We start from the raw sequence: 288358 nt of genomic DNA, 5'->3' as shown, positions 1-288358 counted from the left end.
ACAAATTTGTAAACTTGAGAGGGAAAGTGTTTTTTCTATTTGTGGGTAATGTGAGCATTTAGTAAACAACAGTATTAGCATCAGCCTATGTAAGACCACTTAAGATATTCCACAAACTTGTTAGCTATTGCCTACAAAGACCACAACGGCCAGGTTTTTGCCTATCTTTTTAATCTCGCCTTGCCACAAATATCCTGTATGTTAACTACTTTAAATCACTTGATGCATAAGGCTATTTCTCATCTTTGTGCTTTAGCACAAGCTGTTTCCTCTATCTAGATGTTCTTTCCCCACCTTTCATGTACAGTGATCTCAACTCAAATGTCACCTTCTCTGTGAATCCTTTCCTGACTTCCCTAAACAGAGTTACTTTCTTTTTCTTGCTTCTATAGCATTTTATTTCTACATGTATTACAGCCTCCACCACATTACCATCTCTAGCTTCTGTATTGTTCTAGGGCAGGGAAAATATTCTAAGTACATTGATACTCCTAATATCAGCACTCTATACAACACAGATCAGCTGCAATTAATAAATGTAGAAAGAATAAAGAAGGTGAAGGAGAGAAAGAAGAAAGGAAAGGAAGACTTCCAGCTTTATAAATGACAAAAATTTTCTAAAACCTAAATTTATAATTACTAAACTCATAATAATATTTATTCATGAGCAAAGAACCCCTAAATATTCAAAATGTGTGATGTAATAAAGAGAGGTTGCATATAATGTATAGGCTTATAGTGTTATCACATCAGGTGTAAAGATACAGCAACTTACATATTGCTCTCACTTTTCTTGTCCTTTGCCTTCTTCCAAGGAGGCTTCATTTTCTATGCGTTCATTTCCTGTTCAAGATTTGTCTTATGCTCTGTTATTTTATTATTCACCCAGTTTCTTTGGGTCTTTTTATCGTTCAGTGATGGCAGTTGATATGGGCTTTGGGTGTTATGGTGTGAAATAATTCTGGAAAGTATTATAAAATATCATTTTTATTAGTATTACATTTTGTAGATTTAAAATTAGAGTTGCTTCCTAGCCCTTTGGGAGGCCGGGGCAGGTGGATCGCTGGAGGTCAGGAGTTTGAGACCAGCCTGAGCGAGACCCCGTCTCTACTAAAAATAGAAATAAAAATTATCTGGACAACTAAAAATATATATAGAAAAAATTAGCCGGGCATGGTGGTGCATGCCTGTAGTCCCAGCTACTCAGGAGGCTGAGGCAGTAGGATCCCTTAAGCCCAGGAGTTTGAGGTTGCTGTGAGCTAGGCTGATGCCACGGCACTCACTCTAGCCCAGGCAACAAAGTGAGACTCTGTCTCAAACAAAAAAATAAGATAAAAAAAAATAAAATTAGAGTTGCTGAGTTATATAAAAATGATATGGTTTGGTACTATGCCAAATGGTAATTCTATTTTCTGAGACAGAACCAGGGATTCATTAAAATCTGGACAGAGCTCAGACATGCCCAGGGTTGAGAATAACATTCATTTTTTCTATGATAGTTATATAGTGCTTATGAGTCACAAAGTACTTTATATGTAATATCCATTTGATTGTTTATCTTTCAGATGGGGAAACTAAAACTTCTAGAGAATCAACAATGTACACATTATTACCCATTCAGTAAATTTCAAAGTTAGAGATTAAAACTGGTCTTCCGACTTCAACTCCCGTCTTCTTTTTCACTATACCAGAGTGCTTTCTTGTACTAGCTTTATTCCTTGGCCCCTTCTCAACATGCACCCTAAGGAGTGATACTGCATCTGGCTGGCTACTCATGGGCTCCTTTAAACTTTGCTGCTACATCTAAACTTATTTTCTTGCCTATGAAGGGGCCAATTTACCAGGAGTCTAGCTATCTCTGTGAGACACAAGAACTTGACACATAAATTCTTAATTAAAATATATTTCATGCCCATCAATGCATGAGTGGATTAGTAAAATGTGGTATGTATACCATGGAGTTACTCAGCTATAAGAAATAACGGTGATATAGAATCTCGTGTTCTCTTGGATAGAGTTGGAACCCATTCTACTAAGTGAAGTATCCCAAGAATGGAAAAATAGACACCACATGTACTCAGCATCACATTGGTTTCCCTGATCATCACTTAAGTGCACATTTGGGAATAACACTAATTGGGTGTTGGGCAGATGTGGGGGGGGTGATGGGTGTATACCTACATAATGAATGCGATGCGCACTGTCTGGGGAATGGACACGCTTGAAGCTCTGACTCGGAAGGGTGGGGGGGCAAGGGCAATATACATAACCTAAACTTTTGTATCCCCATAATATGCTGAAATAAATAAATAAATAAAATAAAATATATTTCAGCAACTACTGGGATTAGCATTAATTAAAGTTCAGTATAATGATCATTAATGTTGTTCACAAAATATTTTTAGTTTTCCTTCTTGAAAATTGATAGTTACACTTCACTGCTCCTTGAAATTAGACATAGCCATGTAGGTGTCTCTGGCCAATGAAATGAGAGCAGAAGTGATGTGTGTCACTTCTAAGAGAAAGCTTTAAGAATCACTCACTGTGTGACCTACCTTGTTCCTTTGATCCTTGCATTGTTTCTTCCCACTCACCTTTTTTCTTTTTTTGTTTTGACTTGACATTCTGGCTATGTGGACCTGCAGCCAACCCTATCCTGGTTCCTGACAGAAGACAACATAGAATACATCCCTACAAGCCAACCCACAATGGACATAGAGTGGGGGCAAGAGTTTTAAACCTTTAAAATTTTAGAATTGTTTGTTACCAAGCACAACTTAGCCTATATTAACTGGTACACTTACTTTAAAATATTATTCCAATCCAGTAGTAATGCTCAATGGAATAAGTCAATGGAAAATTTTTCAAATCTATAAAATTTTAGTGTGGACTGCTCTTAAGAATTTTCCAGATATTGATGGTATTCAGGACATCCTACCCCAAAATATGGCACCTTGAGAAAACAGCAGAGCAGGAAGTTCCCTCTGACATTCTCCTCCTGCCCTTCTCCTCTAAAGCAGGCCATAAAAGAATTCTCCGACCTTCCTCTAAAATAGGTCATAAGACCTTTGTATGAAAGGTGATCACCCTATTCCTGGAGGAAAGAAATGTCCTGAAGACACAGGAACATAAAAAAGAATCTGAACAAACAGGCCTTGCTAAGTCCCCTCCCCCAGTGTATTACCATTAGATCATACCACCTTTGTCCAATCTTACTTCTGCATGACTGTCCACTCTTCATCAAACCTAACCATAAAAATACACAGGTTTCCCTGTTTCTTCAGGTCTTCATTTCTGAAGGTTCCATGTCACATAACACTTATATTATTAATAGATAAATTTGTATACTTTTCTTTTGTTAATCTGTCTTTTATTATAGGTACCTCACCCACGAACCTTGTGATGAATGAGGAAAAGACATTCCTTTTTCTCCCCTACATTATCATTTAAACATTCAATTGGCAGCTTATTGCTAACAAGCTTTTCAAGCAAATGTTTCAGTCTATGATGCTGAAAAATAAAACAGCAGAAGAAACAATCTCATGGATAGCCATCTATGTAAGGGAATCTAAGAGGAGGGATAGGAATGGCTATATTCATGAGAATTTTCTAATTTTCTTTTCCTCCCTTATCCTCACTTGCTTCCAAAGGTCACAGTTTCAAAACCAATTCTTCTACTGAGACAAGCTAAGCAGTCCTTCCTTCAGAGTCTTCAGACAAGTACTAATCTTGGCAAACTCTGAGAGGAGACAGAAGTTGGGATATCCTCCATTATTGCACCTTGATTCCTATCCAGCTTAAGTTGGGTGCTTCTCCTTAAGCTTAAAATCATTTCACAGATTCCAGAGTCCCTTTGGGCTTTCTTAGTCTCAACTGGCAGCTCCAAGCAAAAAGATGCCAACAGTGAGTAATTTGAGAATTCATAATGAACTAAGCAATTTCCAGTTCTGTGCGTGATAGCAACTTAGATCCAGCCACCTTAGGCCAAATCTTGTCCAGCCATGTCCCTGTAAGCTTTCCTATCAATACCATGAGGGCTGTTTGAACTCAGCTAAAAATGAGTGTCTTAGTGCATTTTGCATTGCTATAAAGAAATATATGAGGCTCGGTAATTTATAAAGAAAAGAAGTTTTATTTGGCTCATGCTTCTGCAGGCTGTACAAGAAGCATGGTGCCAGCATCTGCTTCTGGTGAGGGCTTCAGGAAGCTTACAGTCATGACAGAAGGCAAAGGGGGAGTAGCTGTGTCATATGGTGAGAGGGAGCAAGAGAGAGTGTGGAGAAGTGCCAAGCTTTTTCAACAACTGGCTCTCACATGAACTAATAGAGTGAGAACTCACTCATTAGCACAAGGAGGGTGACAGGCCATTCATGAGGGATCTGCCTCTTGACCCAAACACCTCCTACCCAGCCCCACCTCCAACATTGGAGATCCAATTCCAACATGAGATTTGGAAGGTATAAAAATCCAAATTATAATCAATAGAGTTTGCCAAAAATCTGTTTTAACTCAATGTCTGTATTATAATTTTTACCTGGAATTGACCTTAAAGAGTCAGAATTGAATATCTACACAAGAGATTTGAGTAAGCGAAGACTTGACACAGAAATGTACGTTTATATTTCCCAATTCAACATAAAGCAGGACCTGTCCAAACCCTACTACAGTAGTTGTGCTCAACATCACAATCAATATTGATTTATCATACCTAACAGAAAATTAGATTCAACTAGAGTTTAGAATGTTACCTGTTCTTTGACTTCTAGTTATATTTTCTTCACCCAGGTCAGAAATGTGAAGTTAGGATTTTGTACTAGAAATTAAGAAATGTAATTTAGTTAATAGGAGGAAGAAAAACCTTTAAAATTTATTAAATAGATTAAGTTCAAATGAAACAAATCTGACCAAATATTTCCATCTCTTGGATTAATAAGAATCACAAAATTGAAAGTGATTTGAATAGGTTTTATTGACTTTCTGCCTATATTTAACTAATGTAATGAACATCAGTACTTCTTAACAGCCAATGGCTTAGATGATGGTGGCATACTCTAGACTTCTTACTATTATCCTTGTTGTACAGTTAAAAAAAAAAAAAAGAAAGTTATAAAGGTCCAGAACTGTCCTGGGAAGGTATGTTTTGATAATATATTGTAAAAACTCCATTTTTAGATTTGGACAAATTTTTACATGCTAATGTCTTTTAATTAGTGCACAAAATTTAACTATTACATTTTACAGTGTTTTTGAAATATGGTAATGGGTTTCTAAATAAATGCTATGGAAAACTATATTAATCTACGTTTACACCCAGCCAAATAAAAACCAAAATCACGTACATATGGAGATTGTGACACAAATTCTGAAAGCCTCAGGGATAGAGTACACTTGAGGAAAATGTGGCATGAAGATAGATGGCACACAAGCCCACAGAAACAATTTAAAGTACCTTTCAGGCACATTTCCTTTCTAAGTCATTTGAGATATACTATTTTAATACTCCGGGGGTGGGAGGAGACCAAACCACATTCGTTATCCCTTGCCAGGAAATAGCTCTGCAGAGTCTCTGTGGCTGCACTGATTCTGCAGTAGCTTGGTGTGTGGGTGGGTGGCACACATCAGGTCTGCTAGTTTCCAGAGAGGAATGTAGACCTCCTGAAGTGTTATAATACCTTCTGCCTCCGTGGGGGGTCCGGGCTCCTGTGGATGCCACTTCCTCTCCTTTCACTGCTCTGCTCAGAGAGTTGGAGCATTGGAATAAGGGTGGGGTGGGCTGGTGTGGAATGGGGGAAGTACCTGAGAACACAAACTTGGAATCTGTAGAGACCACCAGAGTGCAAACCACTTATGTAGCAATATTAATTCTGAAGAGAAAGGAGTAGTTATTTCCTACTTTTGGTTCCAACTGCTGAAACCCTCTACACATCTGCTATTCTGGATTTGGGAAAGAGAAAACACAAGAGAAGTGGGAAACTCTATAGTGGTTTGGCTGCTTAGAAGTGGGCAAAGTGCAAGGAAAGCCACCAAGAGAAGAGCAAGATTCTTACCTCCATGTATTTCTACTGTTTAGCATAGGCTGGGTTATGCTGCTGTACTACACCATCCAATACCACAAAGATTTACTTCTTACACAAAATCCTCTGCAGTTCAGAATACTCTCCAAGGCAACTGTCCCCTCTTGTGGTGACTCCAGGCTTTCAGAGGCTCTTACCCCTCCTCCTTTCCACTCCCCCATCCACTGCTACAAGATCTGAAACATATGGCCCCTCTAGAAGGCATGGCAGTGAGAGAGAGCAGGAGACCCCACACCAATGATAGGAACTATAAGAGATATGTGTCACTTCTGCTCACATTTTGTTAGCCATCTCTAGTCACATCTAGGCAATGCCTGACCTCAAGGAACAGGGGGTCACAGTCCCTGTGTATCTGGAACTGGAGGAGAACTAGATACTGATGAACATTAGAGCCATGTGCCATTACCCTCTGAAGCCCTAAGATTAAGTTCTAGTTCTATGTAGCTGCAGATTTCCAAGAGGATGTACCTTCCCTTTCTGTGGTGTCCAGTTGTCTCTATTCTTGCCTCTGGATTCTAGTCTCCTTTCCAAAGGAAAGACAGTGCTACCAAAAGCTCAGCATTTGTCCCCAAGGCCACATCAAAAGAATGAGGACAAGTGGTTGAGGAAAAGGAAAGATGAGTTTATTAATTTGCTGGCAAATGCAGAGAATGGAGACTCCTATCTTAAAATGTCATTGTCCTAATCATAAGCAGAAACACAGAACTTTTAAAGGGAGGGTTTTCAGCTTTAGGGTATTTGTTGTTTAACTGTAGTTAATGGTTTTGATCGATCCCATCTTGGCAAAGACAATCTCTCATGACCTCCACCTGCCCGGACCTCCCAGACCTCATCCTGGACAATTCCGGTGAGTCATCTCCTGTGGTACAAAGAACAAATGATAGTCCTTATATGTAATAGACGGATTGGCCTGAAAAAGGGTAAAGATACATTCTGTCTTTTTAAAACATCCCTTGCTCTTTTTGAGAATTAAAACCTAAATCCCTGCCTCAGGTCAGTGGTTGGGAGGGGCAGAGGAGTGTCTTTGTTCTTTGTACCGCAAGGGATGGCTCAAAGGAATTGTCCAGGTGGAAGTCACAAGAGATTGTCTTTGCCAAAGACAGGTTGGATCAGACCGTCATCTATAGTTAAACAGAAATAGCCTGAAGCTGAAAACATTCCCTCTAAAAACTCTGTATTTGTGCCTATTGTTAGGAAAATTGGTACTTTAAGGCGGGAGTCTGCCATTTTCCTCATTTGCTGGCAAATTAATAAACTCCTCTTTCCTTTTCTTCAACTACTTGTCCTTGTTCTTCTGATGCAGTATTGCGGCAAGTGGCAAGCTTTCAGTAACAACAGAGAGGAAAGAAATAGAATTTATTTACCTTTAAATTCTGCAAGCAGAGAGTTGGTTCCCTAAACATCTATAAAGGCAAAGGTAACCAAAAATGCATCACAGGCTAGCTATTTGAAGCAGCTCATAATGCTAGTAATGAAAGCTAGTAATGCTTAAAATGCGGTAGTGACATGTCCTTCTCTGAGCCTTTCTGCCTTTTATTTTGTGACTTACTTTTCTTATTTGGTTTTGGTTCCTAGGTAAAGATTCTAGTGCTTTACTAAATAAAAGAAAGAAAGAGAGTGACGTCAGCAAGATGGCAGAATAGGGCTTTCCAATGCTCATTCACTCACTAAAACATCAGTTTGAACAATTACCCATGCATGAAAATACCTTCACGTGAGCTAAGGAAACCAGATGAGAGATTACAGCACCTGAATGTAGCACAGAAATAAGGAAATCATTAAACAGAGTAGGAAAGGACAGCTTCACATTACCCACATCACCCCTCCCTCAAGCCCATGCAGCACAGCACAGAGAGAGATACTTTCTGAATGGGGCAAGAGTGAAGAGCATGGGAAATTGCCTCAGAACTAGCACTGGGCCCACCCTAGTAAAACCCAGCACCAGACAAGACCTCACAGCCCCAGTTTCCAGGCCAGTCCCACAGACTCAGTATCCAGGCCCATCCTAGTACCACTCTAATTCCCACAGACTCAGATCAAGGCCTTCCCCATCAGCAGGCTAGCACCAGTGGTTGCAGGCTCCAGGCCAGCCCCACAGACTTAGTCTCAAGTCTTGCCCAGCACTAGGCTGGCCCTAGTGGCCCCAGTCATAGGCCAGCTCCCAAAGACTCAAGCTCTAGATCTACCCAGGACACAAGGCCCACCCCACCAGCAAGTCAGCCACAGGAGGCTTAGGCCCCGTACCATCCATCCCTAGCACTAGGTCAACCTAACTCTAGGCTTCCCCTACAGCTTCAGACTCCAGGCCAGGACTCATGGACCCAACCTTTAGACCCTCCAAAACATCAGGCCAGTCCCCATGGATCCAGGCTTCAGGATCATCTCCATAGCCCCAAGCACCAGTAAACTCAGGTAGACCCTGGCACCAAGGAGGCCCCCGAGGACTCAGGCTCCAGAACCACCCCTGTAGACTCAAGACCCAGGCCTGCCCCTGAAGATTCAGGTTCCAGGCCTGACTCCACCAATAGGCCAGACCACATGGACTCAGGCTTCAGGCCGTCTCCTTCAGACTCAGGTTCAAGGCCCGCCCCAACAACAGGACAGCCACAGCAGATACAGGATCCAGGCCTGCCCTTGTGTACCCAGGATCTAGAACCACCCTTGGGAATCCAGTTAACATGTCCACCCAGTGCACCCTAGTGCCAGGCTGGCCCCTGCAGACCTAGAACCCAGGCCTGCCCCCATAAACTCATGCTCCAAGCTCACCTTTTTGAACCCAGACTCTAGGCCCAACCCTGTAGACCCAGGATCCAGGCTCAACTCCATGGATTTAAGGACCAGGCTCACAAGCTGCTAACCCAGGCACCAAGCCAACCTGCCCAAGGACTCCAGCAGCAAGTCCTGAGGACCATGACAGACAGCATGCCCTGAGTCTCTGGATGGATTGGTGAAGAGCTTTTCCTACCAAAGCCAGTCTTTAAAAACTGGAATAAGTATCTATTTCTTCCAACACACAGACACCAAATGCATGGCCACAATGATCACAAACAATCAGAGAAATGTGACACCATCAAAGAAACAAAATAAACCACCAGTAGCTAATCTTAATGAAATGAAGGTTTATGAACTGCATGACAAAAAATTCAAAATAATCCTTTTAAGGCCAGGCGTGGTGGCTCACGCCTGTAATCCTAGCACTCTGGGAGGCTGAGGTGGGTGGATTGCTCGAGGTCAGGAGTTCGAGACTAGCCTCAGCAAGAGTGAGACCCCATCTCTACTAAAAAAATAGAAAGAAATTATCTGGCCAACTAAAATATATATATAGAAAAAATTAGCCGGGCATGGTGGTGCATGCCTGTAGTCCCAGCTACTGGGGAGGCTGAGGCAGTAGGATCACTTAAGCCCAGGAGTTTGAGGTTGCTGTGAGCTAGGCTGACGCCACAGCACTCACTTTGGCCCGGGCAACACAGCGAGACTCTGTCTCAAAAAAAAAATAAAAAATAAAAAATAATCCTTTTAAAGATGTGAGTTACAAAATGACAAAGATATACAATGAAATGAAATCAGGAATAATACATGAACAAAATGAGATGTTGAACAAAGAAATAGAAACCATAAAAAAAAAAAACCAAAAACAAGCAGAAATTCTGGACTAAAAAATTCCATGGAGAAAGTCAACAGACTTAACCAAGCAGAAAAAAGAATCAGTGAGCTCAAGACAGGACATTTGAAATTACCTGAGAGGAATAAAAAGAAAAAAGAGTGAAAAATGTCTATAGGAATTATAGGACATCATCAAATAAACCAACTTATGCATTAGGAGAATCCAAGAAGGAGCAGAGAAAGACAACAGGGCAGAAGTTTATTTAAAGAAATAATGACAGAAAACTTCCCAAATCTGGAAAGGAAAATGAAACTTCAGATCCATAAGCCCAAAGAACCCAAAATAGATTAAATATAAAGAGATCTTTGCCAAGACACATTATAACATTATGATCAAATTCTCAAAAGTCAAAGACAAAGAGAATTTTGAAAACAATGAGAGAAAAGTAACTTATTACATGGAACTACCTGAAGACCAACATTGTGTTTCTGAGTGGAAATCTTGCAGGCCAGAGGAAAGTGCGATGATAAATTCAAAGTACTAAAGAAAAAAAAAACTGCCAATCAAGAATACTATGCCTGATAAGGCTGTCCTTCAGGAATGAAGAAGAGAAAATGGCTTTCTCAGATAAACAAAAGCTGTGGGAGTTTATCATCACTAACACTATTTTACAAGAATGCTAAAGGAAATTCTTCAAGTGAAATGAAAGGATGCTGACTAACAAAATAAAAACACAGAACTATACAACTTGTTGTAAAGGTAAGAATATAGTCAAATTCAGAAGACTTTTGATACTGTAATGATGCATAAATCCTTTTTTACTCTAGAATGAAAGTTAAAAGATAAAAGTATTAAAAATAATTGTAGCAACAATATTTTGTTAATGGAGACACAATAAATAAAATATTTAAATTGTGATATTAATAACAAAATGTGGAGTAAAATTACAGTGTTTTGTATGCAATCAAAGTTAAATTGTTATCAGCTTAAAACAGACTGTGATAATTATAAGATATCAGCCTCATGGTAACCACAAAGAAAACTCATATATTAGATTCACAAAAGATAAAGAGAAAAGAATCAAAGCTTACCACAACAGAAAATCATTAAATCACAATGGAAGACAACAAGAGTGGAGAAGTTGAACAACAACAACAACAAAAATAGTCAGAAAACAATTAACAAAATGGCAGTAGTAAGTCCTCATCTGTCAATCTTACATTAAATATAAATAAATTTCCCAATCAAAAGTCATAGAGTGGTTGAATGGATAAAGAAACAAAACCCAACTATATGCTTCCTATAAGAGACACACCTTGGCTTTAAGGACACACATAGGAAAATGGAGGAGTGGAAAATGATAATGTATGAAAATGGGAATGAAAAGAGAGCAGATAGAGCTACACTTATACCAGACAAACTAAACATTAGTCAAAAAGTATAAAACAAAACAAAGAAAGTCATTATATGATGATAAAGGGGTCAATTTATCAAGAAGATATAACAACTTAAATATATATGCACCCAACATTGGAGCACCTAAACATGTAAAGCAAATATTGACAGACTGAAAGGAGAAATATACAGAAATACAATAACGTGGGGCTTTAATATCTCACATTTAACAATGAATAGATTATCCAGACAGAAAATCAATAAGGAAACAGTGAACTTGAATAATGCCATAGACCAAATGGACCTACCATAGATATATATAGATATATACATATACACACACACACACATACAGAATATCCCAGTTAACAGCAGCAGAATATACACTCTTTTAAGTATACACAGAACATTCTCTAGTATAGATCATGTTAGGCCACAAAACAAGTCTTAACAAATTCAATAAGATTAAAATCATATCAAGTATGTTTTCTGACCACAAGAGTATTAAACTAGAAATCAGTGACAGAAGAAAAATTGGAAAATTCACAAATATGTGGAAATTAAGCAACACACTTCTGAACATCCAATGGTTCAAGGAAAAAATGAAAAAGAAAATCAAAAATATCTGAGGCCAATGAAAATGAAAACACAATATACCAAAACTAATAGGATACAGCAAAAGCAGTTCTAAGAGGGAAATTTATTGCTGTAAATGCCTACATTGAGAAAGAAGGAAGATTTCCAATCAAAACCCTAATTTTATACCTCAAGGAACTAGAAAAAGAAAAACAAACTAAGCCCAAAGTCAGCAAAGGAGAGAAATAAAAAAAAATAAATATCAGAGCAAAAATAAAGACTAGAAAAACAATCAAAAATATCAATGAAACCGAGAGTTGGGGTTTTGAAAAAATAAAATTGAGAAATCTTTAGATGAACTAAGGAAAAAAGAAGACTCAAATAGTTATAAATAATGAGGAAATATTACAATTGATAGTACAGATATAGAAAAGATTATAAGAGACTACTCTGAACAATTATACATCAACAAATTGGGTAACATAGAAAAATGGATAAATTCCTAGAAACATACAACCTACCAAAATTTAACCATAAAGAAGTTGAAAATCTGAACAGAACAATAACAAGTAAAAAGACTGAATCAGTAATCAAAAACCTCCCAACTAAGAAAAATTCAGGAAATAATGGCTTCTCTGGTGAATTCTACCAAACATTTAAAAAAGAATTAGTGCCAATCCTTTCAAACTCTTCTAAAGAAATTGAAGAGGAGGGAACACTTCCAAAGTCATTTTACATGGACAGCATTACTCTGAAAACAAAGCCAAAGACACTACAAGAAAATAAAATGACACAGCAATATCCCTGGTGAAGATAGATGCAAAAATCTTCAACAAAGTACTAGCATACTGAGTTCAATAACACATTAAAATAATTAAACATCATAATCAAATGGGATATATCTTTGATATGCAAAGATGATTTGGTATATACAAATGAATAAATGTGATACATCACACTAATGAAATGAAGGATAAATATTATATGATCATCTCAAGAGATGGAGAAAAAGCACTTGATAAAATTCAACATCAGTTCATGATAAAAAAAACTCTCCAACAAATTAGGTATGGAAAGAATGACACTCAACACAATAAAGGTCATATATAACAAGCCCACAGCTAACATATCATACTCAATGGTTAGAAGCTGAAAGCTCTTCCTCTAAGATCAGGAACAAGATAAGGAGGACCACACTTATCATTTCTATTCAATATAGTACTGGTAGTGTTAGCCAGAGCAATTAGACAAAAACATCAAATAAAAGACATCCAAATTGGAGAAGGAGTAAAATTGTCTCTAGTTGTAGATGATATGATCTTATATATAGAAAATTCTAAAGACTCCACCCAAAAACTGCCAGAACTAATAACCAAATTCAGTAAGGTTGCAGGATACAAAATTAACATATAAAAATCAGTAGTGTTTCTATACACTAAAAACAAGCTATCTGAAAAGGAATTCAAGTAAACAATCCCATTTACAACAGTCACAGAATATATATAAAATACTTATAAATTTAATCATAGAGATAAGAGATCTGTACTCTAAAAACTATAAAACACTGATGAAAGAAATTGAAGAAGACATAAAAAAATGGAAAGGTATCCCACATTCATGAATTGGAAGAATTAATATTGTTAAAATGTTCTTATTCCAAAGTTACCCACAGATACAATCCAATCCCTATCAAAATTCCAATGACATTTTCTACAGAAATAGGAAAAACAATCCTAAACTTTGTATGGAACTACAAAAGACTCCACATAGCCAAAGCAATTTGAAACAAAAAGATCAAAGCTGGAGGCCTCACACTACCTGATTTAAAAATAGACCACAAAGCTATAATAATCAAAACAGCATGGTACTGGAATAAAAACAGACACATAAACCAGTGGAACAGAATGAAGCACCCAGAAATAAATACATGCATTTACAATCAACTGATCTTTGACAAGGTGCCAAGAACACACAATGGGGAAAGGACAATCTCTTCAATAAATGGTGTTGGGAAAACTGGATATCCACATACAGAAGAATGAAATTGGACTTACCTCATTTCATATACAAAAATCAACTCAAAATGGATTTAAGGACTTATACCTGAAACTGTAAAACTACTGGAAGAATACATAGGGGAAAACACCATGACATTGATCTGGGAATTGATTTTTTTTTTTGGTTATGATTCTAAAAGCTCAGAAAAAAAGCAATAATAGGCAAAGGAGATTATATTAAACTAGAAAGCTTCTTCACAGCAAAGGAAACAATCATTAGAACAAAAAGTCAACCTACAGAACGGGAGAAAATACTTGCACACCATTCATGTGATACGGGGTTAATATCATTTTGGATATATAAGAAATTCAACTCAATGGCAAGAAAATAATCAGGTTAAAAAATGGGCAAAGAATTTGAGTAGACATTTCTCAAAAGAAGAGATACAAATGGCCAAAAAGCATATGAAAACATATTCAACATTACTAAGCATCACTAATCAAAACCACAATGAGATATCACTTCATGCCTGTTAGAATGACTATTACCAAAAAAGATAAAAGATAAATGTTGATGAGGATATGGAGAAAAGGGAACCCTTGCAAACTGCAGGTGGGATTGTATATTAATACAGCCAGTTTGGAAAACAGTATGGAGATTCCTCCAAAAATTAAAAATAGAGCTACTGTGTGATTCAGCAATCCCACTACTGGGTATGTATATATAAAGAAATTAAAATCAGTATGTCGGAGAGACATTTGCACTCCCATGGTCATTGCAGCAATGAACAATAGCCAAGATATGGAATCAACCTCAGATGAATAAAGAAAATGTGGTGGGTATATATGTATAAACAATGGAACATCATTCAGCCTTAAAAAAGAAAAAAGCCCTGTAATTTTTGACAACATGTATAAATCTAAAAGACATCATGCTAAGTGAAATAGGGCAGGCACAGAAAGACAAATACTGCATGATCTCACTTATATTTGGAATCTAAAAGATTTGAACTTATTAATGCAGAGAGTAGAATGGTAATATTCAGGGGCTCAGAGTGGAGAGATAGGGAGATGTTGGTCAAAGGATACAGAGTTTTAGCAAGGTTGAATAAGTTCCAGAGACCTATTGTAGAGCATGGTAATTATAGTTGATAATATATTGTTGGCTTGAAAATTGCTAAGAGAGTAGATCCTGAATGTTCTCACAATAAAAAATGATAAGTATGTGAGGTTATGGATATACTAATAAGCTTGATTTAGTCATTTCACAATGAATATGTATATCAAAACATAACTGTACATAACTGTACACTGTAAATATACAATTTTTATCTGTCAACTATACCTTACTAAAAAATAAATAAAAATTAGAAAAGAAAGAAAAGAAAATTAAACTTGTGAGGAATAATACAGATTATAAAGTTCTTTTGAAGATGTTGATTCATGTCAGTTTCAAAACAGCCCTATGAGAAAAACTTACATATTTATCCCCCAATTACCAGTGAAGAAACTAAGACTAAGTAAGATACATAAAGTTTAAGGCAGAGGCAGGAATGAGTGTCAGAGACAGTTTCCACTTATTTCAGGGCCTTTGAAAACCCAAAGACATGACCACATTTTAACATATACCTAGTCTCTTCTGAGTATCAGCTGTCACTTGCCTTTCATCTGAATGGTTATTTTATTTGTTGACATCTGCATGAGCCTCTTCTAAGCATTTGCTTATAGTTACTGGTCTCCTCACCTGCCTGGAATCCACCACAACTAAACCTGGGAACTCAAATTGTGCTTGTCCTTATTTTGGATCATAAACACGGCATCTTCATGGGTGCACTAAGGTTTCTTTTCCAGCCCTCAATGCCAACCCACACCCCATGCACCTAACTGAGCCTCTTCACCTCCTCACAAATGGGGCTCTAGTTTAAACCAGCTCACCCTGTGGCTGTTTGTTTTGCATGCTGAGCCACACCTCAGCGATTACAGGTAGACATGGGAGGAAGAGGTGGAAGGGCTCCCTGAGGTCTGTGGGTTCGTGGGCACAAAGCTGAATGTTCCTTTCAGCCAGCAATTAAAAGCCAGGCTCAGAACAGAGAAGCAAAGTCTCCCATTTGCCAAGCTACTTAGAAGAGGAATGTAAATGCCAGCAGCCCCAGCTGCCAGCCCAACTGCTGGAAGGTATGGGGACTTGCAGAGTGAGGCTGCAGCGTCATGATCTCCTGGAGACAGGGCCAAGGCAGGCCGGGAGCTGTGCAAGAGGGAGGGAGGGAGGGAGCAGGAATGTGTCTCCCAACAGCATGTTTGAGAACAAGCAGTTATTTTCCCCAAAGCCATCTGTGAGACTCTCAACTTGTGCCCGAAAAAGAAAAGGGTGAGACAGAGAGAAGTGAATTACTGGAAAAAGCAGGTATCTCTTTGGGAGTTTGCGAGGGCAGCAAAAAGACTGTCTACCAGTCTGTTAGTCTTGGCAGCCGCATATCTGTGAATCTGGCCACGGTCAGGGTTTCCGAGGCCCTGCTTCTGGAAAACGCAGCAAGGGTTTAACCCAAAACGTGGACTGTGGATGGCTCTGGTGTGATCTAAGTCAGAGGGAACCGTGAGTTCCTGACCAGGGTCCCTCGGCACACGAGGTCACTAAGGTGACATTGTGACTAATTGTGTGGAAGACTGTATGGGAACATGTCTCCAATTGGGCTAAAATTTACCAGGAGACAGGCTCATCCAAGTTTTTTTTTTTTTTTTTTTTTTTTTTTATTTCTCTCAGTTGCACCCTGAGTGTTCCAAACTGTAGGTCGATGGATGAGAAATTCATTGCCGAATGGCTTTTTGCCCAGCACTCTTCCCATCCACCAGAGGGCAGATTTTCTGGCTGTAGTGACTGTGCTTCCTCCCACCTGCTTAGTATTATGAGAACAATATGACCCCTCTTCCTCCTGCCTATAGACATTTAGGAATCTCTGTGGTTGCCAGTAGCAGAAAACTTGCCTCATAATAGCTCAAACAAATACAGGTGTATTTTTCTCACATAACACAATTTTGGAGCTAGGTAGCAGCTGGCATCAGTTCAGTAGCTCAGTGGCATCAGGGCTAGCATCTCCAGAATTCTCTTACATTCTCCCTCATGCACATGTCTCTCTTGATCACAAGATGGCTGCTGCATCGTCGGGCAATTACACTCACGTTCAAGACAGGAAAAACACAGAAGGGCAGTATCCCCTGGGATAATCCCCATTCATCAGGACTACAACTCTATTGGAATCCCCATCAGATCCCTCTGCGTGTGCCCTACTAGTTAGATCTCTGTCACACAGCCACACCTAGCACGAAAGAACTCTAGGGAGGGGAGAATTTAGCTAGACACCCTGCCAGCCTGAACAAAGTCAGAGTTGGGTCAACTATAAAAAAGAGAGAACCATTACTGGGAAGACAACTAGCAGTGCCTACCACAACCTGTGCATAGCACTGATCAAATTGCATTTAAATATTCTGTTTCTGTCTCTGTCTGCCCTTCCACTAGAATTAACAGCACTTGGTAGACAGAGGCACTCAGTCATCCTTGCATTCCCAGCACTTAACACACTGCCTGGCACAAAATAGATTTAATAAATATATCTAGAGTTCAAAAATTATTGGCTGAACTAAATTCCAAATAATAGGCAAAAGAATTGAATTTAGAGTTATTTTTGCATTCACATCTCTCTAAAGATAACAGGAGCTGTTAATGTAAAACAAACATCAGTTTTCCAAAAGATAGGCACTCACAGGAATGAGTATGTGATGCCCTTTGGATGTACAAAGTTTCTAACACACACAATAGAAGCTGTAATAATAATAGCTACTGTTTATCAAGTACCTATGAAAAACCTGATGCTCAGTATATGCTACCTTTTATCCCAAATATCTTTACAAGATCAGTATTATTTGCCTAATTTTAGAAATACTGGAAATGTGGCCCAAGGTCTAAGAGTAGCAAATGGTAGAACCAGAATGTGCACCCAGGTGAGTCTGTCTTCCTCCATGCTCCATCCTGCCTCCTGCATGAGGGTGTCCAGCATCCTCATTTTACTGAAAGGAAACTCCAGTGCTGGGAGTTCGCATATGGACTCCAACTAGGGATTAGGTTTCCTGTCTCCAAAGACACCCTTCCCTCTTTACAACAACCTACTAAGCAGAGAGACAGACAGTGTGCTGTGTTATTGAAGACACATGGTGTTGCCGAGTACAAGGACAGACTTCTTGACAGCCGGCTTTCTTTCCCGGATCCACTAAAACACTATAGAGAAGAAGAGGGAGTCAGAACGGTGCAGTCCTCTCCTTTCCCTGAAGCCCACCCCATGCAGCAGAATGTCCCAAATCTAGACCCACTTGTAGAAACAGAAATGTGTTCTATTGACTCACCTTTCAAGCAGCTTTCTGATGTAATTAGGCTGAATATCAAGAATAGTTGAAGCAAGTGCATCTTATGAAGCATCTTATGAATTTTCCATAAACATGAAAGAGAAATTGTGAACAAGGATGAAGCGGCTGCATTTTGGCTTATGGCTTCAGGTTGCCCCACAATAGTCCACGAGTAATTGCAGTCCCCTGGCCACCACCTCTCTCTCTAGTTGACAAGTCAAACTGTGTGCCAAAAGTTTGGAATCAGGTATTCCTTAGTAGGGAAATGTGACATTCCAATCCTAATTTACCTAAAAGCCAATATCACACACCCTATAGTCTGTGGGTGTGTCCAAAGGGTATCAGTTGCTTTTCTTATGGCAAATACAATACAGATGAGGTTCTTCATCAAGAAATCAGAACCTAACTCAATAAAACCTGCTCATGTGATTCAAAAACAGACTTCCCTGAGGATTTCAGGATATCCAGGGCCCGACAGACAAACCTATCCAAGTAGTGTTCATGGCATTTGCACTCTCCTAAAACATTCACTTCTGAAAATATAAGGGTAGAGTTGGATGTAGTAAAAAACCTCAGATAAGTTGCAGCAACAAAAACGGGCGTTTAAGGATCTTGAACTCAGCAGCAAGATACACAATGAGGTCTTATAATCCTTTGGATAGAATAAGAGAATTCTCTTTTATACCAAAAAAAAAATTATTCTGAGTTATTCAGGCACAAACAGAGACTGTACATTTTGGCAGGGAACACTGATCTGGAATTTAAAGCCAGAATTATAAACTCAAAATGAGAGAAAAGAAAACCAGGGTTGTCAGAAATAGAATAATTTTCTTCATATTTTCATCAAAATAACAATTATACATTTCAACAGTGGGTTCTTTTTTTTTTTTTATTGGTACCAAATGGATTATTCAGAACTTCTCATTTTGGTTTACTGAGAATAAGTATGACAATTGTTCAAATTAGACTACAGACTTTACAATTAAATAAACGCTGGGAAGGAATCAAACAAAAACCTATTTTTCAAAGAGCTGGGAGTCTCTTGTGTTCTGAGCACTGGTGTCACATGCAGTCCCGGGCCCTCAGCCCCACTGTCCACGTAGCCAGGCACTGCTGGGGCTGCGCCCGGGACCTCCAGGGAAACGGTGTCCGGTTGCAGTTCCCCAGCTTTGGTGCTGGTTTGCATAACTCTCTTGACCAACTCTAAATCAGGGGTAAATCCTGAATTGGACCACCTGGGAAATGAAGTGATTACCCTCAAATTCACTAGTCAGAATCTCTTCAATCTGGAGCTCTTGGCTGTGGCCAGAAAAGAGGAAGGAGGATGGGAGGATGGAAAGTTCTCCCGTGAGCTCTGCCACTGGTTGCAAGTTATAGAATCAACATCACATAGAAGCCAAGTTAGGGTCTCAGCATATACTCTTGCATGGGCTACTAAAAGCACCTTTACTATTTAAAAAAAAAAAACATGATGGGTTGTGGGAATAGAGCATGGATGGAAATAGGCCCAGCAATGGCTACAGGTGGGGAACTTCTAACCTACCCCTTGGGAGATAATCTCAGTTCTGATGAAACTGCTACAAGTGCAGTGACAGAAGGTGTTGTGGTCATTGCAGTAACCACAGAGAATTTATGAAAAATAAAAAAAACACCTTCACATCTTTTGGACTTTTTAATAGAAAAGTATTTACTATTGCAACCGTTAAGCAAGAGCATCAGGAGGAGTAACTAGACTAAAGTTTTATATCAACACATGTAACACAGGAACTTTCTTGTCTATAGCAAGCTTGTTTTTTCCTTGCACGTTCATGTTTAAATTTAGGGCTAAATTCTCCCCTCCCTAAACATGAGGGGCGAAAACTGAGAAAAAGAGTTGATAATTACAATACAGTATGTATCTTTATATACTTTCACATGCTGAAACATGTTATAAATTAAAGGATAAAGGCATATTAAATATTATTTTTAAAAAGTATAACCCACTGTCTTTATATGACACACTCCACAGCTAATCTTGGGTGCACTAAACATCCCAGTCCTGCATCCTTTGCTCTGAGAACTCTATTCCCTGATCTGATACAATCAGCGGCGAGGTGTCAACAAACTAAAGTGTTAGAAATGGAAATAGAAACTCCCAAGCAGTTGAAAGCTGAGAAAGGGAAACTGTGATATGTACTTTACAGGCCAGACTTCTCTTCCCTAACTCAAAATTACAGCATAGGGAATGAAATTTGAGTAATCATCACTCACATTTCTATGGCTTCCATAGTGTACAAGGAGCCTTTTACATGTGTGATCTCATTGAAATAACAAAACATTCCACCCTCTGAACAATTTCTAGTATGAAAAAGTGTACATGTAAAACAGAAGATAGCTTGTTCTTAAATAAGGCTCTCCTTTATTGATAGGAGGTCAACAAAAGCATACCTGGGTCTCTTAGGCTCGGAGCCCCAGAGGCAGACTCTGAGATGAGACTTCACCCCCAAGCAGGGAATTGGGAGGGGGAAGGAAAAGCAGACAAGCCAAGGTGGGATTTCAGGCAAAGTCCTAGCTTCAGCCCAAACCCCAAAGACAGCTCTGAAATATAAACTGCATTTTGGAGTTTGTCTCAGCCGGCGGTATGCGGGCTGAGCTTTCATATTCCTTCCCATATACTCAGGGGCTAAGAGCTTAGGGGAATGGAATGGACAGGGAACATAAAACCCTGGACCCTGCTGCCTGTCTGCACTACGGGTCTCCAGAAAAATCGTAAGTGAGGACTGTTACAAGAAAATTAAACAAGCAAAAGAGGAAAAGCTCACAGACATAAATGAAAGGGATTCGAGGGAATCTGGACTAATAGCGCAGTCCACTGTGGGTTTAGCTCCACGGACAACAGACCTTGCAAAACACAATATTAAGGTGAACATTTCAAAGCCCAATACCAAAACTATTGAAATGTATCCAAAAAGTATGTCATGGTGTGAGTGTGAAAAGTAGTTGAAGGAGAAGGACCAAATGGAGTCTTACTCTATGACTGTTTAAAAGGTGGCTTAAAATATAAAATTCTATTGAGCAAATCCCAGGGCTCTGGTGAGGCCAATACTAAATTAATTCTGACTGTTACTGACTAGCCATAAGAGCTTAGACAAGGCATTTCACATTGTTGAGTCCCAAATTATTGTTTTGAATGGAAGGATGGGCAGAGAGGTTATAATAATAATTAACATTTATTTGTACATTTATACTATGCCAGGTGCTAAGTGGTTAGCCTGCACGATCTCATTACATGTTAGGTGTTATAAATTCCTGCTTTCACAGGTCATACAGCTAGTAAGAGGCAGAGCCATGGTCCAAACCCAAACATGTTGGTTTCAAAAGCTGAGCATTAAACTGTTCCACTACTGCTTCTCAGAGGGAGTCTAAGTCACTTACAGCTCTGGAATTCTGTTGTTTAACCTTACTCCCTATGAGTTCACATGATGGCAGATGTTAGGAAAGAGGGACCCAGAGTAAACCAAGACACTCATAGACAGGGTACTGTCTGCACATTGCACAACTCCTGGGGACACTGGTTACTACCTGCAACCCTCATCTAGAGTCTTGCATTGCCAAGCTACTCCATGAGGCCCTGAAGAAGAAAGTCAAGATGACTCCTCCCATCTCAATTCTTGATGATGTGCTTGGCCCATATGTTGGAAACTTGGTTGTATGGATTTGCTTAAAAGAAGATAATTGAGATGTCAAGATCTAATGACTTCATTAAGTGCCATCCTTCTGCTTTAAGAAAAGATCTGCCTTTCTTTTCTTTTGCATATTACTCGGAAGTTGCTGGCTATCTTCATATCTTTAGAGCCCACAGTTTTCCCTAAGTTAGTATGTTACCTCTCCCCGATAACAAAAAGCTTCAGACCAACCTAAACACAAATGTCACCTTAAAAGCTTGTGCCATTTATGATGGCAGGAGTGGGGAGGTTTTCACCTCACATACCACATCATGCAGGGAAGTATTCTGTGTTTTAAGCACCACCTCTGACTTTGGCCTAGATTTAGAGTCTGAAGAATAGCACAAAATTTGAGTTCCATTGAAGTACTTATCACGTAGAATTGACATTGTCAAAGAAGCTCAAAATACTGACATGAAGATTCATTCCCACATTGCTAGTATATATCTCCATTATAGAAACTATCAAGTCCTCCTTATCTGTTTATATGAATTTATGAATCTCCCCTCTTGAAGGTAAGTTCTTTAAGGACAAAAGCCATGACTTGGGTATATCTCTTTCCCTGGGTCTCATACATGGCAGCTACTCACTGTGAAGGAATTAATGTGTGTGCGTATGACTAAGAAGCCCTGAGCATGCGCTCTCATTTCCTTAAGTGGTAGAAGCAAGGGTCACGTGTGAAAAATCAAGTTACACTGTTCCCTGGGGACTCACCAAGACTCCTCCATCCTGTGAAAAAAGATGCCTTAACAGAACTGTTAAAATAAAACATCAAGACACATGTATTAAATTGGGTTGGACCAGAAATGTGTATGTTTTGGAGCCCAGGCTATTCTTATTCAAACATGAAATAGATAAGTATCTACCTGCTAAGGTTTTCAGACTCTATGTACCCTCCTATAAATTCTCCCCCACTCACTTACCTCAAGAGGCACTCTCAGAGTTTTATTTCTTTAGCACAGAGTTTAGGGTAAAATGTAAATCCCTGTGGAATAGGAAATACTTTAAGTTTTTATCAATCATTTACACTTTAGCATGAATAAACCTCCCAGAACAGAATTTTTATTAAAAATCACTGGAGATGTGAAGGGGTAGCTATACTTACATCATAAATTAAAAAAGAGCACAGAGATTTTCTGAAGGCACATTTCGTCTCTTCCCTGACTTGCCTTGGGCTGGCTTTGACTGCAACCAGGTGGTCATTCACCTGTGGGCAGCAGAACCAACCCTCCCTTCAGACGCAGAAACTCAAACACACTGCAGTCTTCTATGGTTCTTTCTGTGGACCCAACACAGGGTCTGCTGTTGCGTCCTCCTTAGTCTGGGGAATCACCCAAAAACCATTAGATTCAGGAAAACGAGTTGGCAAACAACTCCATAAGCCGGCAGTTGTGAGTCATGGTCAGAGTGCTTTACAAACCCCAGCAAGTTATGTAACAATCTGGAGCCCGAGAATTGTGAGATTGGGGTGTGCCACCCATTAGCTATGTAACTTTAAGGCTTTGGTTTCCTTAAGTGTTTTAAAAAAAAAAGAAAAGAACAGAAAAGAGGGGTGAGACATATTGCATAATCAAATAAAAGTGGGAAATGCTGTTTTCAAACAAAGCTGGTGGTTTTTTTTTTTTTTTTTTTTTTTTCATTTTTGGACTCCTCAGAACCTATAATATGTTAATACAAACTGTGAATCTCCAGGAGGAGAAATAGTGTTCCATGCTTTCCAAACCTATTTGATTTTGGAGCCCTATTTTCAAATATCATTTCTTAGAACTAGCATCCCACTTGACACAATTTGGGAAATGCTACACTAAAGGACTCCCAAAGCCCTTCCAAGCAGTAACATTCTAAAATTTTACTCTACAATTCTTTATCCCTCTCTAATCCTAGTGAGACCTCCACTTGACATTCCACATAGCCAAACTCTTTGCAAACTTCAAAATACCAAGTAATTGTTGGCTATTAATAACACAGGGGCAGGACCAGGGAGGTGAACCATATCCCTCTGTCAACACACTTTCAAGAAACCCTGAGAACACGGGTAACAGTCTCCACTAGAAAATCCCTGACCTTCAAATTTGTTTTTAAAAAAAAAATGCTTAATAATATACTTAGAAAATAAATTCTAGGATTCCAGCACAATTTTTAAGGAAATAATAAAATCCTTTGTTCTACATAAACAGTGTTGTAGCTAATTAAGGGGGAAATTAGCTGCCAGGTTACAGGAAAAGACAAGACCTGATTCCATGACATCTTTGCATTCACGAGAAGCAAGCTGATGGTCTGCTGCCTGTGTGGTGTTCACTTCTGCCCCGCCGACTGGGACTCATTAGCCAAGGGTTACAAAAATGTAACCAATGCTTTTTCCAGATATTCCACCGCAAACCAAGTACCACGGTGTCCGTCCCCTGCCTCGAAGGCCTGGGTCTGAGCCACTCCCGATGTTCCCTCCAGCTCAGCCTGCAGCATGGAATTTCCATCAGATAGAGTTCCTTGCATCCAGGCGAGTCCTGCTGGGGTATAAATATCGCCCCTTTCTCTTTGGAGAGGTGGAGTGGGAGGTGAACATGTTAATAAACAGCGACTCTTTAACTTTTCCAATAATTTTAATGTTTATTAATATACAACTTCTTGTTCTAGTTTTGTTTTTCCTAAAGATAAATCAACATATATTCCAAATAGCTTTGGGAATTGGCTAAATATTGCAGAAGCTTGTTTCCTTAATGGAAGTTCATCCCATTTTGTGACTTGAGAGGCTTATTCACAAGTAACGTTTACCAGAAGAGCCCCAGAACTGCTGATGCCATGGGAGGCCCAGGATAATGGATGTGAAGTACAGACATCAGAGGCCTGAGTGAACACGAAAACCACATGCAGCCCAACAGCAAGTCTAAGTTTCGCTGCTCTGCAACTGGCAATAGGCAGCCCCAAAGCCATGCTCCCACCACGTGGGACGCTTTCCCCAGCTCTCCCTATTTTGTCTTCGGAGACACTTCATTAGATTGGAGAGCAATAGCAGATTCTCTGTCTCTAGACAGCTGCTGTTGAAATCTATACGAGTGCCTTACCTTACACTTTAATTATCTGATTAAACTGTCCGTTTGGAAAGACTGAGAAAATGAGACCACGTCTAAGGAACACCATTGTGGGATATATGATGGGCCCTGACAGGACCTGAGTGGCAGAGAATGGCAGGGACGAGACACCAGGGCACTGCACAGGACATTCCCCTGTCATGGGGGCTTAGGCAATCAGAGCAGCAGTGAAGGAGTTACAGGAGTGTGTCAAAGAAAAATTCCAAAAGGGAGCTCTAAACAAAAAGGGGGCCAGCTTCACAGACTGCTGATAAGAAATAAGTATGCTCCCCCAGAAACCCCTGCTCAGCCCCCCATATGGGCTCTAATTAGAGTTTTTCTAGTCCAAACAGAAGTATATCCATACTCAAAATAAGAAGCAAGGGGGAAAAAAAGAAAACAGTGAACCTAAATCACTTTAACAATTAAGCTGTTCCATGTACCAGTGGAGACAAAGAAGCGCAAGATTAGAAGCAGTGACACAAAAAAATACCTTTTCTCAGCAACTAGGTCCCATACACCGGAACTTTTGCCAATCCAACTCAAGTAGAAATTCATGCCCCAGGGACAGGAGCTTTGCTGGTCCCCAAAAGAGAGAGGGAGGGCAGCATGAACAGGACCAAGTCCTGCAATTGACTTTGTTAAGGGAGAGATTCACATTAAAAGTGACAGTTTCATGTTTGGGAGATGTCATTGCAAGGAAATTAATTAACAGGACAAATAAACTGAGGACCCAGAAGCTTCTCCCAGTAAAGTTGTTGAGAGAAAGGAAATAAACAACTGAGCTGGGTAGCCTTGTTTTCCTCCAGCCGAGACTATCTTCTCAAATATCATCCACCCATCCTCAGTAGTGAGAACTCCAAACCTTGGCGGTTTTGTACTTTTGCCACAAACTTTATTCTTGAGAAGCCAAGAGCAGCAGAAAACTTAATTTCACGTTTTCCTTTTTGAGAGAGCCTTGAACTTCCTTCACAGAAATTTTCTAAGGACAAACAAGGTAAAGTTGCCTTGAAGGTAGGTGTTTTATTTTTCTTTTAAATCAGAATTCCCAGCATCCAGAATAGTCAGCCTGAACTGCAGTTAAATTTCAATAAATAAATACATGAAATAAAATAGACCATCCAAAGTCCTTACTACTAGACCACCAGAAACCCTGGAGGAACCCAAATGTCTGACCTTAGGGAAAAACCCAAGAGCTGCTTAAATAAGCTTCATTTTACGAAACCACAGCATAGCTGATTGCTGATGCACCCTCGGAAATGCATATTTATACTCCTGTCTGCTAATAGAATAGGTGGCTGAGCTTTTGTTTTGTTTTGCTTTATCCAAGTGGAATGCATTTCTCTAGGAGCACAGCGTATCTTGGACCTGGGTCTGGATAGAGCCCAAAGAATGCAAGATCAGAGAGTGCCTGAAGTTACCAGATAATGGCCAACAGGCAATGAAGCTTTTGATTTTGTAAAATAGAGAATTGGACTAGACGAATTCTAAGAGTCTTCCAGCTTGAACATTCTGTGACTCTATGATTCCACCCCACATTCCATATTCACCGACAAACAAGAAAAATCTGATCTGAACTGGTGGTTTTTAAAACCTCACAATTCTATAAAGTACCAGGAAAATGTGGTCATACCAGACATATTTAATGTGTGTGTTTCATCACTGCTGAGCCCTTCCCAAATGTTAAACTGGGGCTAGGGTTCAAGAGCATTTGGAAAAAAAAAAATCATAGAAAGATTCTGGCCATTGGGTTTGTGCTCTGTTAATCTCTGGGGAAAAGAGTAAAGATGCTAAGTCACTCTTAATAGGGGACTATGATCCCAAAGGGCTACAATCAGATTTACACTGGAGAGCGCTATGAGAGAAAAGGCCTTGAGGGAAGAACTTGGAAAGGGAGATCAGATAGGTCAGGCTGTACAATGGGCTGAGTATTTATGTCCCCCTAACATCCATATGTTGAAATCTTAACCCTCAAGATGATGATATTAGATGGTATTAGGAGGTGGGGTCTCTGGGAAGTGATTAGATCACAAAGACAGAGACCTTATGAATGGGATTAGTCCCTTATAAAACAGACCTTGGAGAGATCCCTCACTCCTTCTCTCATGTGAAGTTACAGTGAGAAATCAGCTACATATGAAGAAGTAGACCCTCACCAGATACTGAATCTGCTGGTGCCTGGATCTTAGACTTCCCAGCCTCAAGAACTGTGAGAAATAAATTTCTGTTGTTTATAAGCCACCAATTCTATGAGTATTTTGTTACAGCAGCCCAAGCAGACTAAGAGAGTCTGGAAGTTTTGTCCAGTTACTATGAGAGATCTTTTTGGCTGAGGCTCAACATATGTTAGGAAAATTAAAATGGCTTTGTTTTCAATAACAAAATATATTTGGATAACAAGCACAAAGAAGCTACACACTCATTTTTTTAAATTAAGGTTTAACTTATATCCAGTAAAATTCACCCTTCTTAGTGTACAGTTCTATGAGTTGACAAACACACATGATCATGTGTAATTACCACCAAAATCAAGACATAGAACAGTTCCATCACCCAAAAAAATCCTCCATGCCCTTTTGTAGCCAATTCCTACCCCGCTACCAAGCCCCTGGCAACCACCTACCTGTTCTGTATCCCTATAGTTATCCCCTGAAAGAAGGTCATATACGTGGGATAGTATTCAGCCTCTGAAGCCTGGTTTCTTTCATAAGGATAATACATCTGAGATTTATCCATGTTGTTGCATGTATCAATAGTTTGTTCTTTATTATAGTTGTGTATTTTTCTATTGTGTGCCTAGATTGAGAGACATCGGGCTGTTTCCAGTTGTTGACAATTGCAAATAAAGCCACTGTGAACATCCCTATGTAGGTTTTTGTGTGAATCTTAAGTTTTCATTTCTCTAGGATAAATACTTAGGGAGTGAGATTGCTAGGTTGTATGCTAAGTATATGTTTAACTTTATAAGAAACTACAAAATTGTTTTCCAATGTGACCAAATCATTTGGCATTTCCACAAGCAATATACAAGAATTCAAGTTCTTCTCCATCCTTGCCCACATGTAGTATGATCAATTTTTTTTCTAAGCATTTCTTATAAGTGTGCACTGGTATCTTGTGTGGCTTTAATTTGCCTTTTCTTGCTGACTAATGACATTGAGCATCATTTCATATGCTTATTTGCCATCCATATATTCCTTTGGCAAAGTGTCTGTTCAGATCTTTTGCCTGTTTTTATTGGGTTGTTTATTTTCTTATTGCCTTCTCAGTGTTCTTTTGTATTCTATATATAAGTCCCTTATCATATATGTGATTTGAAAATATTTTCTCCCAGCTTGTCTTTTCATTCTCCTGGCAGTGAATGTTGAAGAGCCATAGATCACTTTTGAGCCCACTTTTGCCAGTTGATAGAAAATGGAGAGATGGTAAAAACTCACATCTCTCATTTGATCTCCATCTTCTCTGTAGATAATGTTCTTCAGAATGAATACTTTGGTAAAAACACAGCATGAGTGGATTAAATTTATTAAATATATTAAAATTTGTATAAACGTTAAAAGAACATCTATCTTCTCTAAGCAAGCTGTATAATTCTGTCAAGGGGAATGGCATCTCCTGTGGCTAAGAGAAATACAAATGTGATGTGTGCCAATGAGGAAATGAAAAAACTAGTAGAGGAGCAGGGAGATTGCAGACTGACTAAGTGTCTTCCTTATTCTAAAACAAACAAGGAGATGGAAATAGCACACACCAAAGGACAGCGAGCTGCACAGCAATGTTGACAAGACTCCGAAAGAGGGAAACATTGTGAGGACACAGTTAACAGTTTCTACAAGGAGTTAGTTACCATGAGTTCATTAATAGGTCACATCAGGTTAACCTGTTTTTCCTACTTTGGTAGGCCAAGAAAATGTAGTAGATATGGAACATGGGACATCTGCATTTTACATAACCTCTCTTTAAATAGCCTAGTCAATAATACAGAGAAATGGGGTGATATGATGATTTGATTAGTTGAATTTGTAATTTTTGAAGAACTATATAATATGCAATAGGTATTTATCTGTGGCAACCTAAAGAGAAGTTGCCCTAATTCTCTCACACCACACAATTTTATCAATAATTCACATAAAATTATGGATGACAACTGTATAGATGGTGGAAAGCTGGACATGATTATGAATGATTTAGGGCCCCCCAAAAAGAACGAAAAACACCTTTCCAAGCCAACCTACATACAATAAAATAAGATTTAAAGAACATAAATTTAAAGTCCTGCACTGAAGTCCAAAAAACAGTTTGAGTTCTGGGTAGTGAAGGATACAGGGCCCAGCATGAAGAGGTGAAAACATGACTTATGGTTTAAATCAACAGTAAGCCTGAGATAAGTCAACAATGAAATATGATGTCCAAAATGCTTAATATGCAATCTTGGGATATGTTGATTGAGGTTTATCATTTTAGAATGGGCAAAGATGACAGTTCTGTTTGGCCACACCTGGAGGTTTGTGTCCAGTTTGAGGCACTACATTCTAGGAAGGCTACAAACTAAGCATGTTTTAAGAATAGTCAGACATAAAATGTAAGCAGTGATCAAGGAAACAGGAAATGATGGAATTGTGAGGAAAGAGAAAAAGACTTTGGTGGCCCATAGTTGTTGACATAAAACAGTGAAACGTTTGCATGTCATTGAGGAATCAGACTTCTTCAAGATAACTCCAAAATGTTATAATGCCAAGATAACTCCAGAACTGAGACCACAAAGAAAAATGTCCTGGGAAGAGAAAACTTCTAACATCATTGTTCAAATAAGAAATATATTGTTTTGAAAGTTAATAATTTCCCTCTCTTAAGAGGAGTTCAAGGATAAGTGAGATTATCTCTATGAGGGGGTGAATATAAAGGAGATTTAAAAATGCGATAAATAGATGAATAAAATAACCATGAAGATCTTATCCAACCTAATGAGTATGTGATTCCATGATCTTATGGTACTTGTTTGAACTCTCATTTTTCTGAAACTTGGAGGTGGGGAAGAAAATTAACAAATATATAAAGAAAAATGAGACTCACAGCTACAAAAGAATATTTGGAATCAATTTGAAAACATTTCCAAAAAGTTATATTTTGGACAGTTTGGGTTGTTTTCAAATTTTGTGTCAAACTGAAAATTATATTTTTCATAATTTTATGAGTTGCAGAGATATTAAATTTTTTATATTGTTTCTTCCACTTGACATTCATAAGAAATAATAAGCAACTGAAATGAAAGTAATAAATAAATACAATGGCAAATAAGGCAAGAATTTTTCATTAGATATAGTGGGAGCTGTCTAGAATTTTGGTGAAATTTAAAAAGAGAAAATAAATTAACATGTAAAAGGGGGAAAAGACAGTGCACTGGATAGTTGGGCTCAATATTAATCAACATAGTAATAGTTCTTCAGAATAATCAGTGAAGAATTAAGATGGACAAGAAATGTCTTAAATAGTGTAACAGGCTGCATATAATAAAAGATAATAAACTGAAATAACAAAGGAAAATTTATAGAGTTTTTTTAAAAACCATACAACTGAGCAACAAAAACATGTTAAGAACTACATGGTAAAGAAACTAAAAACCATCAAAATCTTGCCAATAAGTATTAATTGCATGCCTTCTCTAAAAAGGATCAACAGTAAGTCTGCCAGGAAATCATCCCAGAATCAGACTGGTCAGGGCTCATGGAGCCCAACTAGTTAAATGGCTGAGAATAAACAAACAATCAATTCAGAAGCTAAAAAGTTCCATGCCCTGAGGGTAGAAAATGGCAGTGCCAGACACAAAGAGAACTGAATTAAAATTTTCCAGACTTTCTCTATGATTGTTGGTGCCACAATCAACACCACTTAGTGCAGTAACATGCTGTGTGACATTGCACACACACATATATACACACATACATACATACATGCACAGACATATATGTATATGTAAACATATGCATATACCTTTTTCTGTCACTTTCTTTTTCTTTATTCTCACCACTCAAATCTATGCCGGGAATAAAAATTTGAACTTGCACATATATAAGTCTCAAGTAATGGAACTCATTCCTGAGTTTGTAAAGTATAAATAATACCATGACTTCATTAGGACTTCGTAAGTCCTGTGGGCTCTTGTCTTTACAGCTTAACTAAATCTCCTAAAACTCCTTCAGGGGAATATTTTCTGAGGGGCTGTAATCATTAGCCACCCAGGCAAAGGAGGTGGCATTTCTTTGAGCAGCTTGGAAGGCCACTTGGTAAAAACATATATTTATACCATCCAAGTGTCTTCATAGCAGAAATTTCATCATTGTTTCTGGCTAAGCATTGTCTTCCTCCTATAATTTTTTTAAAATCCAAAGTTCCCAGAGAAGAGGTAAACCATTAAGTTCTAAAAGTTAAATGCCGATGAGATTATCGACTTCTTTCCTACCCAGCAAGGAGACAAAAGGACAGGTGAACCCCAGCTATAGATCACAGTGATCAAGGGAAAGAGAAGTGGCCAAGAGCTGAAGGGCACAAGAAGGTGAAGGAGTTAGAATACATCTCTGTGAAACTTCGCTTTCCTTCTCACCTTTGCTTTGGTAGCCCCTGGCCTTCATAACCATTATTTCCTAAGTCACTTGTTTTTTAAGAACAACCCAAAAATGACCTGTTCACCCAAGCACCTTTTATATTATAGAGGTGATTCCATGTGGCTTTGTGTAAGAAATTTTCACAAATATCACCTCCTCCATGAAGCCTTCTCTGATTCCCCAAATCCAGATCTCCAACCATCATTCTTTATGCTACTTTAGGTCCCAGTTAGCCATTCTCTTAGTACTTCCTTCACTATATTGAACCATTAAAATTTATAATCCCCAGTTAGATAACAAACTCTGATGTCCCCAGCACCTAGTCCAGTACTGGGCTCAAGGATACTGTTTAACAACAATGTGATACATCAATGACCAAGTATCAAAATGCTCATTACATTATAAGTGCATGTTCCTTGACTATGAGCACCTTGGCATATACCTTTAATTATAAGACGAGGCTGTTCAACAGTAATGCTTCCCCCAAAGCATCTCTATTGGGTCATATGGAATTATTTTCCCTTCATAACTAAAAGTTTAAAGCCTATTCCCTAATCTTTGATAAATAATAGGTGGTGATCCTGCACCACAAGGAAGATAGATTAGATAACTTATTTGCAATTTTCCTTTTTCACAGAACTATTTCAGAAGCATTAACAAGTAAATATTACACTAACTGACAATTCAGGTGGCAGTGATAATGTCTTCTTTGTCGTCACTGCCTTCATTTCATTCCTGTGAAAATATCAGTGTGTCTGGGGAGGCCCCAGGGAAATGAATCAAGCCTATTTAGTCAGAACAATTCAATCCTCCTTTCTTTTGAGTCCACATCCGCTTAGTCTGCAGACCAACGTAGAAATCATTTCCCTCCTGCAAAGGACTGTGCTTTTGCCAAAGCAAACAGCAGGCACAAAAGCAAATGGAGTGGGTGCCCTGGCTCTGCTTCCAGGCCCTACCTTGATTGGCAATAGGCGTTTTCTACCTCCTTTCTGCACATTCCACAGGATGCTCACTGACCTCTAGTGGAGCTTCCAAGTTATTTGATAAGTGCTTATGGAGGCCAGTTGGATTTCTCTTGAAGGGTTTTTATTTCTTTACCCTACCACCTAGCCATGGAGAAATTCAGAAGTTATGAAATTCCTGGAATCAACGGCTCCTGTTTTATATATATATGTAGAGGAGAATACCTTACTATGCAACCTCTGACCAAAATAGCACATACTTTAAGTGCCAATAAATGTCAGTGTTCACTTTGGGATGCTACTGTATATTTCAAGTACTTGGAGTAGGTCTGAAATGTATTTACAACAACCCAGATAGATCCTACACCCTTCGCCATCACCCATAACTTATCTCATCTTTCTCTAGAACCCTTATCAAGGCAGGAGAAAAAAAAAACCCTTCTCTTCCAAATTAAAATTATTTCCTTTGGGTGAATTCAGTCAACTATAAGTTTCTTGCTTATTTAGGGGTTTCTCCCTCCTGCTCCACCTTCCAAAAATGACATGTAGGGAGTGGGGAAACTTGCACATCCTCCATTGCTGTTTCCTTCCCTCTCTACCACAGAGTAGCTGATCTGGCCTTGCCCTTAGGAATCCCTCCTTGGTGTCTGTTGAAATGAAGTTAGTCTGGCATGGACAAGTTTAACAACTTCTGCTGCTTCCCTGTACTGATTTAGTGCTTAGATGTCTACTTCTCAAGGCATACAGAAATATATAGAACCCCCAAAGGCAACACTCAGACTATAGGTTACCAGTACATTAGCTCTAGCCTGTCTGCCTTAACGTGGAGCTACGGCATAGCACTCACCTGGTTGGCATCATATTGCTCCAACACAGGCAGAGAAAAACAAATTCTGTAAGGGCTGGCTTCAATATTTCCTGCTTGAGAAGTGAGGACCATGCCCCCCCTTCACTGGGAATTTCCCAAAATTATCTGGGCGTTTCTGCCTCTCACTGCCACTTCTTGGGATTTTGGCCAAGAGAGGAAAGCTAGGACAATAACCTCTGACTTCTTATCCCTCTTCCTCTTACCTTTCTCTCTTTATGGGCAAACAAAACAAGCAAAAACAAAAACCTAAATACCCTGATGAGAAATTCTGTTAAAACAGACTCCAGTATTTCTATAAATGACTTCTAATAAAACTCTATGAAAGAAGTCTGCCACGCTTAGTTTTTAATATATAGAGAGGGGAAGAGTTAGAAATTTAATAAATCTTTTTCTTTCTCAAAATTAAAAAAAAAAAAGAAACCTAGCTGTCAAAACAGTTCTATTACTATGGGCTCAAAAAGTCATCTTTGAGACTAACTCTTAAGGCAAAACTTTCATGACTTATTCTTAATGACAGGAAGGCAGAAGGAAAAAATGATTTAAGAGAGAATGAAAACTACAGTTGTTCAGTATTTTTAAAATAGATACATTTTTAGATTTCTTCATGATAATATGAAAAACAGAAGTTTCATATCAAAACACGCTTTCATTCTCTATCATGTAGCCTACTATAGAGAGTTAATAAAGAAAAATGAGATGGAGAAAGGCTATACAAACTGCAAAAAATGGAAATAATTTCCCTAAAAATATCTGGATGTGATATTTTAAGGTAAAACTTGCTGTTAGAAACAAATGAACTCAACCAAGATGTGTTGAGCCTGCCATATGCCAGGCACTAGGGATACAGAAATGAATAAATATCACAGTCATAATCATAGTCTTTTTCATACTTGTTCCTGATTATATTAATACTATTTTATTATACTCTTTTATCCATGTAATATACAGACGTACCTACACATAGATATATATCTACATCTATATCTTATATGAACAGAAAGTCAATGATATACCTTTCTCTTTTTTAATACTTATGACAAACACTGTGACAGGAAGAAAAAATATTTATAACCTCATATATAGATAACAAATTGAGATTTAACTAGCTAACCTTCCCAAGGTCACCCAGGTTATAACTAATCAAGTCAAGACTTGAACACAACTCACTCGACAGTCTGCTGCTTCTTCCACTGCACCATTCTGCATCTCCTTGTAACCAGAATCTCTTTATGAAATAGTCTAATTTTCTCCCAAGGATCCAGGGAACATGTGGTTCAGAACCCTGTGTATGAAAGTGACTTCTAGGAGAGTTATGAGATTTAAAGGGACAAAGCCAGATGCCCTATTCTAGTGTATTCTGCACTCTGATGCCTGCCAGGTTAATTATTAATATGTTTGACACTTGCTCCCCAGTGTTCTTTCTTATACTAATAGAAGCCCTGTATTTTAGCTCGGTACCTGCCCTCTCCACCCTGCTTTTCTGTACCAGTCATGTGGAAGTGGAGGCAAGCTGTCATGAGCCATGTGGACAAGAACAAGTCCTAGGAATGGTGAAGCAATAAGATAGAAAGATCTCGGAGCCCTGAGCTCTGCAGAGCCAAACTATTAGGTGATTAAATATGAAATGTCCAATTTCGAATCAAAAGTGTAGTTTACTATGTCTCAAACAAGAAGCAGTACAATTAATCAAAGTATGCACCTAAACTATCCACACAGTTTTGCCATCTTAATGTAGCTTGTTTATGCCAGCAGCGAAGGAGTCTGGAAAGCAAGTGGCAGTGAAATCACGAAAGGCATTTTCCACAGCTTGTTGAGAATTGAATATTTTTCCTTCCAAGAAGTGGTCCAAAGCCTGGAAGAAGTGGTAGTCAGTTGGTGCAAGGGCTGGTGAATATGGTGGATGACAGAGAGTTTCCAAGTCCAGCCTCTGTAGTTTGTATGACATGTGGTCGAACTTTGTCTTACAAGAGGATTGGCCTGTCTCTATTGATCAATCTCGGTTGCTTAATCACAAACATCCTCATCATTTCCTCCAACTGGTTGCAGTAGACATCTGCTGTAACTGACTGAGCAGGTTTCATGAAGCTGTAGTGGATAATACCAGTGCTGGACCACCAAACAGACACCATTACCTTTTTTGATGAATATTCGGTTTTGGACTGTGTTTTGGCACTTCATCTTTATCCAATCATTGTGCTGAACACTTGTGATTGTCAAAAAGAATCCATTTTCCATCACAGGTACAATACAGTATAGAAATGGTTCACCTTTATGTCGTGATAGTAAAAAAAGGCAAGCTTCGAGATGATTTGTTTGCTAATGCTCCTTTAATTCATGCAGTACCTATCTTTCCAGCTTCTTTACCTTGCTGATTTCTTTCAAATGGTCCAATATTGTTGGAATAGTAACATCAAAACTTGTTGCTAATTCACACTAGGTTGAGATGGATTTGCTTTCACTACAGCTTTCAGCTCATCATTATCCACCTTGGTCTCAGGTCACCCACATGGCTCATTTTCAAGATTAAAATCAATAAAACAGAACTTCTCAAATCATCGACCTATTGTGCATTCATTAGCCACATCCTTCCCAAATACTTCGTTCGTTGATATTTCGAGCTGTCTACGCAGCATTGGTTCCACAATAGAACTCATATTCGGAAATAACACAAATTTTTGACTTACCCACAGTATCACAAAAATTGCTCTAAAAAGAATTTGATAGATAATCACAAGCCAAACTGTGCATTTGAAAGAATGAAGATGTACCTTCACAATAAAAATAAAGCAAGAAGTGTCAAAGTGAAATGTCAGAGACATCAACTGTCAAACTTAAGACTTAAGGAAATCGGACATTTCATACTTAATAACCTAAATACCATTCTGGACTGCTTAAGTCTAGGCTGTTAATAAACTGCGAAATAAACTTTAATCTTATTTAAGAAATTCATTGTTGATTTCTGCTAGACCAGCTGAACCTACACTTTAATTAATATGTTTACCTTTCCAAAGCACTCTTTAGCATATGTTGACATTCAGAAACCATTGACAGTTCTCCATTGCCTACAGAATGAAATCCAAACTCAGCATTCATGGGCTTTCAAAATCTGGCCAACATTTACCTTCCTCTTGTTATTTCCACTACTTCTCTTCACTCCAGCCGGACTGATGTATTCATTTTTCTTAAGCATTCCTCCACTATCCATCCTACCCAAAGACTCTCCACAATGAAATCTAATTTCTAAAACCCACTTTATTTTTTTTTGATTGTTGACTTATTTATTGAATTAAAATTATACTATGTATAAAATAACAATCTATATGCAGAGGGATTTAAAGTGTCACAATATATACAATTATCTTTACAAAGTCAGGATGCAAGTTACAATGATTCTAACTACAAAATTTATATTAAAACGTTTTCCATAAGTGATTATTTCATTGTTTTTTTTTTTCAGAGTCGTCGTTTGAGAATCTGGTGATCACTCTCCTTCAGTTTTGGGTCCATTAGAATCACTTGGCCTGATATATCAATAGGAGATGAAATTTCATTTGTGTATAATTTCCGTTTGGCTCGTTTTGTTTGAGACACATTTTCTTTACTTGCTTCTACATTTGAGAGCTTTGAAGAGCTCATTGTTTCAATTATCTTCTTTGCTTTTGATTGAAGAATTGTTGGAGAACGTTGTATGAAGTCTCCAAATTTCTGCAGAGTTCCTTCTTTCTTCTTAGTGGCCAAAACCTACTTTATTCTTTCAATGAACGGTTTACAGCCCACCTTTGAACCCACAATGTCTGATGCCCAGAAAATGCTTAATAAAGGTTCTTTTGTTGAAAAAGGAAGGCAGAGGAGGAGAGCAGAAAAAGGAGAAAGAAAGGGAGGAGGGGTATAAGGGGGATATAAGAAGAAAGAGTAGGAGAAGGAGAAAACAATTGGGAATGGGTGACTATTGTATTTTGTTGATGTTGATAATGAGGGAACAATACATGGATGGGTTCAAAAATAAAACATGAAGCTATGAAAGCATAGGAGGAAGCCCTGTGGCCAGAAGAATGTTTTGTATCTTCTATGAACTTCATATTTGAGTGTTTTGTATTTATTCCTTGGGAAAGCAATTAGGCAAATGAGAAACATTAAGAAATTGGTTTCCACTCATTTACTGAGCTATTTTCTCCTCATGTAGAGTAATTTGAATAAACTACAAATTAATTTTCTATAGATGGTGCCAAAATGTCTTTTAGCATTTTAAAATTCTCAGAGTGGCCATTTGAAACTGTATTTACTTTTCAGAGTAATCTTACTGAAAATAAAAATCCCAGCATATTGGCATATTTGGAAGGAGCTCCATTCTGTTTTCATTTAGGAATTTCTCTGTTGTTTTCCCCAACATGAAAGAACAGCTGTGTCTAGGCAGCATACTAAATTATCCCCTTCCTCAGGAAAAGTTTTTTGGAATATTAAAACAGGTAAGGTAGGGAGAATGAACAAAAGAATTCCATGAAAAATTGTACATTCATATAAAGGAAAATTTCATGAAGTGGTGGTTAACTAAACGTTATTAACTTCAACCTCTATGTAAATAAGACTGAACCACTGGAATTTTTCTTCTTACTTGAAGTTTCCATGGCTTTATCCCAAATCTATATTCCCAAGTATTCCCAATATTCTTGAAGAGTATAAACTTATGAGCGAGAAGATTTCTCCAGTCTCCCCGAATAGCAAAGGCAGCAGGTGTCCCTCGTGGTAGCTAAGAGAGGTAAGTATGTCTGTCTCTACATACAAAGAATGGGGCAGCCCTTGCCAATCACTGGACCCAATGCAACTGCATGTACAATCTCATTGGTACCAGATTTAGCCCAAGGATGAAGACAATGTGAGCCAGCTTTGGGGAGGGCCAGGGTGATTCTCTTGTTCTCTATAGCCAGGAAAAGAGCAAGCCCTCTGGAAAGACTCAACCTGTATGTCTTGTTGTGTAGATATTATGGTCTGTCATAATATCTCAAACTGAGATGTTTGCATTCCACCCAAATGTAACATCATTAAAAGCAGAACTCAAGTCTGCTTTGGATTTGTATTTTCCAGGCCCACTACACTGTACCATGATTTACTGACATATAAATCAAAGATACAAATACCTGACACTTGCTTCTTTACAAGATTAAAATTATGATTTAATGCCAACAACTCTTGCCATGTTAACTCAAACTACTTTTACAAAAACAACATCTTACATTTGTATCGCATTTTGTAGTTTCAAATTCATTATCTCATAATTGCATGTGTTGTTTCTATGTGGTTGTCTTGTTAAAATTTTGGGAAATGTGTCACTTGGTGTTGCCAATATTTTTACTTAATACACATTTAGTTCAACAAGCATTAATATTAATAGAGCACCTACTACCTTCCAAGCACATGTCACATTACATGGTTAATACGTCATTATATTTATCAAAGCTAACCAAAATGTTTTTCCATTGCAGCCTTAGACAAATGGAACATTATATCATAAATTTTATGTCTATCATGTTAATAAACTGTACTTCTCCACATGATATTTCCAATAAAAGAAAGGAGGTTAAAAATATAATCAAATCAATTAAGATTTGGACGACTATCAAAGATGTTCCTTGGATATGGTTCTATAAACTAGGTTATGCTTACAAGCTTTTTCTGCTTAAACAGCTGCCCATTTCCAAGCACCAAATATGTCATAGGAAAGTTCTGATGTCATGTTGGAAAGAGATTAGCAAAACTGTATAGTAACTAGGGATAAGCAACATTGCTTTCTTTTACACAAGGGAATATTCTCCCCAGACACTTTGGGTTTGCATTAATCTTCTGACGGCTCCCATGGCCGGATGCTATCCTCATGCGCCCCCAGCTTTTATAAGTTCTTGCTGCCCACTCTTCTTGTTCTATGGGCACGCCTTAAGGTCTTCTAGCCAACATTTACTTTTGTCTCTCAGCTGACCCTTTCCCTGGGATACACCCTTGTCTCATCTTTTTCTCCCAGACAATCTGCTCTTCCCCATAGACAGTATGTCCAAACAACTCCAATTTGTATTCCATGACCTTTCCAACAACCCACACACCCTCTTAAATGGATGTTTTACTCATATAATCATTATGTTTTTCTTGCTTCCCTAGAATTCCCCATATTAGAGAGTTTAGAGAGCAGTGTCCTGGTTTTTTAATCATAGATTTAAGAGCTAAGATTTATTGGATGTTTGCAATATGCCAGGTACTATGATAGAAATCTCTCACTTAAGCTCCATTATAATTTTTGGAGGTCAGTATTAAACCTACTATATGGAGGAGAAAACAGCCTTGGACAGTTTAAATGATTTGCCTGAATGCCTTGCTCATGATGGGGCAAACACAGACCTTAACTTGGATCTATCCGACTCTGTATCATTCATGGTACAGCCAGGAACACAATGCCTACAACTGGTAATTCAAGAGGGAGTTTACCATGGGTATTAGTCACAAAGGTGTTAAAAGAGCTCAAAGAGCAAACACTGGAAGGGGAGATAACCAGGAATTTCCACCTGAAGGAGGCTCCTATCATCCCCAGAGCTGGAGGGACAGAGGGAGGAGGTGATGTCACCAGAGCTCATGAGCTAGACATAGTAGAAGCTGGAACCAAGCAGGCTCAGACAGTGGGAGTTGGGGCCGTGGAAGAACAAGCTGTCTGGCAGGATCTGGAACTTCACAAGAGACACAGTCACTATTAAAGTTATCCCTGAAGCAAAGAAAGATGGAGGGGAAGCCCCCTGGACTATCTCTTCTTCCCACCCTCCTCCTATCTCCTGATTGGCCAGGAAGTCTTGGAAATAATTCACAAAGATAGGTTCTCTGCAACACAGAGAGGGGAGCAGGGGAAGGACAGGGAATGGACTTGAGAATAAACAGGCAAAGTCCCACTTGACCCCAAAGCCCCTGCTAACTTCACTAACCCGCGACTCCATTCTCCATCATTCACATTCAGCACTGATAAATGAGTGTAGCCTGTGTCTGCGACAGAGACCAGCTATCCACTTGCTAATTTAAAAATGCCTGTTTTTCCTCCGAAGCATCGCCAAGTACCTCACTCAGCGACTAGGACATAGTGGGTACTCAGTGAACATTAGTCTGCTTTTTTCCTCTCAAATGTTGACTAAGCCAATCAAATCACCTGTAACTAGGGTAAGTACAAACATAAAGAATGGATTCCAGGTAACTGAAAACCAAGAAGCAGGGTTATTCTTTTCCATGATCCAAAAAACGATGTGAGAACAGCATACGTTGTTTCAACGTTGGCCTTTATGTGATGTCGTTTTATGAATTTATTGCTAAGTCGGTTCCATCACCCAGATGACCAGGAGATCACCATGCCAGCCAAAATGCTGCTTAGGTAGCCGGAGACGCATTTAGATAGCTAACCTCCTTACTACCTGGCCCCAACTTCTCTCCTCCTGAACAGAAGAAAGTGCTGATACCTCTTTAATGCTGTTGGAAAGTCACTTGCTTGGCCCTTTTGTTACAACAATTGATATTATTGTTGGAATTCATTACTTCTCAAGTGTCCTCTATTTAATCTATTTCACATTCATAAGGAGTATGAAATCCAAAACCAGCACAGACTCAATTATCCTGATTCTTGATCTTAAACGTAATTCCCTAACATACGGAAGAGGGAACACTTTGGGAAAACGTTAATGGGTCTGAAGCATCAGGGTGACAAAGTTCCCGACGTTGGATACTCATCCCAACATATTTAATCCCCTTCATTATAAAAATTACATGAGAAATTTCATAAGAACCATCTTACTAGCAGAATTCTAGGTATTTCCTGTTCCCAAGGGCAGAGAAATACTGCAAAATCAACATTTTTTTAATGACATTTCAGTACTGTCTCTCTTGGCTGAAAACAAAAAAAGCAAGAGAAACATAAAAATGAAAAAGAAAAAAAGGTTAATTATACATTTTGAATCTTTAAATAGTTGATTTTTATGGTAAACCTTTAATCCAATTTGTGTTTTATCCAAACAAATTTGCCCATCCCTGGTGGCATCATGAATAAATATAAATCAACACATCTGCTTCTTCTAAATTTAATTATTCCATGATTACTATAATAGAAATGAGTATTACCATTTTATTGTAAAGACTGAGCACCACTTGCTTCAAGTGTTTGGCTGTTTTCTACATTTTAGGATAAAATTCTACCTGCTACTACTCATTTGGAATACAATCTTAGATAAGCTCATCTGAACTGGTGGCAGATTCTAGTGTTTATTAAAGTCTGTGAAATGAATTTACATTGAATATGATCCCTTGGTCTGAAAGTTGAGTATTAAGCCAGTATAAACTTTAACTCTTTTAGCAGTAAAATTGAGAAGTTCTCTCAATTTCACACCCGTATCTCCCAACTACTACCCACCACATGCACGCACGTGCGCACACACACACACACACACACACACACACACACTCTTTTCCACCATCATGTTACCCAGAAGGCTACTGTGAGGAGGACTGGGCCGCTCCTTGGGGTGTTGGCTCTCAAATCTATTCCTCTCCCGCCCCGTGGTCTGCTGTGTAACAAGGAGGTACTGACCCCTGCAGGCTGCATTCCCCAAGTTCCCAGCAGACTTCTGGATTTAAAGGCAATTTGTGGGAAGTTTGGAGACCAGGAGGAAAAGAAACTCTGGGTATTTCTACCTCCCTTTCTGCCTCAGGCTGTGTCTCCAGCGTGGCTTCATGGCAGGAAAGGCCAGCTGCAGTTCCAAATTCCACTGGATGACCCCCAACTCCTGGGATCACATAAAAACGCCCCTCCCTTTGTCTTTCTTGGTATGGCTTCCTTTGTTGCTAATCTCTAAGTTGCCTCTCTGTCTCCTGTTTGGTTACTCAGATCTTCCATCATGTATATAACCAAGTCTTTCTATTAAGCCTCCACTATTTTACATACCTGGGGTGGTTTCTGTGTTCCCGGTTGGATACTGACTAATATAAATAGTTTCAATCAAAGCTGACAGGGATTATAACCCACTGTTTTCTATTGCCCTTCACATTGGCTTTAGAACAACCAAAACTATGAGAGAAAGTAAGAAGAAGAGAGAGGAGGGGAAGAGAGAGGAGGGGAAAAGAGGACGGAGGAGGGGAAAGGAGGGGAGCAGGGCAAGGATCTCTCTTCCCGTGTGCCACCAAAAGGTTCATTGTTGTTAGGAACAATCTCCATGGAGATTCCTATGTGTGACTTTTTTTGTTTCTTCCCTATTTACTCTAAAATGTAATAGGTCTGACTAATATGGGCCATAACACCCCCCACCCCCACTGCAGAGTCTCTCTGCTCTTCCTGTAATCAGGACAATCCAGCCCCCAACACAGCCCCTACCAGAATGCTACTTCTCACAGCAAAGACAGGGATAGTCCGTGGCTGACGTATCCATCTGGGGTTCTGAGTCAGCAGCTATTCTGCTCTGCCCGTCCTCGTGGAGAAGTAAGAGCCTGGAGTGGCCCAGGACTTCACAGGAACTTCAAAAAGAAGTTGTTTGTAGCTGCAACATAGTACACTGGGAAGCACATCACCACGCCTAAGAAGCCTCACTTGCAGGACTACTGGCCATGAGAACTCCAACATGCCCGCCAAGGGAGCTGCCTGCAGGAGCTCCCCAAACGCCTAGTCTGCAGGGCACAAGCGCATTCCTCCTCAACACTGCTCTTCACTTTCCTCCTGGGTGCCAAGGAATCTCTGCCAGCCAGATCTCCATAACTCTCTTGAATAGCCAGTCCTTTGATAACCACTTCTCTGACAATAGAAATTGAAAACAGTTCACTGAACCAAATTAGAGTGACAATCCTGCGCTCCCTGTTTCTCCCTTCCCTTGCTCAACTCTACATCTGCTTCCCCTCACCCCAAAACCAAACAGAAAATGACAGGGAATATAGAGATATGTAAAAAGTTCCTTAGCAATAATGAATAAAGTAACTGGAGAGAAAGGGGACCTTGTGGGAAGTTATATGAGATTTGGCCTCAGACCTCCATACATTCCAGCATTCTGCGAGAAATGAGTGTGTACATATGAGTGATATATGCTAATACAGCTCTGTGTACAAAGTGCCATAGGACAACAGCTGGGGAGGCAGGAAGGACAGGCCTCTATCCACACTCCTGCCCCAGCCAACAGGTCATGAACACAAGGGTTCAGAAGATATCAGCATGTCTGATATTCCCTTTAAAAATCACATTTACTGTAGCCATAGTACCTTAGTTTAGATTGCTGTAACAACGTGCCATACACCAGGTGGCTTATAAACAACAAAATTGCATTTCTCACAGCTATGGAGGCTGGAAGTCTGAGATCAGGGTTCCAGCACGGTCAGTTCCAGTAGGGCCCCTTTTCTGGGTTGCACACTGCCAACTTCTCCTTGTACCCTCACATGGCAGAGAGAGGACTAGAGAGCTCTCTGGGGTTCCTTTTAGGAAGGTACTAATCCTATTCATGAGGGCTCCACCTTCATGACCTAATCACTTCCCAAAGGCCACACATCCTACTATCTGGTGTTGGAGGTTAGGATTTCAACAGGTGAATTTGGGGAGGACACAAACATTCACCCCATTGCACACAGGAATTAAAGGAATTCAATTAATCTTTTATTTTTCTCAGTTTCTCCCCTTTGGGTTTTTACTGTTGTTGTTACTTCTGTTCATTTTTCATAAAAATCTGAGTTCTGTGAAAAAATTCTAAGTGCATATACTGTGAATAAATGCTCTTATTGCCAAAAATTTTTCCTGTAAGTAGTACTAAAAAGTAGAAGATGAATCTGGGAAAGAAGTTAATTGAGTTTGTGGGCTTAATAATTATTTTTATATTTATATTTTGCAAAGCTTTCATAAAATACTGATTTCCTTTCTCCTGGTGGGTTTGTCTGCTACTTTTTATTTTTAATTTTTTTTGTTTGGAGACAGAGTCTCACTCTGTTGCCCGGGCTAAAATGCTGTGGCATCAGCCTGGCTCACAGCAACCTCAAACTCCTCGGCTTAAGCAATCCTTCTGCCTCAGCCTCCCGAGTAGCTGGGACTACAGGCATGCACCACCATGCCCAGCTAATTTATTCTATATATTTTTAGTTGTCCAGCTAATTTCTTCCTATTTTTAGTAGAGACGGGGTCTCACTCTTGCTCAGGCTGGTCTCGAACTCCTGACCTCAAGCGATCCTCTTGCCTTTGCCTCCCAGAGTGCTAGGATTATAGGCGTGAGCCACTGGGCCCAGCCTCTGCTACTTTTTAAATGAAGGCATCAGTATTTATAACAAATTTCTAGCTGTGTTGATTAAACAGAAGGGCATGAACATCCAGACATCCAGGCCTTGTACAGCAAGTCAGTCCAAGTTTTTGACTGGTCAGTTAATCTTAAGACTTAGCACTCACAGACTAATATCTGTACTTTGATTCAATAATGTCTTTGGTTTGGTTTGGTTTGGGTTTTTTTGTATTTTGTTGTTGTGTTTTTTGTTTTGTTTTTTTTCTCTCTCTCTCATTGATGCTATAAAATTCCAGGCCTAATCTTTAACAAATACATAGCTAGAATGCTTTATTTCTTAGTTGCATGTACATTTAGCTTATGAGAAAGAATGATACTCGTAGTAATGTGAAGAACTTCCGGAGAGGTCTCTAAGAGCCAAGATTTCCATATTAGTCCTTTTTGGGGGGAAAAACAAGTCTAGGTTGCATACTTGAAATGTTTTCAATCGGCAGCTTCACATGCCAGGCTAAATCCGCTTTCTACTTTCCTGGTCAAATCTCCGAGATTTGTAAGGACAGTGGACTGTTTCCACTGGTCAGCCCCTTTGTGGAGTCAGATGTTCCTGTCCTAAGCTCTAAGTAAGTTCATTTGTACAAAATTAGCCACCCAAACGGTGGGCAGCTTTCTGTCAGCTGGGTTTGTGCAGACCCAATCTGAAGCATTCAGCTTGGATTGGGGAGTTTGAAAAATCACACCACAGCCATTTTGGAACTTTGAGTAAGCCCATTCTTCATTCACTCGAGTCCCTGGAAATTAGTAAGTCACTCTGTTGCACCAACTGCCTGGTCTTAAACCATAGTATTGTATTAGAAATGCAAAGGAGAGCAATCTCTGTTTCTACTTTTCCCATGTAATATTAATAAAAAATAAAGCTAAGCAGTGTCATAGAATGGTATAGGGCAGATATTATAGCTTTTGGATTCAGACAAACCTAAGTTTGAATCCTAGTTACCAGATACTAACCGGAAGATCTTGTCTCTAAACCTTAGTTTCTCATCTGCGAAGTGGAGATTTTAAGACCTGTACTACTAAAATCTTTATGAAAATTAGAGATGATAAATAAATAAAGCAGTTGCTAATGTTATGAATAGTATTGTGTTTTGAGTGAGAAAAAGAAACAGAATTTTATTATATAATGGCACAACTAAGAAAAGAAAATATGCAGGTAGGAATGTAAAGCAGACAGAATCTCACTGCCCCGGGGCTTCACTGGGCACCAGCAGAAATTCTAGGGCCACATATTGGGAAGTCTACAGCCACCACTCCCTCCCCCGAAATGCAAAGGGCACACTGTTGAAATGACATCCCAGGAAAGTTCTACAGTTAAGGAAAATGTGACCATCACATAACTGTATGTCTTTAACCTTCGGTTTGATCGAATGAGCGCAACAGCAGCCTTTCATTAAGTGAAAGAGAAAAGGGTCTTTCCCGTGTGAGTGAGGGAGGCTGTGATGGCCGGGTGTGTGGCAAGTGTGTGGCCGAAGACACTCGGCAGCACTCATACTGCAGGCTGCATCCAAGACCATGGGGTCAGGCCCCGGAGAACAACAGTATTTTGGAAGGCCTGACAGTTGTCATCTTGCTATTTAGCCAACTTTTTTTTTTTTTTTTTTTTTCATTTGTTCTGGCTGATTTTTAAAGCAACCCTCTTACTTCACCCCTAATTATTTTTCTTCTTGATCTTAATGAGTACTTCTGTAAATCATTTACAGCTATCTACATAGTTGTGGCCTGGGTACATTAGACAGGATTGTAAAGGGGGAAAGGTGTGAAGGACTTGAAAATGCTATGGTGTCCTTGATCTTTTGGCTCTTTTGACAACTGTGCATATCTTCAAATATTTTTCCCAGGCACATGGCTCTGAGCTCAATATAAACTCAATAAATGCTTCTGGAACCTCTGTTGAAATTAAAGACTCATTCTGCCCTCCTCTAACTGACAGCATTACATTTTTTTGGAAAGGAGATTATAATACTTTCCAGTCATCAAAGCTTCCCATTATTACAAATTGGCATTTCTGGTGTAGATTAACAAATGCCAGAATTATCCTTCAGTTCCCAGCATAGATTCAGGTTTGAACTCTTATGTGCAGCAGCTTACAACATACAGGCAGCAGAAATTACACCGTTGAAAAAAAAGAACATGCACCACAAACAAAAGATTAAATTATTTTCCCAGATGCAGCTTCTGAATTTTCAAATTTTAAGTAAATCATTCACTCAATTAAAGTCTATTACAGCTGCAGAGGTTTCATCTATTAAAACACAATCAAACAATTCATTACCTCCATCAAATCTCTAGTTTCCTCCAGATGAACCTGAATTGCAGGATTTCAAGTGTGTTTGAGCTTTCTGCTGCATGAAACATGGCTTTTGCTGGGCCAATCTCTGCCCTAAGTTGGGGAAGAGAGGAAAATTGAGGTAGAGATGAGAAAGCTGTCAAATTGTTGAACCTGAAAATATATTGGTCAGAGTGAAAAGCATTCAGGTGGAATATTTTTAACTACGTGGTAAAGCTCAGTTCAGTCTGTAGGAGATCTACTGAGTAGTTCAAAACTAAAAACTAACTATGGATAGATTTGGGGGCAAATATCAAAAGAGAAGGGTAGAAGATGAGAAAAAAAAATTTTTTTAAGAAGTTCAGGGCAAAGAAGCACCTGTTTAATTATACTGTCAACACAGAAAACCAGGCATTAAGTTGTATCTTTTTGCCTTTTATAAATAATTCTGCATTAAGGAAAACAAAATTACATTTAGAAAACTTGATGGCAACTGGAAAAAGAGCTCAGTCTTGAGTAAATTGGTTATTTTAGAAAAAGAGTGAACAAAACTGTTCCTACTGCGTCAATAGCCATAAACATTTTCACTGAACTGTTAGAAAGTTTTCATACAGCAATATCACCAAACATGTATCAATTTCCCTTTTTATGTGAAGAATTAAGCAAAATTCTTAGTGACATTTATGACCTGAGGTCCAAATTTATATCCTACTAAGTCAGTCAGGAGTTGATGCTACTATTATATAAATAGCCTAGAGATGGGGTTCTCAAAATGTGGTCCATAGTCAATCAGCATTGACATTCGCTGGGAACTTGTAGATATGCAAATTCTAGGGTCCTCTCCCAGATGCACTGAATCAGAAACTCTTGGGGATGAGCCCACCAGTCTATGATACAAGTTTGACAACCACCGGCCTACAGACTAGCAGTTAGAGCTTGCAAAGTAAAGGTGCTTCTACCTCTTCTCTTCCCCATAACTGACTGGAAAGAACAATAAGGACCAAAAACAAGGAAATTCCATTTTAAATGATATTAGCCACTACAATACCAAACCAAAAACTATGAGGAATACAGTGAGATTTGGATTCAATTGAGCATAATAGATGCATACCTTAACAGACCTCAGGCAGAGCATGGAATTCTACAAAGGAAAGAGACACAGCCCTAAGGCGCCTGACCAGTGATTTCTTATTTGAAACAGCAAGTTGTAGAGTGACAGGCAACATGGGGCCAAATGAGGAATGAGGCAGACACACCATCTTTCAAACTAGTAGGCTGGCAATATGGCCAGGAGAGACGGTGAGTAGCAATCAATTGCTTTATGGTGGCTGCTCAAAATTGCTAAAGTAAAATTAATAAACATGAATTCCCAACACATAGCTCTGTGGCAAAATAAGCAAACTACAAGGGCACATCCGTGAGAGAAATGAACAAAATTCTGTCCCCTGGCAGAAACTTTACAAAGAGAATTGAAGCAGCATAACCATAATAAAGCCATCTGCTGTCCCAGCTTACTTCCTCAGCCCTTTCTCAGACTTTTGTTCAGCAAACAGCTAGCTGTGAAAGAATGGCCCTATTTAAAGATGAGAAAAATATTGGAAAGAAACTGGCATAAAACCAACATATAGAGACAGTACAAGGAAAAAAGTGGAAAAGTAGTATAAAAGAGGCACACAAAAATCACATGTAAGAATTAGAGAAGAAATATGTTTTCTTCAAATACTTTTCAGTGATATTGAAAAAAAAATTAAAGAAAATAGAGGCTTTTTGAAAAAAAGTATCTAGAACAAGAGAGAATGGCTCAAAGAAGAAAAGACAAGCTAATAGGAGGATATTAAAAATGATCTGGCAGAACTCAACAAGGAAGTAGAAGAAATAAATATGACTCATTCAGAAATAAAATCCACTTTAGAAGCAGAAATTTTTTAATGAACTCCACCAAAAATACAGACTTAATTATGGAAGTTAGACTTGAGAACATCAAGTAAAATGAACAGAACAAGAATAAAGAATTAGAAATCATTAGAAAGAATAATTAAAGATAAATGTAAATGTACATAGAAGACAAACATAGGATTTAACATGTACATCCATGAAGAGAAGAAAATGAATTAGAAAAAAATCGAAGTTATACTAGAAGAAAAATATTCCAGGTCATGTTAATAAATTCAAATCCAAGGCAAAAAGTACCGAGTTAGTCAAAGAAGGGGATTTGATAATGATGAAGTGTACAGTCTGTAGTGAAGATCTAACTATCCTGAATCTCTACACACCAAATAATATATTATCAAAATACATAAAGCAAAAACTGGAAAAAATAGACACAAATGAATGGTAATAGAAAACATATACATAGTCCTTGGCAGATGATATAGATTAAAAATAAGCACTAATACAGAAAAAATTAACATAATTGATAATGTGGGCATATATATACACACACTAAATCAAATGAAGCAACTTTTAAAAGCACATGAAAGCCGGGCGCGGTGCCTCACGCCTGTAATCCTAGCTCTGGGAGGCCGAGGCGGGTGGATCGCTCGAGGTCAGGAGTTCGAGACCAGCCTGAGCAAGAGTGAGACCCCGTCTCTACTAAAAATAGAAAGAAATTATCTGGCCAACTAAAAATATATATACAAAAAAATTAGCCGGGCATGGTGGCTCATGCCTGTAGTCCCAGCTACTCGGGAGGCTGAGGCAGTAGGATCGCTTAAGCCCAGGAGTCTGAGGTTGCTGTGAGCTAGGCTGATGCCACGGCACTCACTCTAGCCCGGGCAACAAAGTGAGACTCTGTCTCAAAAAAAAAAAAAAAAAAAAAGCACATGAAAAATGTGTTACAGTTGGTGGTGTAATAGCCCTGACAGAAAATCTCAATACATTTCCAAATATGAAATAGCAAAGATGGTGTTTTGTAACCACAATACCATGACACTAGAAATTCACAATAAAAATTGAGGCCAACACACCAAGAATTGAAACATTCTCAAACAACTCTTGTGTCAAACAGGAAATCCAAACTGAATTAGCCAAATTAGGAGACTGAAGCCTGGAGGGTTCTTGGTTCTAATTCCCAGGCAAAGTCATCAGATCAGTTAAGGCTTTAGATATAGCTTCAAAAAGAAGATAAGGAACTACATAATGTTACAAATAATAAAATTCAATATAAGATTAATTGCTGTCCTATATACAAATAATAACTTTTTTGAAAAAAAATAGGAAAAGATCTCATTTTCAGTAGTGACTGTATCATTTAGGGCCTTGCCAGCAAAACAAAACCCTGACATATAATTAAACATATGGAATTTAACATAGGAACTAGTTATGAAGGTGTTAGAGTAGCTGAAAGAACACATAGGGAAAGGTGTTCCCTAAGAATTAGTAACAGCAGAAAGCTGCTAATATCCCTAGGCTGAAGGATAAAAAAAGTGAATAGGCCGGGCGCGGTGGCTCACGCCTGTAATCCTAGCACTCTGGGAGGCCAAGGCAGGTGGATCATTTGAGCTCAGGAGTTTGAGACCAGCCTGAGCAAGAGTGAGACCCCCGTCTCTACTAAAAATAGAAAGAAATTATCTGGCCAACTAAAAATATATATAGAAAAAATTAGCTGGGCATGGTGGTGCATGCCTGTAGTCCCAGCTACTCAGGAGGCTGAGGCAGCAGAATCACTAAAGCCCAGGAGTTTGAGGTTGCTGTGAGCTAGGCTGACGCCACAGCACTCACTCTAGTCTGGGCAACAGAGCGAGACTCTGCCTTAAAAAAAAAAAAAAAAAAAAAGAGGGGAGGATATTCCTAGAGTCTAGAAGCTGAGTCCATCAAGATTGCTGGAACTCTGACAGGTCTGCCTATTGGAAGCTGGGACTTTGAGGGGAGCTAGAGTTGTAGAGGTGACTCAACTAGAGTGGCCAACAGGAGCAGAGGCCTGGGGAGAACTCCCCTAGCTTCCTCCCTGCTCCTACCCTCCATCATCTTTCCAGTGCCTCCCACTGTCAAACTCAAATGGAAGCCAACTGACTAGAGAACGAGGGGATGCAGCTTACATGGTGTCTGTCCTACCTTATAAACTACAGGGAAAGGGAAAGAAATGGATCTGAAAGCAAATAGACAAAAGACCATGAGCATAGCAACAAAAAGAAAAAAAAACAATTAGAATAAAAAAGGGAAAATTAATTCCATTTCCCATACTTCACTTAAAGACCTTCCCTTAATAGGAAATGTGTTATAGGCAATGAAGGTGTTTATTGAATTATTTTAAAATATGGGGGGGAAACCCAGGGATATTATATACAAATTATAGACAATAAACAGTGAATTTCTCCCTCACACCATCCCCCCAGTCCCTCTCCACAGAGGTGATCACTGTTAATTATTTTGAATGTGTTTCTGGAAATCTTCCATACGTATACATGAATATTTTTAAATGCCCACAAACACAATATCTATATTATTCTATCTCTGTTTTTTTTCCACTTACGGATATATGTTGGAGAACTTGTCATAATGTATTTTTAAAAGTTTCCAGTTTGATGAATAAATAGGCCATTTCAAGATTTTTGCTGTTATAGAGAATACATTACAAAAGTGAGGGAGTACTGATAAAATTGCTTGGCTATTATTATCTTTACATGCCTGGTATTTCAAGCAATTCAGTTAGCATATGTTAGGCCAGGGGCAATACAGCTAAAAGTAGAACCTAAGTGGGATATAGGGTTTAGAAGTAAGTTACTGAAACATGGAGCTCATTTTATATATATATCTCACAATCATTGTTACTTATGATCCATACCCATATGTATGGGAATGTTTGGAAGGACACGCAGATGTAACCAATATGTGCATCTTTACCCCCAAGGCAATTGCACATACCAATGTTCTTATGCTCCCCAAACTAAATAAAACCTGATCTCCTCTGTTTTAGCCAGGCCAATTCACTTGCCTCTGAAAATTTTCAAGTTTTGGAGATAGATTTACTATATGATTTTGGAAAGGCCTTAACCTTGTCCAAACTGTGGACTCAGTTTTCTCATTAAAATGAAGATGTCAGTTTAATCTATCCTGGTCTTAAAAATTCAACGATTCTACTCTTCTCAGCTCTTGCTGTTACAGGAGCAGAGGCCTGGGGAGAACTACCTTAGCTTCCTCCCTGCTCCTACTCTCCATCATCTTTCCAGTGTCTCCTAAGAGCAAAGGCAACTCTTCTCCCCACTCCGCCCCACCTTTTTTTGCTTGTTTGATGAGTTAAGTTTCAGAGTTCAGGGGAAGATATCTTGAAACTCATTCCTAAATATTTTAGAATTTTCATATTGATCTTTCTCTGCAATCCTTGTAATCTCCCCTTGATTCTTGTGAAGCATTTGAGGTTCACAAGTTTCCTCCCAGGAAGAAAATTAAAAGAATAAAATGTTGGAGAGAGAGCATGAGAATGAAAGTATTGAACATTACCATAAAATTAGATTGCTGTTGCCTTTTGCTGCCTTCAAAAAGAATAAATTATGATGCAACCTTAAAATGAAAGTTCCATATGCAGTCAAAAGCTGTCATATGACAGGCCATGCAATTAAGGCAATAAAAGTTTCCAAATTTGGGGAAAGATCATAGAAATTTTAAAGTTAAAAGAGTTTAGTGATAATATGGAGGTCCTGACAGACTATCAGGCAAACTCTGAACATTTGGCCATTTAAAGCTTTCAGGAAGTAGCTTAATTTTCAAAGACATGCAACTCAGTTAAGGAAAAAATGAAACCAAAAGTTTAATCAAATAGGAAATGAACATGAAACCCTGGTATTCTTGAATGCATATCAAGATTATTCTATTAATTCTAAAGATGAAACTGTCTAAATTGCCAGCATGGATTTTGAAAAACAATGAGTCCTCAAACATTACTGCCAAAGGCCAAAGGTAATCTTGAAGAATCTTTAAACAAGCAATGTGAAAAATTCACAGACTCAAGTTTGGAATGTTGAAAAAAGTGGTAAGTAGATTTCACATGCCACCACACCCAGCTAATTTTTCTATTTTTAGTCCAGACAGGGTCTCACTCTTGCTCAGGCTAGTCTCAAATTCCTGAGCTCAAGCGATCCTCCTGCCTTGGCCTCCCAGAGAGCTGGAATTACAGGTTTGAGCCACCACATCCAGTCAGATTTGCTTTTAATAATAAGCTACTCTTGGTTTTAAAATTATCCACACATTAAATATAGTGTTTTGGAAAAATGACACTAAATAATTATTTACATTGAGAAAATATGACAATTAGCTGAGATATGTCCCAGTGGCATATTACTGAACTAGAAAAGCTAAAAAATACTGTGAGAACACAGAATTGGCAATCCCAAAGGAGTAATTCATTAATTCAGCCCCAGAGAGTCAGGAAAGATTCGACCCAAGAGGCAAAATTTTAAATAAATGGGTGAGATGTAGATCCCAAGTCATAGAACAGGGGAAGGGCATTCCAGGAGGAGAGAATAGAAAGTACAAAAGCACTGAGGCAGATTTGAAGAGAAAAGGGAAAAGTTTAGTATGATTTCTGGAACAGAGCGTATATACACAGTGGAAGGAGATTGGGCAGGAATGTAGGTGGTGCCAGAATGTGCTGTGGAGTTTGAGGCATGCTCAAACACCCTGACTTCTTTAACAGCAAAAAACTATGCTAAACTATAGACAGCACATTAATGATCACATATTAACAGAGGGGAAACTGCAAAATGACTGCCAGCTATGGTAATAACTCAAACATTTTCTGTTTCAGTTTTCAGAGCACCGGCATGCAAGATGACACTTGAGAGTATGCTTTCTTTACTTCACATTAAAATAAGCAGAAGAACAGCTATTCCAGCATTTTAAAAATACTAGATCTTGGATGAACACTAATGAAATAAAGGTGGTGAAGCTAAATTAACTTCATGGAGAGTTTCACATCTTTATAACGGCAGTGCATCCATGAAATATGTAGGTAACACAGTACTGGAGAACCACAGAGCTCTCAAGGTTCCAGCACTTAGGAGCTTCTGAAACCAAAAAGCAGATTTGGCTTCTTTGAGAACCTGTGCAGGAAAGTAACTGTCTTTTCTCCAACTGTATCTCCCTCTTTTCCCACAGTGCTGGCGTATTTACCCTTACACATGGATGCCTTGACTTTTGCCATCAGTGCTCATGCTATTTTCAACACCCTTTTTATTAAATATGCCCATTCAAATTCTACCCACCCCTTTTCCTCCCAGTTTGAGCATCACTAAGCATGTATATGAAGCAAGGAAATGTCTGTGGCATATAGTGGTGGTGAAACAAGAGGAATGGAGCAAATATACACTAAACACCTAGAACATATTGGTCATTTGGGCTTAGTTTTAAATAATTAATTTGATGTAATCCTGTGTTAAGAACTATCTGTGCCCTGGACTCGAGACCTAAATGCCCACCACTTTCCTCTCCACTGACTGCAGTCTCATGCAACCCAGGGCTCCTGCCTTCCCTATCCCTTCTACCACGATTTCACAAATTTATTAAAATCCGTATGTTTCCTCATTTCCTTTATAATGACCCTTTCTTCAAATACTCCTTATCCCTCACTAAAACCAAGCTTTCTCTCCTGATCATCTCAAAGCCCTAAAAAATATATATAAATTAGAATTTTTTAAAAAAAAATCATTGCCACCATTATAAAAATCTCTTCTGGCTCAGCTTTCTTGTCTATCAAAAGGAGAAATTTTCAGGATCACTTTTCTAGTTCTTCCAAGGTATTTGGTAATAACAATTCCTCTAATGCTCAGTTATCAATACATTGCAGTCCTGATTTCTTAGAAGTGACAGCTCAATCATTTATTAATATATTCTGAAAGAGAATATTAAGTACTCAAGAGGTGAGAACACCCAAATCATGATAATATACTCTCAAGACCATTATTAGCTCAAGTATTTCAGTCCCCAAGCCTTTTCCCTTTTGTGTAAGTTGACAAGCCACAGGGATTCATTCAAATGATAAATGGGACCCCAAAATATTAAAACTTACATCAAAGATCAGCTGGTTAGGGTCATGGGCTATTGAATATGAATTTCTGCATTTTGGAGGATGAAACTGGGTTGTTTTTAACTTTAATAATGTGGTGAGTTAAATCTATAGAGCATTAGTGTTTGCCAGACAGAATATGTTTCAAGGACTTGATTACAAATCCTGACAGGAACTGGAATCTGGTCCCTAGGGAATTGTTAAATTCTGTCTATGCTAGTCACACAAAAGCACATTTAAGTGGAAAGAATTAATGTTAGTTAAATCAGGTAAACGGTTCTTTGCAGACTCTTGGTGCGACTCCCACTGAGTCTGCAGTGTTTCTGCAACGCATTCGCCGGTGGAGACAGCCTGCCTCGTGCTGGTCATTGTCATCATGCGCTCTCCACTTTCGGTCTTCCTTGAGACTGAAAGATAGATTAGAGAGATCTTCCATGCCAAATCTCCCAAAAGTGAAATTAGAAGTTTGACTGAATTTTGTCTCAAGTTTGAGGGTTGTCGGCAGCACAAAAGGCAAAGCCGATAAAAAGCAAGCGTTGGAATGGAAGCCAAAATGAAAAGCAAAGACACAGCCACACTCTCCACACAGTCTCAAGAAACGAAAGCAGCTGAAATGGGAACAACTCCTCTTGCTTACCCTTCAGAGGCAAAGCGGCAGGAAATTGTGAGATTCCTCCCAGAGCCCCACTTGCGAGGAAGCCCATTTAGTAAATGGTATGAGTTGTGGGATCTGTTGTTATTGGTTTTCTTCCCTGGGAACACAGCACACTGGGGATTCAGCCGGACCACAAAACGGTCTTCTAAACCCTCAGACATGTCAAGTGCAGACTGAGAACTGCTCCTTTTGGGTTTGCAAAGAGCCATAACTCTCCCCCTTGGCCCACTCACTCTTGGCACTCTTGAATTGCTAGGGAAAAGTTTTTGAACCCGTCGATTAAGGAGCACAGTGCTATGGGCTGCCATTAGCTCAGCCTCATAACATCTGTTCTGTGTTTTTGTTGCATAGGGAACCTGAAGCCCACAGGACAAAAGTGACAGAACCGGAACCAAGCCATAGAGAATCATCAAGGAGGGAAGCCCCTAAAACACAGCACCCTTCTTGCTATATATCAAAATTGGGTCCCATTTATCATCCCTGATAAAGGTTCCACTCAACACCAAAAGGAAAAAGAAAATTCCAAAATAATTTACTCTAACAGAAATATAAAGCAAATTATTCCCAAATGTATATATCTTGGGTAGGATTTTTTATTATGCATAATAATATCTAGCATTTTTTTGAGTGCTATATGCCAGCACTACTATAAGTATTTTACATGTATGAATTCATGCAATCCTCAGCCACAGTATATCAGTCAGGTAATATCAGCACCATCTCTATCTTACACATGAGAGAAATGAGGTACATCACATGTCTAAGGTCCCAGAACTGGAAAATAGTAGAGCCGGGACTTGAACCCATGTAGGCTGATTCTGGTACTTAGATTCTTAGTTGTTAGGTCATACCACCTTTCGTGCTTCCCAGGGATTGGAAGTCAAACAGAGAAATGAAAATCAAGTTTGGAGGCTGAAAAATCTCTTGAATTTTAAGTACTGGCAATTGCTGTCACAGGAATCTATAAATATCCAACTTCTTTTTCTGGGCTATATGGGTGGGTGCACAAGCCACCATAAAAGGTACAAAAGTCATCTTTGCGTTCCTTCTCTTTCACAGACTGGGCACCGCTCGGCTGCACCAGGCTGCAACAGTGCTTGCTGTGCTTCCCACGCTTGTGTGAGTGAGAAGGAACAAGTTAATGTGCAGCTGGAGCAGCCATTTTCCTGCTGAAAATAAGTTATGTGAGTTAGGAATTGTGTCTCTTCGCTTCACTGCTCTACCTCCAGTGTCTAAAACAGAGTCTGACAATAGCAGACATTCAGTTGCTATTTGGTAAGGGAGTGGATTCTGTTGTGTGTCAGAGTGTCATATTTGATTACTGTGACTGTATCATGCACATGTGCCCTTATTTATTATGGAGAGGGTTTTCCATAATTGTGAATTCCCAGAAAACAAACATTATACTTGGTGAAATACCTCAATGAGTGCAGACAAGGCTTTGAACATTACATTTTTAGAAGAAGAAATTTCTGCTTAAATCTAACTGAAATTAGCCTAACAGAGACTGTAGATTTAATAGAAAATGGTTGACTAAAATATAGATGATATCTCTTTAAAGCATTTTTAAGAAATTAAGGGCTCAAAATAAATTAGAGGTTTTCATTATATATAATTTATATCTGCCAACTATTTATTAGAAAGATTTACTCTGGTGGATATAATTTTTATGATACCATCTTTTTACTGCCAACACAGTTTTGAAAAATATAGTCTATTAGATAGGATAATGAGTCCTATTGAAGACTTCACCAAAATAGTAAAAAATATATCAGTTGTATTTCATCCAGAACAAAAAGAGATTAAATTTACCTCATCCCTGGATACGGTATTTGGCTTAAATTGCATTTTTGCAGCAGGGTGGAGTTTGAGATCAAAAACACCAGAAAAATTATGCATTTAATGAAAGCCAACCTTTTGGCAACTAGGCTAAGCACTGTTTTGTCCTATTTCTGTGGAATTTTGGTCATATCCCAGATATCAAAGAATATTCTTTATTCCTACAAAACAATAGCCTCAGGAAAAATGGACACTCTCTCTGCAACAGTGCTTAATTTACATGTCGATTGTGTTTATTAATTCACTGAAATAAAAGTATATATGTATAAACAAACAGAAAATATTATACATTTAAGCCTTCACTTTAAAAACGAACAACAAAGCAAAGAAGGAAGGTAATGATTTCCTGTCAAAGCTAGCAGATCATTAACATTTTTAGAGCTAAAAGGGAACCTTGGAATTAATCTAGTCCTATCTACTGGTTTCACAAGCAAATAAACTGGAGTAGTAAAAAGCACAATATTTATCTATGATCACATAGCCACTGAAGGAGAAAGCTGAGACTAAGACCCAGGTATACGACGCATAGTCCAGACATTTCCATTGTGCCAACTGTCTAGCTGCAATGTGGCCTTGCGCCACCCACAGGAGATCATGTTCAGTAGTTTGCTATACCCAGGCTCCAGTGATTGTTTTGAAACTGGCTTTAACTTGAAGATGCAATGCAGCCCCCTGAGAACCTGGTGCCAGGTACCCTGGGGTCTGTTTACAGTTGTTAGCAGCACCATCACCCGGACCTCAACGTGTATGTGGGAACTTGGTTTCCTAACAACTGTGTCATGCACTCGTGGCAGCCTGGGTCACACACATGTCATGACCATGTTTATTTTGTGCTGTTATATAATCAAAAGAGGTCTCTAAGGAACTTACCTAAGAGCCACATTTTAATTATTTGCATAATTTTTTTTCTGAGTAGCCAAATTTACTATATTTTCCTATTGTCTGAAAAGAAATCTCCCCTCCTTATCCTTTCTCTTCATCCTCCTTTTTTAAAAATAATATCTCATCTGATTTTTTCACGGAGCTTATCAATTCCATGATAGAGCAGCACATATGAGAGTCAGGCAGACAAAACTCTAGTGTAACAAGAAACCTGTAAAGGTTGATTTCTATGCTGTGCCCCATCCTGTGATCCAACCAGGAGAGTCAATCCTGATGATGCCAGGCCACCAAGAAAAGCTTTGTTTCTGTTGATGTTCCAGTCCATTTAGCTGAAGTTTTACCCCACAGGCTACCAGCAGATGCCTGGTTGCTCTCAGTGATGGCCTGATACCAGGCGTGTCCATGTTCATGTGTATCACCCCACTGACACTCCCATTTAGAAAACAAATTCCTCCTAGAATAAATTATTTTGTCCCATTTACTTTATGTTCCTCATGCTGCAATAACCTGGAGATTAACAGACATTAAACATTGACAACAGCATATGTCATGATAATGAGGAAAGGCCCCCAAGAGTTAGAAGTGATCCCAACACCATTTTATAACTTTCCTAGAGTCAATAGACGCACGATTTAGAAATGCAAGAAGCAGAGCAGTTGAGGTAATCATAACCTGAATTGCCTTGGCTCTGTTCCCAATATTGGGAACTTAGGGACTTAGATTACGATGCCAGTCTGGTTTCTTGCACACTTTCCTTCAACAAGCCCCTCGTAGTCACATGCATTTGATATCCACAGAGAGGACATAACATCTGCTTCCTCTCAAAAGCTCCATGTAAGTTATGGAGAGCGATGGGAAAAAGTCTCTGAAGCACGCAGCTATCAAGATTATTATTGTAAATTTCTAGTTCTACCTATTGCATTTTGATAGAAATTCCAGTTTCATAAAATAGAAATTATTGGTAAGAGAGACTGGGGTGACATTTATAAGTCCTTTACATAACATTTTACAGCTTTGCACATTATAATTTGGTAATAAGAGGAAAAAGAAGAAACATTGTATATTTGCTCTCAAAATTATTGAGTAGCATATCTTTTAACAGAATTTTAAAGAGAAATTACTGATTTCCATTTTCATGGAGTGACCTGAGTCATGCTTGTTCTATAAAGGTATTTTTTAATTATATTATCATTTTCATATTATTATAATTTATTGACAATAATGACAATAGTTCTCCAAAATACTCTAGCAGAAAACTGTGGAACTTCCTTCTCTTTTTTCGTATACGAAGATCATCATTCATTTGTTATTGCTCTCATAACTTACAACACAGAATAACTATTGTGATTCTGGTTGATTCTGTACTTTGCCTCAATCAAGATCTCAAATAGCAGCAGTTCCCAAATCTTTGAATTTTCAAATTTCTAAGCTATTTATAAGAGGTAATCCATACACAGCAAGGTGAACAGATGAGATACAGCAGTATCTTAGAAGGACCTGCAGCTAACTCAGCCCAACTCAGAATAGAAACCCCAGAGTACCTATAGCTGGTTTGAACCCCAGCCTGAGTCTGAGGTTGAAAAGGCAGAATCATACTGACACTGACTGGGGTGGAGGGATGGGGTTGTTCTTTCTTATTAATGATCTGAAATTTCTTTTATTAAATACAATCACAACCATTCGTGTAATGTGCCAAATCTTATGCTAAGTCCTTTACATGGAATTTCCTCACTTAATTTTCACAATCTATGATGTTATCCCCATTTCACAGATTATATGCTTGCAGCTCTAAGAGATAGGTCACACATAAATAGTAGGGCCAAGAGTTGAACCCAGGCTTTCTGAATCCAAGGTCAAGATGTTAACCTCTCTGAGTAGACAAATAGGTAACATTTTAAAATAATTTTAAAATTACTAAATTTTCATTTTAATTTATTTAAATATTTTACAATTTTTAAAAGAAGAAAAGCATCATCCTCTGTCATTTGATAAAACCTGATAACCAGGAGCTGACTGCTATATGAGAAACTAAATGGTCAGTTTCAAATAGATAATTTCAAAAGAAATACAGATGACTCTGAACATGAGAAACGATGTTGAATCTCTACTCATCAGGAAAATGCAAATTGAAATAGCAATGTTTCTCTTTTATTATCCATTACATTTGGATGCAAGAGTTAAAAGGATTAACAATCTCTGGTTTGGCCATTAGTTTGTTTTCTTTTGAAAAGTTTCTGTTCATGTCCTTTGCCCACTTTTTAATGGGGTTGTTTGTTTTTTTCTTGCTGATTTTCCTGAGTTCTATATAGATTCTAGTTATCAGCCCTTTATCGTATATGTAGCATGCAAATATTTTCTCCCATTCTGTAGGTTGTCTATTTGCTCTCTTGATAGTTTCCTTGGCTGTGCAGAAGCTTTTTAATTTGATCAGGTCCCATTTTATTTTTGTTGTTGCTGTGATTGCCTTTGGGGTCTTCTTGGTTTGGGTGAAGATGCTGACCCTCCTGTTTTCTGTTATTTTCAGGAGATTTTGGAGAGGTGCCTGCTTCGCTTTGTCTTGGCAATCTGGGGCACTGTTCTCACATTCCCCTGCCCTGCTAACACAGAGAATTCTGTGGCCAGCCCCTCCATGTGTATTCTAAACTGAAGAAAGATATTCAATCCGAGTTCCTCTTCTACTGAATCAGGAGGCTCTAGCAATACACACTCCTCCCTTATGACAAAGCAGGGTGGGATTTCAGGCTTCTGACTCGCATGGCATCTACTCAAGTCCTAGGACCACCCACATGCACCAGGGAAGAGCTCTGCTCCCATCACAGCAGGCACCTGTGCCCACACCCTGCCTCTGAGGTCACCTCTTTTTCACCTTCCCTCCTCTGGATTTTGCAAGGCCCATTTCTCGCTGCCTAATCTCACTTCCTCTGACTTAACACATTTCTTGGCTCATACCTGCTTGCTCCTCCCTTCCTCTGGCACCCAATGCTTTTGTCTGCCTTATTTATAGTGTCTGCAAGATCTTCCTTCTGTCTCAAGCTTTCCTAGCCACCTCTGCCCTCAAAGACCAGAACACCCTGGGTTCTTGACTTTGGGAATTCAACAACCGATATGTTTTGTTTTAATGGAGAATTTTCAGAAAACCATCAAGGGCTGATTTTGTCAAGTTGGGCCATCAAAAACAAGAAATATCATCTACCAACACCATGATTTTATAAAACAAAAGCATTTTAACACTAAAAATGGGGCAGTCATAATCTCAGAAAACAAAAGTGTTTCTCAAAGAACAGCAATTAGGCAGCTTTGGGTGGGGGGGGGGTGGGGGGGGAATCTGATGTGGGGGAGGGACTCATGACTAGAAGTCATTAACGTATTAGAAAACAGCCAAGCCTGTCTGTCTAGCACAAGGAATCCCCTTGGAAGTCAGAGCTAAACCACTTTTTACAGCTCATGCCCTACCTTTCCTCCCACCTCACAGTCACTTGAGTGAGTTCCTCATCTGCTTAAGCTAAGGGGGGGGGGGGTCACATTAGCTGCTTTTCTCTCTCAGAAAACTCCATCCATCAACAGCTGCCTGCAGGCCACCCTGGAAATGCCAGCAAAATCAAGCTCACCTATGCCTGGAGTCTACTGCCCCATCCAAAGGCACTACGTAGACCCCCTCTTTATGTTCTACAGCCTGGGCTACTTTAAGCTGCCCTAAAAGAGCGTAGAGTTCTTGACATGCAGAGGGACTGTGGAGATGTGGAGGAAAAGCCCCAGAAGAAGTACTGGAGTCAAGGTAGACAGTGGTATCCCTATAATGCTCATTTTATTGTGCACATGTACCTGTCCATGGAAAGGTTTTTAGGGCAATTGCAGACACGTGCACCAGTGTAGGACCTTAAGTCCAAAATGTACTTATTATGGATGATTATTTTAGGTGAACATAGTTCTTAAAATGTACTTATTTTCTTATGTTTAATAAAGTCCATTTTATTATTTACCTTGATTACTAGTCACAAATTTGCATGATATTCAAAAGCCTAGGTACTTAAGAAATAAACGGCTTTTTTTTTACTATGTGCCTAGGTTCCAAAGTTACAACTATAGTTCATCCTCAGTATTGGTGAAGGATTGGTTCCAGGACCACCCACAGATACCCAAATCCAGGGACGCTCAAGTCCATGATATAAAATGGCATAGTATTTACACATGACCTATGCACATCCTCTCATATACTTTAAATCATCTCTAAATTACTAACCTAATACAATGTAAATACTATGTAAATAGTTGTTACAATGTATTGTTTAGGGATTAATCACAAGAAAAATTCTGTGCATATTCAGTACATACGCAATTTTTTTCTTCAAATATTTTCAGCCAGGAGTTGGTTGGATCCAGGGATGTGGAACCCTCTGATATGGAAAGCTAACTGTATTTTGACCTAGATGTGCTAGCAGTAGAAATATCCTAACCCTCTGACTCAGGGCATCATATCTCATACTTCTTATCAGGAAGCAGTGAAAGGAAATGAAAGAAACAGAGCTAGGCCCAGGGCCAAAGGGGCCTGAATCATGAGAGGAAATTGGTCGATTTTGGTCTACACAAGGGCACCTGGGAAGGACAAACTGCATAGATGCCCCCCATGCCTATGTCCCCCCCCGAAAATTAATGGTTAATTTCTACAGTGGTATAGTGTATTTGCTCCATTAATATTTGGTAGCAGAGGCAGTGTCTTGCCCCAGGCTTATTGCTAAATGAGACAGAAGCTAGAAGGAAATGTAAGAAGAAAGCTGGGAATGTGAAACATGTGGTGAGGTCAGGACACACACATCCGCATGCCCACACAACACATGACTCTGTGGTTTCTTCTATCACTGTGAACACAACTGCCATTGCTATCACCATCATTAATTAGAATAAGAATTCTTAAAACTTGCTGCACCATTCATCTGTAGAGCTAAGTAGGATTATTCTGGGCTTTCAGCCCAAGTTTTTGAAAAGCCTAGCTGATTAAAAGGCATTAACATTTGTGTTTTACCAACACTGATTATACTGATTGCTGGCAAGTGTTTATGTGATAACCAAGACCCAACAAGAGAGGTGCAGAAAAGCACAGTGGGAATAACACTTAATGTAGAAGGGATACCCCCCAGCAACTGAAGTATCTGTTTCCTCCTTGGCAAAGGAAAGAAGTTAACTCATGGTACCTCTGCCTTCTAGAGCTAACATTTTATGACTTTGATTAGCAGACAATTTTTCAGAAGACGTCTGCTGAATAAGGTGAGGTCGAAAATCCTCTAAAGGCTCATTATCAATTCTAAGCACTCCATATTCCATTTTTACCTTTATTCCTCCTGTTTCTTACTATGTATGCATTTCTCAAAATACTGCTAGTCAAAGAGGAAAGAAAGAGAAGTTCTATTAAGTCAAACTTGATGGGATAGAAAGTTGAAGTTCGAGATCATCCAAAGAATTTTCCCACATACTTGAATTCTCTGCAATACCTCTTTCTTCAGTGGCAGATTCACTGCAAAAGCACCTCTGAAGGAAAATGCTGGCAGAAGATGTAATGAACTTCTCCTATTAGGGACCCCAACACAGCTGGGAATCTGGAAATTTGTGCTGTTTGTGATAAGAATTAAAGCAACCAAAAGTCTTTTGTTTTTTGAAAATAAAACAAAACAAAAAGCAGTGACTTGCAAGTTTATAGGAAGCTTATCTCCTTCAGTTCAGGAGTATTTGTTTGCCGAGTAAGTGTTACTTTTCCCAAATGTAAAGTTATATCAACAACTTTCTTGGCATTCATGACACATAGGTAAAAGAGCATGTGAAATGTGGAGTAAACATTTCAGGTTTTGAAATTAATACAACAAGGTTAGGGAAATAAACCCCTTGATGAGTGCTTTGCTGGCTCATTTAAACTCCATTCCCAATCATAACTCTTAATAGCCCAAGCAAGGAAACAAAGAAAAAGAAAACATAGTATGTTCAGAACAGAACTGAGTGCTATTTGGATTAAGAGTTAAATCCACATACAATATTAACGCTTACCACTGCTTACCACTTCCATCATTACCATTATTAATGTTGTACATCAGAATTAAGTAGTTTGTAAAGTGTTTTCACATATTTTTCTCATTTTTACATAACCTCCCATTCCTGTGATTGAGGTAGAATAGCAAGTATTCAGATATATTAAATAATTTAGCAGCCACCACTGCTATCATCATCGTCATCACCACCACCATCATTATAATTTAATGAACACTTGTTATTTGTCAGACCTTGCACAAAATGTTTTATGTGCATCATCTCATTTAATCTTCACAACAACTTTATGCAATTGGCATTATTATTATCTCTGTTTTACAGATGAGAAAACATGGTTGATTGGAAACTGGAATCTGGAGCTTATGAGTCCAAGTTCAGTGTTCTTTCCACATTGTTTTAATAACAGAGTTAAAAAAGAACAAAGAGAATGCCAAAGTTTCCAGTTCATTTCATATCAGTTTTCTTTAGACAGAAATAAGACAAGAAAGGCACCATGAAAAGAAAGTTAAATTTGTAGCCTCTTCCCAAAATAAATACTTACAAAAATGCAATAGGCAAAATTATTTGCCAAATCTTTTGGAGTTTTGTAAATTGCAGTAAGGTTGCAATTCCACTATACTTGCTGCTAAATGCAAAATTCTACTTGTAAATCTGCTATTGACCAAACAAACAAAGCCATTAAAAAAAAAAAGAAGAAGAAAACGATTGTTAAAAGGCCTGACAGTGTGGTGTCGTCTACCATGAATGATAAAGCTCCTGAGCTTCAAATCACCCTGGCTGCAACTTGGTTGGTCTTTGGCTACATTAGATTCAATTTCCACTCAGCGAGTCTTGAATGAGTGTCCACTGCATAACCGGTGTCAGAGGATGTGGAGATGAACAGAACAAGTATTGTTCCTGCCCTTCTGAAGCTTATTTATGAGGCCAAAACAGACATAAGAGATTAATTATAATGTGGTAAGTTTTACAACAGAGGATTTATCCTGGTCTTGGGAATTAGAGGAGGCTTTCCTGAAAAAAAAAAATGGCATTTAGATGAAACCCAAAGGAATGCCGTTAGTTAGTCGTGCGCAGAGATGGCATGAGGACTTAGGGGACATTCACAAACTTGGGTGAAATCTACATCCCATGAGATGAAGGTTTCTATAACCAACTGTAAGGTGGAGGTTTTGGAAGAGAGGAGGTTATTATATAAAAAGTCTACCTTTAAAATATTTCCCTTACTCAACCAAGAATCCCCACACAATTAAGAAACTAATTTGTAACTCCTCACTCTGGAAGGAGTGTGAAAGAAACACACTGATAGTATCTCGGCTAACTATAATAGTGGTTTCATCAGCATCACAAAAAAAAAAAGAGGGGCAACATTCATTTGAAGAGACATGAGAAGAGAAAGTAGGGATTGAAAAAGAAAAGTGATTGGGGAAAGGATGAATTAATACCATTTGCAACAATCTGCATGGAACTAGAGACCATTCTCCTAAGTGAAGTGTCTCAAGAATGGAAAGACAAACACCACATGTACTCACTAATAAATTGGACCTAATCAATGAGCAGACATGTGCATAGAGGGAAGTAAAACTCAGTGGAAATCAACCAGGGGAGGAGGAGAAGTGGAGGGGTTAAAACATACCTAACAGGTACTATGAACACTATCTGGGTGACGGACACACCTTTAGCCAGGACTCAAGCATTGCAAAGGTGATCTATGTAACTTAAAATATTTGTACCCCTTTAATATTTGAAATAAAAAACAGAAAAGGGAGAAATAGTCTAAGTGAAATAGAACCACAGTAACAAAAATAAAAATTTTTACTATGATGAGCTCTCAATTACCTGTATCTGGCCTGAAGAATCCACAACATATTATTCCATATTCATTTATGCTGCACTTGGAACCACAAAGGAAAACCATATTAGTTCAGCAGATTTACTTTCCTACGTTCTGCTTAGGTTTGTTAAGCCTGTGGATGAGAAACAAATACACTAGAATCCTTGATTCTCTTCCCTTTCCTTTTTATGTTAGTTCTTAATTCACTTTAACAATTACACAAGGGGCCGGGCGTGGTGGCTCACACCTATAATCCTAGCACTCTGGGAGGCCGAGGCAGGAGGACTGCTTGAGCTCAGGAGTTCGAGACCAGCCTGAGCAAGAGTGAGACCCCATCTCTACTAAAAATAGAAAGAAATTAGCCAAACAACTAAAAATAGAAAAAAATTAGCCAGGCATGGTGGCACGTGCCTGTAGTCGCAGCTATCCAGGAAGCTGAGGCAGGAGGATCGCTTGAGCCCAGGAGTTTGAGGTTGCTGTGAGGTAGGCTGACACCACGGCACTCTAGCCCAGGCAAGAGAGTGAGACTCTATCTCAAAAAAAAAAAAAAAAAAAAAAACAATTACACAAGTATTAGTTTTGGATTGCTAAGAACACCAACTGACAGGATAAGGAAAGCAGCCCAAAGGGTGCTAGGAAAGGAAGAAAATGATACTTTTCCAGAAATAATCCATGTGCTTCCTGTTCTCTATTTGTCCATTCAGATACACACGTCGACCTTTTCTACCCTGCTGTGTGCTGCAGAGGTTGGCCTGCACCAAGGAGCTCCCTTAGCTTTCACCTGGGTGTGGTCAGTGGGAAGCACCATACGAGATCAGAGGACGGGAGACCCTTGAGGCTGATGTACTTCACCATCCCTGGTTGCTACACTAACCCTGCCCATATCCTTGAAAATAGCCCTTCATTAATCTCTCTCTAATGGCCTGAGTTGAATGTGCCACCTCTCTCCTCACCCTCCAAAATGGAAAATGACAGTCTAATCAAACAGGAGTGCAATGCAAGGTCAGGGCAAGCATGATAGACAAAGACAAGGTGTATTTATGAGATAATATGCTAGATTAAGAAACCCATTTGACATCTTTGGGGTACGTCCACTGATTTTCCACTCATACCAAGAAGGCAGAGAATACCACATTGGGAGGAGGTGAGAAAGGAGACAGCCAGACCATTTTGGACAGTGACTCATAGTAAACACTGAGGGATGGGGCATCTGGAGGAACTATGTGGGAGGAGTTGATGATAAGCACTTTGGGCTTTTCTGCGAAAACAACAGAGCCTTCTTGATACTCACCTATGTAAATCTCCAGTGCCGTTTCCCCTCTTCACTCAGGCCTAAGTAAGCCTCACCAGGATAACTTCAGTGGCCTCATTTTAACCCTTCTTTCCAAAAGTGAATATTTTAAAAGAACACCTGCCAATTTGGTAACAATTTCATTAAGTTACAGACTTCAGTCTGCTGATGGCATAGTGAGGAAAGAACAGACTCCTATCTCTTTACAACCACTGTGATAAAGTTCTATTGGCTTCCTCTCAGTTATATGCATTAAAGGAATACAAATTTAGCTAGGTGGTAAGTACTAACCAACAAGTGAATCTCTCCAATATGTTTAAGTCAATCATCAAATGTTTATTAACTGTCTCTCCTTCTTAGAGGAAAAAAAAATCTATATTGTACTGCTTGAAATAAAGTTGCTCATTTTCATTTCTGCATCTTCCTGTGTTGCTCCTAAAGTAACAATGACAGCTAAATTATTTTTTCTGAGCCCAAGAGTAATGTGTCAGGCTTCCTTTTTAATGACAACAATCTTTTTGTTGCCAAATGCTTCACGTCTTAAATAATGGCTTGAATCTTGGCTGCAATTACAAGATAAGCTTTTTCTCATAACCTTTTCACAATGGATTTTCATCAGCTCCTTTATAAAGGAAATTAAAATTTGCATTTAACTTTAAGCTCATGTATCTGAAATTGAACACACCAGTGGCACATTTTGATGTGGTATTTACAAAGGAATAAAATTTCCTTTAGAGGGTTTTTAAAAAAATATTTTATCTCTAAAGGAAAAGAGAAGGAAAAATTTCATTGGAGTTCATAAAGAATCAACAGAGGTTGAATGGCAGAGTGGCAGAGTGACTTGAAAGTAAAGACAACAAATATATTTCTTTAAGTATAGTGTGCTAACTTCCCAAAATGCCCAAAAGAAAATCCATTTACCTTCCAATATTTCTCAGTAACATCTGAGATCCAGATAATATGGCTATTCATGAATTTGATGTATAACATAATGTAAATTTCCAGACAATAAAGGCCACAATATGTATGGATTCTATACAGTGAGTGACATCTTCATTGCTCAGGATAGACCACACAATAGCTACAGTCTAATAAAAGCAAGATGTACCCAGAAATTAGCAAGAAACTCCTTTCAGGCAAAGTTGTCAGCTCAGTTTTCCCAGAATTCAAGCTAGGACTTTGTATAACCTGAGAGTAAACATCCCTGAAGCCAGGACTTGAGAAATATCAAACTCCAAACTTATAAAGAAGTGTCCATGCCTGACCCTGTATTCCAGCTCCCTGGCATGCTCCAAATGTCTCTTTCCTTCAATGTTGGGCAAGTACTGACAGGTTTGATGGCAGGTGAGATTTGTCCATATTATGGTCTCACATTGGAGAAAACAAAACTAAATGAGGCAATGGCTAATTCAAAGGCAACATCTGTGGGAAATATGATTGCAAACTAAGAAAGCGAGTTGTCTATCAGGAGACAAGTGATTCATAAATGTTTCTGGCAGAGGCTCACACAGATGGAGTCGTACACACATGCTGTTTTTTCCCACTAGGATTTCTGCCTAACACAGAGTAAGTGATTGCAGACCTGAGTGAATATGCATTGTGATCTGAAGCAAATGTAATGAACTTTCTGATCAAAGCACTATTGAATCTCTCCCCATGTGGAATTCCCCCCTCTGGCTCCTTCCTTCAGTAGGCAACTTGGGGAGACTCTCGACTGAAATGTTTGTGCAGATGCAAATGCTGTGACTTCCCTCCTGGCAGGGATCTCATCCCTGACAGGATACAGAGAAAAGAAAAGTCTTGTGTCTAGTTTCCAGCAGCTCTAGAAAAAAATGCCATCAGTCCTGTTTGGGCCAAACAAGGCACAACGTTGGTCTCTAGTGTGAAGACACCACACACGTAGAATTTGAGCATAGTGGGAGGGCAGAGGAGGGGATGGGTATATTCACACCTAATGGGTGCATTGCACACCATCTGGGGGATGGACACACTTGAAGCTCTGACTCGGGTGGGGCAAAGGCAATATATGTAACCTAAACATTCATACCCCTATAATATGCTGAAACAAAAAAAATTAAAAAAGAAAAGAATTTGAGCATGGTAGCATCGGGATCATAAGGCTCACATTCCAAACTCCTCATTGGACAGAAACTGAGACCCATCATGATCAGAATGACTTGTCAAATGAGTCATAACTAGTCAATGATGGAACCAGAATTAGAACCCAGTTCTCTTGATACCAAGGTTAGTCGGCTTTTCCCCCATTATGACATTTATATTTTTTTCATTCCTTAATTCATCATCCACCATATGGCAAGCAATGTTCTGGGTCCTGGGAAGAGAACAAGGAACAAGACAAACAAAATTTCTTACCTCCGTGAGCTTACGTTCCAGTCGAAGAGATGAACAAAATTCAGATAAACAAATACATAGATAATATCATGTCAGGTAGGTAAATGCTACAAAGAAAATAAATGAAAGTCAAGGGATAAAGAGTGATGAGGGGCAGCTATTTACCAGAGGTTGATCAAAGAAACTCTCTCTGGGTGATATTTAAGCAGAGTCTGAATGAAGTGAGGGTACAACCACACAAACAATGTGGAAATAACTTTCTAGGCTAAAAGAACAGTATGTACAAAGTCCAGGAAACTGGAATGAGCTTAGTGTGTGTGTGCTGGCAAGGAATAAATGAATGGGAGCAGTGAGGAGGAGGTCAGAGAAGCCACTAGAGGGCTTTTGGCAGAGAACAGCTCGACCTCGCTTAGGATTTTTAAAGATCATTCTGGCTGTTACATGGAGAATGAACTGGAGAGAAGGGAAAGAATAAGAGAAGATCAGAGAGGCCAATAAGGAGGCATCTTGCTAAAGTAGAATTTAAGTTCCTTGAAGGCAGAGGTTTTCGTTTGACTTGCTCATTGCTGCAAAATCAGCACCAAGAATAGTGCCTGGCACACTGTAGGCACCTTGTGGGTGTCTGTTGAATGAGTGGACACCTGAAAGGTGGGGCTAAGGAGAAAGTTGATAGTGGCTTGGAATAGGATAATAGTAGTAAAAACAGTGAGAAATGTTTGGATTGAGTGACAGGGAGTGTTTTGAAAGCAGAAGTGACAAGAACAGGTTCAAGTTTGAATGTGAACTCAAGAATGACTCCTAGTTTTGAAGTCTAAGCCCCTCAGGTGACTTAGGGAGAAACATTCAGTGGGGGAAATCAAGAATTCTGTCTTTATCTTGATACATTTGAGCTACATATTCATCTTTCAAATATAAATATTGAGCAAGCAGTTGAATAAAAGTGTCTAGAGCTCAGGGGAAATGTTGAGGTTGGAGATATAAATGGATAATGTTCAAACCCATTGAACACAACAAAATCACCCAAAGCATAAGTATTGATGAGATCCCATTGGCATTCCTATATTTATAGGTCAGTAGTGGAATAAGAACCAGCAAAGGGTTTTTTTTTTTAATTTCAATATACTATAGGGGTACAAATGTTTATGTTACATATATTTACTTTGCCCCACCCCAGTCAAAGCTTCAAGCGTGTCCATCCCCCAGATGGTACACACTGCACCCATTAGGTGTGAATATACCCATCCCTTCCTCCCCTCTCCTGCCTGCCCAACACCCCAAGAGTGTTACTACTATATGTGCACATAAGTGTGTTGATCAGTTAATACCAATTTGATGGTGAGTACATGTGGTGCTTGTTTTTCCATTCTTGTGGTACTTCACTTAATAGAATGGCCTCCAGCTCCATCCAGGATAACATAAGAGGTGCTAGATCACCATTATTTTTTGTGGCTGAGTAGAACTCCATAGTATACGTATACCACATTTTATTAATCCATTCATGTATTGATGGGCACTTGGGTTGTTTCTACATCTTTGCAATTGTGAATTGTGCTGCTATAAACATTCGAGTGCAGATGTCTTTTTATAGAATGTCTTTTTTTTCCTTTGGGTAGATGCCCAGTGATGGGATTGCTAAATCAAATGGTAGTTCTACTTTTAGCTCTTTGAGGCATCTCCATATTACTTACCACAGAGGATGTACTAGTTTACAGTCCCACTAGCAGTGTATGAGTGTTCCTATCTCTCCACATCAATGCCAACATTTATTGTTTGGGGACTTTTTGATAAAAGCCATTCTCACTAGAGTTCGGTGATATCTTTTTGTGGTTTTGATTTGCTTTTCTCTAATTACTAGAGATACTGGGCATTTTTTCATGTTTGTTGGCCATTAGTCTGTCTTCTTTTGAAAAGTTTCTGTTCAGATCCTTTGCCCTCTCTTTAATGGGGTTGTTTGATTTTTTTCTTACTGATTTTCCTGTATTCTATGTAGATTCTAGTTATCAGCTCTTTATCAGATGTGTAGCATGCAAATATTTTCTCCCATTCTGTAGGTTGTCTGTTTGCTCTTGTGATAGTTTACTTGTCTGTGCAGAAGCTTTTTAATTTGATCAGGTCACATTTATTTATTTTTGTTGCTGCTGTGATTGCCTTTGGTGTATTCTTCATAAATTCTTTCCCTATGCCAATGTCTATAAGAGTTATTCCAACATTGTCTTCTAGAATTCTTATAGTTTCATGCCTTAGGTTTAAGTCTGTTATCCACTGTGAGTTGATTTTTGTGAGAGGCGAAGGGTGTGGATCCTGTTTCAGTCTTCTACATGTGGCTATCCAATTTTCCCAGCACCATTTGTTGAATAAATATTCTTTTCCCCAGCATATGTTTTTGTCTGTTTTGTCAAAGATATAGACAGCAAAGGGTTTTTGCTTAACACAGGGTAATACAGGCAAAAAAGCCTGAGGAAAGGAACACCAGAAATCGTGGTGTCCTAGACGCCAAGTGATAAAAGTATATTTCAAAAGGAAGGGGTGATGAACAGTTTCAATTGCTCCTAAAAGGTCAAGAGGAAGACTGAGAACTGACTACAAAATTCGGGAAAATCGAGGTCATTGGTGACACTAACAAGTGTCATTTTAGTGGCATGATGAGGATAAAATGCTCACTGGAGTGAGTTCAAGAGGAAATTTTTTAAAAAGTAAGGAGACCGTAAGAGTAGGCAATCTTTCCAAGAAATTTACTTCCTATAAATGGAGTAAAGAAATGGGGAAAGAGCTAGAAAAGGACAAAAGGATCAAAGGAGTGTTTTGTGTGTGGTTTTTTATTCAAGTGAGAGATACTACAGCATGTTTATATGCTGATAAGAAGATCCAGTAGAACTGGAGGAAAGGAATTCACATTAGAGAGAAATGGGCAAGAGAAAAGTCTGTATTAGACAAGAAAAAATGGGATACAATGCACAAATGGAAGACTTAGCTTTTAGAAAAGAGTAGGTACAGTTAATCTGGAAAGGAGGAAAGGCATAATATACTGGTGCAGATATAGTTTGGTGGTAGAAAAGAGAAGTCCTCTTCTGATTGCTTCTTTTTCTCTAGTGATAGAGGACTTCAAAACATTCATGTAAAATGGGATTGAAAGATAAAAGTAAAAAAATATAAGATTTATTTATCAACATAACCTCCATCAAATTCAAGACACTTTTCTAAGCAATAATACCAGCCATTTAGTCCATCCCTAAAGAACTGAGGGTCCTGGGAATTTAACCATGTTAATGCATTCTTTTTACATTTTTAACTGAAGAACAATGAGTGCCCTTTCTAGACTTTTTAATATTAAGAAACAAAAAGAAGTTAGAAGGAGCCAAACCAGGACTGTAAAGTGCATGCCTAATGATTTCCCATTGAAACTCTTACAAAATTGCCCTTGTTTGATGAGAGAAATGAGAAGCAGCATTGTCATGGTGGAGAAGGACTCTGGAAAAGCTTTCCTGGGAGTTTTTCTGCGAAAGCTTTGATTGACTTTCTCAAAACACTCTCATAATAAGCAGATGTTGTTGTTCTTTGGCCCTCCAGAAAGTCAACAAGCAAAATGCCTTCAGCATCCCAAAAAACTATTGCCATGACCTTTGCTCTTGACCAGTCCACTTTTGCTTTGACTGGACCACTTCCACCTTTTGGTAACCATTGCTTTGATTGTGCTTTATCTTCAGGATTGTACTGATAAAGCCATGCTTCATCGCCTTTTAAAATTCTTTGAAGAAATGACTCTGGATCTTTATCCTACTTGTTCAAAATTTCCAGTGAAAGCTCTGCTCTTGTCTGTAGCTGATCTGGGTGCAATGGTTTGGCACCCATTGAATGAAAATTTTGGAAAGTTTTCTCAACTTTAATTTTTCAGTCAGAATTGTATAAGTTGAGCCAGTTGCAATGTCTATGGTGTTGGCTATTGTTTGTGCTTGGAATCATTGGTTGTCTTCAATTAGGGTATGAACAAGTTTAATTTTTTCCTCACAAATCAATGTGGATGATCTGTTGATGAAGGCTTCATCTTCAACATTATCTGTCCCTTTTTAAAATGCATACTCCATTTGCAAACTGCTGATTTCTTTGGGGCATTGTCTCCATAAACTTTTTGTAAAGCATTAAGGATTTCACCATTTTTCCACCCAAGCTTCACCATAAATTTGATGTTTGTTCTTGCTTCAATTTTAGTGGAATTCATGATGCTCTGATAGAGGCTATTTTCAAACTGATACCTTATCCTTCTTACTGCCTCAAACTAGATCTGTTCAGACATGTTATAAAAAAATAGTATGAGTTTATTTTGGTGCAAGAAATTTTGAAATTCATACATAGTTTTTTCATAATACCCATTTGTCATAAACTTTTGAAGAACCCTCATATAACAGCTGAAAACAACAGGAAGGAAGGGGTGTCTGAGATTTAAAGAGAGGGGAAAAGCTTAGGAAATAGGTATAGGAGATTGATTTCTGGCAAGATGCTCTACGTAGCAGCAGTATAGAATCAAATAGCAAGCATCTAAAAACATCAAACACAGTCATCAAGTAGCCAAAAAAGGAGGGTCACTCTGCCGAGCCAGGTGTGGGCAGTTAAGAGGAAGCAGTGGGTCCAAATAAGAAAAAAGTCCAGAAAGAGGAGTCAGGCGTTGTTTTAGACAATGTCCACCTACCTCAAAAATTCAAAAGAGAACATTAAGATGGAATAAATCAATGTTGCTCTTCATGAAGATGTAAATATTAAAAAGTAATAAAATATTTTTCTGAATAAAAGAAGAAAGAAAATATTTGTCACCTAAAATTATTGGTTCTTTCCTTTGAATAATTTAAAATGAGAAAAAAAGAGTCACACTTCTAACTAGCAACCGTGAAATGTAGGATCTGTAAATATATTATGACATTTAATTGTATTAAATTACAGAATGTAATACATCCTGTACAGGACAGAAGATTAATAACTTGTTAAGTTAAAGCAATTACTTAACAATAATAATAGCAATAATGAGTGCTTGAGAGTGCAGGAATCGGAAAGACTTACCATTTAATCTGAAGAGTTCCATTATTTATTCTCTATGGTAGTTTTTATTTTTAGCTGCTTGCTTTTTTTAATGGAAGGTTTTAATTAATTCCTTTTACTGTTTTATAAACTTTCCTCTTAACTACAGTTTTAGATAACAGTGAGATTCAAATCTTTGAGTAGTTTAAGAGTTTCCTCTTTCCTTTAATACTTTTAAAGCACATAAGTTCCAATGTGAGAGATCCAAAAAAAGCAATATAAAGAAATGCTTTAGCAAGCTTGAAACTTCTTTTGGTTAAAGAAACCATAACATTGCAATTTTCAAACTAGTTTCTTGATTTGTGGGGAAGGAGGTTATATGAAAGATTCACACACCAATGCAAACACACATACACAATCTTGTACCTTTTTTTCAAATTCAAATGGATTTGGAGCAAGACATTTTGGCTTTTAGATTTAATTGCAATGAAGTGTCCTCAAAATTAATTTTCTTTTGTTTTTATCCTGAATTTAAAATGAACTTTCTATTTGCAACCTCTTGCATTTTGCTAACTTGTGTCTTAACAGGATGTTTTCTAAGTGACTCAATATATTCTACTAAGTTAAAACTCTTTTCTGACTTTCAAAAGAAAATGTATCCTTTATTTTCCCAATAAACTCCTCTTACTTTTTTTGCAAGCCACATTCACATTGTATTTCCAGAAGAATATCACTGTGAACACAAGACAGCACCTGCATACACCCATTTTGGATGTGAATTTCTTTGGGTGAGGTAGAATCCTTCTTGCCCCACACAGTGAAGACCACAGCTAGGTGAATACTTTTCTAAATGAGCTAAACTCAATAGAAAAGAAAGACAAAAGGGTTATTGTCCTCCATTGTACATTCTTGTTGTGGTCAATGCCCTTCATCTATGCTGCTATACCCAAGTAAATTGCATAATCTGAGGGCTGACCAGGAATTGGAGAGGACTGGGGCTAGGTGCAATAAAGGTTTGGGAGCCCACCAATTTGCACAAAAGGGTCTGGGTTGGGACAATTAACAAACCCAAAGTTATATAATATAATGATAAGAACTCAGTCTTTGGAGTCAGGCCAATGTTCAGATCATAGTGACACAATTTAGTGGATGTCTAATCTTTAAAAAGTTACTTAATTTCTCTGACCTGAACTATAAAATGGAGATAATAATGGCCCTACCTCAAAGATTGTAAGGATCAAAAGAGGTGTAAACTGCTATGGTTGGAATGTTTTTGTCCCCTCCAAAACTCATGTTGAAATTTAATTGCCACTATAATAGTATTAAGAGGTGGGACTTTTAGGAGATGATTAGGTCATGTGAGCTCCACCCTCATGGAGAGAATTGGTATCATTATAAAAGGGCAAGTGTTGCCCTCTTATGGCCTCACTTGCCCTTCTGCCTTCCACCATGGGATGATGAGTAAGAAGTCTCTCACCTGATGCCAGTCTCTCTATCTTGGACTTCCCAGCCTCCAGAATCATGAGAAAACAATATTTTTTGTTCATTATAGATTACCAAGTCTGTGGTATTTTGTTATAGCAGCACAGAACAGAGTAAGACATAAGGCAACTAGCATATAAAGCATGAGTTATTTTTTCATTGGTCCAGTCATGGAGGAGGGAATGGATCTCAGTTAATACTCAAAACAGTCCTGTGAGGTAGGCTCTATTATAACCATCTCTGTTTTATAGAAATTGAAGCAACAAGAGTTTGAGTAACTTGCTTAAGGATACAGCTAGTCAGGGCCAGTGATAAAATCTGAACCCAGGCAATCTGGCCCTGGAATCTGTCTTCCTAACCACTACACAATACTGCCTTGTATCATTCTTTGTCCTGAAAGCTCTGTTGAAATGAGAGTTAAGGCTGTGATTGAAATAAGTCAGTGGATGAAAAAGTGGAAGATATAGTAACAATGATGCCAGGCAGAAGTTAACATTAAGACTTAAACAGGCAGTATGTGCTGTTATGTTTGATGTATCCACACAAAGATAGACATCAGGCATTAGGCCAAGAACATCAGGCATTAGGATGAATCTATGGGGGACCAGCCCCTGCTTGGTGTCCAGTGCTCATAGAGTGATGCTACAAAGCAGGATATAGAGATGCAAATAGTGCTTCAACTACAGGATGGGAGAGATCAGGTCTCCCCTTTATCACCCTAAACCCTAAGTCTGATTGGTGAGGAAACTGACTTAGTACACATAAGACAGCATCAGACTTTAAAGAAAGAAAAATCAGAGCAAGGACTAGCACCATCTCTTCCAGGGCACCATCCATAGAATGGCAGGATTTGTTGAGACCTTCTACATTATCAGCAGGGAATTTTATGCTTTTTTTCCACTGATGAATACTTGGTGATGGTTACAGACTTGGGATATTCATCTGGATACACTTTGCTGATTTTGCTTAACAGAAGCCTGACTCATGGCTCCAGATGGAACAAAAAAGATTATGCTGGTCTGAGGCTTCTTTTTTCTAGACTTCTGAATGGCCACACCATTTTGCATAACCTATACCCCCTCTCCTTGAACTGGACAGTAGCTCAAGGTTGTGGATCTGTAATTAAACTTGTTTCTATTATGGTTCTGACCTCTCAAAAATTTATTTCCTTCATTGGGTTATTGGATACATGGCAAAACAATCCTAGGATCAGGTTGTATCTGGTTTCTGTCATACTGTCTCTAGATGAGATTGGCAAGATCACCAGTCTGTTTATAAACACTTCTTCCACTTCCCTGTAGGACAAACAAGCCATGGGCAGTCAGCACCAAAACTGGGGACAGCTCCTTTCCCTGGGGCTTCCCAGCTGGGTTCCCAGTTATGGTTTTATTGTAGGGCTGACACAGGAGGTTCTCCACTCTTCTCCCCTCACTGTGGCTTTTCATACCAGAGTCTGGCTGCACCATTAAGTTTATCTGCCATAATATTTTCTGACCTCTCAAGGTCTAGTGGCAGATATATGAATACAGTGCATACTCACAGTCAGTGCATATGACCATAGTCCAGTCTTAAGTCAGCATTCACAAATCAAAGACTCTTCATTGTCATCTGTTTAAGTCTCAGAAGAATGCTTGGGTGCACTGGGAATCACAGACAGGGTGGGTAGGAATGATAATCTCGGCATCAGCATTTCAGGGTCCATGGTGGACTGAGTTGAACTTGCTAGGCTGGGCTCCTGGAATATCTCCCTGCCTCTAGGGTCTCAGCAAGTTCTGTTGATATTTCCACAAACTTTCAAGAAGACAGACTGTTTCAGCACTGTTCAGACAGATCTTACTAGCTCAAACTGGCAATTCTGGCATTATTTTAGCACAGGTCATGACACAGCCCATGTTCTCTGGGATATTTTAGACAGTCTCTAAGAGTCCCATCCATGGTTCATATGTCCTCACAGGCAGCCACAGAGAACTGAACTGGACTGTGGTTCAGAGGGGAGCCAGTGTGCCCTGGGGAAACCTACGGAGCCAACTAAGTCTTTTCAGGTAGTTCTAAAAGGTACTCTGGTTTGGGAATGCTTATTCCTGCAGACCTAACACAGAGTATTGAGTTATTGCAGAGCAGTCACTAGATTCTCCAACCTACCTGTTCTAACTTGCAGAGAAATGTATAACCTATCTTGGTGGAATTTCAAGCATATATTTTTTGCATGTGTTATCAGTAATAAAACGTGAGGATTCTTTTCAGATGTCTCATGTTAGGGTCTAGCATCTCTTTACATATAATTTTAGGGAGAAATAAGCAATAACACTGCTGATATGGGCTTCCAAGGCTAAGGAAACTTTTCACAAATAGCATTCTCAGGTTCAGTATGTTCAGCTGAGACTATGCCAGAAAGTCCTAAGTAGGCATATTGACACTCTGTTAAATAAGTATGCTTAAAGGAATTCAGAAAATGAGAAGCCAAGTTCATCAACTCGAGAGAGTTAAGTGAGTTTGTGTTTATAGGCTTCACTCAGGGCTACTAGTGGTTTGAGTCCAGCTGTAAGAGTGGGCCTTGTCTGGCCTTCTTCAGGTTGAGGTAAGAGACATATTTTATCAAACTCTGGAACTCTAAGGAACTGTGGACCTGGATTCTCCTGACCTACATAAATGTGATTTTAGAAAGACCTACTGCTGCTGGTGGATCAAGGCATTTTACAAGACTCCTTGAGGGGAGGCCCTTGTCTCAGTTGTTCACTATCAAATCACTAAATCCTAGAACATGCCTGGTACATAATAAATGCTCATGAATATTTATTGGCTGATTGGTGTGGCAATTCAGAACACCATGCAAAGGCCTCTTGAGCTTGACAGATATGATCAAAGGAGGCTTAAGAGTTCAGGAGAGCCAGTAATGGCCTGTTACTCAGGATATTTTCTGAGCATTCAGTCACTCAGGAAGCTTGTTAAAATAAATATCATAGGGCCTCTGCTTAAATATTTTAATTCAATATATCTCCTAGAGTGAGGCTTTCAAACTTCTTTTTATTGAGCACTCTGTGAAGTGAATCTAAAGTGGTTTATAATTTGAGAATTACTGAACAAATCCCCCCAGAAACATGACTGAGCTGGTCCCTAGAACTAGGGGCATGATTGCAGTGGTCTCCATAGGAAATGAGTACAGGGCACTGGCTTAGCTTTCTTTTAGCCATCTCTTGGATAACCTCTTCCCCTGAGAACACCCAGATACCTGTCTGATTTCAAACAAATACCTCAGCAAACCTCTGCTGAAGGCAGTGCTTCAAATAGAGGTAGGAAATGTGAGTTTTTCTGAACATGTCAGTCTCAAAACAGTCATCTAGAAGGTGGGAGAGATGGTGTCCTATTTCACCCTGAATCTCAGGGACAAATAGAATTTCCAGGTATCTGTAATAATAAAATTATGCTAGCTCCATATCTATACATTATCTTGATGATGAGAGCTTGATCTGGCCTTCATTATAGCAAATCAAATTAACTGAGACATAGATGTTGCACAAGTATTCAAGAGGTGCCATTGTAACAGTGTTTGCCATAGGACACACCCAACTCCACCACTAAACTCGCCCCCTGCTTGGTGGGAAAGCAGAGGTGAAACATGTTCTGGAAAATGTCAGGAGCAGCCCATCACCTACAGAGATCCCAGTAGATGGAGAAGGACCTCTCTTTCTAGACACTTTTACTGAGGCATTATATCTGCAGCAAGACAAAATATGACATATTCACATATGCATTTCTCCTGTGAGAAATCATTAACTTATTATAAAGTAGGATCCATACAGCCCAGTGATTGTGATCTTAGATTTTTACTCAAGATACCCCTAAATTATTCCGGAAAGAACACCTACGAACATTAGTTTCTCCTACAGGAATCATACTAAACATTTTAACATTTTCCACGTACCCACTGATAACTCTTATGCATGTCAAACTTACTTGAGGAAATGGTGCCTTTGAATGCTTTTATAACTCAGCAGAATTCCAACATGAAACCTCCTGTAACCGCAGGCATGGTGAGGAAGAAAAAAAACTGGTGGAGGTATGATTTTTGTCACTCAACTAACTAAAGGAAAGGTCTTGGGCAGAGCAGCTGAACATACATATTTTTTGATGTGAAGTGTGTAGAGGGTCAAATGATACTCTGCCATACCTGACCTCTGCTGTACTTTCCTGTGAGCCCCAGAAAGAGTAAGCATATGGATCTAGAGCTCAAGAATAAAGCCAGAGCTCCAATTTAATTTCTTATGTAATCTACAAGACAAAGATCAGCTTTTAAAATCTGACAAGGCCAAGAAATTTCCTGAAAATCACACATGGATTTGGAGGGCCTGTGGGTCAACTACTGTAATAGCTGCAATAATGTTCCATAACAAACATCAGTGGCATATGACAATAAGCATTGATTTAGCTCATGCAATGCAGACCTACTGGAGTTAGATAATCTGGCCAGGACTTGGCTAGATGGTTCTCCTCCTCATGTCTCTCGGCTGTCTCCTGAGTTTAGCAGACAATACTGGGAATGTTACCTTCATGGATAGCAGAAACTCAACAGAGCAAGCAGATATACACACAAAGTCTCTAGGGCTTAGGTTCAGAACTGGCATCTGGACATGAGTCTAATTCTATTAGCCAAAATAAGCCTTGTGACCAATCCCAAAGTCAAGGGGTGGGGAGATAAACTGAATGGTCATATGGCACGGAAGATGAATACAGGAAAGAGAATTGTGATCTGCCACAGAGGTGGTCAACAAGCAGACCAAATGACAAGCAGACCACTTCTGCACAGATACAAAGATGACCTGGAGACCTGTCATCCTAGGCCAAGGCTGCTTCCGCAAAGTGTGTTCCCTTCAAATGATACCTGGCCTCTGTTACAATTGACTCAGAGCAAGAAGAATGGATATTGAATCAAATCTCCTCTGGTCAATGCATGCCTTCTAAAAAAGTTCTACAAGAATAAAACTAATGCACGTCCTTCCCCTTAAAAAGTATTCTTTAAATTCACTTAGCATAACATTAATACTTGCAAATTAAGTAAAACTATTGAAAACTTGTTACGAATGTTGTATTATTTGTGCACAGAGTGGTATTCACTAGTTATTATACAATAATTACATGGGGAAGGAATAACAACCCTCTCTCAGTCTTTGCCAAGCTTTAATGATCTGACCATCTGGGTGAGGATAACATCAAATTTGAAATTTCTCTTCAGAGATTTCCAAATGCATTAAATTCTCAGTAAGCTTGGCAGTAATTGTAGAAAAGATTGTGTTATGACTACCAAGTAAGAAAGCTAGGTCTATCAGTCAGATACTTAGGAATTACTACAAAATTTTTTTAAAAAACTCAATAGGATCTTGGCAACTTATCTATGTCCTTACATTTTGAACATGGTATGAATACATTCAAATTACCTTTTCCTAGTAATAGTAAATATATTTTTTAGAATTAGAGGGATTAAGACATTTGCCATTTCTTTGATTTTTGGATCATACTTTTAAGATTGTCATGTGCCTTCACAATCCTGCTTTTATTTTTCAAGCATCTTGCCAGAGTATTTTATCTCAGAATATCTAACCAAGTGCAAAGTAGCAGCTGTTCTTAGTTAGTATCTTCAGGTTAAACCAGTACATACACTGCAAACTAAAACCTGCTCTGGGTGTTTGTTTTTAAAGTTAGCAAGTGCATACACAGCTTTGAGGCTTATATTCCACCACCCCACCACCCCCAGCATTCTCCAAATCAGGATGTTTCAAAGAGATCAAATCAGTCATTGCACTTGGAAAAGTGAGCATATTTTTCAAAATATAAACACCATTAAGGAAAAGTAAGATGCATATTTTGTTAGCTGCCTGTATTAGCAATGACTATTATTAGAAAATGTATCTTCTTGTACAACCATAGTCTCACAAAGGCATATGAATAAATGAACACATCTACACATCATTAAATAAAACTTTGTTCACTAGATAATCCCCTTTATTTTTCTAAATAAGTTATGCCATCTAGCTTCCAGGGAAAGAAGTAATACTTCAAAAGACTTCTTCTAACATGGCAGCTAAACAAATGTAAGCTGTTCCTGTTTAGGAAAATCAAATTAGGGTTCTTCAGATATTTTAATATTTATTAATGTAAAGAGATAGACCACCAAAAGTTTCCACAGATAGGAATTGTGACTGCAGAATTCACAGTTATAACATAAACCCATCACCTGCATGTAGCCACTGCCTAGACCAGTGACTTTCAAACATTTTTCAACATGACACACAGTTAAAATATATATTTAACAGAACAACTGAGTATGCACATACTCGTACCCTCAAACATATTCACATAAGTGAAATAACAGTTTTAGGAAATGATGTTTATCCTCACTGTTATATATAAGATGCACTCAGATATTTTGCTTCTTTTCTATTTTATTATGTTTTCAAATGCTAATGGCAATGCACTAACCACGATTGTGTAGACTAACAGGTTGTGATGTGACACACTGTTCAAATTTTGGAGAAGCTGAAACTTAGCAAATGTCAAAGCCCAGGTTCTCTGGAAATCAGACCCGAGGCCAAGTGTTAGTGTCTTATCTCAGGAAAGCAAGTGCGAGAGGAAAAAGAGTGAGTCAGAAAAAAAGGGAAGAACACGTACAAAATGGTGCATTACTGAGTTGGCCACACCTTCACAAGAAAACACAGCTGGTTGTTCAGTCACAATGGAGGGACATCTCCAGAGTGGCCACATGGAGCCATTATGTTTCAGAAGAGTCCTTCGTAGAGGGTAGAGGAGGAAGGCAAGCTGTTGACTGCAAGCTCCTTCACATCTGCAGTCTCTCATTAGTCAAAATTCACCTCATTTCAATGCCCCTGCCCCATTTCTGGATTACATCACCCAGTTCCTCTGGGCAAAGCCTCCTCCACTAAGGTCAGACTCGTGTTTTGCTAAAGCTGCTAGGACACTTGTCCATGGAAAAGATGCCAATGCCCAGATTTCACCCCCACGGGAGCCTGTGGCAACCTGAGATGAGGGGATGGTCATGAAGCCAGTACTTAAGACCATCGAAATGATAAAAGTTGTCACCATTCTCTAGCCAGGAAGTGGGACAAGCAGCCAAGGCCCAGGAGTCATGTAACATTGAACACATTTGGGCAGGCCCCCAAATCAAGGCCCCACTATCAGAAAAAACAGAGATCGCAGGATTGAACAGGCCTAGCTTCACATGCCTACATCTCTCTACTTCCAGCTATGGTATCTGTGTAAGCTGCTTTACCTCTTTGGTGGATGACATTAACATCCTTGCAGAGCTATTATAAAAACAGGAGGTAACATATGATTTGCTTCAGAAAGATCTTTCACATCTTTTATTAGACTTATTCCTAGTTTATTAAAGTTTATATTTTTGATGCTAGCATAAATGATACTTTTTTAACTTTTTCTTTTTTGATAATTAATGCAATTAAATGGGCACATTTTATTACTAATATTGAAGGGAAAGTTTTTAGTGTTTCACCATTAAGTGTGATTTCTCCAGCTTTTGTTAGCTGTTCTTTATCAAGTTAATGAATCCTTTTTTATTTCTAGTATGCTAAGAGATTTTATCCTGAATGGATGTTGAGTTTTATAAAATGACTTTTCAGCATCTATTGACACAATATTATTTTTTCCTTTGATATATTAATGAGAAAAATAACAATTGATTTTTCTGATGTTTCTTAAAATCTCAGCAATCCTACAATAAATGCAACTTAGGTGTGCTATATTATTCTTTTTATATATTGCTGAATGGGCTTTCATAATGTTTTATTTAGAATCATCTTATCCATGTTCCAGAATGAGATTTGCTTGCAATTTTCCTTTTCTGTATTGTCCACATCAGGTTTTTGGTATCAACGTTACACTACTAGCCTCATAAAAAGAATTCTTTTTTACTCTAAAATATTTCCTCTTTTACTCTATTTTGCATAGTTTCTAGAAAGTTGGAATTATTTGTTCTTTGAATGTTTGATTGGCCTGCATGTTAAAATCATCTAGGCCTGGAGTTTTCTCTATGGGAAGATCTTTAACTACCTGTTCCATTTCTTTAATGGATATGACTTTTCATATTTTCATTATTTCTTCTTGAATCACTTTTAGTAAGTAACATTTTTCTAGGAATTTGCCTATTTCATGTAAATTTTCAAAGTAAATGGCATGAAATTATTCACACTGTCTTTTTATTATCTCCTTAAAGCTGGCATTTATGTCTCCTTTTTTATTCCTCATATAGTTCACTTGGGATGATTCTTTTTTTCTTGAGCAAAGATTCATCAATTTTATTAGTCTTTCCCAACAATCAAGTTTTGTTTTTGTTTATCCTTTCTATTCTGTGCTTACTTGCTATTATATTAACTTCTGCCCATATCTTTATTATTTCCTTTCTTCACAATTCTTTGGGATTATTTCATTGTTCTTTTCCTGTCCTCTTAAGATGGATGTATTACTCGTTAATTTTCAGTCTTTGTTTTTATTTTAATAAAGTCATTAAAAGTTAGACATTGTAATTGTTGCTTTATCTGCATCTCATAAATATTTGTTTCTTTCTTCATTTCAAAATATTAAGGGGGTACAAATGATTTTGTTACATGGATAGCTTTTATAATGCTTTAGCAAGGGCCATAAGTGTGCCCATCACCCAAATAGTGTTCATTGTACCTGTTAGGTAGGTTTCTATCGCTCCCCAACCCCTCCCTTCTTGCATTTTAAAAATTGTAATGGAAGTATTTTAACTGTCATTCTATTGTAGATATTTTCTAATTTCACTATTATTCTTTTCTTTGACTCTTGGTTTACTTAGAAATATATTTCCCAATTTCACTATATGTAGAGTTTCACTGGTTATCTGTTGGTAATTGATTTCTAGCTTAACTGCACCATGTTCAAAGAATCCCAGGGGACTTTGAAAATTATTGAGACTTGCTATATGGTCAGTTTTTACAAATATCCCTTGTATACTCGTACAAAATTTATATTACTCATTGTAAGAGTACATTATTACATGTCTATAGGACATACTTGGTAAATCACATTGTTTAATTCTTCATTTTTCTTACTAATTTCTTATCTGCTCTATCACTCCACTTCTGAGGAGTATATTAAAACCCTTCTTTATAATTGTGGATTTATTTATTTCTCTTTAATTTCTGTCCATTTTTGTTTTATTAATTTTGAGATATACTACTAATTCTATTTATCCAGGCTTTTCCTGATTCCTTTGTCCTCTCATTTCTTGCCTTTTCAAAATTGGTTATTTTTTCTCACTCTTTTTTTCCTCAACAAGTTTCAAAGTTGTGTACACTATTTTTATTTTTAGTGGTCTTCCTAGAAATTATAAAATACATACCATAAAAATATCTTTACTTCCCTCTCAAACAATACAATTTTTAACTTTATTCACCTCTTCCCAATTTAAATCCTATGATTTTCCAGTATTTTAATTTTGACTTTTCTTTCAGTATTTTAGTTTTGACCTATTCCTCATCCCCATCTTTATTTAAATTTACCATTGTCTTTGCTCATAATTTCTTTTTGGTTGTTGTTATTTATTTTTAATTTCAGAATATTAAGGGGGTAAAAATGTTTTAGTTACATGGATTGCTTTTGTCCTGCTTGAGTCAAAGTTATGTGTGCCCATCACCCAGATAGTGTACATTGTACTCATTAGGTATGATTTCACCAATCCCCTTCTCCCCCCTCCCACTTGCATGATTTCCATTGAGTTTTATTTCCATCTGTGCACATGAGTGATGATCAGTTAGTTCCAATTTACTAGTCAGTACATGTGGTGTTTGTTTTTCCATTCTTGCTATACTTCACTTAGGAGGATGGTCTCCAGTTCCATCCAGATTGTTGCAAAAATATTAATTCATTTTTTATGGCTGAATAGTACTCCATGGTGTACATATACCACATTTTATTAATTCACTCATGACTTGATGGGCACTTGGATTGATTCCACATCTTTGTGATTGTGAATTGTGCTGCTATAAACATTCTGGTGCAAGTATCTTTTTGATAAAATGACTTTTTTTCCCTTTGGGTAAATACCCAGTAGTGGGATTGCTGGATCACATGGTAGGTCTGCTTTTAGTTCTTTGAGAAATATCCATACTATTTTCCATAGGGGTTGCACTAGTTTGCAGTCCCACCAACAGTGTATAAGTGTTCCTTTCTCTCTACATGCACGCCAGCATCTATGGTTTTGGAACTTTATGATAAAAGCCATTTTCACTGGGATTAGGTGATATCTCATTGTGGTTTTGATTTGCATTTCTCTGATGATTAGTGATAGCGAGCATTTTTCACGTGTTTATTGGCCATTAGTCTATCTTCTTATGAAAAGCTTCTGTTCATGTCTTTTGCCCACTTTTTAATGGAGTTGTTTGGGTTTCTTTCTTGCTGCTTTGGTTGAGTTCTTTCTAGATTCTTGTTATTAGCCCTTTATTGGATGTTAGCCCTAATTGCATGAGAATATTTTCACCCATTCTGTAGGTTGTCTATTTGTTCTGTTAATTGTTTCCTTTCATGTGTAGAAGTTTTTAATTTAATCAAGTCAAATTTATTTATGTATTTATTTATTTATTTTTGTTGTTGCTGTGATTGCCCTTGGGGGTGTTCTTCATAAATTCATTGTCTAGGCTGATATCTAGAAGAGTTTTTCCAGCATTTTCTTCTAGAATTCTTATGGTTTCATGACTTAGTCTGTTTCATGTTTAAGTCTGTTATCCATCTTGAATTAATTTTTTTGAGTGATGGGAGATATGGATGCTGTTTCAGTCTTCTACATGTGGTTATCCAATTTTCCCAGCACCATTTATTGAATAGAGATTTTCTTTTCCCCAGTGTATATTGCTGTCTACTTTGTCAAAGATCAGATGGCAATAGGTGGATGGTTTTATATTTGGGTTCGCTGTTCTGTTCCATTGTTCTATGTCTCGATTATTTTGCTAGTACCATGCTATTTCATTTACTATAGCCTTGTAGTATAGCTTGAAATCTGGTAAAGTGAAGCCTCCAGATTTGCTCCTTTGTTAAAGATTGCTTTGGCTGTTTGGGCTCTTTTCTGGTTTCAAACGAAGTGTAGAATTATGTTTTCTAGATCTGTGAAAAATGATATTGGTATTTTGATGGGCATTGCATTGAATCTGTAAATCACTTTGGGTAGTATGGACATTTTAACAATGTTGATTTTGCCAACCCATGAGCCTGATATGTTTTCCATTTGTTTACATCATCTGCAATTTCCTTCCTCAGTGATTCATAGTTCTCTTCATAGAGATCTTTTACCTCCCTTGTTAAATATATTCCTAGGTATTTTATTTTCCCTGCAGCTATTATGTAAGGTATTGAGTTTTTGATTTGATTTTCAGCTTGACTGTTATTGATGTATAGGAATGCTACTGATTTGTATGCATTGATTTTGTAGCCTGAAACTTTGGTGAATTTATTTATCAATTCCAGGAGTCCCTTGGCAGAATCTTTGGGGCTTTCTAATATAAAATAATCAGCAAAGAGCAATAGTTTGGTCTCCTCTTTCTCCATTTAGATAGCCTTGATTTCCTTCTCTTGCCTGATTGCTCTGGTTACAACTTCCAGCACTATGTCAAATAGAAGTAGTGACAGTGGGCATCCCTGTCTTGTTCCAGTTCTAAGTGGGAATGCTTTTAACTTTTCCCTATTAAGTATGATATGGCTGTTATAATTTTGAGATAGGTTCCATCTATGCCTATATTGTTAAGAGTTTTTATCATAAAATGGTGCTGAATTTTGTGTAATCCTTTTTCTGCATATATTGAGATTATGGAGATGATCATATGATCTTTGTTTTTGCTTCTGTTTATGTGGTGAATCACATTTATGGATTTACGTATGTTGAACCATCCTTGCATCCCTGTGATTAAGCCAGACTGCTCATCATTTCTTATTGCATCTAAGATTTCCCATCTAGGATCATTTTCATCCTTTCTGAAATATATCCTTTAGAAATACATTCTTTAGAAAGCACTTTATTGATGATCTTTTGGTGAAAATTAATAAGTGATACTCATTTTCAGTTTAGGGTTGCCTGAAAATGTTGTCATTTTGCCTTTGATTTTATAAGATAGTTTTTCTGGGTTAAGAATTTCCAGTTGGTAATTATTTTCTCTTATCATACTGATGATATCTTTTCACTGGTTCTGGCTTCCATTACTACAAGGAATCAGCTGTTAACCATTCCTTTGCAGGTGGTCAGCTTATTCCTTCTGACTTCTTTAAAGATACATTCTTTGTCTTTGGTGTTTTGTAGTTTCAAGCTAATGTATTTTGGTAAGGATTTCTTTTTTAATATTTGCTCTAAATTCGTCAGAACTTATGTATCTCAGTATTTTGTCCCAGCATTCTGTGGGTTTTGTTTCCTGTCTCATAACTCTATGAAAAGACTGGATCTCAAAGTTCAGCAAATGTCCTCTGGAGGAAAGTAAAATTTCGAGGTACTTTAGCTTTCTGGATTTGCATTAACTACCTAGATTTTAGCCTAATGATTTCTTACTTTATCGCCTGCTTATGAATGCTTTTAAGCACCATTATATAGCACTTTTAGTAGTTTTTGGTGGGAGGATTTGTCTGAGTACCTGGCCCACCATACTATCAGAATTAGAAGGTGATATTGTTTATGTGAATTATCAGGCACAGACTAGGCATTCAATAAGCAGTAGTTATTAATATTATTATCATTTATTTTCCTAGCCTAACAAACTTCTTTCCCTCATGAAAATATCATGTGTGGAAAAAAATGATGAGAAGTTTTTAAATCAGTAAGGAAATGATTCTTCGTTTGTTTTTCTATTAATAGAATGTCAAAGCTAAGTTCTGAATTCTAGTAATTTGAACCAGAAAAGTGAACCATGGTCATACATGTGTTCCAAGGCTCTCTAATAATAAAACAAGAAAAGAGAAACAGCTCCCTTTACTTTAGTTTTGAAAACAATAACTTTGATCATATAAAACACAGGGAAGAGTTGAAAAAACAAAAACAAGAAAACACACATAGATCAAATTATACAGCAAACTTTGCCAGAAAAAGAAAATGAAATACCCATTTTTCCACATAAATCATAAATATCAATTAGTTAATATAAAATAAAATGAGATCATAGCTACATGGCTGTATTTGACCTTATCAAAACTCTGGTGTCTGATCAGTGTCGCTGCTTCTGTCTGCAGGAATGGGAAAGAGGTATAACACCGTAATTTCAAAACTTACAAACCAGACAGGGTTGCTGTGAGGATATCACCTATGAAAATTGTCATAATCCTAAATCATAAAAGTAAATATGAACATGCTTAAATGCCAATATCTCTTTACTATCATCTCTTGCCAATTTTGTATTGACAGAACTAATTAAAGGGAAAGTGACATTCACCACATTTATCTCATTGGTAAACTATCAACCACATGACTAGCTTTTGGACTGTCAAGATACTGGCAACATTTAATACTTCTCAAGGGAAGATGTCTAATAGAGACCCAAATTATTACCTAATACTGCTGCTCCTTTTCAGACGCAAAGATGTGGTTCTAAGGACAGCAACAAGGGCTTCAAGAACAACACATCTGTAGAACAGAAGTGATCATGATGGAATAGTCATTTTATTTGTTTGTTTTATTTTGCCTGGATATTTTATGTGGATCAAAGTTACTGAAACCCTAAACTCTTACAGCTCTGAGATGCACAGTAGTCATTAGCCATCCTATGGAAGGATATCAACATTTAAGAGTACTTGGATATTTCCTTTCAAGTACAGGAATTATAAGGAAAGTGAGCCTGGGGTCACTTAAGAGACATCCCTATTCCTGACCAAGAGATAGGCAGTGAAAGAAGGGGAAGTAAGCTGGTCAGGCGGCAGGTTGGAGTGGAAAGTACAGAGAACCAGGTGTTTTCAAGTCCCCATGGGGGGAGAGGGAGAGGAACTAATAACTGGGACTGGCGGAGATCAAAGAAGTGAGGGAAGAAGACAGATTTAGATAACTGGCTGGCAGGTAGATAAGAACCAGGACACCTTGTGCAATCTGGAACAGTTATAGGGGGACGAATAATGGTAACTAGATTGGACACGAATGCTAGTCATCAAGGGAAAAACATTAAGTAAGCATAACCACATTAAATTTTTGAGAAGTAGATATAAGATAATTGCTGAATTTGCTGATTCCTGAGTCTGCTCCAGGCGTTAGGCCTGAAATGTGCTGATGGTTGTGGCATTTAAACCATAAGCCATAAAGACTCACAATTAATCTTAGCAACAAACCAAAATAGAAATAGCTGTGGAGACTAAGCCGGTCTATATTTTAGAGGGGTAAAAAACAGCCTAAGCACTTAAACTACACATTCCTTTCTCACATATCACATAAATTGAAGGCCAGAACAGACACCGGAAAGCATTCTCCAAAGCAACAGTCCCCAACATTTTTGGCACCAGGAACCAGTTTCATGGAAGACAATTTTTCCATGGACCAGTAGGGGGGATGATTTCGGGATGATTCAAGTGCATTACATTTATTGTGCAGTCAGACCTCTCTGCTAATGATAATCTGTATTTGCAACTGCTCCCCTGTGCTAGCATCACTGCCTCAGCTCCACCTCAGATCAGCAGGCATTAGATTCTCATAAGAAATGTGCAACCTAGATCCCTTGCATGCACAGTTTACATTAGGGTTTCCACTCCTGTGAGAATCTAATGCCGCCACTGATCTGACAGGAGGCAGAGCCTATGCAGTGATGCAAGCAATAGGGAGCAGCTGTAAATACAGATGAAGCTTTGCTTGCTTGCCAGCTGCTCCCTCCTGCTGCACAGTCCAATTCCTAACAAGGAACCAGTACTGGTCTGTGGCCCAGGGGTTGGGGACCACAGCTCTAAAGCATAACATCCAACCCACACTAACATCTTTGTCTCTTTACTCCCTTGAGCCAATTGTACTGTAAAGCCATTCAGTTTAGTGGGACAAATAGGAGTTGAGTATCTATTATGTGCCAGGAATGTGCCAGAAGACAGAGAGATAAAGAAGATATTGTTCTTGCCCCTATACCAAACATTCTTTACCAAGAGGCCATAAGACCTCTGAAGGTAGCATGACATGAGGCAGAGGCTCCACAAACCTTATTAGATGAAAAAGCACCACTTATTCAACTTATGTATTAGTTTTTCTATTGCTGCAATAACAAATAAACACAAACTTGGCAGCTTAAAACAATACCCATTTATTATCTCACAGTTCTGTGGCTTAGAAGTCTGGGCATAGCATGCCTTAGCTGGGCCCTCTACTTGGGGATCACAAAGCAGATATCAAGATATTGGCTGGGATGGGCTCTTCTCTGGAGGCTCTGGACTCCTCTTCCAAGTAGAATTCAGTTCTTTGTGGGTATAGGAATAACACCACCATTTCCTTGACACGTGGTCCCTTCATCTGCAAACCAACTGACAGTACTTTAAATCCCTGACTTCCCTTTCTGTTACCAGTTGGAGAAAAATCTCTGTTTTTCAGGGCTTTTGTGATTAGATTAGGCCAGCCCAGATAATCTGGGTTAATCTACTTATTTTAAAGTCAGCTGATAGGCCGGGCGCGGTGGCTCACGCCTGTAATCCTAGCACTCTGGGAGGCCGAGGCGGGTGGATCGCTCGAGGTCAGGAGTTCAAGACCAGCCTGAGCGAGACCCCGTCTCTACTAAAAACAGAAATAAATTATCTGGCCAACTAAAAATATATATAGAAAAAAATTAGCCGGGCATGGTGGTGCATGTCTGTAGTCCCAGCTACTCGGGAGGCTGAGGCAGTAGGATCACTTGAGCCCAGGAGTTTGAGGTTGCTGTGAGCTAGGCTGACGCCATGGCACTCACTCTAGCCTGGGCAACAAAGTGAGACTCTGTCTCAAAAAAAAAAATAAATAAATAAAGTCAGCTGATTAATAACCTTAATTACACCTGAAAAGTCGCTTGTGCCATGTAACATAGCATATTCCCAGGAGTAACATCAGGGGTCCAAATCTCTACCTATCACAGCACATTTGTTTGCAAGTGATATAAAACTGCCCCAAGTAGTGTAATCCAAAAGGGAACCAATAGGGAATTTACTGGCTAAACGGGAAGTACAGGAGTCATGTGCCTTTATCATGGATGAAGTCACACCTGTAGAGCTCATCAGATCTCAGTCCCTATCTCTCTCTTCAATACCTCAGTTCTGCTCCCCTCTCTGTGTGGCTTCATTCTCTCCTACTGCAGACCAATTTCCTTCAATTCCAGTTTTGTATATTCTCAGATTAGTGACCCACACACACAAAAAAATAGATTTTCTATTCTAATGTCTGATCAGAGCCTCTCTGTCTAGACTTTGAATTTAAGTAGGGTGTTCCAGTAATGAGAAAATGGTTAGTGCTCATTCATTCCAACGCCATAATAACTCATTCTTGATACTGATACCCACGATATCCCCCAGAGGGCTCTGGGTCTTGACCTTTTCTGAACCTCACCTTCTTGCCTTTCTTTAGCAGATGCTGTGACATTGCACCTGTATTCCCTTTATCACCCAGTGTAACATTACCCAGCTTCTGAGTGTACTGCACCTAGCAGTTCACACTTGCAGATTTCTCCAGAGCGTTGCCCTTGGCTGACTGAGGACACCTCCCTAAGAGACATCTGGGGGGTTTCACTGTCCCCCAACCTGAGGTGGCCAATGTTTAACTGATAAGAAGGTTCAAGAACCTGGCTACTTACCTTAAGAGAGCAGTCCCCAACCTTTTTGGCAGCAGGTACCAGTTTCATGGAAGACAGTTTTTCCATAGATACGGCAGGGAGTGGGGAGAGGCAGAGCTCAGGCTGTGATGCAAGCGTGAGCGGCTTAAATACAGATGAAGCTTGCTCATTCTCCTCCACTCACCTCCTGCTGTGCGCCCCTCCCACAGACACACTTCCTAAGTTTTACGGAAGAGATTTTTCCCATGGGCGAGAGCAGCAGAGCTCTGCAGTCCAGTCCCTAATTTGTGGTTGGGAACCACAGCATTAAGACACAAACCTCCAAACCAAGGGCAGACTTTAACTGAGACCACATCCTTGCTTAGCTCCTTCCACTTACCTATATTGCTTCCCTCACTTCCCTACAAGTTTTCCTAAAGAACATACCCTTAATAAACCATGAGCACCTCAGTCCCTGTCTCAGGCTCTGCTTTTAGGGAACCTACCTAAAACACTTCCTGTTATCTCTGCTAATTGTTTAATGTCCTGTCCAAATTCCTGTTTTTGCTCAACTCAGCCAGAGTCCATTTCTGTTGCTTACAACCAAAGAACTCCAACTAATATTGTGAGAACCCAGAAAAAGGAAGGAAAAGGAAGAGTGCTCCATGGTTACAACCCCACTAGGGCCACATGGAGTGGAGAATGTTGCTTTGGGAAAGGTAGGAAAAAAATAACAATGACAGTCTATGTCACTAGTAGTTATTTTTGAGAGTCTTAAATTTCTGACTAGTTTGTAGGACCTAAGAGTGTCACCTTTATATCTTCCACAGCCTAGAACAAGGCCTTACACAAAGCAGATGATCAATAAATATGAATGAATATCAATTGCACAGAGGTAAATTCCCCAGAGTGATTACTATCTATCAAAAGACAACATGGAGACAGACAAATTGAAAAAGCATTAAAGTGTTTTTATTATATGGGTCATGTTAACTACAACTAATCTTCACACAGCATGCAGATCACAAAGTTTACAAAACATGTCTACAAACATCATTTCATTTATTCAATGTGGTAATGATAAAAGGAGAGTTTTAACAATAGCCCCATTTTACAGATGGAGCCTCGGAGAGGTAGAGACTTGCCCAAAATAGCATAGCTAGTAAGCATTGAAAAAGAATGTCTGATCCATATCCTCTATTTCTTCTACTAAATATGATCTCACTGACAAAGGGAGTTCTCCACACCCACCCCCAACTTGGTCTTGTTTTCATCCAGAAGTGACCTTGTGTTCAACGTTCTTGGCAGCTGAGATTAAAGAGAGTGGCTAGACTGTGTTGATGAGAAAATGTGCTCTGTGGCCTGCCAGTTCTTTCAAAAAGGAGATTGATAGTGGCATGACGTAAAGCCAGACAGGGTACCTAACTGACCTATGAAAGACAGTAGGCCAGGGGTATATGAAGAAATAAGACCCTGCTCTATTCAGAGCTGTCAGAGTTATTGTTATTCTCATCTAATTCCTGGCATATATTGTTTCAGTTGATGTGCACTTTCAATTTCTTCCCCAAAAAGAAAGCAAAGCCAATGCAATTTCTCTTCAGTAATCTAGTTTTACTCATATCCTTTAAAATATAATTAATTAGGATGATGTGCAGCAACTCCCGAACCAGGAGCCAAAACTTTTCCTTTAACCATTAGGAAAACATCTTCCACCCAAAGACAGATTCCTCCTTGCTTGCTCTCAATGCCAAAAAGCAGAGAGAGAGTGAGAACAGGTCATCTGTATCGAATCTGTAGGTATCATACGGGCCCCGTGTCTGGTCTTTGAAGTCCAAGAAAACACAAAATCTCATCTAAGTAGCTCTTGAAAAATCCTCTGCAAATCTGTTTGAAATTGTCTGCTGGCTACAGCTTTCACATTCACACTGATGGTGTCTGATTTTCCATTCTTTCCTTTAATAACGTTTTTTTCTACCTGGGGCCATCAATTTCAAGCTGTTTTACTTCAGGGATGTTAGGCGTCATACCAGTCAGAAAAGCAGGAAACCCTCCCTGGGCGTCAGGTCTCCCTGCCTGCCCACCACCCTCGAAGGGCTCAACAAGAGTCACTGTGGTTTTTCTTGTCACTGTCCTCAATTTTAGACAGACGATTCTTCCAGGTAGAGCCCAACACACATCGATGACAAAATCATCTGCCCTGATACATTTGTCCTTTGCCCAAGAATTTTAAAGCACCTTTCCAAGAACCAAAAAAATGAACTATACCTCTATAAACAATGATTTTTTTCGGCCAGTATTGTTACAGCCAAAATGATCTCAGTCACACATTTGCCCACATTCTGATTTAAGGGTCAGAAAGGTTAAGGGACAACCTCAAATCACTCAGGAGTTCAGCAGTCAGGGTTGGAGTTTCTTGTCCACTCTTCTCCTTAGGTCTTAATATGGCTGTTTTCAAATACCATTTTCTTTGAAAGAGATTGTAAGTTTCTCTTAAATCAAACAAATTTTCTTGGTGTTAGGTTTCAAATACAGGACCACATTACTAGCCCGTTTGTCTTTCATGTTCCCTATGTAAAAGGTCATTATTTCTAACATCTCATGGGCATTAATTTCATGGAGAGAGGGTGTAGGGTTGAAGAGAGGGGATCCAAAGACGAAAGTGAGGACATACTCAAAGTGGGACAATTCAGAGAGGTTGATTCACAAATATGTGGGTTTAGGGGAACTGCAAAGGCTAGTGCAATGATCTAGAGAGAGTGACAGCTATTTTTACCACCAGTAGGCAGAAAGAGACAGAGCAAGCAATTATCAGAATCCAGAATGAGAGAGGGTTGGGTGGAGTCTGCTGTCATGTGAAGAACAGTGACTTTTGGTAAAGGGACACAGGTAGTATCCCAGGGAAAGGGCCAAGGGAATAATACATCCTTGACCTCACTGTCTTCCTCTCCCATAAATTCCTGTTAGCTAAACTCAAAAGAAAGCCTGAGGACTTGGAGAGCTCAGTCATTATGGTCCATAGAGGTCAGCCTTTCAGGATCGATAATTTTGGTGTGTTCTTGCAGTCCTTTGAAATGATGATAACGAGAACCACATATGGCAGTTATGGTACATACCAGATACTAGTACTTTATTCCTTTAATGCCTCTACCACTCTCCATGATGAGTATTTTCTCTCTGTCTTACAAAGGTGAAAACTGAAGTTCAGAGACTTTCAACAACTTGCCCAATTTGGTCACATTGCTAATAGATGCCACATCTTAGTTTGAAACTGCATTCTGTGTGCCACCAAAGCCAGTAAGTTCTTAGTATGTTACACTGCATATAAAGTGCCCGTCACTGTCCTTAATACATAATGAGGTTCAGTAAATGATAGGTAGGCAGGTGATACCATTAATGATGATAAGAAAAGAGGTACCTCTTACTATGTAATGAGTGTGTTATGTGCTGTGCTAAAGCCTTTGGTATATATTATCTCAGTTAATCTTCACAGCCACCAATAGATGTTTCCAGGAAGGAAAACTTCTCTTGTTGCTGAACAGATGCACAAACTTTAACTTAGGTCTATGCAGCAGCCGCAATAATACGCCTCTTGGATCTCCCTGTGCAGGGAGTGTCACTGACCAGCAGCCCCAGGGGCAGCACTCTCAAATCTCATCACTGCTCCTCAGTCACACTTTCCACCAGTTACTCCCAGGCAGTGACTGGATGCAGCAGGGACCCTAAGTCAGACCTTTTCCTGGGAGATGGAGTATTCCTCTGATACAACTTTGGCAACTTTGGCCAGCGGACTCCCTAGTGGTGTGGCTAAACTCTTCTCAGACCGTCACTTCAGTCTAAGATGTTTCCACCCAAGCTTGCTTCCTTCTTTCTCTCTTTCGTTTGTTGTCAGACCTGCATTTCAGTCTGATATCTCTCCCAGACTTTCCCAGCTCCCTCCCCATTGTTGCTCACAGGCATTTCCCTTAAAAATTCCCCCCAAAAAATTCTTGTAAGTTTAATCCTGTCTTGGTGTCTGCTTCTTGGCAGACCCAACTAACACAGATCATAGCAGTCTCACTGACATTGTGAACTTAATTGTAAACTTCATAATTGTCCTGTTGACAATTATTATCTATTATTTACTAAGTTGCTACCAAAGATAAGATAAAAAGAAATCAATGAAGCAGCTATCCTCAAGTCACTTACAATCTAGCAACGCATTTATATGTACAAAGATATGCAGTTAGCTGGTTACCTGATGCGCCAGCAGGAGAGACTGCACTGGGAGGTCAGACTCCATCCTTCTGTGCTATACGCTATTATCAGTGGGAATTCCATGCATGTTCCCTGGCAATGTGTCTCTTTGAAATTTTGGTTCTAAATCCAATATCAAACTGTGGTTTTTTGAATCCTAAGTGGAAATGGCTTGGCAGGAAGGAAAAAATGAACCAGCTGTCTTTGTCCAACTGTTTAAAATATGTGTTTTCCAAGCATCCCATTCTTTCCACTGTTTTTTTCTCAACAAAGACCTCACTTCTTCCCACAAAATATGTTTGCACTCGGGAAGTCCTCCTCTCCTCTGAGGCAGATGAAGGTAGCAACAAAGCTATTGGTCTAAAGCATCCTTTTTTATTAATGTAACTGACTATTGTAGTACATCTCCCCAACCCGCAAAAAGAAGAGATGTTTCCTGAAATTTTCTTATGTAGATATTTGACCAACTTTTCTTTTCTTTTCTCATAATGAATTTTGGGGTGTATGTGAGGTAAGCAAAGAGACAGAGACAGAGAAACAGAGAGATAATTCTCATTGCCTATATTGTCAGGTCTGAAACATATCTTGTACAAATTAAAGAATTAAGAAAAGAAAGCCAATTTCAATTTTCTACCCTTTTCTTACTTAAGGGCAGTTAAGGACTTTTATAAAAAGCATAAAGTTCTAAAAAATAAGAACCGTTTTTTCAACATGCATGGCGTCCATAACAGCTAATTGACAAACTACTACCTGAAGGGAGCAGAGAGCCTCCACGGCTTTAAGATGTCTTCCCAACTGATAGTGTGCCCTGCTTGTGCTGAAAACAGCCTTAAACATTTAAGCAAGAGGTTAATAGAAAAGTCTCAGCTTTTCTAGGTGTCTCTAAATTATGTGGCCAGATGTCTTTAGCTATTATACTTGTAGCACCTGCCTGATTCTCAGAATCCCAGCATGGATTCTGATAAGAACTCAATAAAATATCCGTTCCAAGTCCTAGCTCCTCTACTGTGAGCACGGGTGGTAGCTCACCAAGCCTAACTTGTCAGAGGCCTCCATCAGCTGCCTGGCAGAAATTCCCACTGCAAATCACTGAGGGCACCAGTTCCGCAGAGAGGCAGAATACTGTCTACCTTACGTTTCAGACACCTCAAATAATTGCACTTACTTGAAAATAATTCTTGACAGAAAATAGAAGGTAAATAAGAGGGTGTCCAAGACTCCATAAACTGAGTAAAACAGGCATGTCTGGTCAATTTTATAAACTTTATTAAGGCTCAAGAAGAGTGTATCTTTTTTACAGAGCCATGTGCCCCTTCCCTGTAGCCTTGAAAATTTCATAGTCTTAGTGTGTAATTTAGCCCCAATTTGTTTTAAGTGTGGTATTTTTGTCTTCCTTTACTGTAGCTCCTTGAAGGGGCAAATCAGCATATTTCCTTCCTGCACCTAAACCACCCCCACCCAGCACAATGCACACTGGTCTGCACTTAGTAGAAGACCAATAAATAGGTAATGAAAATTAAATGTCCCAGAAAAATAAATCAATTACTTTTACCTTCAGGTGTATTTTAACTTTCTAGACAACTGATTGATGATCAGATTATTAAGAGAAGGATTTCAAAAATCTATAAATATATTTTCTATAAAAAATATACACAGACATGTAAAGTGAACAATATTTGCCATTAAATTTGTGAGACCAAAAGTATCCATGTGACCACAGAATTGTTAACTGGTGACTTTTGCTCTGAAACTATTTAGAGCCATTTTTTATTTCCTTCTCTTTTGTGGCTCACTTTCCTTCCTTAATTCTTCCTGGGAAACTTCCCTTTCAGATTGGGTCAAAGGCTGTGAATTCTCCGGTTTCTGTGAGACAGATGACTGCAGGAAAACACTAATTGACTGGAGGGGTAGAGATGAGATTTCTCTGGGGAATAGTTGGACTTCCAGAGGCATTCCCCAAGATTATGTGAAATGGCATTTCAAGGTGATTAAGTCAGAATTGTCATTGGAAGAATTCCAGGTTATGGTAAGAAGGTGAAATCATTCAAAAGCTGAAGTCATCTGGGAAGCAATTCTTACTCCACACCCCAGCATTTGCCAGTCTACCTGTTTTGTTTCACACCCAGAGTACTTGGAGAGGAATGATAGGAGGAGAGTCAGGGCGGGAAGAGAGAAGGGCTTGAAGAACTCTTTCCATGCCAATTGCTTTTCTCTTCCTTATATGTTCCCTTGATTAGGCAACAATCCATAATCCTTATTAAAGATAAATACAACTGGGGCTATTTTCACCTGAGAATCGCACTCTATAACTTAATGTTCTCGTATGCTTTTCTTGGCACATTTGGTGTTATTAATGGCCTGAAATATTGAAAGATTTTTCAGTCTCTCAGACAAAACCACAAGTGGTCACATCAATAATCAGCACTAAAGAGAATTTTTAGTGTCTGGGTGTTTCAGTAATTAAGATGGCCTAAAGCACTTCAGTCTGTTGTTAAGCACAGACCATCAAAGAAGAGGTTTCCACAATTTGTAGATTCACTCCCTGCCTCATCTTACTTGTAGCCTGCAGAGGCTGAGCATTGGACTTCGAGTCCCAGGAACTGTATTTGAACATCAGCTACTGTTAAGTTTCCTAGTCTCTCCACCTATATTCTTCTACCTATAAAATTGGAATATTTTATCTGTCTTACATAGACAAAAGAGATTTTGTTGTGAGGCTCAAAAGGGGAAATAGATGTGAAATAATTTTATAAATCATAAAGCACTGTGAAGAGGTATTGAATGGCTGAGTTGTCTGTGAAGGTCCTTTGATGATTCTTGCCTGAGTTCCACTAACCGCATTACAGTCGGGTGGTCCTGACCTGACCGTAATCCAGTCCTCAGGCAGAACTTCCATTGCCTGAATCCAGCATTGAATGGAGTGTGAATGAACTGAAACCAAATCAAATCTGTGATCACCTTGTTCCTGACAGATCTCCTAGTAATTAGCATTCAGAGCTGTTTTCAAAGATAAAAATTGAGAGATAAATCATAATTGCATTGGTTTAGGTCCTTAAACTATAGGGAATTATCTGCTTCATGTATTCTATTAAATTATTTGTGGAAAGCCCACATTAAATGATGTAACAGAGGTTTATGTATTTCATAAGAATGTACATAAATATTAATGTTCCTTGCTCAAGTTCTAGAAAACTGTTGTGAAAGTATTTCTTTGCTCCTTGGATTTCAGTAAAGATGTTTTATTCTTCCTGCTAAATCATTTCGCATTATGTTCCATGCCAGTGGCGTACATTATATATCCTGCCAGTCAATAGCTAGACTGCAATGGCATTCATCCACATTCTCATTTTTACATAAATCGTTTTAAAACACATTCTCTATATTACACCCGAATTTTATCCTGGCCCAGCAAAATATACATTCTTCAATATAATGCAAATAATATTATGATGAGAAAAAGCTACTAAGGAGTCAAAATGGTGTTATAAAGACTTACTATAAAATCCATATGCTCACTCTGAAAATATTCCAAATAAGCACTAGAAACTGACAGTTTAATGTGGTACTGAGAAGGTCAGACCAAGAAGCAGGAAGGCTCATGAAACCGAAGCATAAGCATATGCAAAAGAAATAGCCAAAAGACTGTCACAACTCCTGCAAAGAATTCTATATAAGGAGAGGCCCAAATTTCCAGCCCAAAACTTGATATACTTCTGCTCATATCAGAGACAAAAATCTCCATATCAGAAACATTGGAAAAGTGAAGTAATATAGGTATTGTGTTTGCACTAATCCAAATCAATGGAAATTTTAGCCACAAAATACTTTCCTTAGAATTAATAAATATAAATATTTAGATTTTACATCTGCCCACACACCAAGATGTTACATCTTCCATTTTTTTTATTTCTGCATATTATGGGGGTACAAATGTTTAGGTTATGTATGTTGCCCTTGCCCATCCCCAGTCAGAGCTTCAAGCATGTTCATCCCCCAGACGGTGTGCATCGCACTCATTATGTGTATATATACCCATCCCCTCCTCCCCTCTCCTATCTGCCCGATGCCTGATAAATGTTATTCCTATATGTGCATTTAGGTGTTGATCAGTGAAACCAATTTGATGGTGAGTACATGTGGTGCTTATTTTTCCATTCTTCCATTTAATTCATCTAGTTTGAAGAGAATTCTCCATGTGAATGATACTTGAACATATTTTATGTACAGTTTGAAACTGGCTTTTTAAGAATGATGTTTCAGGCATAAATGTTGATTTATATATTCCCAGAGTACTTTTTCAGAGTGAATTTCTTAAATAATTTTTGGTTAATTAAGTGTAGCTTCAAATGTGTATCTTCTTAAAAGGACCTTGAAGGATTTGCCGAGGCCTTGTAATTATTTAAATGTATGGCTTAATATCACATTATCCCTACATTGTACCACATTTCCATATTCCAGGTGGAGAAATTGAGGCAGAAATTGGGGAATCTTGTTTCAAAATATTCAGTGATTGAGTCAAGCAATAGAACTCATATTTCTAAATTCCTTTTCCTATGATAGTTTTCTGGAGCTACCTTGGAAGACCTTGTTCTAGGCATGAATGGAATTCTGACAAGCAACTAATTTCTTTTTAAGACAAGAAATTGACTGCTGGAACTCCCTCTAATTGGTATAAGTGAAATCAAAAGCCAATGGAACTAAATAACCTTGGCTCAGGCTGCATGACAATCTGACAGTAAAACTCTGCATGCAAACAGTCAACCATTCAGCAGAAAAAAAATTAAAAGCTTCAACATGTCTCTCAATCTGACATAAATCACAATAAACAATAATAGAGTCATGAGATGCTTCCAACCTGGCCTGGACAAAGCAAATAACTAAGCTATAGTATAAAATAATTGAGAAGCTCTATTTTTGAGATTGGGCAAGAGACTCTAGGTAACACGTCCTTCCCTCTTCTAAATTTCCCAGCAGGACTGTAGCTACCTGATTCAATCTGAAACGGGGGCTGCTACCTAGTGCACAGAGGCTGGTGGGAAGTGACAACCAACCCTCAACCTCCCTTTAAATGAGAGTGAGAGTAAATGAAGTATTTAATCAGACATTTTCTCTGTTGAGAAAAAGCACAACAAAACTGAAAAGGACCGCAGAAATCATAGGCAGAAGGTAGGATACCCAAATATTCCTCCACCCCAGAATAAGAAATTGCAACAAAAACAAGAAAATATTGAATTTTGAGGATTTTTTGGTTTGTTGCTACTGCCAAAGATCCCTATATTTTGATTCAAAAGTTATCTATTAATTCTTACAGCAACATTGGTAGCAATATACACTCAGGAATTGGCAAATTTTTTATTCCAAACTTGAGAGATTGTTTCTGTCTCAAAAATTATCCCATAAAGTGAGAATTAGAAAAAGGCAAAAATAACAGTGTCACCACGATCAGTTTTAAGTCAGCAAAAATAATAGCAGTAGAAATAAAAATCCTAACCAGCTAGCCCAGAGACACTAACACTATTCTCTTTCCTTTCAGCAATGTTTGTTACCATATTGGTATAACTTTATGTTTGCCCTGTAATGTATTTCAAGACAAGCTCTTCCTCTGTTGAGAGGTCATTTTGAAAAAAAGTTTTTGTTTTTTTGTTTGTTTGTTTGTTTGTTTCTTTTGTTTTTAAGACAGTATCTCACTCTGTCACCCACGCTGCAGTGTGCAGTGGTGCAACAATAGCTCACTGCGTCCTCAAACCCCTGGCCTCAAGCAGTCCTCCCACCTTAGCCTTTTGAGTATTTGGGACTACAGGTGCATGCCACTACGCCCAGCTAATTGTTTTATTTTTTTGTAGAGACAGGGTTTCACTATGTTGCCCAGAGTTGTCTCGAACTCCTGCCCTCAAGTAATCTTCCTGCCAAAGTGCTGGGATTACAAGCATGAGCCACTGTGCCCAGCCTGAAAATGTTTTGAATGGCAAAATGTCTTTTGAATCATTTGAGAATTCATAACAAATTAAATTATACAAAAACAAATTTTATACAGCTCTAAGACTTAAATCTAAATTGACAGCCATTCAAAAAATTGTTCATGTATATACTAGTATTCTATCTATTACAAGTGCATGATTTTTTGAAAGCAAACTGTCCACAACAATCACAGAATCATAAACCTGATAAGCTACAGGGCTTTAGGGATCATCTCTTACAATCCCTTCCTTAGCATATGAGACTGGGTCAATGAGCCACATCCTAACCTTCAATATGACAGTTTCAAATAGAAAATAAATCTATTAGCAAGTTTTTAAGACTTTTTAAAAATATAGTGCAGGATATTGCTCTTCTATTAAAGGCAGGTTCCAATCCTTTGTTGTTAACTCTAAAAGAAAAAGATATTAGATTTGACATCCTATACACCATGTGTATACAGTAATGTCTTTATAATTATTCTCTTTTCTTATACCTTGACATATGTTTTCCATGTGTATACTGTATACACCATGTGTATACAGTAATGTCTTTATGATTATGATTTTTATACTTTTTTCTCTTTTCTTATACCTTGACATACGTTTTCCAAATTTGTGCATGGGAAATGTGTGTGTGTGTATATATGTGTATATATTTTTTCTTTCTTTTAAAAAAACTACTACAAGCGCAGAGGAAATAAGAGTAGATGGTTTTGTGGCATTTGAAGAGAACAAGAATTAGTATTTGTGGGTGCATGTAAAGAATTTTCACTGTTGAAATCATTGTGACATTTCAAGAAAAAAGAGTCCTAAAACTTCTGAGTGGTTAAATAATTCCAATTGGTTGGGTTTTTTTCTTCTTGTAAAGAAAGTATACACAACTCATGAATATGAGCCAATATGCTAGAACGCGCCAACTCATGGGTCTTTCTTCACCCAAAGAAGAGATTTCATTTGATAACTATTCCTTTATGCCAAATAAATCTAATTATGAAAGCCCATATTTTGGTAAAGTTGAAAGGAAAATATAAAATAGCATGATTCCCACAAATCTTTGGAAACAATATGGAAGCTTATCTGTCAAGAAACTGTAAAACCCTAAAACTCAGAACCATGTCGTTCAACATTCTCATTTCAAAGATGAGAAACTTCAGACCTAGAGAGGTGAAGTGGCTTGCTCAATCCACAGATGGTGAAGTTCAATTTATAACTAGAACTCTGAAGGCCAGTCTCCTGGAGTACTCTAGTGATTCTTCTGACTAATTGACTAATTCAAGGAGTAGACATAAGTGAAATGGATTGTTGTGGTCTTTCCTGAAATCAGAACATGGCCTAGATCTTTACTCAAAATTCCTTTTTCACCTGTGATTCTTGCTTGCTACTCAACTACCACATTCAGTTGGTACTCACGTGTCTATAAAATAAACCTAAATTCTAACCCCTCTAGACTATTACTATTTTAAATATATATTTTGTTCCCCTAAACTTTATATCACTGCTTTTAAAACTTTGACATAAAAGCTCCATCTATAATTTAAAGCATATATTAAATGTCATCTCTTCCATGTTGATTTCCTATAGGCTTTAGCCAAAAAGGAAGTCTTCCAAGGCCTACAGTATCTAATTTATACCTCTTATTCAGCATTTATTTGTTGTATACTTCCTTGCATTGATATTATCCATATATACATTTTACCTGTCTCACCATGTCTGAAACACCTAGAATTTAAATCAGAACAGGGCCTCTTCCTCGGCTATGCTTCTGAAATGCAACATTTGTCTTTTGAGAAAGCCCATAAGCCCTTTGAGTTCACAGTCTGACTCATATTAAGTGAATTATTTATGGATCTGAATTCTGCAACAAATTAGGATTATGTTTGTTTGTTGGTTGGTTTATTTTTAAAAACTCCTATTGCACTCATTTATATTTATATTCCCAAATATAATTTTTAGGGAAATTATACACCAAAAGAGTTTAACATCATGTTTGGCATATATTCGGTGCTCAAAAAATATATAGCTACACTACATCATGGAAATCTCTCTAAGGTGTTATTATAACACTAATCCATTCTTCTTAAAAACTGTGCACTATTGTATGACATGAATTAACTCACTTTATTTAATCACATACATATTAAGGGCATTTACTTTGTTTCTGGTTTTTGGCCACTACAAACAAAGTAACGACAAACAGTCTTATATACTCAGTTATGTTGTAAGATAATATATGCATCTCTAAAAGCCACCATGCTATGCAAAATTGTGCAATGAAAACCACAGAGCTTCTGGGGAAAAAAATGGGGCTGGGGGCATAATATTCAAAATCTTCTTTTAAAAAAAAGCAACATGCAGAAAAAAAATAGGAACCTAAAAAAAAACCCACAGTTTTATATAAGATAAATATTAACATGTAAAACTGCACAATATGTAATACATATGTTAAATATATAGTAAGAAACACATAAACACTATAATAAATATGGCTCTCAACCTTAAAGAAGATCTGAAATTTCTGTGAAGAAGTGGGTATCTTCTTGTTTATAAGTTATTGTGAAGCAGTGGAAGGAGGGCTTATCTGAAATCATATGGAACCTCCTAACACCAGATGTGGATGGGTGTGGCTCATGACACACAGAGTGAACTTAACTGGAGACATTTGAGGTGTCTGTGTTTTGTGTTTTGCCAGGCAGCTTGGTTCAGCTGGATGCAGTTTCTTCCATCCCGCTAGTATTTTTCACAGAGGAAATTGTGGATAAGAGAAAGCAAAATTCACACTATGCTCAAAATATTCCCTAATATATCAATTTCATTGAAACAAATGCACATTTTCAAAGTCAAGTGTTATGGCAGTATTGACTGTATATGTATCTTTATATGGCAGTGCTTTCATTCCTATGGGTTAAATTTCCAGGATACAGATTGATGGATTGAGAGATTCGTGCCCTTTTTTTTTTTTTTAAGATACTGCTAGATTACATCCCAAACAGCTTTAGCAATTTTAAGATATTTTCTATTTTTGCAACCTCAGGAAAAACAATTCAGTCCCACATCCTGCACCTAATTTTTTACCAAGTTTGAGACAACAATTTGTGAGACTTGGTGAAATTTCGAAGAAGGGCCATTGACCCTGCTTCACACTGGCCAAAGTGGCCAGATGGCTCATTTCCAGGGACAAAGCAGGGAAGGGAAGCTCCTCACTTATTGGCCCCTCACCTCTATCTCTGTGCAGCTCAGGGCCAGAAATACAAGATTCCTCAAACCACAAGTTACCTTTTAAAATAAAATTTTGCCGAATTATAAAATTAAAAATTCTCTCTTGGGAATGGTCAAAATATATTTAAAAAGAAAGGGAAAATAATGTTTTTACTTATGACTTCACCAGGTGGAGATAGCCATTTTTAATACATGGGCAAACTCTCTGTCTTTGTGTTTTGACCTTTATGATATTTAGTTTTATCTTAACTATTTTTATGTCATAATTATCATTAAGATGTTTCATATTAACACTATATACCTGCATAATCCATTTTTCAATATGTCATAATTTAACTAGACATTTTCTATAGTTAAAAATTAGGTTTTCTTCAAATTATTCTATTATAAATATCTCTTCCATTGGCATTTTGTGTGTGTGTGTGTATATATATATATATGTGTGTGTGTGTGTGTGTGTGTGTGTGTGATTTCTTCAGAATAATTTCCAGGAAGGAGAATTTATGGATCAACATAAGAATATGTTTAAAGCTACTGATTTACTTTCTACAGTACCCTTTCAAAAAAAATTACACCAACTTATAGCCTCACAAATCCGCCTTCAACTGGGTTTTAATATTACTTTTTATAAACCTTTGCTAATTTTCTGTTTGAAATCCTATAGCCTAGCACTTCCTGGCTGGGTTATGTTGTAAATTAACTAATTATTTGGTATTCAGGAGTGGAGGTAAGGAAAGTTTCTGAAGGGAGTCTGTGTTATCTTTCAAAGCCTGTGTGTCATCTTCAAATAGCATTTAAAGTGTGGAATGGGCTACTTCTGTGAGTCCAGAGGATTCAAGGAAATCTGACAATTCAAGAGTTTTGAGAACATTAACCCAGATGTCCCCATTTCAAGTCTTGGAGTCCTTCTGTTTTTTACCTAGGACCCTGATCTTGGCACAGATTTGCAGAGGTTGAAAAGTCAACCTTCTCTGCAGTTCCAATGAAGTCCTGGAATTGATCCTCGACTTTTTCTTCCTTCTAGTTATAGAAGATAAAATTCATTTTATATGCTGCCAGGAAAGCCCTCTGGCTTCCGTATTTCACCTTAAAGTGCTGATTAATCATGCTTAGCCTTTCCTTGTCTTTCTCCAGTGCTTTGCTAGCACCTAGTAAAAGCAATCTGATTTCCTCAGCCTGGTAATTACTACTTCCCTAGAACCTCTCAAATGCCAGAGATATTGCCCCTGCCAGTGCATTCCCTTCCACTGGTGTCCTATTGCAGTTCACCACTCGTGAAAGCTCTAACCATGGCACTGCTGTGGCATGCCAGGGGCTGTCAGTTCCCCCACCCACTACCAGGGATGGAGTTCTCATTGCCCTGCAGCCTGCGGGTAATCTAGCTTCAAATGTCCATTTCAGAGTCTGCTTCCTCAGACCACTCTAACTGGTGTTTAAGTTGGGTTCCCCTGGAAACAGATTCTAAAAGGGAGCAATACCCATAAAGGAGTGAGGAATGAGAACTGGGCAGTGTGCAGTTGTAACGGGGGCCTTAGCTAGTCCTTCAAGAGGCCCTGGAGCTGCAATAACCCTTCAGAGTTTTTCAGAATTGACTCAAGGAGGCCATGTCTTTGTACTCCCACATAGACCAATTATATGATGTGAGCTGGCTCCAGGTAAAGGGTATAACCTTGAGCAGAGCAGCTGCCTTTATTCTAGAGCAACCTCCAGAGAAATCTTCAGCTATGAGATGTCTACAGCCAATACACCTTGCAGATGTGTGAATGGTGCCTCAGACATGAAGGAACAATCTGGATGACACACCACAGCAGCCACCACACACTTCAACAACAACAACAAAAATAGTTTGAGTATCACTTAGCTGAACAGCTGGAAAAGAAGTTCACAAAAGTCAGTATAAGGATCAGGTAGGAGAACAATTGATATTTTAAATGGGGAAATCAATAGGCTTGAGCAAAAATGTAGTTTGAATATTAAAGTTAGGAAAGCTGGTCATAAACATCAGCATAATGAACAGATAGGGTAATAAATTATGTTGTAATATAAATGGAGAAATTAATATCACATAGCCACTAGTAAATAAAAATAGGGAGGGACCAAACAAACTCTTTGGCTAAGGGATAAGCTTCCTTACAGCACTAGATGTGTTCTATTAGCTGTACAACCTCTCCACTCTTGGATTTGTCTCCACTTTTCAGTTGGTGTGTTGTCTATAAAATTTTTCCATACAAATTGTATCTGCCTGACTTCCATGCTGCCACTCACTGTGCTTAGCCTCATAGGCAGGGAACAGCAGTAATGGTGAGAGGTCACGGTTCTCAAAATGGGTTATCATTTTGTGCAATTCCACCAACTACTGCTCAGGCAGCTCTCTGCTTTAGGAAAAAACTAGAAAAGAGAAGAGATTGAAATTATTTGAATCCTCCTCCCTTCAATCTGAGGGTCATTAATCAGCATAGATTATTATAAGAAACATGAATTTCAAAATTCTGTGGTCTAGGTAATTCCGAGCAGTTATCTGAATTAGTCTTCCTCATTCGCTTTGGTTGTAAATGAGACCCACCAGTTTGCCACACCAAAGAAAATTCTTAACCTCATTAATAGAAGGAATGGCACCATTTCAAATAAAAAGAGCCAAGTGAAGTGTTTTCTGAATTTTATTAAAGCCATACATAAATTATCACACTATAAAAGTATAGAAATTATTATAAGAATAAATATTCTACTAACCAACCCAAGGCCAACTATCAACTCTAATAAAAACTGGCAATAAGGCCTAGCATGATCTTTGGATTTCAATAAGCCCAAGTTCAAGTCCTGGCTTTGCTACCTGGTAACTTTGTTTTCACAAAAAAATTATTTAACTTTTCTAAGCTTTAGTTGCCTCTTACATAAAATACCTATATTAATGCTACCTACTTCACCAAGTTGTAATAAAAACTATTTTGCAACATGAGGAAATAGCATAATACCTGGCACTGAGAAAGTTCTATACTAATTATTATTATTATTTTTAGTGTAATCATAATAATTACTTGAATTAATGTCTTTCTCTGTGTAACCTATCTTTCTCAGTGTTCTAGGGTTGTAAGGGCACATCCTAACAGAAGCAAAATTAGATTTTTTAGCGTTTTAAATTGTGGCACTCCGGAGGACCAGCAACCCAACTGTGCTTGTTGAACGTGGTCTATTCTGCACCATATGTGTGTGGGCTTTTAATAAATGCTATTTGATGATGATGATGAGTTCCTGGAGACAGAGCTGGGTTCAGCAGAGTCACTACGTTATGCTTGGCCTAGCTTTCTACTACTCAACTCCAGGAATGCTCTTGCAAGCAATACAGAAACTTCTGAAATTTCCATTTGTGGCGAAGTACCTCTGCCAGAAAGCCTCATGAAGGGAGTCATTAACCCTCACCCTTTTTCTTGTGGCTCCTTCCAATCTCACCCTCAGAAGGGCTTTCTCAGCAGGCTGCCCTGCAGTCTCAGCAGCACGTTCCACAGCAGTGTTATCTGCCGTCCTTGCAGAGACAGCAAGAGGAGAACAGTGCTGAGCTCAGTGGGCCGACTCCGAAAGTCCAAACTATAGGGAACAATTTATTGCAACTCGACAAAGAGGAAAAACAAAAGCAAGGACTCAAAGTCTACGGTCCCTCATTGATACAAAATGAGCTCACAACTTCAGAGACTCAGATAGGTTTAAACTTTTTGGAAATGTTTGCATTAAATCAATGATATATTAAAGAACCACACCTGAAAACTCACATCAAAAGCAAAGACTTTCTCTCCCTAAAACTTACGTTAAAGTGGGCTGTATGAAGGACTTTCCATTCATTGGGGTTCAGGCTTTTCAAATAAGCCCAAGCTCTTTTTCATAGATAGTCCACTTTCCAATCCAAGATGGCCCTTTCAACTGAGTTTTGTCTTGGTACATTCTCCCCACTGCTATAAAACAAAGCCAATTGTCTTTGAATTAAAAGTCTCTTTTGTTTCAAATGTGCTCCCTTATTTTTAAAAGATAAAATATTTTTTCTTGGGTGAAATGTTAACTTTCTTACCAACAAAACTTCTACCCTCCTATCTAAGAACTGTTATTGGAAAGGGTCTAAAGACCCCTGGTACAATCTTTCCAAGGAGGACGCTTTAAATGAACAATGGAGTAAGTACCATAAATGAACAATGCTTCCTTTTAGACAATCTGGGTTCTCCAAACACAGAGATAGCTGTGATGCTTTGCCAGGTCAAGATAGAGTCCCTTGTTTAACAGTGATGGCCTGGATTTTCAGCAATGTTGTGAGCTTTGCAGACAGTCTGTCTATGCAGGCTTAGACTTGGTTTCCAGGGTTCATTGAGGCTATTGCCTGCGATAGCAAAGAAGAGTGAATAGAGATTCAAGAGAGCAGTATGACATCAAATCATATATGGGGCCAGAGGGGACACAGGGAAAGGCCTGAGACAATTGTGTTTCTACCTGGAAAACAATCACACTACAACTTTAATATTGCAAAAGTCACAGAAATGAGAAATCTTGCCTTATTGTACCCAAGTTTATATGTTCACTATTACACTCTAAGCTACTCTTTGCTCTTTGATCTATTTAATCATATTTTATAGCCAGTTGATCAATCATTTCATCAAGTTTTTAAATGCATCCATGGAGACTTTGCAACTATATTCCAAGGATTTTTTTTTTTTTTTTTTTTTTTTGCATTGTGGACAAGTCTGTTGTTCCTGGCAATGTGTGTAGGAACTAGTCCTGGTGACCTCCCTGTGAACCCACCAAAAAGTCAAAATTTGCAATTTCTTGTTCAGTGTAAAACTGAGCTTTGACCTCGAGGACTTTGTTGTGGTGGTTTTCCCCAGGAAATCAAAGAGACTGGTCATTTCCCAAGTCCCCAGAAGCAATTCTGTTGTGAAAATCTCTCAGGGGCCTTTGAGTAAGTAACTTAATGGTTCAAGTACAAGTTTTCATCAGACTGTAGTCTCAATCGCAAGTCTCCTAAGAGGTGACAGGAAGACAAAAGGAAGAGGAAGAAAAGGAAGCTGTTGAGAAAGAAAATGAAAGATAATATAAAAAGTAGTAGGAGGGAGTCTGAGTTGCATGATCGTATCCAACTTTCCGTCTTTGTAGAATGTCTCCTTTGTCAGGTCTCTTCCATTGTTCTTGCTGGTTCTTCTCATGTAGAGAGCAAATACTGTCTCTGCCAACTACAGTGGAATCTTTTCACCTCAGCTGAGAACATTCTGTAGGTTGGACCTTATTCCGATTTACTTGGATGTCCTTCCTGTTGCCTTAATTTCCTTGTGTCTCAGTTATAAGCCTTCCCTAAGAAGTTAGGTAGTGCTATTCTACACCTCTCTCAGATGTTGACATAACTTTTGTCACCAGCAGTTCTACTTGTCATAAGCAATTATGTGTGCCATCAAATGTCCAGAGCCCAGCAGATCTTTATGACACACTTCAGTGAGACCTTCAATTTATAGGTTTATTCACCCATATCCTTCTCTGCTTGTTTGTCCAACCCATGACCTCCTTCTTAGAACCACATATCTTTGTGAGGGCAAAGGTCAGTAAGTATTTTTTGAATGAATACCCATTATGTGCCAAAACTATGTGTGAGAAAGAAAACAGAAATCATGAACAGAGCTGAAAAGGATCCTAAAGCTTTAGTCTAAAATTTTCATGTCTCAGACAATGAAATTGAGATCCAGAGAAGTAAAATAATTTTTTCAAGTCATCCTACAATTCTGTGGTGGGACAAGAACAAGAAAACAGTTTTTATCACAACTACTGAACTTTCATACGTTTATAAGTCTTCCAATTTAGTTGCAATGATGATTTAAATTCCACAACATCATAACCCCAAAACATTTCCATATACACTTATTTGATCTCCTCTAGTTAGAAAATTTTATCCTGTTTGAAAATGCATATTGATGTACCATCTTCCTAAGGTTTTTCAGAAAAACAAACTCTAAAGACAAAGCTAACGGGCTCTTTCTGTCCTTTCCATTGTTCAAATTCTCACTGACCTCATAGGTAATGGAAAATATTCTTTATCAACAGTCCTGCAAGAGTTATAAAGTAACACACAAGTCAGCAGCGGCCTCAGGGAATACAGAACTGTATATGCCAGGAAGCCTGGGAGAAGAATCATATGTAAGAATTACAATGTGATAACTCTTATTCTGACTAGTAACAATTCTGATAAATTAGGCTTAGTAAAGCATGTAACTTTGTACAAATCTTTTATTTAAGTTAATCCATTAACTACTAAAGACGTCTCTCAAATGTGGTCCAGAAGTCCTCCAAAGTGCAAAGTCCCTCCCAAAGTGCATATGCGTGCACACACACACACACACACACACACACACGTCATGTATACAACTTTCACTTAGAATTTGTGCAATAGCTACAATGTGCAGAACAAACAAAGGGACTTAGAGAAGAAATGAGAGGCACAGTGGCTATATTACCAGCATCTTGCTGAGTTCACAAACCTGCCTTCATCCAGGTGTTCCAGCTTTTGACTCGGAATGGATTCCAGGTGTTGGGAAGGAGACACAAGGAGTTCAGCCCCTACCTAAAATTTCTTCTTTCAATACTTACTCTGTGCTGAGGTTCATTCTTTCTTCTGGTATGTAGTGACACTTTTTTAGATCTTTTGAGTCAGACCCTTAACCTCTTATACAGATCTTGGGCTTGGGCTACTGATGTTATGTTGTCTGATGCTGTCAGGACCCTTGAGTCCTTAAAGGTTTCTCAGATTCTTGGCCTGAGTCGCCTGACCCTGCAGCCCTCATTTCTTCCTGGCTTTAGCCCAAGACACCTACTTGCTCTCCCCTTGCCTTCCCTGAATTTGACTTATGTTGCCCTTGACACAGTAATTGCTAGCATCTTTCTGACTTTCCAGTCAAATATTCTATTCCTGGTGTTTGAGTAAGAGATTCATCTTGACAAACAGAAGACATGTGGGTGAAGTCCAGAGAATATCTGGCTGTGGATAAAACCCTCTGTGATACCACATGATCAAAAATCATTCATTAATATTAGAACAACTCTTAAATTAGTGGAACCTACTTAGCTCTGCCTTTCAAATAATACACATTTTGTTAGCATGTTCAACTTTTTGTCAGAAAAATTAAAAGACATTAAAACAAAGTTACATAAGGAATTTGATCTAAAAATATCTTTTTATATGCTTATCCTGAGGTCAGTACACATTCAGTATGATCTCTTGCATTCTACATATTTAATTCCAGAATCTCACACTAATGATCCTAGATGAAGGATAGTTTTTATTCAATGATCAAAGATTAAAATGGCCCCATAGCCTCATGGAGGTTAATGTGGGAGCAGACATTGATGTATGTTAGAATAATTTTCAATATTAAAAGATTTATCCCTTAACTTTATAGCAAAAACTAATTAACTAGATAATACTAACTTCTAATATTCTTGTTAACTGAGATTTTAAAATATTGAGTACAATAAAAATCCATTAAACCTGATTTGTTAAATGACTTTTGTATGTCTAAAAACTGAACATCAGTTCCCTAAAATATGTCTGCCTGAGATGACATCACTAATCCTACATTCACCAGTAACTATATTTAATCGAGTAATTTAAAGTCTAAGTCTCAGCTCTCTTATGTGTGAAATAGGAGCTGCAAGTGTTCAACTAAGTGATTTTTAAAGTCCCTCCCAATTGTGAAAAGTTATTTGATTATGTGAATTCTATGACAGTATTTATCACCCAAATATTAATCCTGTCCTCTGGCAATAAAAGAAAAAAATAAGCATAAAATAAAGTCTTATACAACCTCTCTAGTGTGCTAAAAGCCTGTAATTCTCATTGACTCTAGAAGCAGTTCGACAGATGTGTGACGAAGAACATAAATAGTGTGCACCTCTGCAGAGTGAAACTGAGCGACTGTGAACCAGCCAGCTGCACCAAGAGTGACTTCACTTGAGCTGAGTTGGTACCTGGTACTCACACCAGCTGTGCCACAGTCCCTGATCCAATTTTATTTGCAACAAGAATGTGTATGGAGATCCATGAGAGAATGTTTATTTGCCTGCAAGAGATTAAAGACAGAGATACCACAATTAATTTGCAACTCATTGTTGACTACAGGAAATTTCTCAAAATAGAAATATTTGCTGGATATTCTGGTTTGGTTTGGTTTTGGTTTGGTTTCGCTTTTGTTTTAAAACAATACCCAATTGAGCATCTACAATGTACCAGAACATGTAATAAATGCTGTGGGGATAGAGGACAGATAAAGTATAGCTCTTTACTTCAACTCTGTAGGGGAAATATGACATACACACATAGATATAGCACAATGCAGTATGGATTGACCCACAAATAACGAATACAATATTGCTACTTGGATACTATGTGGCTGCAATATTCCTACTTAACTCCGAGTAGGTTTTCAACTAGTCACTATCAGGTCACTGTGACATATATCACATCAACATTAATGATATGTATATACACACACACACCTGTGATCATTGCAATTAAATATTTTAAGAAAACAAAAATGATTTGAACAAACTTGGTGAAACTTTAGTGAGGTATGTAATTATAACTCTGGTGAATTTGTTTTACCCCATTAACAAAAGTGTTTGCATTTAGTATTCTAACAGAGATTAGTAAATCCGATCAAAGGAGAAAGACATTTCATATGTGTCACTCTATTAAATGAAATATTTTTTGAAAACACTAAGCTAAAAGCACTGAACAGTGCTTGGAATTTCTGAAAATCTTGTTTAATACTTTCAAATTTTCATTGACTTTTCATCTAAGTAGTTTTTAATGGAATCCTTAGTATCTTTAGTGGAAATGGCATATTTAGTAGAAAATACAGAATAAACTTGTATTTCTGTATACAGACAGTTTAATCTTCCTTACAAGATTGACCATAGGCATATAACTCTTCTCTCTACAAAAATGTGCTACAATGTCGATAAAGGAATAAAATTATATAGATCCTAAAAAACAAAAACAATGGGAAAGAAAACAGAGTATGAGAGATTTCAGCCACTTTTTGGAAAACTGATGGAGCAGTGGTAAGTAACTTATCTTGTGGAGGAGGACCATCTCATGTACCTGAAAAGACCTTAGGTCAGGTACATTAGAAGTAGAACCTGAAATGGAGATTCCTGCATAAATGACATATTGATGGATTACCCTTGGGAGAACCTTGTTGGAAAATGACGGGTGTGGGCCAGAGTAGAAGAAAAGGCTGGGCAAAAATGTGATTTCAGATTTCTCTGATCCCACAGAGAGATCTGCAGGATAAATTGAACCAAAAGTTATTTCTTTGAGACAGGAGGCTGGGCTGTTATACCCCCGCATGGTTACCCATGGGTTTGTCCCAAAGGGAGAGAAGTGTAATCTCCCATGTATCTCTGGGTTAGGAGGCTCCCCTCAGCCAAAGATAAGCTTTCAAGGAAGTGTGCAGATGTGAGCCATTAGCACACCCAGCATCTCTAACAGCTGGAGGCTGAGTGTACAGCCCAAGTAAAAGGGATCTGAGCAGGATACCAACAGCATCTTAATCTTTTAGGATCTACACCATTTTATTCCTCTACTGACATTGTAGCACATTTTTGGAGAGAGAAGAGTTATATGCCTGTGGTCAATCTTATAAGGAAGCTTAAACTTGTCTGTATATAGAAATACAGGTTTATTCTGCATTTTCTACTAAATATGCCATTTCCACTAAAGATATTAAGGATTCAATTAAAAACTATTTAGATGAAAAGTCAATGAAAATTTGAAAGGATTAAACAAGATTTTCAGAAATTCCAGCAAGCACTGTTCAGTGCTTTTAGTTTAGTGTTTTCAAAAAAAATTCATTTAATAGAGTAACGTGTATGAAATATCTTTCTCCTTTCATCAGATTTATTAATCTCTGTCCATCCCTTACCCCACTAAGTCTACTTGCTTCTCATATTAAATTTACTTTATTCAGTCACTGCTTCTTCAGGGCTCTGGTTGGTCACAATTTCCAGTAAAAATTCTAAGAGGAGAGTTTAGGTATGAGCCACTGCCCCACTGCTAAAGTAGGTCCCAATGTCCCTTAACTGACATACAACATCTCCCTCTTTTGTCCTTTCTAGATTTCCCTCACCCTCTGCTAGCACTTCTGATGATCTAGGTGACTCATCTAATGGGATGACCCAGGCCTTCATCCTTGAGTAGTCAAAATACCTGTTAGCAAGCCTTTGTTGTTCCACTTGCCAATTTACAATTAAAATTGAGCATGGGAATACCACAAAATGTTTCAGGGGATCATCCAATGCAAAACATTTTCCTCCCTGCCCTAATTTATAGCAGCAACTTTGCCACCTCTATATTGAACAGAGTCACAATTACCCCTGCCAATACGGCAATTCCTTTCTTGGCATGCTGATGTGCTAGAATGGACACCCCAGAATGCCAAGTGGCAACTGTAGTTTTCAATTAAGTTAAACTTTTATTATTGTGTTGCCAGGTGAAAGAATTTCCCTTCTGGGAACCAAGATCTCTAGACCCACAGAGCCTAGATCTGTGCAGTGACAGTGAATTGGATCATCCTTACTTATATTCCTTAGTTCCCAGATCCATGTAGTCTACCTACTGAGAACAATACAATATATAACAGTCATTGGCTGAGAGCAAATACAGCATTCTGAAGAACAGGGCCCAACATTTGCAAGTATCAATGATTCCCTCAATTGCACTATCAGGAGGTCATTCCTATGCTCTATCAGACAAGCAGCATCCAAAGAAGGGTTCAGGTATAAGCTATTAGTAAGCAATGTTTCCAGAAGCCAGAGAATGTGTGCACCAATCTAGTAAACGGAATTTGGCAGGGTGCCAACAGCATCTGCTACAGGAAGATCAACAAGAATTGAAATTTGAGCTGATTCATATTTCAGAACCCCACAAAAGCTGAGGACTCCAAGGAACAGAGGTAATGCAGGGAACAAAAAAAATCATCGAAAAGTTTAAATTTTCAAAAACATATGAAAGAAATAGCATTAAACTAGAAAGGGTACTTTGAAAAAGAAATAACCCAAAAATAATAAAGAACTATTAGAAAGTAGAAATGTGATAGATAAGGTAAAAAATTCAGTGGAGGAATCAGAAGATAAATAAAGGATATTTCTCAAAGATAGAATAAAAAGATTGAAAAATTGAAAAACCGAAGAGATATGATGATAAATTTAGGATATTCCAACATTTGACAAGAGTTCCAGAAACATAGAACAGAAGAAATTGGGGGAAGAAAATCATTAGTGAAATTATTCAAGAAATTTTCCCCAATCAAGACATGCATGCCTCTATAGATTGAGAGAATCCACTAAATGTTTACACAATGAAAAGACCTATCAAGCACACATCATCATAAATATCCACAAGCACCCAGATACAGAGTGCAAAAGTTTCCAGAAAGGGAAAACTCACATACAAAAGAATTAGAATTGTATTAGAATTCTCAAGGACAACATCAGATGCCAAAAGACAGTGGAAAATGCCTTCGAAGTTCTGAAGGAACATTATTTTCAACCTAGAATTCCATATCTAGCTAAACTATTAATCAAGGATGAGAGAAAGGTAAATTTTACCTTCTTTTCATTCTTTATGGGAAAGCTGCTAAAATAATGTGTTCAGCCAAAGAGGAAAAGACAAGATCCAGGACATGAAACATTTAACATAGAAATAAAACTATGAAAGATTTCTACAAGAGAAACTACAAAATATTGATGGAAGAAATTGTAGATGACATAAACAAATGGAAAAATATCCCGTGCTCATGGATTAAAAGAAATAATATCATTAAAATGACTATACTACACAAAGCAATCTATAGATTCAATGGAATCCCCATCCAAATACCAAAGTCATTTTTCACAGAATTAAAAAAAATCCTAAAGTTCATATGGAGCCAAAAAAGAGCCCAAATAGCCAAAGCAATCTTAAGCAAAAAGAAAAAAGTTAGAGGCATCACATTAGCTGACTTCAAATTATACTACAAAGCTATAGTAACCAAAATAGTATGGTACTGGTATAAAAACAGACATATATATCATTGGAACAGAATAGAGAACCCTAAAATAAAGCCACATATTTACAGCCAACTGATCTTTGAAAAAGTTGACAAGAACATACATTGGGGAAAGGATACTCTTTTCAATAAATGATCCTGGGAAAATTGGATTGCCATACACAGAAAAATAGAGATAAGTGGATCCCTATCTCTCACCATATGCAAAAGTCAACTAAAACTGGATTAAAGACTTAAATGTAAGATCTTAAATTATAAAAATACTAGAAGAAAACCTAGGGAAAACTCTTCTGGACATTGATCTAGGCAAAGTCTTCATAACTAAGTCCTCCAAAGATCAGGCAACAAAAACAAATTAAATAAGTGGGACTTAATTAGACTAAAAAGCTTCTTCACAGCAATAGAAATAATCAACAGAGTGAACAGACAACTTGCAGAATAGGAAAAAATGATTGCGAGCTATGCATCCAACAGGGGACTAATATCCAGAATTTATAAGGAACTCAAACAACTCAACAACAACAAATAATAATAATCCTATTACAAAGTGGGCAAAGGACATGAATAGACATTTTTCAAAAGAAGAAATACAAATGCGCAACAAGCATGTGAAAAAATATCCAACATCACTAATCATCAGATAAATGCAAATTAAAACCACAATGAGGTATCCATCTTACACCAGACAGAATGGCTATTATGTAAAAGACAAGAAATAATAGACATTGGTGAAGATGCAAAGAAAAGAAAACTTACACACTTTGGTAGGAATGTAAATTAGTACAATCTCTATGGGAGACAGAATGGAGATTTCTCAAAGAACTAAAAATAGAACCACCATTTGATCCAGCAATCCCATAACTGTGTGTCTACCCAAAGGCAAAGAAATCATTATATAAAAAAGATACCTGCTCTCATATGTTTACCACAACACTATTCACAATAGCAAAGGTATAGAATCAACCTAAGTGTCCATCAATGTATGATTGTATAAAGAAAATGTGGTATATGTACACAGTGAAATACTATTCAGCCATAAAAAAGAAAGAAATCCTGTCTTTTATAGCAACTTGGCTGGAACTGAAGGCCATTATCTTAAGTGAAACACACAAAAAAGAAGAAATTTTTAAAATACATATAGGCAATGTTTATCCCATATTATTGAGATATAGCCATTAATTCATTCAGTCAAAAACTACTGCATGGCTTCTATGTGCTAAGAATTGTGCTAATGTTGAGAGCAGAAATATTTCTACAATATGACATACCTTCCCAAGGACTTCACAGATTTGTGAAATAATAGACACATTACCATTTGGTAAGGTAAACTACGATATTTGTTTCCAAGATGGTAATATTCTTTATAGTTCCTTTATATCAAAATATTAAATAAATATAATAAATGATGTTAGCAATCCTTGATCATACAAATCCCTCTTTCATGAGTAGCTGTTTTTCTGATATTCTCACTTTGTTAACCATATACTCTTTGGGTGGCAGTAATATCTTCCCTTTTCAATGCTAGTGTATTAATACTCTAAAATCATCATTACTCATTAACAATCATTAATAATACAGTCAACTCTCAATTTTGATGGTGGATTTTCCAGAAACCTGGCTTTGGTCCTTACACCCTCTGGCCACTTGCATTTGGGGGCACATCATTCCCTGTTAGCATCTCCCTTAAGGATGTTCAGTAGGAAGGAGGAGGCAACACTCAAATCCATGTAATATTCTGCTGAGAATTATAAAATCTTAAAATTGGAAGTAATCTCCAAGGTAATCTATTCCAACTCCCACTCAGTGTTGGAATCTCCTCTATACTATCTCCAACAGATATTTACCCAAGCCAGATTCTGCTTGAACACTTTCAGTAATAACAGATCCAATGCCTAGTAAATTTTAGTCTTTTCCATGTTCACAGTTCAAATAGAAGTTCAGTTATTACACACACACACACACACACACATACATACAAAAACACACTATTTCTCAGGCAAAAAAAAAAAAAGAAATTCTTCCAAAATATTATGCTCTAAATACCTCACCCCCTATATTTCCTATGAGTCAGGCAGGAAGGATGGGAGGGAGGGAAGGAGGGAGAAAGGAAAATGTTAACCTGAAGAATGAATCATTAGTGCACTTACCACCCTCTCTGCCCCACCACCATGTGAAGATACAGCAAGAAGGCAGCCATCTGCAAGCCAGGAACAGGGCCCTTACCAGAACCAGATCATACTGGCACCCTGATCTTGGCCTATTAACCTCCAGACTATAGGAAAATAAATTTCTGTTGTCTGAGCCACCTAGTCTGTGGTATTCTTTTATGGCAGCTCTAGCTGACTACTACAACAATCTGAGAGAGACTTTTTTGAAGTATATCAAGGCATTTATCAGAGCTCAAAACACTTTCTTGCCAATTCACCTTAGTGCCCACAATTTAAAAGATGTTACAGACTCATTTTTGTTCGGACCACTTATTTAACCTTATTGATTTTTTTAAGAGAGCAAACAAAATACAGAAGAGTAAGAAAACCTGTTAGGAGGGTAACTGGATTCTGGACTTGAATGTACAAAGATCATTTGACATACCTGTTGCTCAGTTCCTCTTCTTTAAAATGAAGGGTTTGAATTTTAAGTGACCCCAAATCTCCCCTCCATATATAGAATTCTCTAAATCTTTAAATATAAAAGGACCTTCTAATGCTGGAGGAAAAGGAGTGGATGTATAATCAATTTGGTCGAATGTGCAAAGAATTTTGGAATCAGGTGTAAGGGAGTGATAATACCTCTTAACCAAGAGCGTTACAGAATTCTTCATAAGAAGCTGAATTTTTCCCATTAAGGATTAAAGCATCTGAAGAGTGGATATTATTATTGGGGGTTAATTATGAAAGCGAAAATTATAGTTAAGGCCTCCAAAATGTAGTCTGTAATTTCCCTTTTTGTCTAAAGGCATTCATTCCTCCAACATCTATTAGGGACTGAGACACAAAGACAATAAAGCCTGGTCCCGACCCTTAGGGTCAAGAACTAGGGAGCATACTATTAGTCAGAGTTTTTCTAATTATCTCAATGAGCATATATAACTGTAGAGCTTTATATATTAATGAGCAATATAATCTCTCCATTTAATATAACAAAATGTGCATACTGAAAAGGCAGTGTATCATAGAATCAGGAAATTTTAATGTGAAAAGGCACTTTGAAGCTGCTTCAGATGGCTTTGGGGACAGCAAACTGCTCCCTTTTGGGAGCTCCCGTTGTATTTAATTCTCTCCCCTGTGACTATATCTTGTTATACCGTAATATAATTTAAATGTGTCTTGATATCAAGAGGCATAAGGCAGAGAAATTAAGCCTTATTCATTTATGTTTCCCGGGACCTTGCACCATATCTGATCAATAGCTGGTGCTCAATACTATGTTTCATGGACTAAGGATAATTTTAACTGAACTGGGTGAACTTGAGGAGGAGGCTGCGATTTGTAGTCACTTGTGCAAGGTATCACAGGCAGACCGGTTGGCAGAGCCAAGGCTGAACCCCAGATCTCAGGCTCACAGTTCAGTGTTCTAACCTTCAATAGATTGCAATTAAAGAACTGGTACCTCACTCAAACCCCAATTGTGTGTTCCCTTGGGAGTAATCCGAAAGCAGAATAAATAAAAAAACAAAATTTAAAACAAGAGGAGATGATGTAAAAAGAAAAAAAAAAGGAAGCCAATTTGAAGACATTTCTCCAAAGGAAAAAAAATATGTAGAAGGGCAACGAGCATAAGAAAAGATGTTTTACATCATTACTCATCAGGGAAATGCAAATCAAAGCCACAATGAGATACCATGTCACGCCACAAGGATAGCTATAATCAGAAAGATAGATAATATGGCTATAATCAAAATTATAGGCAATAACCAGTGTTGCTAAGGATTTGGAGAAATAAAACCCTCATAAATTGCTGATAGAAATGTAAAATTGTACAGACACTTTAGGAAACAGTGTGGCAGTTCCTCAAATAGTTAATATGGAGTTGTCATATGATCCAGAAACTCCACTCCTATAATATACCCATGAAAAATGAAAAAATGAAAAATGGCCACACAAAACTTATACATGAATGTTCAAAGAAGCATTATTCATAATAGCCAAAAAGTGAAAAAACTCAGATGTCCATCAACTAATGAACAGATAAACAAAATGGTGGTATAATCATTTAAAGAAACATCATTCAGCAATAAAAATGTATGAAGTGCTAATACATGTGACAACACAGGTAGGTGACCTTTGAAAACATTATGCTAAGGGAAAGAATCCAGAAACAAAAGGTCACATATTGTTTGATTCCATTTGTATGAAATGTCCAGAACAGGCAAATCCATAGAGAGAAAGTAGATTAGAGGTTGACAGGGACTGGGGAAAGGAGAGAACGAGGAGCGACTACTAATGGGTAGGAGGTTTTGGGGGAGGATGAAGAAATGTTATGGAATTAGCTGATTGCAGAACTTTGTTAATATCCTATAAATCACTGAATTAAAAAGCATGAATTTTATGGCATATGAATTGTATCTCAATAAAAAGATACTAAAAAAGAAAGAAATATATATAAAAACAGTCATACTTTTACAAAATAAATGTCTTTATAGAACAATTTTTTTTTAAATGGTGCTATGTAGACTCTGGTACAAAGTAAAATAAAATATGAGTACCTATTTTGCCCCAAAGGAAATCAAAAGAAACCAGTGTTTTTTTAGAGCCTAGTGCCAGGTCCCAGGATAATTGCATTTTTTGTATTTTCTCATCAAACTTTATAAATCTATTACTCATTTTACAAATGAAGAAACCAAGTGTCAGAGAGGTTAAGTAATTTTTCCAAGATCACACAGTAAGGTAAGACAGATCTGGGAATTCAGTTCAGATGCGCCTAATTCCAAAGCACGGGTTCTTTCAACTCTAGCACAACACTTGTTTGGATAGTTTTCAAATTTCCTAAAATTTGATTTTTTGAAAGTTCCTCAAGAAATCGTGAAGTAAACTAGACAAACATATCTTCAAAAGCCTATGCAAATGCTGGATAAAACTGATAAGCCCAACACACTCTCTTATTCATCCCACCTGCATTTCTGACCACCTCCTTCATAACTGCCAGATTGAGGACAGCAGTTTTCCCAAAGCCCTGCTTACACCCAATGGACACTATATCCCTGCAGCATGTCTGATTCATCATTATAGTTCCTAAAGCACTGGACTCTACTTTGCATTCAGTAGGAGTTCAATGCATGATTGTAGTGATTAAATGAAAAACATGTTCTTTCCCTTAAAATGCTTATCATCCATTGGAAAAGAAAGATAAAGACACAGTAAAATTAACCATGTTACCATTTCATGAGCAGGTGTACCCCAAGAAACATCTTTTGCAGGAGAGTACACCTATGGGCAGACTTGGTAGCTGTGAAGCTATTCCCCCAATGCTTCTTATAGAAAGTCATAGAAACTGATGGCAACTGCTGTCTTCCACATAATGATAGACTTAAACTCCACAGTCCCCTTTGGTGGGGCCATGTGGCTTGTTTTGAATAAAGGGTTGAGAACCGAAGGGACAGATGTTACTTCTGGGCCGAGCATAATTTCTGATCTCATGCACATCTCTCTTTTCCGCTGCATAGTGACCAGCAACTGCTGGGATAGTAGCTGCTCCATCAGGCACATGAGCCCTCAATTGACCCACATGGATATATTGTTATTTTTGTTTCTACAGCATAACCTAGGCTTTCCTGACTGATTCAAGTCTCTAAAGTATAAATTGTATGTGAAAATGGTGAGCAGTGCAATTTAACTGGAGTATGCTTGGCCAAGAGGAGCTAGAGAAAATAAGATCAGAAAGATAGTTTGAGGTCAGATAATACAAATCCTTGAAATCCAGCCTAGTCTGGAAGATATATTGAAGGACAAAAGGACTACAGGTGGAAAAAATAGTTAGGTCATTAAGCCCAGAGAAATTGTGGCAGAAAAGAAACTAAAAGCAAGTGGTGAATGCTCAGTCGGTATCAGATATCAAGGCATGGTTAATGTCTTCATACTGAGATCCAAGAGACAGATCAGAATACAGGGTGTCCCAAAAGTCTCCATACAAATGAAAAATGTTGTAATGAATATTTTTTAAATATACATACACTTAGCTACCATTTCCCATTTTCCCTATGTATGGTGACTTTGGGGACACCGTGTAGAGAGGCCACTAGGCAAGAGATGCCAAAAGGCAATCAGAGAGCTGCCAAAAGCCTCTGGCTGGGAGGGAAGTTGTATTAGTTTTCTATGGCGCTGTGTCAAATTACCACAAACTTAGTGGCTTAGAACAACATAAATTTATTATCTTACAGAACTGTAAATTAGCAGTCTCACTGTCTAAAATCAAGGTATCAATAGGGCTAAATTCTTTTCTGGAGGCTCTAGGGAGTAACCCATTTCCTTACCTTTTCTAGTTTCTGGAGGTTGCCTGAATTACTCAGCTCATGGGGCCCTTTCTCCATCTTTATTTTTTTCTTCCTGGTTCAATATAGTTAGGATTTATTTTCTTTTATTATATAATCTTCATTGTTTTATTCTTTTAGGTATTTTTTTGGTGCTCAAAGATCTTTTGATTTTTAATTATTGTGGGTACATAATAGTTGTATATCTTTATAGAGTACATGTGATGTTTTGATGCAGGCATACAATGTGAATTAATCAAATCAGGGTAATTGGGGACTTATTGTTATTAGAGTCACTTTGTTGTGCTATCACCTATTGTTCATTCTGTCTATCTATTTTTGCACCCATTAACCATCCCCACTTTATCCACCCCTTACCACTACCCTTCCCAGCCTTTGGTGACCATCATTCTACTATCTCCATGACATCAATTGTTTTTAATATTTAGCTCCCACATATGAGTGATAACATGTGAGATTTGTCTTTCTATGCTTAGCTTATTTCATTTAACATAATATTCTCCAGTTCCACCCATGTTGTTGCAAATGGCAGGATTTTATTCTTTTTTGTGGCTTTATAATATTCCATTGTGTATATGTACCACAATTTCTTTATCCATTCATGCATTAATGGACACTTAGGTTGAATCCATATCTTAGCTATTGTGAATAGTGCTGTGATAAACATAGGAGTTCAAATATCTTTTCAATGTAGTGATTTCTTCTCCTTTGGATATTATACCCAGCAGTGGGATTGCTGGGTCATACAGTAGTTCTATTTTCAGTCTTTTGAGGAACCTCCATACTGTTCTCCATAGTAGTTGCACTAATGTACATTGCCACCAACGGTGTATGAGGGGGTCCCCGTTCTCCACATCCTTGCCAGCACTCATTGTTGCCTATCTTTTTGATAAAAGCCATTTTAACTGGATAAGAGGAAATTTTGATTTGCATTTCTCCGATGAGTAATGATGTTGAGCATTTTTTCACATACCTGTCGGTTATTTGTCAGTCTTCTTTTGAGAAATGTCTATTCAGATCTTTTGCCCATTTTTCAATCAGATAATTTGATTTTTTTCCTACTGAGTTGTTGGAGCTCCTTATATACTCTAGCTATTAATCCATTGCCAGATGGGTAGTTCGCAAATATATTCTCCCATTCTGTGGATTGTCTCTTCACTGTGTTGATTGTCTCCTTTGCTGTGCAGAAGCTTTTTAGCTTGATGTAATTCCATTTGTCCAATTTTGCTTTGGTTGCCTGTGCATTGGGGATATTAGGCAAGAAGTCCTTGCCCAGACCAATGTCCTGAAGCATTTCCCTGATGTTTTCTTTTAGTCATTTCATAGTTTTGAGCCTTAGATTTAAGTCCTTGATCCATTTTTATTTGATTTTTGTATATGGCAAGAGATAAGGGTCTAGTTTCATTCATCTGCATATGGATATTCAGTTTTCCCAGCACCATTTATTGAAGGCACTGTGCTTTCCCCATTGTATGTTCTTGGCAACTTTGTTGAAGATAAATTCACTATAGATGTATGGATGTATTTCTGGGTTCTCTATTCTATTCAATCTTTAAAGTTAGCAAGGCAACATCTCCCTGACCCTTATTCATTTGTAACATCTCCTTCTCTGATCACAGCAAGGAAAGGCTGTCACTTTTAGGGAATCATGGTGATGAGATTGCACCCATCTGGGTAATTTAGGATAATCTCCCACTTTAAGATCCATAACTCAATCACATCTGCAAGGTCCCTTGGGCCATATAAGGTAACATATTTATATTCACAGGATCTGAAGATTAGAATGTAGCCATCCTTCAGAGGCCACTATTCAGCCTACCACCACAGCCAAGTATTAAGAATGAGGAAGACAGTCAAAGTATCAAGAACAAAAGTGTGGTACTGGATAGGAGAATGGCTCCATTCTAATGTATTCAGAACTATAGAAGTCCAGTCCTAAAGCCTCTAAAGGCCAAGTTCAGTGCTTTAAATGAGAATTGATTAGGCCTGAACTTTGCCAGTGATGGAAAGTGGATTACCACACACAGAAATGTCATGATGCCCTGAGATTATTCCTTTGCATCAGTAAATGTAGGCTGAATGAATAAATTGATGAGTGAGATGACAACCAAATAAATAGGACTTGATAGCAGTCTGGATACAGAAGACAGAAAGGAGAGAAGAGTAAAAACATTCAACAGCCAATGAAGCAGCTAGGAGAAGTACAAGGCTAGATACTGAAAAAAAACATGGAAGAGAGAAGGATGGACTTTCTTTCTAACTGTGCTCTGAAAATCTCATTGCTTTTCAGAATTTAATTTCTTTTACAAAAATAGAGTGAACAGACTGGCAACTAGATGTAAGCTAGAGAAATGTAAAAAATATATTAATCATGTATTTATTAATAGAGAAGGATTATTGGCCAGATGTTTTGCAGGAAACCAAAAACTAGACACAAAAAAGGATTGGGGGAACTTTTAATTGGGAGAGTAGGATTGTTTTCAAATTAGTTTTTATCCGTAAAGCAATCTAAATAGATAGGACCATGTTTTAATTATGAAATAATATTTTTGAAAGCATGTGCCTTAGATCTCTGCAGTGAAGGTATGCTGCCTCTGGGTCCATTGACTCAGTAAGACGTAGTGAAAGCTGAAAACTATAATAAATCTCAACTGCTATGAGCAACACCAGATTAAATTTCTTTCTGGCTTTTGCACAATGGTGGCAATGGCTGTAATCCAGAACATAAACAAAAACTCATATGGAAGCAACAAACACATTTTTAAAAAAAACTTATGTTATTTCTCAGTCCAAAGAATTTTTTGTAGGACTTTGTCTGTGACTTATTTATATTACTGAGTAACTCCACCCAGTGAGCACTAAGCACAGATGAGCACAAAAAAGCAGCATTTACATAGTCTAATGATTCCCATACATGGATGATAGATGTGCATGCCAAGAAGTCTGGCAATTCGTTTTTGGAAATGGACTTAATGAGATGGTGACAAGTGAAGTGTGTGCATGGTCAGTCCCATGATAACTCAGACATATTCTCATCTCTGGAAAATCAAGCCACTCATTCTCCATTACCAATATGCTTTAAACCAACAACATATAAATAATGGGCAAACTGCCACAAGTTGGATTTTCAAAAAACAGTCCCATGGCACAAATAGAAACCAGAGGTTTAACCACTACTAATGCAATGTGAAAGTTGACGAGAATGACACGTCTTAAACCTCTTGCTTTCTTAAAGCTTACTCTAGGGACCTGACAAATAATGATAAACAAGGACCAGAAAGAATCAATTCAGCCTGCCACTTGAATTATGGGTTCTTCTGGATCTCTGTGTTGATTATCTTACTACTGTAGATTGTCTCTGGTTAAACATAAAACTTAGCTGGCTTTCCCTGCCACCAGATACACCCTTGTTTATTGCATATCTATGTATGTGTGTGCTGCTTACCTGGCTTATCCAGATGGGAGATGAAACCAGGTTTGAAATCCCCATTGAGTCTTCCTACTTCTTTCCAAATATCTAGAAGGGTTTGCATCATTGGGGGTTTCAAAAAGACTAGTCAAAAAGAACCAATTCCATACTATAAAAAGTTAACAAGAATATATGCCATCATACAATACACATAACATGCAACCATGAGGGTGTATATGGAAGTTTACCACCAATCCGTCTATACTTTAATAAAGGTAACTAAAGTTGTACTCTGAACACTCTTGGTTTTCTTCTGTTTCTGTTTCCAAATACTATGTCATTTTTCACCCACATACAATCTAGTACCATGAGGTTTTATCTCTTCAGCCTGATGCCCTCTCTGACTCTTAGCACCATACTCTAATTTCCATCCTACCTGCCCCCATCAGACTTGGTGCCTCTGTCATTGTTATTTTTCCATCCATCTTTTTCCATAAATATTTAATGAACATGACTTTGTATTCCAGGTACCACAGCAGGCACTAAGGAGGTATTGGAGAAAAGACACAGATGTTTGATTCACAACTTTTCCTAATAGATCAAATCTCAGCCTAATTTCTCAGACTATGCCCCCTGGGTCTTAAATAGTTCAGTGCTCCAAGAGGACCCCTGGGCCTACTACTCGGCATTGATCATTAGGCAAATATCTCAGCAAAACTGACCCTGAACCTCCAGTGGGAGGACAGAGGAGATCTGTGCAACGTCAGAGCCTCTGTCCTAGTGTGGCACTTCAGCACCCCACCACTGTCTCTTTTGGGGGTCAGGGAAAATGCTACAATGCACCTGTAGCCTCTCAACCTCCAGTTGCTTAAAGATCAATGAGTAGACAATGGTTGACAATCTCTATTTATCTTACTTATTTTTTTACTTTGGTTATTTTTATTTCTGCACTTAATGACTTTGTATAAATCTGTGCCACTCAAGGACGTCAAGAAATAAATCTCTTCTGTATCACTCCCTCTCTCTCCATATAAAAACTGGGAACAGAGGGAAGTTGTCAAACCATCCCCAGTGAGTTGTTTATATGCAGAATTTCTAAAAAAATATGTGCAAAATTCTTGGTTATAAATGAGATGCTTTGGCTGGATTTCAATAAGAACTTTTTTCTCCCAATTCCATTATGATCTAACATTGAGTTGATCTGTTTGACACAGGAAAATTCATTTGGCACATTGACTCTGAGTCCAAAGTGTGTCTCTATCCACATGGGACATATCTGAAATCATGTGGGTATCACCACACACATTAGCTAGAAAATTTTCCTCTGGGGCAGAGTGCTCAAAGAGAGAAACGTGTTTGCAAAATAAAAAACAGAATAATGTTCTCTTTATAATTACAAGGATTATTCAGCCATGGATCTGTGTTCTCTTTACCACCATGGAACTCAGTAATTTCCCAACATACTAAGGCAGCCACTACTGATATAATGTGTCTCTTTTCTCATCTGCCAAGTTTAAAAATACTACTTGCCCTACACCGATCATAATTAATGAAAATGAAATGAGATAATATATATGGAAATGCTTTGAAAAGCCTCAAGTGCCATCTGTTTTTAAGAAGGAGTAGTGATATGAGTATCAGTGGTAGTCCTAGTGGTGGAGGTGTATAGCAAGTTTTCCCACAGGGTCTCCCAATTTAGGGCCCACAGAGGACTAGTTCTGTGAGAAGTCCCTTGGAGACAAGGCAGAGTATGGGGTTGATTTTGTAGATAAATAACCTTAGAAAGCACTACATATAATATCTAACTATTCAAGGCTTGGAATAGCCCTACACTAAAGAAATCTGTTTTATTTTAATAACACAGAATTTCTGGAACATAAATAGATTTGAAATATTTGTTCTACATAACACCTGTTAATATTCCTAGGCACTGGAGTCCCATGGAGCATCATTATTATTCAGAGGAGACGTAAAATTAAATGGTCACCTGAATCAAATGCTGATCATAACAGGCCAACTCCTTTCCCTCATGAGATCCCAAACTCTTGCCTATACTAGCAACATGAAAAGTGGGATTCTTAATTCATGAGTAAAACTACTGATACCAACATCCCCTTCAAAAATTGCAACCCAGATTTGGGACCTAAAAGGATGTCACAAACACCTTTCATTTACCATTTGTTATACCCATGCCTATAATACTTTTGCCACAAAGAATAATCAGAGGAAAATATAGCCATGTATTTTAAAGAGTATAGCACTCATAGTCTCAAAATGAAAATAAATAAACAAATGTTTATTAGTGTAATTAGCCCTATGCCAGCACTTTGAGCAACACAGAGTTTCTTGCTTTCAAGGAGCTTACCATATTATTGACTTCTCAGTTTGAGACATTTATGTTCTAGAAGGCAGAAGTAAGGATAAGATGTCACAAATTAAATTAATAATATTCATTTGTTCAGATATGAACACGAGTGACCTTTAGAAATGTCACCACCTGTGAGAAACCCTTCTGGCAGTCACAGAGAGAGTGGGGGAATGGAGAAGCTCACCTGATCTTTTTTTATTTTTTTTATTTCAGCATATTAAGGGATACAAATGTTTAGGTTATATTGCCATTGCCCCATCCGAGTCAGAGCTTCAAGCATGTGCATCCCCCAGACAGTGTGCACCGCACCCATTAATGTGAATATACCCATCTTCTCCTGCCCCTTTCCACCTGCCCAATGCCCCATGAATCTTACTACTATATGCACACATCAGTGTTGATCAGTTAATACCAATGTGATGGTGAGTACGTTTGGTGCTTGTTTTCCCATTCTTGTGATACTTCACTTAGTAGAATGGGCTTCAGCTCTATCAAGGGTAATACAAGAGGTGCTATATCACCATTGTCTTTTTGTGGCTGAGTAGAACTCCATGGCATACATATACCACATTTTATTAATCCACTCATGTATTGATAGGCACATGGCAGACTTAAACCTAGGCATGAAACTTTTAGAATTCTAGAAGAAAATGTGGGAAACACTCTTCCAAACATTGGCCTAGGCAAAGAATTTATGAAGAAGACCCCAAAGGCAATCACAGCAACAACAAAAATAAATAAATGGAACCGGATCAAATTAAAAAGCTTCTGCACAGCCAAGGAAACTATCACAAGAGCAAACAGACAACCTACAGAATGGGAGAAAATATTCTCATGCTACACATCTAATAAAAGGCTGATAACTACCCCATCTGATCTTGGACAGTGCTCTTCCTTTGCCACCAGGCCAGATGAGATCCCAGTACCCATCAGCAATTCTATGATAATAAATCCAGCACAGAAAAATCTAATAAAAATGAAGCTTCCAGGCCGGGCATGGTGGTTCATGCCTATAATCCTAGCACTCTGGGAGGAAGAGGCGAGGGGATCACTTGAGGTGGGGAGTTTAAGACCAGCCAAGACCCCATCTCTACCAAAAATAGAACAATTAGCCAGGTGTGGTGGTGTGCACCTGTAGTCCTAGTTACTTGGAGGCCAAGGCAGGAGGGTCACTTGAGCCCAGGAGTTTGAGGTTGCAGTGAGCTATAATGATGCCACTGCACTCTACCCGGGGCAACATAGTGAGAGTCTGTTTCAAAAAAGAAAAAAAAAAAAAAAAGAGTAAAAGAATGTTCCAGAAAGACTGCAAAATGGAAAAAAGATAATCAAATTGAAAACTTAAGAAAATGTGAAAATTAGAATACAGAAGAAATGAGAATAAGAAAAATAAAATGAAACCAATACAAAATGACATAGATTCCTTCTGTAAAATCCCAAAGGGGCTGAGCACAGTGGCTCACACCTATAATCTTAGCATTTTGGAAGGCCAAGGTATGAGGATAGCTTGAGTTCAGAAGTTTGAGACCAGCCCGGGCAACATAGTGAGACCCTGTTTCCACAAAAAAAAAAAAAAAAAAAAATTAGCCAGGTATGATGACACATGCCTACAGTCCCAGCTACATGGGAGGCTGAGCCAGGAGGACCACTTGAGCCCAAGAGTTTGAGGTTGCAGTGAGCTATGATCACACCACTGCACTTTAGCCTGGGCGACAGAGTGAGACCCTATCTAAAAAAAAAAAAAAAAATCCAATGGGATCAAAACTAGGAGTTACAACTTACAGAGTTTCATGGGATCTGACCAATTTTTTGCACAAGAATTAAAGTCTCACTTCTTAACAGGTCATTTATCTTCCCATTCCCTTATCTAGTGATCTGAAGTCCATTTATTTTATTTTATTTTTTGTGGAGGGGTTAGAAACTGACATTTATTCTGTTAAGTATACTTAATTATATAAAGCAAGTGTAATCACTAGGCCATGTTGCTTTTAGATAACAAATCAGCTAAGAGCAATATTCCAGTCAACTCTCTCACTTGACAGATCTCTATTAAAAGAAAGCCTTCCAGCTTCCTTTCAACAGAAGTGGCCAAAAAACATTTCTGTACAGTAGCCCCCTCTTAGCCCTAGAAGATATCTTCCAAGACTCCCAGTGGATGTCTGAAACTGCAGAAAGTACTGAAACTTATGCATGCTATGTTTTTTCCTACACATACATACCTTGATAAAGTTTAATTTATAAATTAGGCACAGTAAGAAATTAACAACAGTAACTGATAATGAAATAAAACACTTATAACAATATGCCAGCATCACTACTCTTGCCCTTTGGGGCCATTATTAAATAAAATAAAGGTTCCTTGAACACAAGCATAAAATCCATTTAATCATGCACAATAGCTGTGATGTTTTTAAGATTATCTGGCAAAGAGACTTACCTATTTCCTTATGCATAGAATGAAACTCCAAGAGTATGACTTTCCTTCTAGGAAAACAAGCAGGATGCCAGAAATGAAGAGACCTGGAATTGGCACACTGAGTGTACTCACAAAACCACATGGTGATTCTCAGGAGAAATGACAAGGGCCAACCATTATATTTCCACATTTAGGAAATAAATTCATAAATAATATAGAGGCCAAGGCATGTGGGGCTCTACATTGTCCCCCTTGATGTCATGGAGACTCTCTAAGGATATCTTAGATGTTTTCTCTTTAAAGAAAATATATGGGAGCCAGTACCATGAGATGGTGTCAAGTTATCACAGAAGGTCCAAAAATAAGTGGCTCTGGTTATTGAGTGCATGCACCGTAGGTGAAACTTCTTGTTCAATCAGTCAGTCAAAATTCTTAGTGTGTGATGGTGCACATATACAGGAGAGCAAATTCTGACCCTTTTTATTTCATTGCAGTGTTGAAACACATCTGCTCAAACACCTCCCACTTTAACTGACTCACTGGGCAGAATGAGTTAGTTTGCAGGCCAACATGCAGACTGAACCTCCTAATCCCCAATCAAAATATACAAAGCATACCATTGTCTTCTCATCCCAACAAACACAGAAAAGCACCAGGCTCTTTCTTTCGTGTGTGTATTTCTGGATGGTGCCCTCTGGCTTATACCTGGCATTCTGAGTAATCACCTCCAGGCTCCTCCAGTGACCACGTGCCATTATAGCTCCTGTCCAGCCTAGTTCTTCCCTGGCCCATAGAATTTACCTCATTGAATGAAAATTATCTGTTTATCTTTTTCTCTCCCTTAAAAGACTCCTTGAATTCCTCAAAAATGAGAATCAAGCCAGATTGGTCTTCGGAACCTCAGTCTCTATGACCCTGCCAGGAACACACTAGGAAGCTCTAAATGTTTGTTTTTGTTTTGATTCATTGTTTTTTTTTTTTAATCTAATGAGGTAAAAGGCATTGGGAATAGAGAAAGATAGGAGAATATTTAATGATTTATTTTAAAAAAAAAAACTCTACTATCCACAAATATGTATGGATTGACCACATACTCTATGATAGGCCTGGTGTCAGGAAAAGTGGTTAGGCCTTCAAGGAAAAAACAATAAGGTTGCAGAGAAAAGAGGTGGACATATGTACGAGACAAGATAGACTGTAAATAACATCCTAAGAGAAGTACCAATTTTCCTGGGAAGTTCAGAAAAAGAATCAGAAAACATTTTCTGAAGAAGGCGGTATTGAAGTAATAAAGGATTTGAGCATGTATCTATAGGTGGACTGACAGCAGGAGCTCCACCAGTCAGCACACAGAAGATGAAAAGTTCAGGGAACGTGTGAAAAGCAGATTGTTTCCCCTAACAGAAGCATAAGATATGTAAATGAGACTGGAAAAAATGACAGGGCCAGAACCTTGAAAAGGGTTGAATGTCAGAATGAAAATTCAGGTTTTTCTATAAACAGTGTGGTGCCGTTAAAGGCATCTGAACAAGGGCCTGACATAATCATTGCTGAGTTTAGAGCGATTGCTCTGGAGGTGACATGCAAGGTGATTTGGGGATAGGACATGTGAGTCTAAGGTCAGGGCATCTGTTAGATAATCATTTTTGCCTTTCAAATCAGAGTTTTCAATTCATGAAAATCTTAGGTTGTATAAGATATAACTCTGAGCAGGAAATATTGGATTTATTAAAATTGAACATGAGGTAAATATTAATAAGAACATGAGAGACTAAACCATGAGTAGAAAGAATGGAGGACAGAAGATAAAATAGGGGTAAAGAATTCTCCATGCAGGGAAGTCTAGGATTTAGACAATTCCCATATTGTAGCTAGGGTCTAAGACAGCACATATTATGAAAAAACTATATTTCCCTACTACCCTGGAAGGCTTTCACTTTTCCACTCCTGGGTGAGGAAAATAATCCCTGGGCTGCATTACTCTCCCTTCATTGCACTGTCCCCATTAGAGAATTCCTATGATAAAATTTCTTAAGAAATAAGAAAAATGTAGAATTGACTTTAGGTGACATCGATTATAGGGAGGGTGAAAGCTGGAAAAGCATTCAGAGACCTTAACAAAAGTCTAATAGTTTAGAAAACTAGAAGGGGCTATGGTAATGTGGTCCATAGCAAAAGGGCAACCAAGTTTTCCTAATGAAATAAAGAGAAGCACTGAGGAGAGAGAGCAGCTTATAGTGGGAGGAGAGAGCTCCTTAGGAAATCACACCAGTGTATTTGGATGTCAAGTAAATCTGTCACAACAGAAAGGATTTTCAGAAACCAGGGATCAGTGTAATGTGGTTACATTTCCACCAATCAAAAGGACAATTACTACTCAATTCAGAGGAAAAGAGTCAAAAGGCTGATGGCTGAGTCTGGTAAATTCTGCCAAGTCCTGAAATTTAGAGAGACAATGGTTACAGTTAAGAGCTAGTGAAGTGGCCATGATACACCCCACTTTTTGGGATTCTGTACCTTGAGTACAGGCAAGATTTGATGGTAGGGTATAATCCCCTCATAGCAAACACTGGACTAACGTATGTTGAGCTCGTACTCCCACGCCTAAAATTGAGCACGTGTATCATGGAATGTTGGATGGACCTCATGGAGCTGTGAAGCAGTAAGTAGAGCAGCCACCAACTGCCACAGACCAGGCATCTGAAAGGTGGAAGGAACTTTAGAGAGTGTCTGCTTAAGCCTTCTTATTTCACAAATACAGACACTGAGTCCAAAAAGGATAAAACACCTGCCGCAAGTTTTCACGGGTAGTTAGTGGCAGAGCTGGGACTACATTCCAGATTTCCTGACTCTCTGTCCAGTGCTATTTACAAAGCCAGTGGGAGCTGTGAGGCAGGCATCTGTGGGATCACCCACGTCAGTCAGCCGTACCATCTGGGCTAACAGGAAAACAGTGACTCACAAAATCCAGCCGTCCTTTGGAATGCATGAGAGGTGTGCCTTTCTTCTGTGTTGTAAAGCATTTTCAGTTTCTGTAAATTAAACTCTATTTAAAATGCCCTAGGAGAGTTGGCAATTTTAAGTGCCTTATGGATCAGGATCATATTTGGTGATTCTTAGCTTAGGCTGACAGATAGATTGGTCATTTGTTGGATGGAAAGAAAATTTCTGTATACCATACTTCAAATTATCAGATTTGCTCCAAGTGACCACACCTGTCTGTGATTTTTGCATTTTGAGCCTCTTAGGAGTGGCAGGAGGAATCAGACTTGAGACAGAACCACAGCTAATATCATACTAAATGGGGAAAAACTGAAAGCCTTTCCTCTAAGATCTGGAACAAGACAAGGATGCACACTTTCACCACTGTTATTCAACATAGTATTGGAAATTCTAGCTAGAGCAATCAGACAAGAGAAATAAGTAAAGGACATCCAAATGGAAAAGGAAGAAGTCAAATTATCCTTGTTTGCAGACAATATGATCTTATATCTAGAGAAACCTAAAGACTCCACACAAAAAAACTATTAGAACTGATAAACAAATTTAATAAAGTCACAGGATACAAAATCAACATACAAAAACCAGTAGCATTTCTTATATGCCAACAGCAAATGATCTGAAAAAGAAACCAAGAAAATAATTCCATTTACAACAGCCAAAAATAAAATACCCAGGAATAAAATTAACCAAAGAAGTGAAAAATCTCTATCATGAAAACTATAAAACATGGATCAAAGAAACTGAAGAGGTCACAAAAAAATGGAAAGATATTCCATGCTCATGGATTGAAAGAATCAAAATTGTTAAGATGCCCATACTACCCAAAGCAATCTACAAATTCAATGCAATCCCCAGCAAAATATCAATGACATTCTTCACAGAAATAGAAAAACTAATCCTGAAATTTATGTGGAACCACAAAGACCCAGAATAGCCAAAGCCATCCAGAGCAATAGAACAAAACTGGAGGAATCACATTAAGTGATTTCAAATTATGCTGCAGTGCTATAGTAATCAAAACAGCATGGTACTGGCATAAAAACAGATACATAGACCAAGCGAACAGAACAGAGAATCCAGAAATAAATCTACACATCTATAGTGACCTTAGCCTCAACAAAGGTGCCAACAACATACAGTGGGGAAAGGACAGTCTCTTCAATAAATGGTGCTGGGAAAACTGGATATCCATATGCAGATGAAAGAAACTATACTCTTATCTCTTGCCATATACAAAAAGCAAATAAAAATGAATCAAGGACTTAAATCTAAGACTCAAAACTATGAAAGTTCTAAAAAAAAATAAAATTAGGGAAATGCTTCAGGACATTGGTCTGGGCAAAGAATTCTTGACTAATATCTCCAAAGTACAGGCAACCAAAGCAAAATTGGACAAATGGAATTAAATCAAGCTAAAAAGCTTCTGCACAGCAAAGGAAACAATCAACACAGTGAAGAGAGTTCACAGAATGGGAGAAAATATTTGCAAACTGCCCATCTGGCAAAGGATTAATAACTAGAATACATAAGGAGCTCCAACAATTCAATAGGAAAAAGTCAAATAATTTGATTAAAAAATAGGCAAAGGATCTGAATAGACATTTCTCAAAAGAAGACATAAAAATGGCCAACAGGTATATGAAAAAATACTCAACATCACTAATCATCAGAGAAATGCAAATCAAAACTACATCTTACCCAGTTAAAATGGCTTTTACCAAAAAGACAGGCAATAATGAATAGTGGTGAGGATGTGAGAAAGGGGAACCCTCATACACTGTTGGTGGGGATGTACATTAGTGCAACTGCTATGGAGAACAGTATGGAGGTTCCTCAAAAAACTGAAAACAGAACTACCATGTGACCAATAATTTCATTGCTAGGTATACATCCAAAAGAAGGGAAATCAGTATATTGAAAAAGTATCTGTACTCCCATGTTTATTGCAGCATTATTCATAATAGCCAAGATTTGGAATCAACCTACACATTCATCAATGGATGAATGGATAAAGAAATTGTGGTACAAAAAAATGTGGTACATATATACAATGGAATATTATATGGCCATACAAAGGAAACCCTGCCATTTGCAATAATATAGATGAAACTGGAGAACATTAAGTCAAGCACAGAAAAACAAATCTCGCATATTCTCACTCATATGTCTGAACTAAATATTAAAAACAATTGATCTCAGGAAGAGAGAGAGTAGAATTATGGTTACCAGAGTCTGGGAAGGGTATCAGGGAGCAGAGGGATAAAGTGAGGATGATTAATGGGTGCAAAAATATAGTTAGTTAGATAGAATGAACAATATTTAATAACACAACAAAGTGACTAAAAGCAACAATAAGTTAGGGTACACTTTAAAACAACTAAAAGAACTGGAAGGTTCCTAACGCAAAGAAATGATAAATGCCTGAGGTGATGGATACCCCAATTATCCTGATTTGATTAATTCACATTGTATGCCTGTATCAAAACATCACATCTACCCTATAAATATATACAACTATTATGTACCCATAATAATTAAAAATTTAATTTAAAATAATAATCAAATTTGAAATTTGGCAATGGCAACAAATACAAATAATTGTAAGTTAGCTGTTTGAGAATGTTGATGTGAATACACAGCTTTTAAAGCCAGGTCCCATTGTTTTCCTATCTAAGAACCCTTGACAACTCAAGGATCTCGTGCATCAGGCATATTATCCAGGGATAACCATAGGTGAAGAAGAGACTGAGCACCTCTGACACACACAGCAGACACCACCCTTTGTGTGAATCCCATCTGTCATCCTGGCCACACCCTAGGAGAGTCCTGCCTTCCTATCTGTCTCCTCACAACCACACAGGGCACTGTAGGGAAACTGGGCTAGAACCACCACTTTTTCAGACACGTGCTCAAGCCCCCAAGTCTGCAGGACACAGACATTTAGCTTTCTCTAAGAATGCTAATGCCCCGGGACATACCATTAAATGCAAGCATTTACCTCCAAAGCTACAGTAAAGACACTATATTCAAAGACAAGTGAAACCTTGAAAATATACCACTTCCATCCTATCATTCTACTGCTCAAAAATCTGCAATGACTCTTTACTGCCTACAGAATACAGTTCAAACCACTGAGGTGACATTTAAGGCCTTCCATAGGCTGACCTCACCTCTCCTTAACTAATCCTCTACCTCATTGTTCTGCCACATGAATCCTTCTCTTCAGTCATGCTGGCCAATTCACCATCTACTGAACATTCCTGTATCTTCCCCAGCTGTACACATTCCCTCCCTTGCTTGAATTGCTCTACAGTCCATCACCAAGCTATCCAAATGCTACTTTCCACGGCTCCTTGCTGAAGTCTCTTTACTATTCAACTAACAGGATTTCATGCTTTTCTTTTTCCGTGAGAATATATCTACATTATTTTCCTCTGCTTTGAATACCCCCACACCGTCTGGTAGTCATTCTTAATAAATATTTGTTGATTGATTAATTCTAAATAAGCCCCAAAAAAGGTTTACATTTGTAAAGCTCTTGAAAATAAGGTAACAGTCTGTAGCTGTTATTATAGCCACACAATGGAAACTTCAGAGCATCTAGTATGTTGTCATTGGAATCCTTTCTTTCCACAGAAGACCAAACTAGGTCATTTCAAACCTCAGTCACCTTCAGAGAGATTCTAGGAAGGGCATGCTAAGAGTCAGCAAAGAGATCACATTCCTGGATTCCTGACTTGTTGTCCAGATCTGCTACTGAATCAAATTCAGGCAAGTGTGAACTGGAGAAATGAACTAATCATTAGCACCATCCAAACAAATTGAAAGCAGCGCTTTTGTTATGTTGGCTGGATATTCAGATTAGAAAGAAGGGAGTGAAGTAGGAAAAAAGGAGAAGAAAAATACAGCCCACGGCTATTAATTGCCTTCTTTTCAAATGTGCTTTTCTTGACTTTTCAGTTTCTCTTTTGTGGGGTCTCATTTTATTTGCCCAGAACACATTTGTTTTGCTAAATTTAAAAGTTCCAAAGTGTTATCCTGCCTGTAAATTTGTATCTGATTTCAGGGTTAGGTCCCTGAATAGATAATACAATCCTCTTTCTAGGTCTGATATCAAAGGTTATTCATTTCATAGGCTTCACATAATGGATTTGGCCATATCCTCAACAGACATACTATTTGGGAAGAGGAAATCTGAGTTATGGAGGGTAAAGAGAGAGTAAAACAAAATAGTAAACGGGCAGAAAAGTTGATGTGAACGTTTTAGCTTTCTAAGCTTTCACTAATTCATTTTTCATTCATTAAACGAACAAATACCATTGGATAGTGTCATTTATTCAATTAGTCAGACTACATATATTTGCTGAATGCTTATTTTCTACTAGCTAGTAAACAACTAGTTATAAATCTTTCAACCAAAATGTTACTGAACGTAATTTGAATAAGGAACATAGAGACAAAAAATTATTAATAGTAAGACAAATAATCAATGTCATAAAACATCATGAGTAATTTTGAATAACTGTTCAAATGTCAGATTTGCGTTTATGATAAACATCTTAATTTTTTTATTTCATATATCATTAATCTTTCTTCATATCCCAGGCACATGGGAGGCTACTTTGTGACTCCCAGATATATCCAATTGAGAATGAGCTTAGCTACAAAGGAAGCAATTGAGGCTTTGGGCTCTTGAGGCAAACAGATGGGAATATGTACGTAAAAAACTAAGTCCAGTGTAAACTTAGCACATATGGAGGTATTATTATTATCCACATGGCACTATTGGGTATTTTCTTAATAGAGTCTTTTAAAATCCTTTTTTATAGTTGTAGACCTTTTCTAGATCAATAAGTTCTTAAGGAGAGGAGGGGATTTTGCCCCTCAGGGGCATTTGGCTAAGTCTAGAGACACATTCCTTATTTTCACAGCTGGAGTGAGGGGTGAGAGTGGGTAGTTCTTCTAGCATCTGGTGGGTAGAGGCGAGCGATGCTACTCAACATACTACAATGCACAGGAGAGGTCCCTATAGTGAAGAATTATCCTCCCTGAAATGTCAGTAAGTATCAAATTTGACAAACCTTTCTTTTAACCATGATTTTTTCTTCTCTTGGAGCCTGGTATCACCCAAAGAAATTAGGATCTAACCTGAGAGCCCGCCAGGTGTTCTGCAGGGCAGCCTGGTGCGCTGAAGAGTGCAGGAGGTTTGCAAGCTCACTAGCTGTGGTTCCCCCTCCTGTCAGCTTGAACGAGCTGCTTAACCCCATTGAGATTCCTTTTTTAAAAAAATCTGCACAATATGGATCACACCTACCTCATAACGGTGTGCTGAACATTGAATCAAATATATATATACACACACAAATATTCAGTAGAAGTCTCTTTATTCTTTGCAGCCTACCCATCCATCCGCCTCCCCACGCTCCCAGCTCTCAGTACTTCATCCCCCACCCCCAAGTCTCAGGTTCTCTCTTTTAAAATGCTTTCATTCCTTTGGTGGCAAAAATCAAGCTTGGGCCGGGAAGTGAGTCACCACTCAGCAGCGAAAGGAGCTTGTTTTTCTTTCTCTGAATGCATTTCTTAATAATTTCGGACTGATCCTTTAGCCGCGCTTGTTGGTTGAATCCTCTCTTAATATTTAAGACACAGTGAGAGCTGTGGCACCAAGACATTTTCCAAATGTTAGGAATGAGAGTGTTTTAAATACCGAAAATAACCAGAGGGCAGAGAGCCCTGAAATCCTATGTTACATAAGCAGATGTTGGACGACCGGGGCCGGGTCTGAGGTTCCTTTCTCCACGAGCCAATCTCCGCTGATCCTCCCCGACCTTTGCTGGATTTACCTTAATGCAGCAGAAGTCTCCAGAGGGGCCTCTGGATGCTGCGCTACCGGCAGCCCGGGGGGAACTCTCTTGCCAAATAAGCCCTGCCCGGGGTGCTGAGGGACGGGCTGGGTCTACCCGCGGGCTGCGGGACCGGGCTGCGGCGTAGTCCCCGCCGGCTCCAGGTCCGGTCCACCCAGCACTGGGGCTTTGCCCCTCAGACGCCCGGCTTTCTCTCCCCTGCATGGCTTACGAACCCTTCCCTTCTCCTGAACCGTTATTTAGCTTTTCGAATTCACAGGAAACACCTTTAATAATAAGTCACCCCTGACTCTCACCCTCCCGCAAAAAAACCAAGTCATGCAAAACCAGAAAACAACCCAACTCTCCTTTCCTCCTGTATCTTGCGCCTCTCTCTCTCCTATTCATCCCCCCCCAACCTTTCCCCATCTGCAGTCTAGATCTCTTTCTCTGTTTCTCTGGTTCTCTCTTTTCTCTCCTTCTCCCTCCCTCTCGCGTTTCCACTCCTTCCTCCGCTGTCACCCCCCTCCCCTTCCCTGTCTCTCCTCCCTCTCGCGGGCTCTGCCCTCTCCGCCCCTCCCCAGAGAAGAGTGTCCGGCTCCTCCCGAGGCTGCCCGCCCGCCCGCCGCTCCTTCCCTGCCCACCTACTATGAGGAGCAGCTCCTCCCACCTGCCCATAAAAGCCAAGTGCATGTTACCAGCAGCGGATCAGAGCACTTCCCCGGTCCTCTCCGTGGGAGCCCGCGAGCCTCTCTCCCGCATCTTACGTGCTCAAGGTAAGGTAACACTTCTGCAGGCAGCTGACCAGCCAGGGGCAGCTGCGGGGCAGTAAGTTATGTCTGGTCAGTGCGCTTACTGTTTGGTTAGAACCGGTTCCTACGGATGCCCGATCAGCTGCTCATTTAACTAGCAACTGGTTTGAAAACAAACTTCTGTTTGAACGGTAAAATAAAAGCTCCTTTGGGGCAGAAACAGCAGCATAAATATTGCGAAAACCTTTTCTCTTTTGAAATCACTTTTTCCCCTCCCTTTGCTGACTGTTGCTGAGGTTAAAATGTATCTGTCTGGGGCGTTTTACTGACGTTTTTCATTGCAAATATTTCACGTATCAGTGGGGGCAAGGGAAACTTTGTCCCATTGTCAAAAATGTACTTTAAAAGAACACAATTACCTTCCTAAAAATAGCACAGTCAAAAGGTCTGCTAACAATTTTGTGATGTTTTCCAAACCCCCCAGACAGTTTCTGTGAGTCCTTTAAAAAATATCTTTCCAGGTTTAAGCGCTTGGAAAAAATGATGTGAACGGGTGCCCTTTGCACAGGGACAGTAATCAGGTGGCTGGGAGATAGGAAAGAACAGATCCAAATTTACAAGCTAGGGCAGAATGTGCTCTCACAAGGCTATCTTTTGACGACATCCTAAAATGAGAATTGTTTTGGAGCTAAGAAAGTGTATAAAAGAACTTCATGAATTTCTATACACACATCTAAACATAAAGCGTTTCAATATGTTTCACAGTAAGAGAAAAATACAGGCCAGATTATACAATACTTCTGTGTACACCAGAATGGTTATAAAGGAAGATCAGCTAGAAGGGCTTTGGAAGTTTTAATCCTGCTTGCCAGGATTAAATTTAATTTCCCTCATTGGGAAATTAAAACCTATGATTGGCATCCAGTTCTCACAGAGATAGCCAGGGTTTAAGCTACCCTCTTTAAAATATATATATATTTTTAGACATATATAAGAACATAAATATATGTCTTCTTATTCCTGAGATAGAACGAGTGCTGTGCACCTGTGAAAGGAAAAACATACTCCACAAATACTTCTCTAAAACCAGACACTTGGTCCATGAAGTTTGCCATGGCGGTCTGTGGGCTGTGTGGAATGAAACTCTCTCCTGTGGGAGAAAAACCCTCTTCAAATGTTTCGTCTGGGGAATTGCACAAGACCACTTAGAAAAGGCAAACCAAAGCTGCCAATCAGTTAACCAAACCACTATCTTAGCCCCTAAGGTTCTCAAAATAAGAGGAGAAATGTTTCACTTTTTCTTCCTTTCTTACTTTTTTTTTTAGTTTTTTAATATTGTTTCATGTTAAAAGGAAAAACTCATCGAAGCTATAAAAAATTCTCCTCTATTCAAGAAATGACAATCATTAGAAATTTAACTTAGGTCTTCCAAATCATTTCTCCTCATCTTTTGCATATCAAAAGAAATAAAAATGTTTCAAAGTTCTATTTGGGATGGAGGAGATTGAATGCATTATTATTCAAATGCAAGAGTTATACATAAAGTTTTCTGTCATGTTAAATTTTTTTCATTGGAAAAAATTATTGCAACGAGTGTGGTTTCCTTTAAGCAAATGATGTAAAGTTAGTATTGACCAAGATAATATGTGACCTGAGCATATTTAAAACGCCACAGTGCGGACTGGTTGTTTCATATCTGATGTGAGCAGGTAATCAACCATGACAGGAGCACAGGTACGGGACAAGGCCAAACCAAGTGTGTGGTACGTCCAAGTTCATTTTTCTTTTATGGTAGTTCCTGACTCACGCCCATCATCACAAGGATGAAAATACACTGCTTTATTCACCAGATCCCCTTCAGGGAAGTTATCTTTTCAGGGGGAAAAATGTTCCCAGTTTAAAAGAGTTCTCTGTTACTCCTAAGTTTGGGGATGAAAAGTGTTCTCCAGGGGTTTACTTCTGCTTTTTCTGGCAATTAACCCACTGGACCAGCTATGAACCATTTAACAGTAACTGCCTCCCCGATGTGCCATCAAGTTCAACTGAGTGAGATCATCTGAGATTGCTCATGACCTAACTCCCCCAGAGTCAAAGCGATTCTTTCTCCAGAGGGTACATATCAGATGAGATAATACCACCTTTCTTAAGATTTTAGGAAAACCAGTGTTGAGATATCCTGTAGTCATCCCAGTGTCTCCCCTTCTGCTAGGATGTGCATACCCAAGATGAGTCTCCTCTTTTTGTCGTTATGTAGCTGCCCTAGGATCAGGTTCATGGCCATACCTATCCAACACCATTGCTGCAGGCTTTGAAGAACTCCTTAATGTTTCCCAAAAAAGATAAAATGAGAGGCTGCCCCTTTCACTAGAGACACAAGGAAGGTGCTCTGCTGATTTGAGGGCCTGCTATGCCTAGGGAAACACGCACTTTAGATTTTCTACTGTTGTCAAAATTACAAAATGGTATCCTTTCCACAATCAGAAAGCATATGCCATTTTATTTCCATTTGTGAAATAAAAATCAAGGAGAGCAGGACGGATGAATAGAAAATTGAGAGGGAAGCTGTGGAATCACAAAAGTGCACTAGAAGAGAAAGATTAGGATCTCTGTTAGGAAACACAGCTTCCTACTACCCTCATTTATGTGGAATACAAAGGAATGGGAAAGAGCAAAAGTCCCTGTCTGCTCTTGGTTTTTTTGTTTGCTTGCTGTTTTTTAATCAATGAGAGTATTTCTACTAATAAGTTAAGATCCATCTCTACTGTGCCCTTCTCCTTAATCCTCCTTCTCTAACAGAACAGAACAGAACAGCTCAGTTGTAAAGACCAAAATGATTTCAGGTTTGCCCCACATTAAAACCCACAGGAATTTGCCAGTTATAATTTTAAAAGCTGTATTATGAGTATAAAAACCTCAAAACATATTCTTAACTAATGAGGGGGTCACATCCACAAAACCAACCCTAAGTCTTCAGAAGGGTATAATGCTGAGGGCTTATTTGCAAGTTGGAAGTTAGAAACAGCAGTTTACTCCTTCTTACCCAGGTCACCCGCCTTGGTATGGAAACTGACAGAGTGATTGACACAACCACATTTCCCAACCTCTGGTCCTCCAAGTAATCCTCTGAGAACCAGGTCTTTCTGCTTCAGCTGTGCTCTCTTCAGCCAGTCTCCCATAAACATGCATGCGCATAATTTAAAGAAAGTACAGATCTTGAGATTTGAGTACAATCTCGTGAGAGGTGCACTATTCTAACTATTGAGTGAAAAAATCTAAAGGACAGGAGAGAAGGAGATTAAGGGGAGATGAATGCCCTTTGGAATTTGGAGAATCTTTCCCTTTAGATTTGTGTGAAAAGGATCTCCAAATACCTAAAGCATCTAGGAATATACATTTTTAAAAAAGGATCTGCTCACAACTTGTGAGCTGCTCACAAAATGCTAAGGATAATGAAAAAGATCTTGCGGTGACCTGGCAGTCATTAACAGCAGTTTACACCCCATGGTGCTAAATTATAGCTCTCCTAAACTTCCCTTTGCTAGAGAGATAAGGAGTGGGGAGTGAGAGAGAATTAACACATTTCAGCACCAACAGAAACTAATCAGAGATTACACTATTGCTTTAGGAATTGTGTTTGCTGTTTGAGGGAAGAAGTTCTTTCTGGTCTTTCCTCAAGCAAATAGATTTGCAGGAAGGGGGTTAAAGAGAGTCACACAAGGTAAGAATGTCTGTAATCTGGAGGCCCCGTGTATTCAAATTCACAAAGCCATTGAAATTGTATTGGATCAAGCGGAAGTGAATAAAACAAAAAATGTTCCCCAAAACTGATCACAGAGTAATCAACTAAAATAATAATAATGAATTCTAACTCCTCAAGACAGGATAAGAGCAAAAGCAACAACTGTAGCTGATTATGTAAAATATGACAACACACCTGATGATTCACCGTCAGGATCGTTATTTATTCTGGGCTCACTTCCATTATCCTTCCTGGAAAACAAAAACTGGTCCTTCTCTCCTTCAACACAACCTTGTCAGGATTTGCAGAGGCAGCCATAGTCCCTCTGTGCCACCTCCTTCCTTCTTTCACTGAAAGAAATCTCTTTTCAGTTCTTACAGATCACATTTCTGGAGTACCATTCATACTTGTGGCTTTTCTCATTACCAAAAATCTCCTCATACTTCTCTTAGATAGGATATAAATTTTAACCCCATCAAATTAAAAAGTTTCACATTTTTCTAAACCTTAATTTATATACTAAAAGAAAGGTAACTGAAAACTGCTACTTGCCTCCAATAGAATCTCTGAGATGAGGTTTCTAAGCCATTTTATTTATCCAGTACCTATTCTAACTTCTTGGGAATTAAAAAACCTATTTAGAGAATTACGCAGTATAAATGCTGGAAGAGACCTTAGAGCCGATTTTCTGAGAAAGGTCAGAAAGGTGAATGTCTTTTCCAAGGCCACTCAGAGGGGCATAGCACAACCAAGGCTGGAATTCATGTAGCCAAACTCCAGTGAGTGCTTGATCTTGAAAAACTACAATGTGTCTCCCCATATAATGTGAATCCAAGGTATCTGTAGCTATGCTGAGCATTCTGTAGGAACTCAACATATAGGGTTCTCCGTAACCGTAGCTTGGTAGAGGTTTGGACTAAAGCTATACCTCTATCTCCAAATGTCTAGGAAACATTGATCCCAACCCTTGTGAAGAGTGAAGTCTCTGATCATCACCGTCACAGGGACCTTGTATGTTTATCTCCATTCCAAGACTTCATATATAATAGCTGCTTGGTAAATCAGTGTTGAGTGGGTGAATGAATCAGAGGGAAAAAGCTAAGTAAAAAATATCCATTTTTCTGAACTCCTCTCATAAAAGTCCCTATAAGGAATCTGTAGGGACTTTTAGGGACTCAATTCTCAAATGTATTCAGCAGGGGTGGGAAACCTGCACCTTGGAGACTCAGGTGGCCTTCTGGATCCTTGAGTGTGGCCTTTTGACTGAATCCGAATTATACAGGGCAAATCTCTTTATTAAAAGGATTTATTCTATGAAGTTTGGATTCGGTCAAAGGGCCACCTTTGGGGATCTGGAGGGCCGCATGTGGCCTTCAGGCTGCAGGTTCCCAACCCCTGCATGGTGGCGGGGACGTTTACCTGAGTTCTAGCAATTTTATTACTTTGTTACAGCAGCCTTAAGATCTAGTTCCAATATTCATGTGACCGAACAAATGTATTAATGTATTACGTGACAATTTACAGCATAACCTTCCTCTTCTCCAACCCAACAGACAAGATATTTCCAATTTAACCACCTTGTACCTTCTCAGGGGCTACAAGGAAGGGGGTTAAAGGGAGTCACACAAAGTGAGAATGTCTATGATCTGGAGGTCCTGTGCATTCAAGTCCACAAAACCTTTGAAATTGTGTTGCATCAAATGGAAGTGAATAAAATGAAAAATGATCCCAAAAACTTTAACCTCCTTTGATGAGAAAAGGGGCAAAATATGCATAATGGACAATCAGAGAAAACCTTGAGGCATGAGATGTATTTGTCGGACGGGGTTTGTGGGGCACGGGAAGGATCAGGGACCAAGAGTGTGGAGGCAGGTGGGGCACCTAAGAGAGTTCATTTGTCTGAAACACAAGAGAAAGGGTCTCCAGAGAGTTTTGAGGTGTTAGAAGATATTTTAATATGGTCATCTGAGCCCAGAGCTTCTCAAATGTTTGAGGGATAAATTCCTGTTTGAGTCAGCCTTCTTTTAAGTACAACGCCATTTGAAGACTAGATCACACAGGTGAAAGCTTTATAAGCATTACATCTATTAAAACTCTTTTTACCGCTAGACAGGACTTTTACGGGGAAAAGAGCCTCATTTGACCTCTTTTTGGACTTGACTCTGACCCAGGATACAAACTTCGTGGATGTCAAGTCATTGAAGTGTTCTCTGCTAAGATAACAACACGATAATTGGTTGGTAATACATAAAGTTATTCTACCAGGGAAAGTGATGAAGGTAGAAAAGGATATTCACTTGTATCATTTCTGGAAACAATTTACCCTGAATAAGTAGACAGATGTTATTCCAGATGCTTCTTCACTTTCCTCTAAAGCATGCCTGACAATTGTTTGCATATCTTTGAAACAGTAATTGTGTTTCTAAAATTGATTTATTGTAAGTTAAAATTAACATAGTCTATGGCTAAAGCATCATTTTTAAAACATTCTTTTAAGTAAGCCTTTCTTGAAGACTGCTTCTCTTAAGCTTTCCATTGATGTGTTTACATCATAGGATATTTGGGCATTGGATCATTTCATGTGCTGAGACGAAAGACAATTAATCACTTCAAGTGCTACTTTTCCAACTCTAACTGAATAGGCCTGGGTGTGGGTGTCAGCTGTCAGCTTCTCCAGGAAATAACATGTATCCAGCCTGCTGCGGAGCTTCTCCAGTCCCCTCTACTTCCATAAAACAGCTGTTTTTCTGGAAGTTTGAGCCAATGACCTCCGTAATGGAGGTTTGCTTGGTGTCCTAAGGCAACTATGGCTGGTTTATGCAGAACTTTCACTGCCCGGCAGCAAAGGGGTTAAGCCGGCAGCTGCATTCAGTTCAGCAGAAGGACTTGGAATCTTAAGAGTTGGCTGAAGAGCATTGTTTGTGATGAGGCAGGTGGGGCACATTGTCCAGCCATCATCCCCTTTAATAGGTTCCTCCAACTATCACGCCGTGTACACTTTGTGATAAACCTAAACTTGGTTCTTAAATTCAAAATGACGGCTATATATTATTCTATTTCTTTCAATATCTCTACTTAGCGAATGCCCAGACTTAAAGTCCAAGAGTCACAGTGTTCATCAGTGCTATCAATCCAAATAAGTGGCCTCTTGTTAAAACGCGGACATAAGGCCAAGGACACGAAGAGAGGCACTGGGTAAGGGCTAAGAATTTGTGAGTTAGGTGGCCAAGATTGTTGAGGACGGAAGAATGAGGGAAGAAAGTGGATCTGCAGCAAAAATACACTATTGAACCCACAATTCCAGTTGAAAAGCATGTCTAGTCCCTCCTCCAGCCCCCAGTTGATTCCAATCCCCTGCTGCCCAAATGTGTGGGGAGGGAGCGCGTTCACCAGTAGAGGGAGCCAGGGAGCTGAGTGTCTCAGTAGGAAACTAACCTGTTCCTAGAGGGGGCCTGCAGATGCGAATTTTTCTGATTAAAGGCAGAGGAAAGTGTCCTTTGCGACCAGTGCTGAGATGTACCATTGTAGTACATCACATTGTTAGTTTTCCTTTTTAAAAAAAATCCTAATTTAAGCCCTTAAGAATAAATCACCCACATTTTAGCAATGCCAGAAATGTCCAGGCTTGTAGAAGTTTATTTGAAAACAAACCAAAGCAATCGTAGAAAATGTTCTTTCCAGGGCCACCACCAGCCAAGACCAAAATCTAAATGCTCAATTCAGTAATAAACAAATCCTGGCAGCTGAGGGTCAGCAAGAGACAAGTGCAAAGACTGAGGACTATCTGCTGCCACCAGACCCACCCTGTCAGCAGGAGAAGGGAAAGGGAGCTGTGTGAGAGAAGACAGAAATGGGCCAGACAGGCTTCTCCATCCCAAATGGCCCAGAACCTGTTCCCCTGCATCTCTCCAGGGAGCAACCAGGACCTTGCCTGGACCTAAGTGAATACCTTTCCATCAAACGTTTCCATTGCACAGCTGTGTTGGGATGGCTTGTTAAGACTTGAGACACTTGCATAATTCAGAACTCTTTGGGGGAGAGAGATCAATTAGGACCACAAAAAAAAAAAAAAAAAAATCCTTGGCACACCAGAGAAGGGCTGCCTGCTTTGCAAAACTTATGACATTCACAGCAAAACAGAACAATCCTCTCTCTAAGGCTATTTCTTCTGTCAATAGAGATGAAGCTATGGAGTTGGCATGTATATGACTCAGGAATCCTCGAGAAAATCTTCAGTTTTTTAATCTGAAAAACACCTTGACTCTCTCTGGGGTGAGGGAGAAGAAGAACAATTCTCAAGTAACCACTCTCTTTACCATTTAGAGATGCAGGAGGTCTTGCCAAGCATTTTACAGAATGATACTACTTAAGCATGCATTGTTATGGTTATTTATTTAGTATGGTAAATGCATTATAGTTACAACACCTGGGAATGGCTCATGGTATTTATACAGAACCAAAATGGGATAAAATTTCAAATAGGCACATAACCTTCCAAGATGTAGCAAAAGCATTCTTCTTTCTGAGAATGTAGGTCAATCGCACATGTCTCAAAAGGCCAGGCAAGGTCAAGGGTAAGTGGAAAGGGAAAAAGAAACAATAATTAAATCATGGCTTAAGGAGTCTCAAAAGGCCTATATGCTTACCAATCCATATTTTGACACCAGCCAAAGGGGAATTTCTCACACACTAAAAATGGTTTGTGATCTAAAATTCTGTTTTAACTAGAGAAAGATGACTTTTTTAATAATGACTATTGTGTAAAATCTCTTCATTCCCCTTCTTTAGCATTTTCCAAAGTGCATTTTGAAACACTACTCCCTGGGATTAGTAGGTGTTTATACAGAAAAAGATTCTGTGTTCAAATAAGTTTTAGAAACACTCAATAAAACAATATTAAACAATTTTATTCACTGCAAGACTTCACAGAGGCCTTAATAGCCTATGTACATTTTCATTCTTCAAAGATGTTATAATAAAGTTCCCTGAACCTGTGTGATGACAGATCTCTCATACCTGAGAGCATCTTTCAGGATTGGTATTCTATGGAACAGTTTGGGAACACTTTCTACCTCATTTTTTCAAGATCTCTTGGTATTTTCAGTGTTGCTAGTTATGTAATATGCACTGACACTATAGGATATGTGCTGTGTCAAACCATAAAATAAGCCAGTGTGGCATATTTCTAAACCCAGGTAAAAAAGAAACAAAAGAAACAGACAAACATGCCTTGTATCTATGGTTCAGCTCTCTATAACAATAATAATAATAATAGCAGGAATGCAGAATTATTATTTAAGTTTCTCTGTTTCTCTCTCTCTCTCTCCTTCATCTTCAACCTTCATTTCTCCCAAAAAGATCTTTAGAACATTGGACAGATTGAAATTCTCTCTTTATTCCCTCTTCCTCCCCATTCTCTGGATATTGTGTTATAAACACAGAAGTGACCAACAACGAGCAATAAATTCAATCAACAAGGAGCCTAAATAATTCTGTGAACTAGCTCATCAATCTCTGAGCTGATAATTCTGTTTTATTTTTACCATCACTATTTAACCAAGATCATTGGCCAAATATCTTTGAGCATTTGCTTTCTCAACATCAATAGGGAGCAAATTTCTATAATGGGAACACACTCATCTTCTGGTATAACTTACTATATCAGAGATTATTTAGTTTATTTATGATACTCAGACCTTCCACCCTATAAACTTTACTATTTCTCTTTGGGCCTTATTGTGGGAATTCTGTTTCCTCTTCACAAAGTTATTGCCCAGAGGCCAGTATCCCAAAAGGGGCAAAGTTGGTTATCTTGTCCTTTAAGACAATAAGTAGCTCATAGTCATCCAAGGGAGAAGTAAGAAACTCAAACACATCATTAGTAGTTATGATAATAGATAATATTTATTAAGTGCCTAATCTATTCCTCATACCAACCCTACAAACAGGGTATTATCATTACCACTTTAATGGTAAGAAAAACTGAGCCTCCACTCAGTCAAGCAACTTGCCTATGGCCACACAGCTAGGAAGCCACAGAGCGAGTATCTCCATCCAGGTCACACTCCAAAGTCCATCGTCTTCTTGCTCCTCCGTGCTGCCTCTCATGACATCTTGTCCTATCATAAAAGGAAGAAAAAACATCAACTCCCTGTGACAACGCCTCTGACTCATAAAGAAAGTGAGAGAATTCCAGTGGCTCTGTTCCTAGACACTGCTGACTGGCTCTGTTTCTTGTTTAATACTGTGATTTTAATTTCTTTTGCTTTTTTGTATTTCTTTGTATTTCTTTTCTTTTTGGCTGTCATTTCAGAGCCAAAAAAGTAAGGCCTATGTAATTAGAAAAGCAAAAAATAAAAAAGCCATCATTTATTTCTCCCTGGGGTAATTTTTAAGAGCTAAGGTTTGTCCATAAACTCTCCCCAAGAGATGATCATAAGCTGCTTGGCGCCAATCTGGTAAAGAGAATGACAGCCAGCATGTCATTCTTAAGGCAGTAGAAATTCCCATGATTACAGGAGAAACGGGCTAGAACAAAGGCACTTTGGTACATTAAACAAACTTGAATCTGGCTCCCCAGATCATTCTTTTTGGCTTTATTGTTGCTGTAATCCATAGCCAGATGCTGAGAGTCAAGACAACTTAAATGATTCCTCCAAGCCATGTGAGTCACCTAGGCAGATGTCTATGTTGTCTACACCTGCTGCTTAGCCTGCAGTGAGTGTGTACATAGAAATAAGTATACCTCGAGCCCTTCCTTTGTGATATACCAAAGACAAAAGAGGAAAGAAACAAAGCCTAGCTCTTTCCCCATGCTCACATTCTGCTGTACTTTTTTGGTTTTGTGCTTGATCTTCCCTCTCTGCATGTAGTATTCCCCACATAATCTACTGGATTAATTTATACTCTTCTAAGATTCAGATCAAGTATTTGAGATTCAGATCATGTCTTCTCCTCTGGGAAGACACGCCGCAGCCAGCCTGCCCCAGGCTGCCCCATGCACCTCCTCCGGGCTCTCTCGTACTCTATGCACAGCCTTGTCATGGTGGTCTCCACTCTGTAATGGTCTCGGCTTGATTCATGTATCTATACACGTCTCCATATATGTCTATAAGCTCTTCATAAAGGGTGTTTATCTCTGTTCCTTCAGCGTTTGGCACATAATAGAAATTTAATAAATGTAAAAAGGAAGAAATAAAAAATAGGAATGGGGAAATAAAATGGGTCATGGTGAATGAGAAGGCTCTAAATATGCTTTTCTCTATCCCATGCATTTTGCTAAGAAGATGCAATTTGCCTTAAGTTCATTCTTGAAGACTTCATATAATAAGGGTATTTTCCAGACATGGTGGAATCTTCTTTCCATCCTAAAATGTTCCTTCATTAAAATACACATTTTAGAAAGAAGAAAAGTTCAAATAAAATTTATAATACCCTGATTTTTCTAGAGCTTCATGAAATAAATAACTGATTCCAATCTTCCCTATGGTTTTCTGAGAGAACCAAGAACTGAGCTTCCATATCTCCCCTCCTTCTCCCATAGCATAAATATACATGCTCATGCTCTCTCGCTCTCGCTCTCTCTCTCTCTCTCTCTCTCTCTCTCACACACACACACAGTGTTACTGGGCTTTGACTCAACTCTAGAGCTAACCATGGTGCACAAGATGAACTCCCACTGGTTTGCTAATATTATTATAAATTTTGACCTTCTATTACCAAATTGCACAAAGAAAAGTTATTTGGTGGGTGGCCATTGTCCTAGAACTGTTAGTACCCTGCTCAAAACTATTCAATGACATTATGAAATATAGAACAAACACCTTAGCTTGACAGTCATCTTTCAATCTATGTCACCCCAACCCTTTTCATCTTCAATTCCCTTAAGTTTACAACAGGAATTTCCCCAGTGGGCTATTATTCCCCCAAACATTCCTTTTTCTTTTCTCTACCAAAAATGTCCCCCATTCTCCTTTTCACTTGTCCAAATAACCATAATTTCAAGGTCCTAGTAAAGCCTTCCTAAATATTGCAACCTGCATTGATTCTTCCTTATTCTCCACTGACAAGTGGTTACTATGAATGTCAGTAATGTGTTGCCTATACACTGTGTTGAGTAAGTTGGGGTTTTGCAATAGAACTTTTGGCAATGATGGAAATCTTCTATATCTGAGCTGTTTAATATTAATATGATAGCCACCCATCACATATGGCTACTAAGTACTTTAAATGTGGCTAGTGCAACTGAGGTACTGAATTTTTTAAATTTTATTTTAATCTTTTTAAATTTAAAATTAAATAGCCACATGTAGCTAGCCACTACTGTATTGGACCACATAGAATATTTAATTTGTTGTGCTCCATGGCTTGTATCTCCTGGTAAGAATATAAACTACTGAAAAATTGAATAAGATACACTTTTTGGTATCCCCAGTGAATTCTATGACCACAGTAATGTTCATTAAATGTTGTGATCAATGCATTGCTTGACTACTGGGTCTGCCCCTCTAACTGTTAAATTAAAGATGTCCTCTCCCGTATATCTATAATTTTAATAAATATTGTACAAATGATATCTGCCTTATTTTTTCTTTATTTTAATGGCTTAAAATCCCTCGAATGGCACCACATCACTACCTGGATTCTTTATCACCATACAAACAAAATGAGATGAGAAATTTTTGTCTCTATTTCTGTGTTCTCCAGTGAACAACCTGAAGCACCATAAGAAGGCTAAACCCTCTACCAGCAGGTCAGGGGAGGTAGCATGTCCTTGGAATTTGGCAATGATGTGCCCCTGGCACTTCCTGGCTTACTGACGGTCCTTCAGGAATCATCATGCCAACAGGCCAACCATGCAATAAAATCCTGTGCCTGGCAAAGCCAGGAGCAAAGTGATCAAACAGTCTGGCTGCAGATTAGATTCTGACTTATTAGTAAGCCTTCAGAAAATAAACCAGAGTGAATCTCCAACAGCAACAGTTTACAGAGATGTTTAATGATTTCAGAGGTCGGTCACCCTACATGCCTTCCTTCTGACTCAGCAAAGAGCAGGACGAGGGCAGAAGAGCCACTCAAGGAGCCAGGGCAATCAGCTGTATCTTTTCCATTCACAGCTAAATTTATTTGGAGTGACTGGAAAAACCTTCAATGAAACCTTTTTCTAAAATAATAAAATAAAAGAATTTGTCCTGCTGTCATGAGCCAGATAACATCGAGAAATAATTATGGGTGCGCCTTTTCCCCTGGCTTGTAAAATGTTTACAAATTGTAGCATAAGCAAGCTCTAGAGTGAATGGTAAAGATAGCAATAACATTTCACTTGTAAATTTTTTATATTTAGCCATAAAAGAATCACCATGTGTTGAAATCACATTTGAATACATATAAATAAAATTCTCCTCTGCAGACATGAGCCAGTGACTAAAGAAAGAATTCATGACTCCTTTTCAACAGAGCAAGTACACTGGAGATGCTTGGCATCTCACATTTATGAAATAGAATTTATTGTCACCACATCAGCAAAAGAGTGTTAGTAAGGATCTTAACTTGGGAACTTTTAAACATGAATATAATCTATAAATAGTGATGATAATAATTAACCTTTGTAAAGAAACTTACAGTTCACTACATTTATTTTATGTAGATTTCTTCATTTGGATTAGGTTGGGAAGGATTTTATCTACATTTTACACATGAGGCAGTGGAGGCTTAGAGAGATTAAGTAGACTGCTTGACATCATTAAGTAGTAAGCGTTGAGGCTGGAATATAAACCTGGATCATCCCATCCCTGAAGTCCTGTTCTTTCTACCAATCCAGGCTGAGCCTTAACTATTACATCCAGAAAAGGTTCCAAGTATCCTGGTAGCACAAAAGAGAAACTGCAGCAGAGGAAAGCAGAATGATCTACAAGGAGTAATTAAGGAACCAGATTTAGTGATTGAGAATGTGCTTTTCAAGAAGAATAGAACGCAAACTCTCCTCAGTAATATAGCAGATAACATGTATTGAAAGTTTAGCCATCAGGAATGGTTTTATAGGTCATATTCTGGATAATTTGTGATTTTAAATGACACCCAATTCATTTTAAACCTGTCTGTAATTTTTCAAAGAATATTTTTAAATCCCTCTCTTATTTAATGCCCAAATGCATGTCATTTATGGGGGGGGGGAAATAAATGTCTTAAATTATCTAGGGGAAACTATTATACTGTCATGAATAAAAAGCATTGAATTTAGTACAAGAAGTCCTGGGATCAAGTCCCACTTCTACCACCTCACAATGCAGCCACCTGTGCAAAACAGTGAGTCTTGAAAACTCTTTGTTTCCTTTGCTCTAAAATAAGTCTATCTCCTTAGGATTGTTGTGAAGGCTTTAACTTATTATCTTATTATCTTATTTATAAGATAACACATGAGAAAGTATCCAGTACTCAGAAGGTGCTCAGTAAAAGTTACTTAATCCTAAAGAAAACTGATTATTGAATACTTACTTAAGTGCCAGCATAGTGGGCATTTAGGAGAGTAGGAGCTTCATGTGTTGCTTTCTACATATTGCAGATAAGGGCATTAAGGATCCCTTTGCCTTGTAGCTCATTTAATGAACTTTGGGCTATGACTCCAGGGTCCTTCTATGAGCTGGTTATGATGGTAGTGTGAGCAATTTGTGGGCTGATTTATGTTTCTATTCTTTTTTTGGTTTGGTTTTGGTTTGAGGGACATTGTTTTTTGTTTTGTTCCTTGTTTGCACTAAATGGCATATATATGGCATATATATGCACTAAATATATATATGCACTAAATGGCATTACACACACACACACACACACACACACACACACATATATATATATATATATGCAGCTGTGGCATAATCAGGAAAGGGTGGCTGTTCTGGGTGTCTCATCTAAGATCTTAGATCAGCCCATGGGCCTCTGGAGTTTTATGCTGCTATGCTCTGCAGCACTCACATCGAGGCTGCTGGCATCCCACCTGCATCCTGGTCCCTGCATTTTGGTGAATCAATATACCTTCTTAGGCCATGTGTATATTCCCTACAATGATAACACATCAGAATTCTACCTTACATGAATTTCATTTTTCTGTCAAAAAGGTCCTAACCTTTTTACCCGTGTGTGTTATCAAGAAATCTTTCAACCCAAATTCCCTTAAGAAAATGGCTCTAAAAAGCCCAATGTAGAAGGAAAATTGTAAGTTATAGTGGAAGGCATTTTAGTTCATAAAGGCAAAGGAAGAAGGACTATAGAGTTTTAAAAGACATTTTTCCTCAAGTTCTATTACCCCAGTTTTGTTAGGTTAGCACTGCACTCTCAACCTCACTTATTCATTCACTCAACAAACAGTTATTGGGACCTACTATGTGCTGAGCTTTGTGCTAGACACCATCAGGGACTGTTTCTATGCACCCATGGTTTGCAGTTGAAAGGCATAGAAACCGCTTTTAAAAAATCACTCCGAGCACAAATGCACAAGGACTGTGAGAATCCCTTTTCCCCTTTTTCTCGAAGGGGAGGCCACTTTTTGTGCATTTCTCATGCTAGTCAAGTATAAAGGAAGAGAAAAAGAAATTATAAAAAGATAAGACTCTTAAAAGCAAAATGGCATTCATTGTGGAGAAAAATTCAGCTTTAGGTAGTTCCTAAAGGAATCAATGAATCACAGCTGAGTGTAAATTTATTCACATATTTAGTAGCTTCTTTTATTTATTTATTTTTTTATTTCAGCATTTCATGGGGGTACAAAAGCTTAGGTTACGTATATTGCCCATGTCCCCCCCACCCCACCCCCGAGTCAGAGCTTCAAGCGTGTCCATTCCCCAGACAGTGTGCATCGCACTCATTATGTAGGTATACACCCATCCCCTCCCCCTCCCCACATCTGCCCGACACCCAGTTGGTGTTATTCCCAAATGTGCACTTAGGTGATGATCAGGGAAACCAATTTGCGGAGTAGCTTCTTTTAATAATTAAAGATACTATGTATTTTAAACATATCATATCAAAACAAGCATATTTTGATCCTTAAATATGTAAAATGTCAGTTTCTCGGAAATTTTCAATTACCCAAAATATGTGTCTATGCATGCACATGTATACATATGCATATAAATTCCATGAAATAGAATTTCTGTTAATCTAGAAAACCTCATCTCTCTAACATGCAGTATAATAGATTATTAACTTTTGGGTTGTCAGCTTGACGTGATCAAAATTGTTACCTGGAATCTCAAACCTTAGATTCATGCTTTCTTTTCATCTAATGCAGCTGAGACCAGGGAAATTACTTCACTGGTCAGTGACTCAATTTATCTATCTGTACAATGAGAAAAACAAAACTTGCCTCACAAGGGTCTGGTGGACTTTGTTCCTATTTCATAACTTGGAAATGCTTGATAGAAATCCCAATAATAGCCTGGTTTGAAGTTATTTTTTTTTAAGCAAACACCCCTCAAGGAAAAGATGCAAAGGAAGTCAGTCTCTCCCTGCTTTTCTTTCTTTATAATCTTTCTTTTCCAAAGAACACAATAAAGATACAAAGAGCCAAACACACTGACTCACGTCTTTTCTTAATAGTGTTGTGGTCAATTTGCTCCTGCATAAAAAAGTAGCAGTGAAGCTTTGAACTCTGGGTTTTGGAAGGCCAAGAGTGGAAAAACGTCTTTAGCAGAAAGAACAGCACATTCCAAATCTGTCCAAATCTGTCCAGTGTTATGCGTTTGTGAGAAAAGTCTACGTGGGCATGCCATCCCCACGGAGGCCCTTTTCTGTCATCAGAACCTTCTGAAAAAGAAATGGCTGAACTTTTTGCCTTTCAACGAAATCTTGAATTGTTTTTTCTGTGTTTTTTTTCCAGACCTTACTCATTCAAGCCTTAAGATGGTTTCTCAGCTTGAACTTGCTTTCAGGACAAATAGGAAAATGGTATCCTAGAAAACTAGATTTATCCTTCTTTGGAAGGAAAAATGTATGTGCTTCAGAAAGCTGAAGATGTACTGAGAGTCTTTGCTAAAACATTTTTGATTCTAAAATTGATTATTACGTACAAAGGTTGATCCTATGTCATGCCATTTGTTGTCTTAGATGTTGCTTTTTGTAAAGTCTGTAGCAATCATCATTCGACTCTGCAGTGTACAAAGGGCTTTCATGTACATTAGTTAACTCATCTGTTAGCCCTAGTTTGCCCCGATTTCTTAATGTTTTATAGTTGTTTCTTGGGGTTTGTTTTAATTTTTAAAGACACTGACAGTCTGAAAAATAATAGTGTTGGTACATTTCTAAATGGCTAGTGTCATTGTTTGGCTAATAAGACTGAGCAGCTGGCCTACTCTGCAGATCACCCAACTGAAGAATTTATCTCAGTACTAAAATCTTCTTACTTAAAATGCTCTAAAGGACATCTCAAAAGTGACTTCACTCTTTACTCACTGGGAGGAAGGAACACTCTCAACTTACTGTTACCAAACACACATCTTAGTTGCAGAACCATTCTGTCTCTTGCTCCTTCCCTCCTGACACAGTGGAAGAGAAACTTCTCTTCCTGGCTCTTCCCTCACCTCTTTCCTGAATGCTGCACATCCCACCCCTCCCACCTTCTGGAGACTTCACTCTGAATTATTTGCACCATCCATCCATCACACAGAGCGTTCTTTCTCAGTACAAACTCGATAGTGACTCACCCCTGTTTAAAACCTCTCAGAGATGTGTCACCACTGTCAACTAGAGTCCAGGCTCCATCTCAGAATGACAAGGTCTTCATCATCTGGGCCTGTCCACCTTCCCAGCCCCATTCCTTGCTGTGCCACCGGCTGTCACCAGCCCCATGCCACACTACAGTCACAACTCTCTTTGAAATTGCCAGACGTCTTGTCTTTTAGTGCTTTTATTCATGCTGTTTGGTTCTTTCTGCCCAGAACACTCTGCCTTCTCATCGGCTCCCAACTACTCAAACATTCTCAGAAGCTTCCTTTGACCTTCTGGACTAAATTAAGTGACCCTGCAATGTGCTTTCACATTGCTAACATCCCACCTTGGTATCTAATACCCTCACTGTTCCTGTTTAACTGTCTCCCCTGCTGGCCTATAAACCCCATTCTGGCCTGCGTTGAGTCTTTCTTAGCAAGCACAGACCCCGGCAGAGAGCCTGAAGCCAAATGCAGGTGTTCAGTATTGGTTAAGTGAAAGAAGGAAGGAAGGATAACAAATGATAATCAGAAAGGCACAGGTATCAGAGACAAAGTAGCAGACACAAAGGTTAACCAGGGGTCTAGGAAAAGTGAGTGGCCAAGAGTCTGGTCAAAGAAATCAAAAATCAAGAAATCTTTAGCAACCAACAGCACAAGGCAGGAGGAGAAGGTCTAAGACAGGCCCTTAGCAGTAATGGTATTTATAACACTCCGCCACTGTCTCTTATTCTCATCCTGGGCAAAGGTTCCCAGAGCGTTTTAAAATGTGATCCAAGCACTACCTGCATCATGATTTCATATCCCCAACTAGCCCTACTGAATCAGAATCTCCTGGGTTGGGGCCAGAAATCTGCACTTTTAAACCAGCGTTCCAGGTGATTCTTATCATCTTAAGGTCCTAAGGCTAGAACATAAAAGCTGGTTGAGTAGGTAAAGCAAGAGCAGGAAGCAGACACCTGATGGTGGTTAGCTCAGCACCACAAGCTCCCACTTGCTCCACATGTAGTATATGACTCATGAATAAGGCCACCCTTGCCCTGGTTCCTCTATGGGGAACTAATGCATAGCTAGCTCCCCTTTGGCCCTTAGAAGTTGCAATAAAGGTCATGTGGAAGTGGGGGAGAGAGTGTTTTCATGGCACTGTAGTTGCAACTGCCAATTAAATTCTCACTGCTGCCTCCATTTTCCTGTTTGGGGCATGGCCCAGTAGAATCCATCTGTGCCTTCTGTCTGGGCAGATGAATATTTAACCAGCATTCAATAAAACAATATTCCCTTGTCCAGAACCTAATAATATTATTAGTACCTATAAGGGCTAATATTAATAATAGATATTAATTCATATTAAGCGATTACTCTTCTGGGGAAAACAAAATGCTCTCTTTAGCCCCACTGAGCCTGTACTTTTCAAACCTTTTCCAATTTTGCATTATTGTCAAAGAAAAATAATTAGATGTGGCTGACTGACAAAAGCATCTAGAAAGTTCTATGTGAGGAAAAAAGGTTCACCTCAAACCAACATTTCCTGTTTTGATCTTGTGTTCCAAACAGTCTCATTTTTTCCTCTGGGTTTTACATATATTTTTGTCGTTTATGGTCATGCCCATAATCTGTCATGCTCACAATGAGTCCAGAATAAACACTCAATTTCTGTTGCTCTTCTATTATTTATAGCTTACGATTACCCTTCACTTTCCTCCCAAGACTTTGTTCTATCACTGGCCGTTTGACGTCAGTGTGCTGCACCTTAAGTTCCCGATAAACTGGAACGTATGTGACGTGGGCAAGGAAAACAATACATCCTGACATTCCCGAAGTAGTTTGAATCAAATGTTTTAAGTGTAATTGAAAACATATTTTTACAAGCAAACAGAGCCAATAAACCAGAAAAGCCGTATGGAAGCACCAGGTCCAAATTCTCTCGTTTTTAATAAACTGCAATAGATGAACTTAAGAACAGTAAGACATTTATGTGCCAACTGGAATCACTTAGGACAAGTGAGCATGGTGCATCACAAGCACTCTGTACAGAAAGTTCTAGCAGGGAAAGAAGAGGAAATACCTCAGTTCTCTAATGTCAGTGTGGAGACTGCACATGCCCTTCCACAGGTGATGTGATTGAAGTGGGAAAGCATGTCATTTTCTCCTTCTGGCACCAAGATCTAAAAGCATAATTATCTTTCTATAATTCCCTAATAATTCTATAATTTCCATAATTATCTTTCTATAATTTTTTAAAATATAACCACAAAGGAAATATCCTCCTAGGTCAGGTTCTTTTTTCAACTGCAGTGATATAACTTCCACCAAATCAGTGGGACATCATCTCCTACCATCGCTGTGACATCCGTTCAATCTGCCTTGGCTTTCCAGCCCCTGAAGCTAGACGTCTAGGGTGACACAGTGGGGCTGTGAGGTTGAATCCTTGGCATACACTGAATCGTTCTGGCACACTGGTTTTTTCCTACAATTTCTCTAGCTATGAATTGGAGTGGATTTATTTACTCAATTTATAAAGTGGCACCATTCATTAAAGTAAATCGCTTGAGGTAAAAAAAACTAATTAGAGAGCTTTTAGGAAAAATACAGTTAAAGCTTTTACTCTAGGGCTGGAAACAGAACCCATTTCTGAGTTATAACTTTTTACTTTATTTACATGTTAAGTTCCAGGGAATATGATTTGACCCAAATTTGTTTCATAGCTAACTATGATGTAACAGGCTTTTACTGTTTGTAGAACAGAGTGGCGTGTATAAAATTATTTTTTAAATGTCTATATCAATTTTTAAAGTACATCTCTTACACAATACTGGCAAGGAAATAAAGAAGGGGGAATTGTCACACACTGTTGGTAAGACTCTAAATTGGTACAATTTTTGGAGGGCAAACTAGTGACTCCACCTTAAGAATCTATCCTACTCACAGGTAGGATAGCTTTAGAAAGATTTACTTGTATGGATGTCTTAGGATATAAGAATAATGATGGTCATCAAAGGACACAATCCACAGAGTGAAAAGGCAGGGGTGGGAGGAAATTCTTACAAATCATATATTATATAAGGAGTTAATACCCAGAGTATATAAAGGACTCCTACAGCTTAACAACAACAAAAAATAAACAACCCAATTCAAAAATGGAAAAAGGACTTAAGTAGACATTTCTCCAAAGAAGATATACAAATGGCCAACAAACATATGAAAAGATATTCAACATCACTAATCATTAGGGACATGTAAATCAAAACCACAATAGATACCATCTCACACCCATTAGGATGGGTAATATAAAAAAATAACAGAAAATAACAAGTGTTAGCAAAAATATGGAGAAACTGGACCCCTGTGCACTGTTGGTAGGAATGACAGGTGTGAGCCACTGTGCCCAGCCAGGAATGTAAAATGGTATGGCCACTATGAAAAACAGTATGGCAGTTCCTAAAAAAATTAAAAATAGAATTACCATATGACTCAGCAATGGCAATTCCATTTCTGCTTGTAAATTCAAAAGAATTAAAAGCAGGGTCTCAATGAGATATTTGTACACACACGTTCATGGCAGGGTTATTCACAATAGCCAAAAGGTAGAAGCAGCCCAAGTGTCCATTGAGGGATGAGTAGATAAACAAAATGTGGTGTTTAATACATACAATTAAATATTATTCAGCCTTAAAAAGGAAGGAAATTCTGACATACGCTACAACATGCATGAACCTTGCAGACATTATGCTAAGTAAAATAAGCCAGTCACAAAAGACAAATACTGTATGATTCCACTTGTATAAGATACCTAGAGTAGTCAAATTCGTAGAGACAGACAATAGAATGGTAGTTGCCAGCGTCTGGGGGAGGGGGAGGAGAGAATGGGGAGTTACTATTAAACGGGTATAGAGTTTTAGTTTTACAAGATGAAGAGTTCTGGGGCTTGGTTGCACGATCATGTGAACGTATTTATCACTACTGAACTGTACATTTTAACATGGTTAAGGTGGTAAGATTTTTTATATTTATGTGTTTTATTTATTCAGCAATATAGATTTTTTATTAATTCTTTCCCATTTAATAGAATTTTTTTAGAGCAATCTTAAGTTCACAGCAAAATTGAGAGGAAGATACAGAGTACCCAAGCTCCACACTTGCATAACCTCTCCCATTATCAACATCCCCCACAAGAGTGGTACATTTGTTACAAGTGATAAACCTACACTGACACATCATTATCACCCAGAGTTCATAGTTTACATTAGTGTTCCCTCTGTTATATGTATTTTACCATTTTTTCTAAAAAAAAGAATAATGGAGTTAATGACAGCAACAGTGAAAAGATGAGAAAATATACAAGTCCTTCAAACGAGAGATAGCTATTGTATAGAATCCTATGCAACCATTGAAAAGATGCTGTATATACACATGTATTAACTTAGAAGGACGTACTTGATCTATATTTTGACTTGAAAAGCAATTTTCAGAACAATATGCTAAAAAGACTATATTCCTTTGCTAGGGCTGATGTAAAAAAATACCACAAACTAAATGACTTAGAACACTTCTGGAGGCTAGAATACAAGGACCAAAGTGTCAGAAGAGTTCATTTTTTTGGAGGGCTAAAAGGAACTATCTTCTCCATGCTTTGCCAGAGTTTGTTGGCGATCTTTGCTTGGCTTGTAGATAGTGCATTACCCCAATCTCTGCCTTCATCTTCACAGGATGTTCTCCTTGTGTGCATGTTTGTTTCTGTCCCCAGATTTCTCCTTTTCATAAGGACACCAATCACATTGAAGTAAGGGCCCACCCTACTCCCATATGACCTCATCTTAACTAATTACATCTGCAACAACCTTATTTCCACATAGGATCACATGCTAAGTTACAGGGTTAGGAGCTCAACATATAAGTTTGGGAGGACAGAATTCAACCCATAAAAATGATCTCATTTTTTATTATTAGAAAAACAAATACACGTGTATATACATATGCGTATATCAGTGAACGTGTGCATGTACGAATATACAAAGGACCAAATGGTATACACCAAACTGCTAACTGTGGTTACCCCCCGGAAAATGGTGGGAAGTGAGGAGGCTAGATGAGTAGTACTTATACTTTTGATCTCCATGCTTTTGAATTGATTTTTAAATGTCCAACAAACATGTATAACTATTGCAAATTTAAGCAAGCAATTTAAAAGCTTTTAGTGCACATTATAGGTGTCCATCAAGGTAGGTACAGGACTGCCCTGGAGAGAAGTGAAGACTAAAACAATTAAGTGATGTAAAATTACTGGAATACTTTACAGATATCAGTGTGCTAACCAGTAATATTTTATATGTCTCCCCCCGCCACACACACACACACACAAAGGGCTTTTGAGTCAGCGGCAGTGTGAAAATAGAACTGAATTTGAAGTCCAGAGAGCCAGATGGAGTTCCATTTTTGACATTAGCTGGTCATGTGACCTTAGGTTCTTAACCACACTGGCATTTGCATTTTTATCTTTAAATATTTCTATAAATTTCAGATATGTTCTCTCTTCGTCTATGTTTATTCAGATCTGATCCATACATGTATGTTGTACTTCACAACAAAATTTGACTAAGCCTAAAAATAGCCAACCATCACTCCTAAACAAAGACCATGACCCAGAGGCCATCGGTCTGAGGTATGTACCTGTGTCTGGTATATCAATGTGATATGATCAGGCAGCCTGGTTCTTCCACTCTGCCTTTGCAAGGTGTTCATGGCACCCTCCACAATCTCTGTGGGAAGGAGAACTCTTCCCCACAGACCAAAACCCCAAAACAGAGTTGAACCCCACAAACTTGTGCAACTGCTCCAGAGCTTCTCTTTCTCCTTCATTCAATCAGGAGATAATTATTAAGTGCCCATTATGAGCCAGGACTCTACCAAGCCCTAGGGATTCATTTATCAGCAAAATAAACAAGGTTCCTTGTTCAGTTCAAGGAGATTAATCTCTTGAGTGAGACAGAGAAGAAAACAAGCAATTACCAGACAGCATAAAATGTTTTGGTAAAAAAATTGCAGGGTGCTTGGGGAGCCCAGCTCTCCGAGTTAGGAGTCCCCACCTTAGACTTGGAGGTTTTCCAAAGGCTTCTCTTCACAGAATTATGTCAACTCAGCTTTGAAATTCACAAGTTGGATAATTTTTTGCCCACTACCCACTGGCTTTTCTAAGAAGTCTTTTTTTTTCAGTTGTGTCTATGGCTACTGGGGAGGAGCATGGCTCAGGCAGGGAGTTACCAAGCCCACGTGGGTCAGTAGCTCAAAGAAGAGAAACGATAGTATCTCCAACTCAGATGCATTTCCACTTTCCAGATGGTGCCATGTTTTCATTCTAGGTAGGTGAATCCACTCTGCCAAATCCAGATGTAAAAGAATTTCAGATATTTGATCACAAGTCCTGCGAATAATGAGGAATTCTTATACAGAACAAATAAGTATTCGTCATCAGAGTCAACATCTATCGGAGCCCACTACTCACTTTCACTAACCATGTACATCAAACACACTCCCTCTCAAGGTCCTCCAAGTGCATGTTTGTTAGTTTCTTCGGGTATAGCACATGCCAGGGTGACAGGGCTCACCTCCTTTTGCTGTTTGCTCCAGAGCCCCTCAGAATTCTTGTTTTCTGCTTATTTGGGCTGTAAACTTCAAGCAAATATCAGTTTAGGGTTTTTTTAAAAAAGAATTCTGGTCAAAGTGGTAGTGGCAGTTTTGTCTTTTCACTGAAATAAGCTCTGTAAATTTACCAAATCCCAATGTAAGTTGATATCTGACTCTTTGACCTTTAAATCTTATTTCCCAACCATGTTCATTATAATTTTTCCCTTTTATCAACTTCTGAAATCATGAAAAATCTAGAGGAAACAATAGTGGAAACAAACGTGGTAAGAAAATGAGGAAGATGGTGAAATTTTATTCCCCCCCAGAGGAGACAGATCCCTTATTAAAGCCAGGTTTTGTTTTTAAGGAAGAATTTTTTTAATCTGGATTTTTTTTAATTTCCCTATGCAGCTAAGAAAAATGATTATTGTAAGTTTTTTCCTAATCCACGCCATTCTTGCTTAACTAAGCTATGAGCTCCATCAAATTGTGTCCTGCCTCGATTTTATAAACTCCTCTACCACAATTTGCTGCACACAATGGAAGCTCCATCACTATTCATTGTCCTGACTCCAATTCTCACACTTCTTTTTCCCTTTCCCTCCGTGGAGACCTAGCTCCTTAAGTGTTTAGGGCTATGAGGAGGGAGAAGAAATGGGCTAGAATTTTTGTTTTTAATTTTACTTAATCTGCTATAGTTGAAGTGATTTTTTCCATTGACTGAAGCAACTTGTTTGGGTAATACCAACTGGCTGGGAAATTTTCATATGCAAGCCATCCCACCCTGGTGCTGTCTTTCTCATGGGACATTTGTGGGAGTTCTTTGGATAATGCTGGGGGGAATAAAGGGGAGGAATGCACCTCTCCACTGCACTCTTCCCTGAAGCAAAAACTTAACTTTCACCTTCCCTCAGACACCAGGATCTACTTGTAGCTTCTTGTTCTCTCTTGGGAATTTCAGGCCAGCTACCTTCTCTGAAGTCCACCTGACTTCCAAGAAAGCCACACACCCTCAACACCTCCAAAAGTCAGGATGTGAGCTACCCCATGCTCCTTTGTTCTCCCAAGCACTGCATTTCTCAGACTGGAAGGCCAGAGAGCAGGTGCCAGTCTCCCCTTCTTGTAGGCATTCTCGACTTTCCTAAGAGAGAGTTCCTTGGAGTCCCCCCACCTCTCTGCTTCCAGCCTTTCACTTGCCTTTGTGGAGTGGAGAGAATTCACCATCTCCCTCCTCTCACAGAAAGCATCTCACTGTGATCACTGACTTCTCTATAGGCAGATGGTCTCAGTCTCCAACTTTCCCCCATCTTTTTTGTCCTTTCTCAGATAAATGTGGAGGGGAGGGAAAGCATTGTGTTTCATTGCCACAGGGCTGGTTCTTCTGGGGCCTCTTAGTAAGTCTTTGTTGGGATGTGAGGAGTGTAGCAACTGATGAATCTTTTTAGACTTACCACCTTTCTATTTTCAACTGGGACCCTACCCACCAATTTCAGTGCAACAAGAAAAGTCCCATCAATATCCTGTCATTTATGCTACATAAAATATTGCCTTTTTGCTGGGCACACCGGTACATACCTCTAATTGCAGCTACTTGGGAGGCTGAGGCAAGAGGATTGCTTGAGCCCAGGAGTTCAAGACCAGCCTGGGCAACATAGCAAGACCCTGTCTCAAAAAGAATTTTGCCTTTTATCTTCACATCTCTCTCAGGAGCTAGTACAGTGCCTTGTTCTGTAAGCAGTGATGGAGACACTCAATAAATACTTGTGGAATTAATTCTTGATACAGGATTAGGTATTTTAGATGTTGATCAGAAATTCTAGACTTCAAACTGAAATCTGCTGGAAGAAACTTGTGGGTATCATGTCCTGAATCCTAATGAAATTACAGAGACTTCAGACCACTGTGGGAATTTCTAAACTCCACCCTGAACCTTCCTGAGGTTCAGGGCTGGATGATTCCCCAAATTCTCCAATAATCATAAAATCTCTCATGTGAGGAAACAATGGGGACAATATTTTAAAAATTAAATCTGTGCTTGGGGAAATTAAAAATCAAAACATTTATTAATGAGGGTCTTTTATCTCGGCTTGCTACAAGCTCCTCGAGCTTCAAAATGTCTCATTACCTCCTGGAATCTAATGCCATCAGAATCCCAAAATGGAAACATTTTGCCACAATTCACAAATGTTTAATAATCCTCCTTCTTGAGATTTGATTCATATTGTGGGCCATGTCACTAGATTGTCTTTCTGCCACACTGAGATACAGTGGGATGGTCTGTGTTATTTCACTTCCGCATTAGCAGCTTCACCAACTTTTTTGGATTCTCTTTGAACACATTAGATACATATCTCTCTGCAATATACACTCAGGGAACAGAAGTTTAGATTAGTGTGGAAAGCTAATGAGTGGGGAGGGAGGATTACTCTAATTTTGTTGTTTCAACTTTCCATTGAAATCTGTCTCACATCCTTACACAAACAAATTTCCTCTCTGTCCTTTCTTTGCTCCCTCAATAATAAAGGACAACATCTACTTTTCTTAAACAAATGCTATAGGAATTAAATAGAAGAATATTTTTATAACAAAGTTTTAAGTTGATGGAAGACATTCCCTTTGCTCCATCATAAAGTCTCTAATTAAACACATGCCCTTGGCAAGCCTCGACCTATAGTGTCTTCATTTTCCTTATCTGTTAATACAGGACCAGGCTAATTTATTGTCCATTTACTAATTATTCTGCAGCAGATTCTGTGGAAAGCATTTATCATATGTTGTTTTATATTCATGATATTGGTATATGAGAGGAATCACAATCTCCATTTTGTAGATGAAGAAACAGATTCAGGAAGGTTAAGTAACTTGCACAGCATGTGCCTTAACTAGTCAATGATAGCACCTGAATTCAAACCCTCATATATTAATATTTAGTTCCAAAGCCCTAGTTCTTAACTGCTACAATTTGCTGTCACCCTACATGAGCTCTGAGCTACCAAAACTATTCCTTTGGGTTCCATGTTCTGGGCAATGGAACTATTTTATTTTATTGCAAGAGGCATGCTTAGGAAATTATTATTCATGGTTTTATGCATAATAGAAAACAGTATACCTTAATTTTTTATAGCTATTTTTGTGTTGTGAATAATGAAGATAAGAAATGTCAGGAAGATTCATCTTCTCTGAACTTTTCATTCAAAAATACTCTACCTAAACAAATGGTTTTTTTCTTCTTTTAAAAATTCCTGGAGATATACATTACGCAGCCTTCCTCAGAAGACCATCTATTGCTTACTGTTGGGAGGAAGAATTTTTCTGTCTGACGTGGCTCCCTTTTATTCTTAATTATTGTCCATATTTTAGAGTGAATTTGATCATTGTTTCCTATCCCTTTTTTATGATGGGAAATAATAAGGCAAGACATGCTTAAGGGGAGATACAAAAATATTATATTGAGACACCACAAGGAATGTTAATTCCTTTTTGCAATTAGTGTTTCAAGGGTTGTCTGTTCACACAGATTAAAAATAGAAGAAATGAAATGTCCATAGATGGACAGATGAGGAACTCAAGTCTTACATAAAAGAAAAAAATAGTGTACTTCATCATCTACTCTTCTTTTAAATAACAAACAGTCAGTATCATCTGTGCCTGGGTTTTTTTCTCTTGGAGAAATAACATACAAGGAAGAGGGTGGAGAGGAAGGAAAGGTAGCTCCAACTGGTAGATACAGTGATTTCATCAAGAATTATCTAATATGCTTATTAAGAATTATCTTCTCCATATGTGCTGGCCCAGAATGTGAAAAATGTCTTCATCAGTCTTTGTGGTAGTTAATCATGATTTTCCTATCAGCTAAACACTCGGTGAAAGGGGAAGAAACATTTGAAAAGATAATATACCAAATTTAAAAAATAGAAATGAATGAGAATTTGTAGACATCTTTTTTTTTCACTTTGGCAAAGCTATTATAAATAGCATTTTTAAAAACTGTCTGGCTAAAACAAAACAAATGTTTCCTGTCAGTATGGAAAAAGAAATTCCTATCTAAAATTGTGTTATCTGGTTTTTTAGTCCACTTAATTAAGAAAGCTGTTAAATGTCATGCTACATGTCATCATATGCCCTTTTTAAGACTGATTTCAATTTTTCATAAGTTTATTCCAACTTTTGTGTTCTCACTATTTAATCCTTTAGGGATTTCTTTTAAGTAGAGTCATCATTTTTAAAAGTCAAACATATACTATTCTTGCCATAACAACTTTTTGCACAGCAGATTTAAAAAGAATATCAAAATATATTAAAGATCAAATCATTTACTAAAAAATAACACAGTCTCACATATATCATTAATACTTGCTTTTAAGGAGAAAAACTGAGATATGGAAACTGATTGAGCTGAGTTGAGCTATATTAAAGCCTAATCCTCTAATTTTTCATATTAAAAAAACCCCTGAGACTCAGAACTTGAATGAAATGAAGGTCATAAAGTTGGTGATAGCTGATTTCCCTTCTAAAAATCCAGTGAACTTGTTTTACTACCATACTGTTCAAAAAACATTTATTAAGCAGCTACTATATGCCAGGCACAGTGTTAGCTTCTGGTGATACAATGATGAATCAGACAGGACATCAGGTCTGAAGAAGTTATAATCCAAGGGAGACTAAAATAAACAACCTTCTGTGTAACAAATGAGTTACAAACTTGACAGCTTAACACCAATACACATTTACTATCTAACAACTTTAGTGAGTCAGGAATTGGGTGTGACTTAGCCGGGTCCCCTGCTTCAGGGTCTCTCACAAGGCTGCAGGCCAAGGTATCAGCCAAGGCTGAAGTCTCATCTGAAAGTTCAACTGGAGAAGGATTCACTTTCAAGCACACATGGTTGTTGGCAGCATTCAGTTCCTTGTGGCCTGTGAGACTGTGGTCCTCATTCCTCGCTGTCTGAAGGCCACCCTGAATTCCTTCCCACGTGGGCCTCCCTGGCATGGCCACTTTCTGAATCAAAGCATGCAAGTCAAAAAGGCAAGAGAGAGACTCTTCTAACCAGATGGAGTCAGGGACAATTAGTGGCTATTTTAGAGTTTATCTGCCACAGAATTTTATAGTAAAACATGGTAAATACTGTGAAAGAGAAAAACACAGGGGCAGCGGGAGCACAGGATAGAGGCTTTAAACCAGACTAAGGAAGAGGGGCTGTCATTTGAATTGAATTTTAAAGGATAGAAAGTTATTAGATCAATGAAGAAGGAAAGGTCATTCCAGACAGGAGCAGGATCTGTAAATGCATAAAAGCATTAAGAAGGCATTATTGTTAATGTCTATAGTTAAGTTGGAATGATACAATATTAGATAATTGAGAAGAATGGTGTTTTCTTAAAATCAGCAAATTTTAGAGTTGAAGACTCTAGATGGAGAAACTAAGGCTCAGAGACAGTAAGCCTAGCTCCTGATAGATATTCAATAAATGATGAATGAATGAATCAATGAAATGCCTTTGTAGCACTAGAAATGAAATTCCACTTCCATATCAGACACAACCACCTTATAAGTAAACCTCTATCTTTTTAAGAAAGGAAGGAGAGATAAAATTACAAGCATTAAAAGATAGAGGGAAGATATGTTTTATAGCGAAAAGAATTCTAAAGACAGCCTGAACCTAATGGAAAATAAAGAGGAAGTTTAGATTTTAATTGTAATATCTAATTGCTATGGTGGATCCCTGCGCTTTGAGAGGAAAAATGCTTTACAGACATAAAGCGTAATAATAAAATTTGTACAACTAGTTCTCTCACTTCATTCCAAGGAAAAAAAAAAGTTCTCTAGAGGCATTCTTTGTTTTCTTTGGTTTGGTTTTTATTTATTTATTTATTCATTTTAGAGACAGGTTCTCTCTCTCTTGCCCATGCTGGTATTGAACTATTGAGCTCAAGTGATCCTCCTGCCTCAGCTTCCCCAAGTTACAGGAGTGAATCACCAGAGCCACCTTTTGAGCTCATCAAAATCCTGCACAATTTGTGATTCAAAAATATATGCATCTATTGAGAGGATCATATGGTCTTTGTTTTTGCTTCTATTTATGTGGTGAATTACATTTATAGGTTTGCATATGTTGAACCATCCCTGCATCTCTGGGATGAAGCCCACTTGGTCGTGATGCATTATTTTTTTTGATAGGCACCTGAATTCGGTTTGCTAGGATTTTGTTGAGATTTTTTGCATCAATATTCATAAGGGACATTGGTCTGTAGTTTTCTTTTTTTGTTGCAGCCTCTCCTAACATTCATCAGGTGTTGGGCAGATGGGAGAGGGGAGGAGGGGATGGGTATATAATGGGTGCAGTGTGCACTGTCTGGGGGATGAACATCTTAGAAGCTCTGACTAGGGTGGGGCAAAGGCAAAATACATAACCTAAACATTTGTGACCCCATAATATGCTGAAATTATATATATATGCAATAAGCCTGAGCCACATAGCAAGAACTCATCCCTACAAAAAATGGAAAAACTAGCCAGGTATGGTGGCTTATACCTCTAGCTCTAGCTACTCTGGAGGCTCAGGCAGGAGGATTGCATGAGCCCAGGAGTTTGAGGTTGCATTGAGCTATGAACATGCCACTGCACTCTAGCCCAGGCAACAGAGCGAGACCCTGTCTCAAAATATATATACATATATATGTATATATATGCAATAAATAATTTCTAGGACCCAAGGCAAGAGATGGTTTATATTTCACATACCTATATTTGACTTAGCATTTTTGCCATGGTGTGAAATAGATACATATTTTTATATTTCAGCTACAGAGCTTATTTTGCAAATGAGGTACAAATGAGGTATATCACTCTGACACTAGCAGTAATTAGCAAAAAGACTTATTTTTAAGTAAGAGTCATTATTAGAAGTTTTGTGAACCAAAAATGAATTTGGGTGGTAATGACCATATCTCTAAAAATCATAATTGTATACATTTATGGAGTACAATGTGATTTTTTTAAGAGACAGGATCTCACTTTTTCTCTCAGGCTGGAGTGCGGTGGCATGAGCATAGCTCACTGCAACCTCAAACTCCTGGGCTCAAGCAATCCTCCAGGCTCAGCCTCCCAAGTAGCTGGGACTACAGGCACATGCCACCACACCCAGCTAATTTTTTATTTTTTTGTAGAGCCATTGTCTCGTTATGTTGCCCAGACTGGTCTTGAGCTCCTGGCCTCAATTAATCCTCCTGCACTGGCCTCCCAAAGTGCTAAGATTATAGGTATGAACCACCACACCCAGCCCAGTGTGATGTTTTGCCATGTGTATACAATGTGGAATGATTAAGTCAAGCTAATTAACATATATGAACCTCACTTAACTATCATTTTTCATGGTAAGACATTTGAAATTTACTCTTAGTTCTTTTGGAATAATGAACACATTATTATTGACTATAGTCACCCTGCTTTGCAATCTATCTCAAATCCTATGCTTCCTATGTATCTGATACTTGGTACCCTTTGATCAACGACTGCCCATTCCCTTCTTCCCCATACCTCCAGCCTCTGCTAACCATCATTCTGCTGTCCACTTCTATGAGGTCAACTTTTTAAGATTCCACACACAAGGGAGATCACGCATTACTTGTCTTTCTGTGCCTGGCTTAAAATACCCCCTTTTCATGCCTCTTGGGATGTTGGATTGTTTACTGTCTTTCCTTCCCTAGTTTTGGCACATCCAATCTCATCTGGGGTGTGTGTGTGTGTGTGTGTGTGTGTGTGTGTGTGTGTGTGTGTGTGTGAGAGACAGAGAGAGAGAGAGAGACTGTGTAGAAGGGAAGTTATTTAAAAGTTTGATTCCTTTCTGCCAATTCTCTACAAAACTGCAACAGAATCAAAATCCTCAAGGAAAACATTTTTAAAAGAATATAGAGCATGAACTAGTGGGAAAGAATAGGAAAAGGAATAAAATTATAAAAAGAAATATGAAAAATGAAGGTAATAATTAAGATGTATGTGATTTCAAAACATTCTTGGAAAGGATTGTAGAGAAGACAATTCTACATATGCTGTAAGGCTCAGAAACATTTTTCAATATCTTTGATGAGAGTCCATTCTAAGGTAGAAAACTTAAAGCCCTTGATATGGAAATCAGTTTTTTAATTGACAAGATTGTATATATTTATGTGGTACATTGTAATGTTTTGATATTGGTATATATTGTGAAATAACTAAATCAAGCTATTTACCATATGCATTGCCTTATATACTTACTTTTGTTTTTTGTAATGAGAACACTTAAAATCTACTATCAGCAACTTTCAAGTATATAATATATTGTTATTAACTGTAGTCACCATGACGTATAATAGATCCCTTGTATGTGCTTCTCCTGTATAACTGAAACGTTGTGTCCTTTGACCTACATCACCCCAATCCACTCACCCCACAGCCTTTGGTAACCACCATTTTACTTTCTGTTTCTATGAGTTCAACTTCTTTACACCCACATGATAACAAGTGTTGGCGAGGACGTGGAGAAAAGGGAACACTTGTACATTGTTGGTGGGAATGTAAGTTAGTACAGCAATTATGGAAAACAGTAAGGAGGTTCTTTAAAAAATTAAACATAGAACTACCATACAATCCAGTAATCCTGCTACTGTGTAAATATTCAAAGAAAATGAAATCAGTATGTTGAGGAAATAGCTGTACTCCCATGTTCATTATAGTAAAACCCACAATGGCCAACATATATACATCAAATTTTGAGGGAGGTAAATATTCAGTTATCTAGAATATTCCTAAACCTGCCACAAGGGAAAAAAAAAATAAGAGTTTGGGATCTTTATTCAATTTGACTGTCTTCTGTAGAGCACACTAACTGAATTATGCTGAGTTAACCACTTCAGAGTCTGAGAGCTTTTAAGGGACAGCAGATACAAGTAATCCAGAACTAGTGAAGCCTGAAGGGCTCCACAAAGGCAAACACAAAACTAATCCGTAGGTCTCTCCACAGCTCAGAGCAGTAAAAATTAATTAACTTTCTTATTTTCAGAAGAACTATTGAAAAGAGAGGTAGAAAACCTATTCTCTATTGTAATGTCTAAATATTCACATGCTACACCTCTGATAAAGGCCTGATAACTAGAATCTATGTAGAACTCAGGAAAATCAGCAAGAAAAAAATCAAACAACCCCATTAAAAAGTGGGCAAAGGACATGAACAGAAACTTTTCAAAAGAAGATAGTCTAATGGCCAAGAAACATATGAAAAAATGCTCAACATCTCTAATCGTCAGGGAAATGCAAATCAAAACCACAGTGAGATATCACTTAACTCCAGTGAGAATGGCTTTTATCAAAAAGTCCCAAAACAACAAATGCTGATGTGGATGTGGGGAGATAGGAACACTCATACACTGCTAGTGGGACTGCAAACTAGTACAACCTGTGTGGAAAGTAATATAGAGATACCTTAAAGAGCTAAAAGTAGAACTATCATTTGATTTAGCAATCCCATTACGTGGCATCTGCCCAAAGGAAAAAAAGACATTCTATAAAAAAGACATCTGCACTCGAATGTTTATAGCTGCATAATTCACAATTGTAAAGATGTGGAAACAACCCAAGTGCCCATCAATACATGAGTGGATGAATAAAATGTGGTATGTGTATACCATGGAGTACTACTCAGCCACAAAAAACAGTGGTGATCTAGCACCTCTTATATTATCCTGGTTAGAGCCGGTGCCCATTCTACTAAGTGAAGTATCACAAGAATGGAAAAACAAGCACCATATGTACTCACCATCAGATTGATATTAATGGATCAACACTTACGTGAACATAGAGTAGTCACATTCATTGGGTGCTGGGCAGGTGGGAGGGGGAAGGAGGGGATAGTTATATTCACACCTAATGGGTGTGGTGCATACCATCTGAGGGATGGATACACTTGAAGCTCTGACTCGGGAGGGTCAAAGGCAATATATGTAACCTAAACATTTGTACCCCTGTAATATGTTGAAATTTTAAAAAACCTAGATTTCTTATATATAGATGACATCTTTTCTTCTTTTATGGAAAAAATGTCCATTACTTTGATTCATAAGGAAAATTTTGGTACTTCCAATGTAATTGGAAGTATTCATATCTGTCTTCCATGTTTTCTTAAACTTCTCTTATATTTTCCATCTTTTCATCTCTTTGAATTACATTCTGAGTGCTTTCCTTATGCCTTCAGCTTATCTACTCCTTTGTTTAATCCATCTCTTGAGTTTTTTCTTTTAGTAACATTTTCTTTTTTAATGAACACACTTCATTTTCAAAAGAAGAGTATAGAATTTATATTTTGTTCTTTTTTAAAAAAATGCCTTTTTTCAGTGTGTCCTTTTTTCTTATCAATGTTATTCATTCCATTATCACTGATCATTCTTAATACATTTATTTTTAAGAGATTTTAAGGTAATTATACTATCAATAGCTTAATTTATCTAATAGAATTCTTCCATTAGTTGCAATAGCTAACACTCTCTTAGGTGTGAGTTTCTGCTTGTGCTTTGTAATTTTGGTCTATGAGCTCATCTTTGGAGAGAGTTGCCTCCCACCTACCTACTGATTATTCTATGAGCTGTCAAGATTCCTTTTGGAGTGTTTTTCTATTTTCTTTTGCTGGAGCTCTATAAGTTTTGCTAGTTCTAAACCAGTTTTACCTTAGACTTATGTTTGTGTACTGCTTGGGTTATGCAAATTAAGATCCCATAAGCAGCCCAGATTTGGACTTTCAATTTCCACAAGAGCTTTTCCATTCATGGCCCAGGTAAGATCATCTGTTTTCATGCCATATCCCCATGCTATAGCCCAGGACTCTCTCTGAAACAGACTATTCTAGCTCTTTTCATAAATTGGACAAACTCTCCCGTTATATGTATCTATTGTACAAAGAGCTTTAGACATAAGCTTTAGATATGTTGATTCTTCCATTTTTTTTTTGTGGACATTTTTAACATTAAGAAACTCTTTGTAGGTAAAAATGATACAAGGTCATAATTCCATCAAAATTACTATATGTGGTTAGTGAATGGCCAATACAAAGCGTGGTATCATTTACTTTGGCACCAAAATGTGAGGGAGAGGACTTGGTTGCCCCCTTGATTAAGGGTAAATGTCCTTGAATTTTCGAGCCAAAAGGGATCTAAGTGACTTTTCAGACTCTGACATTAGGGAAATCCTGCCCCACTTCAAAATCCATTATGAGTCTACCACCCATGAATTTGTCTAAATCATTTTATATCTCCTTATATATTAAAACAGTTTCTTGCCCTTGGTGTGAATAATATGTTTATTATTCACTGAGTTAAATAGTATTAATTTTTAACATTTATATGAAAGCAAATTTTGATGAACAATATTTTGAGGAGGAGATCCTTTTTCTTGTTTTTTGTTACTATTTTATTTTCCTGTCTTGCACTCTGATTCTTAGAAAATTGTTGATTTGGGGGTATCTCCTTTAAAATATCATTTTATGTGCCATTTTTAAAGAAGAAGCAGAGCATAGACATTAAGATTCCCAGTTCAGAAGTCAGACTGCCTGGGTTTAAATTCAGCTTACTACCAATTGTGTGACTTGGGCAAGCTTTTTAACCCCTATGTACCTCAGTTTCTACATCTGGACAATAAGGATGATGATGTTGATAATAGCACCTGCCACGTAAGGTTGAGATAAGGTCTGAGTTATTACACATAAAGCACTTAGAACAGTCCTCAGTATATGTTAGGTATTATTATATTTCAAATTTCCATGAGGCTTTTTGCACAGATATCTCCATAACATAGCCTAATGATTTCATGGTTTATGGGGAAATTTCAAGGCATACTATCTTGAGGCATACAGAAAGAAATAACCCTATGCTATCATTTATGATCTCTTGCTTTTTCCATGAATGAAGGCCTTGAAATAAATCAATCCAAATAACCATTCCTTTTTTCAATCAATACCCTTGTTGAGACTGTTTATAGGAAATCTCTTAGGAATGAAGGAAGTTGAGGCAAAATAAGAGCCCTTCAGCTGTGAGGCCAGAGAGGGCCCTCACACACCCCTGCTGGACCTGCGGGCCAAGATAAACATGCTTGGCAAGGAATGCCTTGCTCACTCCACCCTGTCAACTAGGTGGTGAAGGTTTTGGACTGTGATATTGCTACTCCACCCAACTTCTGTTCCATTTTTAATATACCTTTGTGATAAAGTGTATTGTATCCATTTTTTTAAAAGCCTTGAAGGTGTGGCTGACGAGAAGGAAAGCAATATCCTGCCTCTGGCTCAGACATGAAAAGTCTTCCAGCCCCGGCTCATGACTTGCCTCTCTGTTGTAGCTGTACAGCTCAGGCTGTACATTTTAGGTCAGTAAAAGCAACATCCACATACCCCTACCACCTGGAAAAATGCCAGAAATTGTCCCTGGCAAACACTCAGGTATGTGATTGAGTTCACAATGGCCAGTCACAGAAAGAATATCAGCACACCTTGCTTTCCTCAACAAATATTCTCTGCATGAAAACCAAATGTTTGCAAGTTGAATCACTTCTTAAATGCATTGGTAATTTGCTACTTAATAAATGCCATAGACAGTTATTTACTGAATAATAAAACTTCTTTATAAAGTAATAATGATCCTTTAGCCTATTTGTTTTTAACATTTCGAATTTGGGGATCTCATTTTCTTTAAAGCGAGACACACCTATAGCTTTAGTTTCTCCACTATACACGTCATCTAGTCTTTAGGTGCTCAGTTTCATTTGGGGAATATTAAGGCATGAGACTTAATGACTTTTGCGGTTCCTTCCAGCTTGAAATTCACTATGTCTTACTAAAGCAGTTTAGGAATAATTAGAGGTACGCCCTCCGATTTTCTCCTTCCATCCATGGCCCGAGGGACTGTGCGCATCCAGTGTCAGCTTCTCACATTGCTCCATGTGATGCTTCACAATGGGGCTAGCCTGGCTGTGGTGGTGGAAGTGACACAGAGAGCAAGAGCCACAATAGACTGACACTTTGAAGCTCCCTCAGAGATCTCTTTCTATGGCTATATTTCCTGCTTTATTTTTGGCCATGAAAAAACTTATTATAAAAGATCAGGTCTGCCTGTGACAATCAGGTTAGGACCTTCTCTCTGGATGTTCCCTAGAGCACGACGCACTACATACAATATTTTGGTTTCGTTATGAGTGCCAGTAATGCCATACAGGGAAAGCATATTAACTCTACTTAATATAGTGGAAAAGAGTACTACAAGGTAGTTTGGTTACTTGCCAAAGTCACCCAGAAGGTTACTAATGCAGCCAAAAATGCTCAGTTTTGTGACAGAATTACTAGGCTACACCGCTTGAAGTTGAAATGTCTGACACCAGGTATATTTTAGTTCATAACTTCCTATATCATCTTCATTGAACATCACACTCCTCATCAGGGCACTCAGACATTCACCAACTCACCCCTGGAATAATCTCAAGAATAAAAGGCAGCTGAAAGGTAATAATTGAAACACTAATTAGATACCCAAACCACGAGCATCCAAACAGAATGTAAGCAGTATTTTGACCCCTCTGTGGCTAAATAAATACTTTCACATTAGCGTAAGCATTTGAAGTCACATAGATTAAAAAAAAAAGAGTATGTGACTCACATCAGCATTATTTCGTCTCTGTAATTACATAAGTGTGATAATCTATCTGAAATTCAAAGAATGAATAATCATATTTGGTATTATTATTGCTTTTAGGAATAGTAGCATTGTAAACTATCATGTGACATTAAGAAGATCATTTAAATATATTATAAAATACTTTACAACAGTAATTATGACAATTTATATGAAATTATTACCAAACTGATACAGAAAGAAATGGAAAATCAGAATAGTCCTAAAGAAATTGTATCTATTTTTATAAACCTTCCCACAAAGAAAACTCCACATCCAGATAGCTTCACCAGTGAATTTCCAGAACTGAAAGAAAAAATAACTTATCTTACACAAACATTCCTGCAAAATAGAAAAAAGAGATAAGGGACACTTCACTATTACTTATCAGCCAAGTATAATCTTGATGACAAAACCTAACAAGTACATTACAAGAAAGGAAAACAGCAGACAGACACATGGATGCAAAAATCATAAGAAAATTAGCATGACTTTTTTCCCAGGAATGCAAGGGTGGCTTAAGATTAAAAAATTGATCATCATACTTTACCACATTAAAAAAAAAAAGAAAATCACATAATAAATTCAATAGATTCAGAAAAAGCATTTGATAAAATTCAACACCCATTTGTAACAAAAGTGCCTAACAAAAAATTCTGCAGCAAACTTTATACTTAGCTGTAACTTTTGGAATAAGATGCCTACTATCGCCAATTTTATTTGAATTATACTGGAGGTCCTATTATAGTATGTGCAATAAGGTAAGACACAGAAATAAAAGGCATAAAAATTGGAAAGGGAAAAATATAATTTTTATTATTCATTATTAGAATTAATACGTGCATTTATCAAGCCCACTGGATACAAAGTCAATATTCAAAAATCAATTAGCCTCTCTATAAAAACAATAAACAAATGAAAATGAAATTTTTTAAAAGATATTAATACCATTTACAATAGCATGTAAAACATCAGTTCTAGCAGGTATATGCAAAGGAATTTAAAGAATGAGCATCAAGAAATGATGGCTTAAAGAATTATAACAATCTGATGGGTCAAGTGCTTAAAAATACATCCAAAATCAATATAAATATAATTCATTTTAATAAACGTTTTCTAAAACCAATGTCTAAATCTTTCTTCTTCTTCCTCCTGTTTGTTAGCTGCTATATTTCTCAAAGGCAAGGAAGGTATTACAGCCATTCGAAAACTCACCAGTAATTCCCTAATAACATCAGATAATAGGTATGGCCTTCAGGAAACATTCCCTGGAAGCTTTTGGTTTTAAATAGTTTTATGCCTTAGAGAAAAAGTATAAAATGAGAACAAATTAATACATGATAGTCAAAAGTCTCTTAAAAGTATAATCTTACATGAAATCAGATAGCTTCTTCATACAGAACATCTTATGGTATATTACATGAAAATATACAAGGTGTTTAGGGAATCAATTTTGAACTAACACTACCTCAGGCAAGGTTGAGAGTACTCAAATATTGTGTGACTTTAGGATGAATTTGCTAGACCCCAGGGCCAACTTGAAATCCTCTTTTTACTCCTCCAGATTTTCCATACAGTTCCTCACTCAGAACAGCTCCAGATGTCTATGGGAAGAAGAGCTAGGACTTGGCCATTTACACACAGACCACAAATGAATTACCCAGAGTATTGCTGGCAGAGGGACTTAAATGTAAGGACATGGGAACATCTTCACAAGTTGCCAATAGTTTGTGTAAATTATAAGAAGACAAAAGGAAAGTTTCAAAAAAAAAATCTTACTAATGTAATTCACACTGGACAATATGAGCACATTCCAGTCAATACACTTCATAGACATGATCTCACTGGTCTCCCCAACATCCCTACAAGGAAATGAGGGGGACAAGCATGACTCCACCCTTTAGGTCAAAAGCTTCATTCTTCCCTCCTGTTTGTGGCCAGGAGTGGGTGGGACACATTTAAACATGGGAACAAATTACCATCTTCCTTGCTTTCTGAGCCCTCAACATGTGGGTGAGCAGGTTTGCCTTTTCACTGCTTGAGGCAACACAATTCCCAAAACAACATGTCTGAAATGTTGGGGACTGAGTCATTGGCCAGTGATAATTCTTAAACAACTGCTGGTTTGTTTCTCAACCATTGCTTGGCCATGCTGACTTGGACACAATACAACATGCAATGAAAGTGCCTAGGATGATATTTTCCTCATTGGCCCAGAGAAGACTTTTAAAAAGAAAGACAACGGTGAATGCGGAAGGGGGGTGAATGCACTAGGAGGATATGCTGCCAGCACTACAGGTTTCAGATCCAGAAATGGAAGCCCATTGGGCTTCCAGAAATTCTCCCAGACAGTAAAATAGATCATTTTTCTGTTTTTTTTTTTTTCTTCAACTATATCTCAAGACTTGTATCACTCCTTCCTTATGTTTGCTATAAAAAATATCCATGGAAGAAATGTTCAAACTCTCCATAAAAATAGTTACTAGGAATTAGAATGTTAAGGAGAAGTCATTAGAAAAGACGGAAGTATAATTGCAAAAATGTATTGGATAGTGCTTTTCACATTAGGAAATACAAGATAATTTATTCAAAGACCAACTCCTTATGACTCATTTGATTATCCTATACTTAAAAATATGTTTAGATTTTTCTTTCTCACACTAGAAAGAAAAATGACCTAAATATTGACAGATGAAAAGTACAGATCATTCTCCACATAAATGTTGACACACATACTCTGCCCACATGGCTATCTCTTGTGGATAAAGAACTCAGCAGCTTCTAGCAGACATCTGAGATGAGCACCATATGTGGTATAATAATGCATTAGTTCACTAAAGCTTTCAAAGCTTGAGAAAAATAGCCTGAAGAATTAGATTGTCCCTTTCTGAGCCAAGGTTGCAATCTTTTGTGTCCAAGATGTGCTTGAAAACACTCATTAGGTAATTGTCAAAGCCCAGGAAGATCAGCTGAAGAATAGAAATAATATTACTACTGACTTCCCTTCTCTGTGTTCAATCCAGATGGACACGTGGGAAGTGACATTTATAAAATAGCAAAGAAAAGGAGAACGAGAAAACAAAAACCTTCACGTCCATGTTCTTTTTGTAGGATTTTATTATTATTTACTCTGTATAATCCCCAGAAAATGGAAAAATTATATCTGTTCAATAAATTCTGGAAAGTCTCCCTCTGTCTTCCTATGATATGGTTTCTAGTCATTATTGGACAATTACATTTCATAAATCAATACTGAAATCAACAACATGAAAGGCAGTTTTTAATATCAAATAAAGAGTCTTAAAATGCAAGTCAGAACACTTCACTCTTTCACTGACTTGGTGTATGACCTTGAACAAGTCACTTAACCACTCTAAGCCCTACTTGCTTCATCTGTCAAACAAGAAAGATGAGATAAATTATCTCCACAGGTCTTTCCAGACTATTTCACTCTTTTTGCAAATTATGTTATGTTTGCATAAAAGGCTCACTCTGTTTCTGGCATGGCAATGACCACATCAGAATCTCTATTTGGGATAGTGGGAAAAACAGGCCAACACATTTATAAGATTAATTATTGTGGCTAAAAAATACATAAATATGGATCAGGGTATATTTTTAATATCCACAAAAATTTCCATTCCTGAATTACTTTATTAGTAACTGTTACTTCAACCATCCTGGTGAGATTTTCCAGTAACTCTAGGTCAGCAACTGTGAACCCTATTTATTTTCTAAAAAAAAAAAATCTCTTGTATTTTCCATCTGCAAAATTTTCACACCAGTGGCTTAGTTCCTTAGGGTCCAAAGGAGACTTAAAGATTTGAAAAAGGGGGAGAAAAAGATTTATGAAGAAAGTCTAAAGGAGGTAGAAGGAGTTTGAGTGGAGAGTGTATTTAGTCTAGAAACAAAAACCACAAAATGTGGTTTAATAAAAGTCATCAAGACTGTGAAAGACCAGCTGCCCTCTATTTCCTCAAAGGCTAGAATCCAAAGAAACCGCCTTCAATTACAGCAGGAGGGAGTGCTATGACTTAAACCCAAAGAAGAATTTCAGGGTTGGGTCCCTGAAACAAGTCACTTAGGGAGATTGTCACCACCTCTCAAAGGTATCTTAAGACTTGGGACAGATACGAGGCTAATATTAGCTCATGTGTACGCAGGGCTTCTATGTTCAGGCTTGTGCTAAGTACATTACATTTATTATTGCCTTTCATTTCACAACAGCCCTATGAGAGAAGTGTTGTCTTTATTCTTATTTTATAAATGAGAAGGCTAAGGTTCATCACATGGCTAGCCAGCAGAGGAGTGCGTTAAGAACCCAGAGAGCTGGACTCCAGAGCAAGCTCATTTACCAGTAGACTCTACCGCCTCTCTGAGGTGGATTGATTCTCACATAGTTAGTTGCAGTTTTGTTTGGAATAATAAAGGGAAGCTATTGGATTTGACCTTCAAATGTAGGAAGACCTTTTATATGAAGAAATATAATCTGAAGTCCTCCACCTCCACCAACTCTGCAATAATTAGAAACGGCTTAAGTGGTTTGGAGTTGTAGAAAGATCGTAGAACATATGAGAACTCGTCAGCTTTATGACCTCAGGTATCTCACTTAACCTCTCTGATGTTCCGTTTCCTTTATTACCTATGCAACACTATTCATAGAGCACATACATCAGAAACTCAATGGTGAATGAAATCTGAAAAATGAGAAAAATCATAACTATCACACAATGTTGTGTTTAGCACTCAGTGAGCATGAGTTCCCTTCTCTCTTCCCCTTCTGCAGTAGAGATTTAGGTTGTAGAAGGAAGAACTAACTCCCTGACATGAAGTGTTGTAAAATATGCTCCTAAGGGTAGAAAGGAAGAATAGAGAATTGTTATTTCCTGAATGAACTTTCTGAAAGTACAGAGAGAAAAATCATCAGCATGGTTGTTATTTGCTTTCTCCTTTCTACTCTCATAGACTTTTTCATACGTCTATTACAGTACTTATCATGTTTTAATTATTTTTTGCATGCCTTTCTCCCCCATAAGACTCTGGATTTTAGAAAACAAAGTTTGGTCCTTTCTGTATTTACCAAAATTGTACCAAGCCTGAGCATGGCACATGGTAGAGACTCATAAAATATTTGTTGAGTGAATGAATGAATTAAAAAATAAATGAATGAAAGTTCTCAGTTGGAAAAGAAGGAGAAGAAAATTACAGGATAGAAAATATAAATTAAAACTTATTTCACTTACTAAGACTCATAAGGCATTCATTGAAAATCAAAATAAGTTTTGCTTCATTTAGTTGCAGGAAGAGCTATAATTAGGCACAATATGTAAGTGTCTTTCATGATTGTTTAAAGCTTCCAAAACTCCCTTCTCTGCAGCTCTTGAAAGACAGGATAAATTCTAGGTTTTGCAAGAGAGTGGGCTGTCCTTCTGGGAAGCAGGTGGGTAGGACCACATGATTTCTTCCAGCCGGAGCTTCAGCGACTCAATGATTCCAAACAAACCCTTGGGATTCCTCCCAATCAAATAATTCTTTCCAGTTACCCTGACTGTGCCATGAACAAGCTCACATTAAAAGAAGACCCCAAATATTCAATGCAACAGTTGTCATATTGCAACCACTCTGTTTTTACGTAAGTACATGATTTCAGCCCAGCTGAAGTGCTATGAATGTGGGCCAGTAGAGACTGGGACTTTTTCTCTATAAGACCAAACCAACAGGCTGAAATAAAATGAACATTTTGTGAAATTAGGTCTGGGAGCCAAGAACTGAAATGAGCTTTTTTAGAAGTGACTTGACTACATAAACTGTTTAGAACAGTCCAACTGGTCCAGGTTCTTGGACACTACCTGGTTGTTATCAGGCCTGAAATCTTTCATGATCTTCTGCCCTCATTCAGGTTCATCATGTAGCAGGTACTGTAAGACCAGTGTGCCACTGGACCACATTTAGGGCACGAATTTAGAAGAAGGGCTCTCTTCTTAGTTTTAATCACTGTGCACTGACCTCCTCCTGGTCCCTGGGACTGTACTAAATATTTTATATACATTCTCTATAATCCTAAAAACAGTCCTGGAAGGCAGAGGTCATTATTCTCATTTCAAATGGGTAGAAATGGGGCAAATTTCCCAAGGCTGTCCAACTACCAAGACAAAGTCAGGATTCAGACTCCAATGTATCTCTCTCTGCTTGCCTTCCTGAAGTAGGAGGGTTGGGGTACTGTTGGATCATTTAGAGGCATTAGAACCTGAAAGTTGTGAAAAGATAGACCCGCAGACATAAAGCAGTATTGAATGACCAGTTGCTATTCTTTAATAAGAGTTTATCACTCCATTCAATCCAGTTGTACATCTTTTTTCTACTGAAATGGAGAGTTGTCAGATCTCTATAAGCCATTTCCCATTGCTATTTGTGAATTGTCAGTGTTTATTTTAATGATGGAATCATTTCTTAAGGTAGAGTTGTATGTTTTCTTTGTAATGTCTGAATTTGGCTCCTTGTAGAGTAATTTTCTGAACGGGAATTGTGCTTCCATTACCTAATTGCTCAAAGTTGCCAAAATTTAAAAGGCACTGGGAAGGGGAGGCAGTGCAAAAATTCAAGTGGACCTCAAGGTCTTGCTCTTAAAAGAAATGGAAATATTTTTGGACTGGATTAGCATGACTGGATTGTCATCCTATTTGCTGGTGTAATTATAGCTGGAAGGGGAGAGTGAAAGGCATTGCTTCCCTTCCCACTTTCTCCAACGATACCTAAAACTGAATTATGCTATTCATAAAGAAAATCTTTTTGAGTAGTTCACAGATTTTACTATCTTTAAAAACTGTTAATATACCACTTTAGTACCTCACTCTGAGGAATAAATAAATTTATTCTTAATATCATAAAGACTCAGAAAAAAATGATGTCAAACAACTAAAAGGAAAGCTCAGGCAGTAAGAAAACAAGAGCAAATTGATGTAAAATGCTGAATTTAAAGCTGATGGAAAGGAAAACTGTTTAATACTGTCTTACTGTCATCAAAAGTATTGAGAGAAAGAATAAGAATTTGCATGCCTTTGGTGTGCCCAAAATCTAAGTATCTTCCAAAGCCATACATATCAGCCTTTTATTTTGAAATTTATATATATGTAACTATGAAATAATATTAATTAGTAACATACTGCTGGATAATAAAATTAGTATATTATTTCCATCCTTGCTAATCTTCTGTCTTTCTCATTATGATCTTAGAAATTTGCCAAATACAAATGTGTCAATGTGAAGTTAAGAAATGAGACTCACCCTTCCCTGCACACTATACTCTATATTGATACCCTGTTTTCTGTCTCATGTTATAGAATTGTACAGTCATTTTATTAATTCTCCTAAGTTTGTTTTTCATTTATAACTCTCCTTCTTATGGTTTTTCACATAGAGCAAATGATATTTTTTTTCAATATAAATGTACAGAATTTACCTCTGGATACTAAAATCTTATGGCTAAGACATGTCGATTTTATTTATTTAAGTCTGTAATATGGAAATAAATAAAATAAGTTCTTAATAAGAGTGCTAATTCATCCACCATGGAAGTTTGCTGTGATTAAAAAAACATGGATATATACCTAACCCTTGTGAGGTACATGGCAGAAAATTTGGCAACTTTTTCAACCATATGAGAGTTTTCACTTTTATCTTTTTTGTTTTCAATGTTACATAAAAATTTTGGCTATAATATATCTTAATATCATTCTTCTTCATCAAGTAATGGGAAAGAAATTCCCCAAGGTGGCTACTTTTGAAAAATCCATACAAAACTAAAATCATTGATTACAGGCATCAACCTCACCTCATTAGAACTAATCATGTAGCCCCAAATAGGTCTTAAAATTTCCAAGACAAGGCAAAATAAATTTAAATAATATGTTGCATCATCAAAATAATAATAGAATCAAGGGTTACATTTTTGACCAGAGACCTGAACACAACTTTTAATAGAATTTACCACAATACTGTATAATATTAATGATATACCTTATTCAATTTAGTATAAAGATTTTTACAATGTATGAAAATGAAGAAAAAAGAACAATGAAATAGCTAGTCATTCATTTCACTTAATGTTGATTTATTTATTTCAGAAAAAGAAAATTCAGAGAATTATCCACAAAGTTAGAAAGACCCATAAATCCATACAATTTTTTTAAAAGACCTGGGGAGAGGGTTTTACTAAAACCAGAAGTCAGAGAAATAGCTTCTTTATCCTATCATATGGAGAACAGTGAATTTTCAATAGGGGGGGTCTGTTGAGACCCAGAAGCAGGGAAATAAAGTCTTCCGAGCAGGAGGACAGAACCCTGGGAGCAAGTGGACTGGACCACACAGTGGGACACTCCTGCTGTAAGCGTTCAGTGTGATCTCCACCATGACCTTGGCTGAGCTCTGCAACTGTTAATCTCTGAAAGTTCAAAGGCAACGTGGAACCACCTTGCAGCAGGCAGACCAGTGGCTTCCAAGCCAAAGAATTCAAACTTCAGTCCTACTAATTCTGAGTAAAAATTTATCTTGTTATCAGTCATCCTAAAGGTTTTAAGTGGCCCTAAGTGTCTCTTCTGTATGTTTTAGCAATATGAACGGAAGTACTGGACGTAATTTTGGAGTTCTCAATGCTCTGAATATCAAAAAAAAAAAAAAATTGAGTCCTGCCTCTCTCTACTATTTACTGCCTTTTTGACATTAGACAAGTCACTGAAATTTGTTGAGCCCCTATTGCCTAATTTGTAAAATATTGATAATTACAGTGGTTGCAGTAAGGATCGTAAAACGATGAAAGTAAAAAGCACTTTGTGTACTGTTAGGCACTATGCAAATGCTGATTATCCTTATTTATTGGCATGTGTGTGTGTGTGTGTGTGTGTGTGTGTGTGTGTACTATTATTGAAGACTAAAAGATTCCAAAATTTTTCCAAGTCACAAATGGAAAGGGGTAGATGAGAGAACCGCATTCCATGTGATGAGCAGTCCTGGGCAGGAGGCTGCAGATGTGCACACAGGAGCACCAGGGAATACACACAGTAGGTGCTTACAGTTACACAACCCCAGGCTGGGCTCATAATGCCATCCAGTTACTTACATTATACACATACCTAATATGGACCAGGAAAAACCTAGCATCTTTATTCAGGGTTCAAACTGAAAATCAGCATTGCTGTGAGGCTTTGGTGAGAAACTTAATAATAATAGTCTTCTAATAACAGCTAGATAAGTGTAGTTGTTGCAAAAATTAATGAGACAATTTGAGAGCATAACAAATGTTTGTAATTTTGGCAATTTTACAAATAGTTGTTCAGCCACTGACATAGTAGTTCCTGGTACTCTGCATCTTCTAACACACTTGATGAATTATTTTACCCATAATGTGCCATAAAAAAGGCAGCACAAGAAAGTTGGCTTATTTTAGATCCTATCAACCAGCTGTTAATAAACCCATCAGCACTTCACCAGTATAATCATCAATATTCATGCAAAACCCCAAAGTACCTCCCAAACCCTTAGGAGAATAAAAATGTTTCAAATAGCTATAGATTTGACTGTGCTTTGTGTTTTAATACAGTGAAAATATGAAATCTGTTACATATGGATATATATACTCATTCTCAAACCATGTCAAATGATAGTATCAGTTTCTTACTGCTGCTGTAACAAACTGTCACAAATTTAGTGGCATAAAACAACGCAATTTAATATCTTACACAGTTCTGAGGTCAGAAGTCAAAAAAAGTCTTATAGGACTAAAATCAAGGTGTTGATGAGGCTGCCTTCTTTCTGGAGGTTCCTGGGGAAAATCTGTTTCCTTGTCTTTCCAACTTCTAGAGGCTGCCTGCATTCCTTGGTTCACGGCCTCATCTTCTGTCTTCAAATTGCATCACTCCAACCTCTGTTTTTGTCATTATATCCCCTTTCCTGATTCTGACCCTCCTGCGCCTGTCTCATAAGGACCCTTGTGATTAGATTGGGCCCACCCAAACAATCCAGAATAATCTCCCAATGTCAAATTCCTTAACTTAATTACTCCTGCAAAGTCCCTTTTGCCATGGAAAATAACACAGTCATAAACTCTGGGGGTTGGGACACAACCGTTTTGGGGTGTCCACTATTCAGCATACCACAGGTAGTTTACTATGCTATCATTGTTCTTCTCAGAAGGAAAATAATGCATTGTGAGCATTAAGAGTTCTGTTTAAATATGCCCACTGAGCCCACGTGATTGAGCCCTGAAATCATTACGTCCTATTCTTCCTGCCTAAGTCAGTCTAACTCAGTTTCTTGCCCCTCAGCACTATTGACATTTGGGGCCAGATATATCTTTGCTTTAGGAGGCTAACCTGTGTATTGTAGGAGTTTTAGAAACATCCCTGGCCTTTCACTAGATGTTTATAACAACCCCCACCCCCAGTTGTGACCATCAAAATGTGTCCACACGTAGCCAAATATTCCCCAGATGGAAAAAATTGCCCTCAGTAGAGAAGCACTATTCCAAACAGAAAGCAGCCAAATTATTGTAATGGCCTCTTTAAAGGCAATAACTCTTAGAAGGCAAAAGATCCAGTGGTATTAGTTAATGGCTAATCTTAAAGGGACAAATGTAAGTCATTTAGCTCAGCACTATAGGCTAAATTAACTAGTAATTCTATTTGTGCAAAGGACAAGGAAGTCAGAGTTGACTTTTATTCATTGGCACTAACTCATCTATGTGACACATTCAAGTGTGGGGCTATATACGAGGCTTTCGATTCTTTGGGTTTCAGGAAAGAGCAGAGGCTTAGAATGCAATATTTCCAAAGGCTGTGAGCCTTTCACGACAGTAATCAAATCGTATTTTCTCTGTTTCCACAGACCATAATCTCTCCATCTAAACCCAGCATTATTTCCATTATACTATGGTGATTCTCAAACACAGGAATGATACTGTTTTGGAAAGAATACAGGCCAGGCCTTTAAACTCACTTCTTGGTTAATCTCCAAGCTTTAGTCTTTTGCACACCTCTTTTCATAATTTTTTGCCATTATTTGTTTGGTTTTATTCCTTAAATCAACTTTTTAAAAAATATACATACTACTTTAGCAATAATATAATGAAATTGTGTTTTAGAATGTTATTGTAATTTTACTAAAGCACATTAAATTAAATACATGACTATAAAATGTTTAATGTTTGTCCATGTGCCATTTAAAAGTATCTCACCATTAGATGCACATACGATACTTTGAAAAATACTGCCCTAGGGGAAACCAACGTCAGCAAAAGCCAGAATTTTTAACTTTTAATTCTAAAAATGTCTTTCCCTTCTATTCAACTTCTTCACAGATGGAAGAATAGCAAAATACAATGAACCAAATAGCTCACAGAGATGCTAAAAGTTCTTACAACTAGAGAGAAAACCACAGGCTACTGTTTACACACTTTGCTAAAAATCTTCCTTTTTATTTTTCTTTAAAACACATAATAGTTAAAAAGCATGCCCTTAAAAAATAGCATCACCACTTTGTACTGATATGTTTAACATAAGACATCAGCCAGATCACCACAGACAAAGCAAACTAAAAAATTAGGGAAAATAATCTAGACCAGTGTTTCCCAAAGTGTATCCCACAGAATATTAATTCTATAGGATCTTAATAGACATTACATGAAAAAAGGGGGGAAGGTGGAGAATAAGAGGAAGATCTGTGGTCAAATAATTTTGGAAAACGTTTTTAAACAAAATTAAAGAATGTCTTTATTTTAAGACTTCTCAGATACTCTACTATTCTACTGTGCTTTGTGAAACTTGAAGGGAAATATATATTAATCAATGAGCCTTAGATGATGAAAATCTTTTTTTCTCTAACATCATTTCATGGGACTGGTATTCTAAGGAACGTATTTTGGGAAACGTTGATCTGTCTAGATTAGAAAAAATTTTATTTTCCTCAGACTATTGAGTACAAACTCCAAGGTAATGGATATTTTTAAATTCATCCTATCTTACTTTTTAAAAATACCTAGAGGTGCAATCTATCTTTTTCTGGGTTAATCACTGCCTTGTACCCCCAGGGACTCAAAAAATATTATTGGATGTGGATGATAAATGAATATAAAAGACAACATGGAACTTATTTTACTGGCAGTAGCAATGGTTTGTACTGGCTACCTCTTTGCTTTGAGAAGTAATTTCTTTTTATCAATATCTCAACTCATAATGCTCCACAGAATGTGTGTCATGATAATCTAAAAACAATCTTTGCTGAAGCTAATATCACCCAAAGAGCATGAATGCACAACTGTTAAAATTCATGAAATCAGCAAACAGGATATTTTCCCTAGAGGATTCTTACTTATGTTCCATGCACACTACCCAAACCTGCAAGGGGAATTCTAAATGGAGATTAAGTCCATGAATTGAAAATTAATTTGTCCAATTTAATTTTCCTAGTGACTACAGTTGACCCTCAAACAATATGGGTTTGAACTGTGACGGTCCACTTACACACAGATTTTTTTTCAACCAAACATAGGTCAAATATTCAGTATTCTCAGGATATGAAACTTGCCTATATGGAGACTGACTTTCATATATGAAGTCTCCATAGGACCAATGTGGGACTTGAGTATGCATGGATTTTGGTATATGCGAGGGGTCTTGGAACCCGGAAACAGTCCCCCACGTACACCAAGGAATGACTGTGCTGCATATGGTTTGAGACGAAATTGTGAAAGTGAATGAGATGGAGCCCAGAGTGCCTCCTAAGACAGGTAAAGCCACAAAATGTTATCAAACAGAGTTTCAGCATGAGATATGAGAGATATAGCAAGTGACACTATGGTCAATCTGATAGTCGTGACACCATTTTATGAGGTGTTCTACTGGATTGTCGTATGAGCTTGGGCAAATCACTTGGCTTTTCTAAAACCCAGTTTCATCTATTGAATGAGAAAGTTGAGGGAGGGACCATCTAGCACCTTGCTATTCAAACTGTGGTCCATGGACCAGGAGCATTAGCATCACCTGGGATCTTGTCAGAAATGTAGAAACTCGGGCCTCATGCCGGACCTCCTGAGTCAGAATCTTCCTTTTTACCAGAGCTCTAGGTAAGGTGGTACACAGGTTTTCTAACTCTGTTCCTAGCACCTCAGACCACTCCCCACCACCCCCACTGCCACCCAACCACCCTCATGGTGCCTCATTCTAAAGGCAGAATTAGCAGTGAGGATTAATTTTTTTAAAAAGCTCTGGTAATCCAAGCACTCTCTTTGGACAGATGAGGAAACTGAGGTCCAGAGAGGTAAAATATTAATAGATTTTCTGAAACCATGTAGCTAATTAGGAACAGAACCCAGATTTTATTATTAGTTTTCCAGTGTAGTTTATTGCTCTGTTTCAAGAGAATGTTACCAAAGTAATGGGATTAAATCGTCAAGTGTTAATGTTACAACAAATGAATAGCATTGTTTTTTCTTCTTGTGGAAAAGCCTTTTTTTTTTAAGTTTAAAAATGACTGCTTTTTAATCAAATTATGTTATTCCTGGAGGTACTTAGAGAAGAACATTTGCATGTTCCCTGGGTGACAAGTGTCTCTTTTCAGGTTGAGACAATCTTTTCTTTTCTATTTTGTTCCCACTTCTTTTTTCACTATTGTCACTGATGGTAACCAAGAGATAAGAGTAGTTCTACCAAAGTCAGAAAGAATAACGAAACCATTTGAATGAACAATTGAACATACTGTATTTGGCCTTAGCTAGTCAGATGCATTCTTCAGTTTGCCTCAAGACTGTTCTGGGTTTTGCCTGGAAAAAAGTCTCAAGTACTATACAGTCATGGGCCACATAACAACATTTGGGTCAACAACAGACTGTATACACTACAGTGGCCCCATAAGATTATGATAGACCCAAAAGATTCCTATCACTTAGTGACCTCGTGGCCTTGTAACATTGTAGCCCAACACATTACTCACTGGTGATGCTGATATAAACAAACCTACTGCACTGCCAGTCAGATAAAAGCATAGCACATGCAATGATGTACCTAATAATGATAAATGACTATGTTACTGATTTATGTATTTACTGTGCTATACTTTTTTTTTTTTTTTTGAGACAGAGTCTCGCTGTGTTGCCCGGGCTAGAGTGAGTGCCGTGGCGTCAGCCTAGCTCACAGCAACCTCAAACTCCTGGGCTTAAGCGATCCTACTGCCTCAGCCTCCTGAGTAGCTGGAACTACAGGCATGCGCCACCATGCCTGGCTAATTTTTTCTATATATATTTTTTAGTTGGCCAGATAATTTCTTTCTATTTTTAGTAGAGACGGGGTCTTGCTCTTGCTCAGGCTGGTCTTGAACTCCTGACCTCGGGCAATCCACCCGCCTCGGCCTCCCAGAGTGCTAGGATTACAGGCGTGAGCCACCGCGCCCGGCCTACTAGGCTATACTTTTTAACGTTATTTTACAGTGAACTTCTTCTACTTTTTAAAAATATTAACTGTAAAACAGCCTCAGGCAGGTCCTCCAGGAGGTATTCCACAGGAGATGACAGCTCCACGCGTGTTGTTGCCTCTGAAAACCCTCCGCTGGGACAAGGTATGGTGGTAGAAGACAGTGATATTGATGATGCTGACCTTATGTAGGCCCAGGCTAATGTGTTTGTGTCTTAGTGTTTAACAATAAAGTTTAAAAAGTAAAAAAATAAAATATAAAAAATTTTTAACACAAGAAAAAGATCATGGAAGGCCAGGTGTGGTGGTTCACGCCTGTAATTCTAGCACTCTGGGAGGCCAAGGCGGGAGGATCACTTGAGCTCAGGAGTTTGAGACAAGTCTGAGCAAGAGCAAGAACCCATTTCTACAAAAACTATAAAAATTAGCCAGGTGCAGCTGAGGCAGGGGGATCACTTGAGGCCAGGAGTTTGAGGTTGCAGTTAGCTATGATGACGGAACTGCACTCTCATCGGGGCAATAGAGCAAGACTGTCTCCATAAATAAATAAAGAAAGAAAAGAAAAGAAAAAGATCAGAGAATAAGAATATAAAGAAAAAGTATTTTTGTACAGCTCTATAATGTGTATGTTTTAAGCTGTTATTACAAAAGAGTCAAAGAGTTTTAAAAAATTAAAGTTTATAAAGCAAAAATGTTACAGTAAGCTAAGTTTAATTTATTATTGAAGAAAGAAAAATGGTTTGTATAAATTTAGTGTAGCCTAAGTGTACAGTGCTTATAAAGTTTACAGTAGTGTTCAGTAATGTCCTAGGCCTTCACATTCACTCACACTGGTCACTGACTCACCTGGAGCAACTTCCAGTCCTGTAAGCTCCATTCATGATAAGTACCCTATACAGGTGTACCATTTTTTATCTTTGATAAAGTATTTTTACTGTACGTTTTCTATGTTTAGATATGTTTAAAAACACAAATACTTACCATTGGTTACAACTGCATACAGTATTCAGCAGAGTCACATACTGTACAAGCCTGTAGCCTTAGGAGCCATAGGCTGCACCATATACCCTGGGGGTCTTAGGCTATACCATCTAGGTTTGCGTAAGTACACTGTACTCGCACAAGGATAAAGTAACCTAATGATGCATTTCTCAGAATACATCCCTATCATTAAATGATATATGACTGTATTTAAAACAAAGAAAAAAAATAATTGCATGGTGCCATGTTTACCCTTTGAAAATGATCTTTTTTTCTCTTCTCCCATGTAGCATTTAACATGATTATTATCAGAGAACTGTAAAGCCAAATGTGTCAAACCAAAAGCTAATGTCAGTATTTCTTTTATGCTTGATAAATCTAAATTATCTTCCTCATTCTTCAATTCTTTGCTACCTGTAAAACTTTGTAACTTTGTGGGATTCTTTGTTCTTAATCTCTTTATTTTATACAAAGTTGCAGGGCTGTTTTGAAAGATCAACATTCTTCAGTATAATGAAATTAGGTGATTTACAAAGTTTAGCCAAATAATAAAAATATCTAGCACCTGATAGGAAGCTAAGAACTGAGCAAAATGCATACTTTCTCTTCTCAAAAAATTTTTCAGTGTTGGCAGACATAAAAACTGTAGTTGATCCTTATAAAACACAGATGTTAGGAAATATAGCTAACATCTTCTCCAACCAAGTTATATCTTTTTTTTTTTTTTTTTTTTTTTTTTTTTAGTAATAGTTGTTAAGGGTACTCATCTTAAACCACAATATATCCAAATAATAAATAAATTTTCATACCAAGATTTTATAGCAGTACTATTCAATGGAAATTTTAGAGCCATATGTATAATCATAAATTTTCTGGTAGTCATATTTAAAAAGTAAAATGAAACAGGTAAACTTAATTTTAATAATATATTTTATTTAGCCAATATTTCTTAAATATTATCATTTCAACATGTAATCAAAATAAAAATTATTCATGAGGTATTTTATATTATCTTTATATTAGTCATAGTAGTCTCCATAACACATGTTAATTTTAAAATATTAGAAGAAAATGATTGAAATTTAAAAGAAAAGTATAAATTATTTTTAAACAATTACAAAAGCCATTTTTGGTGATAAAGCAGCATAAGCCTAGATAATTGAATTGTCATGGTTGCTTTTATTTGGTATCAAAAAAATCCTACGAGAAAACTGAAGATTTTTTCATCACCAATTACTATGAGATTTGCAGTTAGTGGTCAGGTTACTCCATAAAAAATTAAAAATTAAAATAATCAAAAATCAGAAGACCAATCGGATGCACAGTTGCTCACTCACTTTCTCTCTCCCTCCTCCCACCTCCTCCCTCCCTCTCCTACTTTTGTTTGTTTCTATCATATTCATTTATTTGTTGGTTTCCTTCTTTTTCACATGCATCACATGGCATGTAAGTTCTGTAGGGCAGGAACCAAAGATCTTGATCACCATTATATCCAGAGTACCTGCCGCACTGCCTGGTACATGAGAATCACTGAATATTTGTTAAAACAGTTAACAAACAAAATAAGGAGTGTCATCTGGGTCAGTATAAAGATAAAGGGTTTTAATTATTAATACACTCTAGAATTCTAAATATTATTTATCCTAACATCTGATAGAATAAACAGAGAGAATAAACATATCAAAAGTTTCAACTTCTGTAGCACTTCTTCCAGATGTTCTCAAGATCGACAAGATTTAGAAATTGTCCAGGTCCCACCCTCAGAGCTAGAAAAGTGCTGCTAGGAGCCCCTACTGGGAGAAGCCTGGACCAAGGAGTACAAGTCTGAGATCTTTTTACCTGTAGCAGCCAACAGCGGATAAGTCAGAAGGACGGCTTGGAACAGTCAAAGAGGAAAACCAAAACTGGAAGAGCAGGTCCGAGGGAACAGGAAGAGAGCACAGCACCAGGGGGCTGGAGGTCCGATTGCATGTGGGCAGTGGCTGGTGGGAGACTAGATCCACCACAGCTCCTGCACAGAGACGCTGAACAACCTTACATCAGTCCCCAGGGGCACACAGGTAATGCACCATCATAACAGAAACTGAAAACAGTCGTGCTTACTCCAGATTCTGACTGCCAGACCTTAGGTGATAACCAAGGTTTCAGAAATAGGGGTATTAGTTTAGAATTCATGTGACAGATTTAGGCATAACTGACTCAGATCTATTTTGTCATATTTTCACCATCACCCTCTTAAACTCACTTTTTTTCTTGAGTTTTTACATTTAAAAAAAGTAACATGTTTATAAGTTAGTCAGTTTGCTATAATCCCTACCTCAAATATACAAATATTTAAAATAACATACAAAAAACCCAAGTGTCTATTTGAGCTATGAAACGTTTCCTGTTAACTACATGAGACGCTAAAGGAGTAGCTGCTATAAAGAAACCTTGGGAATGATTAGGTCTGCTAATAAACTTTATAGGTTTATGACTCAGAATTAAATTAGATTAGGAAGTTAAAAAGGAAAACAACCAAATTGTTTAAAATGCTGGCATTCCCTAAAGAGATTGGGGAAACTGAGATAAAAGCATGTTTTAGGGAGTTAACTGAAAACAATTTGGCACTAGAGAGGTAGTTTTGAGAATCTTTCAGCACCTAGGACTGACTCTAACTTGAAAAGCACACAATTCTAACAATGAGCATTATAAATTCTCACTGACATTAACCAACACCTCTTCATTACCCCTTCCCACCACGATACTGTTAAATAGAAGGAAAAATTTCTAGTGTTCAATAGTGCAATAGGTCAACTATAGTTAATAATTTATTATATTTCAAAATAGCTAGAAGTTTTCAAATGTTCCCAACATAAAGCAATGATAAATGTTTCAGATGAATCAGGTCCCAATTACCCTGATTTGATCATTGTATGTTATATACTTGTATCAAAATATAACATATATAACATGTACTCCATGAATATGTACAATTATTATGTATCAATTAAAAATTTTTAAAAAATAAAAAAGAACCATTATACTTTGCAGTACTCTTAAAAAAATTCTCACTGACAAAAGATAATCAAAGGACTTGAGATATTCAAGGTTAGTGCAGATGCTTACAGCTGAAAGGCTGATTTCTTTGGGAGGATTTGTGAATACCTGTCTAAGCATTTCTTCTTCACTTCCTGACTTATAACCCAGCTCATACCACACTGTATTCTTCGCCCTTACTGATAGCACTAGTGCTACCTGGCCAGCTAAGAATACAAATATTTGCTTACCAGAATTGATGTCAGAGAAGGAGCTAGAGTAAGAATTCAAGTTACTTAATGATTCAAAAAAAAAAAATACATGAAGGATGCCAAAGTAGCAGAAGGCTGGATCTCTGCCCTTGGGGAGCTTACAATCTAGTTGGAGAGAGAAACATACACAATTAGACAATTAGACGCTAAACCACTCTATTAACAAATCCGTACAGTAGTAGCCCCAGTCTCTACCACATTACTGTTTTACTTTCTCTATAGCACTTATCACCATCTGAAATTGCTCTGTGTGTTTATGTGCTGTATGTGTATTTATTGTTTATGATGTGTCTCCCACTAGAATGTATGTTCCATGGGAGGAGAGCCTGGGTCTGTTGAATGATGAATATCAGCACCAATAAGGAGTAAAATAGATCACCTACAGCTGTGTGTCATTAAGTTCTCAATGAGTGACGCAGATTACGTGGGCTCCAAGCGTTAGGAGGAGGAGTAGAGTGAGGTTTTATTGTCAAGGAGGGCTCCATAGAAGAGTGGAAGTCACGGAAGGGAAGTCAGATGTGAAGGAATGAAGAAGGACCGTTGCCAAAGTGAGGTAGGATGTGAAAAGCAGAAACAAGTGCCGCTGATAGAACAGTATAGGCTAAGTCCTAGATTTCCCCATGTGATTTATCCAAAACTAAAACTTACGCTCACCACACCCCTCTTTTCATTAAAAATGCCATCCTCTCCATCACATATATCCAAAGTTTACAGCCACCAAAGACTCCTCTCCCCTGCTCACTACTGTCCCATGAACAAGGAGTGTCCAAGTGCTAAAGACACGGCCTCAGCCGTTTCTCTCTTGTCTATACACTCTCTTCTACTCACACTGCCCATATTTTGACCAAGCCCTCATTAACATTTACTTGAACTATTGCAACAATCTCTGAACTGATCTTCAATGCCCCCAATCTACCTTCCAAGATGTGATTTCTAGTCCCAGCTCTGCCTCTAGGTTGTCCGTGTGACACTGGATGAAAAAATCACAACCTCTCTCTGCCTTCATCTTCTCATCTGTACAGTGAGGACTTTGGACAGACTAAATCTTGTCCACATTCTCTTCCTACTCTCACATCCCAGTATCCTAGGATGTTGCGATCCTCTGCAGAACCTAGCACTGTGCTTTGGACAGAAGGATGATCCAAGGTTACTTTATTTTAAATATAATTGAGTAGCGCTTTCCAGATAATGCTATTAAAAATTATCTGAGAGCTTCAATTTGAAGACTTTTTACAGAAATTTCTTTCTTAGGCTTTATTTTGCTTTCTCAAATACATTTACATTCTAAGCACAGGGCTTTCTCCATTCTAACCAAAAATATAGTTAATTTTACATGCTAAGAAAAAAAATCTAGCTAAAAAAAGTTTTTAAATCAAGTTTTTAAAAAATCGAGTTAATTCTCCTTTCTGAGCAAATATCTCTGTCCTCTCTCTCTCTGTCTCTCTTTCTCTCACTCACACACACACATTCTTTCTCATGCTTTTTAGGTATAGATTAAACAATATAGTAGTAATCAATACAGAGTCATGCTTATAATATCTCTATCCTGTTAAATACCTAATTGTTGATGAAATAACTAGGTGAATGAAAAAGAAAATTAGAGCAGTGCCTCTCAAATGTTAATGTGCACATGAATCATCTGTGCAGGTCATGAAAAGGCAGATTCTGACGCAGTTAGTCTGGAGTGAGGCCTGAGACTCTGCATTTCTTACAAACTCCCAAGTGATATAGAAGCTGCTGCTCTGAGAACGAAAGTGCTTACAACAAGGTGCAAGAACACAAGGGAACCTTGGAGATCATGGGGTTAAAGTCCTTCATTTTTATAGGTAAGGAACGCTGAGGCCCAGACTTGTGCGATAGCGTGTTCCAGCTCCCACAGCTCGTACTCACAGAAGAGGGACAGGCACAAACACGCAAACCCCTCAGCTCGGAATCCCAGACTGCTCAATGCCACGCTGCCCTGGCACAGTGTAGACGCACACCCTCACTCTCTTCTGGCCCCACTTGGTACGTTCATCTCACTTTTGGAAAAGCAGCAAATTTCTCTTCACCTTCTACTGTGGGAGGAGATAAGTCCTCAAATCTCATCTTCCTCACTTACTATCTTCAGAAGACTTAACCTCCAACCCACCAAAGAGGAAAATGGAGGAATCCTCCTAATTCTGCCAAACCAATCTGACTGCCTTTTTTTCCATTTTTACCACAGCTTTACCGAAACCTTGAGAGAAAAGGAGACTGTTTTCTAATTGTATTAAACCAACTGATTACGAAATCTCAGAAGCCCAGACTTAGACGCACTGTCACTACCAAAACATCGTGTTTATTTTGTGGAAGTTCCTTGTCTACAAACATGAGGGCTGCCTGACTTGCACTTAGAAAGTTCTAGTAGCTTCCCACGTATAGGCCTCCCACTCCTCCCCCCGCCCCCGCCAAGAGTTTCATGATTTTGCATCAGGCTCCTAAGGTCAGAAGGACTTGTTTATAAGAAGAAAGGCAAAACAAGAGGAATATTCAGACAATAGTATGAATTTCTCTTCCTCTGATAAGGGCCAGAGGTCTTTCACAGCTCACTGAGAGAGCATCTAAAACCATAGCAAGGCCCCGACGGAGGGAACTGGGAAACAGAGCACTCTTTTATAGTTCAGTCTATTAAGAAAAGCATCAGCCTTGAATTCACTTGGTTTCAATTTACTTTTCACAAAATATACACATATAGTGAAAGATCTTGGGTTGGTATTTTCCTTTCTGCTTGCAAATTTTACCCCATTCAAAACAAGAAAAGAGAAAAATAATGGTGCTAACCAGAGCCAAACATAATATGGGTGGACACGGTGCAAACTTTCCCTTAGAAAGCTTTACCCCTACACATGATGGGTGAGATTTCTCCTTAATAGGAGAAGAGAGGCATGTTTTTTGGCAATAGAGCATTTTGCTATCAAGAGGACATGACACACCCAAGAGAATCTTCATTCTCCTTCACTTTTTAGAACCTGCAGACTCTTTCACTGAGAGATGTTATCCTCCTAACTTTGTCCTCTTGAAAGCAGAAGTTAATGATTTTTTTTTTAATTGTAGGGTCCTTCTTCAGTCTGTTTCTGCATCCCATAGCACTGTAATCTGTGGTATTTAAGAAATTTGTACCCACCCTTTCCTCTTCTCCTAGAAAAAAAAAAAAACTCTCAGCTATCACCTTTCACTCTAGAAATCATTAATTTTAGATCTGGAAGATCATTACAGATCATCGCCCATGTGTGTCTAACTGAAGCCTTTTGCAGGGAAATATTAATATTTCTTAATTGAGACAGAACCAGGACATCTAATTTACAATCCCAAGCTCTTTTTACTACACCAATTTTACATGAAAGAATGACAAAATTAATTGAAAAGCACTTTGATGTTTTGGGGGCCCATTATTGTCCCCTGATCTCCAATACTTTCATTGTTCAGGAGCCTATAATGAAGAGTGAGATGATCCAAACCACTAACCATGCATGAACCAAAGAAGTCGTCTCCCTCATAATATTATTTCAAAGGCAAAGGAAACTTCCCATGTCTGCCTCCCCGGCCCTCCTATGTATCAACAGCATCCGCCACTAGAGATTCTGAACTTCAGATTAAACATTACACTCTGTCTAGTGTCCTGTCATAAAATCCAGACATTCCTGAGAGGATGATACTTTAAGTCATTAACAGCTGGGACAAATAGGGCCTTGGTCTGAATATCAGAGAGCCCAGAAAAGGGAGAAAAGTACAGAAAAGAGGGATGAAGTATGCTAAACTTAATCTGCTTCACAGTTTTGCTTCAGCCAGGCTTTACCCATGTCATAAACCTCATTGTCATGCCATAATATACAAGCAGCAAACTCTATGTACAGTCCAGTTCCCTCTAGTATCTGTAGCTAAGGAATGGCTAGTGCCCACAGGAAATATAAATATAGTTATCATTTCCAATTGAATCAAGACTATTTTTGGCTACTAATATTCCAGGGGCAATCCAGGGGAGATTTAGCTTCATGTGAATCATAATAAAGGTGAAGACGACGATGACGATGATGGTGATGATGACAGCTAGTGTCAGGTGTGCCAGATACTGTTGTAAGTGCTTCCATTCATTCATTCATTTATTCAAAAAATGCTTCCTATGGGTGAGGCAGTATTCTAGACTCTGGGGATTCAGTAGTAAAGGGGAAAAAAAACTCTTGCCCTCATGAAGCTGGCATTCTAGTGGAGAGGCAGATATAGCAAGCAAACAAGAAGATGCACAATATGGCAGATGGTGTGAAGTGCTATGGAGAAAAGTAAAGTAAGCTAAAGAAGACAGGTGCTGTCAGGTGGAGGTGCTTTTTATAGACATGGTCAAAGAAAGCTTCAGTGTGGAGGTCACATTCAAACGAAGACCCAAAGGGAATGGGAGAGTGGGCTATGAGGATTTCTGGGGAAGAGAGTCTCAGGCAGAGGGAACAGCCCATGCAAATATACTGAACAGGGAGCCGTGCTTGGTGTGTTTGAAGAGCAGAGAGAGAGCTGGTGGAGCTAGAGCTTGGTAAGAAGGGTAAGAAAAGTAGGCGCTGAAGTCAGACAGTGTCAGGGATTCTCAAGCACCAGCAGGACCTTGGCTTTCACACTAATGGAGATGGGGAGCCCATGGGGGAGTTGAGTAGAAGGGTGATATGACCTGAGTCATGTTTTAAAAGAATCATTCTGGCTGCTCCATTTATATTAGACTTTAAGGAGGCAAGTACAGATGCTGTATTAACTCACTTAAGTCTCATGAGTTACGAGATTTGTGCTATTTCCCATTTTACAGATGACAAAACTGAGACAGAAAAGTCAAACCGATGGCAATAGTGGCCCAGGCAGCCAGCTCTAGAGGCTGGGCTTTTAACCTCTACCCTGTACCCCTTCTCAAGAAAGACGTCAAATGCTGAGGCAGGGAAAATTGATGCAAATATTACTGAATGGAGACCACTAGGGGCTGTCCTAACTGGGGGAAAAAGCATTATTTTCTCTCATTCTATTTCCATTATTTCACAGACCAGGTTACACTTTGTAGACAATGAGTCAGAAATGCCTGGATTTGTCACATTACAACTCAGAAATATAGGAGTTATTAGCAGAACCTAACAATGACCTTGTTTCAGTTACCAGAACGGTCAACAGCAACACAGGAAGGGGGCCTTGCACATTCTTACCAGGCCTGCCCAGCACAAAGTTCAGAGAAACGTGGAAAGAACTGAGATTTCCTTTCAGTGATCACTCTATCGACAGTGCTCATTAGGGATTCCAAACTCACTCCCAGACAACCTAGGTTTCCCCAGGTATTCAAAACTGGTAAAGAAATTCTCCACAGTAAATGTATTTCACTCATTTTGATTCTCCGCTATAATTCTTTTAAAAATTAAATGCCTGGGTGCCAAAAATTCTAACAAAAAGTTGTCATTAAACCTTTTCAACACCACCTTTGAACAAAAAGAAACATAACTAAATTAGCTTCCTCTACGATGTGCCAGAGTTTTGGAACTCTGAATTTAGAATGTGCAATATTAGTGAAAAGATATATTTTTACATAAATAATAAGGTAAAAATGTAACTACCCACACATAAATAATTATGTTCTAAAAGTTGTACTTCAAGCATTGTGTTTTTTCTCATTCATTTTTTAGAGACTGTCTAAAAACTGAATGGATTGAATGAATCCTACCAGATAACAACCCAATTCAGCTCAAAGGGAATCTACTGAGTGCCTGAACACTTCTAAGGGAAAGTGAAACAGATATTATACATAGGGGTTTCCTACACTCAAGAGATTTACAACCTTGTCAGAAGGACAAGCTTATATGCCTTAGATCAAAAAGAAAACTATGCAAAGAGAGTAGTTGATAATAACAGGGCTGAATCACACACGGCAGCAGTCTCGGGGTCACCTCCTGGCCTCACTGCCCTGTGTCTGTGCTCACTCCATCCTGCCAGTCGGATTTCTTCCATTCTACAAGCTCTCTGGACTATGAACAACCTTGAACAACCTGGGTTATTTTACTTTGTATTACTACCTTTCCAAACTACCAATTTGAGTTTTTTTTTTTTTTTTTTTTTTTTTGAGACAGAGTCTTGCTCTTTTGCCCGGGCTAGAGTGAGTGTGGTGGCATCAGCCTAGCTCACAGCAACCTCAAACTCCTGGGCTTAAGCAATCCTCCTGCCTCAGCCTCCCGAGTAGCTGGGACTGCAGGCATGAGCCACCATCTCCAGCTAATTTTTTCTATATATATATTTTTAGTTGTCCAGATAATTTCTTTCTATTTTTAGTAGAGACAGGGTCTCCCTCTTGCTCAGGCTGGTCTCGAACTCCTGAGCTCAAACGATCCGCCCACCTTGGCCTCCCAGAGTGCTAGGATTACAGGCGTGAGCCACTGCCAATTTGAGTCTTAAAAAGTACACATACACACCCCTACGAGTGTTGGGGGGCTTTCCTCCTCTCACCCATTCACAGAGCCCCTACAGTGACAGAGCAGGAGTTTTCATTGATTTGAGAGAGGAAAGGCTGAGCCAGGCGATTTTGAACATGGATTCCATGAACGGGGTGACAGTCTGAGGCAAGGCAGTACCCAGTAGGCAGCTTAGGACAGCAAGAAGGTACTAGCCGTCTGGAAGTTTGGGAAAGGAGATACTGAAAGGTGAAAGAGGAGCCCAGCAAGGAAGGTGGGTGCATGCTACATTTCACATGTGACAGGCAGGACTCTGTACCTCAGAAACAGGTGACAACTTTCTCTACACCCTTTCCTCCCGGCCTATGTGTTATTCTGCTTCCAGCCCCCACAAAACCAGAAGATGGCAGAGTTATTTGCTTTAAAAATTAAGTTTCCCATTAGAATTCCTAGGTAGTTCTGATGCACAGCCAGGCTTGGGAAACACTGTGAGAGTTTATTTATTCATTTAACAAATTTATGGAGCCCCTGTTATGAATTACACGGGCCTGTGAGGGCTAGCCTGGAGCCCAGCTTCAATCTCGGCTGCTGATTTATGCCGGCGGGAACTCTTCCCAGTGGTAAATAGAGAGTTCCTTGTACTCTTTCTCTATTAGAATTTACATGCTACCTTCTCCTTAATTTAAGGACAGCATTAGAGTCCAGAAGAAGGGACTGCAGACCGCTTGATTTTATTTATTTCTCTTTCTTTCCTTGTACTTGAATTATTTGCATGCTGGGAAAAACTCGTGCTATAGCATTTTTATAAAGGCCCTGAGGGAGATCTCTATCACAGTACTGGTTGAGAAGACTATAATACAAGACAGATCACTTGATTTACATAAGAGTCTGCACAAAAAGAACATGGTTCATGTTCCTAAAATGAGAAGATGTCAAAAGTTCACTTACTTATAAGAAGCAGGGAGACTTTGCTTTTATTCCTATTTTGGGGATGGATAAACTCCTCATAACGGACACAGTAAAAGATGAATAATTATTTTATTTGTTCAGTTCACCAAATTTGAACATTTTCTAGCATAGAACAAATATGGTGATAAATAATTAGTAATACCTATTTTTAAGTGTCAATATATTTTTTCTTAGCATACTTTTTGTATCTCTTTCTATTCTATACCTTCATAAATATCTTAGACATTTTAGAAAAAGATCCAAGTTTTATGATCCTTAATTGTAACTACAGTGAACTCAGTGAGTAAGTGTATGTCACCCGTATACACACTTTGGAAAAGAAAAGGGCAGCATAGACTTGCCCTTCCCACAACCTCACCCTATCCTACCCCACCCTCAGGAGAACCCACATAGGTTTGTGTTTGTACTTGCCCTTCTCAGCACTAGAAAAATAGTGACAGTGTGAACTTTTGACAGTTGGAAAGGATGTTAATCTCCAGTTCAGGTCTTCTATTTCCCTAACATAATCTTATTGGAAAAAGCAGGGGAAATTTTCTCAATGAAAACCAGCTTTGTTTCCAGGGTGGTTTTTTTCCCTCTTCTTTATTCCTTACCTAGAACCCAGCTAAGAAGAACTGGAAGTTCAGAGTCATATTCTGAGACAGAAGGTGCTAAACCATATCTGATGTGGTCATTCTCCCAAGCAAAAATAGAGAAAATTGGCCAAACTCTGAATAAAGTTCCAGCATTAGAATTCCAAAACTTTAAACACACGTTCAGCCTGATAGCCTTGTGTTCTTACCAAAGGTCCCTTATGTTTGATCACGATAAACACTTTGACTCCTTGGCCCGTTAGGACTGATAAGTCTGGAGTTTTTTAGCCGCCTTCTAGACAGAGCCTAAATTAACATCAATTCTTTCATCTGGGCATATTTTCATATCATTTCTAAATAATTAATGCAACCTTGACCTTTACACTTCTGCAATGGTAGATGTAGTAACTACTTAAGAAAGGTATATAAACTCTGCTGTTCATAAGTAATACTGGGTTTTCTTGGAATCACTGCAAAAGGAATATTCTAATATAAAAGAAGAGAGATAAATGTAAGTAAAGGAGCTGCACCAACCTTTTTTGATGATCAATGCCTGGGATTGATTTATACATGTGTTTTTTAAATGTTTAATTTCTCTTATTCCAAAAAGATTTATGTGAACTTACAATGATGCAGACAATGTAGTAAGATAAAATAGACAAGTCAGTGAAGAGTAAAGTAAGTGAAGAAAGTGAGTTAAAGGGGAACTAGGGGTAGAAAAATGAAATGGAGTATGGAAAAAGGAGATACAGCAAACTTGCATCACGACATGCTGTACGTTTGTGAGACGCAGGCCACAGATAAGGCCCCAGTCTTTCTAGCAGGCCATGTGAGAAGGAAAACATGATCAGTTACCAAAACACAAACACACACACACACACAAAGTATACTTCTGCTCAAGACTATTAGCAACACTCCAAAAGAGAGAGCTGCTCTGGTTGGAGGAGAGGGGTTACAATGTGGCACTTTCTTGGCAGAATCAAAAGACCCTTAAGCCCTCAGAGGGCACCAGGTGTTGTTTGATTTGACATCCAACTGAAGAGTGCTGTCTGTTCTATGTTAGTGGTGAAACCAGGAAGCTTCCATACTTCAGTTAGCTGAACGTTGTCCTCCTTGCCTCTCCTGTAACTGGCCATCATCCCTCCGGGAGTGCCAGTGTTAAACTGTCTCCCTGACAAATCTGGCAGGTGTGTTCAGGAAGAGGTCACTGTGCTGTCCGTTGCTTCCTTTTTATTTTGGTCCCGATTCATTGGGTGGGAGTTTAGGGAAGTCAGAGGATCTCCATGAGTGGGCTCAGGCCCTGACAAATTTGGGACATTTCCAGAGAGAAAATTAGAGAAAGTGCCATCAAGTAAGAAAAACATAAAATAAATAAAAACAATTAATAAGCAAATAATAAAATTAAATTAATAAAATTAAAAATCTGCTAGTCTATATCCATGAATATATATTTAATAAAATAATAGTTAACATTAATTGAGCCCTTACTATGGTGCAGATACTGCTTTAAGAGCTTTACATTTCATTCATGTAATCCTCCCAACAACCCTATGAGATAGTGTTGTTGTAGAAACTGAGGCAGGGAGAGGTTAGGTGACCACCCCAAAATCACATAGCCACTAAGTGGCACAGTTGGGATTTGAACCCCAAAAGTCACATTCCAGAGCTCCTCACTTCACAAGGAACTCCAGCCCCTCCTTCACCTCACCCTTCACCCTGCAACACACCTGCCTGGGACTGCCGAGTCTGACTCCTTTTCTTCAAGGTTTAGCCTGATTTCCCCTCCATTAAAAAAAAAAGAAGAAGAATATAAAATCCCAGAATGTTATTGGGCTGCCTCTATATCCTCCCCAACCCTCTTCTCAAAGACATCACTGCTTATGTGGTGAGTAGGCATCTGAGGGTGGATGCACTGAGTGAGTTCTGTCCTAGAACTAGAAACTAAGGAAGATGCCAGATGCCTCAAGACAGTCTGTGGTCAGAGACATAACTCTGGAGGAGTGAGTGTCTGCCCTTCATTCCTCATTTCTCCTTCATTGCTGGGTCTCCATTCCTCTCTGCCCCACATCAAAAGCTAAGATACTCACTTCTCTAACTTTGCCCATTGGCTTGCCTTGCCAGAAAATCACCAGCTTGAATTATTCTGATGATAAAACCTTCCACCCGAGTCTGGAGCCCACTTCCTCCACCCTTCTTTGATCTCTGCAGAATTTTTCTTTTTTAGAAAAACCATACTGGCAAGCACACCAAACTCCTTCCACATACTTGAGATTTTACAGTGGCTTTTTTGAAACTCTGTTGTATTTTACATGTTAGTCGATCTCTATTGGATAGAGCCCCACAAGGACCTGTTGACACCTCACAGCAGAATTTCACAAAATGTTCTAGGAAGAGATAATTTTCTAATTATAACACCAAATTCTGCTTATAAAGGCATTTTCCAACCACTCCTGTTTCCAGTACTGAGAATAGTCTGAGAGTGAAATTAGACCCAGGGTGCATAGTTTCTTTTGCTTTCTCCCTGTCTTATTTTTTTCTTTCCTTTTTTGGTATTAGGAAGTATTGCCTGGAAAACTAGGCCTTGATTTCCAAATGCTCACCTGAGAATGCAACCCTAGAACAATGTTATATTCTTCAGACTAACACCTGGAGGCAATGATACTAGGCTCTTCCCTGGGACCAGCAGGACCGAGGGCCCTCAAGAAGTGCAGACCACTCTGTGCCTCCTTGGCCCTTTCTGCTCCTTCTGTCTACCTGGACAGCTCTTCCTCCAGCAACCAGCTAGAAAGGCAATTCATTCTCCTCCTTAAGACTTTGGTTGAGCTTCACTCTCAAGGCTGCCTTCACTGATCCACTATATCAGTGTTCCCAAAGCGTGGCCCATGGGCCACCTGCATCAGAATCACTGGGGCCCAGGGACCTGAACGTAAACAAACTCCCAGGGGATTCACATGCAAAGAGCATGTGAATGTTTGCTCTATACTGAATTCAAGCCTGTGCTCCAGCCTCTCATACCCGCTGTCCATTCCCTCATCATACTGCCGGTTGACCTGTTTAAGTCTGTCTTCCACATCAGACCACAAACTCTGGCAGTGCAGGGACGTGGTTGAGTTTTCAGAGCTTAGCGCTCAGGCTTGTCATGGGTGCTCAATAAATATTTATTGACACAAATTGAAGCAAATCCATTTTTCAGAGCTGTTATTTTAATGGAAATCCTCAATTTCAGGAATTAATCAAATTCCACTTTTTTAAAAAGGCAATAAAGCAATTAAAAGACATTTATAGGAGGAATTTAGTGAAAAAACTAGTACCTACAGAAGGCTCACTTGTCTTCCCATATTGACTCTGACCTCACATTCATTTCGTTTGACCTGTGTGATCACCATCAATGTTCTAAACAGCAACAGAGGCATTATCAGTGGTTAAAAATTAATTTTTGCCCAGAAAATGAATATTTTGGTATAATGTTTTTTGAAAGATTTTCAAGGACAAAGCTTAAGACAAAGAATTTTCATATCAAAATTCAGTTAAAGAGAGACCATGATGCATAAGGAAATCCCTTTTAATCACGGACCAAACTCCCTTCTTCCCATGTGTAGGGAAGGCCTGGCTATGGAGCAGGAGGAAGAGGCAGGGGAATCTCAGGACAATACCTGCTATTTATATAGCCAATACAGACTTTTAAAAACCATCCACTCATTAAAATGCCACTTAACTCTGCATTTCGTCAAGAGTATGCATGTGTGTGTGCATGTGCACACACATTTAACTCACTAAAAATGTTGTGTTGCAGAAACAAAATCCTGGGTTATCTGTTAAACTAGAAGAGGATGACCAAGCATCCCAGAGCAAAGCAGCAACGCTGTCATCAGTGGAACTGGGGCATTTCCCAGACTTTGGGCTATTCACCAAACATTCTCTCTCCTTACCCCACCTGCAACAGAAGTGGTGTCCACGGGGCAGAGCAGGTTGTGATAGAAGGAAAGCCACAGTGCATATAAAATAAACCCACAGCACTGTCTCCATCCACTCCAAGCACCAACAGGAGCATTTAATACAGAAAAGTCATAAAATTATGTTTATTTTAAGGAATGCCAAATTAAAAAAAAATTGTTAAGCTAAGTTTCCAGTGCCCCATAAACAATGTTCCAAATAATACTGAATAAACTGAAGCTAAGGAAATTTGAGCAGAAAGGAAGAGGTTTTCACTGACCTTCCACGAGTTTAATCTATTTGGTCAAGCTACTGTCAGGAGGAATGGCCAGTCTGTAGACTTTTGATAATAATGTTTGTGCCAGGCACAGGTGTTGCTGTTATTATTATTATTATCAATATTGTTATTATTATGCCTATTTTACAGGTGAGGCAGGATTATAGGTTAACTAGCCCACATTCACACAAATGGTAAAGTGTAGTAAAGTTAGCATTCGAAATCAGGCAATATGAATCTGGGCCCATGCACTATTAAGAATCTGGAAACTTCTGTTGTTAAGTCATAATTTCTTGATGAACTAGGCAAATGTGAGGTAGAAAAATAATTTTATTTTCTTGATGGAATTGCTGGCTCTACTCTAGGGCTTTACCTATAGGAGATGAAATTCACCATTTGGCACTCTTCTTGGGTACCAAAAGGAATATCTGTCCTCAAACTATAAATGGTGGAGGGAAGGGTCCTGAAAAAGTTTGATCACCATAGACAATTTATTGTGGCAATTCTAAAACTCTTTTCTGAATTTATTTTCCAATTGCAAATCTTTGCAGTGATCAGGCTCTGCTTTTTCACCTCATTGTCTCACACATGAAATCACTTCCTTTTCTGGTTTAGAAGTAAGGAGACAATTTGAAAGCCTCCAACTTGGAGAATCAACAAGAGAAAGCAAAAAGAAAAGATGTGATAGTTATTCAATAGTTTCATAAAAGGGAATTGAACTATAGTCTGAAAATGCAGCGAAGGTAAGTCACTAATAGAAACAAGTGTAATAGTCACCATATGATTAATTGTTTTGTTTTTAGCCTTCTGAAAACCCTTTCTCTTCTCCTCTCAAAACCCTTTCCTCCTTTTCTTTTTTTCAAAACTCCTGGGATTCTCTTGCACATCTGCAAAACCAATGTCAGTTCCAGGTTCCCATTCTGGTGTTGAACCAATCTGGCTTCCAGCCTTGGAAAAGGAAACCAGTTCTCACCAGACAAACAAATGGAGGTGACCTAATATCTGGGGGATGTGAAGATGGGGCTCCTGCCTGAGAAACGGCAAAGGATTTCAGGCCTGTCTGGTCTTCAGACAACTGACAAATGGAACCGTATCGGAGCTTAGCAGCAAATTGTGCTGTCATAGAAAACCAGGTGAATTTTACTTTCAGAGTAGAGAGAGAATGTGGGATAGAGAGAATTATAAGATCAAACTAAGCAATTTGATTCTTTTTTAACAGAATGTTTTTTAGAAAAATAACCAGCAACTTGGGGATAATATGTCCTACCTATCTTTCTTCCCAATGAAAATTTACATCTCCAAACTAAAGCTGGTGGGGAAAAAAAAGAAGAAGAAGAAGCAGTTTGATGCTATCAATAAATAGAAGTAATGCTCTTCGTTGGTGACTTTCTTTCCACTAATAAAAATACTTGAGACGTTCAGGGTTTTGTTGACCTCTATTAAATTCAGGTAAACTTGGAAGTGAACAAAACAGAAAACCTGTGCACTTTGGAAATGGATAAAATCATACTTTGCAATGAGAGATTTTAAAAGGTTAGGAGAGAATGCATTTGGGGCCATTTGGGGCAGAAACCAAAATCAGAATTATCCTCACCAAGAACCATGAGAAAAACTTAGTTATTTGTGACTATTCAAGTAGTGCTTTCTTTGAGGAAAGAGATTCCAAATAATTCCTGGAAACTCTACCTTTCTAAGAAGATGGCATTCTTGTGAATTGAGGATAAAGGCATCAGCAACATATGGAGTACATTTCCCCTTATAATACTGATTTGTTTAAAATTGAGGGGAAAACCATTTGGCAAGGTGTACTGGCCAAGCCAATGGCAAAAGTCATTCCAGTTTATTGTGATTCCCTTCCATGGTCCACCTCCCAGCCTGTCGGACATCGGCCCATGATTTATAAGCTCTGAACTGAAAACCAACCAGCTAAGGATGCCTAAAGCATGTGGCTTTCTCTTGGCATATGAAACACAGCGCTTCCTTTTCTGCCCCCTATCTGCAGAGATGACATAAGCAGAAAGGTCTAAATATTTTCCAGAAGCAAGGTGAATTTCAAAGAGCTTCAGAAGTGGCTGATTTCTGAAGAAATTCTTAGTTCTAAGGAAGAGCTCACAGAGCTGGAAATCAGACATGGAACCTTTCCAAAGGTAGACGACTCATGACCCTGGTCTTGCTGAAGGTCCTGCATCCCTGGAAACCCCTCAGTCCCAGGCAATCTGGGATAGTTGGTCACTGTATTAGGAGACTCTGGAGGCCTTTGTGGCTCAAATGGAGAGAAAGGAAGGTCCCCAGCAATACTGAGAACAACTTGTGCACCCTGAGCCAGGCAGAAAAACAGTAATAAAAACTCTGATAATCGTAGCTAACATTTGTGGAGTCCTTGTTTTGCAGCAGGCCTCTGCTACATGCTTTAATCTCAGTTAATCCTATCACAGCCCTGAGAGTTACTTATTATTGTCTCCGGTTTACAGATAAGGAGACTGAGGAACAGAGAAATTCAAGGAACTTGACTGAGTTCACCCAAATAGTAAGGGTAGAGCCAGAATAAATATCATGAAGTACATTGAACTTAACCAAGAGCAGCCCCTTCTACCTTCTACCACTTAATGTCTTCTCATGGCCCATGGGCAGCCTCTTTAAGTTTTAAGGTGGAATTAGAACAGGACGTACTTTTTCTTCTTCTTCTTTTTTTTTTTTTTTTTTTTACTACCCCAAGAACTTGCTAGATGCCAGATGCTCCCTCAAGAAACAGACTAAGGAAAAGAGAAACCAGTAAAGCTAACGCTTGTTAAATGGCACTCGGTTTAGCACCTCCTAAAACAGAATCCACGAGCTTCTATGGAATAAAGCTATAAACTCTCAAAGCAAGGCTACTTGAAACCTGCATCAGTGAGACGTTCAGTGCCTCCTTGCTAAACATTCTTTCAGCCGTTGATCCCAGGCCCTGGACAGCCTCCTGTGAGCTAAGCACCCTGCCAGACGGCTGCAGTGAGCCCTATTTAATCCTCCTCTCAAGGAGAAGTGGTGTTGTCTGAATAAAGTTGCCACTGTAATTGTGTGGCTTACCCTTTAAGAGCATTACAGGCTCTGGGAGTGGATTTGTGGAAAAAAAAAAAATACAATTAAAAGAAATTTTAACAGTGGTCTATTGAGGACGCAGTTGCACAAGAGGAGACAACTTGCCCCAGACTGGCCACTGGAGGATTTATCTTATGGAAAGAAGCTGTTTTGCTTAATCTAGTTTCCTATATAAAAACAGAATTCCAGGAGCCTGTGGCTCTGAGAGGGGAGGAGAAAAAGGCAGTCTGGATATATCTCCAGGTTAACACTGAAAATGAGGGCAAATGGAAAACGCATCCAACTGTGAGTCTAACCATAGATACACTTGAATGACAAATTCAGACTTCCAGGTTTTAAATGAGAGCCCCTCACAGATCTCTCCCTGGGCATGTGTAAAAACACATGTATTGATGATTAGTGAGCCAGAGACCACCACCACACAACTGTGGCTGTAATGCAAGTAGCTCTATCTCTTTTTGTATCCAGACCATCTGTTTTCGACTTTGTGCTCTACTGGACTTCCAAAACTTGACCCCCCTCAACATCACAACCAGGGTTATTACATTCTATTTTTCCATAAGAGTGCCGTCTACTATGAAAGTCAAACATAAGTATTTGGACAAGCAGACTAGAAAGAAGCAGTTTCTAGAGCCTATCCCATAGAGTTCCCAGATTCTCAAGGAAACAAGTGACTCACAGAGCTCTTGATTTAGGTAGCTAGTGCCTCCCAAGATTTTAACAGAGGTAATGAGAAAATGAAATCTACCTGAGCAACTGACCTTTGTTCTGGGGCTGTTACAACTTAAATACCCTCTGCATCCTATTGGCCACCTGTGAGCAGCTCCCTTTAAGTTCATTGGCAATAGTCCCAGGGATCTGTTTCCATCTGTCTGTCCATCATTCATCTATCTATCCATCCTTCATTCATTTAGCAAACATTTGGGCCATGATCTTAGGCTCTGGGAGTATAATAAAGAACAAGACAGGCAAAATTCTTTCTCTAAAGGAGCTCATACTCTAGTGGACACACAGAAGATAAAATGAAAACAAATACATATTTTCAGATGACAAGTGCCCTAAAGAATAAATAAGGGATTGCCATCAAGAACGGTGTGGGGGAGAAGGGGCCACTTTACAAAGGGAAGGCCCCCTTAGAAAATAACATTTCAGCTATTTTGTTTATTTAGGAATAATTAAAAATGTAAAAGAATAATATTCCAGACCAAAGGAATTATAAATGCAAAGTCCTTAGAGACAGCAACAAGCTGGTGTGTTTCGAGAACAGCAAGAAGGTCACTGTGGTTGTAGGAAAATGAGCACCGTGTAGTCATGTATAAGATGAGTGGGAGGTTCACATAGGACTTTCTAGGCTAAAGGGAGCTTGCGTTTTATTCTAAATGCATCAAATATCCATTGAAAAAGTTTGGGATAGAAGGGTGATATGATCTGATTTATAATTTTAATGAATCCGTATGGCTGCTTCATGGAAAGTGAGATGTCCCATGGGATGGAGGGTACAAGAATGGTCACAGAAAGAACATTTTAGGAAACTGTTGCAATAAACAAATGTGAAATAATGGTGTTTTAGACTATTAGTGGAGACAGTGAGAGGTGAACATATTAGGAATATATTTTAAAGATAGAGATAACAGGTCTTACAGATGGTTTAGATATGAGAAATGAGGGAACAAGAAGAATTAGGAATGATTTGAAGTACTGAGTTTATGCCATTGGGAAGGTGGTAGCGCCATTTCCTGAGACTGGCTCCCCATGAATAATCTTAATCCAGGCAGGTAGGATGAGTTAGCTGTTTTCCAGCTCTAGAAGCTGTTTATGCTTCTAGAACTTGCATTTGTAGTGAGTCCCCAGCCTCCCAAATGCAACTTTTCTCTGCATGTATCTCAGAATAAGCAAAAACATCGTTGGAGCCAGAGCTACATAAGCTGTCAGCAAAGAGAGAACAATTCTTTCTAGGATCTGAGATAATGAGAAAATAAGTAAAGGCATGCCTTTTGATTTTCCAGTCCTCCCCTTGAAAGGAACAATTTGATTGCGTTGTCACTAGTAAGTGGGAACGCCAAAAATGGGGTTGGGGTGGAGACCTGAAATGTTTACCCTCTAGACCAATCTGCAAAAACTAGTGAACTCCTGGAGATTGCATTTCTGAAGATTCTGCTGTATTTCCATATTTCACAGAGTCTGTGACAGATAATTAAAAGGCCTTATACATTCATTCTGGGACACTTCTCAGACTGCCTTTATTAAAATAATTACACTTTACATGGGTATAACCCTTTTCATCTAAAAGTTAAAGAATTTGCAATCAGCAAACTGCTTGCAATGTGATTTACATTTTAGTCCAAATTAAAGCTTGGAGTGCCCCATGTCAGTTTACCATACCCTGTTACAGAGAGTGGTAATTATAGGGCCAGAAGTAACCCAGTATAGAGTAGGATAATAGTTCTTTTAGTAGAATCATTAACTTTAACTGACTGGTGCGTGAACATATGCAAAAGACTTTCCTGAGCACTCTAATTCTCACATTGGTGGGGAAGCAACACCCTGTTTATCTGAATTTTTGTAGCCTGTGAAAGTTCATCCATCAGACCAGCCTCTTAAGGACCCAGGGAGTTGCACTGGAAAAAATTACTTCTAAGACAAACATTCCATCAGAATGATTAGAACCAAAATGCAAATTCATTGACTCCCTAAAGATAATACATAGATCCGTTTAATAATGGCAGTGGAATTTTTGTATGCATGTTCAAAAATGTGCTACAAAAAAATAAATAGCTTATTAAATAATAAGAATTTCAGTCAGCACATTTTGTCAACAATGCTGGACAAAATAGAAATCTAGACAAAAAACCTGGTAGGTGGCCTTCCTGTCATATCAGATAACTCATGACCCCCTCCCCAAAAGACCTATTAGTACACAAGCCACAAATGCAGTCAATCCTTAGCATTTCTTTGCATGACAGTGGAACTGAAGGAAAAAAAGCCATGTTTCCAACCCCTTGGTGTTGAATGTTTGACCTTAAAGCTTTCTGTTTGCTCCTTTTTTATCTCAATCCTCATGACTCCAAATGCTATTATTAGTCATAAGATTGTTCAGTCTCTTTTAAATTCTAGGCATGGTATTTGACTCTCTGGCCTAAACATAATAGGGAGCTCAAAACCCTAATTATTTCCAAAGGGTCTAATTCTTCAGTATTTACTTCAAATTTTCCCAGCTTCATATAGAACGAAGACCTATATTAAAGGTTAGCAATGTGATGCCCCTGACTCCTTCACTGAGCTAGGAGGCAGCATTTCCTAGTGGAAAGTGCAATAGGTTTGTGTGTGGACATGCCCAGAAGTACATCTCAGTCTTGCCACTGTTAGGCACCTTAGGAAGTCATCAACCCTCTGTTCTGTGCTATAAATAGAAGACAATATTTATATGAAATGTTATTATATAAATGATACATATTACATGTAAAATTTTTGGCACAAAATAAGCATTCAGTACATAATAAACATCATTCAGTATCATCATCATCATCATTCCATTTATGTAAAGGTAAGAACTAACTGAGTACTATTTTCCATTTCGGCCTATACTTAGGCAAGTTTTATTTTAAAAATCAATCTGATGATTTGACTGTTCATGACCCCTCAAAGGCATGACATATCCAACACACCACTTAGAACAACCCATTTAGGAGAAACCCAGGCTCTTAGGTTAGTCTGAAAATCCATTTTAGTTTGTCCACTGTAAAAGATTACATAGGTTCAAAAGCGCAAAGGGAATCAGTAAGTCACAAATCTTAGTGTTCAGAGTGCCTTTAGAAATCAAATGATTGAAGCCTATTATTTATAGATGTGAAAACTGAGGCCCACCTAAATTAAGTAACTTTCACAAGGTTGTGCAAATTCGTGAAGAGCTAACATCAGAAGGAGCTCAAATCCCAATCAGGTTTATAACTTAACACCTCTCTTACTCCAGTGATGGCTCTTACACTTTTTAGCTAAAGGTGATCTTTCAGAGAGCTTGATTTGTCCAGTATTACAAACTGGGGCTAGATAAAGTTGGAGTTAAATTATTTGTTGTCAGTGGAATTGCTCAATTCAGATACTCTCTGAGGGCTCATCCAGCTCTAAATATTTTATTATTGTTCTACTTGTTGTTCAAGGATACCCTTTACGTAGATACATATTGTTCATCAGTCTCCAAAATGCTTCTTCCCTTCTAAACAAACCAGTGTCTTTATGATCCCATACACATGCATTCCATTGCCAAATCTTGCCCCAAATGCCTGATGATCTCCCCTTTCCCCTTTGTTTATCCAACTCCTATTCACTCTGCAAGACCCAGTTCCCATCTCTTCTATGATTACCTTCCCTCACTTTTCTGGTCTTAATGAAATTTCCTTTCTTTTGAACTCCTATAGTCCCCCAAATTAGAGTACACAACTGAGGATATAGTTATCTACTATAACTGATGTTCTCCCCGTTGTTTCTTGTGTACGTCTTATCTTCCCAATTAGTCAATTGCCACATGAAGACAAGTACCAGGGCTTAGGCTTGCCTAATTGCTATGGAGCAGAACATCGTGATGAATGACCTCAGAGTACGTATTCAATTAATACTCAGTCGATTGGGCAGGCGGGCAGAGAGGAGAACAAACATTTTCTTGTTTCTCCAACTATTCTTGGGAATCCTCAATGCTAATACAGAAACTGAAAACTGGCCAGTCTGATTGAGGTTTTGAACTAATTAGAACTAATTAGAGAGGGCAGGGAAGGACAACAGATAGGCTGCTTCTAATCCCCTCCTACAATCCCTTCTTTGAAATGTAGAGAAAATCCACTTGAAACTGCTCAAGTGACTGATAGTTGTTTCTAAATAAGATTTCTACTTCTGTGGCATTGATTTCTGGCAAAGTCCTATCCCTAAAAATGAACCTTTTTTTCCTGGGGTAAGAAGAACTTTATTAAATCCATGTGGTGAAAGATAAATAGTATGAACCTTTATGACACAAAAATGGTAAAAAAAATTCATTTGCATATTTATTTGTACCACAGTGCCACGGCAGCATTATATAAGGAAATGGCACTGGGAACAGCTTAGGAAAAGATTTCTTATTCCGGTTTCTTTTTATTTAGCATGTACTTACTGAGACCCCCATGACAATAATAATGATGATAATAGAATATCGAATATTAAATAAATATAATAAAAAGGATAAAGGCCCATGTTCAAACATCAAATAGTCCAGGTTTGAAATCTGAGTCCATAACTCTGTAACTGTGTTGGTAAGTTACTTACCATTTCTCTGCCTCACTTTCCTTGCCTATTAAGTAGAGATAATAAACAGTACAGAGGCTGGGCGCAGTGGCTCACGCCTGTAATCCTAGCACACTGGGAGGCTGAGGTGGGTGGATCGTTTGAGCTCAGGAGTTCGAGACCAGCCTGAGCAAGAGCGAGACCCCGTCTCTACTAAAAAAAATGTAAAGAAATTAGCTGGACAACTAAAAATATATAGATAAAAAACTAGCTGGGCATGGTGGTTCATGCTTGTAGTCCCAGCTACTCGGGAGGCTGAGGCAGTAGGATCGCCTGAGCCCAGGAGTTTGAGCTTGCTGCAAATTAGGCTGACGCCACGGCACTCTAGCCCAGGCAACAGAGTGAGACTCTGTCTCAAAACAAATAAAATAAAATAAACAGTACAGAGATTTCTTGTAAGGATTAAAATGAGATACTATATGAAAAAACATTTAAATAAGTAGCACAATAAGCACTCAGTAAATATTAGAAATTTATCATTACTGTTGTTATTAATAAAGACTTATAAAGACTTACCGTATGTTAGTTAAGCTCTGCGTTAAGCAATTTATACATATTTAGTGGATCTAAATTTTTAAAAAATTTGTGTGTGTAGTCACTAATATATTTTAAACACCAAAGATGTTCCAAGCCCATAGCCGACACTGAGGAAATAATTGCTGAACAAATAAGCAGTTTCATTTCCTCCTCACGGCAGCCTCACCATGTGGCAGGCACTCAGAGTATGACAGTGAGCAAGACAGAGTCCTAACTTTCAGGTCTGGTGTGGGGGCCCAGGGCACACGCAAGGAGAACAGATAAGTCAGTAGGCAATTCCTGTCCAGGGTGACTGCTCCGATAAGGTAGGGTATTCGGGAGCAGACGTGAGGGACACCTAATCCAAGCTCAAGGAAACAGGCAAGACTTTCTGGAGGAAACGACAGCCAGGCTGAGCTATGGAGGGTAAGTGTTAGCCTAGCAAATTAGAGGCAACAATGTATAGCAAATCCAGAAGGTAAGAAAGCATGGTGACTTCCTTTAAATGAACGTAGTTCCATATAGGTGAAGTAAGAGGTAAAGAGAGGAAAAAGGAAGCTATAGAAGTCAACAGGGCTACAAATGCAGTACCAGGGACCTGGATTTGATCCTAATGGCAATGGGGCCATTTAAATTACTTAAGCAAGTGAATGGTATGGGCTTTGGAATGATCACTCTGGTGGTTTCCTTGATCTCACTGAGTTCTCAGAATTCTAATATTGGCTTTGAGCTAGATCAACTTTGGTATCCATTTAGGTATTTGCACGTTTGTTAGTCTACATTCCTAATTATATTCATTTGTGGTCTTCAGACCCAGGCCCGTCTTTGACCATTTCATTACAGTGGTCTCTAAGATCAAAACTATCCTGAACTTTAGGAGCCCGTATCCTGGGGGTAGGCAGTTCTCACTGAGAGTAGAGCCAATTAGATCTGTTATTTGTGTTATAGAATTTCTTAAAATTTCTCACTTGGCTACCTTCCCAATACCATATGATGACTGAACCATTAGATCTCTCTCTCTGCTAAAGTTATAGCAAAGGGGGCAAGTTAACTTTTGGTATATGGCTGACCCAGCCTCTGAATGAGTATATTTTATATTATTTTCTAATATTGAATGACGGGTGGAGAATTTTCAGGGAAGGAGGTAGGTTGCAAGATGTGAAACCGCAAAGTTTCAGATTCCTATAGACCTTCCATTTAACATGTTCTTGATGTCAATTCTTAATGTGCACATACACTATATTACCATGGGTGACTTCCTATGCACTTAGAATTCTGCTAGCCTGAATTTTTCTTTCTCAAATTTCAAGGTGATGATGTTACTAAAGGATAATGATACAGAGATCTTCAGTAGGGGATTTCAAGGGAATTATATTTACCAAAAAGTAGCCGTTCATATAAATGTAGCATGTAAACTGACATGAATATCTGAGAGAACCTAAATTAAAATAATCTTTTCTGTCACTGTGAGCCCTGTGTGAATTGGTTCATCCTAGTAGAATGAGCTGTGTAGTGGTTAGAAGGAGGTGAAAGAACAGGCCATGTGTTCAAAAGCTGGGACCCAGTACTGGACTATGGACAAAGAAAAGGTAATCTTCCTTTTTGGAATCAAAAGTAGGGAAAAAATCATGTAAGTCAAAACCTTAGAAGGAAGGTGAGGAGTTTCTGAAAACCGGGAAAAAGGAGGTGGGGAGACCCTCATAATGGTTCTCTCACCTTCAGTTTTCCCTCACTGCTTTGCTGGTGATTTCGGTGTGGTGTGAGGAGTGAGAAGAGAAGCAGGGAGAACGGGCAGAAGAGGACTAGTGAACTGAAGGAAAGAAAGGGGTGAAAGATGAAAGGAGTGACCGAGAGCATTCTCCAAGCCTCTCAGAATTTAGGGCGTGACACTAAAGATAGGGAAGCACAAACATGCCATCCCCCTTGCTCACCACCCACTGCAACACCAGGCAGGGCGAGTGCTGGGCAGGCACACCTACTGGTTGAAAAGTGCCAATGGTACTCAGGGCACATGTAACGTGAGGTGTGTAGTGTAAGATGGGACAAAAACCACGAAAAGAAGCATTTAAAATGTGTCAGCTGATTGCTTAGTTGACCAGTCAGCCAGCCGGTGAGTCCAGAACACTTGCTTTGTGCTCAGGAGGCGTGGAAGCCACCACCGCAGCCCGGGTGTCAGGCTGGGGTGGGGACAAGATAGGTGCCTGGTAATGCCCATGGGGGGGGGGGGGCAAAGGAAATGGCTGAAACCCCAGGTAGTTGTGTTGTTTGAGGCAGAAAATCAATTGCTGACAACCTTGTAATAGAAGAATGGCTGAAATATATAATAATTATTCATCCCATTTTGATATCTGGAGTATGATTAACTTCAGTCTTCCCTTATTTAATTGGCCATTAGCTTTGATGAAGTACATTTTTCAAGTCAGGCAGAAAATGACTTTAAGGAAAGGTGTGTCTGCAAGAGAGGAGGCAAGGGAAGGTCAGGCTGATGTATGAAAAGGCAGAAGAACAGAAGAAAATTTCTACCTTTATTATAAAACCTCTGAGAACATTGCAGCAGGCACTAGGTTATTAATGCAGGAGGTGATGTGGCTAACTCTGACGTGCCCTTTGCTGCTTAATTCAAAGTTCAGCAAAAGTTTAAAAGGAAATGAAATGAAAATTGACACTTAATAGATAATTACGGGAGAAAAAGATCAACCCAAAAATATTGCTGCCATGGACTTTTTTCAATGCCCTACTTTTGAAGATTCTTTCAATAATATAAATTTTTTTGATTCCATAGTACTTAAGTTTTTGAAAGAAAGGAATTATCTTCTAAAGGGAATTCTATGTGTCATCATATTTTCAAAAGGCTTATTTCATTAGTGTGTGCTTTAAAAGTTTCCAGGGCATGAAAGACAGGAAACACATCCATGTGAATAGAATAGATTGAGAATTTCAGCCTCCTTTCCAATGGTCTAAAAGCTATGTAATAAAACACTCATATATGATGTCAGTGCCTTGCCAAAACACTCAGACAATAATAAACTGAAAAATGATTTAGCATATGCAAAAACTCATCGAGCTATAAACTTATCCCTTTAACATTAATGTATCATATAAGCAGGAGTAGGTACCTAAGAGGACTTACATTAAAATATGTAAGATATACCTCAGTTTAAAAATTGAAAATGCAATTTAGAGGTTCTTGCTTAAGAAGTCAATGATAGGACGACACACATTGACCATTGTGGGTAAAATTAATGATAGATAAAGAAAAATAGCTGTTCTTTTTTGCCAAAGGAATACTGAGAATGTATTCATAGAATTGTTGAATATTAAAGGTGAATAAAACTTTAAAATTATTTTGTCCATATCACCATTTTATAGTTGCAAAAAACAAGGCATTCCTCCTATCGTGATATCTAGAGGTAAATTGGCTTGGCCATGGTATTGAATGCTAGGAAGTGGCCATCAATATCTTGAGTCTATCAATCACTTCTCCTGTTCCAAGGAAGCATAAAGTATAAATCCCAATGTTCTTATAGATTACTATGATCTAATAAAGTCTGATTGGAACTATAGAAGTGGGACACATTGACATGTCAATATTTGTAGAATATACCTCATGAAATCAATTATGGGAGCTTAAAATTTTAAAGGATCTTTAGCAGATTATCTTAAGAAAAAAGCTAGAAGCCAAAGTAAAATACATATAACTATATAACTAGATATGTGTGTGTATATATATTTATATATATGTATAAAAATAGATGACTTCTGAAATAGAAGTCATATGTGTCCAGGAAAGAAGCCTGAAATGTATGTTTAACATTTGTATGTAAAGAAAAGGCTAAAGGTGGATAGTATTCTTTCTAATGAGGAAAGAAAAGGAAATGAATTTAAATTACAACCAAAGGAATTTAAGTCAGTTGGAAAGATCTTATTGGCAGTGAAGGTTTTATAAACCCTGGAAGAGATTCCTGGGGAGGTTTTCAAATTCCCTATCTGGATTTATTTAAAAGAAGAGAGATACCTATCAGCCTAGGGTCTTGAGGTAGAGACCTGCCTAGAATTTGCTTTCAGCTGAACTCTGCAAGTCCAAATTAATTCCTGACAATGTGTAGGATGTCAAAGACAGTAAATTCTAGACAATGGCAAGGAATGTTGCTCCTTAAAAAACACAAAACAAGTGCGTTGCGCACCTTCTGGGGAATGGTCACCCTTGAAGGTGCTGACTGGGGGAGGTGGGGGTTGGGGGGAGGGGATGGAGGTATGACTACATGGTGAGCGGCAGGCGCACTGTCTGGGGAATGGACACGCTTGAAGCTCTGACTCAGGGGGATGGGTGGGACATGCACAATATATATAACCTGAACTTTTGTACCCCCATAATAAGCTGAAATAAAAAAAATAATAAAAATAATAAAAAAAAAACACAAAACAAAAACAAGGCCAAAAAAACCTCACCCAAAGTAATCATTTCCTTGGAAAATCAATTGGCATATGCTATTTGGTTATAAGTGGAATGTACAATTATAATACATTCTGGTTTTTATTTTCTTTTTAGCCTGGAAAGAAGGCTATGAAATCTCTCTGGCAAGCTATGCCCTGCTTAATAATACATCTTTATTTTCCTTCTCTAGGTTGGTTAAAAAAACCTAGACCTAAGCAGCAATACATGTGCTCAGAGTAGATACCTGTAAAGGAAATACCCTCTTCCCTGGCTCCAAAGGAAAACAACTTTTCCTCCCGACTGAAAGGAACAGGATGACACCACCACCACCATCACCCCTCTCCTTCCTTACCTCCACACGGAGGCCACACAAGTTCTCTGTAACCTGCAGAATTTCCCTTCATTTTGACACATGAACAGCACATGCACTTACATTTCATACCAACATTCTCTCATTTGCTGTATTTCTCTGTTTATACAGCTGTGCACCTGTTGACACCATTGTGATCACCACTTTTATTGTCTGGTTTTTCTGGTGAGCTCCTGCAGGTGAGGGGTGGAGTCTGTTTAACTAGCTTTGCACAGCGCTGTGTGTGCACATGCAGGTGGGCACTGTGAAACTGTGCTTGAAGTTGGAGAGAGAGAACTCAATTTGCAGAGTCTGTGCCATCCCCTGGTTCTCCAATATGTAACACATCAAAGCCTTAATTGGTTGTAGGAGTCATCAGGGCAGTGAGGAATGTGGACAAGGGTCCAATCACCAACTGAAAAATCTAAATCAAGGCCTAAAATGCACAGAAAACAAGGCTGCATTTATCTGGGAGCTTACCCTCCACCACGACCCTCCTTTCTCTTGTGCATAGGCACAATCTTGCTGGGCTTCTCAGCTCAGAGCATTGTCTGTCAGCCCGAGTTGCCACAGAAGGTTGTTATATCTCAGACACTCCACAGAAGACTATCAAGTTCACAGGATCTTGGTTTTCTTATTTCTTTATGTTTATAGCCTAGAGGAAACAAAAGCCATTTTTACCAGAATTAATATTTCTTCCTTCCCACCAATCCCCACACAACCCCCTTGAGCCTTCCCTTACATCAGTCTTCCTCACTGACCCAAGAAGTCAGAGATATGTCAATACATATTCTTCAGCTGGGTTAAAATTTTCCTATGCCTTTTCATCTCTAGGGGTCTTCAAAGTTAGGTTTTCAAAGTATAAAATGATTGATGAAAAACCCTTCCCTCAGAGAAAGCACAAGAAATGACATTTCATTTAATTTAACAAATATTTTCTACATAGCAATTATGAGCCACTCCCTGTGTGCTGGGGAAAGAGAGAGGAACAAAATATAGACTTTGGCTTCATATATTTGGAAGTGTGTCTGTGTGCGTGTGCACACATGTGCATGTTTGTGTGTATGTATGTATAATGAGTTAATTTAAGATTTTACTAAATGATCTTAGATATAAGAAGATTGCTTTATTGTAGGATTGTGGTGAGCCTTAAATGATATAAAATATATGTGAAGTATACTTAGCACAGAGCCTAGCACATAAGACATTCTCAATAAATAACAGCTGTTGCTATTACTACAGAATCATGGCATAATTTAGAATAATTTTTTTGACAGAGCTTTCTCTGGAAATCAAATTTTACCTTGTTACTAAAGAATTTTCTTCAGTCAAAAAAATTTACCTTGGATGATGGGCGATATAGTTTGATTATTATGGGTTGAAGGGGAACCACCACATTCAAATTTGAAAAAAAATAGTATCTAGAACATTGAAGTCAATATCTTCCCAACAGAAGTAGATCCCAGCCGCATGCTGATGTCCAGAGACAGTTTGATTCTCACCCTGCTCTTCCTACCAATGTTCAGGGGTGTTTCAGAATCTAGATCACACCTCAACCACACATAGCACAGATTGTTCTCCTTCCTGCTTCCTCCTACTACGGTCTGGATCATGGTTTTTCCACAGGATAACCGACTACCAAAGTACACTTGAAGTTTTTCACATTTATTTTGAAGGTACATAAAATGATTATTTCAGAGCATCATTTTAATAAGTTAGCTGTTACTGACTCAATATGAACAATTAATGTTAAACAGGAATAAATTAACTTTTAACCACAGGTAAAACTAAGTCAAATTTTAGTGAGCCAAGGCATTTTTTTTTAATTTTACCCCCTCCCCCAAAATTGCTTCACAGATCATCTTAGGTGAAGAATAATATTTAATTAATCAATTATTCAATTAATTAATTGTATGGTTGAATATATGAGTGGGTCATAATGTAAACGTCAAGACAATTGAATGCAAGAATGTCGGGCAGATTGGGGGGGGAGGGAATGGGTATATACACACCTAAGGGGTGTGGTGCACACCGTCTGGAAGATGGACATACTTGAAGCTCTGACTAGGTGGGGCAAAGGCAATATACGTAACCTACACATTTGAACATTTGTACCACCGTAATTTGCTGAAATAAAAAACAAATTAAAATAAATAAATAAATTGGAATTGAAAAAAAAAAAGACTATCATAATCAAGTTAGTCCAAACAAAGAAATCCACTTACTTCACACCTTTTGGTTCAATTTAAGATTTACTCTATAATCTCAGATATCTGGATAACTGAAAGGAGACTTCATGCTATATTCTCCTTGAATATTTACTATTATAAATAAATAGCCTCAGTCTTTCCTAAACTCAGCTATTTAGAAGACCTCTCACCATATCTTGAATCACCATCATATTACCAATGCTTTATCCTGTCTGAAGGTTCATCCAATGGTTTCATTTGTAAAGGGCTAGAATTTCACCTTCCATATTTCCTCAGCAAGGATGAGGAGCTTCCGGGAAACATTTTATATATTCCCATCTATTGCAAAAGTATTGGAAGGGTGCACCTAGAGTGAAAATCTCATAGATATTTTCTGTCACTTAAATCGTGATACGAAGGCCTAAGTTTAGATTCCAACCATGGAAGCTTCTGTTCTCCAGCTCTCCAAATGAAAGTCACTGTTTCTCAAATTTATTTGCATACTGAAGTGTCAATTAATTTCTCACTCCCACATTCCTTATTCCAAACTGATAGAATCCAAAGATTTCATAATATACTTTAGATATTTAGATCTTTTCAGTCTTTTCTTTTATGGGATCATTTACATGTGGTTACTTTGAACTTTGTGACCATTAAATATGGTCATAAGACCACTGCATGGGTTTTATAAACAAAGGACAATTAATGTCTCTCTACCTGTAATGTGTTTAAAAGAAAGCCAATGATCCAGTAATCCAGACCGTCAATGGTGGCACAGTACAACCTTAGGGAACTTTTTCCTCTTTTCTAATTCATCAGGATTTAGTTGTTAGTTCAAAAGTGATCCTGCTTCCATAGAAATGGATTTCATAATCTTAGAGTTTTATCTGAGACTGTACAACCTTGAGTTTTTTTAAAAATCAGCCGAAGAATTAAGGAGTTACTATGGATGGGCAAAGAAAGGGAAATGGGCCCTCACTGCCCCTTCCTGCAGCTCTCCAAACATCACAAACAGTAAATGAAACCAAATCAGATATATTACTCCATGGGAAGGTAAGAATATCTTCCAGAAACCTTAATGTGCCTCACCCAATTATCTTTTTCTAAATCTTGGCATTTCTATACAACACGCATATGCAGTTCTTATGGAAATCTTCTGCCCAATTTATCAGCATTGTTCATCAATCAACATTTGTCACACTCCAGACAATTGCCATGAATCAATAAAATAAAATATAATGTCCCTTGAAACCCTTGAAATTAAACTCTGGAATGATGTCAATGGGATAAGGATAGGCAGTTCTTCTGTTTTTCTGATTCTTGATTCACTACTCTTCCTCAAAATTGTGCAAAAGAATAGAATCTTTCTTTTCATTGCCTTTACTCATTTACTGCACAGCTGTCAAGATTAAATGAGACTGTGCAGATAACACAATTAGCAAAGAGACTAGCCCAAAGGACATGTTTAACAAACATGTATTTCTTCTTCCTTCAGAAACCATAAGAATGTGGCTAGCCTGCTTTGTGGAGGAAATTCTAAATTGTTAAAAGATCTATCAAAGTTTATGCCTGATCATCTGAGAGAATGTTATATACTTTTGAAATGCTTTAGTATTTTTGTAAATAGCAATTTAGATTTTTCTCATGGGTTTTATAGAAATAGATATCATTACTGTAGAATCTTCTGATCATACCTAGCCGATGAGGCGCAACCACTAAGCTTCCTGCATCTCAGAGTGAATGATGCCAAGAAAATCAGCTTCAACTCCATCCACCCAATGGGATAATTAAGACATCTCCTCACTCTAGAGGCTTGTATTAAGCCAGCCTCAAAAAATGAAATCCTTTTTCAACACATTCAGTGCTGAACAGGAAGTCTTTTTACTAAGACTTATACCTTATCAAATAAATAAATTACATGTTCAGCAGTAATAAAAATATTCGTGGGAGGTGAACATTCTTCATTGCAAAGCAAGGAGCCTTTTGAGTGGTGGTACAGTTTTAAAAGTATTGATTTGCCAGGGGAGCTCTCATCATACTCTTGAAATAATTTTACGCTGTTGTGATTTTGTTTGTGGGTTTTTCTTTTTTTCAAAATTGAAGCAATACACTTAACTCTAATCAGCTCATCAAAGCCTTTTAAAATGTCCATGCAGTTTACAATTTCTGTTCTTTTTTAAAATAATGTCAAGTGCTGGGGGGGGGGGGTTTGCACTGCTAAGTTCTGTGTTTCAGAAATACAAAAAAGTATTTATTTGCAAGGAGTCCAGCAAATATTTATGGAACACTTACCATATGCCAGGCCTGGTTCTGGTTGCAAGGGATGTTACGGTACACAAAGCAAATTCCCTGCTCTCAAGGAGTGTTTGGGGAGAGAGGAAGGGTTGGTGTTGAGCCGGACTATAAATGAGCAAAATGTTTAATTACAGAAGACACATATAACTACTACTACAGAATTAAAGAGAATTAGATTAAAAATCCATGAAAATGGTTAACTTTAGATTAGGTGGTCAAGGAAGACCTTTCTGAAGGAGTAATATTCAAGTGGAGATTTAAATGGAGAAGGATTAAGCCATGCAGTGTTCTAGGGGGAAAGCATTATAGGTAGAGGAACAGCAGAGTTCTAAAAGTTAGGACTAGCACTATGTTTTTCATAAGAAGGTGGCCAGTGTGGCTGAAGGGGAGAAGACAAGAAGAGGGGTGACAAGGTTGGAAGGTAGGCAGAGCAGGAATCCCCTGGGGCACAAACACCAGGAAAGAAGTTTAGGATCGTTACAAGTGCAATGGGGACCAAGGGGTGGGGTATATAAGCAGAATGACATGATATGACTTACATTTTTCGAAGTTCACCATATCTGTTACATGGAAAGTAGAGCAAGAGTAGATGCATGTTTAACGCAATTGGAAACATTGAAGGGTGTTAGGAAGAAAATGGACTCATTTATTTTGGGTTTTGTTCTCAAGATCTCTCTGACTATGATGTAGGGACTGGACTATGGTAGGAAGGGACATATAGAGGGAGCCAGAGTGGAAGAACTTTTAGTGAATTTGGAAAGGGCTGTGAATTTGGATACAGAGGTCAGATGGTGTGCTTGGGTTGTAAGAAAATAGATAACACATTGAGAAACTATTGTGCTTATTATTTATAAATACGACAGTATAAATGTAAAACTATGATGTATTATTATTCATAAATACATAAATTCATTTAATTGTCACTACATTTAATGGAATAGGTACTTAGTCCATTTTCCTTATATGAAAAATCAAAGTCAGAGCGGTAAATCAAACTTCCAAATATCTAGAAACAGTAAATGGCAAATCCAGGACTCAAAGTTCAGTCTGTGTGCCTAGAAAGCTCCAGATTTTTCTACTCTGCTCTGGTGTCCCCAGGTCAGAATTATCAAATGAAATATATTGAAAATTTTATTCTAAATAATGAAACAATACTCTGTAATATAAAAAATAAAATTTAATTGCATTCATTGACATTTAGCTTGTTTCTATACTTTTGCTCCTCTAAACAGAACTGTGATAAACATTTTATATATTATTTTACCTTATTTTTAATTACTTCATTACCCAAATTCCTATATTCCTAGAAGCATCAAACAATATGGATATTTTGAAAGCTCTGAGTATGTATCAATTTATATGTAAGTGGCCATAAAGTCTGTGCCATTTACAACTCATTTAACCCAAACCAACATTAAATATATTTTCATCTTTGCCAATTAGATCACCAAAATTTTAATTTATTGTTTTTTATTGAGGTAAAAAGAAAACCTATGTATCTTTACCATTTGATAGCTAAAATTTTAATTCCATAGTTAAATTCACATTTCCTTTAATTACTAACAAGGTTGAAGGCTTTCTACATTTTTGTTAGCCTTTTTTATTTTTTCTTTAATGAATTATCTGTTCATTAAATTGCACATTTTCTTATAGGGGAGGTGTGTTTTTTTCTCGATGATTTGTAAGGGCTCTTTTTATAAAAGGATATTAAGACAGCAAATTTTTGCAAATAACTTTTCCCAATGTCTTTCACATTCGATTTTTAAATGTTTTATTGTAAAAGTATCATACATGCAAGAGGGTATGCTCCAGCTATCTTTGCTACATAACAAACCACATCAAAACTTAGCAGCTTAAAATGACAAACATTTTATTTGATCTCACAATTGTATGGGTCAGGAATTCAGGTATGTCTGAGAGTTTTTCTTCTCTCATGACTTACTCACCAGGCAAACTAGCTGATCTGAAGAGCCCAAAATGGTTTTACTCACATGTGTAGAACCCTGCAGAGATGGAAGGAAGACTGAGCTATGCTGGCATTGTCAATGGTCGCACCTACATGTGACTTCTCCTGCATGGTGGTCTTTAGATAGTCAGACTTCTTCCCTGGAGCCTGAGGGCTCCAAAGACAGCATTCCATCAAACAAGGAAGCAGCTTCATGGCCTTTTATGACCCAGCTTCAGAAACTACATAATGCCTCCTACATTGTGTTCGATTGGTCAAAGCCATCATAAGCTCTTCCAGATTCAACGGGAGGGAACACAGAGGAGACCCAAAGAATTTGTGGCCATGTTTTAAAACCACCATAGGATATAACATTGTTTAAGGAATAAAAATATTCACCTTTCAACTTTTAATTTTGTTCATGAAGCTTTTTATATGCAACTGGTTTTCAGCCTTTATATAAACAAATTGTTTTATTTTTCTTTGTAGTTTCTTCCATTGCTTTGTAATTCATTTTTAAAAATTATTTTCAAAGTGTCTACAAAATCAAGACCATTATCATATGGTCTTCAGATACTATAAATACCAGGTACTGTAGTTGCATTCATTTAATTTAATTCTTAATCCTTTTCATCTTTAATTTTTTATCAGTGACACATTTGAAAATTGATCTAATAAATACAGTTTAGACCATACATTTAATTATGTGGTTGCTATGTAGAGAAGAAAAAAATCTGACTAAATAGTTCTTGCTTAGTACTTTCCCACATTTCTACCTCATTCTTTCAAAATGAATTGAAATCAAATGAGTTAACAGATTGCCTGTGTAGTTACTGGTTCCCTTCAAGTCTTACAATGGTGCTTGCGTATTGAATAATTTGATTCATTTCATAAATGGTGATTATAGCACTCTTTCTTAGAGTATTATGAAAGGTAAAGTAGAAAAAAGAGTTATCACATTAGCAGCAACAAAAAAAAAGTCTTTTAATTTTAATTAAAACTTCTTTTAGAAGACATTCTTCTGGATCACAGAGAAGAAAGAACCCTTTTTAAGCATATGTGGTAAACAATAAATGTGAAAGGATGATGCTTATCTCATGGTCTAAAAATGGCAATTGAGGTCTCTTCAGTTATTTTCTCTGCCTCCAATATTGCATTTCAACAAGCAGTTTCATCATCTACCCAGGTGTGGATCTGTGAAAGTTGTTCAGACACAAGTAAATTGAGTAAGATGCATGATACACACATAATAGCAATCATCAGCATTTCGATTTATACTGTGTATCTTTCTTCTGTTTTATTTTTACCATAACCAGAAAGAAAAAATAAATTTTGGAAGAAGACATTGGAAAAAATCTTATTGTCTAATGCAGTTAATCAGCATGTGGACAGGGATTGTATCTTTTTTTTTCAACATTCTGTCTCTAACACTAAGCATTGTACCTTGCACATAGTAGGTGCTCAATAAATATTTATTAAAGAATGATAAGAGAAGAGGCACAAAATGTATTTATAGGCCTATACCTGATAGCCAAGCTGAATCTAGAGAGTTCTTCACAGAGGCAGTCATATTTGTGGTGTATCTCCTTCATATCTGCCTATATTATACCTGCCAGTCTTCTCTGAGGAGTCATACAACATGAGAGTGGACTGGAATTCCACTCAAGCTCTTAAGTCCATTATTACTAGAGATAATTTGAGATCCCATGGCTTTCCAGAGACAAAAGGTTCTCAAATCACCTACAGCTAACCCAAAGTTTATTTATGTCTGAATACCTACAGTTGAGCCAAAGTTCAGGATACAGCTGTACCTACCCTTCAGGCCTGAACACACATTATGTAGCCTCTGTAGGGAAGGCCACATGTCAGAGCCTGGGCCTTGTGCTGTGGAGACGCCACTATTTTATAGACATTCAGCAACTAGAATACATGCAAGTATTTCTTCATTCTGTGTTAAGTACCAGATACAGAGAAACTCCAGAACTACACTCTCCAATGTGATAGCCACTAGCCACAGGGAGTTTAATTAACTCAAATTAATTAAAATTAAATAAAACTAAACACTCAGTTCCTCAATCACACTAGCTACATTTCAAGAGTTCAATAGCCCCATGTGACTAGTGGCTACTGTATTCAACAGTGCAAATATGGGACATTTCCATAATTACAGAAAGTTCTGTTGGATGGTACTACTCTAGAGTTTACCACTTGTATCACATGGCAAACATTCTAAACTAGATATCAGTTCTCCCTTATTTCTTAATTTAAAAATCTAGGCTTTCAAATGTTTTTATCTAAATGTCTGAAGTTGTTCCTGTTAAATCATTTTTGAACAGCAAATATAGATATTTCCTAAACAAGTCTCTGTGAAACACACCAAAACAAAATAGAGAGCATCTATTACCCAAAACACAGAGTTAACTTTCCAAAATTCAGTTAAAGTGGAGAGAAGCCCCACATGATTTGTAAAAAGTCTAGATTATAGAGAATTTATAAAGTACATTCAACTAGTGAAATTTTACCAAAAGTGCAAATGAAAACCTAAAAGTGTTACCATATTAATGCCCCATCAAACCTGATCTGATAAATAACTAAGAATAATTTCTAATTCAAATACTGTTGTATACAAATTGGATGGGAAATGTGTTTTCAAAAAATTCACTTTTCCTAAATTAGCCTAACTTTTCTTTCTGATGTATTATTTCTTCACAAATTTGCCTTCTCTATAGCATATGCCCAAATTCTTTCTAAATTATCCCAAATCTGTATTAATGGAATTGAACTAATAGGACTTAGCACATAATATAACTATGAAAAGCAATAAACACGTACAATACATTGTTTATTTGAACAAAAACTATATATAGTATATGCATAAAAATAAACAAATGCATACTTGACTATACAGAAACAAACAAAAAAATCTCTCCTAATCAGCATACAAGAATCTCTAATATCTCCTAAAATTTTGGTAAATATTGGCATTTTTTAATTGAAATGTGTATTATGTAATTTCTCCTGTGATCCAAAAACAATACACTTTGATAATAATTCTGTTTCTTATTGTCTTTCCAATTGAGTAAAAGTATCCTCTTTCTTTCCACTTCAGAAGCTGTTCTGGAAGTAGAGCACCCTCTGGTGAAGAGGCAGAAACCAGCCCCAGGGGTGCCACAGGAAGGCAGGAGCAAGGGCACGGGTCCTCAGTTCCACAGGCCGGTCAAGTCTAAATGTAAGTGTGGGGAGCGACAGCGGGCGGGGCAGTAGTGGGGTGGCCCCAGGTGAAACAGCAGGTCTCAGGGAGCACCAGGACTGTTGGCAGACACTCCTCCCCTCTGCCTGCGCGCGCGATCTACCTCCCATCCCCACCCCCATCCCCACTGGTGCAAAAGCCTTGAGACCATATCAGGTTTTTAAATCCCCTATAGTAAAATACATGTGCAGAGTGTGATCCTAACTGATTTTTAAGTCCAGGCATGTTGAACAGAATCTTAAAATAATCATTTCCATAGGACCTGACTAGGTATCCAAGTGTTCACCAGATGCTAGCAGCTAGATTTTGCAGAGGAAAATTGCTAACTTAAGCTTCTTTTCATGATTCAGCAGAGGGTTTTAAGTAATAAAAGATCTGGAGATTTGTAAAATAAATAATTCCAGTGCAAATGGGAAAATTAAAATAATCTTATCATCTCCCAGTCATGTCTATATGTGTTTTTCTACCATTCTCATATTTCTCTTAATTGAGCCAATTTTTTCTATGGGTGATATTTTATACTTTTAAGTTATAAGCTGTAATGAAGAAATGATGCATTTCAGATGACTGAAGTGATAGGTACCAAATTTTCCTAAAAATAATCTAGGATGTATGAAACAGAGCATGATATAACAAATATGGTTTTATTCATATGTCAATATAGATTAAATATATACTCACATATGTATTGAATATATTCAATATATATTCACATATATTTTTCACAGTGAAAAATAACAATAACAGCAGGCCAGGATCCCTTTTATTCCTTAATTGATCTCTCAGTAGAAGCAATAAAAACATAAAGTACATCATTAACTTTCAAAGTTTGATGGAAAAAAAAAAAACGCAACATACCATCCATTTCTGACAAGTAGACATTATCTCATAGTATCCACAGCCATCCTCTGCTTATTACTATTGCCTGGTCTTAAGTGTGACTTTTGGACACACGATTCAATATTTCCTAATACATAATAGTACAATGGCTTTTTATAGTCTATTTAATTTTATTTCATAATTGAAAGAATGAATTGTTCAGATGCCTCAGAGTTTCTGCGTTCTTGCTGGGGGTGCACCTGAGCAAAAAGAAATGCACAGCATCTAGCCCTATGGTTAATGCCACATGACCACATCCTGTCTAGAAGGAATCCATTCACAGTTCCTGGAGAAATGCAAATACATTAATGATTTTACTAAGGTATTACATTTTTAATATACATACCACTGATTGTCTTGGCTGGATTCCATCAAAGCCAGATGTTCTCCAAATGAAATACTCATAATGCAAAACCACTGTATAAAAAATACACGCTCACTTAAGCAGCAGGTTATAGAACTCAAGCTGATCACAGATTTTGGAGAAGCTGATGAAAGAGGCATGAGGTGGGTGACATTCATAATGTCAGGGGAAGCCTCTGAACTCAATCCAGGGAAATTTTATGATGGTTGCAACCAATGACAGGCTCAGCTTCTGGATTTCTCGCAACAAAATCTTGCTGCCAAGGGCATTGATGGGCTTGCCCAATAAAAAATTACAATAATAATGTTAAACGAAATCATAAAAATGCAGAAGGTGGTTATTACAGGACAGAGGAAAGAAATTGCTTGTAAAGTTATGGTGGAAATATCAAAAATACATTTTATTAGACTTATAAGAAATTAAGTTCTTTGTTTTTAAACTAGGGTGCAAAAGCAACAAAACATAAAGGTTACTCAATAAACTATTTCATTCAATGATCAACAACAATGATTCATCAAATGAAAATAAAAATTATGTCTATGGCCATACCACCCCGAACGCGCCCAATCTCGTCTGATTTCGGAAGCTAAGCAGGGTCGGGCCTGCTTAGTACTTGGATGGGAAAATAAAAATTACATTTATTCAACATGATGATCAATTCAGGCAGGACTGAAGTTTAGATATGATAGTTTTCTGATGAAAATAATCAGCTGAAAGGGTTTTTTTTTAAGGAATTTTGACTGAAAAAAGAAAAAAGAACTTGTTGAATGTATGTCTTTTTCTCAGTGAAAATGAACATGGCTGTTTAATTTCACATAGCATAAAACTCTAAATATTTACATAGTTTTTAAGGTCTGTGAAGAAATTCATTTGAAGCAAATGCAGAAAATGACCCCCTAAATTTAAATATGAATATTATGATAGGGAAAGGAATAGATCTTGTAGATCATGATAATTAATCCTTTGTGTGCCCTCCAAAAGTGCAGAATGTAACTTTTAAAATTATTTTTTAATAATCTAGAATTTTCTTTCTGATCATCTTTTTACCTTCCAAAAATACAGATCTCTGAATCATTCATCATTGACATTTTGGTTCAAATATTTCCTATTTTCTTCAAATTATCTAACTTATCTTTAAGTGACAATTATCATAGAAACAAATTCCTTTTGCTCATTAAAACTCCTAACGTGCCTTACACACAGTAAGCACTAAATAATATGGGTCACACTGAATTATTCCCACTTTCTGTTCTGACATTAATATGTCTCTTGGATTCACGCTAGAGAGGTGGTGTCTCACACATGGGAACTAATGAGCTACATCTGTAACCAAAAATATCCATGGAAAACCTGCTGAATTGATCCATATCTGTTTTATTAATCAAGCCCACTACGGAAGGGCTTTCTTGTGGTTGTACTATATTTTGGAGATAAATAGAGCAGGGAAACCACAGTTCAATTTAGAAGTTGTTTGAAACTTTGAAGAACATGGGGTTTTATATTATATGACAGCAATAAAGTCCAATCCTTGATGGCCGTAATTCTGAGTATATAAGTATATAAATATCCTGTATGTATAATTTTACTGCAGAACATTATGACTGTAGCCAAGAAGACCCTAACTGTTCAATATGGAATTTACTTCTTACTGCCACTCTTCTCCTTCCTCAATTATTTTTCAAATAAAAAGGCTTTTTAAAATAAAATAAAGTAAAAAAAATTTAAAACTAGCTTGGTATGAACAGCCTTTAGCTGAAGCAGATGGCTGTACGTCAGAAGCACCAGATTCTATCCTTGATTCTCCTACCAACTTGGAATGTGGCCTTGAGCAAGTCATGAGAGTAAATCTACAATAAAAGAGGTAATAATGCCTTACATGTGTATGGTGCTTTATGATCTAACAGAACACTTTCACAAACAATATCTTATTTAATCTTCCCCACAGCTTCCTGAGAGTATGGCAGTTATTAACAACCCCCATTATAAAAAGAAGGAATTTGAGACCCAGAGAAACTAAATCACTTTTGCATAGTCATGTCAGTATCAAATGTCAGAGCCAGAACAGACATATTCTAAGATTCTGGGCTGGTCTTTGTCTTTCCTCTACCCCACATTGCCACCCACTGGCACCCCCAACTGTGGCAAAGCAGGAATGACTACAGCTGCACTGTTCAGTATGGTAGCCACTGACGACATACAGTTACTGAGCATTTGAAATGTGGCTAGTCCCAACTGATGTGCTGTGAAGGTAAAACACACACCAAATTTCTAAGACTTGGAATGAAAAAAAGAAAGTAGACTATCTCATTAATACTTTGTATATCTATTGCATGTTGAAATAATATTTTTAATATCTTGAGCTAAATAAAATTACTAAATAAAAATAAATATGTTACTAAATATTGCTAAATATACTTCAATAAAATTAATGTCACCTGTTTCTATTTACTTTTTTAATGTGGCTACTTGAAAATGTAAAGTTACATATGTGACTGACATCATGTTTCTATGGGGCAGCGCCAACTAGAGGATTCCATTGTTCAGAGCCCACTTACTGATTTCACAGAACTGGACTTGTTCATGCACGAGGCTTGATGTGGCTGACAAAAATTCCCTAAAATGCTGCCAAGGGGAGTGCAACACAGATTAGCAGCAGAGATTTGGGCATTCTCACACATCTTCCACATGCAGGAAAACTGGTAGGCTTCATTATTTGTTGATGCCTTAAATTGCTCATTTATTACAAGAGTATATTTTATTATTATTTAATAAAAATCCCAAACATTTATTTATACAGTAGCTTTCTATTGAAGTAAAATATACATATATAATTAACCATCTAAAAGTGTTCATTTTATACTTGTTGAATGCTTGAGAGGCTTAGAAGTAAAAGTGCCATGGAAAGAACTATAAATTATATTTATGGCTCTTTGGCACTTCTTATTTTCAAATATGTTCCCATTAAACATTATGAATGAATAAGGTGTTGGACTGTTAGGTTAATATAGGCAATGTAAAATAAAAATTATATATAAATTTGTTATATAGCAAATTTTATTCCTCCTACCAAGTCTTTAAGATATTTTATATATAATCCCTAAAGAAGTAACTTATTCCTGTTTTAAAAACTCTAACTGAAAGTCCTCAGAAAAAGTGAGTTCTTATTTAGAAGAAGAAAAAATGTATTTTTTAGCCCAAATCACTAAAAGCTTGCATCTATTTAGCATTTACTATGTGGGATCAAGTACTATCCTAAAAGTTACACTAAGCTTATCTCACTTAATCTTCATAGGGCTTTGAAAATCAGCATCAGGGACCAGAACCAAAGCTCTTAACCATTACTGCTTCTTATTTCAATGCTATTTGAAATCATAATGCAACCTACCACAACTGTATTAGAATATTTGGAATTGATTCCATTTTATTCCTCTCAGCTCCACAAGTGTTTATCTATTCATAGCAACTACAATGGATCAGGAACAATTCTAGACACTGAGGGAATATTGAGCAATTAGTTTGGAGCTCAACCCTCAAATACACAGGCTGGTAGGCTTGTAAACATGTTTTAGAAAAATGCATGCTTACAAACAACAATAAAGAAAAGAGGAGTTACTATTCACATTCTAAAGGGCTTCTTTATGTCACAACAGAAATCTTTATAGTATCCTTCTCTGGTGTGTTAAAACTTACCTACTGTTTATAAAACAAAGGTCTCAAGTAAAAAAACAAAAACTACATAGTATGAATTTTGGAGGTTTGCTTTCATCTGTACATCTTACTCACTTGGAAGAAAGTGGGTTGAAGTTACTTTAAATCTCTTCTGGAACAAGAGATATGAAAATAAACAAAAGGGATCTAAATCAAAGTGGCAATAAAAATCACAAAGCAATGAAAACTAAAGACTTTAACAACTTTTTATACAATAATAACATGTTACCTTTGAAGGTAGAGATTAAAAATTCTGTTTACAGACTAATTATATATTAATTTTTAAAGATGATTTCAAAATAGAATGTATAACTTGTTGCCAATTTCTTAATGTTCATGCTTACCTGGAATAAAGTAAAAAGAAAAATATCGACAATAGCCAACTCAGGTTTGTAGAATTTTAGACAGTTCTGTGTCCTTATTTGCATTTTTCTATAAAATTTTTAAAATAAACATACATTGTTTTTATAATTGGTAAATAGAAAAATTATTGTCATCGACTCTAAAATTGATAACAAATGATAAAGGCAATAATTGTCTGGGGGAAGTAAAATGCAAATTTTGTTCTGAATCACAAAATTTTTTAAAAATATGTTTTATAGGTTCTTCTTTCCAGGTGTCATTGTCCTTCATTTAATTCAAGATAAAGCAACCTGTAGACTATTCAACTTCTCTAGACAAGAAAGGTAAAAATTGGATTAGGTTTTCTAGATGTTGTTGAGAAAGCATATAAATATGAGTATAAAGATCAGAGTTGCAATATGAAGTTGTAAAGCTGAAAGGTGTTATTATAGCAATCAGAAAAGTGGAGAGAAACTGGCCATCTATCACTTCTAATGGCTTCTGCTTAAAACTGGCCTTATTATTGGCCCCTGAGATGTGTAAAATGTCATGTGGAAATATACCGTATAACACATCTTTGAGCTGAAGAGGGGTTTAGTGATCCTAAAAAGTGAACTATAGAATTATTTTAGGGATCCCATTTAAAATTTCACAGAGAAATATTTGGTCTGATACACTTCTTTTATGAAAACAATACTAAAATTTTACTACAAAGAAAACTCAGAAATGAGTTCTTTGCTTCATTTAATCATTAAACCACAAATCCACAAACGATTAGGGCTGAAACGGGCCTTCTAGATTACCTCATCCAATACTAGTATTTTGCAGATGAGAAAACTAGGAGCAAAAAAAATGATGTTCTTAGGAAAAAGTAAAATCACTCAGAAATATCCCAAAGAATCCAGAAACATCTGGAATCCTACCTAGGAAAAACTAGGTATTTTGAATCCTACTAGAACTTCAATTATAATTCAGGGTGTTAGTTTGGTTGTGGGCACTCCTGTGCAATGAAAGAAAGATGCAAATATTGACTGTGAAAAGCAAAGCACATTCACAGTGAACAATTAGAAAGTAAAAACCAAAACTGTACCAAAGTCAATGATTTCAGATCAGGTCATTCACTCATCACTCATCTTCCTTTCTTTAGTGAGTCAAATAATTGAAATGAGCTTTTTTTGCCACTTTCAGACACAATTCTTCTACTATCATGAGAAATTGGCTATTTCCAAAGCTGCTGATAGACTGAAGAATAATGGGACATTCACCCCTTGATTTAAAAAACAAAGTATGTCTAAGTCCTCCTGACTTTATGCATTTATGAAAATTACGCTTATAATAAAATTGTACATTTTGAGAATATATTTCTCATCTCCCACAAATACATCTTTACTTTGCCTTACAGACATTGTTCCAAAAGAAATAAACATTAAAGCTGTTTTCTAAGTTCAACGTTGGTCTAAGAAATGGACATAGTTATACTTGATTTTAAGGAAAATAGAACAGTGTATGCATGTCCATTGACATCTGTAAAATAGGGGTAAGAGTAGACTCTCACAAAGTTGTTTAAGAATTAAATAAATTGATAATAGATGTAAAAGGCCTAGTACAGGGCTGGCACATAGTTGACATTCACTAAGTGCCAGTAATAGTAGTAAGAGTAATATTATCATTGTTTATAACATACTATACTCTTCCCCTCAAACAAAACTCTTGCAATTCCTCACACTGTTCCATGGCTCCACGTTCTTGTACATGCTGATGATCCCTCTTTGCAAATGTCCTTCCCCTACTTCTTCATCTGGTGAACTCCTACTTGTCATACAAAGTTCAGCTCTGAAGTTTCTTTCTCTTACCTGCCTTCCCTAATCCCTAGCAGTGCTCACCTATTTCCCAAGGCACTCTGCGTATTGAGAAGGTGACTTTTGTTACTTGATTTCCCATCGCTCTCACCACGTGTGCACGAGCACACACACACACACACACACACACACACACACACACACACCAGACTGCAGGGAATGCATCATACTCAATTTTGTAACCCCCTAGAAATGTCTAATGAAATGAATGAACAAATTCTTGCATAAAAAAGTGCTAATTTAAAACATTTGTATCCCTTTAATATTTTGAAAATTTTTTAAAAATGTGATTTTTTTTTTTTTGCCTTCATAAGTAGGTGTCAGGCTAGAATGTGTACCTAGTGGCCTCAGTTTAGAAGGGGAAAAGGAGAGAAGAGCATGATGCAAAAAGCTAGGACATGCAACTTAGAGGCCCTGGAGCCTGGCTCTGCCACAAGCCCACCGCTGTGACCTTCAGTGAGTCGTTTAACGTCTCTGGACCTCTGTTTTCCTTCTCAGCAAAATGAGAGGGCTGGGAAGAATGTTCTCTGAGGATCCTTCCAGCACCAACATTTATATGATGCTAAACATTGTTTTATCTCGGTGGTTCTCAAACTGTAGCACACATCAGAATCATCTGGAAGGCTTATTGAAACGCTGATTCCTGGCCTGCACATCTGATGGGGCCCAATAATTTGTAATTTTAACAAGTTACCAGTTGATGGTGAGGCTACTGATGGGGGACCACACTTTAAGAAACACAGATCTATCTTCTTAACATAGGATCCTGGCACTGTCCTGTTGTTATCTGGCCAAAAGCACTCCTGATATGCAAATTCATGATATGATATAGATAGGTAAACCCAGGCTTCTGTGAGGCTGCTGTTAGAAGGACTGGGTGTCTATGGGTGAGCCTCAAGAATGACCACAGAATGAAAATTTTGCTGACCATGGTTTTGTTAAAAGCTCACCTTGTGGGGAGGGGACAACCTGAGTTCACAATGCTACAAGGCACAGAAAACATTGATGACAGGGTTTGACCCATCAGTTACAACCTGCTGCAGGTGAAGTCAAGTGGATCACAACTGCCATCTAGTGACAATTTTGAATTACTGCAGAGAGAAACTACAAAACAAAATCATGCTTTCATTTGGAAACTGCTTTCTTTAAACAAAACTGTGCTCAAGATAAGAACCTATAAGAATAAACTCCAATGTACTCTGGTCTTAGCTACATTTGGATTTCAGTACTGTAAAAATAAATACATATATAGTATTTACCATGTGCTAGGTAGGAACTATTTTGTGCTTTATATATGTTCAGTTATTCACAGCAACCCAATGAGATGGATACAATAATTTCTCCCATCTTGGAGACAAGAAATATAAGTACAAAGCAATTAAGAGATTTTCCTGAGGTTGCTGAACCAGCAAAACGGTAGAGCTTGGATTCAACCTACATAGCACCTGAAGAGATACTAGCTAGCCTCTTTTATATCAGCAATGTAAAACACAGTTGCTGAAACTATTGGTACCTGTAAATAGTTACCAGTCCCAGACATGGATCTGCAAAATTTTATAAGGTGTACACTGAAGCAATGAATCTTTCCTGCTTTTTCCAAATGAAATCGGCTCATGTGCAAAAATTAAAGAAATGTTTCTGTCTACACAAAGCCAAATGCAACAAAAAGAGCACCAACTTGAAATAAGCCCTGGAATCAATTTTCAACTTGCTATGCAACCTTTGACAAGTCACTTTAAACCCTCTGGGCTCCACTTTTTTCATCTATAAAATAGAAAGAATAAGTTTACATAGTTCTGTAACTCCCAAAGATGTAGTTCGGGGGTTCTGTGAAGCCAGATTAAATTTTACAGTAACGGCTGCAGTTCTCCACTGAAAGTGATCACAGGAGCACACAGGGAGATCCTGGGCAGTACCCACATGGGTTTTTTTTTTTTTTTTTTTTTTTTTTTTTTTTTTCAAATTATTCCACACATGTGAAGGGAGCCAGGACAGCAGATTTGATCTACTGGTCTATTGTCCAAAAGCACTAGCAGTAAATGATAACACTCATGGTGTTTGCAGGTGAAGTAAAGCGCTCAGTCGGGGAGACCCATGCTTCATTTGTCTTCCTGGATGCTGTACTTGGCCTCCGCCCCTGAACTCTGCAGCGCTGCCCATTTACTGCCCCCCAAGAGTCCTCACCAAAGGACTCCTGCAGAAAAGTCACATATTTGCCAGTGGTTTGAGCCTCACTCAGCCTTCTTTTATCAGAGATCTCCTCAGATTTAAAAACCAGGTCCATGATAATCCTTTTAGCTCCTTCTCTAAGATGTCTCAGTTACCAAACCATTTCCTACCTCAATAGACCAAAGCAAAGTTATCAAACCAAAGCACTGGAAGGTTTTTTTGCACCTGTATATGTATAACATGCTAACACTTGCTGGCATAAAGATTCATAATAATGAAGGGAAATAAAAAAATAGGCTGAGTTAGAAGAATAACAGGTAATAATTAAAATACAATCGGGACCAGGAACGATGGCTCACACCTATAATCCAAGCACTTTGGGAGGCCAAGACGGGAGGATTGCTTGAAGCCAGGAGTTTGAGACCAGCCTGGGAAAGATAGTGAGACCCTGTCTCTACAGAAAAACAAAAAAAATTAGCTGGACATGGTAGCCCATACCTATAGTCCCAGCTACTCAAGAGGCTGAGGCAGGAAGATAGCTTGAACCCAGGAATTCGAGGTTACAGTGAGCACTGATAGGGCCAACACACTTCAGTCTGAGCAATAGAATGAGACCTCATCTCTAAAAATATTAAAAAATACAATAAAATAAAATAGAGTGGGGTAAAATATTAGTACCTCACTTTAGTAGATTTCTTTATGTCATTTCAAGTATTTGCATGTATTTAATCACCAAAGCAACCCCAAAATTAGGCTAGATATGTTTTGTCATCAACCTCACTTGAGAAATGAAGGAAACTGAAGCACAGTAGTTTTTTACTTTTTACTTTTACTTTTAAACAACTTGAAAAATAAGTGAATGGTTGAGGGTCCATTTATCCTAATTATTAAGACCATGGTTGCTCCACAATTATAGTTTATTTTAATCATCAAATCTTGATATAAGATGACTGCCCTCTGACACTTGAGTCTAAAAAAAGTTCTTTATGCAAATATGGAAGTAAAATATTAATTAGAATTTAAGGTTAGTAAAAACTCTTTATTTATTCGCTCCATGAGCATGGACTGAAAATCTGTGGGCCTGGCACTGTTTTAGGTGTAGGGGGGTTAGCAGTGAATGAGGCCAAAAATGGCATCCCACCCTCAGGGCTCACATTCTCTCTAATTGGAGGGAAGACAATAAATGAGAAAATGAATAAATATGTAGTGCCATGTCTGATGATGAAGAAGAACTAAGTAAGGCAAAGGAATAGAGAATGAGGGGTGAGGGGTGTTGCTTTACCCTGTAGTGTCAGGGCAGGCCTCTCTGAGGAGGGGACTTGTGATTGCAGCTTTGAAGGAAGCAAGGCCGGGCCAAGATCTGGAAGGCAATTCAAGCAAATGGAAGGCCCAGAATTCTGAACCAGACCACGAGCCGGATCTGGTGTAATATTTGTAAGTGTTCTTTCATAAAATAGTTTCAAAGACTCATGAGTAGAGAATTACAAAATTGAGCCTTTTGTTTAGGACATGTTTATAAATACAAATAGCTCTGAACTCTTTCAAGAAGTACAAAGTAAACGTCCACAGTTCTGTTCAAAGGAATGTTAAGCATTGGCCTGAAAGGTATACTCTTGAGAAAGAAATGTTCCAATGGAAATGGGGAAGAAACGTACTTGATCTGTGAGCCAGTGGCTCAGTGGCTCTTTCACAGGGCCAGGGTCTTGAATTTCCAGGCGGCTTCGCTGAGCTGAAGTTGGCCTCAAAGATTTGCAGGCAGTGCCATTGCACCAGCCGTGCATGATTGGTAAGTTCAAGAAAACACTTCAGGGGTACAAAGACTTAGCCAAAATCACCACTAACTCTGGGACAGAACCAAAACTATGTAAACAGTAGCTTAAGGATGGGCACAGAAATTATTTGATTCATATGCAGAGAAAACTGAAGTGTCAACAAGTTCCAAGAAAATGTGTTTCCTTTATCAGTCCCCACTTTTACAGAGAATTACCTTTTCAACATTTTAGCTTCTCTGATGGATATGAATTATCTATGATTATCATTTTTATAGGTGAAGAAGTGAATTTCCAATGGCATATAAACTATAAAAACAGGGTTTTTTCTTTCTTCCTTTTTTGTGTGTCCCCAGCAATTAGAACTATACCTAGCACACACTTAGCACTCAGCAAATTTTTGTTGAATGAATGAATAGCTTGACTACATTGCTAAATCAAAAGGGAAAAAAGAAAGCAGAAAGGAATCTTTTCTTTCTACTTGCTTTTATACAAAAAGCCATGTTGTCAGGTGAAACCTAAAAAAATATCAGGAGAAACTCTTCTTCCTGGGTGAGCAGCTCTTATCTAATACACTCTTTTTTTCTGGTGTCATGGTTAAGTTCTTGTTGCTGGACATATTTATAGCATTCATTGGCAATGACTAAGCATTCATAGATTTTTATCTTAGGTTCCACCCGTTTTTATGTGGTCTCCATTTCTCACCCATTCTTCTACTCTTTGTTGGGGAGCACTGCCAACCTGAAGAGTTAAACAAAAGATTAAATAATTGACAGGCTGGCATCCCCCAAAGTTGTTTTTTTGTTTATTTGTTTGTTTTTTGGACTGTCCTGTTAATTCTGTTTAAGCTTCTAAGATCCATGTCTAAGAGTCCGACTTCCCTTAAGCTGGCATTAGTTCATTCACCGTTATCAGTTCTGACCTCATGGTCAGGAATGGCCTTTCTTCCATCACCATCATTGTATCTGGCTGTAGCGATTTAGTACCTATGGCTAGAAACTAGTAAAGAGAGAAAAATGAGAAATGAGAAAGGAATCGAATGAGATATATCTGCCCCCAGACCACACCCCTTTTAGGAAAGTATTGAATGGGAAAACAGAAGCCTGGCACTTGTACAGCACAGAATCCAGTCTGGATTTTAGAATCTGTTATCATTCAGTCTGATTGGCATGAGTCTGTCCTGGTATCCAGTGTTCTTTGAAATCCTTGAATCTAAGACCTTTTAAAAATGTGTATGAAAGTCATACTAAAGAGAGAAAATAAATAAGATACATTCTAGTAGAAAGTCAGGGAGAGATAATAAAATAAATCTTTCCCATCTCCCCTTTTGGTGACATCACACTTCAAAATTAGGAATCTGAAGGAATCCAAGGGAGGAATTTCAGTTAGGCCAATCTACTTACAAGCAGAATGTCTTCCAGGATACAAGAGCCTTTGGCAAACATTGGTTGGCACATTCTTTCTGAAAGGTAAAAGCCTTTTTTTTCCTTTGGCAAGTTTTAAATGATACTTAAGTGTGTCAGACAAACCTTCCAAACCGTAGCCAAAAGCGGGTTAATCCAACATCCCCAGCCAGCTCAAGAACAATGAAAAAGTTAGGCCCGGAAAACTCAGGATATTAATTGTGAAACATAATTCCATAATATTTATGGCTCCATAAACTGGGCAGAGCTACTCTTGAGTATTGTGAAGTACTCCTTGCAGTGGGGATTGCTTATACTTGATGCTGTCACAGGTACTATTTTGAAAAGAACCACAGTTTAGTCACAATCTATTTATTAGGACTCAATCTCTAGTGAGCATAAGAAGCAACCAGAGCAAGCTTATAGAAAATGCAGATTTCTGGTCTCTTCCCCAAGCCTTTCTAATCAGAGTCCACGGGAGAGGAGACTGGAAGTGAGGAAGGCCGGTGAGTAAGATGCAAATGGTCTGTAAACCACACATTCAGAAATACTGCACTGAAGTCTGGCATGAGCTCCCTGAAGTCAGGACTCTCCCTATGTAACTTTTTTTTTCCCTAGGTACCTCTTAATTCCCCATACCTAGCACTGATGCTGAAATGGGTAAAGATTCAATGAATAGTCGGCAAATGTAGTATAGATGCCAGGCACTGTCCAAAGTACTCTACACATATTAACTCATTTAGACCTCACAGTAAAGGACTGTTATTAGCTCTGACCCTTGCTGGGCACTCTGCCTGCATACTGTCCAGAGAATGACATGGCTGGCTTTTTTTCAGCTGCTGCCACCTCAGGAAGACCTTTCTTGTCTGCCTATCTAAAGTTGCATCAATCCCTCCCACTCTCATCCCATCACAAGATCCTGTTCTTTTTCTTTTTAGCACTTACCTATAACTAAAATTGTCTTGTTTGGTGTAAATATAAGCTGCACGAGAACAGAAGTCTTGCAAGTCTTATTTGTCACTGTATGGAGGCGCAGTGCCTAAATCACAGTAGACACCAAAGAAATACTTGTTAAATGCATTCATTTAACAAATGCATAACAAATGAAAAGTAAAGAAGTTGTATTTCTTAGTTCCCTCAGAGCTTCCAAAATTTATTATAAGTGTAAAAAATGAAAGAAAACATTTATAGCCCCAAAATGTTCTCAAAATGATTTCCTAATCTACCTTGTCCCAAGTCATAGCATGGCTATGAGGAAAAGGAAGAATGAAGTGAGGGTTAAAACGGAAAGTGTGGATAGATTTTTCATTCTGTGCTTCAATATTTTGTTTGAAATGAACTCCCAGGACATCAGATACATCCATGTTCAAACATAAGTGAAAAACACATTCCTAGATCAAATGTACATGGTTTTTAGATTAACCAATGTTTTTCTTAGCCACACAGTGACTCTGCTTTACTAGTTTAAAAAGCTGTATCTACACGACACAAAAAGGGCTAGTGAAATCAGTGAAACTCAAACCAATTGCTTCAACAGTAAAAAGAATAAATAGACCAATTCACTCCTATAAATAGTGAACGTGTCAGAATTGATTATTGCTCTGTGCCAGAAAAAAATTATAATCGGGAGCTGACTAGCTGTCTTTAGGAAAGAAATTTTTAATTTTAAATGGATTTTATTTTATTATTTTTTTTTTTTTAGAGACAGGGTCTTGATATGTCTTCCAGGTTGGAATACAGTGGCACGATCATAGCTCACTGTAACCTTGAACTCCTGGGCTCAAGTGATCCTCCTACTTCAGCCTCTCTAGTAGCTAGTACTACAGGTATGCACCACCATGCCTGGTTAATTTTTTAAAATTTCTGGTACAGACAAGGTCTCAGTATGTTGCCCGGGCTGCTCTCCAACTCCCAACCTTAAGCTATCCTCAGCTCCGAAGTGCTGAGTTATAGACATGAGCCACCACACCCAGCCTTAAATGGACTTTAAATAGGTTTCCTATCCAATATAACTCAAAACCATGGTTCCTTTGAAAGGGGCCACTTGGCTAGCATATCACTGCTAACTAAACCCCTGCAGTGTTCCTACCGCAGACGACCACATCACTCACTTCCTTCTCTTCATTAATGGTTGTGGGTCTCAGGCAAAAGAGAATAGGGCCTAGGAATTGCTGCTGAATGAAGCAATTTTTACCACTTCTACTAAAATGCCAGATAGTAATCGCTGTCAATGACACTGTTGGATAGAAAATATTCAAAATCAACTAGAAACTTAAAAAAAAAATACCTTGTTTTATTTTGAGAATATCTTTTCACTGTGGTCACGTAGGGAGTTGGCCAGACCTAGGTTGGCTTCATTAGTCATCTCAGAGCATGTGCACAGATCATGGAAAAATCTCGTCTCCAATCACATTAATTGTAGTCAGTCATTGAGGCTTAGCATGAAACTGGGAAGTACCAAAATAGATGGGGGGAGAGGCAGAGGAAGGAGTGCAAATGTTAGTGAGGTTGCTCTAATTAATACTACAGGAAGGCAAATATCTTCACCTGGGAAGAATTTGGCTTCCTCTTCCCATTAAGAAATGTTTAATGAGACTATTTTAAAGATAGAGAGGCATTTTTTTCATTCTAAAAATTTCCAAGTGCAACGATAAGTGTCAAGAACAAAGATAATTTCTGTGTTCATTACCCAAGCCTTCAAAACCATTTGGGTTAACTCAAAGCCAGGTTTAGCACGTTTTGTTTTTCATTTTGTGAGCAAAACATGATTTGGATTACAAATTTCTCTGACATGCATGCAGAGAGCTGAGAGATTCTGTCACTTCCTTATCAGAAGCAAGAGGAGAAATTCTAAATATGAAGAATCACAGAGATTTATTGCCTCTAGTCCCGGCCCGACACTTGGCTCAGCGTAGAGGCTAAGCAGCCAAAAAGAAGTCCTCCACTAAGGTATGCAGGAACTGGCTGCTTGTGAAGTCCAGACTTGGGAGTGACACAAACAGGGCTTTTACACGGCCAACAAAACCTCGTCTTTTTGAAGTCAGATCAATTGATTTCTTGAACATTTCGAATAAGCAAAATTCTGCAGGAAATGGGAGCCAGATGAATTTTTAACTCAGGAGTTCCTTGCAAGAGACATAGAAAATAGCCAAAGAACATCCTTTAGTTTCATTCCGGCCTTCCCAATAGACTTGCTGTCCAGAACTATACTCGTGTAACAGGTATGTAGAGACAATGATTGAATAAACTTGCGGAGGGGTAGAAATTTTTTTATTCAAATTAAAAAAAAAAAGAAACACTATACATTTGATGTAAATCTATACCAATTTCTTTATTAAAAAAAACTACATTGATTTGGAAGGAGCTCCAAAACATTTAGGAAGAAGCACCTATTGTGAACTGGGCACTGTGCTGGCAATTTTTAAAAAACCCCTGAGGTAGGTAGGTTGTTATTATTCTCATTGCACATCTAAAGAAACTGAGGCTTATTGAGATTCGGTGATTTCACAGAGGCCACAATGATTGTATAAGGGGAGAGACTGAGATTAACTTACCAAAGAGTCCCCAGTTGATCCTCTGGGTTGAAATCCAATGGAAAGAATTTGATTTCTAAGACGATGTTTCTTCTATACTTGCTGTTGTTAGTTTGCACCTCCCTGCATGTGGTGCGGGAATACACTGGCAGCCCAGGTTGAGGCTGTAACTACCAGGTCAGGGGTAGTTAGCAGTTGTGCGCATGCCAGGAACACCACCTCGCCAAGCAGGAGCAGCCTATGTGCAACTGTCCCCAGGAACTCTAAGGGGACAAAGAAGGGGTTCTCCCCTCTCTCCATGACTCGCTGGCTTCAGACATGTAAAGAAAAATATAAGGAACATGAAAAGAAGAAAACAGACACCCTGTCATACCTAGCTGCTATCTTGTTAACACCTTATTCTTCGTACTTGTGACTTTTGCAGAAGATGAAATATTTCTTTCCTCTTAATTTCACATATGCTTCCCAGAAGCCCCCAGGTTTCCTGGAATTTTTATTAAGAATTCCAGATATTCCAGTAATAATTTTCACACACCACAGCTTTGGCTGACAGAGAGCAGATACATAACCATGTTTGGTACAAACGACCTCTAGGGATTTCTCCTCTGCTTTCTTCTGCTTTTTCTTCCAGTGAAACTGTCCCATTATTGGTTTTGATTTATTAATATGATCATATTTTCCCTTCCCAGAAATCTCATTTGCAAGATAAGGAAATAATAAAGTGATAATAGATAGTCATCCCTGGTATTTTGTTAGTTTTTCTCTGCTCTTGCATTTGAACTGACTACTCTATTTCTTGGGCACTTCTGTATTAGCAAAGAAAATCACGTACATTTTAGCATTTTTGTATGTGTATCTATGTTAATTAGGCCCACCCCTAACATTTCTGATGCTTTGAGCAAAAAGTACAAATGTACAAGCCCCCATACTATGCATTTCAATACTTAAAAGTTATGAATCAAGCTAAAAAACTGTTAAAAAAAAAAAAAACACGTCCTATCCGTCTGCCTTGGAAAATATACCTTCATAACAACCTAGAAGATCAAGTTCAAATTTAGAATTCTCAGACTCCTTGGAGCTCTGAATGCAGAGGTGCAAGGAGATCAGCTTGCACTTCGGTTCTTTTGCTCCCACCTCCAGCCCTGCCATGGACTACAACAGGTTTCACAGCCGTGCATGTGAACACCCCGTTGGCACAAGCTCCATCCATAACCTCTAGTAAGCAGCTTCTCCCTGGCCCCATGTTGGTCCCAGGGATGCACACCCCAGTGTCCACCTCAAGTGGCTAGACCCCGAGAAAAAGCTTGTGCAGGGACTGGAAATGGCTCAAAATCATCTGGACAGATAATTTCAGGGTCCTATATATCCAGAGCATTGTCTAGAAGAGTATGGGCTCTAGGTAGCACAATCCTTCAGCTTCTTACCCCAGGGAAGTTTCAGGAAACATGGCTGGGGGAAAATCAGAGCAGAGGCCCCTCTTGGCCCCACCTGGGTGGTACTTGGAATTAATGTCCTCTTTGTTATAATGGGTAAATGGGAATTAACTCATTTACCGCACACATTTTATACATAACTTCTAGGTAGCAGTGGAAGGTATCTCAAAAGATTTAGAACTAGAGACTCAAGAACTGTAGCTTCACACAAAGCAAGGCATCCGTACCTCAGGATCACTGCGGATTATGCAACTTGCTCTTTGAGTTGCAAGTGCAGTCATCTTATTTCCTGTCCCAGTTTCCAAAGGTCCAAAGCCAATGAATAAGTAGAAACTGTTAGATATTCCAAAGCAGATATAATTAACAATGAATAATTATTTAACACAGAAATAACTTTAATTAAGAGGAGGAACTACAAGAACATATTTCATTGTCATAATTTCTTTGGAAGCTAAAATAAGCAGAAGGCAGATAAATGTACTCCACAAGATGAGAGGGAGGGATGGGTTCTTTGGGTTTACATTTGTTCCAGTAACTAATGAGACAGGCTGTGCTTCTCCTGCCTGTCTTAACCCATGGATCTACTCCCGCCTCTATCAGTGATGACAACAATAATAGTAACAGCTAATATTTACATCATATTTACTATATGCTAAACATCATTGTAAGCATATAAATTTACTTATTTAATCTGTACAAAAGCCCTATGAGGTAGGTATTATCATTATACTCATTTTATAGAAAAGGAAAGTGAGGCATAAAAAGACTTTTGAGGGGGAAAAAAGCCCTGTCTAAAGTCTTGTAGCTAATAAGGTTCAGAGCTGGAATTTTAACCCAGGCAATGTGGCTCTAGATTCTGTGCACCCAGCAACATATTCTCCTGCTTCTTGAGATGCTACCACACAAAGCTGAGCCAGTTCAGCCAACTGGTCACCCTCTATTCTGCCATGCCTCCCCAGGAACCATGCTTTTGGCCCCAGTAGTTATTTGACCTGGAAGAGTTGTCTCTTCGACAGACCTGAGATTTTTTGCTTTCTTTGTGATAAGAAGGCCTCCTCCTTCTAAGCCCAATGGCCATCACCCATCAGAGGTCTAGAAAACCATAACAGCCCAAAATTCTTTCAACACCTAGCTGGACTTTTTAAAGAGAAGCTTTGTGCATGAGAATTTTCTGATCCTATTGTCTTTAAGCTTCACAAAAGTTTAGGGATTAGGCTTTATTTTTCTTTATTTCCAATTCCTAGTAGAATTCTTTGCATATGAGAAATTTTTAAATAAAGTTCTGCTATATTCTTCAATAACTCTGAGTTTTAATCTGGCAACTCAATGAATATAAAGAGCAGAACAATATTTGTATAAAAGTTTCAAATTCAATTGTTGTGGATGGGCACAAATATAGAAAGAGAGAGAGAGAGAGAGAGTGTGTGTGTGTGTGTGTGTGTGTGTGTGTACATATATATGCCACAATCTGTTTTATATTCCAAGTTTTCATCCAAACAGGTGATATGTTGTAGTAGTTAAGTGCCTAGAACTTGGAGGCAGCCTCTTTGAGTTCAAACTAATCCTGTTACTTACTGGCTGTGAGACTTTTGACATGTTATTTAAACCCTCTGTGCCTCAGTTTCCTGATAGGTAAGTAGGAATGATTATGATTCCATGTCAGGGGTATTTGTCTAAGGATTAAATGAGTTAATCAGTATAGGTGCTTAACTGAATTAATTAATGTAAAGTGCTTTCAACAGTGTCTGGCAAATAGTAAGTTCTCCATGAATATTAGCTGTCTTGCCAAACTATCCCATAAATTATGTTCAAATATGGCTCTTTCAACACATAAAATAGTTGCATTTCTTCAGGGATTGATGAAGTAGTTAACCATATTTTCTCCATATGGTTACTAAGAGAATAGTTACAAATAATAGTTAACAGAAAAAAATAATTAACAGGATACAACCAGGAATAACAGAATATAATACATGCTGCATTAGCCAGCAGGTGTAGACAATGTAACAAGCTACATCATGAAAGTACAGCTCACAGAGACATGATCTTGGCTGTCTCATATCAGCTGATTCACTATCCTCCTCTCTCCCCTGAGCAGGCTTCATCCTTCTGAGAAAAACAGGGAGCAGAGACATCAATCTTTAGCTCCAGTCTGCTGTAATTGCTACAATTGCTCAGACTCATACCAACCAACACCAAGAAAATAAACTCCACAATTCCCAGCCAACATCCCATCCATGCAGCAAAGGGTACTACTAGAACAAGTAAATCCACAATCATGTATTTTTTGTTTGTTTGTTTACACTGTCTACAATGAAGGCAGAGGGAATTACAGGAGGACAGCAGTGTCCAAGATGTTTCAAAGCATACGCACCAGTTTAAATGCTTTTTGGAGCCCAGATTCCTTCCCTCGATATCTTAACATTTGCTATACAAACCCTTCCCAAATTCCTCCCTAGGCCATTCTTCTAGGTAAAGCTTGGAACACTTATTATGCTATATCTAATTACTGTTTACTTCATTGGTATGTGGTATTTTCTCAATATCAGTAGCATAAGGCCAGGCTCCCTGTAGGTAAGGTAACCAGAGTGATGTTCAATTTAGTCCTTTTTAACTCCTTTTGGTCAAATCTATGTTCTTGGAACCCAGTCTAAGGATGTTAACATTTCATAGTTTCCTCCTACTTCCTTTGTATATTTCCCCATACAGTTTTCTTGGCCTGTTACAGTTTTTTTTCCTAAATTAATTAACATCTCTTTTTTTTCCGATATATTTAATACCTTTCTCTTCTCTCCAACAAAACAGATTTCTCTTCTGATGCCTACTCAAAATCATTAAAATTACATTTTAATTTCAGTAAAGTGTCCTAAACACCATTCTGTGCAACTTAAAGTGACTATTACCACAGGTATTTTCTTTCTGAAGCTAATATGTAGTTTTATATATCAGACACTAGCCCAACAAACTCAGGAGATATTACTTCTTTCAAAGATGATTTTGTTTATAGATGCGATTAAGGAAACAGAACTGGTTGGTAAAAAGAACATTAATATACTATTGGATCCTGGAACCACAGTAATAGCAAGACTGTAAAGCTACATGATGGGTATTAAAACAGCTATCTTTGTTCAGTTTCTACTGGTTGCCAGGCAACCATCAGACATTTGTTACCAAATATGATCCCCTTAAGAATTATTATTCCCATTTTCCAGGCTAAGAAATGGAGGTTCCTAAGGTTACACAGCTGGACTCTGCAGCCCTCAGGCGCTTACCACCTTGCAGGCTGCCTCTCAGCACATGGTCCCCAGTCACTGCAGCACACTTGGGAAGGAAGAACTGAAACTCACACAGCTCATCCGATCCACGCATTTAAGGCTCGGAAGCAAATTTTTACTACAACTATCTGGCAAAGGAAAACTAACCTTTTATATTTGTGGTTCATTGTATAATCCTTCAACAATACTTCATTTTCCCCTAGTGTTTTCCTTGAGAAAAAATATAATAAACCTCGAGGAAAAGTGTGGTGCTATTAAAATCAATACTTAACATAAAAGTTGGACTTGAACTTTCAGAGGCCAGTGCTACTGGCAGTTAAAAATGATGTCCTCCAGGGGAGGGAGACTTTCTTAAGTTATTGTGTCATAACATATTGAGTGAAGCATTAATTCCTTTTGGGTCCTTCAAATATGTCTTTGAGTTCTACCTTAACAATAATAAATGTAGTACCATGATACCTTCAAAGAGATGATATTCAGGCTCCTCCAAGCCTGAACTATTCTGTAGTCTGTCTTTTCCCTGTGGGTTTGATCCTACAGCTCAGAAAATGACACTGTTCATAATATGACTCCATTCCCTTTAGAGATTTATTTCTCTGAAGATTTGGGATCTTATCTATTTCACCACCATTTATCAATCCTAGAACTTCTCAGACACAAGGTTTTCATTTAATATTTAACTTTGGCACACAGACATTTTTTAAGTTTCTCCAGCCCAAAGCTTGGAAAAGAGCTAAGGAAATGTAGCCAGGAGAACTCTACAACAATATTTTTTAAACATTCATATGTCCAGATTTTAAAATACATACATTTATCTTTTCTTCAGGAACAGCAATAACTCTAAGCTGACAAGCATTTTATTAATATTCTTGCTAACAGCTGGTGGACCCAACATGTTTTTTTGGAAAAGAAAGAAAGAAAGAAAGAAACCTCAAATACCTCCCATTTACCCGTGATGACCTGGCTCAGTCCTTGAGAGGATTAGGAGCGTTTCTTTCATAAAGTCACATTTCATTAGGATGAATGTTTTGCTCCAACCCAAATATATTACAGCCCGTCATCACCGTTTCAGTTGATTATCAAAAAGCAGATCAACATTTAATGCATCCTGCCGCTGAGCTTCTGAATCACAATGGGCAGGCAAAGTAAGGAGGTGCAAGATACTATCAAAGACAAAGCGGAGACCCAAAAGAAAGGAGTGAGAAGTAAAGATAATACTAATGATAATAAAAAGTCATATTTTTCAAAAAGAGTTAGCATAAAAAACCAAAACTAGAAGAATTACTTCAAATTCCTGGGCCTGAGAAAAGAATGTTGCCCCATTTTCCTTTTGCTTATGATATAAAAAGATTGTCATAAATTATAAAATAGAATTGAAGCTCATCTACACATAACTAAAATTTGATTGAGATTGGCCCATAACTAATCCCATTTCAAATTTGAAATAAAAGCGTAATTGGTGACATTAATTCAAATTTATAGCAGATTCATAGGCCAAAATAAATCTTCCTTTTAGCCAAAAAGATCCTACGTGCCTGGATATGGGAGCCCCATAAACGTTTGAAATTTTGAAAGCTTTTGAACTCTTGAAAGCTAAGGAATACCAAAAGCACTTCTGTTGTACAATTGTTCCCACAATCAAGCACCAAATTTTACACATACTAAAATGACCACGTGAGACTCACAGCTTGTAATCAATCCACTGTTGACAGGATAGGGCCTATAGGTAGTACGGGCATTTGCACACTAAGGATTAACATTTATGAATCACTAGCTACCAGGCACTGTTCAAAGCACTGCATGGGGAGTAATCTCATTTACTCCTCACAGCACCCAACTGTAATAGTCTTACTAGGTATCACCATTTTATAGGTGAAGAATGTAACATGCAGAGAGGTAAGTAACTTGCCCAAGGTCACACAGACTGTGAGGGGCAGAGGCAGTATTAAGGGTCTGGTTTAGATCCCATGCACATAACTGCCCTGCTATGCTGCCTCACACACTTACCATCCTGACAGTCAGAATTCCCAGTAAACAGCCTTCTGCATACCTGATACAAAATGTTCGTGTAGACCCAGGTTGATTCAGTCCTTGGACTACCACCCTCACTGCTCCCAGTCTCTCACTCGACCCCAGCTCTTCTTCCCCAAGGGGCTACACTCTCAGACACTCTCCAACTGCCCAGCCCTTCATTCCAACTTGTACCTTCTCAGTGGGAGCATGATCTCCATTGGAGAAGAGGTAAACATTAATCTTATCAAAGTTATTTACACATGCATGTGAATGATTTAGTAAGACAACTCTACCACACTGTACTTGCATTTCAGAAGAGGGTTTTGTTAACCCAAATGAATTATACAGGAGAGGATTTTGTTGTTATTTGGTTGCTTTTGTGGTGCCTGTGGTGTGAAGAGCACAGCATTTGGAGTCAGAGAGAGAAGCTGAAATCCTTAGCTCTGTCAGTATCAGCTATGTAAAATTGTGTAAGTAACAAGATATTTTGAGTCTCTGGTTCCTCATCTGTTTAAAAAAAGTTGGTAAATCTTCATAGGAGTGTTGTCACAGTTGACTAAGATGGTGTCTCCCTGGCACCAAACATACCGCCTGGCATATGATGCACATTTAATAAATGTCAGTTATTTTTTTTTATTTAAAGAGGTTTATTCTGAGGCAAAGTTGAGGACCATGGCCCAGAGCCATGCCCAATAAGCCTTGAGCAAATGTCAGTTCTTACCCTATTCTCCTAGCATTTCCCAAAAGACAAGAACCGTGGGGCTAACCCCTGACATCGACTGCCATCATTTACCAGGGAAACTGGATTGACAAGGCTTCTACTTGTTTATTAGTAAGGCAGACATCTGCTATCTGCGTCCTTGGCAGCCTGCGTCTATTCATGTGCTCCTTGAAAAAGGAGAATGAGTCAGGAGGGACTTTGGAAGGCTGGTGAGACCAATGTCCTGTCACCGCAGCTTCACTAAAGACCAGCATCACGATGTTGGCATTATGCTGCTATATGCCACAAGGGAGAAAAAGTCACATCTTTTTCTCACCCATCACAAGGTTCATGGCTGAGACCCCTATAACAAAAGACAGATTAACAAGAGAAAAGCGCACGGATTTATTTAAGCATACAAAGTTATATGGGACATGGGTGCCTCCAGAAATGAAGACCCAAAGACCCAGGAAAAACTGTATTTTTTATGGGCAGTTGTGCAAAAGTATGATTGGAGGACAAAGGGTGTGATAATGGTAATGAACTGGGGAGGACTTAGCTAGGCCTAAAGTTTGTTCAGATTCTGGTAGGACAGCTCTGGAATGAGGGTCCTATGACCTATTTTCAGGAGAGGTAGGTCAAAGAATTCTTTTATGGCCCTCATCAGGGGAGAAAGGCAGAAGGTCAGAGAGTGACCTTCCTCCTTCTGAGGTTCTCTCAATTTCCTTCAGCTTAAAATACTCAACATGCCAAAGTGTTATATTTTGGGCTAACATGTCTTGCACCTTGTTAATGCCAAAATGGTATAGCCTGTTTTTAAAGAGATGTATCAGCACTGCCTAAAATCTTATCCATTCACTCAACAACATGAGTCCATCATTTACTGCATGCCAAATGTTCTGCTAAGACCTGGGAAATGCAGAAATAAAAGATAGGCAATGAGCTGCCATGTGTTACCTGATAGCAGAGGTGATGACAAAAGAGAGAACAGAAAAGAGGTGTCCCCCCTGAGAGGTGCATGCTTGTACACTCACAAGACACAGAGTCATATTCCAAGAACAGCGATTACCATCCATGGTGTCATTCATTCAATCATGTATTTTCCATGTTTTTGTTGAGCACCTACTATGTGCCACCCACTGGGGAAACAGCACAGTGAATAAGATAGGCCAGGTCTCTGCTCTCACAGAGTTTACAGACATAGCAAGGGAGATGGACAATGAATAAATTAAATAAGCAGGATAATTTCAGCTATTGAGAAATGGTATGAATCAGGCACTGTGATAAAGAATAATTGGTTTTGGGAACTGCCCTTGACCAGAGTGGTCAGGGAAGTTTTCTCTAAGAGGATGGCAATAACGAAGACCTACATGACATGACAAGGAGCCAGACATGTACAGAGCTGAGAAAATACCATGTAGGTAGAAAAATAGCATGCCCAAAAGCTCTGGCAGGACCAAATTTGTGATTTCAAAGAACAGAGGGAAGGTCAGTGCAGCCGATATTAAGTCAACAAGTGGAGGTGGAAACAGGGACAGGCAAGGACCAGGCAAGATAGGATCTGTAAGCCATAGAAAGGAGTGTGGATTTTATTCAAAGACATTGGTGGGTTTTCAGCAGAAGAATGCTATGACCTGATTTCATTTGTTTAATGATAAAGAATATTTATATAATCACACTCTAACAAAGTTAAATGGATAATTATTTTATCATATTATACATACACTGATGAACAATTTTTAAATAATTATGAAATACACTAATTCTAACTAGAAGTATAGTTTCAGCATCACTAGGTTAAATGTAATGACTGAGAAGTCATTTGGGGATATTTCAGCAACTTGGGAGTCCATAATGACCATCATTACTCAAGTGAGACAAAAAGGTGTCCTTTAATAAATTCTGACCAAGAAGATGTTAGGCAAGGTAAGCTCTATTGAAATTAATGCTCCTCAAGCCCAGTGTGGTTTCTATTAAAGACAAAATAGGCATGTTTGAGCTGGAACCTTTAGCTCATCAAACTGGCTTTGCAGTAGTTTATTCTGCACAGCTGAGAACAAGCCAGGGTCTCTTCTGTGGTTTTTATTCATGAAAATCCCAGCGTGTTGACTGTGAAGATGCCAATGGACCCAAAGTGTAGAACTAGGCAGGTGCTCGAGGAATCTTGGCTCACTCTGTCTGTGGGGATGAGGTGCCCATGTGGCATCACCCACCTGGGGGCATCAAGAGGCCACCTTCCTTCAAAGATCCTCTGAGTGGTCCTCACGCTTCCAGGCTTCCTCATCACAAATTCCCCCTCTGGTGACCAGAACTCTATTAAAAGACAAATGTTTTATCCTGGAGGAGTAACCCAATGATGCCATTGTCAGTCACGAATACCTTCCAATGTTGGTTTGGTAAATTACCTGGTTACTACCAGCAGAGCCCATATGCATTTTTTCTTAAGTTCAGTAAGCCCAAAATATGGCTTGAAAAAGATTGTGTCTGTAAATAAGCTATAGTAGAATATTCAGTGCTAAAAAGAAGTGAACTATCAAGCCAAGAAAAGACCTGGAGGAACCTTAAACACATATTACTAAATAAAGAAGCCAATCTGAAAAAGCTACATGCTATATGATTCCAGAAAAGGCAAAACTATAGAGATAGTCAAAAGATCAGTGGTTGCCAGGAGTTGGGGGGGTAGGAGAGGTGACATACGTAGAGAGGGATGAACAGGTGGAGCACAAAGGATTCTCAGGGCAGTGAAACTACTGGGTGTGATACTGTAATGGTGGATACATGTCACCATCTATTTGTCAAAACCTATAGAATATACCGTGCCAAGAATGAACCCTAATGGAAAATGGACTCTGGGTGATATTGATGTGTCAGTGTAGGTTCATCATTTGTAGTGAATGTACCACTCTGGCGCAGGATGTTGACATGTGTGGGTGTAGGGGGAGGATATACGGGAACTCTGTACTTTCCACTCAAGTTTGCTGTAACCTAAAACTGCTCTAAAAAAATAAGTCTATTTTTAAAAATTAAATAATACAAGGCAGAATAAAATGAAATTAGATTGTATAAAGCGAGGGCAGGTTTATGTAGAAAGTCTCAGTGAGTCATCCTGGGCAGCGTGATGGGAATGCTGAGGGGAGCCAGGGATCACAGAACAATGGCCAGGAGAAATCATGGCAGTGTGGTCGGTATCCTCCTAGACATCTCTCTGTGTGGGGCATGGCTTGGGGATGTGGACAGAGTGTTGCCAGCTTTCTTGGCAATATTTGTACTAATGGGAACAAACAACCCAAACATAACAATCATTTAGGGGATACTTTTTAACTTGGTTGAACTGCCCTCTTGAGGCACTGATGCCATGGATTCTTCCAGTGGCTTTAAGCCAGAGTAGCCTTGAAGAGTGAGGCCCCTGGACTGGTAGGTCCAAATCCTACCACGCTACCAACCCACCATGTGCAATGACCTTGGGCAAGTGATTTAACCTCTTTGGGCTGTCATTTCCTTGCCAGAAAAATGATTATAATAATTGTACGTGCATCCCATGGTTACTGGGATTGTATTAAATGAGATAATTTATGTAAAGCACCTAGCACAGTGTCTGGAACTTGGTGAATTTTCATTCAAAGTTTCTGACTCTTAGTACAGTCATTACTGATAGAGTCTAGCAATGCTTAAAATATTCTAAGCCCACACAAAATATGTATTCAATGAATTTTTAATAAATAACAAGACTTCAGGTGACCCCTGGTGGTTCCAGAGTTAATGCCTGGCTTTCGTGTCACAGTGAGCAGACTCCTCCAAATTTTTAAGGGCAATGGTAGCCAGGTGTGAACCAAACCCTCTTCTAACAAGTTATCACTGCATGTCAGTATGATGCTTCTCCTCCGATGTTATCTATACCTATATGTTTCATGAATTTGACAAGATAAAATAAATTAAAAGTAAGGCTATTATGATTTCTATTCATATAGGATCTTTATTTTAAAAAGTAACTATAGCAACTTGAGCTCTTCAAAAGAAAAGCCTCAGGTAAATTTGTGCTTAATCCAAAAGATACTTTAACAAATGCTGGAAATATCCATTTCTACACCCAGTCAGAATTCAGGACCAAGCTAATAGCTTACCTTGTGTCTCTGTACTACTACACCTACATTGATAACAATAAGTAGACAGGGAGAGAAGTGATAGGTTGGAAAATGAATAAGTAAGTGGGTAGATGATAGACATATTTTTTAAAAAGGATTTTTCTTCACAACTTATGATGCTATTTTATTTTGTTCAAAGTTAGAACAAGTAAAGTTCAATAGTAAGAATCTAGTTTGGTTCTCTAAAAAAATCCAGAGTATTATGATATGCCAAATAATATGTAGGTTTAGTAAGTCTTTGCCTGCCTCAGAGTTCTTATGAATAACTCATTTTTTTCCAACATGCTCCTGTATAAGGTCAGATACAGAGATAATTCAAAAGCTATTTATGTTTGCTATGCAATGTCTTCTATTTGCATTCTTTGCAAGTCTTGTGCAGACCGATATTAAAATAAGTTTATTTTTTATGGATACACATCAAGGACTGGAAAGCAGAAGCAGCCTAATCACACACTGGGAGATGGAGGGAAGCCAGCATGAGACTATAAAAATGCTGGCAATTATCATCCAAGTGAGTTGGTCAGCCCAACACACACGAACAGGAGTCGAATGTTTCCCTGTGACTAATTTCACAGAGATGGAAACTGACGCAGGGAAGGAGTCTGAGCGGTCGACTCCTCAGCTAGCCAACCCCTCTAGACTGCGAGTCACTCATTCCAGGACAGGGACCTCATTCTCCACTCATTATGTCTCCATCACTTGGCATCTGCTAAGTACTGAATAAGTTGAATGGATAAATTAATTAATTGATGGATGGAAGCACATCTCTGCATTCTTCTTATCTTAGAACTTCAATCTCCAAACAGAGCACTAGTGTAGGATCTGGAGGTTGTTGTGCAAACAAAGGCAAATGGCCAAGCAGTGTTCATTAGGGAAAATTTATAGAGAGAGAAACAGTAGTGGATGTGAGGGTCCCTGTTATTCTTGGCACATTCTAGGCCGGGGTCATGCACAGAGAGATCCAGCAGGCCTGCAAGTCAGACTCCAGGAGTGGGCTCCTGCCTCTTGGCCTGTAAGGCATTTAAATTGTATGATTAGAGAAACAACAGCCCTTCCCCTGGTGTGATCAGAGGCTAAAATAAAATAACAATATGCCATGGCAACACCTTGGCTCCAGCCCTCTCCTGGCCACTCATCAATCATGACCGAAGGGAGCACCAGCCTCTCTCCTATCTGGAAGGTGGGGTCCAAGCCTTGCAGCCCTAGCTATGTGGCAGGATTTGCCCCATCCATGTGCATGTTGGGAAACACCAGCCCCTCCCCTGGCATGATATGGGAAAAGAGGGCTGGGACCCAAGCTTTGCAAATTACCAGGATTGTTTGTCTTAACCACAAACTGTAACCAGTTTCCCTGGAGCTTTGCTGGTGGTTAATTCCTTTCCTGGGAGGCCAGTCTATTAACTCTTGCCTCTTGGTGAAGATGTGGTAGACACAAATTAATCATGCCATCGTGACCATCGCTTCTCCCCAGGAGCTGCTAGAGCAGCTTCATGGCAAGGCCAAGCCTCATGCCTCCATCTCATGCATCTGGGCTCCCTAAGATTTCTGTCACCTTGTATTTCCACATTACTTTCTACCCATTCACAGCCAGGGCAACCCACCCAGACCTCCTAGAGTCTAGGAAGACCTAGACTGCCCCCAGCCCAATATTTCTAAATGTCCTGAGTTCCAGTTCCTTGCGCCCTGTTCTCCACTATAGGTCAATCATCTCTCATACAAATATTTGGACTGTATTAGTTTTCCCAGATTCTGGAACTTTAATAGAAATTTCAGGCACACAGCAGACCTATGGGGGAGGTATTTTGGTTTTTAATGCCACCTTAATCATAACACATTGGCATTTCCTTCTTGCTTACATGAAGTCTGCCCTTGAATCCAGTGAGGAGGGAAGAGGATCTTGTTTCATGAGTCCCTCTGTGGCCTCTGAAGGACATTAGTCTTTATTCTGGCTCAGGTTCAAAATGGGCTGATGAAATTGTAAAGACAAGATGGGAATCAGAAACCTGGGAAAGAGCAAAGGAATCAGGGATAGAGATGAAAAAGACTAGTGAAGAGAATTAGCAAATAGAAGAGAAAAGGGGGAAAACAGAAAGCCTGATAAGGAAAAGAAGCAGGACTGGTTTCTTTATGTCTTCTTTTTCCACGCATGTCCATCTTTGCCTTGAATTGCCATTGAGGCAGAAGCGACATCTTAGTCCTGCTTGAATCCTCCATAGTTCCTAGCACGGTGGTTCAGACGATGTGTGTTGAATGGGACAAACACGAAAACTAATTGGAATGTGGCCATGAGCTCAGAGGGATGGGTCGTGAACACCACCTCAGTCCCCACTGCACGTCCTCTGGTGAGCTTCACTTCACAAGCAAACAAAATAAGGAATACATGAAAATGGTTCATTCTAGTGGCGATTTCTATGACAGCAGTGCCTCTCTTTGGGGAATTTTTTCCTCAATACCCATATTCTATTCCTATCTTACAGCAGAGCAGCCAGAAGCCTAGAGAAGCTGAGTTGACTTACAACCACACAGAGGCCAGGGGCAGGCTCAGGACAGACATAGAGACACTCACATTTCCCAGATGTCAGGGTTAGTAGTGTAAGAAGAGGAAACTGAACCTCACAGGATGGTCTGTCCCAGAGGAGACACATGAAATACAAGATTCAGATGAATTGATAAAATATAAAAGGTGGGGGAAGTAAAAATAAATTGCAGACTACACAAAGTCGAAATGGGATCATGACAACGAATCCTTAATCTGTTTGCTATTAGGGTGGAGAACAAGATCACATTCTGCTCTTCTGGAATTCAGACACACTTTCTGGTATTTAAAGGAATACAAGGGAAGCTCACACAGGCTGAGCTGGTTCTCTTTATAATGTAAATACCTTTCCAATGGGAAAAAAAAAATACTGAAAGATGGTAAGTTTGTCTTCTGACAATATTTCCCAGACATTTTTTTAGTGTTAACAAAGCTCTCTTGGAGTGTAACTAAGTGTTTCTGAGGAGTGGTAACTTTAAAGCAAAAGGAAGGAAAATTTCAATAAGAATCAAGCTGCCCCAACTCTCCCCTTATTTTTAAACAGAACCATCAAAGGGCGGCTAACGGAAATATACTTAAGTGGCATTAATTCATCCCTAAGAGGACTCTCCAAGAGTTTTATTGCTACATAAAGGAAAGCTATAAACCAGCAGGAGAGGAAAGCAAAGAAAATAAGTCTGGGGAGTCGTCTTGTGTAAGAAAGTGAGCAGGTGGTCAATAATGTATCCTTGGCTGGTTTCCACAGCCAGGAGACAGAAATTCGTGGCAGGGATGTGGCCACAAAAACAGACAATCACAGGGCAAAGAATTATGGAACCACGCAAAGTGCTGTCGAAGGGTTTGCATGAATATGAAATAATAAACTGTTCATCTCCCCTCCTTTTTCTCAACATCCATCCAATTTCATGTTAATACTCAACTCCACAACCTGTTGCCTGACTCCTTCCAGTCCCTGGCAGGATTGGAAGGAACAAAAAAGGACTGGGATGGGTCGGGCCTAGGACAGTGAGCTTTTAAACCTGAAAGTAGCATCAGAGATCACTTAGTCCAACACTCATGGTTTTAAAAACAAGGAAATGGTGTCTTAGAGATTACTTTTGTAGAGAGAGAACTTTAGAGATTTTCACCTGAGATGTGAAGTCCTACACTGAATATTCAGACTGGGAATTTAGAAAAATGCCTCCACCACGATCCTGTCATTCAGCTCAAGCTAAGTCTAAGACCTTTATTATAGCTATAAAGAGACTCTCATAAGCATCCTGTAAATGAATAAAAATTATCACCTATATCAAGATTATTTTACCATCAGTAACGCTTCTCTGTTCTTCACAGGGTTTTTAAAATCAAAAATAGCACTCTTTATTAATTTCTAAGGAAGCATGGCTGTTACATAGGATTTTCCATTCTAGCGAGCCAGCAGCAGACCCCAGGACACAAAATCAGGACAGTGAGAATGAAAACAGTAGGCAGAGGAGGGAAGCGTAACACTGATCCAGTGTTCGGGAACGTTGGTGCTCTCCAGCCATTACACCATCAAGATCTTATTTTAACATTCGGAAAAGGGGGGTGGGGGAGGATGAAAATGAGGCCATTCATATGTCCATTCGACAAGCATTTATCAAGCCTACTTTGTGCACAGTTATGAACTAGGCGTAAAGAGAGTTCTCAAAGATAATGGTCTGATTCTATTCCTCCAGATACCTGAGTGAGCTGTTATATGGAGTGTCCCTCCCCATAACCAGCTCCTAGAATTTATGACTAAGAATTCATTTTTCTAAATAAAACACATTATAGATTTGCTTCATTTTTTGAGAAATTAACCTTTTATATTTAAACAAGTGCTTATAGCTAAATATGGTTTGAGATTTAGTTGGTATTTTAGATTTGAGGTTACAACTTTGCATTATCTACAAAAAGAAGTGTATATGGAATTGAGTCACAAAAACTCAGACACAAAACTCAATGTTGCTTTCAGTTAAGCAGAGGTCTGTGGGTGAGGAGTGAATCTTTTAGATGCAGTTCTCGAAATATGGTGAACACTATAAAGTGTTTGTTATAGCATTATTATTATTATTAAAGTCCCTGAAAATAGCATGGAAAGGTCAAGCTTCTAAATAAGTGATTGTAAGCTGATTATTTTCCTGACCTAAAAGTTGATGGCTATTACTACATGTGGATTTTACTTCCTTCAGCAGTAAAATATAGCCTAAATTCTGCAATCACTCAGGCAAGGACAACCTGCTGCTATAACCTGGCATAAATGTCTTCCGTTCTCTGAATTTCAAAGTCAAAGCCCTTTGCAGTCGCTATAAAGAAAGCTGCTTGAGTGGCCAGTTTTCTGGGAAAGGGAAGCAGGAAGAGCTCCAGGCTTTGAACTGGTGTGTGCATATGGCAAGCAGGTGGGTACATGCTGCACGGAGAGGTGGGCAAGCAGACATGACATGTTACCCACTTATTAGGAACTATCTTCACCTTGCCTTTCTTTGGGATCTCAGCCAGGAGACAGTTGCTCAGCCTAATTTTTAAAATAGGTCTGGAGCAGAGTGAGAACAAAAATCATTACCTTTCAAATTCTTCAAAATAAGACTGCAGTGAAACAAAGTGACGTGAATGTATGCTCAAGATCCCCTCTATTTGTACTGCTTCTCCTTCTCCTCCTGGGCCTCCTCCTCCATTACCATCACCACTACCACCTTTTCCTTCTTCTTTATTTAAATAATAGCTAATACTTATAAAGTGCTTCCTATATCTAGGCACTGTTCTAAGCATTTTACTTGTATTAATTATCTTCATCTTCCCAACATCATGAGACAAGTAATGTTATCATTATCGACAATTTATCAGAAGGAAACCAAGGTACAAACAGGTTAAGTAACTTGCCTAAGATCACACAGCTAGTAAGTGATGGAATCAAGACTTAATTCAGGCAGTTTAGCTCAGAGTTTACCCATTACCCTATACAGCTGCTCTTTAACTGTGTTGTCTAATGTCTGTCCGTGTCTTCTTTTAGAGGATTTTGATGAAAGGCAAGAAATATCCTTTACTTCTTTCTTTTCTCCGCTGGCCAATTCCCATTTATTCTTCATCTCTTAGTTCTGACACTGTCCCTCAAGGACCTTGTCTCTGACCAACCCCACTCCCTCCATCCAGGTTAAAGTCTATTTTGTCTTTGTCAAAGCACTTCTGCTGGATTGAGACCTTACTTTCAGCAATTGACTGGAAACATCTTCTTAGTAGGTCCTTGTTTCCACTCTTATTTTTATATATCTCCAGCCACTAACAGAGTAGTGTCTAAAAATTCAATATAAGAGTGCTGAATTTAATAATTATACTAACCATCTGACACAGTGGAGAGAAACAATGACAAGTCTTAGAAATTTAAGCAAACAAAGGCAAGGGGAATCCTCCATATAGCATTTTAGAAGGAGAGAGATATCAGAAACCATCTGAGACAAAGGTATCAGCAGCCCAAAGGCTAGATCCAGCTCACAGAAGGATTTTTTTTTTCCTGCCAAACAATGTTAATAAGAAAAAAAAAAAAAAACTGAGCCAAAATTTTAAAATGAAGAGGTTTTATAATATGTCCTGATTTCTGGCTCCTCTTGAAAACTTGGAAGAACTTCCCATACTAGGCACACATTCCCATGATTGGCAGGAAGTGGTTCAGCAGTTGACCCCTCTGAATGGGGTGAGTGCTCCCCTGCTCAAGCAAACTCTGCCAGCCAACCCCACTCCTTCAGACCCTTCACCACTTCCTCCAGGCATTGGGTTTCCACACCCCCCTCACCTAATTCATTCCCTTCATTTTACAGTTTAGTAAAAAGAGGCCCTGAAAGGTATACAAGGACATATCATGACAGAGAAACGCTGACCCTCCCTTCCCCAGTGCAGTGCCCTATTCACACTCTAAGTCCTAAGAAATAACATTTGTGATGCATGTTTATCAATGAAATCCCATTTTGTTTCTTTCTTGTGCCTTGTAATGAGCTTTGCTCGTAACAAGCAAAGTCCCTTTAAACTCCCAGCCTCCTTACCTGATGTATCCTCAAGACCTGGCATGTGTTACATAATTCTCTGCCCTTTCCTTTCTCCACTTCCATTTTCTCTGAAAAATGTTCAGTGGATTAGCTGTGAAAACCTTACAATTTTTCCTCCCAGACAGCACATCCATCTCTCTATCCCTCAAAATAAATTCCACCCCTTAAGTAAACGGAACTTCCAGTACCAAGATAGCTGTGGTTTGGTTGCTCTCCGGGCTTTGCCTTTGTTCAAAGGGCAGGATGTTACCACACAGACTAATTATCTAGATGGAGCTGTGGTTGAAAAGTCGTGGGTTTTAGAGACTGCCCTCTCTGTGGCTTACAATTTATCACAATTTAGTATTTTAGGCTTACCCCCAGCTTTAGAACTAAATTTTTTTTTAATCTAAATTCATTGTTTGGAATAGTCCTTTGGAATGATTTCTGCTACTCTTGAACCATGCAACAGGGAAAGAACAAATCCACATTTTCACTCACCAAGAAATTGTTGAGATTTTTTTTTTTTTTAGTTCTTGTATAATTCAGAAATTTCCGGGGCTAAATTTTGCAACTTTAGTAAGATTGCTGTTCTGATTGAAGAGTATCTGTGTGTGGTGGTGGGTAGGAAGTAGGAGGAGCCAATTTTGGAAGAAATTGATTATTTTTCAAGTGCTATTGAATTGATTTAATGTCTTGCCTACGTATGATAGAAACCCTAGGGTTTGACTTTTAATATCAAGTCATTCAGGGTTAAGTGGCTTAAAATAATTTTAGTTAAATAAGACTTCAACAACTGGACCTCCCAAAACAATAAGCTCAAAAGTTAAAAAAAAAAAAAAAACAACCCAACAATTAGCTGTCTTATGCCCTATACCTCTCGCCTCTTAGCCCACAAAGACACATATGCACCCACTCAGCAATTTAATTAATAAATAGTATTGTGGAGAGATGGACTGGTTAGGATTTATTCCTTCGTTGATGGAATTTTTGTTTGTTTCAGTTTTCCATAAAAATACCAACTGAACAGTATACTGCCATAATAGCCTGCTAATAAAAAGAGAGTGCTAGCACAGAAAGTTGGCTTGCTCATTTAATCTTCTGGATATACTGATAGAGTAAGTACAAAGTGCCGAACGGAGTGGGGGAGAGAAAAGAGACCTTCTCCTGCTCTTTAGCCCTTCCTTGCAACCATCCTAAGAAAGCACTGAAAGAAACATCCTTACTGGCAAAGGGCCCTCCCTCCTGCTTCCAGGAAGTGCCCTTGCTGACCCGGAACCGAGTTCACTGTACTTTATAGTTCAACTTTCTCAACTTTCAAAACTTCCACCAAGTTTCCACCAACTTTCCAAAGGTGGAAAACACCACTGATTCATCTGAGTTTCACCTAATCTCTCAACCTCCTTGAGTAAGGAGCTGTGCAATAATGAAGCACCTGAAGGTAAATAGAATTATAGAAAAGGAGAAAAGTTAAGTTGGTGTCTTAAGCAAACTATCTCCTCCTCCCTGTCCCTCCCTCATGCATGTAGAGAGGCTGTCCTGGGACTTTTAACTCCTCAAAGTCCAGGACCCAGATGAAGGTCACTCAGGAAACAAGTTATCTGCCTAATGTGATTTAAACTTTCTAGTTTCTATGACCATAGATACTTTCAGAATGAGCCCAAGTTTATCATTTTACTTTATTCAATTCATCCATGTTGTTTATAAAGGACCACTTCAAACACAAGTTTTAATGATGCATATGACGAGAATGTTGATCAGTTCTGTTTGGTTGAAATTCACTTGGAATCCCATTGGTCTGAACAAGAGTTCAAGATGAGATAAAAGCACTTGTGGTGAACAAATGTTCTATGAAATTTACACAATATTTCACATAACACATTTTACTTGTTTGCTCTAAATAAATATTTTTATAATGTCCAGCTTAATGGATTACATTTTTATATGAAATTTCCCCACACATCTCTCTCTTACAAAGGGCCGAAAATACCTTTATTTCACATTGTGCTGTTTACACAAACTGCACTAGTGTGGAGAAGGCAGAAAGATGCTCACATAAACAGCAGAGTGTCCTATAGTCCTTCTCAAGCTACGCCAAGAAAGAATTTACCTTGCTGTATATCACTAGGCTCATGAAACAGCGAGACCTTTATTCTTGCTAAGTCCTCACAATCAACTGCTTTACTATAGAGCTGCCTCTAGATTTTAGAACTTCAGTTTATCTTACAAAATGAAAATTGTTGTAGCTCCTGAAACATGACTATGCCACACCCATTTACTACCCATTTCCTCTTTCCAAGATGCCTTTTTTTGTATTCATGTGTCATTCTTACAACAGGAGGCGTATGTCAATACTTGCTGGCTATCTGCAAAAATTTTTGAGTACACACATTGTAGGAAGTTTTTATCATTTATAGTCACTTTTTAAAGATTTCTCCATAAGCTTCACATTTTTATTTAACCTTTGAATGTGGTCAAAAAAAAATTCACACATCTTTTTTTTATTTTTGTTGCTGCTAAACCTTGTTTCTTATTTAGGTTTTTCCTTTGGTTTCTGGTCAAACATGGTTTATTTTACCAGAGGAGTATTTACAGGGGGGTTGTATAAACTGTCCTTGTTCCATCTCCAACTGTTAAGAAGAGAGAGTGAAATATTGAAAAGCAACTGGAAGTATGAGATTGATCTAACTTGCCAACATGCAAAGGCTGGAGCACCTAAACGGATAAAATCATTTATCTCTGAAGTGTGGGCATGTTCTTCATGTTCACAGTTACCAGAAAACTTTAGAACTGGAAGGGACTTTGAAATCTTCTAGCCAATGTCCTCATTTTGCAAATGAGGGAACTGATGCTCAGTCAGTTTAGGTGACTTCCTTAGGTTAGAACTAGAACTTAAGTACTCTATGCTCTGAGAACAATGTTTTCATATTATGGGAAGAAAAAAAATTCCACTTTAGAATTTTCTTTTAGGGGTTGTCTCAACTGTTTTATAAACTATTTAGCAGCTGACACTATTCCAGTTAGGGAAACAAAAGAAGTTAATTGCAGGATTCAAATATGTGAGCTATTATTTTAAGAAAAATATTCTCCAGATGTTTCCCACCTCCTTTGAGAATGGAAAAAAGGCAATGAGCTTAATGTTCAGCAGAAGAGATTCAGATTAGATAGTAGGAAATCTGATGTGAAATCCTGCAATTGGTTACAAGGGAATGTTGTGAAATCTCTTCCTCTAGAGAACGGTTGGAATGTGGTGGTTGGCCATTCATTTCAGGGGGGTTGTATGTGGTCCATTTCTAGAGCTAGGGGCACAATCTAATTGACTCTCATGTTCTGTAAGTCTGTGAGGTCGTGCTCTGCCTATAGCTAGTAGCTGGGGGGGTTGGATGCTATTAATTAGAGCAAAATTCAGGATTCACTGGTGAAACATACAATTTAGGCTCAGATTTTTATTTTTATCAGTCTTGATAGGTGTAAATGGGCAGATCAACCAAAAGTAACAAACATTTATTGGATGTTCTTGCCCACTGCCACCACTAGATTGATTGACAAGCATTGATAGGCTTATTCACGTGGGCTCCACCTCAGCATTTACCTTGCCAGTGGCTTTCTGACTTCATGAATACTTTAGGCTTGAGTCCAAAAAGCACAGACTAAGGAATTTAGTTCAAGATCTTGTCCTATGTAATGGAATAATTCTTTCAACCAAAAAGAAGGCCTTGCTCTTTGAAGAATAAGATGGAGAAAATTGATAGTAAAATTAGATCTGTACCTTGTAAAACAAAGTAAACCTTGTTAGCTAATATATTGGATGATGGCTTCTAAAAGTAATTAAATAAGAATTTCCAATTTCTGAGTTGGAATGTAATAGGTATAAGTATACAGTTCTTGAATTTCAGTAAAATAATCATGTCATATAAATATAGTGTTAGATTATCAATTAAAAAAAATTTAATGTGAAGAAAAGGACCTAACAAATGGGTATGGGATTAATAATATAACGTATTTGAAGTATAGTCACACATCACTTGATAACAGGGATATGTTCTAAGAAATGCATCGTTAGGTGATGTTGTCATTGTGCGAGCATCACAAAGTGTATTTACACAAACCTAGATGGTGTCACCTGCCACACAGCTAGGATATATGGGACAGCCTATTGCTCCTAGGGTACAAACCTGTACAGCGCATTGCTGCACGGAATACTGTAGGCAATTAGAACACAATGGTAAGCATTTGTGTTTCCAAACATAGAGAAGGTAATGTGTTGTACCACACACTTTATGAGGGCTAAGTCATCACTAGGCAATAGGAATTTTTCAGCTCCATTATAATCTTATGGGACCACTGTCATAAGTGCAGTCCTTGGTTGACTGAAACATCATTATGCAGCCCATGACTGTACCCAGTGGTCCCCAACCTTGTTGGCACCAGGGACTGGTTTCACGGCAGACAATTTTTCCATGTACTGGAAGGGGGATGGTTTTAGGATGATTCAAGTGCATTACATTTATTATGCATTCAAACCTCTCTGCTGATGATAATCTGTATTTGCAGCTACTCCCCAGTGCTAGCATCACCGCCTCAGCTCCACCCAGATCATCAGGCATTAGATTCTCATAAGAAGTGTGCAACCTAGATCCCTCTCATGTGCAGTTTACAGTAGGGTTTGCATTCCTATGAGAATCTAATGTCACCGCTGATCTGACAGTAGGCAGAGCTCGGTGATGGGGAGTGGCTGTAAATACAGCTGAAGCTTCACTTGCTTGCCTGCCACTCACCTGCTGCTGTGTGGTCTGGTTCTTAACAGGCCACGGACCAGTATTGGTCTGTGGCCCAGGGATTGGGGACCGCAGCTGTATATAGTACCTAGGACTTTTTCCAGTAGATAAAAAAGAATGTTGAGATAATACTGAGTTAAATATAAAACTAGTTAATATTTTAAAAGGCAATAAAACCATAATGTGAGAGGGGTTAATCAACATAGTTTATACAGTTGTTAATATCTGTAATACTAATCAATTCTACAACAAAGGTACATATCCCTGATCAGATGACCCTAAAGTGGGCTCATCTGAAAATGCTCCCAATATGACAATAAAAGGTCATGTGACCATCTTTTGTCTTATAGTCAATTTTGGAATACGTTTTCTCAACATGCCCCTCCCCGCTACTAGTAGTAAGCTACAGGTGCACCTCTACATATGAATCAAAAAAGGTGAGCCACTCTTCCCTTTTGTGACCGTTGCTAAAGCAGCAGTGGCCAAAATGAACTTTAATCCCTTTGTGACTTCTGACTGAAGCAGGAACCACGAAGGCATTTCAGTGCACCTTCCCACGTTCACAGGAAGATCACGTCTTCCGCTCTTTCCAAAGAGCTGAGACACAAGTACAACGTTCAATCCATGCCCATCCAAAAGGACGATGAAATTCAGGTTGTGTGAGGACACTACAAAGGTCAGCAAATTGGCAAAGTAGTCCAGATTTACAGAAAGAAGTATGTCATCTACATTGAACGAGTGCAGCAGGAAAAGGCTAATGGCACAACTGTCCCTGTGGGCACTCACCCCAGCAAGGTGGTTATCACCAGGCTAAAACTGGACAAAGACCACAAAAAGGCCTTTGAACAGAAAGCCAGATCTCACCAAGTAGGAAAGGAAAAGGGCAAACACAAAGAAGAAACAACTGAGAAGATGCAGGAATAAAGTTATGTTATATATAACTTCAATTAAAAACTACTAAAATGAAAAAAAAGGTAAGTCTTTCTTACAAGTTGTTGGGATATTTAAAAAAGCAACAAAGTTGTACAAGATAATGGGTTGCCTTATGAATGTTCCCATCATTATTAACATTCAAGTAGAAAATATTAGGGCTTTCTGTTAACAACTGCCATAGGCAGAATTCTAAATGGAGTGAGGCTAACAAAATAACAATGGGAAAAAACAATCTTGGTTACAATTTCATTCAACTTTGTGTCACATTTTTAACAGGACTAGGAGAATAATGATGACTGAGAAGGTAGGGAAGGCTTCACAGAAGAGACAGAAATTCAATTGGTCTAGGAGTTATGGACCGAGCTTTGACCCCCAATATTCATATGTTGAAGTCCTAACACCCAGTACGTCAGAATGTAGCTGGATTTGAAGATAGGACCTTTAAAGAGAAAATTAAGTTAAAATGAAGTCACTCACTAGGGTAACCAACGTGACTGGTACACAAGAAGAGGAGATTAGGACACAGAGAGGAGACCTTCTGAAGACACGGGGAGGTGACAGCCATTTGCAAGCCAAGGAGAGAAGCCTGAGAAGCAAACAACCCTGCTGACTGACACCTTGATCTTGGACTTAAAAGTCTTCAGAACTGTGAGAAAATAAATTTTTGTTGTTTGAGCCACCCAGTCTGAGGTACTTCGTTATGGCAGCCCTAGCAAACTAATACAGTAGGGCTGAAATCCAGAGAAGGATAAAAAGATAATAATCATCCCCCAGGAAAAAAGAATATGGTAAATAAGTCAAAATGAAGAGGGCAGGCATAGATGAGGAGCATACTTTTGAAACAGGGGTTTATATTAGTGAAATGTATCTACAGCTACCATCGTAAAAAATAGGACTCTTTTTCCCTTATACGGTGTCTTAAGAGAGATAAAATAAACCTCTCAACCATCACATCTCTATCCAGAATGTACTTCCTCAGAGATGTCTTCCCCTATCAATCTTTCCAAAACAGTTTCTTCCACGCCCAGTCATTCTTGAGTCCTTTACCCTGTTTCTATACACTGAATGTTTGTGTCTCCCCCAAAATTTATATGTTGAAATCCTAACTCCAAATGCAATGGTATCAGGAGGTGGGGCCTATGGGAGGTGATCAGGTCATGAGGGCAGAGCTCTCATGAATGGTATCAGTACTCTTATAAAAGAGACCCGAGAGAGCTCCTTTGCCCCTTCCACCCTGCAGGGACACGGCAAAAAGGTGCCGTCTATGAACCCAGAAGTGGGGCTTCACCAAACACCAATCTGCTGGCATCTTAATCTTGGACTTGCCAGCCTCAAGAACCGTGACAAATAAATTTCTATTGTTTATAAACCACTCAGTCTGTGATACCATTCATTATAGCAGCCTTAATGGACTAAGACGCCTGCTTTTTTTCCTTCACAGCACTCAAATCTGAAATTATAAAATTTATTTTTAACTTGTGTATCACCTGTCTCCCCACACTGGAATGTGAGTTCCATAATATAAGACCTCAGCTCTCTAATGCACCACAGTATCTCCAGTACCCAGAACATTTCCTAACAATTTGTAGCTGTTCAGTAAGTATCTATAGCTAATGAATTGCCCTGAGTAATGCAATCAAAAGAGAATTTTCTTTGAGAGGCATGGAAAAGCTAGGAAGGCGATTCTGATGAACACTGGAGGAGAGTTCTGCCTGACTTTCCCTTGCTTTAGGGGTGGCAAATCTGAGGCTCTCAAGAAACTACAAATCCTGTGCAAGGACAAGTAGGGGGCACAGAGGACCAGCCCGGGAGCAGAGCAGCACACCACATACAACACAGACTCATATGCCAACACACACGGACACACGGCATGCTGTGTTAGCCCTGTGTGAAAGGGAAAATTGGATTGAGGGCAAATATTTAAACATTCTTTTGTATAGCAAGCCAAAATCTCAGGAGGATAAATGTATGAATACAATGCTGGGAAGTGTCTAAAATAATAACATATTATTCTGTTATATACATTACAGGTCACATGAGGAAACTGAACCTCTCTGCAACCCTGCCCAAATATAAGGAACCATTTAGGGCTATTTAAAATGTTTAGGATTGGTGGCTCTGACACCAGAATGAATGAGTGCCTTGGTCCAGCTGTTCTTTTTCACTATTTTTAACAAGTACACTTTAATGGCCATTATTGTATTATTCATGTTAGGTTTATCATTATTGCCGTTAACCTCCTGTTTACTTTGGCTAGTATCCTTCTCTGAAAGTCTATGACATTTCAGTTGGTTTTGGTCACACTCCATTAAAAATACCTTAAATTTGAATAGCGCTTTTCAGCTTACAAAGAATTCATATTATCATTTGCACCCTTGAACAGCTCTGAGGGATAGGCAGAGATTATCATTTCTATTTCATAGGTGTGGAAACTGAGGCTTAGTGAAGATAAGGGACTTGCCCAAGGTCATAGGTATGGAGAATGGAAAAGCCAAAACGGAAACACAAGTCTTTTGACTTCTACAGTGTTTTTCTCACATGACAGCCATCACTAAGCCATCCTGGCTGGCAAAGATTCAGTGCCTACACACATTAGGTGTGCTTATGTTCATGTACACACACACACACACACACACCAGTTGTCAAACAAATAGAAATCAAAGGCAACATCAAGTAGAACTCACAATATTACTGTCTTCCACATTCTCAGAAAAAGAAGAGAGGCAAGAAAACCCACTATCACCATTGCTTCCCAGCAGGAAGTCCAAGGCTCTTTCTTCCCCGCCCATTGTTTGTATAATGTTACACAAATCTGATGTTCTTTTGAGTGATTTGGGAGATCCACCACACCACTATGACCACCAAAAATATCCTCAGGGACAAGAGAGAAATTAGTAGGAATAAGTGAAGTGGTAAATTCTCACCAGGGCCCCTACATGAGTATTCAAGTTAAAACTGAACAAAGTTTATTTAAATAAAGAGCCAAAGAAACGGCAGATGGCAGACCTAAGGAGGTGGTTTTGGGGAGAGAAAGGCCAAGCTATGAGACGAAATAATTGTAGTAAAGCAGGATCCCAGTGGGTCTTTGGTATTCAACTGGTCTTTTTCCAGGCATTTCATCTCTTTCCAGTTTTCCAGTATTTCCTGAGATTGTCCTGGTTTAAAGATTATTAAGTATAATCCAACACATCCACTGAATTGATGAAAGGGTGAAGGGCCAAGCATACTAGCTTATTATTAAAGACATCATCACAAGTCTAGGGTTCAATAATTAAATTCATTCATCTCCAAAGGCAGAATTAAGTCCCAGCTTATACATTACCAGGTATTACCTCATATCTCTGGTATGGATTAACACTTTCAGCTTTCTAGTGACTGCTTTAGCAATGCTGGATGTTAGAGCTCGATAGGAATTAAGATAACATCCAAGTCTTATTTTTAACAAATGAAGAACTTAAAGGGATTTGCTTAGATACATATAACTAGGCAACAAGTAAGCATTGTCCTTTGAGTGGGAAAAAAAACAAGAAGAAATAGAAGTGTGTATAGTATGCTGTAGTTTATGTTGTAAAGAAATATATGTCATATATTATATGTATATTCTATGTACATATTCATTGACTATCTCAAAAATATGGGAGGAAATGAGATAAGTTGTTGCTCAAACAGAAGGGGTTTTAGATACAAGAGAACAGAAATAGGAGAAAAATTTACTTTTTGCTGGATGTCCTTGCTACTCATTAATAGTTTACATGTCTGTCACGTCTACCAACAGAATGTAAGTTTCTTGACGGTGTGACCCATTGTCCACATTATATTCATCTTTGTAATCCCTGGGTGGGCCTAGCATTGTTTCCAGTAAGAATTCAATAAATGACTGTTCAGTACTTATATGGCAGATGTTCTTTTTCCACCTAAAATAAATTTGCCTATCAATAAATATAAATCAACATTAATTTTGTGGCTCTATCCAAATGGTTTATAACAACCATTCGTAGAAGGACAGAAAATAACAGCTATTTCTCCCATTTTATCAATACATATGTTATTAAGAGTACAGTTGAAATAAACAGTTCTTGAGAGTACTCTGATTTATGAAATGGAGAAAATTTTATAAATCACTTTGCTGACAAATGTTTTTTCATTTTTTCCCCAAAGGTAAAAAAAAAAAAAAAAAGATTAGTTAGTATATTTAGCAAAATTGTGAAGCAGAGAATTTTGTGGTAGGGATTCATATTAAATATTTTCTTAGGTGCTTTTTATTAACCAATCCTTCTGTAGCCTGTTTACACTCTTGGCATTACTCTTGAATAGGATATTGCAGAGTCAACGCACATTTTCTAAGAAGTGGAAAACTATGATCCAGAATTAAGTAAGGCAGAAGCAAAGAAAACAAACTCCCATGAGGATGGAAATTAAATTATTTATAGACAGAGGGTTTTTCAGAGTTTTCCAGAAGATACTTGCATTAAAAATTGTGAGAAATAGGCCACTTCTCTCTCTCTTTCCCTCCAGCATTATGATGACCCACTCCATTTAGGATTCAGATTTTCATTAAGTCCTCTGATAAGGTGTGAGAGTATAGTGGTTATCTGCCCAGTGTTAGACGGAAGGGGGGAAGGGCGCAGACCGAATAGACTTAGTGTGTACCACACCTGCCCTCTAGTGTGGATTTGCCAACACTGCATTTCCCTAGGCTGTTTGGTCTGGAGACTAGGGCATTTCCAGAGGTCTCTTCAAGCTGGTTTTTATAAACAGAAACACCCCATTTATATTTACTCCATTAAGTGCCAATTTGCCAAGAGTGTTATTAAAGGACTTATAAACAGTTTATTCTTTTCAACAATTAAACATCTCCCCCTATCTTATTTATACAACAAATTTGCTTTGTAAACTCCTTTCTTTCATAAAAGTACAAAGATAGACTTTAATGGACTCCAGGTTCAATTAGTCAAATTCTAAACTAATGACTTCATAGTATTAAAATATAAGAAATAAATGTGAATAATGATCATAGCGATTTTCTAAATGATATTTTGATACTGTCACAAAAAGCACTTTCTCACTGATTCAGAAGACTTCCGCAGTTTTTGTTGTTGCTTGCTCTTTACACGTATTTGTGATGACATCAAAGCAGCCAAAAGGCAACTGGCAGATAAAAAAATATCTGTGCCAGCATACAGCCTATAAATTATTTACTATTTCCTTTTACAATAGAAATTTTGGCACTTAGTAACAAAGCCAGAATTGCCACCAGGTTTGCCTCCTTTTATCAGAATCCATTCTGTTCGGATTAGGTTTCATGCAAATATGGAACACCCAAAATAATAGTGGCTTAAAGACAGAAAACTTTACTTCTCTCTCTTTGGTAAACAAATTCCAAATTTAAGGATGGGAATGGCACCTCCATGTTTAACCAGGGCCAAGGTCTCTTCGAGCTTGTTGCTCCACCATCGTCAGTGACCAGCTTTCACCCCATGGTCCAAAGTGTCTGCTCCATTTCCAGGCAACATGTCAGCATTCCAGCCAGCAGGAAGGAGGAAGGAGAGGACAGGCCAACTCCCTTTCAGGATTCTTCCTGGAAGGCACACCCATTACATCTATTAATACATACAATTGGCCAGAACTTTGTCACAAGTCCTGCCTTGCTGAAATGACTTCATTCTGGGCTGCTCTGTTCCCAGATGAAAATCAGGAGTTCCAGTACTATAGAAGGGCAGAATTGATATTTGGAGAGGACTAGCAGTCTCTCCCACAGTCTATATTCCCACCAAATGCCTTTATTTGATGGATCCTATGCTTCTGATTTTTGTTTGTTAGATTTGCGGTTGTTTTCTGTAGAAAGGTAGCATCTTCCTTTTCTTTGCCTTCTACCATGAAGTTCTGATGATAAAGACTGTGTTTCCCTTTTTTTTTCCTTCTGTCTCTAAATAAAGTCACTTGGCCCACAGGTTTTCACCATGTTGGTGCATCCCTTCCTTCCACAGGTGATGGCTGTGCTGCCTGGCCCTCTGCAGCTGCTGGGAGTGCTGCTTACCATTTTCCTAAGCTCCATCAGGCTCATTCAGGCTGGTGCCTACTATGGGATCAAGCCGCTGCCACCTCAAATTCCTCCTCAGATGCCACCGCAAATTCCACAATACCAGCCCCTGGGTCAGCAAGTACCTCACATGCCTATGGGCAAAGACGGCCTTGCCATGGGCAAAGAGTATCCACACTTACCCCAATACATGAAGGAAATTCAACCTGTGCCACGAATGGGCAAGGAAGCGGTACCCAAGAAAGGCAAAGGTAACATCATACTCCCACGCTGTTATTAAACAGCAGCTTTCCAAACTCTGAAATTACGGGATCTGGGGGAGAAGCTAAATTTTAGAAACTTTTTTTGTTGTTGTTTTTGACATTTATTAAATGCCTACTGAGTTCTAAACCCTATTCTGGAAAAGTTCAAGTCTTTAAAAAAAAGATAAAATTTTCATTTTGTTTTGTTTTATTATTCTAACAAGCATCATATGAAACACAACATACTTAATCACGAATAGTCTATCCCCTTATTATTTCTTTATTCAAATATTCACCAACTGGCCGGGCACAGTGGCTCACACCTGTAATCTTAGCCCTCTGGGAGGCCGAGGCGGGTGGATTGCTCAAGGTCAGGAGTTTGAGACCAGCCTGAGCGAGACCTCGTCTCTACTAAAAATAGAAATAAATTATCTGGACAACTAAAAATATATAGAGAAAAAATTAGCCAGACATGGTGGCGCATGCCTGTAGTCCCAGCTACTCGGGAGGCTGAGGCAGTAGGATCGCTTAAGCCCAGGAGTTTGAGGTTGCTGTGAGCTAGGCTGATGCCACGGCACTCACTCTAGCCCCGGCAACAAAGTGAGACTCTGTCTCAAAAAAAAAAAAAAAAATTCATCAACTATCTAATGTGCGCCTATTTTATGTCAGGCTCTGGACCAGATGCTGGGGAGATAAAGCAGTGAAAAAAAAAAAAGAGAGAAAGAGGTGAAAAGTCAGTGTTCTGAACTAGGAGAACAATGTCATAAGAACCTGTTGTGTTAAAAGAAAAGTCACATGAAAACATTTTGCAAACTAGGTATTGTATAAATGCAAGTGTTTTTAATACTGCTCTAATTAAGCTTTACATGTCAATCAATAGATCAATAGAAGGAAACTAAGAATGCAGAATGCATCTAGGGATGATACCAGAAAATCTCTCCCATTACCTTCTAGGCATATTTATTAGTTATTCAGCACCTATAAAATGCCCTTAACTGTGATAGACACTTAATTATACATTTAGTTGGTTTATCTGGAGTTCTCAGAAACCTAACATTTGTAGAAAAAAATCTGCAGAATAGCAATTACCTTTGAGGAAGTGGAGGCCATTCCCACTAGGAAGGTCCACCTCTGGAGAACTACGGGATTTGGCAGTAAGAGGCCTCGATGCTTGGATGCCGGAAATGAGAGAGACCTAGTCATTTCACCTCTCTAAGCCTATTTTTCCTCGTCTATAAAATGAGATTGCTGAGAAAATCAATGACATAAAAGGTAAGTAAAGTGCTGAGTAAATGCTAAAGCACCATAGGAGTTGCTACAACTGGTTGTTCAAAAAAATCCTCAGTAAGGATACAGTATGTTCTAGGCACTGTACTAGACACCAGCAATTTCTGACAAATAAGATGTAACCCTTCCCCAGACACTCCCTTGATATAGTAACTACACAATTCACTGCTTAGAAATAACATGCCTTAATAGTACTATAATCATATCTATTATCAAAGGAGAAATATTCCCCAATTTTCTTTTCTGTAGGAGCTAGTGTTCTGCTTAGATTATCTCAGCCATTGTTTTCCTTCCTTTCTTGAGTGGCTTGCCTGGCCTTTGGTAGTTTTTATACTTACTCAGGTGGGTACTCATATTTAAAAAGAGTATGAATTCTCTGTTTCTATTTTGTTCCTTCACAGTAGCTCAGTGAAAAGTACAATGGTACAAAAGCGCAGTGATGTTACTGATGATTAAAAAAAATATTGAGATCATACATTTCATTTCTTCATGTAATCCATTAGTCCCAGCAGCATGGGAGAGCCAGAGTTGTATTTATTTGCAAGGCATAGCATAATCATTGTAACACCGTGTGCTTTGTATTTCAATAACAATTCAAGAAACCATTCGCATCTATCCTCTAACCTTGTAGAGTGGCTGTATTCATACTGTACAGACAGGCAAGCAGAGATTCTGATGGCTTGAGGGGCCAAGTCATGACCTCACATCAAGGCCAGAAAGATAAGCAGAACTTCCTGCTCCTAAATCAGACTCTCTTCCTTATCCATGCTGCTTATCATTCTAAAATATCTTATTTCACCCCTCCTATTGAAAAACCAGATTTGCCTATGAGAAATAATTTGTTAAAGAACAAATATTTGAGGCTTTGGAAATCCTACAGCACGTTAAAGAAATTAAGCAAATCTATTGACTCTAAAGGACAGATGTGGAAAGATGTTATTCAACCATATATAAAATACTTCTCCTCTTTCCTGAGTCCACATAATAATGACTTTCATCATCCACATCATATCATACTTCAGTATAAGAGGTAATATTATTTAGCTGTAAATTATTATATTTAAAAAATCAGCTAGGCACTGAAAAACAAATACAGCATGTTCTCACTAATATGTTGGATCTAAAACAATCAAACTCATAGGAGCACAGAGGATAATAGTGGTTACTAGAGGTTGGGGTGGGGCGAGGGAGAATGGGGAGATGATGGTCAATGGGCACAAAGCCTCAGACAGTAAAAATAAGTTGTTTTCTGGAGGTCTATTGTTCAGCATGGTAAATATAGTTAATAATAATGTCCTGTACATTTCAAAATTGCTAAGAGTAAATTTCAAATGTTCTCACCACAAAAAACTGATATGTATTTGAGGTGAGCTTCATTTAATTATTCCACAATGTATTCATAAATCTTAACATCACTGTGTACCCCATAAATAATATACAACTATAATGTGTCAGTTTACAATAAAAATATTTTTTAAATAAAATAAAAACAAATCAAGGTCATGGAAAAATACACTATAACTTCAAGTAGACAGAAAAAATAAAAATGGATGATTATAATATTGTTTAAAATACATACACACACACACACACACACACACACACACACACACACACTCCCCTAGAACAAATGAGATGAAAATACATACACATGTCAAGTGGTTATCTCTGAGTACTAGGCTTATAGGAAACTTTGATTTTTATTTTCATACCTTTGAATTTTCCAAATTCACTATAATGAACACACCATAACATCTCCAAGTTTTGTACTTGGAAAAATGTTTTTTCATTACCTTTTAGCTTTTTTCTTTAACCAGTGCTGATACAAGCAGCTGCACATACCAGTTCTCAAAATAATACTTCACATGCCCCAAAGAAATTATCAGCTTGATAATTTGCTCATTTTCCTTTAAATCCTGGAAGATGAGCAAATTAGTCCTAGTACTTTTCTATTGATAAGTAATAGGCAAATGTGTCAGACCTAAATATGGTATCATTACTTCATTGATGTGAAGGATAAACAGTATTAACTAATCTCTCTCTCTCTCTCTTTCTCTCTTCCCCCCTCCCCTTCTTTCTCAGTAGAAATACCATTAGCCAGTTTACGAGGGGAACAAGGACCCCGTGGAGAGCCTGGCCCAAGAGGACCACCTGGGCCCCCCGGTTTGCCAGGGCATGGGATACCTGGAATCAAAGGAAAACCAGGGCCACAGGGATATCCAGGAGTTGGAAAGCCAGGTATGCCTGGAATGCCAGGGAAGCCAGGAGCCATGGGAATGCCTGGGGCAAAAGGTGAAATTGGACCTAAAGGGGAAGTCGGGCCTATGGGGATCCCAGGACCCCAAGGACCTCCGGGGCCTCATGGACTTCCTGGCATTGGGAAGCCAGGTGGGCCAGGGTTGCCAGGACAACCAGGAGCAAAGGGTGATCGGGGACCCAAAGGACCACCAGGACCTCCAGGCCTTCAGGGTCCTAAAGGAGAGAAAGGCTTCGGGATGCCAGGTTTGCCGGGCCTGAAGGGTCCTCCAGGGATGCACGGCCCTCCTGGCCCTGTTGGACTGCCAGGAGTGGGCAAACCAGGAGTGACAGGCTTCCCTGGCCCCCAGGGCCCCCTGGGAAAGCCAGGGCCTCCAGGAGAACCTGGGCCACAAGGGCCTATTGGTATACCAGGGGTGCAAGGACCTCCTGGGATACCTGGAGTTGGAAAACCAGGCCAGGACGGGATCCCTGGCCAGCCAGGATTTCCAGGTGGCAAAGGAGAACAAGGACTGCCAGGGCTGCCAGGACCCCCAGGCCTTCCAGGGGTCGGGAAGCCAGGCTTCCCAGGACCTAAAGGTGACCGAGGTGTGGGAGGTCTTCCTGGGGCTATTGGACCAAGAGGGGAGAAAGGACCAGCAGGTGCCCCTGGAGTCGGGGGTCCCCCAGGAGAGCCAGGCCTGCCTGGAATTCCAGGTCCCATGGGCCCTCCAGGTGCTGCTGGTTTTCCTGGACCCAAGGGAGAAGGTGGGGTTGTGGGGCCACAGGGGCTACCAGGTCCCAAAGGTGAGCCAGGGCTTCAAGGCTTCCCAGGAAAGCCAGGTTTCCTTGGTGAAGTAGGACCTCCTGGCATGAGGGGTTTGCCAGGTCCCATAGGGCCCAAGGGAGAAGCTGGGCTCAAAGGTTTGCCAGGGCTCCCTGGTGTTCCAGGGCTTCTTGGACCGAAGGGAGAACCAGGAATCCCAGGGGATCAGGGTTTACAGGGCCCTCCAGGTATCCCAGGGATTGCAGGCCCTAGTGGCCCCATTGGACCACCTGGAATTCCAGGCCCCAAAGGAGAACCAGGCCTCCCAGGGCCCCCTGGGTTCCCTGGTGTAGGGAAGCCTGGAGTGGCAGGACTTCATGGCCCCCCAGGGAAGCCTGGTGCCCTTGGTCCTCAAGGCCAGCCTGGCCTTCCAGGGCCCCCAGGCCCTCCAGGGCCCCCAGGGCCCCCAGCTGTGATGCCCCCTACACCACCACCCCCTGGAGAGTACCTGCCAGATATGGGGCTGGGGATTGATGGCGTGAAACCCCCCCATGCCTACGGGGCTAAGAAAGGCAAGAATGGAGGGCCAGCCTACGAGATGCCTGCATTTACCGCTGAGCTCACTGCACCTTTCCCGCCGGTGGGGGCCCCGGTGAAGTTTGACAAACTGCTCTATAACGGCCGACAGAACTACAACCCGCAGACGGGCATCTTCACCTGTGAGGTCCCCGGTGTCTACTACTTTGCATACCACGTTCACTGCAAGGGGGGCAACGTGTGGGTTGCTCTGTTCAAGAACAACGAGCCCATGATGTACACATACGATGAGTACAAAAAGGGCTTCCTGGACCAGGCATCTGGGAGTGCGGTGCTGCTGCTCAGGCCCGGAGACCGGGTGTTCCTCCAGATGCCCTCAGAACAGGCTGCAGGACTGTATGCTGGGCAGTACGTCCACTCCTCCTTTTCAGGATATTTATTGTATCCCATGTAAAAAAAGAAAAACGAGAGAGATTTAATAGAAGATAAGAAAATGATGCACCCAAAAATCCCAATGAAAAACATACTTGCTTCAAAACACTTATATAGTTGGAAAGTTATATTTAAGTGAAAATTTGGACCATCATGTACAATAAAAACTAAGATGCATGTTTAATACACTGCACAGCAGCTTGTAATTGAAAAAATGATGGGATAGAGTTATGTATCAAGTACTGGCACTTGTGTTGTACCCACTGGAATCATATCAGCTGTTGTATGTTATATGCTTCCACAATAACCTGCTTATTCAGATCAGTCAAAATATTTCAGTATGAAAGAGCATAGCTAATGAAAGTCACTCATATTGTTTACTTTAAAATATTTATAAATATGCCTTAAAGAAATGTCAACGATAACAATTACATACCGTATTTACTTGCATAAGTTCCTCTATATTTGTGCAGATACTTTGCCATGGAATGTGGTGAGGAGGGGTCTGCAGTGTCACAGCCCCAGTGGGAGGGGGCCATGGGACCATGGTATTACGTTAGTCAAAGAGTTATTTCATTCATGTCAGAGGCTGTGTCTGTTAGCAACAGGAGTCCTAGTCAGAATTATGTGTCTGGTGTCTCTACAAGAACAGGCGAACAAATCAACTATCTTCTATTTATTCAGTGTCTTCTCTGTACCTAGCACTGGGTGAGACACTTGTGTAGCATTAGACAGTGGTCCAGAAAGAGCTACCAAACCAGCTGTGAGACATGAGCAGCAATTAACTCACTTATTCCTCAAGCATTTCTATTCTGTTTTTTCCTGGGACTTATTTTTCTTTCCTCCATGCAATTTTCACTATGGTCCAACTAATATACACACCTGGAAGTTGCAAGAAAAAAAAAAAAACACTTCCTCCAATAAATTTCCAGTTTTGTGGAATATTTTTAATAACAGTTATCAATTGTGTTTACATGCATTAAACATTCCTCTCCTTTGTCTACACACACAAACAACTACAGTGAGGTTTCAAAAAGCTATCAGTATTTTTTAGTAGCTGTGAATTTTTAAGAAATTTTCTTTGTAGTATGTATGCAAATTGATGTGTCACCTGAGGTTCCAAAGTCAATTTACAAAATCCCAGCCATTCTTTATTGGGGGGAAGGAGAAGGAAGTTTCAGAATTATATAGGAAAATTAATTCTTTTTGCCTTTTTTTTAATTTTAGCATATTACAGGGGTACAAATTTTAGGTTACCTATAGGAAAATTAATTTTTATTCAAAAAATATTTCTGCGATTATTTTTCAGAAAAATAATTCTGAAGTTTGAAATTTAAAAACAGCTATGCTGCCTCCAGGTGTAGGTACTACAATTGTAGGAAAAGAACTGTTACATTAGAAGCAACCTACGCAAGAGCTATCTAAAATGTCCAAGAGCAAAAATAGCCCATGCTTTCAATGTCACAAGTCAAGGACCAATACAAGTTAGAAAAGGAGAAATAAATATTTTTCCAGGTTTTCACTTAGGCACATACTAACTGCTTTAGGCATTCCAAACTGTCTCACAACACAGAAAAACTATTTCAAGTCTGCCATTAGCCTGCTGCTAACACAATTAGCCACTTGAGGCAATGATGTGGGGTTAGGGTGGTGAAATCTTGCATCTTTTTCTCAAAATTAAAAGAATGAGGAGTTGAGGGGATAGATTTAGATAGAAAAATACATAAATAAATATGGTATAAAAGCACATGGAAATATGTCTTTGTCAAATCTGAAGTATTTTACCATCACAAAAAAATATCTTCTCCTGGCCCAATATCTCCTTTCCCTATGTAGGGGAATACAAGCACCATTTTTTTCTCAATTTTTAAGATGAGAAATTAGTTCATTACAGGGTTTCTTATTCACTGATAATTATATAATACACTTTTTCCATCCAAAAGAGGTCCTATCCAACCTTTGTTTTCAAAGCAGACAGTATTTATGTGGCCAAATGTCCTCTGGGTTGGTCTTGAGGTGGGTTTTGGCTGATGACTGGGGAGCAACATGGACCCACTGGGCTCCTTCTGCTATAGCTGCATTGAAATGCTTGAAAGAAAGTCAGATCAGGTGATTTGTAAAATTGTATTTATCTGTACATGTATGGGCTTTTAATTCCCACCAAGCAAGAGAGAAATTATCTCTTTAGTTAAAACCAAATTTCACTTTTCAAGATATTTTCCAACTTATTTATTGGTTGTTACTCAATTGCCTATATATGTGTGTGTGTGTATGT

The 288358-nt window shown here is 38.4% G+C and overlaps 1 protein-coding gene, 1 long non-coding RNA gene and 1 pseudogene across 3 annotated transcripts; 2 read left to right on the top strand and 1 right to left on the bottom strand.

The window, feature by feature from the left end:
* Positions 1 to 142563: 142563 nt before the first annotated feature.
* On the top strand, positions 142564 to 286267 carry COL8A1 (collagen type VIII alpha 1 chain). Of its 2 annotated transcripts, none has more exons than XM_045540412.1 (4): positions 142564 to 142709; positions 234552 to 234671; positions 280532 to 280835; positions 284199 to 286267. In XM_045540412.1, exons 3-4 carry the CDS (start codon positions 280535 to 280537, stop codon positions 286103 to 286105), a joined length of 2208 nt encoding a protein of 735 aa, XP_045396368.1. In that variant the 5' UTR covers positions 142564 to 142709; positions 234552 to 234671; positions 280532 to 280534; the 3' UTR covers positions 286106 to 286267. The 2 variants fall into 2 exon arrangements, with proteins under 2 accessions (XP_045396368.1, XP_045396367.1); XM_045540411.1 differs by having other exon boundaries at positions 284196 to 286267.
* On the top strand, positions 274099 to 274535 carry LOC123630612 (annotated as a pseudogene).
* On the bottom strand, positions 279898 to 281979 carry LOC123630613. Its single transcript, XR_006732714.1, has 3 exons — positions 281916 to 281979; positions 280767 to 280897; positions 279898 to 280122 (listed from the first exon to the last, which is right to left on the bottom strand). It is a non-coding gene; the product is annotated as an uncharacterized LOC123630613 (long non-coding RNA).
* Positions 286268 to 288358: the final 2091 nt, after the last annotated feature.

Source organism: Lemur catta, chromosome 1 (genome assembly GCF_020740605.2).
Source record: "Lemur catta isolate mLemCat1 chromosome 1, mLemCat1.pri, whole genome shotgun sequence".
Classification (NCBI taxonomy): Eukaryota; Metazoa; Chordata; class Mammalia; order Primates; family Lemuridae; genus Lemur; species Lemur catta.
This window is presented reverse-complemented; position numbering and strand designations above follow the sequence as displayed.

Bases quoted from the DNA above. Each gene is read 5' to 3' on its own strand.
- COL8A1 (XM_045540411.1), top strand. From the start codon at position 280,535: ATGGCTGTGCTGCCTGGCCCTCTGCAGCTGCTGGGAGTGCTGCTTACC. The intron at 280,836-284,195 runs GTAACATCATAC...CTTCTTTCTCAG, and splicing joins GGTACCCAAGAAAGGCAAAG to TAGAAATACCATTAGCCAGT.